Source organism: Indicator indicator, chromosome 2, assembly GCF_027791375.1.
Source record: "Indicator indicator isolate 239-I01 chromosome 2, UM_Iind_1.1, whole genome shotgun sequence".
In the NCBI taxonomy this organism is placed as follows: domain Eukaryota; kingdom Metazoa; phylum Chordata; class Aves; order Piciformes; family Indicatoridae; genus Indicator; species Indicator indicator.
Window position 1 is genome coordinate 10,418,244 of NC_072011.1, and position 288,358 is coordinate 10,706,601.

The following is a 288,358-nucleotide window of genomic DNA, read 5'->3' on the forward strand; positions in this document are numbered from 1 at the left end:
CAGATTATTTATTTTTAAAAATAAATATATATATATGTATATAATAAATACTTAACATGCTATTTATTATTATTATCATTTATTATTATTTATATTATATATATATGTGTGTGTATATATGCACAGAGATATAAAAATACTAAAAGGAAATGGATTTCTAATCCATTGCAAGCAAATTCAAAGTAAACTTTTCAAATTGATTGGTATTATTCAGTTATTAATGTAATTCATTGCTGACAATATTGTATTTTCCCTTAAGATTCTTCACTCAAAAATTAGCATTTTTTTTTACAGTGTATTTCATTTTATCTGTAGATATAGGTATAACTGATTTTCATTCAAAGAAATAATTACCTTCAGACAAAGGGATTCTTTCAAGATGTGTCACTTCAATAAAGTCTTAAGAGATTGCTGTGATGGAGACAAGTGAACATCTACTAAAAGCACAATGGTATTACGAAAGCTTTCTGGAAAGAAGAAAGTACACAGTTGCTTCCTTTGCATGTGCAAATTAAAGTAATTCAGTCATCCTGGCACTGTTATTAGACTTCACTAAATGAAATAGATAATTATGTATACTCTAGCAGCCACTGCTCTGAAGGAGGGCAAGCTGGAAACTGCAAAAGGTGGCCCAGACCTACCAAGATTTTGTGAATGGTTCTTTACCTATGATGGTGTAACAGTGTGAGAGCTGAAATTCCCCCACACCAACCAGGCTAGCTCAGTCTGGAAGCAAATGAAAGCTGTATTTACAAGTAAATCTACAATCTATGATGGAACGCAATGAATATGTACAAATAGACACTATTCACAACGTTTACAAATATATATACAATTAACTGAAAAGCACAACCCAGCTCCCTTTGCTTCCTCCAAAGAGGGGAACTCCCAAGGGCCCTCCTCCCCAAGGGGCCTCTCCCCCCCACCCACCAGAAGAAATCCCTCCAGACCCCCCCCTGGCAGAAGGCAGAGAGTTAAGAAGCAAAGAGGTTGTTAGACCTAGCTTGCCAAGGTCAGTGTGTTATCTTCAGCCAGAAAAGAAGCAGCAGCAGCCAGTCAGCCCAGCAAGTTGCGAACTCAGACTCTGACTGCACCAACTTTGTTTTGAGTAGTGGTCCTTAAACATTTCTATCTCTCCAATGGAAGTGTTTAGAACAATCATTATTTTACTTTCTTACACCCAATAGTGACTTATTTACATTCTTTAACTTTCTCTGCTTGAACTTTGAGAAGAAAAATTAAAAAGACAGTTTTAAACCATCACAGACGGAATTTTATCCAGTGAAGCTTGCTGAAAATGTCCACTGCATGTAGGTTAATTCTGCAGGTTCTTTATTTTATTGGAAGGAATTTGGAAGGAAGGAATTTGGAAGGAAGGAAGGAAGGAATTTGGAAGGAAGGAAGGAATTTGGAAGGAAGGAAGGAATTTGGAAGGAAGGAAGGAAGGAATTTGGAAGGAAGGAATTTGGAAGGAAGGAAGGAAGGAAGGAAGGAAGGAAGGAAGGAAGGAAGGAAGGAAGGAAGGAAGGAAGGAAGGAAGGAAGGAAGGAATTAGGAAGGAAGGAAGGAAGGAATTTGGAAGGAATTTGGAAGGAATTTGGAAGGAAGGAAGGAAGGAAGGAAGGAAGGAAGGAAGGAAGGAAGGAAGGAAGGAAGGAAGGAAGGAAGGAAGGAATTTGGAAGGAAGGAAGGAAGGAAGGAAGGAAGGAAGGAAGGAAGGAAGGAAGGAAGGAAGGAAGGAAGGAAGGAATTAGGAAGGAAGGAAGGAAGGAAGGAATTTGGAAGGAAGGAAGGAAGGAAGGAAGGAAGGAAGGAAGGAAGGAAGGAAGGAAGGAAGGAAGGAAGGAAGGAAGGAAGGAAGGAAGGAAGGAAGGAAGGAAGGAAGGAAGGAAGGAAGGAAGGAAGGAAGGAAGGAAGGAAGGAAGGAAGGAAGGAAGGACATTCCTGAATATGAAGTTTTATGGAAATATTTTACAAGAGACTACTGTAATATGCAGCTGTTTAATTCAAGCTGCTGCTAGGACTTGAATATGCATTGCTGAAACAGATTATTATCTTGTCTGTGAAGGGGATACAATGCTACAAAGCATTTCATCATTTCCAGATTATACTGAAGGAGGAAGAGTATCTTTAATTAAGCAATAAACTTTTCTACTGTTGTAAGAAATGTTGTAAGAAACAGTGGGTTTTTCACACATCTCTAGCTATCTAGTTCATGCCACCAGATGAAATAAATCTCAAGTCATTCCAGATCAAGGAACTGAAGAGGAAAGGAAGTGTCTTTTCTCACAGTGACTCTAGCATATGTTTGAAGATGAAGATCCTTGATTCATTTCCTTGTAACATTGCTGAGAGACAGAATATCATCACACAGAATCTCTGAAGCACTTCAGTCATAGATTCTTCATAAATTTGCTTGTCAGATATATACTATGTTAAATTTATTAGCTTAAACAATACATTTCACTGTTTCTGTTATACAAAAAGAATTAATATCAGTTGCAGTTAATTGAAACTTAAATGTTTCAAATCTCTTAAATAATTCTATTTTTTGTGTAAATGAATAAAGAGAAGAGAGAGATGGTGGTGAAAAAGTTATCAAGATTTTCCCATGTGTTTTTCACATTTAAAAACTTACTAAACTTTTCAAAATTCATCACCTTTAACTAGCACAAATTAACTCAATTGGAAGTATTTGGTAGCTTAAAGGTTTGTTGACTACATTGTTTATATGTCATACATCTGGCTGATATAAATCTGATAAAACCAGATCACTTGAAGAGTCTATTAATTACTGTGGCTAACATACTGCAAAGAAGAAAAAGTAGCACATGAAAGTGAGCAACCTCAGATATTCAAGTATCAATGGAAAGTGTAATATTTGACTAGTGTAACAGGGGTTTATTATGGTTTTGGTTTCTAAAGAAATCACTAAAACTGCTGCAAAATGTTAATCTGATGAACTTTTGGCTTAGTGACAAGGCACAGCTATTGTAGAGTTAGTACATTACGATGATTAATCTTTTCACAGACACTTAGACAGGAAGCTAAAACAACTGTTTTGAATTCTGCATATTCTGTTATGTTTTCCCTCTCTGTTCCTAGTGACATACCATTTATTTGTATTCTACAGTGACACCTGAGAAATTATTTCCCTTTCTTTTTTTCAAAAAAAAATTTTTGAGAGAATTTTACTTATTCCAGACTAATTTGAAATATAAATATAATTTCCCCATTTTAAGCAAGTAACATCACATGCTTTCTTTTGCTATTGTCTATCAAAATCAAACATATGATTATAATAAAAACTGGAAGATCAGGTACACAAATAGCAAAATAACTTATCCCATCTGTTGTCAGGTCTGAACATCAACAACTTAAAAAGATGTTTTGACAGTGTTGAGATCATAACACCTAAGAATTAAATGTCTCAAAGTCTCGGCACTGAATTAACCTCTCAAGCTGCTGATATATTGCAGGTTTGTTCCTGGGTACCTAAGAATGAAACACACAGCTGATGATACGTCAAGCAGAGAAAGGACCAGATGAGACAATATAGTCCTGTCTGTAATTCTGCCATTGCTGGACTCTTCTGTAGTTCTAGGCTTTAGTAAGACACCCATGGGAAAGTGAAAATCCCAACTGCAGAAGAATAAGATAGCATATACTACCTAGCTCATCTTACCTCATGCACTGCCAATACAGTTTTGTAACAAAGTAAGAGAGGGCTTAGCTGTACATCCTCATAATAAAGACTTTCATGTCAGAGACAGGAGACCTCTCAGATTTGTCAGAAATGCTCCTTCACCAAGAAAGAAGCCTTAAAACACATCTTACCTGTGCATGCATTGTGCTGTAGATACAGCATTGTGAGGGCAATAATGGCACTGACTCTTCCCTGTCTAGCCCCTCTCAAGGGCTTCCTACACTCTTCCCATGGCCCAGGACCTCATTTCAGCCACCTTGGGCCATCAGTCCCTGTCCCAGCAATGTCACATAGGGGCCCTGCTTCAGCTCCCCACAGCCTGCCCAGCCCAACCATGAGAAGTACATCCTCAGGGCCATATTCCAGACTGGCCTTCACCCATCCCCAGGGAGGTGCCTGGTGACAATGGCTGTGGCTGGTCTGGTGCTCCCAACTGCCCTGCTCCCGATCAGGATAGTGGGACAGGTTCTAGCTGGTATTCCCCAGGGAGGGTTGAGGGGCAGCCTTCACAGGGCTCTGATTGGGAGCACATCTAGACTAGATTATACGTTCAGTGAAACAGATGTCAAACACCAGCTGGGCTTCAATTTAAAAAAGATTGGATATTGGTAATTATTTTTAATATCATTATTTTTGCACTCTTTTGCAAAGTGCAAATCTGGTAATTTGTAACCCCATATGCCAAGAACATAATTCACCTATTCCTCCTTCCTGGAGGAGCATGTCAGTTGCCAAAGAGGTAGATACACCCATACACAGAAGTTCCTTCTCTGGACTTCTTTTAGTGAATTTGACCATGGATTATGTACTGTTGGAGTGCATTAGACCAGGAAGCCCAGGGAGCATGTTGGGCACAAGTCTCAAGAGCTTGTAGATCTCAGGCAGCTTAACAATTGGTGAGCAGCAAGATATTCACATCAGATAAGAAGTAAAGGCTTTGAGGACTGATTTGTAGCAGAATCTGAAGTGCCTCAGCAATCTGTGAGGCAAAAATATGCTCCCTGAACAGGATAAGTGTTGATTTTAGGGACTTAGGGATCTAAATCTTGGTTTAGTTCTTGCCCTCAGTTCATACCTTTAAAAGGCTAAATGGTCTGTGTCCAGGATAGCTGTTCTTCAAAAAGCATATCACTGCTGACAACTCTAATCCTCATGTCCAGACAAAAATCTCCAAAGAGAAAATTCTCCTGTCCTAAAGTGACGTTAATTAACAGAGATGATCATGTTAGTTACTGCACTTATTCTTCTTTTGAAGAATATTATTATTCTTTTTCATTCCCATGAGAATGAAAATCTTCAACCTTCTCTATCTTAACATAAATATTCATACTTAATAAACGGGAAAAATATTCCCACATTGTTTTGGTTTTGAAAGGCTCTAATGATTTATCCTTACTGACCAGTGATCTGAACCAAACATATCTAGTAAATATATTTGCATATAGCCAAGTGTAAGGATGTATAAGTCCCTGGGTGAGACTGGCAAATTAGTGCAGTTAAGATCAGAGTTGGGTTACCTTTCAGAAAGCTAATTGTTTCAGCAAATACTGAATTCTGTGGGTAGCTTTAGAAATTTGATATGTCCTAGGATCATTCCAAATATTAAGAAGAGGACAGGACTTAGTGAAATCCAGGTGACAGGTAAACAGAACCCTGTCAAAGAAATAGTATAAGGTATAAAAACAGAGAATGGAGTAAAAGGAGGAAATAAATCTCTGACGGTTTTATTCCTTGGAATATGATGCAAACTGTTACAGGAAATGAAACTTCAAGATTTTCAGTGCTTGTTTATTACTGTTATCTTTGACAGGAGAGAGGCTGGAAGGAGCAGAAGAATCAGTAAAGGAAAACATTACTAGCCAAGATATTTGTGTAATATAAAGATGTGAAGATATACCTAAAAAGATTCTTTCATGTATGCTCCAGGTAGTTTATAAGTTTGCTAAAGAGGAAAGCTTTCCTTCCAGCTATCTTTCTTTAGATATAATCATGCCTTCTCACCATCCTTTTAGAGACAGTCAGCAATGGAAGTTTGCTTCTGAACCTCCTAACATATTCTTTATCCTTATTAAAACAAACAAACAAACAAACAAACAAAACCCGAAACAACAACAAAAGAAAACAAAAACACAAGAGCTGAAATTTTTAAACTCACACAAAGATTTTTTTTTAATGGTAATAACTTTGTATAATGGTAATAACCTCGTGTGAATACTAGTGTGAGGAATGTCCATTAAGAAGCTGAGTGCTAAGATTTGTGATTGACTCCGTTTACCACTGAAGGATAGGTGATTCTCCACAGAATACATTGACCCCTTCCAGGCTCCAGAAGCTCATTCAGCAGTCTTAAGCATGTCTGTTTAGAAGTTCCTTCCCACCAATATAGCTTAGGGGGAAAATGCAAGGCATAAGCATCTTTGTCCAAGGCTTCGATGCACTTAGACTTACCACAATTATTTTCCTATTTAGTTTGTTCAGTTGTTGGATAGATCAGTAGGTAAAGCCAAGGATTAAAAAGCAAGAAAGAAAAATAAGAGATGGTCTGAGATAGGTTGAGCTGTAGTCTAAACAAGGAGAGAGTGACTGTGCATTATCTTCATGTGAATGGAGATTCCTGGGATAATGCTTATGGCTCTTAACTGAAAAAAAAAAAAAAAAAAAAAAAGACCTTACCAATAGCCACCCATTGTCCTGCTTTTGTCAAGACTGAAATAAGAGAAGACGGGCTTTTCAGGTCTAGTCTGTGAGGATGGCAGGGTGGAATGCAGTTGGATTCCAGCTGAGTGTTTGATGTCTTCATTTTTGAGGCCTCTTCTGAAAAAGAGCTGGCAGGAAAGTGTGGCCTTACATAGAAAAAGGGCAAGTCCTGGAGCAAGTCGCTTCCCTAGTAATGAGCAGACATCCAATTCTATTGTAATAATGTGCTTTCATTGCCACAGTGGAGCTAATAGAGTTGTGGTGAGTTCACACCTGCTGCAGCCTGGAAAAAAAAAAAAAAAAGCCACCATGAAATCTCCCAGAAGGCTACTGCTGTCTACAGGCAAGAGTGCAAGTGACAGATAAAGTGTCTGACAATGACATATTGCTTTAGGACTGCAGTGAAGTGACTAGAATGCTGCAGTATAACTTCCAGCTTCTCTACCTCTGAAAAATAAGAAAAAGAAATGATACATATAATTAAAAGTTACCATTTTTTCCTGATTTTCTTTTTTTTTTTGTGTGCGTGTGGAAGCACTAGTACTCCATCTGAGAAGATTAACTGAATTTAAACTCTTCAAGGCCATGCATGCCTGTTCAACTCCTTATCTGCTTTTATTACTATTAGAGAAGAGCCTTACAGCTTACATTCACTTTCAAATAGCAATTTGTTTTGAAAAATGTCAAGATCAGTGGAAATGTTTCCAATGGCACAGGAATGCATTATTGCTTTCCTCCAGATTCCACTGATAAACACAAGCTTGGTTTTCTTAAACAGCAAGATGCCATCTTTTTGACAGATACAGTATGTAGTTATGTCACAGCATTATGATAAACCTTACAGGGAAGACACAGCAGGGTCAGAGAGTTTCTACATTCCCAGCACAGTTTCCATGAAAGGAATGTTTACATGACCTGCAGCACAAAGTTTAAATATATGCAGCAGTTTTGCTGTTAACTCCCTGAACTTGCTTGCTGAGCAGCCTGTGACCAGCAAAATTCTACTTGACTTGTTTTGGTGTTAATGTTAACATTTTCCTGTCTTGTCAGCTGTTTTGGACATCTGCTGTGCCCCATAAAATGTCTACACAGGGGTGTTTGGGGGGTTTTGTTTGGTCTGTTTGAGTTCTGAGGAACATAAATATTAGTCTGTCCTTTTGTTTATGTTGGTTGAGGGTAGATGAGAGAAGAGAAGGACAACTTGGACATCAAGCCAATGAAAATGCATAAGACTCTTGCTTGACAAGTGCTGTATTTGCCTTTTGTGATCCTTTTTCAAACCTGTAACATATCTGTGCCCAAAGCACAGGGTAAGTATGACTTCATGTTTTGTGGACGTGGTTTGACAGGATTGATTCAGAACTCATTTTGGTCATGCAGGTTTTTCGTAGTCACAGTTAACATCTTTGGGCCTAGGTGGGAATGTTTTATGAAGTAGGAGCCTGCTATCCACTGGAGAAATTAAACTGGCTACAATGCCTTGAATGCTTACAGAGCACTTTATGCTATTCTCAATAAGGCCTAATTAAAGCAAGAAGGCAGATTAAGTAGGATATTAACCAGTGACTGCTTGAAATTTATTCACAGAACATAGGCCAGACCCAATTGTGTTTGCTCCTCGTGTTACAAAATCTTCTTTTTCTCTCATCTGATCTGTGAATATTCTATGGTAGTTTATATTCATAGCCTTTAAACCAATTTTACAAGGGACGTTAGTGTTCCTAGTCTACAAATGGCAGAACTAAGGCACGAAGAAAAGCAATTATTCATCAAGTTCTAATGACAGACCTAAGAGAACAATTTGTTAGCCACAGCAGGATTAAGTCCATATTCACTCACTAGTTTAAAACTGGTTGAAACATTATAAACTAGGTTAACACAAAGATCAGTGTGGGCTTCAAAACTGCCAATAAATTGTGACTGCAAACTCACAACACTCTTCATTGCTGCAGTTAAACTATTAGAGTTACCTGTGTTACTTTGATTTAAAGTTAATTTGATTATGCTTACAACATATTACCCTTGCTTTTGTGACTAATATTCCAATTACTATCCTCAGAAGAATACTGATTCCTTAGGAGCACTAATTAGACTGCAAGTTTTGAAGGACTTTCTGAACAAAACTCAAAACTCTGGGGAACTGCTCATCATAGCCTTAATTTTGTGTCATTGTTCAAAACTTTCACAAGCTTTTTTTAAAAGAAAGACTGATTAAGATTGCAAATAAACAACAGACCATACTTGAAGATTAAAACATTATGGTTCTGATTTGTTAGTTTCTCAAGCTGAAGCATTTGACCTTGCTTTTTTCTTTTTTCTTTCTTCTTTTTAATTTTTTCTTTTTTTCTTTTTCTTTTTTCACTTGTTGGCCTGCAGTTAAATTCTGTCTTGTTTCATACATTTGCAAAGACTGATATGATTATGGCTGTACTCATACTGTGATGTCTAGTGTTTTGGATGAGCCTATTAAGGAAAGGTTTCTTTCCCAAATGTGATCTCTCTTACTCTTTTAAAATAATTTACTTTCAAATATGAAGTAAATTCTTCCTATTTCTTTTTCCTTTGCATGAGTGTTTATGGCAATTATCTCAAACAAGATGTGTTTTTTTTTTTCCTGTTTGCATTGGCTATATTTGAAATATCTTCAGTAGCTGTAGAGAAACTGACACTCATCTATACAAACAAACTCTCCCTTTTTCCAAACATAAATTTAACTGTCTCTTTAGCTATTAGAAACTCTCTCTATATGCATATTATCACTTCATAGCAGACTTGAGGTCTCCAACAACTTAAACTAATTTTAAAATATATGCTTTATGACTCACCTTTTTAAGCATTCTGCACTAAATCAACCATATCTGAAATTATGAAAATTAAACAAACATTTGTCCATCTGAATGCAAATTCTGAGTGAAGGTCAATGCGTACCATCTCTCTCACAGTGAAAATTGTAATGTAGCAGCTCAGTCATGCAGTCAGGTTGGGATGTTGACAAGACAGGCTGAGAGTTCTGCAGTCAGGTGTGAGGGAAATGAGGCAGAGGATGAATCTGTCTTAACTGTGCTTCATGAATTAGCTTAGCAACAGAAGGGAAGGACTGGGTATTCTTTATGACACAAGTGTCAGAGATGGTCAAAGGAATGCTGCCAAGGGGTATTCCTGTGAACGATGCAGCACAACCGTAAAGGCACCAAGACAACTGCGTGGTCAGTTGCTTAAAGTGAACAGAAGGCACAATGGGAAAACAAACATTTTTCACAATCACTTTTGAAAGAAAAGCATGCATGTTATTTTTACCCTGCAGTATTCCCTGCCATACGCTTGTTTCAGACCTGCCAAATTACCTGGATTCACCCTGTGCTCACTCAGACTTGTTTATTTAGATCTCTGGTACTTCAGGGACTGTTAATCTTGGAAACTCAGCAGAAATCTCAGGTTTTGATCTCTGCACCCTTTCAGCGTGTCCCACAGACAGATATGATAGCAGTTTACATCTGACAGATTAAATCTGGTAACTGAACTTGCTGTGTGTGCACTGAGCCAGTCCTTGAACCAGAACCCTGGGGGTGTATAGAAAGCAGGTTTACCAAGTGAGTCAAACGGGAGCTTTCCACTAATAGCTGTGCTAAGCTTCTCTCAGTTTGAAGTCAGTTATTTGCAAGTCTTACCACAGTTCTTTGACAAGGGATTTTTTGTTGTTGTTGTTTGCTGTTTTTTAGATTTTTTTTTTAATCCTGTGATGAAACAAGAAACAGAGTTTACTATAGTAAAAAAGAGAGGTGCTTTTGCCACACTGAAATTACGTGATTCACAGCTCATGGCTGTGAATTATGTCATTAGTGCCTCGCTGTAGGAATTTAACTTGTAACAGGACTTGAGGGGGGAGAAAGAGGCTGAGTAGCTGCCTTTTTTTTTTCAACCCCATTACATTAAATGGACAGTCATCATAGAATTAAAAAAAAAAAAAAAGGCAAAGATCTTATGTCAATAAAATCTAGCCAAGGCTGGTAGAAGCCCAAACTATTCACTGTAAAACTGTATCTATCCATCTTAATTGCACCAATATTTAGGCCAAGAAGAAATTAATAATTTTCAAAAAGAAAGCCTAGTACTAATTCCCTGAATTTGCCCTTTCAGACAAGTTTCAACATCTCTGTGAGATATTTAAAGAAAAATGTTTCCTCTAACCTAGGAACAAATACCAATGTTTTTACCTAATACCTTCAGTGATGAAAGCTATGGGGTTATCTATACTACTTTTACATTTTGCATACACTAAAAAGCATCTAAATTATGATTGTGTTGTTTAAATTATTCCAAGAACAATACATACCTCCAATCAAAGTGAAAATTTCCCCCCCTTTTTTTTTATCTTCAACCTCACTTGCCTAACAAGGAAGTAACAGAGAAAAGCAGGAAATCCAAATGATTTTTCTCTGTGTGCCCTCCTGATAGCTAATGTAAACTCAGAGCAAGCATACCCAAGCAATGCAGCTGTAGCAGCCATGGGATTATGAGCCTAGCTCCTTCTTAAAGAATCTACAGAAATTATTTAACTTATGCTTCAAAACAGATTCGTGTCTACTAATGAGGTAGACTTTTGTGACTATTTTGATGTTTTCCACTCATCCACCTTGGAACATTTCTCGTGGGTTCCAGTTCATGTTATATAATGCCTGAATATTTAAAAGAAAAATGGATTAATATTTTGTATTATTGCTTCTTTTTGTTTGTTGGATTTTTTTTTAATTGATATTAAAAAAAAAAAAAAAAGAATACTGATCTCTCAGGTTTTATAGTCACACACAGTATTGGTAAGGCTGATACTAGAAAACTCTGTGTGTAGAGAAAGTCCAACAGAGAGCCAAGAGGATGTTTATGGGACTTGAGCATCTCCCCTATGAAGAGATACTGAGAGGCCTGGAGCTGCTTAGTCTTGAGAAGACTGAGAGGGGATATGATCAATGCCTATAAATACCTAAGGGGTGGGTGTGAAGTGGATGGGGCCAATCTCCTTTTGGTGGTGCACAGTAATAAGCCAAGGAACAATGGGTACAAACTGGAACACAGAAGATTTCACCTCAACATGAGGAGAAACTTCTTTACAGTGAGGGTGACAGAGCACTGAAACAGGCTGCCCAAAGAGGTAGTGGAGTCTCCTATGGAGACTTTCAAAACCTGCCTGGATGCATTCTTGTGAAGACTACCCTGCTTTTGGCAGAGGGGTTGGACTCGATGATCTCTGGAGGTCCCTTTCAACCTCTAACATTCTGTGATTCTGTGATTCAAAATACTGAAAAAAGGTTAAGAGTTGGAGATTAGGGAGATAAATCCATACAAATTATTTAAAGTCTAGAGAAAATATTGTACAGTGAGAGATGCAATGTTTCATGTGTTGACTTTTTTTTTTTTAATTTATTTAATGGCTTTTTTAACTTAGAGATATCATCATAGATAGAAAATACAGGGTACTGCAGATTTTAAAATCTAGTAAAGAAAGCCATAACAAGATTTATGAGTGCAAGAAGAAGCCAGAAATATTCAAATTAGGAATAAAGCATTTTTTAAAAACAAGTGGTCATGATTAATGAATGGAACAACCCAGCAGAGAAATTAATTCTGTCTCTCAACATCTTCAAATCAAGGAAGGATGCCTTTTTGGAACCTACGCTTTTAGTAAATACAAGGTATGTTTTAGTAAAATAAGGACTATTGGCTTCAGTACAGAGTATAGGGTGAAATTTAATGTCCTGTAATAAATGAGTAAGGCTAGATGATCCAATGTTCCCTCTGGCCTAATTTTGATTAATCTGTTATTCCCTTCTATATATGTTTGAGGACAAAATAATCAGGAAACACATCTAGAATTTGTTCTGGTTTCCATTTTATTTTATTACAGGCATCTTCATTATTTATTCCAGTAGATTTAATAGAACAAAACTGAGTATTGGTTTCCCCAAACCAAAAGCAATTCAGAAATTATTATAACTTTTTGCTGACATAAAACATTTTTTTTGTCTGAAATCTACAGACAATTATTGTTTGTAACAGTAAATAGAGTTATAACACAAGCAAGGCTGATGTTTATTGTGTGAAGTGCTAGTTACTTGCTCTTCTTGTTATTGCATTAGTCGTCTACTGTAAATGCACATACAACATCAGATCATATTTTACCTAGAGCTAACTTGCCACATTAATTTTGATTAACCTCCACAGTGCTTGTAAGCATAGCCACTGTGCAGAGGATTCAGAAAGCCAAAGAGGAAGCATGATAGTCGGGATTTTCTGAAGTTTCAATGGCATTGGTCTAACCACGGTTCACCTGAAAACAGATGAAGTTGTGCTAATGATATTTTAATAATCTTGAAGCAGCAGTTCTGCAGCATCTTTCTTATTCTTGAACTGTATAATAATAAATGACAATAATGTATTAGAGGGAAACTATGGCTAACTTCAAATGAGAACATTTATTGTATTAAAAGGATCTAGAGAGTAGCGATATAATGGAAAGCAAAAATGTAAACGCATAATTTCATACCACCCCTCTGAAACTGAAACCACTATCATTGTAAGCACCAAAAGAGTGTCTCCCTTTCCCCTGAATTTTAAGGGGAGAGTAAGAAGTTAGAACTGCCAATTCAAAGAACACCTTATATTTTTCTTTCTGTTGTTCTAATACACAGTCACCAGGAGAGATAATAACACGAAAGTTTGTCACCTTGACAAGAAATCCAAAGGCTTTTAAAGACGGTTAATAACTGATGATACAAGTCAAGAGATAAACATTGCCTTTCCTCTCAGCTTTGGGTTATTGATAACTCTTATTAACTGCTTACTAGCCCACATAGCTCCGTCTTTCCCTTATTTTCTAGGCCAGACATGTTTCCTATCTTCCTCTATTAATTTTCTGATGTCACAGTAAAGTTCTTGGGACACCGGATTCATCATTTTTACCAAATTTAATAAGAAACAATTATGGACAATGAATTAAAATTCTTCTATGTCTGTGAACATGTTTTCTTATGTTCTCATTAAATGAACATGTGCCTTTTGCTTCAGTTCTTATCCCAGGTCAGCCCAATAAAGATTGAATTATGAAAATGAGAAATGTAAGAATAATATGTATAAAGAATTCTTATCAACAACAATAAAAAAAAAAACACAACAAGGGGGAAAAAAATCTACTGCTATATATTTTTAAGGTTAATGAAGGGCGATATTTTAATACTTTACAGTTCACTCACACAGGTAAAGAAGTTCTGATCAGTTGTGGTTCAACAGGGCATTAAGGCATAAAAAGAAATTACTTTGCAGAGAAACAGACAATGCGCAATCTATTTAGAAAGAACAATCAGATGGGTAAGGTCTTGATCATTGATTGTAATTCAGATAAAATATAATTTAAGTATTTTGTTTGAGGAACAAAATAATTTTATCAAGATTTTTCTGTGAAATTAATTTTTTAGAAGTCTCCAAATCACCTACAAGCTTAAAACTCTTGACTGATGTTACTAAACGACCTATGTGCCTCTGAAAATATTACCCAGGAATATTTCAGTTCAGCTTCTTTTTCTTTAACATGCCCATTCCCAGAGCCAAGTACTGAATTCTATAAGCCTCTTGTTATTGCCAGGGCAAATATAAGAGGCATGTAATGATACTTGGAAAACAGTTGTTATATTTGCAGCAGCATAAAAGAGCAGATTTTTTTACAGTGAAGGCAGCATATTTAAAATAAAATGCAAATAGTAAAAATACACTATAATGAAATATCTGGAGGAAATGATGCTTTCTTTAGATCAGTTTTTAGATGAGGCTATTCTCTGAATCATAAATAAAAATATCTTAATTGCTGTTCTGTGATCTATTTTCACTAGCTTCACGGTCAGATTTAAATATTCCAACCTCTTGTCAACACTTCAGCTGAACACTTCTGTTGCATCTGCAACAAATGATAATCATTTGCTTACATGTCCTATCAAGAGAAAAAAATGTCAGACATTTCTCTGCATCTGGGGTAAGGGACATGAGGGAGCTATGGATTCTACTTTCTGCTGCTGATGTTGTGCTGGGATTATTGATAAATGATTAATGAACAGATTAGTCAATATCCACTGGGAATGGGGTATGTTCAGAGCACATAGTGTAGGTGACTCCTCAAGGTTCTTCCCAAATCTGTCTTCTATTGTTCTATGATAACTAGTCCTTCCTCTCTTGTTTTAGGTTTTTCTCTAAGCTATGTGTCTCTGTTCAAGGTCAGTTCTCTAGAATGTTGTGCTCCATGATTAACTGCCCTAAAACAGTACCAAGCTGGCTAAAAGTGGAAGTTTATAGGACAAAATTTCATCTACAGAGTAAAGTGCTTCTGCTCACTTCCCTGAAGCTGCTGCAGTTCATAGTAGCTGAGTACATGACTTCCTTACTTCAACTTTCACCTCCAAGATGTAGTGAGCTCATTTCAATATCTGAAGTGCCAGTGTGGATGAATTCCAACACTGGAAGCACATTTGAACTGGCAAACAGTAAATGGCTGCCATCAGGCATAAGCACTTGTTATATCAAAGCTTTAGCACATTATTTATGGAAGACTAATTCTAATGAATTCCATCCACACCTACCAGATGTGCAATCCAGCATTATGCCAGCTGTTTACCAGAATACTTGATGTCCAATAATATCGTGAGTATAACATGACATTTAATTTTAATGTTGCTGAATAAGGAAACTTTGTCTTAATATTTTTGTGGGAAATGAAAAAGCAATGTTCTGACACATCCTGATTCAAAACGTTGGTGGAATGTAAGCTGGTCCAGCCCTTATGCAAACACATTCTCTTCTGTGCATACAGACAACCCCAATGGAATCTGTACAAGGCTATCTGGTATTCCTAGTAAATAAACCTCATATGGAAAATCTATGGAACAATAAAATACCAAACAAATTATAAAGGAATCTGATTAGCTAAACAGCACTCACCATTACTTGTGTGTTTAGATATAATTGTAGGAACAAAAGAACAATTTCTAATAATATTGAGAAGACTTTCTCTTCATCAGAGGGCCTCTTACAATTAATGGTATTTCTGATAAATTCTGGTTTTACCAAACATGTGAAGGCTGCAGAAACTACTTCTACTTTTACAAAATTTCTTACACTTATGGAAATAGGATTGTCTTTTATTGTTTTTATTTTTTGGGGGGAGGTGTGGGGGGGAATGACACATGTTTCTTTTGTTTGGTTTATTTTGTTCGGTTTATTTTGTTCAAAGCCTTTCATTTAGTACTTTTGCTTTTGTTTTGTTTGGTTTGTGTAGAACTATGTCCTATTTTGAAATTCTATTCCATCATAGAACATTGAAATAATTTATTATTTATAATTCAACTTGGGCAGGAGCATTCAATCTTCAGGTTCATAACATGTAATGGATTGGCTCTTACACAAATAAAAAAATAAATATCTAAGCACAGTGCCAGTTTACTGTGCTGCTTTTGTAAAGGAGATTTTATTTTTAATTAGCTGCAAGAGAGGCCTTTTAAAAATTCTGTTTCCTTTAAACTGTTCATCAAATTAGGATCTACGAGGTCTTGATCTCTGCAAACAGACAGTGACATAATTCATCCTTTTGAGGTTCAAATGTCATTAAATATGCTAACATTTCCTGCACAGGACTTTAATTTGTTAAATTTTCTGCCACTCTGAACACATGTTGTTAATGAGAAAGAGTAACTGCTGCTGATGTGACTACACTGAAAATTCTAGTTTCTCACATTCAGGATTGCTATTCCTAGAAGTAAAGCACCACACAAAGATGTAACAACCTAGCCACATACTGGGTAGATGTGCAGTGCAATTGCTCATAGAGGGCTTGAAGGTAGTTATAAAATACTACTTTGTTTATCTTTTCTTGTAGAATGTTAGTAATACAAGTAATCTGGTTTTCAAGCTTTCTTTATTTCCCCTGTAGGCCTGATTCTTTATTAGACCCATAGGTTGGTAGCTTTAGATTAACATTTCTGTGTTGTAGAATACCATTGCTTTCATCTGTACAAGCATTGTTAGAATTCCTGCATTTCAATGGTGTTTGATAGATGGATAATACTTGGCAGGGCATATCGACATCTTTTATTCTGTTTCTGGTGGCAAATATATATGTTGGAAAAAAATGAGAGATCTTGGCATGAAAACATCTTTCATTGTGAAAAGACAATTTCCTCACCCAGTTCTGAATTATTTTTTTCATCATTTTTTTTCATTGTTTCAGTGGCAGTGTTGGTCCAAAACTTACTGAACTTGGTTTTGAACTGGTTTCTAATGTTCCAGGGTCATGAACACCTTTTCTATTTTTTCATCCCACTAGAAAAAAAAACAACACTGTATATTAAAAAATATTTTTTAAAAGAAAAAACAAAAAAAGACTGGAGGTGAATGTAAAACCACTCATCTGAAAGTTTAATTAAACCATATATTATACTTCATCCTCCACCATTACTAACCTAGAGGAAGCAGTTGCATCTACCACATGCATACCTGCTTTTCAGACATGATTAAATAATCATGTATGTTTAATTTCTGCAAAGTACTTTGAAATATGACAACAATACTTTTCAGCCTTATTGAAATGTTATGAGCTCTCTGCTTTGATGTTTAAGGTGCACTAGGCACCCAAAAATACAAAAGTGTGTATGAAGTTAGTAGAATAACATTTGTATTTAACAGTGAATGCATTTTTATTGCTTAGGTTTTGGTTAATATAATTAGTCTTTTAAGAACAAGATGAGGCCCAGAATAATAAAGTCTGAATTAAAAAATCTACCTTACTGGTAGATTTTGAGAATAGAAAATTAATGAACAAGAGTTAGAGGAAGGCAAGGGAGAGTAAGGGAGTCTGGTTTGCAAGCTATTTCCTATTATTAGTTCACCTAGGTAATGAGTCCCTGATTTTCTCTATCCATTTCAGCAGGTTGCCTGGAGACAATTTAACCTGTTCTCAAGACCTACATGCAATCTGTGTCCAAGCAGAAAACCCTCAAGCTCACTTAGAACTCTCCAGAAATCCTGGCAGACAATCCATATTTGCTAATCATTCCATATGCAGGTAAAAAGTTGCCAAGAGTCAAACCAGACCAGAAGAATCTCCCAGCCAATTATGTGATGCACAGCACTTATTATTAGAAGCCAAATTTTTATAAATAAATTATTTTGCCATTTTTCCTCACTGACTTTGTCCAGTCAATGCAAAAAAAATATTCATTTCCTAAAATTTTCCTCTTTGGACACGTGTCCAAACTTCCAACGTGTAATAGCAACTCAGTATTCATTCTTGTTTCATTGGCAAGCAAATCTGCTGACAGTAGCCAGGAAAACTGGACCTTCGTGCACTCAAGTTTTTCAAGTGTCTGCTAAAAAGACAGCATTCTCTTCTCTATGTAGGTATTGTCAATCATTTGCAAGAATATAGTAGAAAAATAATGAGTGCAACAAGAAAGAGAAAATGTACCTTATGTGACCTTAGTTAAAAAGTTGTTCTGTTGTCTTCATGAAGGAGTTACAAAATGTAATGCAATTTAATAGGCTTGGGAATTTTTTTGCCACTTCACAGTGAAGACAAATTTGACTTAATAGGTTAGGTGTATCTCTATGCATTTTAACTAGAAACAAAAGTCTAGTGATCAATAGAAAAACTTCTAGCCTTTCAACAGAGGGATATATGCTGTGGCCATATATTTAGTGCGCTTGAAATCTGAAAGCAGACACACAGGTTTATGGTATATCTATATAGACAGAAGCAGTGCTTCTAAGAATTGTTAGCAGGACACTGTTTACATCTGCTTTTATCTAGTTTTTATCTGTTATTTATAATGTCTTTATCTTTGTATATACATGCATGTGTGTGGTATGTGTACAGAGAGAAAAAGAGAGAGGAAAAATATGCTCTAAGCTTACACTATTACAGTGAAGTCTCGTAATTTTTTATTAATATCCTATTAGATGCATCATTCCCAAATGTAGCTATAGATAAAGGAAGGCAGGGATGAAGCAAGCAGGCAAGCAAGCAAACAAGAAGACACACAATTTTAATAAAAACATAAAGGAGGTTCTGTCTTCCATATTTTGATATTTTGATAGAGAATGCATGCCTGTTGGCACTTAACATTTCCAAGGAAGTATTTATTGTACAGCCATTGTGAAACAGAGACATAACCTTCATTCACATATTTTCTCTGTCATGACAGTGAGCTGAAGCTTTCTATAGAAGAGAAACATTCTCTGGCCATTTATTTAGAATGTATTATGCCTCCTTTGTATGCAGCCCAGTCACATAAATAACATAATTCTACAGCTGAAGCATTGCTAATAAGTATGAATGGTGTCATCTCTAATGAAGAAGATTAATCTTTTTTAGAAGAGCTTATGTGTTAAACTCTCCATAAAGCCTGTGTTAAACACAAAAAGCAAAGTAATACACCTGAAGGTAACCTCCAAAGCTGGATCAGGGCTAAGTTGATGCTTTTTCTAGACCACCAACACACTCTCATAAGTAGGATATGTTTGGACAATCACAAATTAATATAGATTCTTCTTCTCTGTCTTTTCCCTTTTTTTTTCTCATAGGGAGAAAGAATTTTACAGATAAGCAGAGGTTTACAACTTTACAGGTGAAGAGGATTGCAGATTTTTCACTGCAGTCTAACCTTTCAATACCACTCCTCACCTCTTTCATTAAATGTGCAGTTGACTAGAGAAACATTTAATTGTTCTAGGAAAAGATCAGTAAGTAAATTCTTCTTTGGTTTTGCTGACATAAAAGCAAAAAAAAAAAGTCTGATCTAAAATGAAAAGCTTTTCTGTTATGTGGTGAAATTTAAATCTCAAAAAAAAAAAAAAACCCTTTATCATGCAGGTTGACACTCAAAGTGCCTAATTCCCTCTAGTACTCAGGCATAATTTTAAACATTTATGTCTAAGACTAATCCCTTCCACCTGAGTTAATGCCACGAAAAACTGGATACCTTTGGTTTAGAAGATAAAGTTCATCATGTGCTTAAATCTAAGCTCCAACATATGTTTGAAAGTAGCACCTGGTTCCCACCTAACCCCTTTATGATTCACAGATGGGCTGGGAAGCAAATACTCATTTAGAATTCCCAATATGTAAGATGTGATCTTAGCAAGACAATACACTCAGACAGTATAGAGTTTTAATTAAAAGCTACAGCCAGATGAAGAATCTTACTGCAATTAATTCTGATAATTTAAATGGTTACCCAGAAAGATATGGATACAGATACTAAAGCTTCACTTCTGTCAGAGGTGTTAGAGATACAGCTTCTGCAACCTGGAGAGGGACTTAACTACCAAATAACAGGCTAGGCACGTTCAGCTTCATCTACATCTCCCTGCTGAACTTGGCCTACTCTGGGGGAAAGACTGCAAGAACTAGTGGTTCAGAGAGCAAGACAAAGAGTGTGGTTGCTATTCCAATTCTTACAGCATTTGCTCCAAGTTAGGGACACCTGGACTCCAATTAATTTCAAGACTATTTATGTATTTTAAATAATAAATCTCTAATGTAAAAAATACTGATTCTGTTAAAAAATAAAAAACTTTCCATAATTAACCCACTAAAATGGTTTTTCTAACATTTTCACAGTCATGCTCACTTTTATGCCTTGGCTACTGTGCAGATGCAAGTTATTTTAAAATTATTACCTCCTCATTTTTTTCCTCTCACAGCTGGATATTAAAATAAAATGGCAGCCACTTCTACAGTCTCTGTAGTGCAGATTTCCTAATATAAGTGTTCAGTGGACTCAAGTGGAGATAAAAATTGTCTTTCTAGATTTTGATTGGATTTCAGATGTAAAGCTGCTCTGGCACATAAAAATAGAACCTATGCTGGGAATGCAGAGGCACTTGAGACATGTTCATTTCAAGCACTAACGTGTCTATATGCTTTGGCATTCTGACAGTCAGGTATCAGTTGAATGTGGTTTTCAGGATCATAAATTTAGAGGTAGCAACACCATTCTCACTTTATAGCCTTTTTCCACGTCTTAACTTGTAAAAACATTGCCCACAGCTGTAAGGAAAAAAATAAATCTTTCCTTGACATTTAAATCACTGTATTATTAGTACTGTTGATTAAAGTGACTCTCTACTTTGAATTTTAAACCCTTTTTTTTAATTAATTAAACATATATGTTTCTATATCAGATAAATAACATGTTATCTGCTTATTTACAAGAAGATGTTACTGACCATCTCCAGTTCTGTTACTGAACATTATTATATATCAAATCTGAAATTAGTTCACAGTATATCAGAGGTTGGAAGGGACCTCAAGAGATCATCAAGTCCAATCTCCCTGCCAGAGCAGGATCACCTAGGATAGTCTGCACAGGAATGCATCCAGGTGGGTTTTGAAAGGCTCCAGAGAAGGAGAATCCACAACCTCTATGGGCAGCCTGTTCCAGGACTCTGTCACCCTCACTGAAAAGAAGTTTCTCCTCATGGTGAGGTGAAATCTTCTATGTTCAAGTTTGAACCCATTGTTCCTTGGCTTATCACTGTGAACCACCAAAAAGAACCTCCTCCTGACACCCACCCCTCAGATATTGATAGACATTGATGAGATCCCCTCTCAGTCTTCTCTTCTCCAGACTAAACAGCCCCAGGGCTCTCAGTCTCTCTTCACAGGGGAGATGCTCAAGTCCCCTAATCATCCTCATGGCTCTCCACTGGATTCTCTCCAGCAGGACTCTGTCTGTCTTGAACTGGGGAGCCCAAAACTGGACACAGTATTGCAAGTGTGGTCTCAGCAGGGCCGAGTAGAGAGGTAGAAGAACTTCCCAAGACCTTCTGGACACACCTTTCTTGATACATCCCAGGATCCCATTGGCTCTCTTGGCCACAAGAGCACATTGTTGTTCCATGCAGAACTTGCTGTCCAACAGCACTCCAAGGTCTTTGTGGAGCTGCTTTCCAGCAGGGCAGCCCCTAACCTGTCCTGGTGCCTGTTGTTATTTCTCCCCAGATGTAGGACCCTGCACTTGTCCTTATTAAACTTCCTGAGGTTTGCCTGCACCCAGCTCTCAGCCTGTCCAGGTCACGTTGGATGGCTGCACAGCCTGACAGGTGTCAGCCAACCCCCCCAGTTTTGTATCATCAGGAACTTGCTGAGGGTGCACTCAATGCCCTCATCCAGGTCGTTGATAAAGATATTGAACAAAACTGGACCCAATACCGATCCCTGCGGGACACCACTTGCCACAGGCCTCCAAGTTGACTCTGTTGAATGACTTCAAACAAATAGTCCAATTTAGCATTTAACATACAACTGTGCAGACATCATTAATTAAAAATGTTTTGCTTTTTCTAGAAGAAAAATGCATAATCCTAAATCTTCAATCACTGAAAATATCCTTTTAATACACTTAGTTTCAAAGTTGAAAAAAATGAGATTCCTTTTGTCAGGTTCTATTCTAAGTTAAAGGATGTATTACAATTTAGAAAATATGAGCATTCCTTCAAAAGGAAAGAAAGCTCAGAGAAAATGCTTGACATATCATGCTATAATGCACCATTGTTTTAATACCATCAAAATAACGCCAGAAGCCACTTGAGGATTCTCTGCTGAGCTGCAAAGGCTTGTTCACCAATCACTAGACGTTCAAATGAAATAAAGAAATCCCCTGAAAGACCAGCTAAAAGGCTGTGAATTATATTTCTTTCATCTGACAGACTTGTCTTGCACAAATTGATCTGGAAAATAACTGAAATCTGCCTCTTTACCTTTGGAAGTTACATATATGCATATATATTATGTGTGTGTGTGCATATACATATATATATTTATATATATATATTTTTATATACTTATATATATATATAAGTTGGGTCAAATATAACACTGAACTGTCCCCATTGCCTGCCTCCCTTTAGCTACTAAGTTAGATTTTGATGAACTCCAATAGGGTGATTTGGCACAGGGAGGTGATGGAGTTGTTGTCCCTGGAGATGTTCAAGAGAAGACTGGATGAGGCACTTAGTGCCATGGTCTAGTTAATTGGACAGGGCTTGGTGATGAGTTGGACTGGATGATCTTGAAGTTCTCTTCCAACGTGGTTGATTCCATGATTCCATGATTCTATGAGTGCTATGTGGTTTCTTGAGGATCTTCTTTGTTCAGATACAAAGGGACAGAGGGAACAGATTTATCAAACACATGAACTGAAAGCACTCTAAGCCACTGGGTTGGCACTCTCATCTCAGACAAAACTTTGTCTTTCTTGTCAACCAAGTGAGATAATGTTAAAGACAACCTTTCAAGCAAATCACTCAGCAGCCACTTTATGGGAACTGCTCTGCAACTTCCTAGTCATGCCTTCCCCATCAACTGACATGCCATCATTCTGTCCTTGGCTTTGCTAGCTTTTATACTATAGGATGGTAAAAAGGGAAGTCTTAGATGTACAGCTTCTATTTTCCAGCCTGGAAAGCAGTTAAATGTGGGAGAAAGCACTGCAGTTTCATATTTCACTGCAAGCCATGATACAACCGCGCCTTTTGGACCTTAAATCATGTCACCCATATTCCTAAGCATGCCTTCACAGCTCACTTGAGCTTCATACCTGTATAAGGGATATTCTTTTTCCATTATTTGTTCCATCAGCCTTAATCCAGTTCCCTGCTGCTATCTTTTTTTTCCCTTCTTGACTGTTGGACAGATATTTTCAGACATTGTCTTCTCATGGTATACTTGCACTTTGTTTTAATGCTGATCTTAGCCCCCCCTGATGCACCATACAAGCAGTCAAAAGTGTGGCAAGGGCAGAGAATGGGAACAGAACATGGGAACACACACTCCACAATGCTACCTTCTAGTTATGGTATTATGATTTTTTTTTTCTATTTTTGTTTCCCAAATAATTCTGTGGTGAATTTACAATGGAATAATATTCTGAAGGCTCTTCAGACTTGGATATCATTTTAATCTGAGAGGTTTTTATAATGACCAATCTAAACAACTACCTTTTTTTTTTTTTCCCCCAGTTGTATTTTTATATGACTAAGACTTAAGGGAGGTGGTAAAGAAGCTTTTAATTTTTATGAGAAGGGGAAGAAAAGACTAAATTGAATAAATTACCTTTGCAAATAGATCTGATTACAGTTGATGCTCTGAGCCTATCACTACTGTGAAGACCAATACATAATTTGCTAATACTAAGCCAAGTTCTAGATCGCTAGCTGCTAATTTTAGGTAGAAAAAAATGTTTTCATTATTAATACACTTTTCTTTCACTTATATTCTTTGATATCCTTTGCTGATTGAAAAGCTAAAATAGGGCTCAATTGAAATCTAAATAGATCATTTTACTGCATTTTTCATCCTTTGTTCAGTATTTATTGCCTACTTTTCACTTCAATTATCTTTTTTATTTTCATATTTGAATAAGAGAAGAAGTAAAACAAACTCCAATATTAAGACTAGAGTTATCTTATGTGGCTTTAAAGGAAAAAAGCTTTATTTAGGTCTCTCTTTTTATTTTCTTTTTTTAATTGTATGACTACATGCATTTTGACTGGAGCTAGGCTTTTTAAAAAATTATTTTCATATAATTTCAGTTTGCTAGATTTGTACTTTGAGAAAAAATGCTAAAAGAAACACATTAACAACAGTTTTCAGATTTAGATTCTTCGGTTTTTCAATGCTGAACCTCCAGTAAGCCAGTGTCAGGGTAACCTGTAAACACCAAAAAAACCACAAAACCCAAATCAACCAAACAAAAACAACAACAAAAACCAACAAAAAGATTGTTCTTCACTTGAGTGATGTGCTCCCAATAATATAGAAACCAGGAATAATGATAAACCATAAAAATACCTCCTCCCCCCTAAATATTGCAGTAACTAGAAGGTGTTGTTCATATTTAGAATAAGAAATACTCTTGTATTCGTGGCCAACTTTTTAATTACATCTGCACAGGAGTGTCTGGAAGGTAGGTCAGCTGATGGTTGTAGATCTGATGAATTTCTGTTTAAAAAAAAAAAAAAGTCATAAAAGAAACATTAATGTGCTAATTTTCTATCCTAACAGAGGGACTGGATGGTAGACCTATAGAAGAATGGTTTCCTGACACATTTTTAATGGACTGGGAAGAATGATATACCTCAAAAAGACAGTGCGTAACTAGGGTGGTGGAGACAAAGAACACAGTCATGGAGCTGTTCCTCAAAATAATGAGGCACATTGATATTGCCCTCCTTGCTCTGCACTCCTGTCATTACTACTGGGAATGCCACTGTGCACGATGACAACTGCAAAATGGGCAAATGTGACAACACCCAGCTGAAAGATTCCATACTTTCCTGCAGACAAACATCCAGTACCATTTATAAAGCCATGCTTTCTCTCCTACCAGGCTTCCATCCACTGCTGCTAGAAAGCACGTCTCCCATGGATCCTCTTAGATCTGCTAGCACATCTAGCAGGTAAATATCTCAGCTCTCAGAGATTACTGCATGTCCAAAGCATTTGTACAGTCTGGCAGATGGACCTATGGATTATGATCTTCCTGGGTGGATACTAGGTATATTCCAGTGCTTCTAAAATCCCTCAAACCACCTGTGCTTTACTAATACCTAGGGATTTAATATGAATTTAGCAGAATCATTCAGCTTCACTGAGTGTACTGACAAGATGTCTGTTGAGTGGAATACAATCTTGTGGTCTACAGGTGGTAGACCTTAAAATAAACACCATGATTCAGGTGTCTTAATCTCAGATTGAATCCCACCCAAAGAATTTCTTCCTTGATTAAATGGTGATATTGGATATCCAGTACACAGATACATACACTGATACAAACTGTTTGTATCATCTTTGTTGTTGGATCATGATAAAAGTATAAGTGTTATTACTAGAGATCCTCAATGCAGCTTTTTCCTGCTGGCTGCTGGCAGAGCTGCACAGCATTTTCTGTTTATCTGACCACCTAAGGTTCCTGTGTAATCTCCAAATCTGCTGGGAAATATAGTTCTTGGCTGCCCTATATGAAACTTTTCTTGGTTGAGCACCAGGGCATGCATGAAGTGTGTTCCTGGGCACCAGCTATGCTAGCTCATATGCTCAGTGTAGTTTTTTGTTTGTTTGTTTTGGTTTTTTTTTGTGGAAAATTATCAACTGAGGAACTTCAGTAAGAGTTAAGTTGCTCACAAAAATGCTTTCAAATTCCTATAGCATTTCTTACAGGCATTAAAATATTTCCAGAGGTTCCAATTCGTCTTTTTTTTTTCTGCTGTTATTTTGACAGCTCTTCTGAGCTTTGACTTGCTTATTTGAGACTGCTTTCAAAATATGTATAGATCCCACTATTCAGACAAAATTTTATAGAAGTCTGGCTTTTAATGATTCTTCTTGAGACATGCCTGAGCATGATGGTAATCTTTGGCTAATTATAAGACTATATATCTGAAACTATTTGGGAGGATGCAGCTGCCAGAATAAGTGAGTGCTGCATTATTCACTCATGTCTTGAATCATAAAGCACTCTCCTTGTCATCCTCTGACATTAGAAAAAAGTCATAACCTGGAAATAAAAGTCTGTAAGCAAAGGCACTACATTAAATAGTATAACCTAAAGTGGATGTGAAGTGCAAGAGAAGGGGTGGTCTGGAGGTCCACCAAAACGTACCTTTGAACAGAGGTGGAAGAGGAATCCACTAGAAGAAGAAGTACAGAGAGTAGTGCAGAAGGGCTGAGACAGTGAAAGAATGTAAGAAATAGATTTTTTTCTTCTTTTTTTGCTAACAAAAAAAAAATCCTCTGTCCTCCAATTAATTAGAGGAAAGGCACAACATCTAATAACCAAAAACTCCCAAGTTCCATACTTGCATGAAAATGACTTTGTTGTAGCAGTGGAATTCTCATTTCACCTCCCTTGAGTTTTCTCTCATGTAATTTGGAGATAGGTATTTATTTCACCTCATAAGTGTTGTATAAAGAAAATCAGTAAATATATCTGTGCAGTTGATGTTGAAAAGTATTTTGATTTTTAAACAGGACTTGTTTACTTTTGTCTTATATATCTTGAATGTTTTTTACTGGTGTTGGTGTAAACACAGTTGTGATGTCAGACATTCTTATTCTAAACCCTCCCACAGGAACTTTTAAATGTAATCCAAATTAACCAAAGAGGATCGAGCATTGTTCTCTGAATATAATAATCTTTGCCTTGTAGAATTATGGAAAAGTAATTAAAAAGCTGGGTGTAAGGATCCCACATCATGTTTCCCAGTTCATTCTTGCATGTAACACTTCATGCAAATCAGATTATGTTGTCTGACTTAAAAATTAATGGGCCAGATTCTCAGCTGAACTAAAATCAATGGAGTGGAGCTGATTTACACAAGCTGTGGGTCTGATCCATGACATTTGTTTAACTTACTGAGATTTTTTTAAAAAATAATTTAGAAAGAAAATAAAGAAGAGGGGAAAAAAGGTTTCTTTTTTCTCCTTCAAAGATTGTAGCTGTGGTTCATGGTAAACAACATTGAACTCATGAGATCCATGCAAAGCTACAAAGAGCTGGAATTTGACTTCAGGTGCACCTCTGAGTGAAGTGTGTCCACTCCCACTACATCCACAGGAGACATTGGAGCTCATAGACCCAACTCTTTCTTTTCTATCCTAGGGGTTAATAATTTATTACTGCTTGAGTCGAGTCAGTTGTTTTGGCTAGGGAAAAGAGGAGGCAAAACATTGCTGTGATTGTTCTTCCATTTCACATAAAGCAACCTGGCCTCATGCGAGGCTTATCAGGTCCAGCAGGAAAGAGTAATGTAGGTAATGATGCAATCAATATGGTTTGGAATTAAAGCAGCAGTAAATGAATAAGTAATGCATGGTAATTTTCTCAACTTTGCCACGTTATCATCACGTATCACTAGAACCAGTGCCAGGAAATGTATATAAAAGTCAGTGGGGAAAAGAAGTTGATCCTGACTGCTCTTCAGTTTCTCTGGGTTTTCATCCTGACTTCAGATTCTACTGAAACTAAACTGAGGGATCATTATCACAGAGAGATTTTGGAGTGAAATATCGAAGTAGTGTCAGATATCCTATGTGTTCCTCGGATTTTCATTCTTTTTCCAAAATTTCTTTTATAACTGCTTTAATTACCATAATTTAATGGAAGAAACAAGGAGATACATCTTAGATAGATTACAAAAAATAGCAAAAAAAAATCATTTTTGGTTTCAGGAAAATTAATAAATTCTTCATTGGATACATGTATTCTTATTTCACTTACCTAACCCACCTCCTGAGGGATATCTTAATTATAAAGAGACATTTTTAACAAAATGTTTGTCATTCAGACATTTACTGGGTTTACTTTTTCTCTTCCTTCCTTTTCTTCTTTTTCAGACATCTCTTTATTTGTGTTAGTCTATGTTGTAGACAACAGAGACAAGCTCAACTGTTGCTGTGAGCAAATTTTATTTTGTGGGACCTCATGTAAGTATTGAGGAGTGGGTGTAAGTGGAGGGGGTCAGGGTCTTCTCAGTGGTTCACAGTGATAAGACAAGGAACAACGGGTTCAAGCTTGAACATAGAAGATTTCACCTCAACATGAGGAGAAACTTCTTTCCAGTGAGGGTGACAGAGCACTGGAACAGGCTGCCCAGGGGGGTTGTGGAGTCTCCTTCTCTGGAGACTTTCAAAACCCACCTGGATGCATTCCTGTGCAGACTACCCTAAGTGATCCTGCTCTGGCAGGTGGGTTGGACCTGATGATTTCTTGAGTTCCCTTCCAATCTCTGATATACTGTGATATTGTTCTTGCTTTACTTTTACATTACAGTTATATGCAAATAAACATTGTATTAGATCACCATGAGGAGCATGTACATTTGTTCATCAGACAGCAGTGAAAAAGAGGGACCTCAAACGCATTAAGTGAAGAACTGCATGAATAACATTTACTTATAAAGTAATTCACTAGGGTTTTTTGATCAGTTTGAAGGGACACTTTACGGAAGTAGATACTTTTAGCTTAAGACCAGTGAAGTCTAATGAAGCAAACATAAGACACAGAGATAGGAGTTAATAAATTCTAATCCATGTTTTCTTGAAATAAATTGAAGAAAATTAGACAGGTGTCTGATCAAATCTCGTTTCAAAAATATATTCTTGAAGATCGTGGGGTTACTTGTGTGTTCCACTTACTCTGTCATATCTGAATTAAGACAAGTAGAAAACCTGTTGTCCCAAATTAGTCAATGTGTCCACATGATTACTCTACAAAATCTTAGCATTTTTTCACTTTATTTTTGTGAGAAACCCTGCTGGGAAATCCTCATTATTTTTACCCTAAAAAGAGAGATTGAACTGGGCTAGTAAATCTATTGGAACAGAGAACAATTTGCATGGATATTTTCACTTTGAGAGCTATGGAGTTCACACAGCTGAATGAAATACTTTGGGAATGTATTTGTAAACAAAATTAATTTTCTTATCACTTGCATGTGCAGCAGTAGTTTGAATGTAGTTGCACTGATTGATACTTCTGGAGTTTCATTTCCTTTAAATTGAGTTTCATTTCCCTTTTTCTGCTAGACCATAAATAGAACAGATGCAGCACCTAGCAAGAATGATATCTGGACCATCTCTGAACTTGAGGACCCACAAATGCATCTGAGCATGTTCTGGCAATGTCACACACACTTTCTATATCCTAGCTGTTTCAAGAAAGAAATTTGGATATAGAAGGCCTTCTGTTTTCTAAGCAGGTCATCCTGGAGACAGCCAACCTGATCCATCAGGAAAGTTTCCATGATTGTTCCTGTAATTTGGAGATTAATGAAAATCTCAAATCCATCAGACAGGTACAATTAAGTAATTGTAACCTCTTCATGTCTTCAAGTTCAATCCTGAAATAGGAGTAACAGTAAATACTTTATTTCAGGTTTTCATTTCTCCATATTTAAAATGTTACCTTAAGGTTTTTGCATCTAGAGGACTGTGTATATGTTTGCATGCATCTGTGCATGCACAGGACTGGGACAAAAGTGCTACAGCACTGATATTTAGAAATAGAAATAGATGGAACTTTATACTAGTATAAGAAATAAATAATTTTTGTCCACTTGTAGAAATTGTTTATATACTGACAGTTGCTACTCTGGTCACGTTAGACAGATTCATGTTAGCAAACTGAACGTGGTACAGATGTGCAGTGGTGCTCAATCATGCATATCGAAAAGCCTTGCAAAAACTCATTCCTACACATCTGTGGTATCACATAGTCTTCTAATGACACTATCTGTCTGCTTTAAATAGTTTTATATTGTTTTTGAAAACAATTTTCTCTACAACAACCACACTTATGAAAAATAGTAACAGACTGAAAGAGCTGGGGCTGTTCAGTCTGGAAAAAAGAAGGCTCTGAGGTGACCTTATTGTGGCTTTCCAGTATCTGAAGGGGGCTACAAGAAAGCTGGGGAGGGACTTTTTAGGATATCAGGTAGTGACAGAACTAGGGGGAATGGAATAAAGCTGGAATTGGGGAGATTCAGGCTGGACATGAGGAAGAAGTTCTTCCCCATGAGAGTGGTGAGAGCCTGGAATGGGTTGTCCAGGAAGATGGTTGAGGCCCCATCCCTGGAGGTGTTTAAGGCCAGGCTGGATGAGGCTCTGGCCAGCCTGCTCTAGTGTGAGGTGTCCCTGCCACGGGCAGGGGTTGGAACTGGATGATCCTTGTGGTCCCTTCCAACCCTGACTGATTCTATGATTCTATGAAATAACTGCATGCATGACACCTTCTAGAAGTGTCAAATATAATAGATACTATTGCACCCCAAGCCAAATTAAGAATGAGAATTTTGATCCACCTCGGCTAATATTTGCATACCTGCCCAGCTCTAGTGTCAATGAAGAGACAAACATTCGAAATCTACGTTAAGCAAAGACCGAACAACTTATTTAACTTAAATACTGCTCTTGCTCTCTCCATTGACTCTAACTTCAGTAGGTTGGCCAAGCTGAAAGAATTTTTTCCCAGAAATTTGTCATTATGAGGTTAAACTGAAACACCTCTTGAAGACTAAACATCACCTATAGCACCTTTGCTTCTGCTGTAAGGGTTTTTTTGAATTTTGTTTGAACTTACTTCTTAATAATCTGGTTATGGCATGACTCATATTAGCTGGCACACTGGCAAACACTCAGTTCATGAGCTGTAATCTTCACAGGCACAAAAAGTAACAGTATTTTTTTTCTTTACATTTGTTTATAGTAAAGCAAAAACTTGATTCAATAGGCAACGATTTACATTAAACTAAAAATGTTTAAAATGTGTAAGTGCTACTGCCATCTCTTTTCTTAATTTTGATATTAAAACCCTATCTTCAGGAGAGTCATACAGCTCTTTTGTCCCTGGTTTTGTAGAGTGCACAATATCATTTGCTACTGAAAAAGAAAAGCTAGGTGGTTGATCCAGCTGTTAAATCATGTCTACAACGTATCATAAACATCCAAAAGATATAAAGCAAGAATCTAATTGACCAATACTTGAGTAGTGTGTGACATTATGTAGCTGTTTTAGCTGGCTTTGTAACATCACAGAAATCTATAACTTCATACTTCATGAGTCAGAATCAATAAACTTGTCGTTACAGACTCCAAAATCAATCTTGCCTTACATGCTCCCCCTGCTTTACTTCTTTCTATTTTCCTTCTACTTCCTAGCAAAACAAAACAAACTGCTGTGAGATTATATTCTTTTGAGCTAAGTAAACCAGATGAATTAAGAACATGAACTATATAGACAAAATCACTTACCATCATTTTCAGGGCTGAATGTTGAAACAAGCACTTCAGAGGTGGCATCTGTACCCAAGCTGGTATTCCATTACAGCCATAGTCTCTCATTTCTCCCTCATTTTTTTAGGTTATTGTGACTTAAATTTAACATTATCAGCCTTTGGCAAATGAAGACTTCAAATAAAATTGAGAAGCCAACCCCTAATTTGTCTTGTGATGTCTGCAATTCTTTTGTCCTTCCTTCTGAGAACAATCCTGATCTCCAGTATTGTGATTATACCTTTTCTATCCTACTTTTACCTCCACACTTCAGGCACTCCAGCCTTGTAAGTGCTACACTTCATCTACTTACCTCCTTAGATATGTATCCAGATGTCTTAAAACCTCTACCATACAAATGTCATTGATCACCCCAAGGAATTTCATAAGCTCAGTCATTGAAAAGCAATGTAGGGCACTACTGTCATTCTAAAAATGTTACAATAGCAGTTGTGTCTTGGGAATTATTTGTGTAATATCTGTTTGACCTTGTAGCACATGATAAATTATTTGAAATCCTTACCCTTTCAGGAAGGAGGAGCAAGGTCCTTCAGATATCCTACAGAGAAAGAGGACGTTCATGGGAAGAGCATCCCCAGATCTTTGGAAGTCCAAGAAATCACTTACCTCCATATTCTTAAGGTTTGTCCTAGTTATTAAAGGGGAGGAAGAAAAAAAAAAAAAGTGATTATCACCATTTTAATGACCAAAATTATGGTAAAAACAATCCCTATATTCATTTCATAGGGAATTTTGTTGTTCGTTCAGCGGAAATCCAGTAATTTTATTGCAGATGGCATGTTCTGCCATTTAAGCATCTGAAGGACTCATCTCTAAAGAAGTATTCAAGCCATATATGAAAACTGTTTTAACAAAAATGACCAGTTTGAATAGGATAGGCCAAAAATCTCAAAAACAAACAAGAACATTACTATGATCTTTGATGTAGTTTATTTATAAAGTCTATCATTTCAGTATTCTTTGCCAACATAATTCTGCTAATAGATCTGAGATTTTATCTTGCAAAAGGATAATACAAATAGTATGTTTTGCACATCATATAGGTCCTGGCACTAACTGAACCCAAACAATCTGAATACTAATCTCCTCTGAGCACAGATTTCCTGCATTTCCCTCATTATTTATTTATATTTCCAAATAGCCCAGACACCGCTTAGGATGTGGTTTAATAATCTTGGCTCACAGCATTGAGCTATTAGTGTTTTTGTAAAGAGCATTTGTTGGTGTTTATTTTGCTATGTCAACCCACTGGAGCACTTAACAAAAGTTGGTAAATGAGAAGTTTGAGAAGAGAGGGAGAACAGTTAGCAGGTGCCACGCATTTGCAGAGATGCATTTGCTACACTGAACATGTAATCTCAGAAAGATTTGGCTTAAAATGGCAGGGAAGAATGAAAATATTATGATGTATGGCATAATTATTTTTTTCTTGACATTTTTTTCACAGGTTCTGGCATCATTTTTGCCCATTTATAAGGAGGGCAGAACAGTTCCTCCACACAAGATGCCGTGTCGTCCTTAATTGGCTTCTCTGATCTTTCTGAAAAGGGGATGTAGATCCTTTCCAAGATTAATAACTGTGCATCTGTTAGTATAACAGCAAGGCAGATTTGTGATCAATAGACCTACACATGTGTCTAAAGATATCAGTACACTGAATGAATCTAATCATGTAACTATAAAAATTTGCCATTCTCCAATCATCTGTGTCTCTTTATTTTGATGGTACTTACTTCTACTATGATAATTTAAATGGTCGAAGCATCACTACCTCCTCTCCTCTCCTCTCCTCTCCTCTCCTCTCCTCTCCTCTCCTCTCCTCTCCTCTCCTCTCCTCTCCTCTCCTCTCCTCTCCTCCCTCTCCCTCTCCCTCTCCCTCTCCCTCTCCCTCTCCCTCTCCCTCTCCCTCTCCCTCTCCCTCTCCCTCTCCCTCTCCCTCTCCCTCTCCCTCTCCCTCTCCCTCTCCCTCTCCCTCTCCCTCTCCCTCTCCTCTCCCTCCCCTCCCTTCCCTCCCCTCCCCTCCCCTCCCTCTCCCTCTCCCTCTCCCTCTCCCTCTCCCTCTCCCTCTCCCTCTCCCTCTCCCTCTCCCTCTCCCTCTCCTCTCCTCTCTCTTCACAATAGATACTTTGTTTCTTTCAGGAGATCTATAAGCTTAGGAGAAAATTTATCACCTTATCATTTTATACAGATAGAAGAGGTAATTACGCTTTTCAGTCAATGATTGCAAGAGTGGCTGCATATGTGTATGAAAAAGGTAAATTTAGATCCAAGTGAACATGCTATACCACCAACAGTAACTTACCTCCTTGCAAGGAACAATCATAATTCAAAGGTGAAGAAAAGGTCTAGTTGAGTGTTCCAAAGCTGTTATCACTAATTAAATAACAGTATTAAGCTAGACATATTTGTTAAATTGAAAAAAGTTAAACATGCTAACATAACACCAAGAAAATGGTCAATGAGATAAGCAAAGCTGAATTATAATGGAGCTGTTTGGGTTTTTTTCCCAGTATTACACAGGGAGGCTTCTCAATAAAGGCTAATCTTTATCATCTTTGCCCATCACAAGGAATGTTTTCTTTTTATGCCAGCTCTACTGACACCTTGTACCAAGGTTTTATAAAGCCCTAACTACTTTCAAGAGAAACAAGTATTTGGCCTCTGTGCATTGGTTTTTTTGACCCTTTGTGGCAGCCTGCTTTTGACTTGCAACCACAGATCTTCAGAGCAGTGTATCAGTTTTCTTGCTTTTGGGAGAGAATCTTGATAAGAGTGAAGTTTCATCACTTCTCCCTGAGGATCTGGCTTTTTTTTTTTAACATGTAAGTTATAATGCTTCACACATTGTCCCTGGCAGGACATTTTCCAAGCAAAATGTCAAGATTTGCAGTATGAAAACAGTTTCCCATGTATGGAAATTGTAGCGAAGACATGAAAAATATTTCAGTTGTCACAGAAATAATATAGAGAGATTCGTTTTGCAAGTGATAGGGTCAAATTTGCAACCACATGAGTTAACTGTTGCTGCCCTTCCCCTAGTCTGGTCAGGAATTTAAAAGGTCAGCATTGGGTTTATGTGCTACACAGACTAGCTATCAAGGTAGCTGTAATGACTTATTTTTCCTTAATACCTAAAATTTGTACTTTCTTCATTTTTTTTTCCCAGAATGGGATCCCTGTACATCTTTATGAAAACAGGAAGGGCTTCTCTGATTCTCATCTGGGAGGAGTTAACATTTTTTGTTCTCCTCCCTGCATCATTTTGTCAAATGAGCCATTAAAATGACATGCAAGATCTTCAAGTTAGAATTACTCTAAATTATGTATTTCCTTTGATGCTACTCTGCTCAGCTGCCTGGGAGATATGAGCTTGATATCACATCCCAATCTCATATCCCTTCCCATTTAAACAGAAAACCCATGAATAGTAACTAGTAATTAATAACCTCCTCCAACTTGTCGTTTCCCTCAATCCCTGAGAGAGATATCGCTTCCCCCATCAGCACAACAGAAATTGTGAGGAAATAACAATACAGTTGTGGATGGTATTATCTTTTCTGTGGTGTTCCTCAATAGCAAGTTATTGCTTGAAGTCTAAGAAAAACCTCTGACCACAAAGTGAGTTAATGTGTCCTCCCCAATGCCTTGTTAGGAATCCCACTGGGTCTGAAGACCTATTATAGAAGAAAACTACCTATTTTTCCCAAAGGAAGCAGGTTTTGTGAGCCATTTATAAGAATGAGAGACAAGGTTTTGATCTGCCTCATTCTTAAGTTTCAGTATTAGATATTGATCCTCAGTACCAATGACTCTGGTATCCTACAACTATGCAACTAGGTCATCATAGGAGAAACTGTATTTCAGAATGTAAAATAGACCAGAATAGACCAAACACTTCCTGTCCCTCTGGAACAATACCAAAACTGCAAATATGCTACTGCCTGCCCTTCTTTTCTGGAGACCACCAAATCCAAAGGAAAGTTTGAATTTGTATTGCTGCCTCACTAGCAAATACCTTGTGACATTGAATGATTTTTCTTCACAAACAGATGTAAGCATATTTGAATATTGGAAAATTATTATGGCTTTTTTTTTTTTAAGATACCAGTTTGTTGTGCATATTTATAGAGATTGTTAAATAAATTAATTTTATATGGAAATATTTATTGATGCATATACAGATTGTACAATGCTGATTTATGTTATCATCAAGCTCACTATTTTTGCATTGCCTGCCCCAAGACTGATTTTTCCACAAATTGCCATGCTGAATGTTTTCAGCCATATACTACTGGGATTCCATATGTGTACAGTAGTCTGCCAATGCACAATTCATTGCAGATTTTGGAATTTAATAAGTGCATCATGAAATTAGAGGAAATAGTTAGTGAAAAAGAGCCATATTTTAAGAACCATACCATGCTGACAGTATTTTACATTTTTGAAAAAAAAAATGTTGATTTGAGTATGAAAATACATCACCTTGGAATATGTCTATGAATAGAGTATGAGTTGAATAGTTAACCTCAAATTTACCAATAATGTATAGACCTTTGGCCAAAAAAAAAAAAAAAAATGGAGCCAAGAAGACTGTACCTTTAAAAATTTTTATCACTTCTGTCTTATTTTTCATTGCAAAGTCTCAAAATGGTTTATAAACATCAATTAAATCACACTTTTCTCCTCATCTGCTTCAAATGAGTAAACTGAAGTTCAGAGAGGTTGAAAGGTTTCTCTACAATAAAATAGTAAATCAGTGGAAAAGCTGAAACAGAATTCAAGAGTTTGGGTGAGAAGAACACATTATGCAAAAATTTAATCATGAAATAAAAAATTCCTTAAATATCAAGGACAGTGTTCATTATAGATATACAATTGGATCCAACCTAGTGAAAACAACATTTACATGCTAGAGGGACAAACTTTATCTTTGTGATGGAAGTATTCAAAGTATTCAAATCACATTTGAGACTGTTTTCCAGTAATAACATGCCTGTTTGTGGGTGAAAATAGACTCCTGAAAATTGTTTGTGCATCAAAGAACAAGCAAGTGTTTATGAATTTATGTATCCATAGCTATGGACGTGGATACCAACATATTTATATTTTTATATATACACATAACCAATAAAATCATGTTATTAAAACTACAAATACAGGAAGAACAATGAGACTGAAAAGGTTACCAGGCAATGATAATTTTAATTCAAAACTACAGGAAATCAACAGGGCAAATTCAATCCATCTGTAATCCTGACCATGAACCAGAGACAAAAAACAACAAATTGCATTATTTCATCTGAAAACTTATTTCAGTTTTCAGACATATGAGCAGTTGTTTTATAATATCTATAATTTCTTTTTAGAAAGAGACTTAGTTCTGCAAGTAAGGGCAAGTAATGGGATATATTTAAGATGTTTATTGGGTTTTGTACTGACAACAGCAAGATCCACTGAAACCTTTGGTGAACTTAAAACTAAGATTTCAGCATTTCACAAAGCTCATGACGTTTTTGTTTTATTTGGCTATATTGTATCTGGCACTAGCTGTCAAACAACTAACAACATAGCACGGTGGTGACTGCATGATGCTGTCTCTGTTCTCACTGTGAGTTGGTCAAAGATTCTATTTTAAGTATCATTAACAACTTGCTCTAGTGGTGGAAAAATCCTGCTAGACTTGTCACACACTGACAACAATAGAAATAATATTCATCAAGAAATGTTTCAGTCTATTAGTTTTGGAATGTTATCTGAGAAGATGTGTAAAGCAGACGTCTTGGTAATTGTAAGGACTTATCTCATCACGGCCTCCGAGTCAGCTCAGCACCCAATTGGCAGTGGCCTTAGCTGCAGATACTGAGTAAGGATTTCAATGTGTGTTACACTGCAATTTCCCTTACACCTTGTCATTTCTGTCTTTCACACATTTTGCTTGTTTCATATCTCAGTAAAAGTATAGCTTCCCAGGCAACTGCCAGAAATACGGCTGGCACCTTCACCCTGATCACACCACAGTCAATGAAAAGTGTCTCATTGATTTCATCAAGACCTGGATCAGGGAGTTTTCTGTGGAACAACATGCAGTTAAGACTGTCTTCTGTAACACTCCCAGTAAATTCCTCTGGCATACTCTTCGTCACATAGGAAGCTTAAAATCCAACTCCTTGCCAGACCCAAACAGCTGAACACGAGCCATTTCTGATCCACCTTCAAAACTCAGCAAAAGTCAGTAATCTTACATTATTAGATAGGAGAATTTTGGGGGTTTTAGTTTTGTTTTTCTTTGCTGCTGCCTGCAAGAATTTTTCTATTGAATAAACATTAATTCTTAGAATTATTAGTAATCCAGAGAGAAAGGTTGGTATGTTCAGGGGTCCCTGTTGACCCTTTTTCTACATGAAGCAGGAAATATATTTATATATACACATATATATAAATAATATTTCTCTGACAGTCCTTCCATTTGCAAAGAGCAGGGTGATAACTTTCTTTATAAAAAAGTATTGTGAGTTCTCATGCTGAAATTTACTGTTTCTTTTGTTCATGTGGGTGGAATTCAACTCATCTAACCTTCAGTCATCTACAGCTTATTCACATCAACTGGGATTTATCTATAGCAATGAAAAGAAAAGCAAGGCATTCAATTCTAAACCAAGCAATTCAGGTAAATAGAACAATTCACCCCCTAATGAATCTTGTCTTTCTGCATTAATTATAATACCTAAATAATTAATCTAGGCTAGACTCATAGTTTGCCTGTCCCACTATTAATTTTTAATTCAAAAGAAAAGTAAGACCTATTCTAAAGACAGACTTCAATAAATGTGTGAATGTATTAATTTATGTCTATGAATAAAATATACATAAACATAAAATACATAATACATACACACATGCATAGATGTGAAAATACACATAAATGCACATAAGTATATATAAAGATGTGCAGTCATCTTTACTTTCAAATTTATATTAGTTTTGTACCAGAGAAAAATATTCTGTTGAAAACTATTTCATGCAGAGATGTTTTGATTTTCAGATTTGTATTTGAGATGGATTTGAAGCCAATAAACGAAATAGTTGCTGAGACACAGCAGTTAAAATCTCTCACAAATATATTTAAATTCAAAGAGCCTTGCATCCTTTTTTTCTTATATTTTTCCTCTAGATAAATGCTAACCTTTTACGAGATTATTATCATTACCAGTAATTGTTAACAATAATATTGTTAATACTAATTAGCAAGAATGCTCCTACACCCAGAGTAAAAATAAGCACAGCTGAAAATACAGGCAAGGTGCTTGTTAGGAAACTGATCAAACAAGCTTAATTATGACCCCCAGATAAAGGGACTGCCATTAAGCCATTAAATTATCACAGATAAGACAGACTTTTAGTCACTGTCTGAGGATAAATCACAGCTAACAACAGCAAGGAAATCAGATTTCAACTACTAATCCTTTTGAGGTTAGTGACAAGCACCATTTCCCCTACTGTTTTGCATCTATTTATATTGCACTCCAAACCCCTCAAATGGCCTCTGCTTATCTGCAGCTCTAGATAATTTATGCCTATTGGTGTGTCACCTCACAGCAGAGGCTGTTATCGGCAAAGAAGACTTTTAGGAAATCTGATTCCTTGAAATGCTAATCCTCTGGAGATTACTGCACATAAACAGGTTTTCAACCATGATTCACTTTTGTTTATGGTATCAGAGACTAGCACTTTACGATTGCCATTTGAGACAGCTGCTCAGTTTGGGAATAAGGTGATCATTTTAACATGTGAAGCTGTCCAAAGTCTAGCAGTCAAAAGGCAAGATAATTTTTATTTATATACCATCTCTTAAACAGATTTGCAAATATTTTTACTACATGAAAGCCTGATCTTAAATGCCTCGTTCCTTAAACTCTAATCCAGAAAAACGTGTACAATTCTGTGTAGTTTTAATCCTGTGGGTGATCATAGTAACTTTGATGGGATATTCTTGTACTAAGATTCTGGGTGTGCCTAAGAGTTTTGTTGGATCAGGCCTCAGCAGTGTGATGTTCTGTGTGATTGGTACTTTCTGTGCTGAAATGGTCACTGATGAGAAAGAACATGACCTGGACAGGCTGAGAGCTGGGTGCAGGCAAACCACGTGAAGTTTAATAAGGACAAGTACAGGGTCCTACATCTGGGGAGAAATAACAACAGGCACCAGGACAGGTTAGGGGCTGCCCTGCTGGAAAGCAGTTCCACAGAGAAAGACCTTGGAGTGCTGATGGACAGCAAGATCTCCATGGAACAACAATGTGCTCTTGTGGCCAAGAGAGCCAATGGGATCCTGGGATGTATCAAGAAAGGTGTGTCCAGCAGGTCAAGGGAAGTTCTTCTACCTCTCTGCTCTGCCCTGGTGAGACCACACCTGGAATACTGTGTCCAGTTTTGGGCTCAAGAGAGACAGAGAACTGCTGGAGAGAATCCAGTGGAGAGCCATGAGGATGCTTAGGGGACTTGAGCATCTCCCCTGTGAAGAGAGACTGAGAGCCCTGGGGCTGTTTAGTCTGGAGAAGAGAAGACCGAGAGGGGATCTGATCAATGTCTATAAATATCTGAGGGGTGGGTGTCAAGTGGAGGGGGCCAGGCTCTTTTTGGTGGTTCATAGTGATAGGACAAGGAACAATGGGTTCAAACTAGAACACAGAAGATTTCACCTCAACGTGAGGAGAAACTTCTTTCCAGTGAGGATGACAGAGCCCTGGAACAGGCTGCCCAGGGGGGTTGTGGAGTCTCCTTCTCTGGAGACTTTCAAAACCCACCTGGATGCATTTCTATGTGGATTACCCTAAGTGATCCTACTCTGTCAGGGGGGTTGGATCTGATGATCTCTTGAGGTCCCTTCCACCTCTGATATACTGTGATACTGTAACATATGATTAGGAATTTTATTTAAAAGTTTTTCCCTATCTTAGTGCCTGTGAACTGCTACGAAGTCTTTTAGGATTTGGCTGTCAGTTAGATGTTGTGCTTCTTAGAGCTACAGACTATTCCTAAATGAACACCTACAAAAACCAAATTCAAACATGCCTATTAGTAGCATAATGAAATCTTGAACAGTAATGCTGCTGAAAATAAGTGGACTAAACACATAGTTCAGTATCCAATTTCTTTTTTTGTTGTACTCAGGTTCAATAGTCACACTGGATGAGATCACACCAAGTGACATGACTGATTACTAATTATCCAAACGTTCTGATGGTAGCTGTTGGTGGCAGCTACTGAGATACAGTGCTATGTGTCAGAGAGATAAGGAGAGGCAAGAAATTAAGTTGACCTTGAGATTTCATTACATTTGATGTCATCTAATAGCACCTGATATTTTTAATTCTAGTTAGATTGTCCTTACCAAATCCATTCCCACTGGCAATCATGATGAAAAAAAGGGAAAGAAAAAAAGGGAATAAAAAAAAGAGAAAGAAAAAGAGAAACAAAAAAAAAAGGAGAAATTAAAAAGAAGAAAAGGAAAAAGAAAAAGAAAAAGAAAAAAAAGAAAAAGGAAAAGGAAAAGGAAAAGGAAAAGGAAAAGGAAAAGGAAAAGGAAAAGGAAAAGGAAAAGGAAAAGGAAAAGGAAAAGGAAAAGGAAAAGGAAAAGGAAAAGGAAAAGGAAAAGGAAAAGAAAAAGAAAAAGAAAAAGAAAACCAAGAAAAAAGAAAACCAAGAAAAAAAGAGAAAAGGAAAAGGAAAAGAAGATGAGTTTCTTAGCTTCTGTAACTGCTGTCTCTCTTACATATAAGAAGGCAGCCTGGAGGGAAAGAAATGGGGAAAGTAATGCTCCCTGTTTTTAAAGGGATACTTCCACTACTTTAAAGTACACATTATATAATTTTGAGGCTTTTTCCTGGATCCCTTGGGGGAATGTTGTGAGCCAGCAATTCTGTTAATCTTCTCCAAAATTACAGGAGTGAGTGAGTGGAAAATAAATATACTCTCTAAATAAAAGCAAAGGACGTACATCACCATCTGAACATGAGGAGAAACTTCTTCACTTTGAGAGTGTTGGAGCACTGCCCAAAAAGGTTATGGAGTCTTCATCTTTAATGTCACACCTGAATGCTGTCCTGTGCAGTCTGCTCTAGGTGAACCTACTCTGGCACATGGGTTAGTTTAGATGATCTCCAGAGCCCCCTTCCAACCTCAATCATTCTGTGATTCTGTGACACACAGGCAAGCAAAAAGACAGATTACACCTCTGAGTGGGTTTCTTTGTGGTGGATTTCAGAAAGTCACATCTTTATATACATGAAGGTTTCTGTGCAATTTCAATTCAGCTATCATGTAAAGGCAACAAAAATCATGTCCCTAAGAGCCAAGTCCACACACCCCTAGAATACCTCCAGGGACAGTGACTCCACCACTGCCCTGGGCAGACCATTCCAATGTTTGATAACTCTTTCAGTGAAGAAATATTTCTTAATATCCAACCTAAAACTCCCCTGGTGCAGCTTGTAACCATTTCCTCTTGTCATGTTGCTTGTCACTAAAGAGAAGAGGCTGCCCCCTCCTTGCTCCAACCTCCCTTCAGGTAGTTGTAGAGAGTGATAAGGTCTCCCTCAGCCTGCTCTTCTCTAGGCTGAAAAACTCCAGCTCCCTCATACTCTTCTTATAGGTCATATGGTCCAGGACTTTCACAAGCCTTGTTGCCCTTCTCTGGACATGCTGCAGCACCTCAATATCTTTCCAATGGTGAGACGCTCACAACCGAACACAATACTCAAGATGTGGCCTCAGCAGTGCTGAGTACAGGGGGATGATCACCTCCCTGTTCCTGCTGCCCACAGTGTTTCTAATATAAGCCAGGATGCTATTGGCTTTCTTGGCCACCTGGGCACACCTCTGACTCACACTCACTCAACTATCAACCAACACCTCCAGGTCCCTCTCCAAGTCACAGATTTCCAACCACACATCCCCGAGTCTGTATCTTACCATGGAGTTGTTGTGACTCAGATACAGGACCTGGCACTTGGCCTTGTTGAACTTCATACAATTAGCCTTGTCCCAGATCCCACTGTAAAGATTCCCAGCCCTCTAGCAGATTGACTTAGCCACCCAGCTCGGTGTTGTCTGCAGCCTTACTTAGGGTACACTGTCTCCTCATCCATATCACCAATAAAGACATTCGACAAGGCAGGCCCCAGTATTGAACCCTGGGGGGCACCACTAGTAACAGGGCACCAGCCAGATTTAGCTCCATTCACCACCACTCTTTGTGCCTGGCCATCCAGCCAGTTTTTTATCCAGTGCTTTTCATAAACCTATCCTGATGGGGTCTGATGGCTTGGTCATCTTGTAAATGCCCTGTGATGGCACACAGGATGACCTGCTCCATAACCTTCCCTGGCACTGAGTTCAGACTGGTAGGCCTGTAGTTCCCTGGATCATCCTTTTAGCCCTTCTTGCAGATGGGCATCACATTTTGTAGCCTCTAATCATCCGGGACCTCCCTGGTTTGCCAGGATTGTTGACAAATAATAGTGAGTGACTTGGTGAATAACAGCAAGTGGTTTGAGTGAATATTAGTATATTGTACTAGCTTTAGACTTAAATTGATTCATCTACAAAAGTGTGTTCTTTTCTTTTGCTGTGAGCCTTGCATATTGTTTCTATGTTATGCTTAAACTGTTTTCAGCAGATGTTAGAAAAAACTGCAGCATTAAGATTTAGGAATGTATGTGTTCCATATATTTCTACAAATTGGCAATTTTTTTGACGTTATAAATAACAGGAACAGATTGTAGATCTTAAATTACATTTAAAATAAATTGTTGATTCTAGTTGCTAAGATATAATTTTGAAATGGTGTTATTGTTCTGGATTGTCAAGTATTAGGGCATAGAGAGGGTTTAAAAGACTCTATTACAGTGAGGTCTGAAGTATTCTTGTCCAAACTAGTATCAGTCATGGCTGAAAATGGTGAATCTCCTTCTAGGTTTCACTTAGCTGAAATATTTAATGAAGCATACAACCAACTACTTGAATTTATTAGAAAACCTGCCTCCAGACTGACCATCTCAATTTGCTTTACTTGATACTTCAACTTTAATAAGAATTTCTGTCCACTGGTTAAAATTTCAATTGCAACATTAAAGTGGAGAGACTTCCCATTGGCATCTACCCCAAGTCACACAGCACAGGTATCAAACATGAGGTGCTGGAAGCTACTGTGCAGCAGGAGAATGATGATATAGTCACCATCATGGAAATGTGGTGGGATGCCTCACACAACTGTGTGTGGCAATGGTTGGCTACAGACTCTCTAGAAGGGATAAACAAGGAAGTAGAGGTGGAGGAGTGGACCTGTATGTCAAGGAGTGCTTTTGACTGTCTAGAGCTTAAAGATTGTGACAAAAGGGCTGAGTGTTTATGGGTAAGAATCAGGAGGAAGGCAAACAAGGCAGATATGATAAGAGTCCATTACAGACCACCCAACCAGGATCAAGAGGCAGAGGAATTATTCCATAAGCAGCTAATCACTATCGTCACCACCCCCTGCTCTTATGGCAGACCTCAACTTATTTCTGCTGGAAATACAATGTGGTAAAGAAGAAAGAGTCTAAGATGTTCCTGGAATGCGTGGAAGATAACTTTGTGTCACAGCTGATGAGTGAGTGGGAGTGAGCTGAGGAGGTGATCCACTGGACTTGTTGTTTGTGAATAGAGAAGGACTTGTGGGTGGTGTAACAGCTGGAGGCCATCTTGGGTGTAATAATCATGATAGAGTTTTCAATTATGGGAGAAGGAAAGAGGGTTGTCAGCAGAACTGCTGCCTTGGACTTCTGGAAGGCAGCCTTCGACCCGTTTATGACACTGTTTGACAGAGTGCATTGGGAAGCAGTTCTGAAGTACAAAGGAGCCCAGGAAGGCTGAATATTCTTCAAGAAGAAAATCTTTAAGGTGCAGGCTATCACCACAAGCTGAAAGATGAGCGGCAGGGAAGAAGACAGACCTGGCTGAACAGGGAGCTTTGGCTGGAACTCGGGAATAAAAGCTAAGTCTATGGCCTATGGAAGAAGAGGCAGGCTATGCAGGGAGAAAATTAGGAAGGCCAAAGCCCAAGTAGAACTTAATCTGGCTGCTGCTGCACAAGACAATAAAAAAGTGTTTCTAAAAATACATTTGCAACAAAAGAAGGGCTAAGGTGAATCTCCATTCCTTATTGGGAAACACAGTGACAAAAGATGAGGAATCTCTACTCAGTCTTTAATAGTAAAACCAGCTGTTCTCTGAGTGCCCAGACCCCTGAGCTGACAGACAGGGACAGGAAGAATGAAGCTCTCATAATCCAAGGGGGAACGGTCAGTGACCTGTTGCATCATGTAGATACACACAAGTCTCTGGGGCCAAATGAAATCCACCCAAGGGTACTGAGGAAGCTGACAGAAGTGCTCACCAGGCCACTTGCAATCGTTTATCAGCAGTCTGACCTAACTAGATTGGTCCCAGCTGAATGGAGATTGACATATGTGATATCCATGTACAAGCAGGTCCAGAAAGAAGATGGGGAGCTACAGACATGACAGTCTGATCTTAATGCCAGGAAAGGTCATGGAACAGATCATCTGCAGCATGTAGAGAATAACCAAGCAATCACAACCAGTTAGCATGGGTTTATGAAGGGCAGGCCCTGCATGACTAGCATGATCTCCTTTTATGACAAGATGACCTGCTTAGTAGACAATGGAAAAGTTGTGCATGTTATCTGCTTGGACTCAGGTAAAGTATTTGACACCATTTAACCCAGCATTCTCCTGGAGAAACTGGCAGCTCAAGGTTTGGGTGGGCGTACTCTCACTGGGTAAAAAACTGGCCAGACTCAAAGAGTTGTGGTAAACAGTTGTATCCAGTTGGTGGCTGGGCCCAAGTGTTCCCCAGGGCTCAGTGTTGGGATCTATGCTGTTTAGTATCTTTATCAGTGATCTGGACAAGGGGATTAAGCATGCCCTCAGTAAGTTTGATGCAGATGACACTATCTTGGGAAGGAGCGTTGGTCTGCTGGTGGGTTAGGAGGCTCTACAGAGCGTTCTGAACAGGCTGCATTGATGGGCCAAAGCTGTGAGGTTCAGCAAGTACAAGCATTAAGTCCTGCAGTTGAGCCACAACAATACCATGCAATGCTACAGGCTTGGGGAAGAGTGGCTGGAAAGCTACCTACCAGAGAAAGACCCAAGGGTGTTGATTGACAGCTGGCTGAACACGAGCCAGCAGTGTGCTCAGGTGGCCAAGAAAGCCACTAGTATCCTGGCTTGTACCAGAAACAATGCGGCCAGCAGGAACAGGGAAGTTATTGTCTCCTTGTACTTGGCCCTGATGAGACTGCATCGCTAATACAGTGTGTAGCTTTGAGCCCCTCACTACAAGACGTTGAGGTGCTGGAGTATGTCCAAAGAAGAGCAGTGAAGCTGGCGAAGAGTCTGGAGACCAGGTCTTATGAGGAGCAGCTGAGGATTGTTTAGCTTGGATAAAAGGATGGTCAAGGAAGACTTTATCACTTTCTACAACTACTTGAAAGGAGATTCTATCAAGGTGGGTGTTGATCTGTGTTTCCAGGTTAAAAAAATGATAGGACAAGAGGGAATAGTCTCAGCTTGCTCCTGAGTAGGTTTAGATTGGACATTAGGAAAAATTTGTTCACTGAAAGGGTTATCAAGCATTGGAACAGGCTACCCAGGGAACTGATTGAGTCACCATCCCTGGAATTATTTAAGAGATGTAGATGTGGTGCTGAGAGACATGGCTCAGAGGTGGATTTGGCGGTGTTAGGTCAATGGTCGGATGTGACGATCTGAGACACCTCTTCCAATCTAAACAATTCTATGATTCTATAGTTCTGTTCTGTGAAAGTGCAGACATCTGTGTGTACATTTATAAGAGGGAGCTTGAGCATAAAATAAATCAAGGTTCTATATAAAAGTCACCAACTTAGGCGGTTCCTCTTGTTTTAAAACATCTTTTTATATTTCTGAGGTTTGTAATAAACTGAGAATTCCTGTAATTCAGAGATTTGGACATCAGTACTTAAAAAGTTAGATACCCAAAAGTAGTCTCAAGTTGAGTTTCCAAACTTTTGGAAACCCTAATGCAAAGTTATGTTACAGGAAAAATTTTGCTTTTACAGAACTTGAAAAGATTATTTTATTTATTTTATATTTTATTCCCTCTAAAGAATCAATAATTTTTCACTTCCTAAATTCTGAGGGATTGGATTAGAACAAAAGATTGAACCACATCCATCTTTCAAGAATATTAAATAGAGTTTACATTCAATACACAACTAAAAAGACATAAAAGTCTTGAATAAACGTGAGGCAAACAAATTAAAAGATGCAAGAACAAGTCCAAGTTAATGTAAAAGAAGGGCTAGAGAATGCACTGAAAGAGTGTGCACATCCAGACTTTGATCCCAGTCTACACAGAAAGAAAATACCTAGAAAGGTCTAGTAAAATGGGCTGTGAACCAGGAGTGAGGCAGACTTCTTAAAGGACCTGGTGTGAATAGACAGCTACAAAACTGGTAAAAAAAGTTCATCAATTTAAAGTTATTACTTACAATTTTTAAAGCAGGTTTGAAGCCTTTCTACCAGTTCCTTCCTTTGTGTCTCTAAGTATATTAGATCTCCTAGAAATATCTTTACTGTTATTTGGCATTAGTGTATAAAAATCCACTTTCTTTGCCATTTTGGCATTGTGTATAGAAAGAACCCATTACATACCAGAAAATACTATCTGACCTGGGATTTATTATGAATTTTCTTCTAATCCCAGATTTCTATTCAGTCTCTTTTATTTTATCGCTGCCTGCCATTGCTACTCAATAAATATCTGTCAATTAAATAACAGAACCCATTAAAGTTAACATCAGCAATACCAAAAAATGCTGTAACAGTGGAGAGACTGGTCCAGCATATATGTTGAATAAACTGAAAAAGTAAGAATTTAATTATAAATGTGGGAAATAGCTTATATCAGTACAGATACTTAGATATAGATGGTAGAAATAGAGAAAAAAAGTCATTCAGGGCTTATTCATTTTTAAAACATTGCATGGCAGTTTGATTTTGTAGTTTGTGGAGTCTCTTAATTTTTGGCTTATTAGCTCCCATGGTCCTACTAATTCCGAGAAAGATTTACAAGGATCTGCACTCTAATGAAACATATGGAAATTCATAACACTTTCTCCAGGAACATCACAAATCTCCTCTGATGGCTGCTTTTCTTTTGTGTCTGGCCAGCCCAATACAGCTATAGCTTTTGAAAGAATTACTTTTATAACTATAGAAAAATAACCATAGTATGATATATTTCTGTCTTTTTTGGGGTTTGTTTGTTCGTTTGTTTTTTTAATATAGGCAAACGGAGATGTTTTTAAAAGACCAAATAACATAGCCCTTCATTCCTCCTCTCAAATATCCAAGATGCAACTCAAATTGAAAAACTCTAAATGTCAGTCATCACCCACTTATATCTTCTATTTATTTCCCCCACTATGTAAAATTTCTGGTATGTTATGAATCCTAATAACTCAGAGGGTAAACTCATCTACAGTCTACAACTGCATACTCTCAGTATTCACATAAAGTAACATGGGTCATGGCATAATCCTAATGCAGACAGAGAACAGGTTTTGGAGAATTGCTAAAATGCCATTTCAGTGAAGTTAAGATACAGAAGCAAGTCCTTTTTACAAAGGCAAGTGTAACAAATTTACCAAGTCAGAGTCTGAATCATTCTCACTGCTTTTACTGATGCTGTAACAGATCCCAGCTTAGACCTGCAACAGAATGGAAGTGGCTCTATGTAGTTCTGGGTTATCATGCTGATGGGGTAGTTCCCTGAAGTCCACTTAGCTGTTGCCTAACACTGGAAGTTCAATATTTACTGGCACAGAAAGAATGAGAGGGTTTGGCACCTCAGCATTGTAGTTTGTAGAACTCACTGTGGGAAATAGTTGGATAAACAAGAGGTACAGCTACTGTGGGAGAGATGCTGGAAGTCTCACCTCTCAACACCCTGTAGTCTCATGAGTAGAGCAGTGTTGAAAAATATACCAATATCAGTACACCATTCATTTGCTTTATTTCCCCCATTCTGGCTCTTTCTACAGTTCACTCAGCCTGTTCCCTGCTCGATATGCTGAGTCGGTGGAGGCTGCTGTTAAATACCCAGCTGTCCTCTTTCAGTGTAGAGGGATGTGTCTAATCTGGATTTATAGCTTCTGCAAGGAGGCAGGATATCTAAGGGGCTAAAGGCTATTCCTAAATGCACTTTATGGATCTAGCCCTTAGCAATTTTTCACTCTGAAGATTGTATAACCACTCTGTCAGAACCAGTAGGCAATAAGAAGGCCTAAATTCTACTGTTAAGGTTTCCAATTAATAAAACATAAATGACAATAGCTTGAAGCTTCCCTCCCCCGTCCTGAAAAACACAGAAGTGAATTATAGCATCTGGGCATTTAAGTGTGTGCAAAGATTCCTGGGCTGAGGCATGAATTAAAACAAAGGATTTAAGCAAAAGTACTTTTATTAGTAATAAAGGGAAACGTGATATCTAAGAACTGTCAGATGAGAAAGTTTGATACAAAATGATTTTTAAAAGTTAAACCAGAAGCTGCCTGTAAGCTGCAAAATAATTTTACAACTTTGAATGCCATTGGCAATAAAGTGGTGATAAAATTTGATAAAGCAGAAAGAAATGCACAAGGGAAAAATAAGCCTAACTGTACATACACAGGCAGGTACTACAAATTAACTATTGCTTGAGAAGAAAAAAGTAATGTCTTAATATCAGACAGCACTCTGAATACATCAAGTCAAGCACTCAGTATCAATTGAAAATGTGAAACAGGGTATTTGGATGATTAAGAAAGAAACTGTAAACAAAATAGAAAACATATATATATATCACTGTATAAATACACTGTATCGCTATATCACTGTATAAATACATCATACACTCTTATGTTGAATAATTCATGCAGCCCTGGTCATTCTATTTCAGAAGAAAGAAGGATAAGACAGAAAGAGAAAGAGAGACAGAAGGAAGAAGTAAATTCACAGGATCTAGGACAAATTCAGACTATTAAACATAGTGCACCCTCTGATTTAGGAAGCATTTGAACTGTACATATTGGATACAGAGCCCTGAAGATGTCTGGATATCAGCTGAAGGTGTCCCTAATCTGCAGGGTACAGGGGAGGCCCTATGACAAGACTGTACCCCTCCCAAAGCAGGACACCTGCCAGGTACACAGGGCTACATGGACTTGTTGTGTTAGTACAGCTCTTATAATTTTATGTACAACCAAGTGTCTTCTTGGAAAAGCTGATAGATAACAATAGGAAAGGATTGGCAGGAAAAACATAGGCAAGGTTAAAATAAAAAAAAAAGGCAAAATAACCACACTGTCCTTTACTCTCAGAACACATTATAATACTCATTTCCCCCCCCCCAGCTTTTTTCCTTTAACATCACAAGGCTACTGAGGTAGCTGGTATTAAATCCCTTCCCAAATCATACATCCAGTTCAAGTGTCTGAACTCTGAAGGTGGGTCAGAATGTAGTACTCAGAGGTTATGCCACCTTTTCCAGTAGAACTTATCTGGGTTTTTTGGTAGCAGAGGATATGAAGGTAGGACCTTCCTCAGGGCCAAAAGATAGTTACATACATCTTCCATATCTGCTATCATATCAGAAACAGAGGCAAAATTTTTCAAGATCAGTTTTGATATTGCTTTATGCTGACTTATTGCAAAAAAGTTTTGTATAACTGACTTAATGAGCTTCTTTCAAATAGGTAAGAATGTTATGCAAAAAATTCTGTATTAGGGAGACATACTATGACATTTCTTTGCAATCTCTTTTTTTTAATGAGATGTGTACTGCTACAAAACTTTGAGCTACATTTGATTGTAAGAGGAATTTAAGCAGTGTAGAGTTTGTAAGGTGATACCATGGCTATATGATTTAAATGCAGTGTTATTTCAATAATAGCAGAGAGAAGTTCCTAAGGTGGGCCTGATTCTTCAGCAGCTGCTGAGCATTGGGTTAAGTCTCCATACTTGGTATTTTCTTTAGTAGCTAAGTTTCTACATTGACAGATTTGGTCCTGGAAACCTTGTTGCTAAAATGGTACCCTTGAGGTGACATTAGTTGATTTAAGCAAAGTTCAAATTGAATAAATAACAACAAATTGAAAAAAATAATAACAAAAAACCCCAACTTGGGCATTGCTGCCAATGGAGAATCCAGTAAGTCACCACTCACTAAAATCTTCAAGCAAATGATGGACAAACCCAACCAGTTAAGGATTTTTGATAATACTTCAGCTATGACTTTCAATTGTCTCCTTCTCACCTAGATGAATTATTTGAACCCTATCCAGAGTCATCAAGATATTCTTAGACGAGGTCATTGTCTCCACCAGACAACACTTAAATCATTCCACTCCTAGAAGAGACTAAAAATGGGCATCATATTGATAAGGTGTCACAACAACCAACTTGATATCACTCTGGTGTACATTCAAGATGAATGACTCATGCAAAGCTGTGTTATCCTGAAGGAGAAGAAAAAAAATATCCAGCGCTTTCCTCTACAACTTATAAGAAAAAAGTACAACAGGTAAGCACCTATAGTACCCTAAACATCAATACTTTGCAGTCAGAAGTATCAAGCAAAAAGTGTCTATATTAGCCAGAATAATAGAATGCTCCATAACCACCAACAGTCTCTCAACTGTCATACCAGTACATCTGCCAAGCTACAACTATGTCTAAAAACAGTTTCACTGGAGACAGAAAGATTTGAGCCTTTCCAGTGTGCTTTCTGATAAACTTTCCCAGGCAAAATGGAAGAGCTGTGAGGAAGATTTAAATGGAGACATATTTTGCAGCAAAAAAATGGCTTCCTGTAAGCAGATCTAGTTAATAATTCTTCAAGAAGCTGGCAAAATGCCTTTTCTCAGGGAGACACAGAAACTTGTTTTGCTCTTTGTGGCCTAATCATTAGACATTGTTGATCACCATAGCAGAGGAGAAGGAAGTGAGGAAGAGATTAGACTGGCCACTTTGCAGCTTTCTTAGTCCTGATAATTCTTACCTTGGAAATCAGAAGATTTTAAAATGTCTGACAGATTGAAAATGGCAATTTTTCAGTTTTATTCTTAAAACAACACCAATTTCTAGGAAAAAGCCCCAACCAACCAGTCAACCAAACAAAGCCCACCAAAATGCCAATCCAACATAATTAAAAAACTTCTCAATTTTATCAGAAAATTTCTTGAAACTTCTTTTTCAATGAGCAAAATTTGACTTGTATTTTTCTTTAATATTAAAATGATTATTTTCAGCTTTAAAAGAAATTGATCAACTATTTTTCTTTCCTGTTCATTCAGGGTAAATGTTATAATTTCTGCTTCTTTCTGGTCTAGAATGAAAGGACATTTTAAAATGTCCTGGATTGGCTGGAGTACTTCTCAGCAAGAGCTATTTGTAAGTGGTAGCAAAGACTCCCATTGATTTGTCTGCATGAGAAAGGCTAACAGGATGCTTTCTGCCATTTGCTACCAGCAGCAGCATCAGTAGGAGTAAATCTGTATTATCCCAACTTAAACTTCTTCCCCAGCAGGTTCTTTGGAAATATTTGATTTAGGTGCTTCTCCTTCTCCTTTGCTCTTCTGTATACATTTTGTGTTTAAGAGGAGAGCTAGAAAGAAGATGGGGAAGCAGGGTTATATTAGTGTGAGGAGGTTCCAGGGCAGGCTTCCAGGGCAGCTTTGCTGGCTCTTCTCTCCCTAGCAGCATCACCATGTCCTGCTTCGCCATCCTCCTGAAATCATCATGCTCTTCAGGTGTGGTCTTTCGCTCTTGGCATTAGTTATAATCCTCAGTTTGTCAGATGTGTGTTCTGGCCTCTCCCATACACCTCTGTTTACTCTTCCTCCTGTTGCCAGTCTGTTCCTCCCTTCTTCTCCATTCCTTTCCACGCTTCTTTTCTACATTTCCATTCTCTAATCCCAACTACAGTCCTTATGAGCGTTAAAAAAATGCCTCATAGCGTTCACTGTGCCTCCAAACCAATCTCATGATCTTATGGTTATAACTCTTGTTTTGCTTCCCCTTTCTGCTTCCTTTGTTTCCTGCCATTATGCCATTTTTATTCAGGCTGCCATCTCTTCTGGAAAGGGATTTTTCTTGTTCTCTGTTTTGCAAAGCACCTGGCATGTTTTTGATTCTGTCAAACAAATAATAACAACAGATATGAAATTTGCAGTGCAGCAGAATCCTGATATCAGGAAGTAATAGAGGCAAATTACACTATCATTGTCATTGCCATGTATACACCACTACTTCACAAAAATTGTCATTGACTAGCTAGGTAAACATCAAAGATTCCCGAGGAAACACCTCTAACATTTAGGAAACATAATTGTGTTTCACACCGGATCTCAATGAGCCACAGGGTTGTATTTAACAATTTCAGTACTGGAAATAAAGGAAATTAATGAACGAGGTGCAGTTTTCCAGATGGGTGTTTGAGTGTAAAATTAAGGACTGGGAGAAGACTTAGATGACTTTAAAACAGAAAAGCAGGAAAAAGGGTGTAATGGGTGTGTTCAGTTTTAAACTCTGCTTGATTAAAGAAGCATACACATGGCAGTTATATTCTAGCATGTAAACTAATAAAGTAAACTCTTCTTTATCCTAACTGATATTACCAGAAGCTCTCAGTATTGCTAAAGAATCTTATAAAACATTTTAACTGGCTTGTCTCAGTCATTATATGATACTAAGCACCCCAAGGCAGTCTTTATGTTACTCATGTTGCCAAAAAGCCTCCAGAAAGAAAAGGAAATAAAAAGATGTGGATTTTATTGCACATTTAGTGACAGGCTAGTTATAGGACATCTCTAAAATAATATAGCTTTAGGACTAATGGATGCAGGCCAGGAGTGAATAGAAATTATTTCACATGTGCTTAGCAATATCTTAACTAAATTATTTGAAAATTCATGAGAGAAATGCAATTTATTATAGACATTGAGACAAGCCAATGTAACACTAACACTAAAGAAAAATAAACCAGCAGAGGAATATCCCCCTGCCATACCAACCAATATGCTTGCAGCTGATTCCAAAGTAGTATCTGTCATTCCAGCACATGGATTAGATTATTTAACAGTGTGAATCAAAGGGAAGATAGCAATTCAAGAGAAGAGCATTATTAATACATTGTAACATGCCATACATCTCTGTCACCGAACTGGACAAAATGGGAGCAGATGTTTTATGATAAAGTGAGAAGAGGATCTGACAATATTAATAGCCATAATATCAGAGGCTTATTTAAAAAAAAACAAAAACAAAAAACAAAAAACTGAAAAGCTAGAGGAAGCAATCTGGAGGGACAGAATAATTTTTTCCTGTTTCTTGTGTAGTGTCTTAGGGACTTATTTTACGTTAAGGGAAGGTATTAACTAAGCTAAATCTCACTTCTATTAGTGGGGTTTTTTTTTTATACCTGCCCTTTGGAACCCTAGTAATGCAAGGAATGCATGAGAAAAGAATGTAGCAAAAACTAACCCTGAGGAGAAACCCTTTCCAAAAGGAAGGCTTTTGACTCTGATAGAGTCTTTTTGCTCTTTGGAAGACAAGTAGGTCTTTGAATTAGTAAAAATGATTGACAAGAACTTATTCAGAGCTAAAGGGAAAAAAGGAAATGGTAATCACAAACAGCACTTAGATGCATAGGTATTGAAAACATCAGGCTATATTTATATTGATTCTGTCTCTAGTGAGATTTCTTTTGGCCAGCACCAGGACAAAAGGTCTCCAGTTCAAGAGATTCATGAGATAGTGTACATATACTCTGGACTGTGGGATGGCTTGACTCTGAACTACACCTGGTTCTCACTGCCACGTACTGGTTTCACCAGAGCAAAGATCAAGTGCAAGCTAAAAAGTATGAAACATCAATAAATGGGAGATGAAGATCTTGTTTGACATATAGCAAACAGATTAATAATTTCCTTGCATCTGTATGACCTAGCTACTGATTATCATAATGATTCGTTATTAGCAGCTCTGCTATCCAATGCCATTCCAGGCCTGAATCAGGTACTCTGTCTCCCTGGAAAGAGTTAAAAAAAAAAATAATCTGGAGAAACTGAAGGCCAGTTAAAGACAGTGGATAAATTGGATGACAAGCCCTACTGAGTTGAGGATACGGCTTCAGTTCTCAAGGGATCCTGGGTATGCCACCATGCATCCCAGTAGTATATCTGGAGGTGTCCTGGGTAAATTACATTCAGGAATTAACATTTCAAAATCTTCTCTGAAAGTAGATGCCTAAATTCATCCTATCAACAGGAAATGTAAAAGAAGGATCAGAGGGATCATGACCTAAATCATGATCTAATAGCTGAATAATGACAGAATGATATCGTAAAGTGTGGTGCCTGCAGACCAAGATACTGCTCTTCTGGGACATGAGAGGCCACTCAACCCTTTCCGTAAAAGAAACTCCATTTCACTCAGAGCAGCAGTCTCTTCATTCCTAGAGAAGTGGCTAAACATCAGAGCAAGAGGGAGGGGATTTCTGGAAGGGAAAGGTATTTCAAGAAGGGAAGAGATTGTGCAGTGTAGGAAGGAATTTTGGAGGTAATTTGGGGTTAGGTTTAGCCTAAGCAACCTTTTTCCTGGAAAGCAGCTGCAGCTCAATGTGTGGCAATACATGAATACATGAATACCGAGTCTCTCCAACACAGAGGCTGAAAGTATCATGTTGGCTTTGTAATACCTTCCTGCCACCCAAAGCTTTACAGTCAGTCTTACTCTTTCTGCCCATTTCTAACCCATGACAATAAGTAGGCCACCCATCAGAGCACAAAAAAAAATAAGGTAAGCTTTCCTGGAACTAGACTTAAAAGGGTACCAGATAGGTGTTACATTCTTGTCAGCTGTGTATCCTGAACTAAGGATCACCATGATTCAGCTGTTGGTATGCATGAGGGGAGTCAGTCTGTTGGCTTGTTCTGGCCTTTGCACTAAACAAGGAGAGAGTGAGCTCAGTAACAGCTGGACATCACCTCTTGTGAGGTAGCCCCATAATTTCAGCAAACGCCTTCTACTAATTTACTTCATATTCATCTTCTTACTAATGGTTACTGACTTTATTTAATGAGAGTTTCCATCACCAAAAGGCCTTAAACCCAAACCCAAAACCCAATAACGACAACACAATAGCACTTATGGTCTAAGCACTGCCAATAAGAACATTCTGTTTTGCAGAAGTATGCTATGACAGCTCAGTGACAGACATGTATGCTAAGCTATGTAATTTCTGTTTCTTTAGTATCTAAAGTGAAACAGCATTAATTTAAACCTGAAAATTTAATCTTAAATATCATACAACCACTTCTAAAATCATTATGAAATATATAATATCCATTCCTCTAAGATTTTAAATTTAATTCATGTTCAAAAAAAAAAAAAAAAGAGAGAGAGAGAAATAAATTCAGCTTCACACAATCCTGTTTCAAAATACAAGTGTAAAAATGGTATTGGCTGCTTTGAAGACATACTTTACATGGATTTTTTTTTTTCTTTTGGTCTGTATTAAGATACTTTGATACACTGACAGCAGGTAATATTTCAGGGACTATCCTCACTTTTTCAGCAAATACTTCAGAAACAGATAACACAGGTAAAGCATTTGTTTCCATATGATTTTTATTAATCCAGGTATATTAATTTCATAGTATCCATGAGAAATGGATTAACTGATTATGGAAAGTATAAAAATCACAGAAGATAACTCCTCTTATTGCCCTGAGATTGTCTCCTTAACCAGGTCTTTTGATTTCTGCCATTCAGGTCCTTCTTAGATTGCACTGCCAATAGATATTATTTAAACCATACTCCTATTAGGTTGTATCATTGGAGCTATTGGGCAGTTCTGATGTTAAGCCTAACTTACTCAGTTCTTCCTTATTGAACGCCTCAACAACCTCAGTATATTCACTGTTTGTTGTTGTTGTTGTTTATTTTGACCAACACTAATGATTTCTATACTTCAATATTTGGACTGATCACTCTGACCCATAGTTTGTTGGTCCTAGATAGACATTGCATTTGTTGATGTTGCTGGGAAGGATGTTCCTTCCCTGCCATCATTTCCTACTTTGCCCAGGTGAGGCAAGGGTAAGTATTAATGGGTAACATCATCTGTGAAGAAACAGAAGACTAGAGCATAGAGCAAAAATTATTTTCCCTTCTCGTGGCTGGGGACATATGTTTCAAACACCAGTGGCACCTTTGCATAAGGAAACAAACATGGACACCTGCAGAGGGTCTTTGGTGTTGTGATACTCAACTGCAGAAAGAAAGGTACCATCTGGGAGACCACCCAGTGTTAGGTAAGAATTTTCACTGGATGGGAGGCAGCTTGTGGCTGAGATTTGCAGCAGAGAGCACACAATCTACCTGGGACGCTTTTGCCATCATCAAAAAGGATTTGTTCTTGCACAAGTTCAGATAACGTAGGCACTGAAACAAATCTTTGTCTTGAAAAAAGCACTACATAGAAATGCCAGGAAGTGGGGTTATTTTTCCTCTTCCTTGTCCCACTTCCTCCTCCTGGGAGTGGATGAACTGATGATGAGTGTGTAGGGAAGGTACACAGTAAGATGCAACCTTTCTCTCCACAATAGTAATCCATCACTTGTTCACAGTATTGACACACCAGTAATATTAACCAAAAAATCCTCATTAACAATCCTTCTCAGTGTCTTGCTGGCCCAATTTCTTCCTGTAGGCACACTGGCATGGATTTGAATCTAAGCCTGCCTTCTTATCTGGCAGCCTAAGAGAGTACAAACACTGGCTACTGCAGAAGACAACACCATTTTTTTGTATAGAGTAGCATAAGGAAAGACTGAAGGGACTACTCAAGCAGAACAACCATGAGAAAGACTCGAGGTGAAATGGACAGAGAGCAAGGGATCTGCAGTGCAAAGACACTGCAAGAGAAACACAAAGGCTGCTCAGTCACCCACAGATCCAGCATATCCTCTCAGCCTCTCCTTTCCTCCAGAAAGCCCCCCTCACTCCACCTTATCTCATTCTTCTGTTGTCTGAACCCACATTACTCTTCCACTGTTTCCATATGGAAGCACCAGTGTTGCCAAGACTAAGCAATAAATGACAGAAATTAGATTTGGTCTAATTCTGTTACAGTTTTTTTGTTTTTTAATCCTTATGGACTCATAGATTTTCCATTAGTAGTCTAGCTTTAAGGACAATGGCAGAGGATATCGTCTACCCAGAAAGCTCCACACTTTGGGAGGTAGAATGTTTTACACTGTGAAAGCTGTACACACAGACTTCCCATAGACCCAGCTCTTTCACTTTATGAACACAATCCTAACCACCACTTAAAATCTGTAATTTCTGAGTGGCCTTCTGGAGGTATCTGAATGAGTTTACTCAGTTCATTTTGGGCAAATCAGATTTCTTATGCAATTCACTATATGCAGCCTCAGTGGGAGATGATATTTAATTTACGATTATGACTGAAAAGAACACCCTAGAGAGAACTAATCTGAGATTCTTGCACCTGCTTACTCTTAAACCACACATGCATTCTTGGCGTAGGCTAGTTGGTCCCTGAGGAAAGGAAATTGAAACACATTTTCCAGCAGAAATCTTAAAAATGGGCATTCAGCCCTTCAGGAAGGCAGTGGAAACTGGCATAGTTAAACAGCTTGAATGATAGTCAAGAAATTGCCTGAGTAATGTTTCTACACATATGAAATGTGAGGGATCAACATGGATACAATCTACCTATCATTCTTGAGTCTTGCCTCTTCAAGACAGATATGGTTGTTCTAGTAAAACGAATGGATGACTTTTATTCTCACTGAGATAGCATCTTTGGAGCAGGAAGTTTGTTTCCTGATGTAAAAGGTAAACTCATATTTTCCTGATAATTGTAAGGAAATAATCAGAAAATAATTTCTATTGCACTTGATAGACCGTACAGACTCCTCAGCATTCCTTCTTGTTATGGACAAGGGGTTATAATGTTTCCAGTTTATAAAAGATTTGAACCACCCAGAGTCATAGAACTCTTAATACCAGTAGCACATGAAAGTCTTTGGGTATAGCTATGGGCTTAAGCACTGAGTGTGTTTTTCAGTGTTGGCCATAATATGATTCATCAGGTGATCTCCAAGTTGTAGTTTTTAATTATTAGTATTAATTATTATTAGCACAGTTCTACAATTGGTTATCTGGTTCAATTAAACACAGAAGCTTTGGTCCATGGCTGAATAGATGTTCTATTCCTGATTTAGCTCTTCTGGCACTAGGCATCATATCTTGTTTTGTCCAAGATTCATTTGGCTGGCTACACAAGTTTTGCATGGCTGTATCACATCATTTTTTTTTTCCCACAGGCTATCAAGACATCAACTATTTATTGACTTGTGGATTTTTTTTTTTTGGTGTCTAATTAGACTTTAATTTCACCCAATTTGTATAGTATCAGTGCAATCATTACCTTAGACTTAAAGAAAACTACTCCAAAACCTTCTGAGAGTAAATATCATCAGAGTTCATGTTTTATTTTCTGGCTTTTAATGTAAAATTCTCCTTTCATGTCTCTTTCAAGTCTGCTTGAATGAGCTGTGTATTACCAGTTGCTTTCCCATCTGTCTCAATTTAGTCTCTTTGACAAATTCCAATCTGGCCTGAGGAAAAATCAGAGTACTGAAACAACTCCACATTAGATTATTAGGTATATTTTATTAACGGTGTCTCTTTACTTAAAAAAAAAAAAAACTTGACACTTCTTAAGTCCCCTGCTAGCAGAGCCCTATGACTTAGAGTCATATATTCCAAATAGCTTCACACCCCTTCCTTTCGTTTCCCTCACATCTTCTGCCTTTTCACCAAGTACAAAAGTCAGTAGTTTCCTCTTTTAACGTTTAACCTTTTGTAATCTCACTGGACATAACCTCTGTCTGTACAGTATATAAACTCCACATGACTCCTTTCACTTTCAAACTGCCAAACCCTTATCCACCCTGAAAGGGCACTGAGAACTTCATGGATATTATAGACAGACTAATTTTGTCCCTTAGCTTGTTACAAGAGATTTTACTCCAAATGCATATCATCATCATCCTAAGTTACAAAACGTCACAAAACCAAATTCAGAGAGGATAAAGTCCCATAGACATAGCTTGCATTCTGCCACTACTCTTTTGTCAGTATATTGTGGATTTTATGCTTATGTCTTAATCACTCATATTTTTCAAATTCCTATATGGAATGTGCTACCAAAATGGTGAACCCAGTCATACCTTGGGGTTCACAGATCATTTGTTGGTCTGGGGTTTTCTTTCTTTGTTTTCATGTGTTCCCCCCAACCGCCCCCCAAATTCTTGTATGCCCTCCTCCCTCCCGCATCCCTCCCCAATAGTTTTTTTGCAAGAAAATTCAATTACACAACTGCTTATTCAGAAGTAAATAGAAGGCTATACTATGCAAACAATGAAGACTTCTGCTCAAAAGTAATTGTTGTCTACATTTGACAACCCTGGAGGGAATAGGAAAGAAAATAAAGGTTGCTGCCCAGAATTTCTTATTTTTCTGGAAACTTGTTGAAGTTAAGACTTTGAGTAGTCTTTGAAATCCCAAATCTACCATCTGCAAGTGCTTTCCAAGTTAGTGGAGGAAAAAATTTACTTGTTTCTACACATAAGTTAATTCATCATAAGTGCAATCCTAACAGGTCCTGAACATGAAGAAATCCTGCTCTGCGAGTTGCTCAGCAAATCATTGCACCAACTGCCTGAATACCCCTGCAGCACTTGCTGTCAGAATTAGTTAGGCAAGAATTTGAATTGTACTTCTCTTAAACTGTTCTCTTCCACAAGCACCCCAAATGTCACTTGTTTAAAATGAAACAAGCAAGCCAACAAACAAACCCCACCAAAACCCAAATGCGTATCATGAGTATATCAGTTCCTAACTGCATGCAGGGAAGTAATGCATTAAGGATGTCTTAGTTCTAATATGACACATACATATTTTTAAAAGGTATAGCGACCCTCTTTCGGCTGAGTTGGCTGTGACACCTTGCACAAAACCGGTGGACAGCTTCATGCCATTACTGGGCAAGAGTGCCAGCTGAACCTGCCCTAGTGGCAGGATGTCTCAGCATCATTTGGTATTATGGCTGTAGTGACATGACCACTGTCCCGGTAGTAACTCGAAGGTTGTGGAATTTAAATTGTTCTCAAAATTGTTGTATGTGAACTATTTAGAAAGTTAAGGACAAATTATTATTATTTTTTTTTTTTATTTCAACTACTAACCAATAAATGTAAAAAAATACCAACAACAAAATAAAAATAAACCCCTTTATCCCCCACATTAAAGCAATAGTTTTTGTAACATTCAAAACAGTGGAAACTATTTACCGTATATTACTATTACTGGAGAAAAGCAAAATTAATTTAAAATCATTTTTTCAGCCTCCCTCAGTGGATGCCAGATAAACCCAGCTTAAACAAATATAAAAACCTCATTTTAAATGGAGAATAATACAGACAGAGCTCCATTATTGAGATATTAAGGGCAACATTCAATCTGAGATACATTTAAGCATCTTTGCCTCCTGGAGATTTTTACATGACAAGGCTTTAGATAAACATGGTTCTGCAAACAGCAACTATCATATCTGATCACATAACCTCTGGACTGAAGCAGTATGTCAGCAAATATTTCTGATTATTTAAAATATTAAAGAACTGTAATTTACTAGGCAGGTCTTCCTCAGAACAATCATATTTTTTTTTCCCAAGAATTAATACCCATATACAAATAGCATTTAGATGAGCTGTTACAAACCTCTGAATAAAAATCATAATTAAAAAACCCAAAACACCTCTCTCTGTGATAAAGCCCAGTTGAAACACATCCTGGAACATACTGGTACAGAAAGAGCTGCCTTTCTATAACACTCAGTTTGTGGGGGAAACTGTAGCAGCCAAGGACCTACAGTGTAGCAATCAACTCACCTAACTTTAACTGTCTAGATATTAGATGCCTAATTTAAGCTAATCATCTGGGTTCCCTCCACAAGCAATGGGGATAAGCATTCCCAGAGGGAGATTCATCCTGCTTGTCATAGGCATCTCTCTTTTAGATGTATATAGATGGATAAAGTCAAGAAAATCAGCCTCACCAAGAGCCTGACAATCTGCCTTGAATGATGCACAATTTCCAAATTCAACGAAATCAAGCCAGAACTGAGATAATTTCTTTGTTTCATCATTAAGCCTTTAATTCTCCCTCTTACCCAGCTTTTTCTTCAGTTCCTCCCATCAGCTTTTTCTGGCACTTTATTTTTCTTACACTAGACTATGTTCTCCTGGAACCTGGGGAATGGCACCAACATCAATATGCTGCTGCTCTACCAGTTACAAATCCATTTACATGCGTGTGCTCTAAACTGCAGTAATGTTCTGAACAGACAGATAAGATAGGAGTATTGATAGTGATTGTGCTTTCTGGGTCTACTCTACCACTTTCAAATGTGTAAGAATCTGTGGCAACATTAAGGCAATCAAGGTGTATAGATGAATGCTAAAATACATTTACTATTCAAAAAAGATGGCTTAAATCAAACAAGGAAAATAAGGAAGCAATATTATTAGGGCTCTCACTACTACATACATGAGCCCAGGTCAACACACATGCTTTGAGGCCTCTGTGCTTCAGAGTACTGAACAAGTCCTAGAAGTGAAGTCTGGCCTCAGCTCGCTCTCATTTTGGGTTTGTGGGTTCTCAGCAACACCAGCACTGGTGCATTGCACCTTTAATCGCCAAGCCCTTAGAAACAATAGCCGAAATTTATAAGGAAGAAGGTGTCTGAAGACTCCTAAATTCATAGCTGGGTGCCTAAGCAGCAGCAAAACTGACAAGCACCCTGTGCAATTGTCCACAGATGTTCACTCCAGCAGTGAGGCACTTAGCATTTGTTATAACACAAAATGGATGTTTTATATTAAGAGTGCTCCAATGGCTACTCGAAGTGCCTTGGCTAAGTGCTTGTGTGCACTAATTTCAATATTGGACACCCAGTCCACTCTGCACCTTACTTCTGCACCACTTCTAGAAAATTAATTTTAATAGTTAAAAAGCCATCTCAAGCTGCATACATGAAAATAAGTCCATTTCTACTGAATGACAATCTAGTATGAAACAAGAATATTCACCTTTCTTTTTTTTTTTTCTTACTCTGCCCAAATCCAGGCAATAAATTAGGTTTCTCAGCATGACTGTAAAGTGCTGTGAATTGTATAAACAATCATATATGGACACTGAAAAATAACCCTTATGCACATTGCATTATATTTCCAAAAATATATTTACAGTCTATTACAAAGATTACAAATGGAAGTGTCTACGTAACGGGATTATGCTAGTTAAAAGCTTTTTACAGATTTTTGTTCAACAAAGGCAGGGAGGACAAAAAAATTAGTATAACCAAACTTGTTTTTTTCTAATTAAACAAATAAATAAAATGACAAATATAATACTGTACAGTGATCTAAAAAGAGGGAGAAAAAAGGAGGGGAGAAATGATGCATTTAAGTTTTCAATAACTATCTTTGGTCCTAAATGTGGGAGAACACATTATGTAGCACTGAATATACATGTTTGTTTGTGATGCTCTGCAAGTAAAATAGAAAAATATAGTGCATTTTCAATGTATTCAGAGCTCACTACACATAAATGTGTGTACAAAACAAGAGAGTATAAATAAAATTTACAAGGTTTACAAAGGAACATTTACAGGTTTTTTCTTTTCTTTTTATTTTTTTTGTGTGGATGCCCACATTATCAAACAAGACCAATTTATGACTGATCCCTGGGATCTTTCTCTATCAAAATCAATAGAAGCAGCCCAAGTCTCTTTGGAAGTACAGCATTTCATTTCTAGGGTAGTTCACAATTTTCAGATTTTTTTTTCTTTTCTTTTTTTTTTTTTTGTTAAAGCATTTCTCTGGTCCATCTACATTCCTGCAACATCTGTAAAGACACTGTTCATTATTGCTTATGATAGTTAAATATTTTAATTAAAAAAAAAAGTATCTAAGTAAACGGTGTAAAAAGATATTCCATTGAGCAGCTACTCTTGCATCTGTGTTTCTGATGAATGCCTGTTGTGCCTGTGTAAGCACGCAAATGCATGTTTGTTCAGAGCAGCAAAAGCTTGTAAAAAAACCTGAAAATTTTGAACTGCCCCTTGCCTCTTGCTCTACAGCTCTCATATAAAATTTCTGTCCCTATTCTGATAGCTGGACTGCATACAGCTCTAACTCCTATAAAATATACGCCAGCTATGTCTCTCAGATTTGCTGATGCAGAGTATTGAAAAAAAAAAAAAAAGTGATGTGCTCAGATTAAATGGTTTACATAACACTGGAGCACTGCACCCATGTTCTGAGACACTCCTACAATCACTTGTCCGTTCAATGCAGTGTCTCAGCAGGCTTACAGTTGCAGATCTACATCTTAGAATATATCTCACTTTAACTCTAGTCCATTAAAATCATCTTGCAAACAATTTGCTAAAAGTGCCTAGAACTACTTAGGGATCATTATTGCTTTTTTTTAATTTTTTCTTATTTTTTCCTTTTTTTTTTTTTTTTTTTCCTCCTTTTTTTCTTTGAAAAGATAGTATATGTCTAACCTTAAAAAATTCTTTAAAAAATATCAGAGCTCTTGGCAACTTGCATTTTCCTGACTCCCTGCCAATTAGCTAGCCATGTCAATACGGTGCTGATTTAACAAAAGTAAATGGCACAAAAGGATACCAAAGTTTGGACAGATATACATTGCTTGGTCATGCTTCTTAAATCTCTAGGAACTCAAATAATCCTTCAGAGGTACCCAGTGTAGTAATGTGTCATAGAATTAGCACTAAAAAGGTCCAAATATATAAACATCATACTAAAAGAAAGTCTTTATGAAGAATAAACACAAATGATTAAAAAAAAAGATTCAGAAATCACAGATTTAAGGAAAATATTTTGTTGAATTCAACAATAATATCATGATTTTATCTGACAAATATATTCTTTTTTTAAATTTTTATGTACATTTAAAAAGTCTATTAGATAAAAAGGAGGTTAGAGAGCTCAAGGTGTTTGTATGTTTATTCAGGTAGTACTTTGTTTATTGTCACTGCTGTTTTCCTTGCCACCACTGGTGGATCCTAATTCCCTTTTCATAAATTCTGGTGGCACTTAGGAGTTCAAGTCTGTAGGTGCTTCTTGTAGCTCTTCTATTCACTGCAGGAAGGACCCAGGAAATCAAGTGTCTTCTAGCAGCACTTCATATATACTGAAGGCCAGTGCTGTTCTCTCAGTCTGTCACCTCCCTCATAAGGGAGAAATGTCTATCACACTTGGATGCCAGTGCCGTGTAAATGTAGCATTTGTGCTCTCATAGTCTGAATGCTGCTCATGATTTTCTTTTGATGACCAACCAACGTGATCCCTAAACTCATCACATCCCTGGGGAAGATAAATGCGTACATTGTTAATTTTTCAAGTTAGACCGCTATTGTGAGTCAAAGCTACATAGTGGTCTGGGATACAGCTTTCTAACATAGAAGCTACACTGGAACCTCAGCTCAGTGCTGTGAAGTTTATATAGGCACTGTTCAACTTCTCAGTGAGGAGTGCAATTACATGGCAAGTGCCATGCAATTACACTGCATGTATCTCCACATCTGAGAATAACATCAGCATGTTTTGCACTAAGATAATACTTTATTGTGGCGTTTAAAGACACCCAAAGAAAAAGATGCCTCTTGTAAAATAATTCAGGTGGTTTTCAGGACAAAGTTATGTATAAATACAAGATTTGAGGATCATATTTGGCTTTCTAAAGAGATGCCTAGAGAAACTCTTTGTATATTAACCCATACCCATCATGCAAATTGAAGACAAGGAGCTGTTTCAATTCCACCACTACCAGTGCTACTGACCTAGTAGAAGCTTGTGGGCACTGATAATTCCCAAGCTACAGGCTGAGACCTCTAGTGATAACAGGCAGATAAGAGCAGGGTTTCAAACTTCAGAATATTGTTCAGAAACTTATTTAGAAAAGCACATCTCTCTGAAAGAGGAATTACATGTGTTTGACAACCACCAGGACAAGAATATTGTTTGTAGGGTGCCAAGAAAACCTGTTTAAGATGGCAGTACCAATACAGGCCATGCTAGCCTTTGGAAAATTGTTTTGCTTCTCTAGACTTTTACCCTGATGCAAAGTCATTTCTTGCAGGACACAGACTGCCCTTAGCCAATTAGAAGGAAATTCCACTTCCTAGAACACGTCTGAAAAAAGGTACCAATTAAGCAGTGGAGGCAAAGTGACTATTTTCCTATACATACATACTTTGAAATGGCCACATTCTTGCTCACATTCTATCCCCTGGGTGTTATTTCAATTGGTCTAAAAAGCAGGGAAAAAAGTGATGCCACACATAGGTAGCAGGGAATTTGCCCTTTCATGGAATACTCTAATATAACATCATCGGCTGCTAAACCAGCTCATTTAACCCCAAGTGCCATGTTTGTACTCAGGGTAAAGTTTTGAAGTTGAACATTGTGTATTATTTTACCTATAAATTCCCTAAATGCAAGTTAAACATGCCCAGTACTAACTTACTCAATAGTCATCCTGGCAACTGATTCAAGAGAGTTGTAGCCTGCTGCTGTGAAATTATCCTTATATCTTTCCATCTTAATAGCTTGTAACCATTCGCCTACGGAGCAGAAAGTGGTAAAATCGGGAGTGTTCTGGTCCAGAAGAGGGCTAATTGGTCTATGGAGAAGGAAAAAGGAAAGTAAGTTGTTTCCAAAGAGAGTAAAACATTAGGATGTATTTAGCATGGTGAGAGTCAAATAAGTTGGGGGTATTAAAAATGACCAGAGTAAAATCATTCTGGGTATAGCTCTTGACTACTCTGTAGCTCACAATACGCACTTCCTAAGTTTATTCACGTAAAAGATGAAAGGTCAGAGCAAGCAAAATCAGCCTAATAGACTACTGTTACCAACAAAAAATCAACACCATTACCTAGTGTCACAGCAGCTGCAACTAAAGTTGCTGAGTAACATAAAGATGCTATTCTTTCAAGCATCTCAGAAAATATAGTTGTAGCTATTCCTGTTATTCAATTGGATGGGACAAAACAAAGACAAAGAAAGAGCAGAGACACAAAGTAAGTTGCTCAAGGTCACAGCAAATCAGTCAATAGAAGAACCAGGAGTGGAACATAACCCAGTGGATACCCTAGTGCAGTGATCTAGCTAGCAGATCAAAAGATCACCATAATATATAATTCACCTGAAATTTATGAAGAAGCCATTAAAAGCTACACCGTAAATATAATGAGATGCAATCACTGAAAGGAAGTAAAGCCAGAAAATGAAAGGTAAAAATCTAGAGTGTAGCATGTCAAAGTACACTGGACAAGTGTGAGTATTATTAATTACTATTTCTACTGTATTAGTTCCTAGGGCAAGGGATGCATCATACAAAGCTACAATAGATGATCCTTGCTCACGAGACTTGATTTTAAGAAGCAAGGAAAATAAAGACTGCTAGAGACAAGAGTGCTGAAAGAGTGATGAGCAGGCAGAAGTTTTACCGAGAAATGTGTTAGTTTTGTGATATTTACCTTCATTATTTTGATTATATTTTTAAGACAGTCCTTTTTGGCTTTGTTCAGAATGGTGAAAAGAGAAGGGTAAATGAGGGAAGGGAAGAACAGGGAACAGTAGGAAGGAGGAACTGAGAGACATGTGAATTATGAACTGGAACCAGCCACCAAGCAGAAAATCCAGAACCCAGCCACATTTACCATCATAAGAACACAGACTAAAGCTTTTCTTACCTGCTACAGGTTCCCAGTGGTGTTTTCAAGCTGTTTGGGTTTCGAATCATTTTGTCCAGAATACCAACTATCTGCTCAAATTTCGGCCTTTCACCACGTTCCTTCTGCCAGCAATCTAGCATCAGCTGGTGCAGTCCTGCTGGGCAATCCATGGGTGCTGGCAAACGATAGCCTTCTTCAATTGCTTTTATAACCTAGTAGTCAACATAATTAATCATTTTTCATCAAGGAACATCTAAGGAATATATATTGCTACCTAGTTCAAGAAATAAAAGGGAAAAAATTAAAAAAACAAAACAAAACACCAAACAAATTTTAATTTACCATCAGTGCTTTGAAAATATGAGTCCACTGTTTTGACACTAGTATTCATGTTTTCAAATAATTCCCCTGACTTTATCTTTGGACTTAGTAAGCATATTGTTCTATATGTGCAGAACATAGCTATATTATCTAGTCAAGTAAGCAGTGGGGAACAACAATTAAATTTACCAAGACAGCAACAGATAGATTGATAAATGGAGTCATTTCAGAAAGCATTATTAGTTGCCCCCAGGCTTTTATGAAAGAGTGTGTGGTAGAAGTAACTGACTTGTAAATGGATAGGGATCTGTGCATACACATATAAAATACAGAAGCCTAAAGATGCTATAAAAGGATCCAAGAAAAATGTTTAGCAGACATAAAATGTTAAGAAACAAAGTTATATTCTATATCTAACCATGTTATATTAATGATAAAGCAGCAGAAATGTGCCATGTAAGAGAGAAAGCCCTGGCTGAATGTATTTTAATATATCACCTAAACAGAAAGGTAGATTTAATAAAAGATGCTGCTAGATTCTGATATGATTGTAGGAGAGCATAAATGTCTGAACCAAGAATTACACCCACCTGTTGACTTCCTTAGCCAAATCCATTTGGATTTAAGTTAAAAATAAAAACTGGTACAGTAAAATCACAGGAAACTGTTGTAAACCTTGAGGGCAGGATAAGAAAGCACATAAGAAAGCAAGGCAGATAAGAAAGGCTTGTGAAAAAGGGCTAAAACACCATTCATGGTGGATTTCAAGTATACTGACATTGACTGACATAGCAGTATTAGAATTGCTAAGGAAGGGTGCTTGTTCCTGAAAGGTAGTGCATGGGACTGTCTTCTCCCTTGGTTTGCACAGAAAGCAAGATCAGAAGCTATTCTGGATGTAGCCCTAGGAAGTAGATACGATATGATAAATAAAGTTGGTGAATATCCAGGGTTTAGCGTAAATAATATACCCTCAGATAGAAAATATTGCATAGGTTGTGTGAGGGAATGCAAAAGCAATGGACTGCAAAGCAGTCAGACCTGCAAAGAATACAAAACGATCTTCAAAAAGCTGGCTGAAATCCATGATTGTATGAAACCCTTTTGCAGAAAAGTTTTGTGAAAAGAGGAGGCATAGTCCAGTGGTAGGGCACTTACTCCAGGTTTGTGTGACAGAATGTCCTTCTGACCTCAGCGAAGCTGCCTCATCTCCCTGGGTCTCAGCTTTGTGTCTGAATATTTAGAATGACAGTACTGCCCTATAACTCAAAAAAGACTGAGAAATATTCAATTCCTGCAGTAATACCCACAACTTGAAGAATGTGTGTGGTGACCTTTTACAGACAGTGAAGTTATCTGTCAGGCAGGGTGGGGAGAGAGGATTTTGCAGAACAGAAAAATTGGGAGAACAGAACTATACAGGAAAGAAAATATTAAAATGAAAATGTAAGATCTTTTAGAGCATTAGACAGAGGTAAAACAAAAGAACAGCTCCTTATGCTTAGAAGCAGGAGTGGAATGAAAAGTGAAAAATAATCTGCAGTTGTGTAGGACAATTGGTGTGCTATGAAAAGTAATGCAGAAATTTCTGGCTTCTAAAAGGTGAAAGGTATGCTTCATGCATACTACATATGATTCACTACAAAGCAGTTGCTAGGATGTCAGAATGCAGAGGAATGAAAAAGGAGGTAACAGTAACACAACCACCAAAGATGTCTAAGTCTCTTGCAACGGGTAAGCTATTTAGAGAAGACAATACACTATATCCAAGAAGGTAAGGGATACTGCAGAATCAGTTTCTTTGAACAAAGATGAAACTGGGAAATATAAAATAGTGAGTTAGCTAGGGATGGATGGAATTGCTGACAATATACAAAACACTGGAAAAAAAATAAACAAACCCAAATCATTCAAAAATACTAATAAGTATTTTTTTATTTGGAGGGAAAAAAACCCAAAAAAGACACAAAATTGATGCACTATTAGCATCTACTCTACTAACAAAGGCAGGAGTGGGAGTATGTTTTCATCAAAATCTGGCTATCTTACAATGTAAAGCAGATTAGAAGGCGGCCAGGTCTGTTCACTGCATATACTGGTTGCCAACAAAATACTAATTATGGGCAACTGGACAATGTAAAGTTATCATTCTGTTTCAGGGTATATAATAACAATATTAATTAATAATCATAATAAAGGTAATAAATTCAGGAATACATCAAAGGAAAAAAAAAGTAAGGCTAAGCTTACACGTGTACCTTAAGTTCTTTTCTGAAGATCTAATCTGCACTAGGCTCAATAATCAAATGAGAGCAAAAACTAGTAAGCACCAGCAGTCTAAGAGGGGAATATAGTGCAGCAGTTAGAGGGCTACTCTCAAGGATTAAGCTGATGGGAGCCCACTGCTCAGAGAAGCTGGAGACACTGTGAATCATCTGTGCTGAGCCTGCTGTGCCTCTGTAGGGAGCTTGCAGAATAAGTGTTCTTCTGGTGCACCCTAGCTCCAGGTCACTGCTAAAAAGAGGATTTTTGCTTAAAAAGAGATTACAACATAAAATTGTATCCTCCATCAATTTAAAACAATACCTTAAAGGAAGAGGAGTAGAATTAAAGAAACAGGCTAAAAATCCAAAATCAGGGAAATTTATTTTTTAAGGAGATCTGATCTAGTCTCTGACTACACCCACATCTACTTTTAGGCAAAACTATATATTTAAGAGATATAAACTACCCAAGTATATATGCAAATTTAGAAGAGACATATTTAGCACTTTTATTCAAGCTAAATACTCCCATTGGTACCTGTGAAGGAAAATAAACAACCATAAGGGGATTCAAAATTGTTGCATCGTAGATTTATCTACGGATTGGCAGGGTGTGTAAATTTTTTTGGGGAGGACACAAAGACCACACAAAGTCTTGGGAAGATCACAGAATCCAAGTATATTTGACATTATTTTACCAAGTAATCGATGCATCTTTTAACTATGTGCTATTGAAGATTATTATGCAAGATGCTAAAAAAGAGATGAAACAGCAAGTGGTAATTAGTTGTTTTATGAAAAAGGTTCATTCATGCACTTTGCTTTCAGGTTTCAGTAGAGGGAATACTTTTTCAAAATCTGACAAGAAGCATGAAGATACCAAAATTTCTCCCCTACTTAAAAGTTTTCCCTGAAAGATAGGTAAGGTTTGCCTTTGAGGCATCTTATATTCCTGTCAGACTTCTTTTATGTTTGAATCTACTACAGAAGGAAGGTGTCAAAAGAAATGAAACTCTACTGGGTGTCTAGGGAATGTAAATATTTCTCTTTCTCTGCCCCAAGGACTTGTTTGCCCATATTTTGACAGTCCATGAAATCTTTGACACTGAGACCTGTCAAGTATTAACAACTTTGCACTGTACCAAACTGACTCATCATTTACACTTTTTATCTTTTTTCCCAGCTTTGATGTCGATCATTCAATCAAAAAAATAAAATAACCAAAAAACCCCCCACACTCAAGACCTTGATCTGAAGAACTTTAAATGGGACTCTTTCTGACATCTTTCTTACTTGCATGGGTTTTTTTCTGTGTTCATTCCATATTAATAAATTTGTCAGCAATCAACACCCGTCTGTTCTATTACTGCAGACCTGTTGCTCTGGGTCATATTTTATGCAAACAAGGGTATTGTTAAATCAGTATAATTAACTTGAAAATGCCAAAGTAGGTCATTAACTGCTGCTCAGATTTTTAACAACTTCTTTCAGTCGTTGCTTTGAAGTCAGAAACATCAGAATTATTTTTTATTGGAAATAAAACTTAATTCTTTCTATGCTTAAGTGTAATACAGTGAAGAGTCCTTTATTACTATTTTTGATTTTCCAATTTTACTTGAAACTTGAGACAGAAACCTACAATATCCACATGGCAGAAGAACAATTTAGAGATTTAGATAAAGAGTGAGAGCTCTGTAACTTTTTTGAGAAATCTACAGCATTTTGATAAATTCCAACCCAACATTTTAAGGATGTATAGTGAAACAATATATATATGTCTATGATATATAGTTTTTCTTCTAACACACACACATGCTCCTAGACAAAGGATAACCTACATCTTGATTTGACATGTCCCAGTAAGGTCGTTCTCCATAAGACATTACTTCCCACATAACAATTCCATAACTCCACACATCACTGGCTGATGTAAATTTGCGGTACTGGATGGCCTCTGGAGCTGTCCATCTCACTGGAATTTTTCCGCCCTATTAAAAAAAGAAAAGAAAGAAAGAAAGAAAGAAAGAAAAGAGAATAAAGAATATATTTTGTGGTTTTTTTTCTTCTGTAGACTACATTTTTATTTACTTTATTCAGCATCAGAACCAGCATTTATACCATCTACTAAGCTGAATGGAGACTTTTCAAAGGAGTCTAAGGAAGTTTAGGCTCTTAAAACACTTGGACCACAGAAACTTAGATACCCAACTTAGATAAGCTAAGTTGGGTGCATTTCTCTAGTAGTGCTCTTCTGTGTCTATTGATTTTAAGGGGCTGCTTAGATATCTGATTTATACTAGTCACTTAGCTCATTGCTGGCTGAAAATAGATGAAGGGAATCATCCTGTTCCTATAAAACCCACTGACTTGTCATATGGCTCTTCCGAAATCTCAGTCTGATGTTTTTAAAACAGGATACCACTTAGAGCACAGCAGCAGGAGTGACAGCCATGAACACCGATGTGGTTTCCTGGATCCCTGCGCCTGTTGGAGCAGATTCCAGGGGCCTCTCCTTCCCTCAGCATGAGAAAATAGGTACAAGGAGGCCCCATGGGTGGGAAAGTGGAGCTGGCTCAGCAAAAGAATAAAGAGCATAGTGTGCTTGATGAATGCTTATTTAAGAAAAGTGTCCCACCCAAAAGCAAGGGAAAATACAGGATTTGAGCTTTGTCACAGTCTAGCCTCAAGCTAGTCAGCCTTTTGGTGAGATAAAATCTAGTCTGAAAAATAGTAGTAGCTTACAAATATTTTAAATGACTCATAGTAAATGCGATGATTAAAATATTTATGGGTAAATCTTTCCCATTTGTTCAAACACAAAATCACGAAGAAAGGAATAACAAAACTACTGTGCAAAATTTTTAGAACTTTACCAAATAAAAAGATATGGTTAAAAAAAAAAAAAATCAGTCCCTAATTAGAGTCAGGTTACTGCAAACACTCTTATTTTTATTGTGGTTAACATTTCCCAAGCAAGTAACATATTCTCTTATCCATACTATCTGGAAGATATGTTTTTCTTAACAACCACATCTCAAAACTACAAAATCCCACAGATTTCTCTTACGGTAGTAGTGTAGACAGCCTCTGGATCATCTTCTATAACTCTGGAAAGGCCAAAGTCTGACACTTTACAAACAAGGTTGCTGTTGACAAGGATATTGCGTGCTGCAAGATCCCTGTGTACATATCCCATATCAGCCAAATATCTCATTCCAGCAGCAATTCCTCTCAACATTCCCACTAGCTGAATGACTGTAAATTGCCCATCATGTTTCTGGAGGGAAAAAAAGTAGCAGCAATTCCTGTTAGTATAGCTGAGAAGAGAAATAAGAATTAGTTTTATAACTTAAGCTTTCTGCATATTTACTACTTCTGTGGCAATGCATCCTGAGGCAAAGAAAGTCGCTTCAAACACAAGTTTTATTTTCTTCAAAGAGAAACGTGTGAGTAGTTAATGTACTAGAAGTAACAAAACTTGCCAATCACTATAAATTTCTGGCTAAGATATGGAAAGTCTCTTATAAGAGAGATGACCTGATGCACAGGTTTTTGTAGTTTGGCTCTGTGTTTTTCATCTCTCAGCATTAATTAATTGTAAAGAAAATAAGAACTATCTCCTTTTGGAGCCCTAGCTACTGATAATGTTATTCATATCTTGTAGTTCATCAAACAAACAATCTTTCTGTTCTCTATAAAGTGTTTGTACACCTTCTCATACTATCTTGTACACCTGGTAAAGAGTCAGCTCAGAATAAACTCAGAAACTGAAATTGTTGTGAACTTGCACTTTTTTCCCCCGTTGTTTTTCTACTAAACACTACCATAGTTAATTTAGAGATTCTTGTATGCTGATTTCTACCATGCTGACACAATATAAATCTGCTCCCAAAAGGCAGAAAATTGGCTTCAGGTATCAGTGGTTTTAACTTCAGCTGATGGCAATAATAAAACACCATGTCTATGTCATATTAAATCACTTAAATTCCTAGAATGTTCCCATGTGATCCTGTCTGATCCTCTCATTTCTGGTCTGGTTTTGCTGAAATAACGTAGAGGACTGCTAGTATTTGGCAAGCTCCATTTGAGCCTAAAAATAATTTTAATTATATGGATATAATGCAAGTATACCTATTACAAGAAAGACATGGATGTGTTGGAAGGGCCACGAGGATAATCAGAGGGCTGGAGCACCTCTTCTATGAAGACAGGCTGAGAGACTTAGGGATGTTCAGTTTGGAGAAGAGAAGGCTCCAAGGAGACCCTTATTGTGGCCTTCCAGTATCTGAAGGGGACCTACCAGAAAGCTGGTGAGGGACTTTATAGGATGTTGGGTAGTGATAGGACTAGGGAGAATGAATCCAAGCTAGAGGAGGGAAGATTTAGATAAGACTTTAGGAAGACGTTCTTTACCATAAGGTTGGTGAGACACTGAAATAGGTTGCCCAAAGAGGTGGTGGAAGCCCCATTCCCGGAAATTTTTAAGGCCAAGTTGGATGTGGCTCTGGGCAACCTGATCGGGTGAAAACTGTCCCTGCCCATGGCAGCAGGGTAGGAAGTTGATGATTATTGAGGTCCCTTCCAGCCCTGACAAAGCTATGATTCTATATAAACATATATTAAACCCAATTTTTTTAAAGTGACAATATATAATATTATATATCTGCCATTTAAAATATGTTTATATATATTTTCATTTTGGTACTCACTCTAAGAAATGCATCTAAGGCCCCATTCTCCATGTATTCTATTACAATCATGACTGGCTTCCCTGAAATAAAAGAAGACAGATTTTATTTGAGAAACTGTAACACAAATGGAGTGCCTTTTTTTTTTTTTTTTTTTTTTTTTTTTTGATAAAACACATGCAACTCCTTTGGAAGACTGAGTTGTTGAGACAATGAACATTTCTGAAGGCCTCCAGCACTGTTACTGAGCTGTAATAAGTTCTTAAATGTCTGCATGGAATGTGGTCATGATTCACAAAATTAAACCATACAAATCAAAATGTCAGTGTGTTCTCCCAACTCCTGCTGTGTGAACAGGACTCCGGAATACTGACGCTTCAGATAATATGAAAGGACATAAGAAACCTTATCTCTCTTCATGGTCTTTGAAACTAAATGAAACTAGAAAAATAATATATTTCAAAGTATTTCATCTTTTAATCATGCATGCATCTAATTTTTTTTCCTTAGGTTGTAGCATAAAGTAAGTATTGTTTTAGTTAGTTACGCATCAGGAGAAAATCCATTAAGAGTGTGCAGCCTGTTTACAATTTGAATCTTTGACCACAAATAAGCTAATATAATTTCTGCCACTATGCTCTTATTGACTGACAGATCAGGTCGCTGCTTACCTCTGGTAACAACCCCTTCTAAGTGAACAACATTGGGGTGGTCAAACTGTCCCATAATGCTTGCTTCACACAAGAAATCTCTCCTTTGCTTTTCAGTGTAGCCAACTTTTAGAGTTTTTATCGCTACTGCAACATCTCTCTTGCCAGGAAGCTTTAGACGTCCACTGCACACTTCACCAAATTCTCCTAAAATGAAGTAGATCAACACTGATTTACTCTGATTATAATATCCATATTCTTTTTAGGCCTTAATACAACTGGTTCTTAACCAGAACATCTGGAATGTTCATATTTTAAAGGCATTACTTTAGAACACAAAGACAGGCCCGTGCTTTACGAATTGCTAAGTAACTTATGGAGTAAACACTTCACATTAAATCAGTCTACAGGAATCTAATCTTTTAAAAGACTTGTTAGTAATTTGTAACATCTTTTTCATAAATAGGAAACAGATATGAAGTAGCTATTTTCATAGAAAAATACTTTCACATAAATAGTAATACCATTTCTAGGTGAAAATGTGATTTTGTTCTACATGTTTTCTTTTCTTTAGGTACAGTAAATTTTATATTATTTTTTTCTTTTTCAAAAGGCATCTCTTTCAGAGCTGCTTTTAATTTAAATTGTTATGGTGTTAAATGAAGCACTATATTATTCCCTTCAAGCAGGATAATTTACTTTGCAGATTATGAAATTAAAGGTGTGACTTATAATAATTTTGTTACATTAAACGAAACCAAACAAATACCAGAAATTTGAAAAGGCTTCTAAGCTAACAGAAAATTGGAACTTGAAGAAGTGGAGGGGGGGGGGGGGCGGGAAAGGTGAGTCAACCAGCAAGCATATATATATATAAAAATATATATAAAAGCCTCAATAACCTCCACATACCTCTGTTAACACCATGCTGTACTTGAGCTAATTGGACAGACACAGTACAATTGTTCCTGCAAGCACAGGTAAGTCATTAGCCTAAGCTGTCCTTGTGTACCGCAGTCATGGTCTGAATATCCATGTCATAACTATGAATACCATGAGGAACGACTGTAACATACACAACAACTAGCTGCTCACACCCTTTGGTGCCTCCCTTCTGCACTTCATTAGAATTATGGATGCCTATTGATGAATTCACCACTCACCTCATTCACAGCTCCTACTTGCAAGAATTTATTAAAGGATAACAATTTTCTCTAGCCGTACCTTCTAAAATTTTGTTCCACGCCGAAATCAAGAAAAAAGGTATGTGTGTGTGATATTTCAGAGCCAGGTAATTAGGGTACTTGGCAATGGAGAAATTAAGGATTAAATCCTTTCCAGCTGTCTGTGATCTGATTTTGATTGATTTCCAAAAGCAGATCACTCACACTCCAGCAAACCAGAAACTTGAACTTCTATATTATCCACTTCAGGCCCAGATGCTAGCCAGTGAACTACTTTTATTCCCAAGAAAATAGTATATTCATCGGAAATCATGCCCAAAAATGACCTAGAAAACATGACAAGAGTGGGAATACTGCACAGCCACACGGCTACTAGCCCAGCATGCCAACAAGGAAGAGGCTAAACCAAAAAACGTGTGGTACGAACAAGGACTCAATATAGTGGACGCCATATTCTGTTTCTGACAGGTGGCCGCAGCGGGATGGTAATGAAAATATTGGCAAGAAAAGCACATATCCCTCACGCAAATTGAGCACAAAGCATACTTGCACCCTGTTTCTCTGAGAGAGACATGGCACTACTCAACAGTTGATGTGGCCAGCACTGAAGATGGATATAGACTGCTAAGTCGCTCTTCTGATGCTGTCCATATCAGAAACTCTATATTCTACTTTGGAGTTTCATCTGCTTCTTTGGGTCTTTAATATTCTGTTGTTCCTGGACTGCATCTCATTTCCCTCCGATTTTTGTCTACATCAATAGGTTAATGCCATAGCTAAACTCCATACACAATGTGCTTTCACCATATCACTTCTAATTAACTTTCTTCACAAAAACTACTGACACCCATAAAGTTTTTTTGCTATCAGTTACACTCATTAAAATCAAACAAAAATCTGTATTTGCAACTGAAGCATTTTCAGCATTTTGCTCAGAAGGCATTGTCAAAGTCCAACTGAATTCATCTTTGTGCTGTGAACTGTTGCTGTGCTGATAGTTTTTTAAACTCAAAGCACAAGATAAAGCTCAGTAATTTTTTTCTAGATGCTATCATTCTAGATTCATAAAGTTACTAGTTAGCAAGGCTGGATTCTTATGCTCTTACTCATCTGAAGGAATAATTTGCTCAAGCAGCGTTGTTAATTTCAATGGTACTAATCCTTGATTAAGACATGATTCAACATGAGTGAGGTTCTTTTACAGAGGTATCGTGACTTCAAAGTGCAAAGATTTTCTTAGAGGTAAACCAGTTGTAAACCAGAGATATTTATTTTCTTTTTCTCATTTTAAATAATACCACGGTATGTAATTTACAGTCCTGAACTGTAAGGTGATTTTAATAGTATCTTACTAATACTTTTATAAAACAGCAGGAAAATGAAAGAACATTTCCTTCAGGAATCCCAAGTATTTGATATTTTTCTTACCCATGGAAACTTAATTTCACTGCATGGAGTAGTGCAATAAAAATGACACATATCTTATTAATGCAAACAAATGAAACTGCCTTTTTAGAGCATGAACACCATGGCTTAAGTAGGTGGTAGACAGTTCAAGAGGAAGAAAAGCAATGTAATGCTGGTGTAATTACAATCAATCATGAGAAGTTAAACAATAACTTTTTGTATTCATAAAATATCAAAAAGAAAAATGGTAGAACGAAAAAAAACCAAAACAGCCTTAGGGAAGATTTTGTTATACAGAAACAAGACCTTCATAGTCTCTATTTAAGATTTTGTGCTGCAGCCAGTTTTTCTTACTCACATGAACAAAATTCACAGGTCAAAAAGCCCTTTTTCACAAAGGAAAGGAGTAGAATTTCCACTCATGCTTAACGCCTTTGCTCTGACAGGAAATAAGAGGTAGCAGAACTGCCCCCTTTCCCAATTACATTTTTAACAGCAGATACAGGATTATAAACCCACCAGCTTTCAATGTCAAGCAAAACTCTTCATTTACTTATTTATTTGTTTGTTCTTGCTTCCCCCCCAACCTCCCCACCATTTGTTTTTACATTTTAGAAGCGAGTGCAGCTTCATTGCTCTTAACCACTCCAGCAAATGAAAAAAGTTCTTCTGTACTTGAGGAATAATTATTTGCCTGTCATTATGATGTATGAGTTTCGATCCCAGCTAAATGGAACAGTTGAATCAGGAAGCCATGGCAGCCTTACCTGCACCGATCACACGCTCAATTTTAATACAAGAGGCATCTAGCTCCTTGGCGAATTGATGGACAGCTCTATTTGGGTCCTCGTAGGTTTCAGGGTCAATGTAGGTTTTGGTGCCTGGAAATTTAACTGTAATGATGTAAGAAAGCATGACTGTGATGAAGCAAAGGCACTTATTGTGCAGTCAGCCCAGGAATTTCATTACGCAGAGTGCTCCTCGGAAGAGTGAAGCTACTTCCACACTCCCTGAGTCAGAGCTGCTCTAAGAAGTGACTGTAGTTTTAAGCATCATGTACAAGCACATCAGCAGAAATAAACAATCCCATCTCTAAAAATTACTAATATTAGCATCTGCATATCTTCCTTAAAGCGAAAGAAGTTATAAATATTAAATATCGCTCAATGGAATAAAACACAAGGCTTTAGTGGGAGCAAAAATTAATCAGGGGAAGGGGTACAAGAACAGCAGAGGAGGTGAAACTTTCTTTTCCTCTCTATGTAAGGACAGGTTATCCTATTGTGTAAACAGCATCTCTTTACATTATCTTTATCTTCTAGTGGAACTTGAAAGGCTCCTCCACCTACTTCAATTGGGTTAAATTATTGGATATAATAGTATTTGCAGACTGTGGAAATGGCCAAGCTAAACTATTCCCAGCACACAGAATTTATACCCTTAAGTATGTTTCTTTCACTAGAATATAAATATGTGAAACACTTGTAGTCAGCTTGTGAAGGTATAGGAAGGGGAAGTGGGCTTTGTGGCACAGTTACTCCCTTTCTCAAGAACCTATGGGAATAATTTGCTTCCTTTTTTTTCAAGTATAGCATGCAGTGCAACACAGGCAGCAATAGTGCTCTGGACATGTCATTTTATCCCTCAGTTTGCTGCTAATTCAGGAAAATTATTCTTTGCTCTTCTAGTGAAAGTAGAAACTTGTGAAAGTAGAGCAACTCAGGAATCTATTAATCAAGCAATTATTACAAAACAGATTTGGCTCACAAGGATTAAAGTCTTGAACTTTAATTAAATCAGTGAATTAACACTCCATATGAAAATGAAGGAATGTTCCTCTGATACACTGATGTACAAGAACGGGACCAAAAGTTAATACAAAACAAATAATTTATTGTTCCTTTGTAACCTTCTAATTGAGAATAAAATATTTAAGATTTGAAAATATATTGAAAAAAAATCTTAGTAATTATGTGTTTATGTTGTATATGGTTTTGCTAAAAAAAAAAAAACAAAAAAAAAACAAAAAAAACCAAACCAAACAAAAAAACCCAAACCAAACTCTCACAAGAAGAAAAAAACTTAGGTAAATAGTTTGAGTAATCTAACAAATTTCCAACTGGAGAAATTATTTTACCTGCTGCCCAAACAGTATTATGAGCCATATTATGTATTTAAACAGATATTCTTCCAACTGTACTGATGTTAAAAAAAAATTAAAATAAAAATATTTATTTCTGAAAATCAGGATAGACTTAAGAAAGTGAGAAGAAAGCAATAGGTTAACTTCCTACATAATAGTGCTTTCAGGAAAGGAAATGGAGAAGGAGCCATCCTTTTGTATTTGTGATAATGGGCCTGGATTGGAGGCAAACTTGCAAATCTCAAGTAGGTCTCTGATGGTTCTTTATTCAAGCTATCATAAAACATTTTGACTTGCCCAGGTTATCCTGGCATACCAATGTGAAATAATACTGGCCTGTATTTGAAGAAACTGTTAGAAGAATATTGTTGGAGAAAAGCAAATATAAATCTGAACTGCTTGACTAAACTCTTCTATTGTATTTGTATCTTCGAGTGTATCACTTCAGGTCACAGAGAGCTGAGGGGGACCAGAAGGAACTGTATGATATTCTAATAAATATAGTGCTTTAAAACTTCCTTTAAAGAAATGGTTATTTGTAAGTTTTTGTATGAAGTTGTAAGCTACATTTTTGAAAATCCAATCTAGACCCTCAGCACAGAAGAAAGTTGTCTAGATGCTATGGAACAGAAGTACATCAAACTGGTGTTCACAGCTCTGTGTTCAAGATCAAGACAACAGACAACACTGGGTTCCATCACCTTCTGTACATAAAATTAAACACTACACTTTCAATTGACAGATGATTTAAAATAGCTTGGCAAAAGGTGGCTTGTATTTGGTGCTATAATTTTTAAAAGACTGTGTATTCTATTTGTGTTGACTGATTTGCTGGATAACCAGATTTCTTGAAAGTAAATTGGGTGAAATGAATACTTAAAAACTATCACCATGTCTGGACCGAGTATTAGTATTTTCATATTAATTTTCATATTAATTTATTTACACTTTAGCTGAAGCAAAAAAGTGTCACCAATAATGGCAATTATTTAGCTAGCATACTCCTTTTGTATATATAGTGACATACAGGAGTACATAGTTGATCTTTTCCTTCAAGGGCAAAAAGCAGATTTCAAAAGTGAAAGCAGTAGCTCTTCTGAAGATGTGAAAAGCTTATGCATCTATGAGACTTAAATTTCAAATTCATCATTCCCAGAATAGTAGTATTTAAGTAACATCAGACTTTTTGATGAATCCTTTAAAATCAGCTGCACTGCAAAGTGCATGATAAAAAAAAATCTTACCCCATTACTATTTTCCACCTTTTTTATTTCACCACAGATTATGAATTGATTGACTAAAGTTCAATACTTACTGCATTTGAGTGATTTAGGTAGCAATACACCCAAACTCAGGAAGCATGAATGAATTCCAGCTGATCTGATTTTTTTTCAGGGCAGAAAGGTGAAACAGAAACCTTGATCTGATTTTGAGGAATTTTGGCTAGAACTACTCATTTAAAATGAGGCATGCATGGAGAAGCTGCTACCATTTGGTGGCTAATGGCTACTTCATTCTCCATGTGACTTTACATTCTGATAACAGCTCATGCTTTTATCAGATGTAAAATAAGATAAACCATACTTCTTTCACTAGAAAAAAAAACAAAAAAAAAAAACTCATGTATTTAATCTACAGCTGCAATTACTGGCATACAGCAAAGGCTATATACAGCATACCATGATTAAATGGCAAGTTCTACTGATATGAGAGTTATCAGTAAAGGCAGAAGACTGGAAACCCAGGCATTGTTCTGTATCAAAGCTTATATTCAGTATAATTCTACTATGTGATTTTGCAAGTTTGGAAATTCAAAATAATTTTCAACTTAGTGTTACCATACTTCATGAGTTTATGACTGATTCTAAACAATTTTTTTTTTCTTGTCAAAGATGTATTACAACTGAAATGAAAAAGGGCTAAAATAAGAAAATTTTAAAGCAGTATTTTTATAAACAATTCTTGCATAAACCTTCCCATGTCTTTACGTTTTCAGATTAATTTTCCCAGGGTTCTAACACTAGTTCAGAAGGTAGCTGTGATTTTAATTCTTAGCTAGGCAGCTGATTTTAGAACAGGGAACAGTAATGAAGTAGCTAACCTTTATTTTAATATTAAATACTATGTTTTTTAAGGGCATTGTTTTGTAAATATTGATGCTACTATATTGATAGTAGAAGAAAACAACTTTCAAGCAGAACAGCTTCACTGTGACCCACATTTTCTTAATCTGAGGTAAAAGATCATATAGTCACTCAGCCAAAGGTGTCTTAGATACTGCACCTTAGAGGGATCATTAGGACAGCGTGAAACACATATTCAAAGGAACCAAAAGAAAAAAGGCAAAATGAAAACAGCAGTATATCATACACATGCATAGAAATAAAACCGTCTGTGTGAGCAATGTTGACTTTAATCTACATTCTTTTTGTGTTTTTACAATGTTGAACTTCCCACTTGCTATTTACACAGCATTTTTGAACTTTTTATGGCATTGTCTTTCGTAACAGTGTTGTTTTAGTGTTGTCTACATTATTGCAGCTGGGAACTTTTGAAAGAAGGGGAAAAAAAACAAAACACTTACAATGAAAGTAAAGTTCTTCATCCCCTTCTTGATCAGCTTTGCTATAGCCACAATGCCTGAAAAGAAAGAGACCAGTTTTACTGGTAAATAATGATTTACTTTATATTTAAAGCCCTGACAATATCAGTTCCGCAGGCTGGGATTTTCAGGCACTGGACACCTAACTCCTATAGCCCCTTTGAAAGTTTCAGCTATAATTCTTTTGACAGTAAAGTTTTAAATAAATCATGAACAGTTGCAATCAAAAGGCTTTTGTATCAAATACCAGTTGGGACAGGTTCTAAAGAGAAAATTCTAGTTCTAATGAAAAGCTTCTATGGATAAAACAGAGGATTAAAGAACTTGAAAGCAGAACACCGTTTTACATGAGGATATTCTTAAACCTACTGCTGTGCCTCTTTTTCTTGAATGTAAAGTCATTTCAAGGCTGATCAGATAAAGTGTCAGACTTCTCCACATGAAAAAAACTGAACAGAAAGAGGGACTTTGAGGAGTACAGGTAAAGAACCTGCTAAGGGTTCCTTTACAGCACATTTACATAGGGCAAAAAAAGAACATCTTGATTTAAGTGTCTTGCTAAAGTAAGAAGACAAACTGTATAATTGATAATGGGATTTAAATTAAAATAGCCCTTACTAAAAACGACATCCATTTCAGTTTGGCAAATTACTATCCCAGATTAGACTACGTCTGAACAGTTAACAAGACTGAGGTCAGATATGGTTATGCCTTTGAAAGTTGCAATACCTTCGCCCGATGATGAATCCAAACACCATGAATACCAGAATGATGGTTCCTGCCACAGCAACCACAGCTATGATAATAACAGGATTCTGTTCACTGGAAACAGCTGTGGCTACAAACAAAGCACAGGGCAGAGATTAATGAAAAATTATTCCTTAAAAGAGAATTGTGAAAAATTAAGTCAACCATCATGAATTGCAGACTGTTTGCCTTTGCCTGAAACAATTACATTGATAAAGTTAGGCTGAAGAAGGGCTTCAAATAGAAATTTATCCAAATGTTGGATGAGTTAATAATGGTCTGCAGGGAATAAAAAGGAGTTATGGTGGAATTGACTTGGCTATGTGGTATAGCCATTAACCAAAAGCCAGCACCAGCCACTCCCATTCCCTCTGACTGCTGTGCTGTCTTCTGGGGTTTGCTCTGGGGTTGACTCCTACATAAAAGGAAAAGCCTGGATATTCTTCCAGAACCGGTTGATAGGACTTTGATGGCACCCATGAAATAGTGTCTAACTGTAAGAAAAATGTTTGAGATGAAACACTACCTATTAACACAGATTTCCTAGTTAGAGTATTTCTATCTCTCACTGCTATTAATCATTGCAAAGGGTTATTATTATCACTTGTTTCTGTTATCAACTAAATGGTGCTTCTGCATATACAAAGTGGAATTCTCCATGCTTCAGAGAATTTACATGCTAAAATATCTGCAAATTATTGCTCTTTATAATCCAGATATGCCAATCCTATTAATATATGCAAATGTATTCATGTCACATTAATGTAAACTGAGGATGTAAATACTTAGCCTGAGAAACCTCAAGGTTTGTTAAATGTCTAATGAGGGTGGCCATGTACTCAGTCACATTAAATGAGTACAGCTGTACTGAAATCTATAGAGCTCTGCTGATTTGTAACAGTGAGGACTGAGCCCAAGAGACTAAGAATAAAGGAGGAGACATCAGGCAGTGATGATTAGCAAGGGACTATGAAAATGTGAGTCATCTATAAGCATCAGAGAGATAGAAAAGGAAACCCAGCCAAGAGTTGCTTAACTAAACTGTAGATGGTATGTTAATATGGTGAACTGGTGGTAGCAATAACTGAACAGGAATGTCTACATGAAGATTTTATGAATTCCACAGGATCAGGTTCCTGTTGCAGACTTCAGAGGTTCCCATAGAAATAAATAAACCAGTCTTTTCTTTGCTCTCTCTGGGGAAAAGTGAGACAATCAACATGATTTATTTTTTTCACTGACACTGGCCTGTACCAACTGCTTACCCTTCAAAATAATACACCCTTTTGTTCCCCACTCCCTCCTTGCTTCGATTTTATTTTCTAAAGAAACTTTGTAACTTTTCTATGTTCTACCCAATACAAGTGTGGATGATCTCATTATTCATATGAGGTCTTTAAGTGAAAAAAAAAAACAGAGCAACTTATTTTTGAGTAACTCAGATTAGTGGGATGTTACTGCAGGCCTGCATATACATACATGTCACTTGTGGAACTTTTAGGAAATCACTGGTCACTTCTCATGACAGAGCATAGGGGCATAAGTTATTTCAGCTCAGTTCCTGTAACATCCCCAGGACATCCAAGAAGACAACCCCAAACAACACCAAATTTATGGGAAACAGAGCATTTCCTAAAACTCTTCCTTTCTCTCTTTGAACTTCAGTGCAAACCTCACTTGGAAGTCAAAAGTCATCCTGTCGTAATGATCAAGGTGCAAAGCTGCATCCATCCAACAAAGTTTGGAAAAACACCCAGCACAGCATGACACTTAATTTAGGAGCCAAGTTGAGTGCATAGAGGTTGACATATGTGAGTGGGTTGCTCTACATAACTGTCTCACAGATTTTTGATACTGGTACACCCTGGAAGTAAGCTGAGGATGTTATTTGGGCTCTGGAAAATGCTGGGGACATAGTACACAGGCCAACTGGTAGGGTAGGTGGGATGCAATGTCTCATATTTTTACATCAAAATAAAATAACTCTGATTGTGGGCATGGTCTGATATGAATTCAGTGACAGCAGTCTGAGACATCTGCCTCTGTTCAGGTACACTGTGTTGCTTCCCACTGCTATGTGATCAACTCAGTCTGTTACAATAAGGGTGAATTAGAAGCCAGGTTTTGGGATGATCATAGAATCAAGAAGGCTGGAAGAGACCTCAAAGATCATCGAGTCCAACCTGTCACCCTAAACCTCATGACTATCTAAACCATGGCACCAAGTGCCACATCCAATCCCCTCTTGAATACCTCCAGGGATGGTGACTCCACCACCTCCCTGGGCAGCCTATTCCAATGGCCAACCACTCTCTCTGTGAAGAACTTTCTCCTCACCTCCAGCCTAAACCTCCCCTGGCACAGCTTGAGACTGTGTCCTCTTGTTCTGGTGCTGGTTGCCTGGGAGAAGAGACCAAACCCCTCCTGGCTACAACCTCCCTTCAGGTAGTTGTAGACAGCAATGAGGTCACCCCTGAGCCTCCTCTTCTCCAGGCTAAACAGTCCCAGCTCCCTCAGCTTCTCCTCACTGTGGTTTGTCAGAAATAAAGATGCTAGAGTGTTCTTAAAAGAATGCTTTTGGGGTACAGATGATTCTTTCAGGAGGTACATGGCATGGGTACCTGCCACTGATGATGCCACAATGGTGATATCAGGGAAGTATGCCTTTACCTCTACTTAAACTGTGCTTAGACTTAGAGGATGACACCTGTATGTGCCAATGTAAAAGAGCTAAACCCATCTTTTAAATATATGGCTGAAGCGATGGGGAATGCATATTCAAACACTCAAGAAGATTGAAAAGCAAACAAACACACACACACCCAAACAGACCACAATTAAAACAAAATACCAGAAAAACCCAGGGGAGAGAAAAACCAGAAGTGCAGCTGTAAAAGTTGTGCTGTTCCTCCTCCAGTGACACCTTCTCTTGCAGGGAAATGTATTATTTGCAGAAAAGAATTCCTGATTAATTTCACCATGAAAGCTTTAATGATAAACTGGATTCATTTCAGGCCAAATACTACTTTCTTAAATATTATGCTCTATGCCTTCTACAAAAATGCATAGTAGTGTTATTTCAGACATTAGGAATAAATTGTACATCTGCATATTACTTCAACGTTGCTTGATTTGAGTCATAGCAAGAGGAAAAAACAAAGTTTTATAGTTTGTGCTGAGTCTTCCTACCATGATGTTAACTGCTGTAGCAAGTGGCAAAATTTCCTTTGGTTACAAAAGGCACAGGATCATCTTCATATCCACTGGCTAAAAGTCATTTAATGTAACTCTTAAATACAACTGGGAATCAAAAGACAAAATTACCACTTGAGTGATACCAGTGATCCCTGGTGGGATGGGAAGGACAGTTGGGAGAAAAAGATAAACTCTCCTTATCTCAGCCCACAGTGTTTTAATAGAACACCACAAAGAGAAGAAACAATAGCAATAACAGTAATACCTACAGAAACCTTTGAAGGTCCCTTCCAACCCCTTACATCCTATGGTCCCATGAAATAATATATAAAATGAGGGATGTATAAGGCAACTGCTCACCACCCAGAACTTCCTGCCTCTGCCTGACCTGGCCTTCAGTTCCAAGATCACATGCTATTCCCAACCAGCTCCCCACTTTTATAATGGGCATGATATCACAGTATCAAATGTCCCATAGAACGGTTGGGTCTGGCTATCCTGGCTGTGGCCCCTCCCAGCTTCTTGTGAAAATTAACTGCAAAAATTACCCCGGAGAAATTCAGGTGGGGAATGTGACTATGTGATGGTCACTATATATATATACATTCTTACATATCAATGTGTGTGTATATACATCATAAATATATATATCTATATGTATTCTCACTGAACGTAATTTTTGACATATTTAAAAGCTGCATTCAGAAATCCACAGAAAGACAGTTGTAGCACAGGACTGAATTCTGGATACTGTGCTCACTTGCACAGTCCTTCACCTACAGTATATTTGCTAAAAATGATCCAATAAAGGTGTTCCTAAAACGTTAACAAAGACTAACAAAACTATTGTTGTGTAAAGCAATTCTAGTAGAATGTAATGGAATTCACTGTCTTTTGACCAACATTTTAAGCATTTCTGAAAGCCATATGTGGAAAATTGTAGATTATTATCCCTAGTAGGAATTATATTCTATAATGTCACAGAATTACAGAATCATAGGGGTTGGGAGGAAATCCAAAGATCATCTAGCCCAACCTTCCTGCTAACACAGGTACACCTAGATCAGGTTTCAAAGCGACACATCCAGGAGGGTTTTGAAAGTCTCCAGAGCAAGAGATTCCACAATCTCCTTGGGCAGTTTGTTCCAGTGTTCCATCATCTTCACAGTACAGAAGTTTCTCCTTCTGTGTTCTAGTTTATACCCATTGCCCCTTTAATTCAGTGAAAGAACAGGACATTTTAGTTGGCATGTGCATATTGGCTGAGTACATCAACAGACTATAAGCAGCTTTTCATCCCTTGAGTTAGAAAAAGAACACGAGTGTTGTGATACATTAATTCTTGGATTTCCTAATCTTCCATATATTGAACAAACTCCAGTCAAGACTGTTTACCCTTTAAATTATCTTTGTTAATTTTAATGGCTACCAGTATGCTTTAGTGTACAAAAATTGCTCAAATAATTAAGGAAGTGTGAGGAAAATATTTTGGTCTACTTATTTTAAACCACCATGGACAATAAATTTGCTAATTAGAAGAAATTTATGACAGATTATGAAAGACTTCTAATTTGTTTTCCAGAAATCTACTCAAAATAAGAAACTGATTCTTCTTGTACCTCAGGTTCTCATTCTGCCAAATAGGGATTCTGCTACTGACTCTACAGATGGAAAGCATGCTACGAAACACAGAGCCAATAGTATTTGCAATAACAGTTTATTCCTGCTATTATGATAATTACTACTTCAATTATTTCTGTTAGATAGGTGGCATTAATTATTATTGATAGTTTTCATATTCTATGTGATATCAAGACCTAACTACTGTGGTTTAGGAATACCTATACATTGTTCAGCCTACACCTGGTTGTAATTAGTAAGACGCAATAGTGTGTGTCCACACCTGAAGTATGCTGCATAGAGTGCAGAAAGCAAAGCTGGTATCCATATTATGTGAACCTGTAGGCTATGTACTCTCAATTCCAAACATGACCTGCTGTGACCCAAACAGTGTAACTTTGCATGGGTCTACAAGAGAGCAGTGAAGCTGCCAGAGACACAGGCAGTTCCCATGAATGGGCTCATGGCTTCCAGGTCTGAGTGACAGAAAAGTTTTTCTGAAAGCCCAAAATGTGGAAAATTTTCTCTAAGTATGCATGTACATATCTGCACTGGTTATGAAAAAAGGTATCTGAGTAGTTTTTAGATTTGTTTCATTGTCATAGAAAGAACAAGCTCTCCCAAAAGTTTATCCCTCTGCTGAGATGTCATAGTCAGATTCCCTGGTACGCTGTGCTGAGAAAGTTGTATTTCAGTTTCATACTTCCCATTGTGAGGGTTTCTGAGAAGCTGATGTTTCTTTACACAAATTGCAACACATTGCATGAGCTTTAAAGAAACCTAGTATCTTTGTGTCTTTACTAAAACAAGTTGAAATTAGCCAATGAACTCAAAGAACACTAAGGGTGGACATAAATAAAAGTATGAGTTTTTCATGAAATCAAGCAGGGGAAAAGTGACTTGGAGAAGCTTCTGTGGGATGAAATATCCTCTCCCCAGTTAGAAAATAATCTATTAAGAGTTATTCAGCTCACCACTACTAACTTCTTTTGTGAGGGGAAAGAGGTGCACATTTGAATGAGGAAAAATAGTATTAGAAGGACATCAGACAAGAACTGAATTGTAAAAAAAAAAAAAAAAATTGTAGTTCTATGGAAAAAGAACTAATGACAAAAACCTACCTTCATATAGAACTTCATTTTGTTTAGTTTTGATAAAATTGCCTATGACTCCTTTCTCTCTTTACTTCCTACTTCTAGTAGAAGTGTCAATTTCCTGTAAATCTAATTGTTTACCTGTAGCTTCTTCTAGTGTGGCAACATCAAGTCTGGGACTATAATTTCCATAACCAGCAGCAGTAAAAGCACGAATCTGGAAAACATACACTGTTCCAGGCTTTAGGTTATTAATGGAAGCTGAAGTGGACTTGGTCTTTACTGTTGAATAGGTCCTCTCCCTTTGATCCTGAAAACAATAAGACAGAGGATTAAATGATATTTATAGGTCAGATTTTTATCGTGGTTGCACATCAGCAACTGACAGTGAGTCTGGGTAGTTTATTCCAATTTGTTGAATGCTTTTTTCCCCAACATAAAAAATAAAGTATGCTCTGTGGAGTATTACAGAATGAGAAGCTCTAAGTGTAACATAAAATCCAAACAGGATGCTCATGTTGTTAGCCATAAAGCAGCCAGACATAAAATGATTGCTTCATTGGATCTGATTACATTTGGTGAAACTTTGATGAAAAATAACTTGACCATTGCTTTCCAGGGGAATCTGTGGGGTCTAAACTGTGTGAAGATGTAGAAACCTGTTCCTTCAAGGTCAGAACACTTTCCCTCTCACCTTTCTAACACCTTTAAAACATACAATACTGCCAATGTATAACTGGCTGGATTTTGCACCAAATCCTGAGGTCTTTAACTCGTTTTCACTTACTTCTGTTTCTCTGAACTCAAGAAAACCCCATGGAAAGCAGCTCAGTATGACACCCCCCACCTCCCCTCCCCCTCAATTTAAAGCTGTAAGATTACAAATCCTATGAGTAATAACTCACTTTCAAACACTACAAAAGCTGTATCACAGATCATTACAGTATTCAGAAAGCTCTATTTATTCATCACATTTACTGATCCAGATTATCTTTCAGCATAGATATTTGCAGCTCTGTTGATTTTTGGTGGCAGATGCAACCCTGATTTGAAGGGCAGAGGAGATGAATTAACCAACCATATGAATGCACCACATGACCAGAGAAGCATGAGCCGTACAAGGCAGTGCTAATGAGAAAGACACAAAGGGAAGGAATAAATCTGTAACTCATTTCAGTAGCACTTTGCGAGCTAAAAATGATGGAGAACCTTTCCCTTTGCAGTCAGTAAAGCAGCAAAGACTTTTCCTGAAATACAGGGTTAAACACATGATTTCTTTTCTGAGATGCAGTAATGGCTTCTCCTGGGTCTTGCCCAGTCTGTCTTTTGAGCAAACTCACCAGCTCAGCTATCAACAATTTTTCATATCTTCTCCAAGAGGGTTTAAATCATCTGTAAGTGAGGACCATGGTGGAATGTATGTTGGTATGTGAGAAAAAATAAGAATGTTTGAGAAATGAGAAACAAGCATAAGGAAACCATAAGCAGTCAGATTTGGGACTATAAGCCACAGTGGAATTTCAGATTTGGGGTTTTGATGCATAAGTGAGGCTTATTTGAATTGCCAACAGTTCTTGCATTCAAAATAAATAAGTAACAACGAAATCAAAATAACCTGAACGAGAAATCTCATAGGACAGGCTTACTTGGGAGATTGCATGCAGCTTTCATTTCAAGCCAGAAGTGAGAGGGGAAAGCAATACTTATCAGAATGTTTCAGAACTATAAAAATGTTTGATTTAATTTGGATCTAAAAGAAGCCAAAAGTTCATATAGGTTTTTTTTTTTTAAACTAATGGAACAAAACTTAAACTGCCACTTTCGCTGTCAGCGAGAACTTTATGAAGTACTTTTCAAGTTGAACTGCATTATTTTGGAAGGAAAATAACTATTTAAGTATTTGTGTTGAAATTGTATCACCAAATTAAAGATGTATAGTTAATCTGTTACTGTTCATGGGATGATTTTCTTATTAACTTATATTAATTTCACTGTAATAAGTATAACACAGGTAGCTCTCCTTCTGTTACAAAAGAACTTCAACATCAGTTCTTGTCTTTGTAAACACAGGAAATTGGCAATGAATTTCTGCTTATTTATAGTAACATGAATATATAAGGAAAATAATAAAAGCCACATTCTAAAAGCTATCAAAGTCTAGTATCTTTCTTTTCCCACTACCTACTTAAATTATCTAACAGACTAGGAGCTACTTTGCGTGTTAAAAACTCCACATCTTTGGTTTGTAGGTTTTTTTAATTTATTATTATTATTTTCTGTGTGTGCAGACAACAGTTTTACCTTTGTTAAATGTGCGTTTTTTTTTCTTTTTGCTTACATGTATGGACTTATTTCCATGTGTGCCCACATATACACTTGAGGAACAAAAATTATCTGCTAAAATTAGTAAAATTTCTTTTAAAAAACTGTTTCACTATCTATGTATCTGGTCAATTTTGTTAAAAGAGTAATTAAAGCAAACAAACTGGGAATTAGCATCAACAAATAAACATGTTATTCCCTTACCAAAGCATATAAAGATCTTTTGATAAGTATATTTGTGTAATTCAGCACTCGAAATTAGATGTGACACCTGATGTTAGATCCAATCTGATCTGAATTTACTTAATTCTATGCTACCTCATAAACTGACAGGTTCTTTTTGATATAGATACTATTACCTTGTTTGCAGAGATTAAATGTTTTCACTAGTGATTACAAAAGAGTTCCTGTGTTTGTTTCTCTGCATTTCAATTCTTTCATTTTTCTCCCAGAATGTTTTATAAATAATAGGTATATGTCATATGCTACAGTAAATTTTCCAAGGAATCTGGAGGATGTCTGGGCCCCATGACAAACATATAGCTTCACAACCTGTCTTCATGCAGCTTTCATCCAGCTTATGGGTGCATGTGGCCCTACTTACATGCTTGTCAGAATTTTTTTTATTCTGGAGTATTTCAAAGTTATCGTGAAGGAAGACCTAGACACACTGAAATGGATGGTAAAACTCTGACTGACATAAAAAAGATTGTAATTTCATTCTACTGGAAACAGAGATCACTGCATCTAATATTGAAAAGCAGCCCTCAGCTCATTACTGTGTTGGGACATAAATCTCATAATGCTGGGACTTTTAAAAAGGACAAATAAGGAATATTTATCAGCTGAAACTGTAGGAAGTGCTTTGGAAATTTTCAGACACCAACTCAAAGCTGTCCAGCTCATAAGGAAATACCAAATGCAGCCAAGAGTTGTATTTGATATATCATCTCAAGAATGGAATTACAGTGACACAGAAGGAAATGAAACAAACTTTGAACAGAACATAGAATAGGCAGGAAAATTGCATATATCATTGTAAAATATCCAAGTCCAATTTATGAAAAAAAGCCCAAACAATTAAAAATGGCAGATTTCAAGTGTCTATTTCATTTTTAGGATACCAAAGCACAATAATTACAGAAATTTGCTAGTTATGAAAAATAAGAAAAACCACCATGACTTTGAATAGACAGGATAGTTGATAGCTGATGGCTTTAACACTGCTCCACACACAGCAAGCCAACATGAAGCAAATAGCACATGGTTGTACATTACAGATAATCTTAGCACTTACTTTCTCATAATACTTGATTTCATATTCAGTAATGACTCCATTGGGATGTTCTGGTTCCTGCCAGGAAAGCTCCACGCTCCTCTGCAGCACTCTCTCTTTCATTACTCCGCTAACTTGTGAGGGAGCTGTTTGGACAAGATGTGTCAATAAATAAAAAACAAATTTGTTGGATGCCTAAAATCAAATGTCATTACTGATCTGCCCCATGCTGAGCCGCTTTCATTAAGGTAAAAGAAAGCACCTTTTCATAGCTCACAATTCAAAGCTAATGAATATTCAAGCAGGAGCCTATTACTGTTCATAAACTTAGAAAGGAAATAGAATTAAAGTGGAAACAGCAAAAAGCGTCATTGCTCAAGTTAGAGTGAAACTGATGATGGGATAAGAATAACAATTAAGAAAATTAGTTCTGATGAAGATAAAGCAAATTTTTAGACTGTGGAGTAAAGTAAAATCTATATATTTATTGTATATGTTTCTGAAAGGTGCATACAAAGAAAACTACTATTTCAGAAATAAAAATCACATTTTAAGGCTGATTTCATATAGCTGAGCCCAATTCTGCTTAAAAAATAGTCTGTCACACTATCCAAATACAACAGAAATATGACATGAAAACAACTTCGTTAAGAGGCTGACTCTTCTTTTTCATTAGTTCAAACCTTTCCAGGACATTTTCTCTTTATAGCTAAGTTTTCCATATTTGGTCTTGGCATTTTTTGAAAGTGCAAGGCAATTTTAAAGGTAGATCTTATGAAATAAAGTGGACACTGTCTTCCTCTACATGACTCTACAGAGACATATATGCACATTTGCATGCATACACATGCACACAGCTTCCTAATAAACATCACCCACAAACAAGTACCTTTTGAAAATACCCTAACAACTCACAACGTACAAGCATTATAGATACACTGATTCTCATTTAAAAATGTGCAAGAGATAAAGTAATAAAATGTGAAGGACTGAAAAAAATAACTTGATTTATCAGCTTATCCCATGTTTAAAAAAAGGAGACAGATTTTCAGCTGATGTGATGTTCAACCTTTGGAACTGCACATTTTTCCTCAAACATACATACTGCCTGTATCAATGTAGCAGAGAAGTCCTTTTAAACCATAGCTCTTAAAAAACAAAACCAAAACACAATCCCCCAAAATAAAAACAAAACCAAAACAACTATGGTATTGGTGCAGGACTTGATCTTGTTCTCTCTCAGTTCAATGGAAATAATTCAAGGGTGTGACGCTGCTCATGTAAAAGACAAATAGGGTACAGGATCTCATCCTCCACAGCTAAAAGCCAAAAAAAAAATTATGTGTACAGGAATTGGGTCATATTTGGAGAGCAAATACAGATATAGGAAAGGCAATTAAAATTAGAGATAATTTTTTTTTTCAAGTATAGAAACTAATACTGATTCTACTCTAGATTTTTTTTAAACAAAAATTTGAAAGATTCTAAAGATTTTTCCAGGCAAAAAAAAAAAAAAAAAGGTTTATTTCAGAAGTGTATATAAAACATTCACTACCCAAAATAATGCAGTCTTGAGATGAAAAAAAAAGCATTTTTATGCTATGCAACAAGCAGGTGAATTTCACTTCTATTTAATTTAAAGAACATAGAAATAAAACATCTAGAATGAACAGTTCTGTACCATTAATGATAAAAATGTAATGATGAAGGAAAAATATCTGCAGTACAAACAAGACAATCTTCTCAAAAATTTAAAATTTGATTGTTGATTCTTATTTTAATTGCAAAGAGTCTATTTTTTTATTGTAACATGTATATTCATGTAGGTTTTAAAAATCAGTTTATTTACATTTCATTAGAAGCTCCATGAGTCCATGAAAATTAAGGACTGAAGCCATGCATGATGATTTTCATTATGCATTATTATGTTTTATATAATCAATATAATAAAAGTTGAAGACCCTTTAATGCAGGCTGCCCACCTAATAAAATCATTAAATTGTATCAAGCAAACACCATGGGTTGATACATCATCCCAAAGCCAGGATTGCTTTCATTGTCTTGTCCTGTATTCTCTTTCTAAAAGCTTAGAGTATTTTCACTCTCTAATTAGTGAAATGTATTCCTTTTTGTAGCTGTGAGTCTGGAATGTAGCAAACTAATTTATTCTGTCTAGTTTTCTTTGTCATGATTAACTAGTTGTCTTCTTTGTCTAAATGCATGCCACAGCATCCTGGCTGAATTTCAGAGAGGTCATTACGCTTCATGTAAAATATTCTGTCTTATCCCACATAAATCTTTTCAAATTGCTAACTTTATATTTTCAGATGTCCAAAATTGTTAATATTCATATTTATTAGGAAACAGTTCTATATAACAGTTCTCTAGGTCACTGGAGTTCATTCTCAACGTCTGCTGCCTTTTGTTTTAGCTTATCAAATTTTTTTGTTCTGTTGGCTGTAGCATTATTTTTTTTTTTTAAGCAGTGAAGCAAAATGAACTCGTTTCCTCTGGTACTAGTTAACTCTGTGTTTGTTGGGAAGGAACCACAATACACAGAAGGAGGAACAGAGTTGGTGGCAGATTTTAATCAGGGAAATGAAATACACTGCATAAGATTCCTACTTAAGATCTGTACAAAATACACCACTAATAGGCATATTTCATTCTTAGGGAATTTTCACTCAAAACAAAATTTCAGTGATTTAACAGCATTGCAAGACAGCATTCAGAACTCTAAAATAAACATACTTCTAAATATATTTCCTGTCAGTATTCTTTTCTTTCAAGAACAGTCAACTGGTTTGGGGTTTTTTGGGGCTGTGTTTTAGCTTTTTTTCCCCTTTAGCTAAAAACATTGTGACACTTTTCATTGGTAGAAGAACTCCATGAGGAAGAAAAGGAAGTTCAGCCCTCCCGGTATCTCTGAAGACAATTGTAGTGTATATAATTCCCATAGTACATAATATTCCTGAAATGCAGTAAGTTTACTTTTGCCAGGGAAAGAGGAGGATCATCAAATCAGTTGAAGCCAGAGTATCCTCCTCTGGCAAGGTACACCAAGCTATTGTTACTGCAAGGAAATCTCTGTAAAATAGATCAACCATATAAGCCAATCTGTTGATGCAAGAGGCTAGCTATATATGCTACTTTTATCCCACTTTTTGAGTTGCATTTCTTGATCTGTGCTGAATGAGAGTGTACAGGTCAGAAGCATTTTGTCCTTCAGTGTAATAATTTCTTCTATATTCTCTGTTCCTTTCTCACAAACTGATTTACATTCATGTTTTATTTCTTTTGGTTTCCTGACACTTCCTTTTAAACCTTTAGCCCACTTCGCATCGCCTACGTTAATTAATTAACAACCCAGTTAAGGTTTTGGGGAAAAAAAAAGGCAAAACAAAGCACCCAACAAACCTGTTTGAACAAGCTTGAAAACAAGCTAAAGTATAAACTTCATCCCTAAATACAAGATAAAATATAGCATTAGCATGTGAAAAAAAAAACCCAAAACACCAAAGCCAAACAAAAATCCCCAAGCAAAGAAAAAGTACTCTCTAATAACCAAATTTAAAATAACACTTTTTTTCCCCATTGCTAAAATACATAATGATGCTGATGACAACAACAATAATAACAACGATGACTTTTTCAGGTTTGTTGTTCTTTTTCTTTCAGTAATTTAGTTCTTGACAGTGTACCTATAACAAAGTTGTTTGTGATAAAGACACTTCTTACAGCATTTCTAGACAAGTACCCAGTCCTGAATGACTTGAGCATGCATAATCCCTACTGCATCACTTCAGGTTACAAAGAAGTATCACTTGTCAGAATCATTATTTCCATAATATATTACACTGGGGGATACAGGCTGTTCACCATTTGCTATCAACTTTCTTTCTGATATACCTCATCTCTTCTTTCTCTCCTTCCTGCTGACACAACATCTAATGCATCAAACACACACAGCCTCTCAGGGCTAACAGGCAGATGTACCTACACATGCTGCATAAGAAAGTACTTCGAGAATGACAGGCCTTCAGCACACTCATTCACCTTTTTAAAATGCTTCAAATATACCATTCAGCAAAAGGAAAATTGATTTTCCCCAGGTTTCAACATCACAGCCACAGAGAAATATAAGTCTGCTGGGTTTTACTGATAAAGCCTTCAAGTTATATAGATTTCAAGCTGGTCATCATTTTCAGATCAAGTTATAGAAAAAAGTTAAAACTGAGGTGTCAAAAAGAGCAGGGTATTCCAAGGAAATATGCTGTTCCAGAGAGAATATTGCATCTGGTAGACTGATGTGTTACATCCATGCTGCTAAGCCAAGCATATGGTGTATTATTAATATGTGCAAATATCTAGGTATAGAGAACTGTGGTAATTGTTTTGGAAGGCACTGCTTTTAGTCCAGAGTCCCCTGAAAATGTTATACCATATTTCTGCTCAGGCCTTCAATCTCTATCCTTAGCTATTCTCTGGTTCTCATGCCTAATAATTTCCCCCGATCTACAATGTACTTTCCAAAAGACAAAAGGAGCTGCAAAATTAAATCTTTTACACTCTGTATCAGAAAACAAAGAAATAAACCCAAACCAAACTGACAACCACAAAACAAACCCCAAACCAGGAAAAAGTACAGAATACTTAAAACAATAAAACCTGAATAATTAAACATCTGAAGCCAGAGTTTCACATAAAAGAGGAGCTAGGCATAACACACCAATTGCTAGCACAAATTCATCTGTAATTTTTACTGAAAAAAGATAACTCAGCAAAAGAAACATACATAGCCATTTCTCTGAGATTTCTTGAAGAACTACATCTTGAATGCATCTCACTTCCATAAACAGCATCAGTCATGGAGACTTCTAATTTGATACTTAAAAGTATCTCTAGAATCAGCATCCCTCATGTTTAGCAGTTCATGTGTTTAAAAAAAAGCTGAACAAACTATTAAAAATTCTCAGAAATAAGAGTTTCAGCCCTGCAGCCCCACTTCATGCAGAAAGTTTCACAAAAAAGAACAAGAGTAAACCCTGTACTAACAAATGGTATGAGATCTACTTTTGCAACTCCAGCTTCATGATTTGCGACTAATGAATAAATGGCTATCAGCCTTCCCTTGCCACATTTCTGTATTTCTCTATCCTACAATAGCAATAAAGCATTTAAGTCAATCCAAGGTTTGTCAAGTACACTCTCACTTTCACAGCATGGGATCCTTACAGAACTTCCCTAAGGACAAAAAATCTTGGCTTTTGGCCTCTTTGCTTTTCATGTCATGGAGATAGGAGGCAATCAGTCCAACCCACCAATTTTTCACACAAAAGCAAAAAGATCAATTTTTACACCCCTGCAAAACTGTATCTTAGGGCCCAATGTAAGTTCTACATTACATGAAGTATTAAAAATATTTTTCTGCAACAGTGCTCTTCAGCAGTTAGGGGGTATTTTGAGCAGCCAGCCTGAGAAGTACATTACTAACAAAGGCAAGTCATGGAAAACTAGAGATATCATCATCCCAATGGTAATAACCTACTCTACTATTTATCTTATAAATGTCTTCACTTTCTCCTTTCTTGGCAGAAAACTTTTATCTAAAGTTGCTTTGACTCTACATCTATTTTAAGTGAGACTGGAATCTGGCATCTTTCCAACAACAAATGAGAAATGAACCCATTTTTTTTTTATATATATATATATATGAAAAGAGTAGCACAAAATTATACTGTTGTTAGCTCTTAAATGGTTGTTCAGTAAGGGAATACAGAACTCCCTATACTCTGTTAATAGTCCTGCACCAAGAATTACCCAAATGGCACCCTTCTGCTCTGGCTTGTGTGCTAATTTGCTCCCAAGAGAAAGTGTGTAAATGAAGTCATAACCTGGCCTCCCACCATTCTCTAACTTTTTCTGAAGGGAAACAGGCATCAAAATTGCTGAAATTACTAAATAAGAGTGGTAGGCAAACAATTATACACCTTGAGGAATTGCAGCTACCACTGTCAGGGGCCTGGGGTCAGCATGTGGCACCACACCAGTGTTTATGCTGGTTTGAAGCAGTATGCCTCAGGATATGTGCTTTTGATCACTTTTGAGGAGTTCTGATGCACATAGATGTCACCTGAAACAAAACCTTGACAAGGGTTTGCAGGTACTGGGTAAATTTTAAAACTTTATTTTGTAGATATCTTCCTTGTTTATTCTGTTTCTCATAAAGATACAAAGGCTTTGTGTGAAAAAACCCAAGCAAACAAACAAAATAGCAACACCACCCCCCTCTCCTACCCCCATTATATCTATAGAATTGTGTTTTTTTATATTTATTGTACTACTAAAATTAGCAAAACTTTCAGAGGACCATAATATGCTAGTGCTACTCAAGCCATGACAGAGAGCTGACACAGCTTGTCCTTTCAATGCTTGGGAAAAAAATTTTCCCTTCATGTTTATTAATATTTGCAATATTTTTCATTTTATAGTATATGATAGATCCTGAAAAAAAAAATAGCAGAAAACAATAGCTATTAAAATGTACATTATTAAATGGATAGCTGGACACTAATAAGATTTTCTTTTTTACACTGTATTTCTCTCCCCTCAGTTAAACCTCCACATGACAAAGCAGCCCATGATAAAGGGTTATTGAGTACCACTGTATTATGCCATTAGTACCCATTGCTTTGGATCAATGGCAGAAAAATTCCCCACTGTGTTTACAAGCTGTAGCATTCAAAAAGAGACTTAAATAAATCAGATATTTTACACTAACAATATCCTACAGAGAAGCCATTTTAACTTCCTCTCTGACACACTTTACTTTCCAGCTCATAAATATAGCACAGGGTGCATACAATGCTCTTTAAGCCACAAGCAGAGGCACACACAGCTCTCTGGGCCACTTGGGAATGTCCTATACACAGTAAAGGAAATGTAGTCAAGTAATACTTGACTGCATTACTCCCTTACATTTTTTTTGCCACTGCTTTTCGGGTTGAGAAACTCTCCAATTACCTGCTCATCTACCGAAGCAGTAGTTATTTGAATACTCTTCCAAATCAAATCTGTCTGGAGAGGAGAAGACTCTGAGGTGACCTTATTGTGGCCCTCCAGGATCTGAAGGGGGCCTACAAGAAAGCTGGGGAGGGACTTTTTAGTATCTCAGGTAGTGACAGGACTAGGGGGAATGGAACAAAGCTGGAAGTGGAGAGATTCAGGCTGGCCATAAGGACGAAGTTCTTCCCCATGAGAGTGGTGAGAGCCTGGAATGAGTTGTCCAGGGAGGTGGTTGAGGCCCCATCCCTGGAGGTGTTTAAGGCCAGGCTGGATGAGGCTCTGGCCAGCCTGATCTAGTGTGAGGTATCTTTGCTCGTGGCAGGGGGATTGGAACTAGATGATCCTTGGGGCTCCTTCCAACCCTGACTGATTCTATGATCTTGAAAAGCAATGGAGATTTCCTCTCCTGTGAAATGCAGCCTTCCCTTATTCAGAAACTCAGCTAGAACCGCTGCAACTTCTTAGCATCACTTTTTTTCTGTAAAACTAGAAAGAAAGAACCACCATTTTTGCACCCATCCCAGAGCCAGGGGTAAGGCCCTTGACCAGCCAAGATACAACAGAGAAGAACTCAGGCCCTCCATTAAGGGGGCCCAGCCAGCACCCATGGATGATATTGGAGCAGCCATTAATCCTCTTCCTACCTGACTGGGGGGCCACCAAGCTCCCTGGCCTTTGTCCTCACCCCAAGACAGCTGGTGTGCACCATGGGGACTCACCAGCGATGAGAGGAGGATTACTCAGCCCAGATGGGCTCAGCTTGGGGTTTCTGCCTTTCCTGGAGGGGATTAAAAAGGGGAGTGCGTGGGGAGGGCAAAGTGGCCACACCTGGGCTGGGAGGAGACTCCAACAGAGCCCAGGTGCTCTGAGATTTGAGGTGAAAAAGGATTAAAAAGGAGTGGGTGGGGTGGAAAAAGGGCAGATATGGTGGGAAAGGGGAGGTGGTGGTGAAAAGAGGGGATTTTAAAATAACTATTTTCCATGAATCTTTCATAATGCACAACTGCAGTTCACGGTTTGCTTTGCTTTCATGCAAAAAGAACAAACCCATCAATACTTCATAAAATAAAGCACAATTCAAGGCTGCACCTTGAATATTTGGTTCAGTTTGGGGCCCCTCAATATCCAGTAAGGATATTGTGTTGCTTGAGTGTATCCAGAGAATAGCAACAAAGCTGGTGAAGGGTCTGGAGGGCAGGGCTGTGAGGAGCGGCTGAGGGAATGGGGGTTGTTCGGGCTGGACAGAGGGAGGCTGGGGGGAGACCTCTGTTTCCTGCAGCTCCCTGAAGGGAGATTGGAGTGAGGTGGGGGTTGGTCTCTTCTCTCTGGTATCAAGTGATAGAATAAGAGGAAGTGGCCTGGAGTTGTGCCAGGGGAGGTTTGGGCTGGAGATTAGGAAAGAGTTCTTTGCTGCAGGAGTGGTAGGGCATTGGGGGAGGTTGCTCAGGGAGGTGGTGGAGTCCTCCTGGAGGTGTTCAATAAAGGTGTGGTCACGGCACTTGAGGACATGGTCTAATGGCCATGGAGCTGTTGGGTTAATGGTTGGACTGGATGATCTTGGAGGTCCTTTCCAACCGAAAAGACTCTATGATTCTATGATAAGTGAAAAAATGAGGTAAAATAATACAATTTGACCACCCCTAGTACTATGAGCATAAAGTTCTAAGAAAGCTTATGCTCAAACAGCATTCTTACCAAGTATGTAGTGATTTACTAGTTGTCCATCTACTTTATTTGTCTGATGAATTTGAAATAATTAATGGTTTGGTAATTACTTCATCAAAAAAAAAATCACCACTTGGATAGTTATCTATGCTGTGTACTCTGGCAAAACTCTGGGGAGGGAAACCAATAAAAAGAATGAAAAAGAATTTACCACAAAGAAAACAAAACCGTTTAGAAAGATCAGGGCTGACATTTTGTCTATCATGTTTTGGTGTGTTTCTTTTCTGGTTAGAGTCTATATCTAGATCCATTCTATGAACTCCCCTGTTTCTCCTGCCTGACATTTGGTACAGATATTATTGTCGTGTCTGTATTCCATTTCTTCCAAAACTGGAGACCTGGGCATCAATCAGCGCTGAACGGATGCTGAGATGCGTAGCAAGTGACAACATCGACTCCCAAGGTATCCACAGCTCACTCTTTGTGATAAGTTTTGACATATCAGGCACAAACTTGATTCTTACAAATGCATTAGAGCAACAAACCAGCCTTACAAATAACAGAAAGGGATTTTTGTTCTACTGCAGCATTTGTTTTCTTTTGCAGAAGAAGTATTTCTATATTAATTAGATTTTTCTTTTGTCCTGCCTTCTTTTGGAATTCATATTTCACAACTCTCTTTTTTTACCTTTTTGTTTTTGTTTTGTTGTTTGTTTTTTTTTTAGCAAAAACATCTGCCACCAGCCTTGCAGTAAATCCTTGGCACACAGGTATTATTCTTCATCAAAGAAAACAAAACACCACAAAACTCCTCAAAGATGAGGATACTCTTTTCCCTGGTGGGCTACTCAGACACATTATGATCTCCTTCTGTCTCCAGTCATCTCTGTTGGCAAGTGTCAATTACAAGGCACAAGCATTCAGGAGCGGAAGGATAAAGCACAATTTACAAATTCTTTCCTCTGGAAGTAGACAGGTGTAATGACTGAGACTGTTTGCTGTAATTGAATTTCATGCTGTCATCTATTCAGTCCCAAAAAGATGTCAGCGTCAAGGATGCTACTCATGGGGAAAAAAAAAAAAAAGAAAAAACACAACAAAATAACAACCAAAAACCCCTTAATACAGTCTCATTGTTAGTCTATAATTACCACCCTAGTTTGACTTCCCTAAAAGTTGCTTTTACTGGAAAGTATGAGGTGATTAGAAGTGCAGCTTTGGAGGCCTGCAGACTAGTACAATTATGTTTATTTAGTGTAGGATATCCAGGAGACAATTGAAAGAATTTCATCCCCATAACAAAGTACTTTGTTTCGGACATAGCCAACCAAAATCTTGTAACGAAGTGCAATGCCAAGAAAATAAAGAGAATTGACCAAATGTTAACAGGAAAACATGTAAATATTCTAAAAAAGATGTCAGCACAGAATCACAGAATCAATAAGGTTGGAAAAGACCTCAAGGATCATCAAGTCCAACCTGTCACCCAAGACCTCATGACCACTAAACCATGTCACCAAGTGCCATGTCCAATCCCCTCTTGAACACCTCCAGGGATGGTGACTCTACCACCTCCCTGGGCAGCACATTCCAACATCTAACAACTCTCTCTGTGAAGAATTTTCTCCTCACCTCGAGCCTAAACTTCCTCTGGTGCAGCTTGAGACTGTGTCCTCTTGTTCTGGTGCTGGTTGCCTGGGAGAAAAGACCAACCCCCTCCTGGCTACAACCTCCCTTCAGGTGGTTGGAGACAGCAATGAGGTCACCCCTGAGCCTCCTCTTCTCCTGGCTAAACAATCCCAGCTCCTTCAGCCTCTCCTTGTAGGGTTTGTGTTCAAAGCCTCTCATCAGCCTTGCTGCCCTTCTCTGGACAAAACTAATTATCACTGTGTCAAAGGTTTGATCAAACTTGTGTTTTTAAAGATATAATTGTTCAGTTGGGAAAAAAATATTACCCTACTAATGTTCCTAAAATGCAGGTAACTTCTCTTTCAGCCTTCCAAATTTTTGTGAAATGCATTATAACAGTACTGCTAAAGATGGGTATATTTCTGAAAGCAGCATGGGTGGTATTTGTGGGGAACTTAGGAAGAATTCCTTGTAAAAGTGACTTGCACATTTTTTTTCAGGTTATAAGCCTGTCCTTCTCACAAAGAGCATTAAATCTCTAGAATTTAAGGAGAGAGGTAAATATCCATCCAGGAATCTCTGTTACAGAGGTAAATATCAAAAGTAAGAAGCCTGAAGTTAGTGACTATGCACAGGAGAGAACGTCCAAGAGCAGAAGTGTAGGCACAGCAGCTCTCAGAATGCAACTCCCTCAGTCAGGGCTCACAGAAGCAGTTTTGCTGATCTGAGTGAGGTCACCACTGTGGAGAACTGTCACTGACATAAATACAGCATTCAACATTTTCCTTGAAGTACAACAATTCATGTGTATTCCAACAGCTGAGAAAAAAAAATCCATTTGATACAATATTGTTTGTCCCAAATGAGATAATTTTGGAAGTATGCACAACCTGATGCATAAGCAGAAGGAAAATATGTTCTTAGGGGAATGTCTCTTAGGGGGATATATTTTAAATCTTAAATCTTAGAGGGAAATATATTTTGTAAAGTGAGCCTGGCTGATTGATGTGAATATGCCACATAAATCAATACCTATTAAACAATAATAATTACTTCAGAGGTAATGAACATACTTAATACGCAAAATGTGTATGAAAATATCTTCAGTTTGATATATATTTTCTCTTTCTTTTTTTGGCAAATGGTAATGTTAAAACTTGCAACAAGAATAACACATTTCTAGGACTTACGTAACTATGTATGATAAATTGGCATGATTTTTGAAAAATATATCCCTGACATAATTCTCTAAACATATCTTCCACAAGATCTTAAAATATTTTTGATGTTGGTTCCTGAATCTCCTTATTGCTTAAAATAATCCTTGATTTTGGGGGGATTTTGTTTGTTCTATGAGAAAATGCTACGGTTCAATGTTTCTCCAGCTTCTGCTTCCTGGAAAACTTTGCACAAAGACTTGTCTGATGCAGAAGCTTATTAAACTGGAAAGACATCAATCATTTAATGAAAGCATTTACTATGTGGTTTTAAAAGCCATACAGAATCATCATCTTTTTACAGACTTTCTAGTGGCTTCACCTCCCTTAATGTTATGAGGCTCTAAGGGAAACCCAAGTTCTATACTGAAAGGTTAACTTCTTGGAGATTTAGATTATGAAAATGTCAATTGCACAAATTATAAACCCATTTAGCTTTCTGATTAGTTCCACTTTTAGCATACCATTTAGGGCTCAGTTCTGACCTCTCATCAATTATATTTTAGTTTAGTTGCATTGATTTTATCTACATTATCTCTGCCTTATACCAATGGAAATAAGATCAGAATCAGGTCCTAAGGGTGAAGTAATTAAAAATGTAATTACCACAACTGATCATGCAACGTAGCTACATCATTAGTTGGTTACAACTTTTTTTTTTTTTTTTAGCAAAAAAAGATTAAAATTCTTTGCCAGTTTCACAAAGATAGGTTTTTACTCTTTTACTTCAGAAATAGCTCTGGATAGGATCCAGATTATTTAACTCGGGTACCTGGATGCACCCAACTTTTAGATGAATACAGCTCTCCTTTTGTTTTCTGTGACAGAGAGGTAAGTTCATTGGAAATATCCAGAAAGAGATCCTGCCTGTTTAAACTGAGACTCATAAAAATGAAAAAGTCTTCATTTTAAGGCCTCTGTAAAAAACCAAACAAACAAAAACCACAAAAAGCACACCAGAAAAAGCAACCAATAAACCCCAACCAAACCAACAAAATCAGAACAGACTCTGGGTCTGATTCTGTTTCTGTTTTTAATGGTGTGAATAAGTAGCGACTACCTTGACTCCTTTCATCCTGGATGTTGAACTTTAATCAACATCCAGGATGAAGGAGAGGAAAATGGAGCTCTTTGCAGTAACAGAAAACGATGCAACATTTAGTCAGAAAGGTTAAGCTGGAAAACAAACACATTTTTTTTTTATTGCAGAATTAGTCAATAAATTGGAAAAATAAGGAGCATTGCATAGGCATCCTTGAGTGGCCTATTATTTTTTATCCTAAATAATAAACTTTAGCTCTGATTCTCCATTTCTTCACTCAAAATGAAGGTATTGGGAAACTGTAGCGTTTGCCTCTCTTTCAGACTGCATAAAACATAGGCTGCCTTGTTAAATGAAAGTATGGAAAAATGGTGTTTGCACATCTAACAAGTCTTTCCAGGTTGTAATGGATACAGCAAAAAGGCAGAAAAACTGGTACATCACAAAAAAAACCCAAAAATAACTACAGTATTGTCCTGTATTTTAAATAAAATCAGTACTTTCCTACACAGACTGTGCAGATCTTTTTTCCATTACTATTTTCCTGAGAGGCTCCTAATCTACAACACAAATCTACGTGTGTATATATATGTTTTATATATATATATATATGTATATACATATACGTGTGTGTGTGTGTGTATATATATATATACACACACATACATAAAACAAAAGTTTTCACCACCAACATCAGAAGACTTAAATTTAGTATTTAGTGGAATCTCAGACCTAGGATTCCAAGGCACACCACCAGAAGAGCAATTCAGTTTACATGAGTTAGCACAGTATACAATGTGCTTCGGATTTAGATTAGGCAAAATAATTGGACATAATTTTGACCAATAGTCTATTAAATACCAGAATGTTCAATGTTGTGCAGTTTAGAAACAGAAAGAGAAATTGGACTATATCCTGACTATCAGTTTATTGCCGCATTCATTTGGAAAAAAGCTCCAGTGTAACTATTTATACTCATGAATGTATTCTAATACACATTAAGATGGATATACATCAGAATCACGAAGACCTATAGCTTCATTCCTTAGTGAATATGGTCTCACCAATGCTTACTATATGAAATTAAAAAAAAACAAAAAAAATATTGCTACTGGAATTTCCCATGATAATAAATATACTGAATGTTCATTACTCTTCCTTAAATGTGTATGTAAAAGCTCTCTCTTGGAAAATAGCTATGCTAAAACATTTAGAAACTCCTCTTGTAATCATTCAATGATAAAAACAGTCATTCTACTCATTACCTAGATATGAGTTTCTGTAGCTCTCTGTATGACCCCTATTGAAGGAGGTGGAGTAGTAGAGGGGTTACTTAACTAATTAAAGCTGTACTGAACAAATGCTCAGGGATAATTAAAAAGAATGAAAAAAAAAAATCCCCTTTGTTCTGATTAGCCAACGGTGGTTGAATTAGTCATAAAATAAAGCTGACAATGATAAGGGCATGTCTTATTTTAAATCTCTACTTGAAGGGGTTTTCTTCTTTAAACCTTGTAATTTCTCTAATCCAAACTAAATTAAAGGTTTATGAAATACGCATGCAAAGTCAGATAATATAAAGACTCATGGCACTTTTATAATAACATCTGTATCCCACAGGAACCAGTCAGAGCTTCATAGATGCAGAATGTGTGCAGACAAAATAGGATGGATATCTTCAAGCAGACAGGACTGCAAACTGATTTTACAAGCACCCAATAGGTTTATCTTTGTGAAAAAGAGCATTTATAGGCTGCATATGGTGGCAATGTTTAAAGTAGTGTGTAGTTTATGAATAACTACAGCTCCCCTTATCTGAATACAAATTTCATGCTTTCAGCAAGTGTGCAATACCTGCCTGGACTGGTTCCATCTATATCTGAACCTGAGATATTAAACTAAGAGGGTAGCCTCCTTAAGGTCCTTTCAGTTATTGGAGAAGAACATCCTGTGGGTCACTCAGACCTTGTGGTAAGCAAGTCTTACATGGGCCTTTAAGATGGATTTTGTTGCTTCAGATGTGTCTAGAGATAGAACCTACTACTTTACTGGTAGGTCTGTTGTTCCATGCTACATTTTTTTGTAGGCTTGAAGTTTTTAAAATAATTTTATTGTTATTATTCAGTTTTAAGTGGTTAGTCTAATAATTGTTTTCAGTGATAAAAATACAGAGATGCTAATTTCTTTTATTTGTATGAATTTATTACCCATAGCTGGGAACTAGCATCCCTAATTTAAACTCTTGAAACTATGCAGTAGATGCCTAATGAAAGACTCTTCCAAAAAGAAATCTAATCAAGGAAAAGGCCTTCCCTAAAAGGCCTTGAAAAAGATATCCTATCTGGTACACCTCAGGTACCCAGCTAGAGTGGTAGGACTTCCCTCTAAGGGAAACTGGAAGCATGTGCCACTCTACAAGCAAACAAAGTATGTCCTTTTAGGAGTCTGATTTACTCAGAGCTCAAATTTTGTATCAACACAAGACACAAAGCAAAGTTTTACAGATGGAATCTACCATCTTCCCACCTTTCTGCTGCAGTCATTAACTTTTCTTCAGGATGCCTAGAAACCACTCACATCTCCTAGATACAGACATCTGAGTTTCTCCAATTAATTCACAAGACTGCATTTGCTGAAACACACTGATGTAGATACAAACAAAAAATTCGGATGGTGACTAATGAGGGTTTGTGAGGTGCAACATGCAAACAGCTAACCAGCTGACCTGCATCAATGTGGCACAACAGCCATACACATGAGTGAAGTCATTGGGCATGTATTGAAACTACAGGATTACTCAAAACTGTACTTTAACTGTACATTTTACAGTACAGCCAGTCTACCCAGATTACACAGTTCAGTATTAAGACTGTATTTCTCCTCCCCTTTTCGATTTTGTGGTAGACTGCTGGCAAAAGGATTAGAAAACCCCCAACTCATCCAAACCAAAACAATCATCAATATGGTATTCCAAAATACTTAGAATATTTTTTTTAATATCTGTATGCATTTAGTATATATATCTAATAAAAACCTGGGTTTTAAGTCTTCCACTTCCACCTAAACAACCCCCAAAACCTAAATCAAACAAATCAAGAAAGAAAATCCAAATCTACAACATTTTTGCACAAGATGGATTCAATTACTGTAAAATTATCCTATTTACTCCTTTCTTTTAGTTTCCATGATAGTCCATAGCTCAGGGAATATAGGGGTGGGGAGGGGAAGGGGAAGGGGAAGGGGTATGGCTTTTTAGTAATTAGTGCTTGCTTTCTGAGAATTCAGATGCCTGCATCTGCCTCATTGACTTTAACATGATGAAAGCAAAATCTGGAAAAATTCCATTCACATCCTGACTATGTAACAGCAAGTGAAATGCAATGACTGGTCTTAAGTAATGGCTCAGTACTTCCAGAAGGTCAGGAATGCAAGTAGTTGGCTAGAGTTTAAAGGAAGCTTAACTGTTGAAAAAGAAAACCATTTTAACGACACACCTGAGTCTCAGAGCAGGTTAAACTGCCTGCATAGATACAAACAATGACAATAATAATGTTAGACTAAAGAAATTCTCTTCACCTATAGAATACCAATGTTTATCAGAGGAACTCTACCTTGTTCTTAACAAGTTCAATCATGCAAAAACAAGATCAATAAGGGAGGATGTCTTTAAAGCTCCACTGTTGCATAATGGGAATTACTTTGAAGAGCTGACTGCATTCATGGAGAGTTAGCAAACTGTCCCTGCAGGCACTGGTGACATTAGGCTGCTCAAAATACAGTATTTCACTTGAAGCATATCTGACTCATTCTGTTGGCATAAACGTCACATGTTTAGCATTAACCACTTTTACAACCTGCCTTATAAATACATTTTGCTTCCCCTTCCAACGGCTGTCTTCTCCTTTCTTTTGTTGGAAAGATTTTTGCTTACCACTTCTGCCTCTTGACAGTTTGACGGTTATTACCTTAAGACATTGCAGGTGTTCTGTAGCCTTCAGCATATTAACAAGTGACTAATTTTTAATGCCACACCTAAAAGAATAAGGCTCAAAGGCAAAAAAATATAAATAAAAATAAAATGGCAGCAGAAGCATTTTTTTTGCTTTAAAAAAATCCAGTGGTATTATTTTTTAAGCAGAAATGAAGAATTTTCTAATAACTGGCATCTTATAACATGGCACTGCAACACTCAGGTTATAACAAATGGAACACTCTGAACTCTTAATTAGGCTATTAATCAGCAGAGTGAAAGGTGGATCAACAGTGTTACCATTTGCTACAGATATAGGTTTCCAGATTGTTGATGGTTATCCAGACAGTGGCAGTTTTGCAGCAAAGCAGCATAAACAGCACACTTTGCCTCAGTCATTCTGGGACTTGGAGAAAATCTGCCTTCTCTGCAGCAACCTCCTTTTGCCAGAAATCAGGACTTTGGAAGAGAATCATTTGATATGAAAGGTAAATTTATTAAGCTGAGTTCCAGAAATGTCCCCTGGCCTGCATCAGTATTTCCTGGATAGAGCCACAGTCTTTTCTGAATGGAAGTTGATATGTGCAAGGCTCTCTTTCTCTTTCCAGAATAAAGCAGACATGAAAAGAATAAAAGATCAGCCTTCCTTCTATTATTGTTGTTTTCCTATTATCTTTTTGCTATGAATGCCTGATGACACTGATCTGATTTTTTTTTTCTCTATGGACTTACTGTCATCACTCCATCTTCTCTTCTTTTGTCTGTACTGAGAAGTAAAAATATATAAAAATAAAATGCCTCTAGAATTGACTCAACTATCATTTCTGTTATATTTCATGCAAGCAAATGCACTCAAAATTTTAAACTAAAGTTGTGGAGTTTGAATAACAAAATGGTAGAGCTTAAATTCCACAGAGTTTGCATTATGAAGTGGGGATGCAGACTTTATAGTTTCTCTTCTACAGAACCAAAGAACATGGAAAAAACAAACTTAAATATAGCAAAATAGAGTCATTGCAAGGAAGGCTATATCAAACCACTAGACAGATGGCTATGAGAGGCAACCAAATCTCCATACAGTTGAGAGCAACCCTTGAGAAATTATACTCCAGGGTCTCCTCTAGTATTACTACAGAAAACCACTACTTAACTGCCTTAACTGAAACTTACCTAACTTAAGCTATTACTTATTACAGAAAATCCTAGTACAGAAGATTCTTTTCTCTGTGCTGTTTTCCCATGGCAGATGAAGAGGATTAAAAGTTACTGAAGTAAAACAGGGATGCATTGATATTGAGAGGTTCAAGAGGCAACTGCGTTTGAACGGAGTGTCCAAACTTGGCTCTATTTTTAATGCATCCTATGATCATCTTTCATCCTTTTGATTGCAAATGGTAACTACACTTTAAAATAATAAATAAAGACTTGGTGCCCCCTCCATCCCTCTCAGTTTTCGAACAGTGACCTGAATCTAGCCACTAGAAAGCATGTGTACTACTAGGCTGTATTCTCCAAGGAACTGGGAGGTAGGTGATGTGTATCACTTGAAAGAGAGGCCCCAAAAGTAGAATGATGCCAGGGGCTGGAAAACCAAATTATTTCTTTTAATCACTGGAATCATCCAGCCTTGTGTTAAATCACAGATAGAAGGAAAAGCTGGCGGAGGACGGGGTGGGGGGGGGGCAAGGAATTTAAAAATTGCAAGACTAGAATAAAACAGGGATCTTAATGAAATGCATTTTTATCCTCATTCTTTTTCTTCCTGACTCTTCTATCATAATACTCAAACACAATTTTACTCTGAATATAACTTTTAAATTTAAAATTTTGGGTTTTTTTCCAAACTCTCAAAAGATTTGTTCTTTCCAGGTAGTTCTTTTGAAACTACCAGCATTACAATGGTTTATTTAATGCACTCTGTAAAATTATTTCTTAGACATATACTTTTATTTACTGGCTTAGTGTTTCCATTTTTAACTTTCTAAGTTCATTTTGAATTCTTTAACAGCCCTGAGGTAAGCAACAACCTCACCTATGAATATCAGGATGCAGCTTTTAAACTCAAACTGCCTGCACCAGAAAGGCTTTGCTGTTGGCTTCCATGCAAGATGTATCACCTGGCAGATTTTTTGTTTGGTGGGTTTATTTATTTTCTGGTCTGATTCATTGGAACATCAGCCATGAATAGAAGCTAATACACCTGCTTTTTTTTAACTGCTCACCAGTTAGGTAATTCTGCCCACCAGAAACAATTCATACAACAAATGACTTGTGCATTCATGACACAAAAGAAACAAAAGAGTGTTAAACTGATGACCCTCTAATTAGCACATCTTTATTGAGGCAATGACAGCGTATTTATGAATGCTGTTGGCATTTTATATTGCCAGGACATGGATTTTTGAAAATTAATGAAGCTTTGTATCTTGAGAGAATACTGTTCTTTCTTGAGCTACATAAAGACCTCTGACTATAGAAATGTTCTTGGGAAAACACTGTAATTTTTCAGTTTAATGCTCTTTTATTCATGAGAAATAGTGAACCGAAGTTGCTGGGACAATTATTGTCCTCAAACCTAACAAATATATAAATAGCACAAAAAACCCAACCAACAGAAGTCCACTGAAGTGGACTACACTATGCTTCCTTGCAAAAAAAAGAAAGAATAAAAAACACCCAAAATGTAGTATGCAGCTGTGAAAGCAAGCCTGAGTTTTGCAATACAGTTTTTGTAGTAACCAGGTCCTACCATAGCAAGTATTAATGTATTTTTAGAAAGTTCTCTCATTTAATGATCTAAATTTTCTTAGTCATAATTCAACTAAAAAAATGTATTATTAACATTCTTTAAAATATTCTGTGAAATATTACTTTTGAAGGACATTAATTAAGAAAAAGTACAGGAAGAAAGAAACTTGAGTACTAACAGTCATAGAGCCTTCTTAGACATAATAGATTTTCATCTAAAATGAAGCTGAGGAACTGAAATATCTTACACAGTGCATACCAGTGACTGGAAGGTGCCTGGGTGCACCATTCTCTAACGGTGACTTTGGATCAGAAAACCCAAGTTCATCACTCAATTTTAGACACAAAGTGGCACAATGAAGCCAAAAATAAAGTCTCCAAGACTCCTTAAAGTAAAGACATATTCTGATCTAACATCTCGATATCTTGCTGTTAAATCTAGAAGAGTTACCAAAAAAAAAAAAAAAAAAAAAAAAAACAACACTTTATCACTAGCGTGCAGACTTCTGGTTAGGTGCTAAACTGAAAAGGATAAAAACTAGGCTGGAATCCTTATCTAGAAAATGTATGCGACTGAACTTACACAGATATATTGTCCCAAGAAAGAGCAGGGTTTTGATCAACTGTGCTATTCTAATCTCAGTTGACTAAAGCTTGGCACAAGAGTCAAAAAAAAAAAGCTAGCATACCAGATAAAACAAAGAAAACTAAAACACTGGACAACAGTTTAACAAAAATATATCTGACTGGAATTAACAATGTTTACTTGCTCAATTATTTTATTTCTTTAGTCTTTCATTCTTAATGTGGAAATGGTGGCATCCCTGTCTAAAACAGTATGTGAGGAGAATTCAGGACACTTGATTCACAGTGCTGTTCCTGCTAAAAGCTAGGTCTGTTCAAGTGTAAATATCGGTCTAGTTATATATCCTAACGATATGCAGAAGAACAAGATCATGAGCCCACTGTATATCTCTTCCAAACAGGTTTCTCATCTGTATATCTAGGGCTTCACCACAGCTCAAGGAGAAAATGCTCCTGCCACTCAAAGGAAGCTGTCTCAGAAATGTCATTCTAGCACTTACTGCTTATATGATTTTAGCTTGCGGAATGTTGAATATTAAATGCTCGGTTTTTACTTATTAATTACATCCATTTATTCTTGCTGTTTTCTTTTACGGGATGAAGGCAATTCATAGTAAAATCACAAGTTCCTGCATTGCAGACGAAACTTTAAGACATCTTTTAGCAATTACTAGTACTGCCTGTGAGAATTACTCTGTAATAAAAAGAGCCAAGTGGACGCTGAGCATGAGGAGCTGGAGTATTTGAGGAACCAGTGAGTGGGTGTGTGAGCTGCCCTGACGCTTCCATATCACAACCGTGTATGAAAAACATTCCCTCAGTTACAGTCATTACAAGTCTCTTTATTCACAAGAAATGAATCTTGCTCTTGAAATGCAGGCATCTGATATAGAAGAGACTTTCCAGGCAGAAGAAAAAGTGGCTGCTATTTTATTTTAAAGCTGGTGATATAAGGGAGACTTTTTCAGTTCTATTTTTTTTAATATAGACCTTTGCATGGGGATATATAAGGCTAGGTTTTTATCTGGCACAAACCAGTGGAGTGCCAGGGAATGCTATGAATTAATTGCCGCTTATGTAATACATCTGTAGATTGTTTTGTTTTTCTGCACAGTGAACACAAAATTAAACCCACTGTTATACAGCTTCTTTGAATGAAGTTCATGTGTTCTGATGTTACATATAAGGTTTGTTTCTCTTCAGTACATTTTTTTTTTCAAATACAGTATAACTTACACCTCTTTAAAAGTTAACTCAATGTGTTTGGCTAATAAGCTACACATCTGTTACCTATGTATACATTAAAATATTAGGGTATTCTTTGAAGGGAAAATTCTGAAAAAAATATAAGTCAGATGATTAATAATGACAATCAAAAAGCTATCACTATAGAAAAAGATCATATAGCAATAAATATCCATTCTAACATGTATTATGTTATTGTATCCATATATTATAACTTTGAATATATAATTAATGATAGATCTTTAAAACACACGAATGAATAACCTAGTTACAAATACATTGTCAAAACTCTCTGTGAATAATTTCTTTGCTTTTTGTATTTCTTCCCCCACCCCAAAAAAAACAAAAAAAAACAAACCAAAACAAACCAAAACAAAACAGAAAACCACACACAAAAAACCAACGATGACAAGCCAACATAACAAACAAAAAAATTTATTTGTTTTCAGCCAAGTTCTCATTGTCATGAGAGTATTTTCCTGGCAATGATTTCTCCTACTTTAATATTGGAAAAAATTCTTATATTCGGCATGGTTTTTAAAAAAATAACACAACAATAAAAAATTACTATCACAATTATTTTTTTTACTGGTTTTACTGTTAACCTGAAATCTGGTTAAAATTTCAGACTGTGTTTCATCAGTCCTCCAGGGAAGCAATATTTTAACAATTTGAGATTACAAAAAATGTGGCTTAAACTTGTCCAAGTCCCAGAAATTGTGCATAAGAAATCCATCAGATCCACATCAAATAAACCTGCAGATACACAACTAACTGTTTCCCCTAATTTAAAGTTCAAAAGCTGTGCAACGTTTCCTCTGCCATGCCTAATAAAAAAAAAAAATTGTCTACTGCAGAGATTTAGGAAAGAAGACATGGGAAATGTGTGTTGAACCAGAAGATAAAGATTTTCACCTAAAACGGTGGAAAGAAATTTGAAGAATCTGTATTGTTTTCCAGACAGAACCATTGTAAATTGGCATAATAAATGAGCATGACCTAATTACTCAGGAAATTCCAGAAATTAGAATCATAAAGCTGTCCTTCAGAGTAAGGACATTTGTCTACTTCACCATGCAGTACATTGGAACAAGCAGTAAACAGGACATTAGCATTTCACCTTGTCCTTGGCAAAGCATGCCATTGTTACTTAGAGTAAAAGCTTTTTGGGTTAGAGAACGCATTTTTATATGTGCATCTAATGACTAGTGTACTTGGTCTGAAGTTTGATGGGAGCTTTTCAACACTATTCTAAAAGGAAAAGAAAACAGTACGTTAAAAAAAAAATCTGATAATGACACTATCTTTCAGCCAGTTTGGTAGCAAAGTTTTATATGGCCCTGCAGACGAGAGATAATTTTAAATATACTTCCAAAAATAAGATGAAAAAGCCAGTGATTCCATGGATTTGATAAGGCATATTGATAGCAGAAAAATAATAGAGTTATATCTACTTTCCCATCACTCCTTGCCATTTTCTTCCTTTATCAGAAATAGCTGTATGAAACAAGATAGGTTACCTCTATTTCCATCCTGGTTAGCAGGACTGAGTCCTGGAGAAAAATCACAAAGTTGATTCATGACATTACAAGTAACACTCAGCATAAGAGGTCTTATCACAATTTTCCAAGTAAAGATTCTTTGAACAATAAAACCAGGAAAAGATGGGCCACAAGTAGAAAAAGCATGAAAATGTCTAGAAAAATATGAAACGTAGAAACGAATGGGATAAAGAATCATTGAAATCTAGTTCCAATAAAGGCATGCTTTCCAAAACTCTGTACCACAAGAATGCTATGAAGATTCATATTCCATTTCTCTGAATATTTGTAATGTACTGGCAGAATTCCCTTTCTCATTCTCCGATTAATAACCAATAATGTCAGTGATATATCCAGACAGTGATATTACCAGTAGTTCATGGGAATGGCAATAGCAATGGAATAAATATTTTAGTATTACAGTAATGATTGCTTCCAGTAGCTCCTAAAGTATGTTTAATATTACATAAACAATATAAAGGGCCTGGTAACATATGTGAAATATTAAAAAATTTCCATTATCCTCTGTTTGCCAGAATTCATCAATAAGAACGGTCATGAACATCTATATAACACTCACTTAAGGAGTATCTCCACAAAAAGTGCATGCAAAATGTATACTGTCCAAAGACTTGTGACTGTGCCAAATCAAAAGAGAATATTCAACAAAAAACCAAACCAGAATATTTCAACAGAATATTAAGAATTAAAAATAATAATGAATAATCACTATGTGATTGTGTGGCAGTTCCGGCTGGGTACCTCTTGTTACCGCCACGTAAGTTACATCTCCGGTGTCCCGAGTGTCCAACCCAATAAGGTGGGCACAGGGAACGGCGTATTTCTACCCATAAATCCTGCCCCCTATAAATCCATCTGCAAAGTCATTCTCTACCTCTTTCTTCCCTCTCTGCTCCCATGGGAGATGCTCCCTATTGGGTAATGGTGGGGGAGTATCTCAAAGCCTCTTAGGCCTGCCTAGGCCTAATGCCAGGAGGAGAAGGAGGGAGGCAGTCTCAGACTTGACCAGCCTGAGACTAGCCTAGCAGTAGGGGGGAAGAAAGAGCCCTAGGGGTCTTTGGGTAGACCCTCAAATGGGGATAAGGGAAGCGTTGAGAGGCCTTTGGGTGTTGCAGAAGGGGCTCTGTACACTTTGGGATATTCTTTGACACTATGCTTTGTAGTTTTTGTAAAACACTAATTGCTTTTTCTGTTTAAACTTTCCATCACTCTCCAGTCCATGGTGTCATTCTTTTGCCCCTCTCGGGGCAATAGACAATCTGTCTGGCCTTAAACCAGGACACCTTGCTAAAATTTCAACTTACTATTCTTGGTTACTTTGCTACAAATATGGTCCAAAGTAAGTAAATCATGAAAACAAATAAAATTCCACCATTTCACTTAATACAAAAGATTAATATTTTATTTCAAAAGTCTAATAGTTTTCTTCTTCCACAGACTGATAAGCAAAAAAACAAACAAACAAAAAAACCCAAACCCCAACAACACAGAAATCCCACCAGTTTGAAAAAAAATTAGCCAAATATTAAAAGCTGGAATGGAAATGCATAAGCAACTATAAGCCTAATTGATACTTCTCTGTAGGTACCCACATCTAGGCTAGGATTATAATGAAACTAAATGTGTTCAACAAAGCTTCAGCTTCATAAGGCCAGTTTTACTTGGAGAACTTGGCACTGATCCTGCAGCAACAAGTGATTTAAACTTTTGTCCTTCAAGGAGTATGCATGTCCATGCTCACATTGAATCATAATCACAGCAGTTAGGTAAAGAAAGAAAAACCTTCCTTCTTTGTACAGAGGAACAAACCACCATAATTTATTTTAAAAAGAAATATTTAAAAATAAACACAAATTTTCATTAACTGGATCTAGTTATACTTGACAATGAGTCAAGTGTATGTGAAATTATATAAAACAATGTACATTGCAAGTAAAAATGATAGGGTTTTTTTGTTAATGAGCTTTACTTTCTAATCTGCAGAGCTGTTGAAAGGAGAGGTATTTTATAGCAAACAAAAGTCCACCATATGGTGCAAGGAAAGACGCATAATAATTAACCCTTAACAAGGGAAGCACTGCATGCTATTGGTTTATGAATTCTCTTCACATTAGCTAGATTTCAAATGCTGACATAGTTTTTAACAAAAAGAAACCTGGAAATGCCCCAGCAGTCCTCCTAAAGAGCACTGTGCTTCTGACACCTGTTTGTGGGATCAACGTCTCCCTCTCTCCTTCCAGGCTTTGAGGCTGGGATGAAAGATTTGGATTTTTTACGTCTGCCAAAACTTCTGCACAAATGCTTTGTTTAGTCTTTGTAGTGTAGATGGGTGGAAAAGAGGAGCACAATGAAGAAGGGGAATGCTTAATCAAGCCTTTTGAGCATGCTGCAGATCAGTGGTGTAGCTGCCTCCTCATGCAAACAGAGGGGCAGAAACAGGAGCCTCAGATCCTAGGCTGCCAAGACAGCCATGCTCCTGTTTCCTGTCTTCTGGTAATACACTTATTGAAGGTATGTGCACTCTTAGACCCAGAATAGAGTTGTTTGGATAGGAACACTTAGGGGATTAAGTGATCACTCCTACTCCTTAACTCAGGACAACGTCTAGAATACAGCACAAATGCAAATGTTTTTACAATGCAAATACAAATGCATTATTGCATATTCACTTCAAACATGGTAAATTTTCAGGATTTCCCTGAGCTTCCAACATTACAAGCAGGATCTAAGAGAAGGAAATCTGGATGTAAAGGTATCAAAATTAAAATATCTGCAACAATATGAAATGTGTAAACTTTATTAAGTTTCACTAGGCCCGTAGAAGTACTGCTATAAAAAGGTTCACACAGTTTTTCACTAGTTTCTGGTGTCTACCATTAGGGATATGTTTCCTGGAAAGCAAGTTTATGCCCTTTGACAGATGGGAAGGGAAACATTCCTTTTTTAACAGGATGAAGATTCTTTGTATTCATATGAAAATGTTGAAAAACTTTTGTGGCTCTTAAATTACAGCATTTTTCCTTATGAAAATTGAAAAGGATTTTTTAGGGGGGATAGGATCTCATTTCAGACAACATAAATGGACAAAGTGAGAAAGTTTTCTAAAGATACTGTTTTCTAAAGATACTGTTTAAAAAGAGAGACAAGAAAGCAGAATTGATGGCACAAAGAAAGTTGAAGGGTGAAAGTATACAATAAATTCTTTATCTTTCATGAAAAAGTCACTCTTTTGAAGACTTTGAGGTTTAATCACTAATGAGTGATGTGCCATATGATAACTCAAAGCTCCATCTCAGGATCTACACATACCAAACCTTTATTGCTCCTGAAAACTACAACCTATTTCTTAATGGCTCACTGAACTGAATTCACATACACTCTTCATCACCTGCTCTAGTAAGTGCCCTTTAGTAGCAGGAAGCTTTAGAAAGAAAAATATGACTTACATTTCCACTTTGAACTAAACAAAAATTAATTCACTTTGTTTGGAACCTGAAGAGAAAAAAAATATTGGAGGACAGGGAAGGAGGACAACGAATTGGAAAAGGGCAATGGAGGAGGGAGAAGAGAAGAGGGCAATTAGCAAAGCTCATAGCTGGGAAACGCTGACCTGCAGATTAATCTGGTCCAATCTGCAATAAATTCAGGATGTGATCTGTGCCAGCCTCCACAATGAAATCAATCTGAATGCTACTTTATAAATCATTCAGTCATTCTTTAACAAGATGAATGTCTGGCAAAATTCTTTCCCTCTCTGCCTCCTGGAAAAGAATACATTTTGAAAATCTTTAATTTCTGAAAGTCTTCAATGTGCCAAAGTATGGGTTTCTCTAAAAAAGCACCTCTAGGTCTGTCATTCAACAAATGAACTGTGAGTGAATACATAAACAGAAAGATTATTTAGACTCACTATCACTCCCAGATTAGTGTGGGAAAAAATGAATAAATAGATACATAAACACCAAACCATCCTTTTTCTACATAAGCCTACTACTGTTAGCTGAAATGCTAACAGCAATACAAACGATCACAGAGACTGTTTGTTGAATCAGTGCTTTGCTGCTCATGCTTCCAGGAATGAGAAATAGTTTATAGCCAAATTCACCCTGATACAACTCTGAGTGATACTAGAACTTAGATTCGATTCTAAGCTACAGTGAATTAATAATTTATCTGAAATGAGTCACAAAACCAAAGAGGGTTTTCTGGGTTTGATTTTTTTTTTCTTTATTGCCATTTTCTTGCTGAAGGATAGCAGTGAGAAAAAATAAATCATACATTTAAAAGTTATCCCATTCTAAAGAAGTATTTCCTTTTTCTGATTCTGATTGCTTTTTCATCTGATGCAAGAAATAGGCAGGAAAGGTAAGTATATTTCTAACCAGGCCATCTGGCAGTGAATACCTTGACAAGCTTTAGTTCTGTAAATTCTGAAACATTGAATTAAACATTGAATTAAAGTCAGTGAGATTTAAGAATATGTTGACTTTTACATACATTTTTTGTTAAAAATCAAACCTGCAGGGACCAACCTGTGTGCCATGGTGTTATCAATAGATTCCAGCAGCATGCCATACTCTGACCCTGACAAGATATGCAACTAAGTCCTGAGACCATAATAAGGCCCCATGATTGTTACTGTCAGTAATGTTTAAAATTTAATTCAACAGCAAAAAACATTGTACCCAGATAGTTTTATTAAATCAACACTATACATTTTTATAACGTGAAATTTCCCTTCCACCTTATGGGGTTGTATCCTGAGCAACCTGAAGAAACCAAAAGTCATCACTGACATTCAGAATCTGAGGGGAATAAGTGCAGATACAGGAATACTCCTGAAGTATCATCTTATTAATTCAGTATACACGGCATGTAAGAAGAACCTGTCTAGAGATAACAGGGCTACCACCCCTGAGAAGTGCTTGACTGAGTTCATTTAAAGATTCAGAACAATCTTTACATTCTCTCATCTTTCTTCTTGAGAAGAATAAAAGATATTCAAGAAGAAATTCAGTTTCAAAATCCTTTCTTCTGAGCCTCTACAGGAAAAAACCCTCAACTATTAAAATTAAAATACCAAGTTGCTTCTTCCAAGATGAGTCTTCAGTTGTTTGCACACAGCAGACACGAGTCATAAAGCTGAACTAACCAAACACAAAGATCTAGTTATTCACTTCTGATTAATTGCTCTTCACCCTGTCTCCTCAATGTCTCAACAATGTTATCATGAATGAAATAAAAATTTGCCAAACTTCTCTTGTCTCTGATTATCATCCCCTCTTCAGTGTCAGGAAACAAGGATTGGTTAAAGCTGCAATATCCCAAACTGCAATATCCCAAATAAGGTTTTTGCATTACAGGAAATGTGAATAGGACAAAGAGCCACAGAGACATTTTAGAAATTCAGGTTATTGAATAGAGAAAGTGACACCTGTGTGTTAAGTCTCTGTGGCACTCCATGAAATGCAGAGAGCAGAAAGTGCATGCTCCTTGTCTTCTTCTATTAAGCTCTTCTACAAATGAAGACCAATCAGCCTCCCTTCTCATAATGCAGGTTCAGATACTATATCAACCAAAAACTGTTAAAAATTTCTGCACTTTTAGTTCTAAAAGCTGCACATAATAGAAATGTTTGAAGCAGCAATCACGTTGTTCCATTCCCTTAAATTACTACATTTGTATAGGAAGGATGGATGGTTGCGTATCAGAAAAAAAAAAAAACAAAACAACTTTATTATTATGACTGGAGCTTTCTGATGTCTGGACATAATGTTCTCAGGGTAGTGCTGGAAATAAAGTTATTTTGTTGTGATGGCCAATAAAAATTATCTATGGAGTAAACAGACTTTAAACGAAGAAAACAATTAGATCACAGAAAAACTATTAATTGCACTACTCTGATGCTGGAAAGTGGGGGGAAATGCTAAGGAACATCTAGGATCTTTCTTATAAGAATATAGATATATATTGAGTTTATTTTAGTCTGGGGTTAGAGGAAATAAAATTCTCTAACAGAAGTATTCCTTGAACTTGTCTTTTCTACTATGTCATACCAAATGTAAATTGATGGTGTTATCTGAAGTTTAAATCTATGTGAAAGTGACCCTTGAGGCATATGTACTATCTTCTCTCTGTGAATCCATCTTCCCCGGCAAGCCCTGGTTTCCTCTGCCAGCTAAAGACCATCCATTCTGCTCAGACTGTCCTTTATTCTCTTGCAATGTATCTGGTAAAAAGACTTATTTGACACTCATTCCAGGGCTTTGTTTATTTTTTTATTATTATTACTAATGTGGTTCTGCCTTTTTTAAACCTTCTTCTCTCTTAAACTGACAGTTTCTCTCTCCATTGTAAAACAAAACAGGAATAAAGGGAGGAAAAAAAAACAACAGTAAAAAAAACCCCACCCAATCAACCAAACTAAAATACCCAAACACAAACCCAAAATCCAGAGGAAGCTCATGTTAAATGTTATTTTTCCATCTCTGTGTTGGAACTTGTCTATTACTTTGTGAGGAGTGAGTAGTCCAGCTGGAGGGCTTAGAGCGAGGAGCACCTGAAATCATACTTCAGGGCCAAAAACAGTGGCAACACTTGCATACACAGCTAAAATTAACAGGAACAGAAGAATACAACTGAAATTATGGTTACTTATAGTTTGCATGTTCACATAGTCTGACCAGTAACAAGCTTAACAATTTTTGGTTAGCTCTTCATCATAAACTTTCCTTTGAAACATTACACATCTGAATTAAAAATAGATGAATTTTACTCTTTTTCTTCAAAATGTCATCTAAAATCCAGGCAATATTGACATTTTTGATCACAATGGATAAACATTTTAAGGAATGCCAACTTCCATTGAGAGTCACAGCTTGATTTACATATTCTGATTTGCAAAGTTCTCCATCTCTAATGGAACAGACTAAAATAATCTGCAGATACGTCTGTTTGCCTGACACACTTCTTAGGTATTTTCTGTCCTTCCTCTGCTTGGTAATATATTGTTCAAGCTTTGGAATTTCTTGAGTCAGTAAATAAATGCTGTTTGACAAATCATCGTGTTTCTGTGATTCAAAAGAGATTTCTTGGTCACAAAACTTAATGTTTTGTTAAATACTTTGCAGATAATGTTATGTGGTTGGGAAGTTAAGATGCAAAATACCAGGGAGTTTCCTTTATTTACTGGAAGATTGTTCTAGAACAAGATGCATAATTTGTTAACTTACAAGCATTTTCTATCTGTCTTTCTCTTGCTAAACAAGATAGGTATTTTCATTTCTCCTCACTTAGGTGAAGCAAAATACACATAGCTAACAACCTTAAAATGTTTAGTGAGGAGTCACCGAACACCCTTTTAGGTAGGAGAGAAATTTGAGGGAAAGAGAACTTTTGTCTAGGAAGCCTGATGCTAGAATGCTATGATGAAGGGGGAAGGAGGTAGAAGTGACAATGGGAGAGGAAGGAAGTGAAGGAAGCTGTAAAATGCAAAATCTGAACACTATCTCCTTTATGAAGCCAAACTCCCTGTGGTATGTGATATAGCTCAAAGAAAAGTACTTTCACAAAGATGCTTTCTGGACAACCCACTGACAGATATAGCTCTGCCGAAGGCAAGTTTAATGTAACACAATCCAAAGAAGTGAATGCAGTCTCACTTGTTTTCTCTTCTTACTGCCTTGGGTTATTGCAACACAACACAGGCTTTTCCAATGGTGCAGAGTAGTGGAAAATATCCTGGTAAATTACAATTTCCTTTTTCTGCACAGCATGCCAGCTGTAGAGCAAAAGTGTCCAGGATGCTCCTGAAGTCTGTTCAAGCTCTGAGTGTTTCCCTTAGAGAATCTGTCCTATGAGTAGAATAAACATCTGCCAACACCAGTGCAGTGATAGACAGGATAATGCTTCTTTGGCTGTGTGTGTGAGTGAATTTTTCCTTTCCTGATCTTGGCCTGGTCTTGGCTGCTAGGTGGGTTTTGATGCAGCATTTTAAGGATAAAACAGAATGTTCAGAGCAAGTGAGGAAAAAAAAAAAGATAGAAAATAAAATTAAGAAAGGAAAACAGGAATAGAGACTAAGGGATTTTTGCTGAAAGAAAATGTACATAATTTCCAGATGTCTACTCAAAATATGAATCATGTATCAGTCAGATTGCCCTCCCATTTGTAAAAGTTTAAGTGAATGGTGTCTGAGTGTAGTTTAACCAAACAATGACATAAGAGAAAGTAATTAGATAAAAAAAAAATCAGTCACAAAGCTGACATTAAGTAATTAGCATGATAAAACGATTAAGGAAGAAAATTTGGAGTCTAGATGCTTCGATACTTTACAACACTGCCAAATATTTCCCTCTGTATCTTCAGCAACACTTAATATCTCTCCATCAGAAATTTCTACTGAAACACTGGATAATAGTTCTTACCCTTATATATGATGCCTATGAAGATTAGAAAACAATCAGTACATCACGTTTTCCTAGAGATTTTCTTATACTAAGGACAAGAACCCTACAGGGCATATCTCTGTGAAAACATAATGTAATCACTGCATTAAACAAAAAGGTGATTCACTGACCCAGCTGTGTCTATTTAATAAGAACACTTCTGCAAAGATAGGACCATTACTGTTATTTGTATTTAGCAACAGTGTGAGGCAGTGAGTTTACCCTTGCCTCTCTAACCACCAGCAATCTTTCTTCTCCCAGAGATGACAACCATGAAAAAGAACTGCTTTGTAATACAAGGCATCTTTCTGATTTATTTATTATTATTTAGCTTTTGAAAAAAAAAAAACTCTATTAGCCATAGGTTTTACTATGACTAGTAGAGAATAAATACATAAATCTGAAAGCAGGAGATTTATTAAATTCATTATATCTTAACAGACTGGTTTTCTAATTGCAGCAGCGGTAGACAGAAGCAGCTGGTTCCAGAATCTGAAAATGAATAAATCCATCATGCCACGATTGGTAGGTTGTGAGAAGGCTGCTTAATATTATAAAAATTTTAGTTTATCAAAATAAAGCAAACTATTCTAACCAAAGTACAGAAGAAGCTTACTTTAATTTCGTTCCAACTTACTCAAAACAATCATTAATCTTTAATTTTACGTAGATAGATGTATTTTATATCACAATTAAGTTTGCTCAGTTGTACAACAGCAAGAGATACTGTGTTTGAAATTAATTCCAATTACTATGAGAAAATTAGCTTTCATCAACCTAAAGTAAATGACCATGACCAAGAATGAAGAAACAAGACACAGGAAGACTAACATGAAATATCTTTAAAATGACTTCTTATTTTTGTACAAGAAAAATAAACACAGCAAAGACTTCCAATTTTTATCTGACTGATGTCTATTTCATCTTCACATGAGAAGAGGTATATAAAAGGAGATAAAGAAGTTGCTTTCATTTGGCAATGATGAAGAATAAAAAAAACTCCAAACTATAATAAACAAACAAAATGATGATACAAAAAGATAAATTTAACAAAACTAGTAAAACACAAGCAAAGACACTGCAAACTAGCCACAGACTTGCCTTTATAAGTGAGTCAAAATGTGAAGGCAGCAGTACACAGCAACCCCAATCTGCACTTGTCTGTATCTCCTGCATCCAAAAGAAGTACACTCAAACTGGTTGCTTTAAGGAAAGCAAAGGATATGGAAACAATAGTGTCTCAAAGTTACAGGAACAGGAGAAAGATGTTTTATTGTCAATGTGTTCAGATATGCATTAAGACTCTTCATTAACAGACTGCTTTCCTTTACCCAATGACTTCAAGTGTTTTTTTTTCAAGTATATTCCACTGTTATATCATTACTGTCCCCACAGCAGTGGTAAGTCAGGTGTGTCATACATGTTTGTAAGGTTATAATAAATGGTTATGTCTTCACTAGGACTACAGCATCCCTTGCAACTATACTTTTTATGTAAAGCATTTTCTTCCTCAGAACATATTCATATTAATTTCTTTATGCTTTGCTATATTAAATTTTAATTTTCAGCTTCTAATTATAACAGACCATTTTATTGTTTTTCTAACAGCTGAACCTTCCACCACTCTAGTCAGTTCTTCTCACTAGCAATTATTTCTAATTATTTATAGAACAAAAATGAAACATGACCATTTTCCTAATTTAGATAAATTTTACTGTCTCTGTTATCCACCATTGTGGACTACACTTCTGAATTTGATGCCTTACTGAAAAGGCTAAATCCTGTTGGCATACTTATATAAAAACTTGCTTGAAGTAAGATATGGTACTACCTCTCATTTATATGTTGGTGAAAGCTGCATATTAATTTAGCACAAAGCCCATCTAACAAATATCAGTTCAATATATATCATGACCTGCCATGAAAATAAAAAGATGCAGCTGAGATTAAAAAGTTCCATTTATCCACAGCTGCTCTTAAAAAATATTGGTTTATTAAAAAGCGGGCTTCACTAGGAATTAAGAGTAAATGTGTTCTTAATACACAAATATATTAGTAAAAGTCTATACTCATTTTGGTGAAAATGGATGCATATTATAATTTTATCCATTGGAAAAGGAGCTCCAAATGATGAACTTTATATGTCTATGCTATAACCAGGGGATAAAGAGTAATTATATTAGCTTTTTTAAAAAGAAGTGCAGCCATTAAAGTACAAACCACTCACTTTTGCTCAAGTTCGTTACACAAGATAAGAACACAGCAATAAGGTGAGGTAAGAATAAGCTTACTGAATCACAGCCCCAAAAGAATCTGGACAAATCTAGACTATAAACCCACATGTAAGAGGTTCCACATGTCTCCAGACACTTTGTCACAGAAACTATATTTTCCATCCTGGGGAATTAGCATGAATCAAATACGTGTAACAAACCCATTGCTTTATGAAACACCACAGCTGTTTATCTTGTAAAGTTCTATTGTTTCACCATCATTAAGCATGCATAATTATAACTTAATTTTATGTTATTGCCCTGTTGTTGGGTGAGCGTAGTGAAGTGTATGAGTTCATATGTGCTACAAAAATGGACGATACTTTGCTATAAAAAGGGGTATCACCAATTTTTATGTTTGTTTGTTTGTTTTAAATCAGGTATAGTCTATGACTGAAACATCTTTAAATGCTGTTACATAATTATTTTATTATGCAGCTTTCCAACATGGAAGAAACTTGAATTCTGTACAAGCTTGTATTTCTAAAAAGCCTAAGTTCAGTGAAATACAGGACTAGGATGCCTTTCTGGCGCTTTTTTTTATGTTTCCCAGGCTGGACTATAATGGAAATTGGAATTGGCCCCAGGAGATGACAGCTGAGGGGGGCTTTCTGTATTATAGCAGGCTCCAAGGATGCCCTAAGGTAAGCAGAATTGCTCAGGGTTTGCACAATGCCACATGCTATTATTTTGTTATTGAAGGCACCGCTACATTTTAGTACAGTGTGCATTCTTAGCCCACTGGCAAAGAGGTGATAGGCATCACTGGTCATCTAGTAAAGCAGTTTGGTTCCCCTTAGACTGTCATTTGTAATGCAGCCATTTTTTTTTGTGCCTGGAGAGATACTTTTCTCTGCAACCTGTGCAATGACAACAACGGAGTCAGCTTCAGAATATTACATGCCAGAAATGAGACAAAAATTCTTTACCACCTACAGGACAGAAATGCAAAAGACTAAATCTCACTTCCTGTGTTACCACATCTGTATGGTGATGCCACTGCAACAGATCTCTACCAGTGCTATCAGGTGGTGTGTGTGTTATGGAGATGTGAGAAATACACTCCCTTTTGATTCAGAGTCCAAGATGCACCTACAATATTTGGGAAAAAAACGCACACAAAGAACAACTCTATTGGGAAAAATAATCATATGGAGAAGAAAAAAAATATTTACAAGACTGCTTATTCTTTAAAAAAAAAAAAAAATCAAACCAACAAAACCAAACCAAAACAAACACACACCACCAAAATCAACCAACCAACTAATTCCAGAAATCCCTGTTGAAATCAGGGGTACAAATTAATCGCTGATACAAATGCATGAAATATTTCACATTGTTGTAAGACTGCTGCATGGCCTAGGTCACAAAAAGATTATGCTTCTCTCACTTGCTCATATTAAGACCGTCCTAAAGAGTTTTAAGCTGAAATCCTTGTCTAAAATGAAGTTTTCAGTATTTGAATCTGTCTTCTTCCTTTGGATTCCCTGGCAGAGGGACTCTCCCCTGCTGTTTGTACAGTGCCCAGCACAATGGGACATTCAACCTCATTGTGTGCATTAGGCACAACAGTAAAATCATTATTGTCTACACATATCTGCTCTGTTTCTTTGGTTTCTCACTATTATTCATGTGTTCTCTCCTTTCTCAAACTTCCAGCTGAATGGTCTCATGTGTGAAACAAGAGACTGCATTGGTAAACATGAACTATGCAGATACTGAAATCAGCCAGCAAAGCATACATGATAATTAAACACCAGCAGATGCTTGCTATTTGCTAACTAGGTCTTAAACATCAGTACGTTCTGGATTACACTCTGCACTCCTCAGACTATTTATTAAGGCATAGTAATAGGAAATGTTGATCTATTCTTTTACTTTAGTTTTAACTGTTTCACTTCCCATGGGATTAAAATTATTTTTACAAGGCCTAAAAAAAACAACAATTGAAGAAATTTGCTCCTTACTGATCTGATGAAGTACCATATCAGCTTCCAGTCATTCCTGCTTTTTAGCATCTTTGAGCCTGACATCAGTTTTGGATGCAGCTAAATGCCAACTATCCCGATAAACATGTACACTACCAGCTGTGGCTCCATCTGCTCAACAAAACATTTTCACACCAAATCTGCTGGGGGAAAAAAAATATTGTTTTTGGAGTTGGTTTGTAACAACTGAAATATTAAAATCTTAACTCCAGGTGGCCCTTCACTTTTCTAATTCCTCTGATGAATATATTTAGAAAAAAACAAAACCATCTATTTATAGTCTGCCTTAAACCCATAAAAGTCAATGGAAGGAATTTGGTGCAAAAAGACTAGATAAATGAAACTGAAATCCAGAGCTGCTAAACCTTCACTTTGTTTCTTGCAGAGCCCCTGAAAATGCCTACGTGACTGCATGACGTGACCAATGTGCGCTGCAGTAGCTATGAATAGCTCCTGGTCCCTCTACCCCACCCCTGAGGCAGGCAAGACTGTTATATTTGTCAGCCTACTCCAAAGCCCTGCAGTTGTAAACCCAGAGTTGCAATTGGTACTTCAGTAAACTGGTATGATAGCTGTAGTGTTTCAGAGCCTTTTAGAAAACAACAAACAAAAGATGTACCTTTTCTGGGAGCAGTGAAGTCAACATCCTACTGGAATCTTAGATGTGCTATTACCAGCCTGAACAGACTTCCATGTGTACAGCACACTCTGAAGTGAAAGCTGTGCACATGTCTTTGTATCAGAGAGATGTCTAGACTGCTACTGTTCATCTTCTCTTCTTGTATTTGAACATTTAGATCTCCTTGAGCAAGGAAAAGAAGTCCTCAAGAAAAGGCAAAGCAGCACTGTGAATGTCAGTCTTGTGTGAACTGATAAAATCCTGTTGGAAAGCCCAGCATGATAAATGACAGGGCACTAGGAACAGTACCTGCCACTGTGCTAGAGTAACAGCCCTAACATACCAAGTCTGAACATGGACTGAGGTTCAAATTGCACTAAGGAATGGCTTTTCCCTTTCTGCTCCCCTGCTGGGAACCTCATAGAAGGTGTGGGACAGCCCCAATTTTGTCACTGAGAAAGCCAGAGGCTGTTGTGCAACAGGAGGAATAGTACAGTGGGTGAGCAGGAGGAGACTAATCCTAGCCTCAAGCTCAGGTGCATTTTTCCTGCTACACCTGCTAGGGCCTGTAAATTGCTCTTTCTGAAAGCCCTTGACTACACTTGCCAGACACCTGAGATAATCTTTGAATTTCATGAATACTTCGTGTGTTTCAAAACAATGGACGCAAGCCTATTTAACTCAAAAGACCAGCTGATCTACACCAGCATTTCTTTTGTACAGTGTCATCTTAAAGGCAAACCAGAACAACTCCCTGCTCTGGATAGGGCTTCCAAACAGTTGCTGTAACATAAGTAGTAAGAAAACAAAAATATAATGGTTTAATAGACTATGCTGTGGTTTAAAATTCAAAGACATCCTAGTGGAAATTCAAGAGGGATGAAGAGGTGTGATACTTCTGTAAATGCTTCTGAATGATGGAAGCCAAGGGTAATTTTACTGACACAAATGGATAACACCAAGACTTTTATACTAGAGACATCATACCCATTTATCTCTGAAGTACCCCTTGACAACTAAATACCTTTCTGTTTCAGAATGCTAAATTGCATTTTTGATATTACCTTCTTCTGTTGCATATCTTCCTTGTAAAAATGAAAGAACAAAACTTGCTGCATCTAATTTTATTTTTTTTTAGTAAAAAGTCACTGAGGAATGAGCTATAAGTAGATGTGGCAAGCAATTAACAGTTTAGACTCTGCATCAGAGGCTTGTGTGCCTTTTTGATACTACTTTCTCATGATTTCCTTCTGAATTTCTTCTTACTACCCAAGTCCAGTACACAGAAACCCAGAAAGTTTTTCCAATTCCTTCAATTAAATAACAGAAATAAAAACAGTTGAGAAAGATATACAAATTCTGCATCAAGATTTAGGTTTGTGTGCTTTATCCTTTCTGGTTCACTTAGAAATGTCTTGTTTATCTGGAGAAATGCAAATCTTTCAGTAGAAAAGGAACTTGGACTAGGAAAATGTATTGTATCATATCAAATATATTTATCACATTACAGTTCTTACTAACAAAGACACTGCAATCTAATATGTGCCAATGTACTTAATAAGTACATTACGAAGAATTTCAGTAATAACAAAAGTGTGAACAACACGAGTTCAGAAATAAGCCAAACATTACAAAATTATGTGCATGGACCTAACTCACTTTACTACCTTCTGTATTTTGAAGATCTCCAAAAGAAGTAGTGTTAGCATCAGTCAGACGGTAACAGTGGAGCATGTTTTTGTAAAATAAATTTTTTTTTAAATAAAATTTAAAATTGAGGCCAGTATCCAGCACTGCACAAAAATAAATTGGGTTTTCTATTGTTCAGTAGCCACTATGTCTGGCTAACACTAAGGAATAATATATTTTTTTTTAAATCATGTCATAACATTTACTTAACTATTTCAATATTTAACATCAATGTAGATACTGTATTATTATCTATGTCTGTGATTTACAAGAGAACTAAAAATATTCTGCAGCTTCTTCAGAAGAAGCCATATAAATCCACCGAGTTCTTGTAATAAGGCTTCTCCATCTGCATATTCCTGTTATAATTTGGCATATTTTCACAGTGGTGCTCTGAGCTGTATTGTTTTATAAAGCTATGGCTCTTTACAAACACGAGCACATAAGCAGAACATGTATTTCCCATCCTTTTCCTGGGAGTAGAGGAACGAGTATCTGAACTTCTAAGCTGGAAAGTGCCTTTTTGTTCTGCTACGGCTGTTTCATTGTAGCTATCAAGATGGAAGCAGGTCCAAGAAATTTGCATCACACAGAGAAATAAGGCAATATTTCGATAGCCATCAGATTCTTTGGGAATTAACTGAGAGACTTTGATGCAAACTGTACTTCTGTATGTTCTCTCCTACAGATAAGCCTTATATTTACTGTGTAGAAATCTACTGGAGGACTTCCAGCAGTGAAGCTATCAAGCACTGGGGCTTGAGATAGCCTTTTAGATATCTGGGCCTAGGCCAGAGAGTCTTGAAGATAAGAGTGGAGACTGAAGTTAAGCCTAATTCTCTGAAAAGCCAGTGTAAGGCACTCGTGTGCTCATGGTAGTCTGAGTTGCTGTAACCTTCTGTATTAGATGACTTTCCCTGCCCAGTGAGAGCTTTATGCTCAGGTATACAGTGTTGCTATCGTCAGGAGATAAGCAGTAAATCCATGAATAACTGCAGCTGCTTCAACATACAGCAGGATGAGGTAGAGTCTCTTACCCAAAGAGGACAGTTTTATGTACCAGATGTCACTCTGTGGTGGCTTTAGTGTTGACACAGAATAGGCAAGTACTCCTATATTGTGGAATGCACTGATTGAAACATAATGTATAAATTTGACCAGAAACTCCTATACTGGGCCTGGAAACACTGATTCTCTTCTTTCTAGTTTCATCTCTGCTTCATTAGAGTTAAGTTTCAACCAGATATTCTTCATTTCTGTTTTCTTGCAATCAGGTGTCACTTCAGTGAAACTGAAATGGTTACAGGTCTCAAAGTACAAAAGGAGATTTATATGATCTGCATATTTCTTAAGCATAACATTGGACTTGTTCACACAGTTGCTGAGTACAGATGCAAAAAAGAGCTAGCAATAAAACTGATTCTTGAAGGATACCAGAATGAAGAACAGAAAGGCAGTCTGCCCTGTCTACTTGTTGGATGTGTTTGCCTGGGAAGAATGCCAACCGTTTTTGTGTATTACTTTGGATCCTGCTACCTCTTTCAAGCAAGAAAGTACTGTCTCATGATCAGCTGTGTTAAATGATTTAGATATGTCTAAAGTGATGAGAATAGATGTCTGTCCTCTCTCCTCTGACAGGAGCAGATTAGCTATTACACATGCCACTAAAGCCATTTCATGCCCTACTTTAAATTCAGATTGTACTGGATCTAGAATTTTATCTTAATTTATTTAATGCAATTGGCCTTTGGCTAGCTTCTCTATGAGCCTGCAAAGAGTTTCACAATTATTCTGTGTCTGTATGTGGAGACAGACAAAGAAAGATGATTACGCTTAGCTCTAGGGTGAAATGCGGAAACTCTTACAGAGAACATGGAAATGGAAATGCTACACAAAGGTTTGGGACAGGAAATGAATAGCTAATCCAACTGAAGCTACAGGGGGAATGATAGGGATGTGAGATACAATCATTCAAACTGGAATTTGCTCAGGACGCTGAGGTTAACACCTCTCTTGCAAAGTGTGCCAAGGCTACAGCTGCAGGACTTCAGGTTTTTTATTTCATTTGAAAAGCAATAAATCCAATTGCAAAATTATTATTTTTTTCCCACAAGGGACAATGGGCTCAGCATAATACAATTAGGGAGAACTGGCTTTGGAATCGTCCTTAGCACTTCTTTCAACATTTGGATTCTCAGTGCAGGTATCCCATGCAACTCTCCCCAGTATAACTCTACTTAGTCTGATAAATGAAGAGAAAGAGTTTAAGCAGCTACAGTGACCTTGAATAAAATATTCACATAATTTAATCTTGACAACTAGCTAAGAAACTAAATAACATAGTGAACTGAACAGTGGATACTGTATCCTTGAAAATCTTGGGGTTGTTACTTTTAGGTGGAGGAAGACTGGTAAGTAGAGGAATGCAGGTTATTAACCCCATATAAATGTGCACACTCTCACACATATAAAGGAATCAATTTTATAATGTTCAAAAGCTGTACAAAACTACTATGTCTTTGTGGGATTTTGCTGATCTTTCAGGAATGACAGATCAATTTGTTAAAAGAAGAAAAATGGATTGAAAACCCACAATGTCTTATAAAGTAATTCCTTTCAGAGCTCTACTTTTTTGATAAATTAACTATGATCAGCAATCGATTTTCTTTTCTATCTAAGCTTCACATAATTATATAGAATAATAATTAAAAATATGTATGTAAGCAATTCATACCAATGAAGTAGCCTCTGCTTTTCAGTTCCTTTGTTTTTGTAGCTCACATAATTTCTAAAGATGCTAATTGCCTAGAAGTCTAGTGGCCCCTAGGTTATGCAGGAAATACTCCTGCCAAGGAGTCTGCCAGTTGTATGCTTTGATGTGTCCCTGAAGCCTGACCAAGCAACTCAATGCAAGGTGAACTTGTGTCCTATCACCACATCTTCCTTCCTAAACCTTTGAAAGGAACAGTTCCCCACAGTAATCACTGCTGAAAATCAGGGCATGGCCATTAGTCAGTGGGCATCCAGCACGTTCAGACAAACCACACTTTAAAACCTCAATCATATTTCTCCATCATGAGGCAATTATGTCATTACTTATAATCTGTAATCTTAAAGACCCTCCTCTAGGGGTTTCATTCCATACAGTAAGTTAATGGCCCGTTGCAAAGTACCTCCTGATAATGGGATTCAAAACTTCATTTTAGCACCTTGATTATGAATGACATGCTTCTTGTTTCACTGCCACTAAGGTGCTGAGTCATTAGTAGCACAACATATGAAAGCAGAAGTTTTAACATTAACAAAGCTAGGATGAATACAGTCTTCCAAAGAGTCCCTTAAACTCAAAGAGTACATAATATACTATTGCTATTAGTGGAAGAAAACTCTTTTAGCATCTAATTTTTGTGCCAGACAAATTAAGGCAAAATTTGTTTAAAATGTATCATAAGAATCAGTTATTTTAAGGGTCATAAATTTGCCTTCTAGGTTTGAACCATTGATGGAATAACATATATTAAAAAAACTAAAATCTGATTTAATCTCATTTAACCCCAGTAACAATGTAGAGCAATCTTCAGGAGTAGTACTTTAACTTACTGCAACAGGATTTCTCCTCCCACAAATTACAAAAAAAAAAAAAAAAAAAAAAGTGTTTTGACTAAGAAATGGTGAAGACAGAATACAATCAAATGTATTTTTAGTATCAATGTTGAAGAAAGTCCTAAAAAGTCTTAAAAGGACCTTAAAAGGTTAACAAATGCAACATTCATTTAAAAGTAAACAAACTGGGGATAAGTCTTTGCTCGCCTTCTAAATTTATGCTATCCAATGAAACAACACTTACTCTATGCTTTATCAGTCTTGACATCAGTATTAGAACAGCTATACAAACTGCCATAGTTGTTTATACATCCCTTCCAGCCATTTCAATGTGAACAGTGTCCTCCTTGTTTCTTACCCTAGACACAGCTATTTCATCACCTCCAGTTCACATATCAATTACCAGGCTTCTGCGATCTCAACAAAGATTTTTATTTTCTATGCCCAAACTTTCTTAAGCAATGAAAAACACCACCATCACATTACAGGTGAAATGTTTCTGAGAAACTTGAGAACATTAAAAAAAAATATATATATTTTCCTAATCAAGAAAGCAGGAGTAGAAGGGTACTTGGAGATCACTGTGTCCAGTCACCTGCCATCTCAGGTAACCAGATAAGGTCATTCCATATAAAAGAATGACCAAGATTTATCTTAAAATCAGACTATGTCTCCTACTACTCTGATGAAAAAAGCCTGCTTCAGAACCTCAGTGGTCTGATTGCTAGAAAACTCATAATTTCCAGCCTAAATACCCCATGTTACAAAATCAACCATTTGTTTTCTCATCACTACTAGTTGTTCCATTACATTTGAGTATCATTTATGATTTTTGCCCCACCTTCCCTCCCAGTGTATTTCTGAAGATAGGGAAGTCTGCAGCAGTAAGGTGTCTCTCTCTGTTTTTCCTGTTGAATCTCTGTGTGCTGGTTTGAGGACAGACAGATCCTCTCTTGCCCTGAGAAGGACAAAAGAATGACACTCACACAAACCAACTGAAGAGTGATGGAAAGTTTAAATGGAAAAAAGTAATTGGTACAAAAACTACAAGCATAGTGGCAAAGATATTCCAAAGCGTACAGTCTCTTACACAACACCCAAAGGCCTCCCAACTCCTCCCTTTGCCCCACTTGAGGGTATACCCAAAACCCCCAGGGCTCTTTCTTCCCCCCTCCACCCCCCCACCCCCCAACTGCTAGGCTGGTCTCAGGCTGGCCAGGTCTGAGACTGCCCCTCCCACCCCTCCTTTCTCCTCCTGGAATTAGGTCTGGACAGGCCTAAGAGGCCTTGAGATACTTCCCCACCATTACCCGATAGGGAAGCATCTCCCACGGGAGCAGAGAGGGAAGAAAGAGGAAGAGAATGACTTTGCAGATAGATTTATAGGGGGCAGGATTTTTGGGTAGAAATATGCTGTTTCCTGTGTCTACCTTATTGGGTTGGACACTCGGGACACCGGAGATGTAACTTATGTGATAGTAACAGGAGGCACCCAGCCTGAACTGCCACACTCTGTCACTTAAAGAAAGGCAACACAAGAGGAAGAAAATTAGGTACTACACATAAAGATGCCTCTCTGGCCTAAAAATGAGGATATTCCTAGAGAAACGGAAGAGGGACAGTTAATCTTATCAGTTAAAGAAGGGAACTAAACCTGACTCTCCCATTTCACAGGGTACAGCACAGCATCCCATTTTAACAGAAGGCTGAGCCTGTTCTTCTATCAAAAAAATTCATGAATACTGGCACACTCACCTCTGAACAGGTTTTCTGGCTCTCAACCCCACAAACTCTAGTGCCAAAGTACAGACAGAAGGAAAAGAGATATGTTTTCAGCTAACTGGGTCCAACAACTTTTCTTCCAGCACATTTCTCCTGAACTCTTCTGAGGCATTTGATTTTCTACTAGTAGAGGCTGAAATTTCATAATATTCTTGATCCCTTCTAATAACAGGCAACTGATAAAACACTCCTGATCTCATCTATGGTCAAACCCACACTATTCCATCATTACCTTCACATGAGATCTGTGAAACCACAGTTGAGAGTAAGAGGCAACTGTTCTGTTGCGTTTTTAATGCTGGAGTCTGGATTGTGCATTCAGCACTCACATCCTTTCAAGTACTTTATATCTTTTATTTTCTGACTGCAAAATTGAGATAACCAGCACATTTTAATGTAGAAATAAACTACATGTCTGAGGTTTCTTCAAGCTCACATGATCATGGTGTTCAAGCAATACAGTGAAGGTCATCTTTGAAGAATTCTACATTGTACTCATACTGAAAACTAAGTTTTATTTTCCAAATGGCCACTCCTGGACTTTTCAGAAGCAAATAATTTTGTTAAACTCTAAGATACAAATTACTTCATACTTATTAAATAGAACCCAAATCTAATTTTTTAAAACTAAGTCTAAAGTATAAATGGTTTTGTGCCTATTTTAACAAACTGATCTGCAGTTCATTGTCATTAATCATACAGCCATTACCAAGCTTCAAGTTTCAAACTGCTTTATTTTTTTTCTAAGATTAGTTGAAGACAATAAAGCAGTAACATAGCACCTTATGCCACAAAAGTGAAAAATTTGCTTTCAACTCTTGTAAGACTCTGAGCCTCTTCTGTTTAATTTTTATCACAGCTAATCTCTGCAGTTATTACACTATATTAAATCTGTACCACAGCCATATTTATCTTGAGCTTTTCTGTTATTGGTATGTTCATGAAAACAACAAACAAAACAAAACCAAATATAAATTCCCTGAGATGTTTCATACAATGAGGACATCAGTGGATTTCACCTAACTCACAAGCAGTTACTAAAATCTAACTCTTTTCATATTTTGCAGTACATTATCTATCAAATTTGTAAACTCCAAAAAAAAAAAAAAGTCTTTTTATCCACTTATCACCCTACCTTACCACATTTTTTTTCTTCACACCCCTTCCTCAGAATATATTTAATAATACAATAGGTACCATTCACCTAAGAGGATAATTTCTTGAAAGGCTCAAATATATTTTAGAATGGTCATTTCAGGTGTTCCTACTATGAAAGAAATTACATTTGAAAAAGATGAATGTATTAATCTATAAATCTGTATAACAGATCTATGACCAGATTTTCCAGCACTAGCCTACGTTTCAGTGCACTGTGGAAAACGGACACTGTGAGCAGTTTTATGTCCAGACTTAATAGAGTCCAGTAAAATAATTAGCATTCTAACTCAATATGGATAAAAATTACAAGTGAAAAATAAAACCTTCCCAGAGAATTCCCCTAGAAAAAAAAAAAAAGATTTAAAAGGTGTTACAAAAATTCCCTGAGTTTTTTTAGTATTTTCCATATGTGCAAATAATAATTACTAATGTCCATGAAGCCATTAATAATATTGTCAAATGAAAAGTACTGTTTGCGGTTGAATAGATTTTTCTTTAAAAGTACAAAATTTATGTCACCTATTCACTTCAAGGTTAAAAGAATAATGCAAATTCACACGGGTCCCTGATGATCGAGGTAAGATTAACATATTTTCACCTCTTCTAATAGAGCTGCTTTGGTACAAAATACATTGTTCTGCACTGTCATGATGTATGGCTCATATTTAGAAATTTGACAGTTTTGGAATGCATTATGGCATTCCATTAAACTGAATACAATTTTGTGATGCACAGGAAAAGATAAAGAGGCCACAATTCCTGTCTTCCTTTTAAAAAATAATGGCTTTTCTAACTACAGAAGTAAAAATTTTAGATAATGTGGTGTTTACAGGAATGCTAAGTTCTATTCTCTGTGTTTCAAAAACCATGAGGAAGATACAACTATTTCATATAAATGCTAACTGCCTCACAAGAACATAAACTATATTAATTGATAGAGGTGTCAGTTAAAGCCCTCATTTACAACTGCAATAACAATAATTTTGAAAACCTTTATAATTAGACCTGTAAGTGGACTGTGATGTTTCAGCTTCTGAGTGATATTAATGACTTAAATAACTGTAAAATGCCAGAAATACTGATGATGAACTGTTGTTTCACAGAACAATACTGTCACTGAGACGAGAAAGGAGGGGAAAGGGGCAAGAAAAGGGGCTTTAGAAGGGAAAGGAAAGAGGACTAGAAAAACATCAGTGAAACTTCAGGTTAGGACATACATGTGCAAGGAATCCTTATGTCCCTGGTGACAGGATAGTTCAAACTTGTCTATAAACCCCTGGAATGTAGACAAAGCATTTTATTCTCAATATACATCTGGGGTTGTACCACTTCAAAATCAGCTATATCACAAATGCTATTAGTCCATTGCCCAAAAGTGTTAACACTTCCTTCACCTCAAGAAGAATCCAGGGGATTCTTTTGAAATAGGTTATTAGCTGATTTTTGTTTTCTTCAGTAAGCCACATTTTACCTTCCCTTCAGTCTTTCACCCACAGTTTTCAAAATCAAGATAAATAAAGAAACAGCTTTCTGAAAATTTCTGCTCCCCCTTTTGAGAATCATTTAATATACTCTGTGAAGAAAGTAAATCAGTAGGGTGTGGTCAGAACAGGGAAATATACCACTGAGTAGGAGGAAGTCCTTTCATTCAAACTCAAAAAGATTGCACTCTCAAAGCTTCAGCTGAACATTTGAGGTTTTGCCTTCCCTTATGGTCAGGTCAGGAAAATGTAATATGGAGCAAAAAAGGTGGCAAAGCAATCAGAGCATCACACTGCAAATGCATGAGGCAGGACAGGGCTTTGAGAAAGTGTCAAAGAGGGACTAGGAGGCCACAGCTTGATGGTTCTGCCTCTGCTTACCACCGTCTGGAGCTGTAGGAAATTGTCCTCACTGTTTGTACCTAAAATTTACTCTATGATTACCTCCTTAACAGTGGTTTGAATTTATTGACTACAAATGTCTTTAACTGTATTTCAAATCAAAATAAAAATATCAAAATCGGTGCACAACATTCAGTATCCTCTGTTGTTGTCTGCATCTGCTTTTGTGTGATCTTACAAGGCCAACAGATTTAAAATTGCCTGCCCTGAAGCCATTAGAACAGAAGCTAAAAAAAACTTCTGCCCATATGTCTGAACAACCTCTTGAGCTTTAAAGATGTTGTAATGCAGCAGAAAGGTGACACTTACATTTTAGAACACTTCCAATGTAAACAAACCTAAGATCTTTCCACAAAAAAGATAAGGAGTAATGGTGCTGTCTCCATAAAATTGTTCCTCTCATTTGGAGTGGTGGGGTGAGAAAAACCATGATCCATGAAAAAGCACTTTAATGTGACCAGTCTTGTTATTTTAGAGTACTGGGTGAACAGCTTATTAACTGCAACAAGAAGCAGATCTTCCCAGGTGCAATTAGGGAATGAAGGAATGCCTCACTGTTACAGCTTAAAAACTGCTATTTTAAAAATTTGCTTTTGTCCCATGGGGGAGACTCACCTAGAACACTGAAGAAAGGTTCACAAGGTTTACTTTGCCAAAAAAAAAAATGTTGCAATGACTAGTGATTAAAAACAAAGTTCCAGCAAGAACAAACTATTTCAGAAAGGTCACAAGCTTGGCATTTTTTTTAATAAGCAAATGTATTATTAAAACACCCTTAAGGGCTACCCCTGCTACCTACTGACTGAAAACTTGGACATTACTGGTGGGATTTGTTTCTCTTTCATATGCAACACTGGCAGTTACCCAGTGCATCCAGCAGAGCCACAGGAGACCTGAGATTGCTTAAAAAGCTGGTGATACACTGGACTAGTCCTGTGTACAATCTCTCTTGCATTACAATTTGCAGGAAAAATACAGAGGGATTAAAAAAAAGTGGGCGAAGCAGAGTTTACAGGAATTCCAGTCAAGAAGAATTTGGCTGTTACTGAATAAAGAAGACCAACAACTTTAGATTGCCATCAAAAGAAGGAATTAATTCTATTATATATTTTAACAAGAAAAAAAAAAAACAACAAACCAAACCAAACAAAACAAACCCACACAACAACAAACCAAACACAAAACAAGGAAGGCAGATAACTTTAACCTATCTTAGTACTTATATAGCTATTAGCAAAATCGTATCTGAACGCCTCACACACACTAATGGACTTTTCTTCACAATGCTCCTTTGATGCAAAGAAGTCTTATTATCCTCATTCTTCTCATGAAGAACAGCGTCATGGAGAGATTAAGTCATTTATCCAATGTAACACAAGATGCCTATGGGACTGACTATGTAATTTATCATGGATCTCCAGAGCCCCAGTCCAGTGCCTGAACCAGTAGACCATTCTCTTCTTAACAGACAAGAATTGCTCTACAGTACCTTAAATGACCTTTCAGAATGGCTACTTTTTTAAACACTTTTTGTTCTATAATCATTCTAAAGAAAGTTGTTAAAGTAATAGACTTTGAGAAAGCTTAATTAAGCACTCAGTATCTTGTCTCAGCATCAGCTGTGAAACTTGGGAACACAAACACTTTTCAGATCAAATACTGCATTTCTCTACACAGTCAGCAGCAAAGCCAAAGCTCAGCAGCTTGGCAGCTGGCAAAGATCCTTCGTTCTCCACAAATGACCATACTTTATATTTAAAGTCCTTCACAGAGTTTGGTTTTTGTTTGTTTGTGGGGTTTTTGAGGCTTTTTATATCCCTGCAACTAAAAACATCTACTATATTGGCAATGTATGTCTGAATATACATATATATATATATATATATATATATATATATATATATATATAGAAGAGCCATTCAGTAAGTACCAAAATAAGTTCTTTCCTGGCAAACTGCAAACAAAAGTGCAGAGATGAGTTTATCAATTGGTAAAGCTGCTTCAAAACAAAAGGAAGTCAATTGTTTTCTTTTCATGTTCAATGAATGTTTCGGTTTGAGTGTAATTCAAGCTGCAGGAGCACCCATGAGATGGGCAGTCTAACATGCTTGGTCAGTATCTGCCTCTAAAGAACAAAATTAATATGATATTTAAAGAAAAAGAAAAAAGAAAGAAAGAAGAAAAGAAAAAAAATAACAACCTGCTAAAGTTCTTTCTTTATCCAGAAAATAAGTATAATTCACATCAGCAATCTAAAATTCTAGCCATTATGCTCACCTGAAGGGAGTATGACCATGAGTGAAAAGTTTACTAGGTCATGCTCTTTTAATCTTACCTTTAATCTCTCTTTTGGGTGACTGCCAAAAGCACTGCTTATGATGATGTTTATGAAAAAGAGAATGAACTGAGATCATCATTTAAATTCCACACAGTTCACAAACAAGTTTCATATGGTAACAATTTCTGGTCACTGCTTGGGTTGACTGAATTTGAATTGGTGACCTAAAGGTGAAAGATGCTGCATGCCAGGATCAATCTCCATGCAGTTCATTGTTCTCATATTCTGAAGTTCAAAGTTGTAGAAGTGAGAGTTTCATCGTTAAACACAGTTGCCTGCACTTTTTATCCAGTTAAGATTTTCAGATTCTTTAATTTAAAATTTTTCTAAGCATAAACCATGATCAAATTTTACTTGATGAAAAAGATTTATCCTGATTAAAAAAAAAAAGGTACCTCCTTTAAGTAAGAAAATAATCTTCTGTCTGATCATTTTTATATTAAAGAAACCCTGCAAACAGTAAAGAAAAAACTAGTGTTACAAGTTCACTTGTGCCTTTCTAAAACTGCTTATTTCAAGGGGTTTTAGTTAAGAGTATCAAACAGACTGCTTTGGCTAACTTAAAAGTTATGACAACAAAGGAAAAGCCTATGGTCTTAGTATTTCATATTTTCCTTCACAAATCTGCATACTTTCCCATTTCCCTTAAAAAAGATTTTTCTAATCCAACACTGCTGTTTTGTACTCAAAATATGAAACTTAACTGAAATACACATTCTGAGTAAATTTATTTCCAGGAAATGGATTTGTGAAAATTCTCATGGAATTCTCAACTGTATCTGAGGTACAATGTTTTTGCGAAAACCTGTCCAAAATTTAAGCTTCTAAAATTTGTCTCCAGGGAATGGCATTTAGAAGAAATGGAGAACAGAAAACGTTTTCCAAAAAATTGAAAAGGATTTTCCAAAATAGACAGTGTCTAAAGTGTGGGCAACTAAATGAAATCTCACACCGAGACAGCATTTTTATTCAGCTTTCCAAATACCTTAACTCTTCACCATTTTTAATGATACAAGCATAAGAAAAAAAGAATAGCCTCTCCTACAAATTTATTACCATATTATTTAATCTGCTAGTTCAACAGTATGTTTTTAAGGAGCTATTTTTCAACAGAACAGTGAAACATAAAACTGAATACCATTGCAAATCCTTAATCTGATATTGGGAAGAGGATTTCTGATTCATCCTCTGAATGCACCAGCTCTACAAAGCACCTCTTCAGCATACAGAATCGATATTGTAAAAGTAACACATGATTCAAGGGAAAAAAAAAAAATACTTTCAGTACATAGTTTCCCAATCTGGTAACTATTTCTTCAGAGACTGACTGGCTTTTGTGATCTGTGCTATTTTAATTATTTTTCTATTAGACATAATTTTCTACCATTCCTGTTTCACACTGTGCAAGTTTCAACTTTGTCAACCAGAGCAACTAGAACACAACATCCTTAGAGACATACTAAGAAAAAAAAAAAAAAAAAGAAAGAAAAGCAAAGGAAAAAAGGGAAAAAAGAGGGGATCCAAAATTTGTTTCAAGGCCTGTTTGGTTTAACAACAGACCCAATGCCCATTCAAGCACATATAATTCAGAAGGCCTGCCTGCCAGCAATAAAGACTGAAATTAGATACTTCATGAGATTAATTACCTAGATAGGACACGATAATGCTAGTCAAATGGGAAGGTAATTAAAGTGCACCTTCCATGAAAATTATTCATTGCTGACGGATCAGGTGACAGATAAATCAAAAGGCACTTAAAAAAAGCTACAGGTTAACTTGTGGAAGGCCATTCCTCCCTGGAAGATGTGACAATCACAGGTGCTTGTTCCTATCATAGGACATGAGGCTCCGGGAGGGTAACACAGCCTCCGAGAAAGAGAAACTCGGTGAAAAGTTATCAGCATTGTGCCTGCAGACAAAGGGTCAGCTAGAGTGGAACCAGTCGGCTGACAGCCTTTGGATTACTAGATCTCTTTCCTTGTATGCCATAAAGGGGTACTGCAACCATAAAAGGCGGCAAGTGATGAATTAATAAGTTGACTGGTCCCCTGGGTGCAATCCTTATAGGCAGAGGACATGCTGCAGTAATCAAACGGGGTTATAAATTGTGTGCATTGAATGGCACGAAATGTGTCTCACTCCATCACCGTTAAGTCAAGACTTCCTGAATTTGTCATTAACTCTTTAGCTTCAATTTATTTATTTATTTAAACAGTAAAAGTAAGAGAAAGAGCTTACAATAACACAAGGACAACTGATACTACCCAGCGGGATATACAGTCTAATGGAGAACACTGACTCTTACTTTCTACAGCTACAGGGGTCAAACTGCACTCCTTTTACACCAAAGATCCCCTTGAGATGTACTGAGTAAGTTCAAAACATTTCACTAAATGCATTTCTGAACACAGAAAAGAAACCAAGGAAAAAGTAATTGTCACAGCTACTTCTTAAGTATTCCCTACTTGGAAAAAAAAAAAAAAGTAGCTGTTTCCCAGATCCCAGATTTTTATAGAAAATTTCAAAACTATCTTAACTTTGAATGCAACATTTGATTATGAAAAGTTATGACAATAAGTTGAATAATTACCACCTTCTCTCAATGGAATTTTTTTTTAATGTATGCTAAAGCTCTACGTTGTGATATTAGGATAATTCTCACTGTTCAGTGGAAACTAAATGGAAAGCAACTTTCTGTCACCCCCTTTGTCTAAATAGCCATTTTCAAGGGCTTAGATACCTACCAGGGTTGGAGGAAAATTTACCACCTAAAAATGCACTTGAAGTTTTCCTATATTTTGAAACAACAGATCTGCATGTTTTATAAATAACTTCCTAACTGTTTTACCTATGCTCTGAATGATATTCCCTTCCCTAGACTTCATTGTCAGTAATCAAAATTTCAGTTATGAAAAGTGAGGTAAACTGGAAAAATAAGAACTACAAGCTGAAGCCCCTTCTGTGTGCCCACTGGAAGTATAACTCCTTTTCAAAATAGAATTTATGGTACCAGTCACGACTCTTCCCAGTCCAGAATACTATTCTTTATATCCACAGAATTTTACACAATCACATAATAAAAAGAGGCATGGTACTAGTTTACCAACTTCACCACAGTTTTGAACAGCATGATTTATGTCAGAAAAGTTGTGCTGATTTCATGCACTATTACAGTATTTTTCAAGAAGTCACATTTACTGACTTCCTAATCTATAAATACAGCTCAGTAAACTTAGTAAACTTAATCTAGTAAACTGTGGCAGAGTTAAAAATGGAGTGTGGACACGTGCTTGCCCATACCAGTAATTCATCAGTGTAGTTAGCTAGTTGGACATAGTTGTGGGAATCTCAATGAGGGCATGCTCTTCTGTGAGATAAAGAAGTTTAACTTTGTAGGTGCAAGTCCTGACATGCTAAGAACAGTGGATGGACCCTGATCCCTTTGGTAAACACGGAACACACATTCGCTTCTTTAGAACGTCAATGCCTGTCTGCCAGTATCCAAGTGGAGTTGCAGTTATTGATGAGCATCTATAGACTGCTAAACGAGATGAGACTTGTCTGCCTCAGAGATCACCACCATTCTTTGCCCCTGTAGTAGTCAGCAGACATATGACAGGTAGTTTCCTCTTTGGCATCTAGAAATTACTCTCCAAAGCATCATGAACGTGATAATATTCTGAGAGCCTGGTGTAAATGCTACGGCAAAGGTTGAAAAATGGCTCCCAGGAGGATGGTGAAGGAGTTCACTTGATCTGTTTATTGTTCATTGAAGGTTATTGGTTTGCAATTGTTCTATGCCACTGCATGGCCAAGGTAATTTATTGCTTACACAAAACTGTATAGCACTGATGAGTGGCCATCATTGCATTACTGTAAGCAAGATCAACTGTACAGCAACTGCAGCCCTCCTAGTGGAGACTCTTAATTAGCATTAAAAGAAAGAATAGAATAAGTAGTTTACATTTAAAAAACATTTTTAATGTTGATGTTATAAACTGCAGTCAAGTGAAATATCCCAATTTTCAAGACACACCTACATACACATATCTGCACTAAACACCTTAGTTAATTCAAACAGTGGTGAAAGTCTTCAAAGAGAGTAACATGAAATAAAATTGCATGAAATAAAATAACATTAACTACTAATAGGACCAGTAATTTATTTTTAAGGAGTTTTAAAATCTTGAAAACAAGAAATTATTTTTACATTTGCATGCTTGCATAGTATTTTCTTGAAAATAAACAGAAGCATGTAAATAAATAATGGTCACATCATGGCAGAAATTACCATGTGCAAATGTGGAGGTGGAAAGAAAAGGGCATTCATGTCATCAACTTTTGGCAGTTAATTCAGATGGCTAAATAGGGAAGGTAATCTAAAGCTTCCTCTGTAATTAAGGATGAGTCAATGCAAAATTCCTAAATTTGGCTCCTGTTCCAAATCACTCCCTAAAGAAACCTATCAATCTCCACTGACTACAATAATGTAAATATTCACTGAAGATTTAAATGCTAATGTTTAATGTCAACATCAAAGAGCAGAACGTGTAGCCCTAAAATGCTTTATGTGATTAACTCTACGTAATTTAAAGAGCAATGACACTTTTCCCTCTTCATTACCAGTTAGGCTGCAATACAAAAAAAAAAAAAAAATTAGAACTAAGGGTGGAATTTTGATCTCAGCTACACAAGGGAATACTTGGGATAATTCCACAGGAGGTCCGCAGAGACAGATCATTAGAGAATTGGCTCTGAAATATTAGCATCCAAATCCTCATTTCACAGCCATGATAGAGGCTCTATGAACTTAAACAGACACTTTACTGAAGTGAATAGCATTTCTCCACCTAAGCATTGGTGTTTATTAACTCTGAATCTGGTCTGCTGACTCAGCTGATACTGGTTGATAGGGGACTGGGTGCTGTGTTAAAAAAAAAAAAGAAATTAAAAAAAATAAAAAGAGCACTCCAGGAGGCACTAGGAAATGGGGTACTTAAAAAAGAGAAATGCTTAGATGACAGACAAACAGAAAAGGTCAAAAGGATATACAGTAAATAGATCCATCAGGAAGTATGAGTTGGGAGGTTGAAAAATGAGAAATTGAAGAGTCTGCGTCTGCTTCTGCCAATGCACATGTGAGAGGTAATGCCAGATTCAATGGATAATTGTGTATTACAAGGTGTTGAAATGCAGCTAAAAGTTTAGGAGGCTCATCCTTAAAAAGAAACGCTAAAAATCACAGTGATGAGACCTCATCACTAGCATCTTAAGTTTACTTCAGAGGAAGTAAGATCTGGCCTCAAAATTCTGAAAAATAACATTATATGCTAGACAAAAGCAAGATTTAAATGAGATTAAGCTACATGTGTGCATGGATGTGTGTGCATGGATGTGTGTGCACAGAAGTGCACAGCTCTCCCTCCCTTTTCCTTTCTCTGTGCCTGTACAGGGAATAAAAAGACTAGAAGATATCAAACACCCCATTCTTCACTTCTAAGATTTCTTTCATTAACATTAGAAAAATGCCAACACTTCTGTGAATAATTTTTCTTTAAGTTTTCTGTATTTCTGCATATGTGGATTCTCTGGTGTCTGACACATGATTTAGCTCATTCAGTATGGACAGGTTTTCATTGGCCTATTGATGTCATATAGGAGTTTGATTTCTACCTCTCTAAGATAGTTAACACTGGTCAAAAAGTGTTGACAGAAGACAAAGGAGCTGAAAAAAAAAAGTCTGAAGAGAATATTTATCGCGCTCACATAGCCCTGTATATTTAGAAAATTAAGCTAAAAATAACCTTTTCTTAATTAGCATTAATACCAAAATAGCCTGAATCATTTGATGTAGGCTGCTTGCTGTGAAAATTTAAATGTGCAGATGAAAAACCAGAAAACTAGGAAGCTTAAACTTCACCTGTCATTAAAATCTTGTTTATGTTGTGTGTTGCTATCACAAACAAACTATCTTATGGGGAAAAAAAATGCACATTGTTATAAGCTTGAATTCAGGACATTTATATTGGTTCTACAATAAGATTTCTGTGTCATTATTGTGAGTATGATTTAGCTGACTTATGTTCATATGCAGACATTGTTATGTAACACTTAGCTCAGACAAATGGCTCTGTTCTTGATCTTCCCTATTCTACTGTAGTTAATGACCAAATATTGTTAAAAATTGGGACACTAATTATCTGCTGTCTACATGTTATGGATAATTAAGAATTGCTCACTCAGAAGCCATGTTAATTGTTTTTCACAGGTCTCCTTCTCTCGTCCTTGTGTCCTCAACAAGGCAAGCAGCTACAGGTTTATGCGTATATCTCTGTCACGTACTTTGTCACAGAACATACATCATCCTTTCTGGCTCATCCCCGATTAATTTTGCTGGCTTGCAGCAATTATCTCTCCCTTTGTGACTGACCTCCTGGTAAATGGAGTGCATGATAGCTGGGCAATTTTTTCCTGCGTATTTTACCACTTAATTGATCCCTGTTGGCTGCCCACAATAGAATATACTAAACTTAAGTCTTAACATGATTGCAATTGAGAGAAAGTGGTAACTACGTTTTAGGAATTGTAGTTGACAGCTGTAAAAATCAGATCTTGATAATGTTCTCTCATTTACCCTATTACTTGGATCAGTTGGTTAAAGCTGTTAATGATCCTCTTGGATCAATGTCTTTTGCTTGTAGCTATAATTTACTGCATTGGTGGATTAGTACAGATGTTTTCATAGATAGCTCTGCATCATTCCACCAGATTGCTGTCTGCATCAAATTTGCTTCCATTCATCACTAACGAAGCAAAGAAAAAGATAATCAGCGTCTCCTATCTTAACATTAACTATTGAACTCAGGATAACACTTTCATTGTTGTCAATTTGCAGCCTTCAACCATGGCTTCCTCAGTAAATTGCCCTGAGAATTTCCTCTAGAAAAAGATCCAGTGATGTATTTTTCACTATAAGGGGGAAAGACTACTTAGACGTCAAACTGTACAAAACAATTCATATACTAAAAGTAATAGATACATCTGTTCAATTAGGAATACGTCCTATGATGTCATGGCTGGTTCTATCACGTGCAAAGCAGAAGAAACTCCATAGGGCAGCAGCAACGTGTCACAACAAACAAACAAACAAAAATTATACTTATTTAAACACCCAAACTATTCCAGAATCTGAAAAATCTGATGATGCTCATGGAGATGTCATAGTATAGTAGGCAAGACAGCAATGACTACTGCTGTTACAGAAGATGTCTCCCCTTCTTATTATCCTCTTAGCATCAGAGAGATCAAGCCCAGCTCTTCACAGGCCTTTATTTTGCCCTGACTTTCCAACTTATCTCAGTTATCTTCACACTTATCTGCCATTCATTCTTGGGCCATTAATACTTCCTAATCTGCCAGAAGGACATGTGCCAGAAGGGAAAGATATGTATTTTTCACCTGAGGGCCCGTTTAGTCAAAACTCCATTTTTCCTTCTAAAAAAAGAGCAAGCTTGCTGTCACATAGAGTTTAAAAAAAAAAAAAAAAGTAACTGAATAAAATATGATTTGTTCCAAGAGCAGCAGCAGGATCTGCAACTCTGCTCTAATGAGAATACCTACATAAAGCAAATGTGAAGTACATTGACTTAAAATGCTGGACAAATCAACATGGCACATCTTTCTAGACAATGAATGATGAAGCTGAACTTCATCCCTAAGTGGCAGACTTGAAAATTGCTTCAAGAAAGCTCTTGATTCAAGACATTTTTCATCCCTTCCTGCATTATATTTTTGGCATACTAACCACACTACCTCTTCTTACCAAGAAGGCCTTCTATCCATTAAAGAGGCACCAGTGTGAGCAATCTCTCCCATGTAGAAGGTGAACATTTAGCTAGTCTATCATTTAAGTTTAATGAAGAAACTTCTTTAGGTCTCCCTGCATAAGATATCTTCTCTCTTTTAAAGGAATCATTATAGTAGACTGGCTGCATGCCATGTTGTCATCAAATGCTTTACTCTATTGAGAAGTTACAGTTAAATAATTTTTTAATTTACTACATACAAACTCAATTAGGATTTCACATTTGCTGCCAAATATGCTTGCAATAGTGTCTTTCAGTAGCAATGCTCATTTCTCATCAAAAAAGTATCTGTGCACTTAGAGGGTTTTCTTTGTTCTAATGAAAATGGTACTTGAATTCTTCAAAAGGCCTGAAACAGACCAGGAAATATGAGGCAATTCAAGGACGAAACTTCTAATGTCTTATTTACCTACAGATATGATCATACTTATCTTCTTTGAATGTTGTTCTTTCTAGGAAAAATAGCAAAGAAATAAAACACTTTAATTATAAATTATACTATAGGTCCCAGATCTTACAGTAAGATCTCAGAACTCATGAGTGCAGTGGGTTTTGGCTACATTGATTCGGACACTCTCTATTATTCTGTCTTCCTGATATCCTGTGTTTATGAAATATCACTAATATCAGTATTTGTCCACTGAAGAAATTCATATCTGTTTTGTAAATGCTAAAAACCAAATTTCACTTGTGCTTTTATGAGGCCAGCACTGTGTTGTTATGAGCTACAGTCAGGAAACAGGAAGCACAACCAAATAAATGAAAAATATCCTTGAGACACATTATAGCAGAATCAGTAGAGGTGTTATTTTTGCCAGTTTCTCTGCTGTATTTCTCTTTTACTCTTAGGTCTCAATACAGCCATAACAGTATTTTACCTAAAACAATTTCCTATGGAAACTATAACATTTTCAGACAAACACTTGCCTGTTTTTCATAATAGTTACCATGACATTACATAGGTAAGAAAATGATACATGTGGCACGTATAGCAAGCAAATAACAATGTGTTCATGAGGTCCCATTAATGGTACTCAGCACTTATCTAGATCCTGCACCCAGTTATCATATTATAGTTCACAGCAAGTAAGGGAAGAAAAAAAAAGAAAAAAAAAAGATCTGGAGATACAGTTCTCCTGCCAAAATGAATGAACTATGGAACTATGAATGAACTACGGGGGTTTTTTTGCACATGAGTGGATTAGCTGCACTGGACTGTGCATCACAATTTATAAATGTATCAAGTAATTTCTTGTCTTTGTACTCTAGATATCTTGAAAGTCTTTGATGTTGGCCAGGTCTTTGCAAAACTATGTCCTTTTATATTGCAAACTTTTCCGGGACCAGCCACAAAAAAATATGATGTAAACACACATACCTTCTTTTTGAGGTCAGGACTAACTTTTCGTCGCTACTTTTAAGAAGACAATTGGTGTAACTCATAAGCGTTGAGGAAATGTCAGTCAACGTTTGTAATATGAGAAGAAAAAGTGCCACCTAGACCTTCGTGTCATATTAGCAAACCAATCTCTCCTTTCTTTTCCTACCTTGTGCTTTGTATCACTCATTTTCTTCCTTGAGTATATTGTTATTTATTGTATACCTGGTGAAATTATGCTATAGTAGGGTATACTTGTCTGTGGTGACATAACTTACTATTTCAATAGTTCAGTGCATGGGAAAGTTAAGAGTCCCCTGGCTGTCCAGCTTCTCCTAGCAGGTTGCTACCAAACATTTGACATACATAAAAGCTTAATGTGGCCATTTCTAATTCAGAGCTTTGTTCTGTGAAGCTGAAGCTTTACTTTGTCTTTGTGTAGCTACATTGGAGTGTAGCTTCCTGCTATTTTTAAGTATTGTAAAATTCACATAGCCTCTAATAGAAAAACTTTGAGATTCTTAACAAAAATGATTGTATCTATTTCCAAAATGCTTTTATGATAAAGCTGGATAGGCAAAACTTCTGATATCCACTTTTGGGGGGGAAAAAAAAAAAAAATGTAATTTTAGTATGCTAAAATTGATGTGCAAAAACCTGCTACAGTCAAACTCAAACTGTGATATGAAGTTAAGTTTCCTTTGAGGATGGCAGATTGCTCAATGCTATGGTTCCTGTGTGTTCTGATAGAGCATAAGGTTCAAATCCTGCTCCTATTGAAGTCAATGACAAAACTTCCACTGACTTCAGCGGTGCAGGATCAGACCCTAAGCAACACAACTAAGATCTGCTTTCTTGCTTTCTCTCTTATCTTTCAGTAAAAAATATCAGAACATACTAGAACTAAATATTAAAAAAAAAATTAATTACTATCCATTGTGAACTCTGCGACAAGTTTTCTTATAAAATGTATTGCTTGCAATTTCAAATAAATATATGTGTATTATCAAAACTGTCAAATATCATATATGCCATACCATCTTATATCCTATAGAGATGATTCCTTCTTTGTGAAAAACTTGAAAAAAAAAATTAACAATTAGCAATCTTACAATATTCTTCCAACCTAGCAATTCTACCGTATCTCTATAACCTCATGAATTGCACTACATTAAATATGACCTGATGTAATCAGTGAATGAACAGACTGCTTTGCCTGATGTGATGGTATTTGATATACAGAGACTGGAATTCTTATCAAGTTCTTATCCATCAGTTTAATTCAGGCATAAAGTCAGTTACCACTTCCTGTCAAAATATCTGTCACATTAGTCCAGGGTAATGGGATTGCAGATCAATAGGCAGTCTTAGCTCCACAGAAATAACCCAATCCAATTTTTTAAATGTATTGAAAAGACATGCAAAAAACCTAGAAGAATTGTAACTACCACATATAATTAAATTCTACTCTGGTTTTCCCCTTTTCATTTGGTGGCCAGGGGGTCCAGAACACTTACAGAATCATGCTGTTTACCTACTGGTCAAGGAAAATAAGTTCAAAGAGACTAAAATATATTTTAAATAGTATTAAGAATGAGCACTAACATCTTTGTAGCTCCCATTAAATAAACTAAGCAAAATGGTGACAAAAAATACAATCATCATAACATACATGTTTCTAAAAATCACAGGTTAATGGAAGAGGCATGAGGTTATACCTTTTGAAAAGTGGCATTTTAAATAAAACAGTTCTCCCCAGATTAACAGGTAGAATACATTTGGTGAAAAGAAAAATATTATTTTTATACTCAGAATTATTTTTACATGAAACATTGTTTTTTAAATACGTATACAGATGGTGTAGCTACATCAATGTGGAATCTACAGCTGAGGGCTAGAAGATGAAGCGTAGCTTAAAAAGTCACTAGGAGGAAATACCAAAGAAGCCTGAAGCTAAAAGAAGTCCACTGAAATGGGAAAACAGAAGCTGTATTAAGTTGAGCACTCAAGCTATTTGTAATAAGCTGTCATGTATCACCAGAAGTGAACACTGGATGGAAGGCATAGGTGAAACCAGGTTAAAATGACTTGGCAACAGAATGGGAAGACACCAAAACGGTCTGTGGAAAGGAGAGAAGTGAGAATAGGACTAGAACAATGAGGTCAAAGTGAGTGGGAAAGACGTGGGCATAAATCTTCTTGATTGCTACCTCTGCTGGGGGACAGCTCATTGCTGAAGAAAACTCAGGCTTAAGTGAGACTGACAGGGAACAGGAAACAAATAGATGGTCAATAGTGCAGAGACTATGAAAGAGGAGACTTTAAAAAATGAGTAGACATAATTGAGAGCTGGAGGAAATGAGAAGAGAAGCAGAGACAAATGATGAGCAGCAACAATGAAAGGAGAATGCAGAAAAAAGGAGAACAAAGTATCTCACCTGTTTAGAAAGGCTTCAGAAGTACCAAAGAAAGGCAGGACCCATTACACAGTTTTAGATACACAGTGCTGCTTCTAATAGTCATGAATTTATAGCATGTAATATTTTTTTCCATTTAAGTTGCTAAGATAATGCAACTTTGAAAAAATCAGTTTATTTTTATTTAATTTTTAACTGTGAATTTTGGGAATGTTTTAGGGAAAGGTTTGGAAAATTAACTGAAAAAAAAAGAAAAAGGAAAAGCAAATCAACATATACAAAACAAACTGTTACTAAAAATGTTTTTCAAGAGTAAACTTTGATTATGGAACTGATTAAAGATTTTTTTTTAACTGCTTCAGGTTCTCAGCATTAAGTGTATCTAAAGGCACAACGTGACCTAACAGTGCTGTGGGGCACCTTCTTCTTGCTGTGAAGCAGCAGAAAGCATTAGCAAGCACTCCCTGAAGAAGCACAGAGAGTGTATTTAGGAACAAGTACTGGCATTACATTGTAACTTTTGTTTGTCATGTTTGGTTAGAGTAATAAGACATGATGAGCATTCCCTTAGACATGATTTTTTCTTTCCAATGACTATAAAGACAAACTGGCTTAGTACAGATACTTCAGTTTGCTAAAAACCTCATAAATGTTGGGATTCATGTGATTTATCCCAAGTTTTCTAAGTCAGGCTAAGTTGTCTGTCCATTCAGACAAATTCCAGAGGAAAGGACGTAGAAAGATAACTCGAAAAACACACTATCTTTACAAAAGTGTCAACATAAAGAATATAATTTTTTTATTGAAAAATAGGGATTTTTAAAGGTTTGAAAGTGCACAATTGCCAAAATCTGACAAACACTTATCTGCTGTGAATTCAGCCTGAGTCCATTAGGCTTTTGAGTGTGATATGGGGAAAAAAAAAGAAAAGAGATAAATTTGAAAAGGGATTTGATGAATCAGAAGAGATTACCAGTACCACCAAAAAAGTGAATATCTTATCAAAGAAGTGGTAAATTTCATCTTTGGTAAACAACAATTCAATAAGCTTGTAAAGGTAGTGTTTGTCAGCTGTGTGCCAGCTGCAGCTCTTCAGTACATTTACCTATTGTAACTGGGGCTTAGTCACATTTAAATCTGAATTCTACAAGGATGCAGGGGTTCACATAGATCAGCTTGCAATACTGGGATGACATCCTGTATTCTTTATATGATGCTGGATAGGCAAGATATGAAACAAGACGGTTTACTCCTCAGGGATTTAGTGCACTTAATCTTTTTTACTTCTGATTCCAGCTCAGTTCTTTCATGCTTTTGTCTAAAAAGCCAAAACAAAGCACAACAGAAAGCCTTGTGGTTCTTGGCTGCAGCATAAAAAATATGGCATATGACAATTGATAGCCTAGTCACCAAGTCTTTTTAACACAAAGAATGAATAGTAATGTGTCATACGTATTATATGAGAGCAATGCAAAATGCTACCTACCCACTTGCAGTTGTTTTACTGTGTCATTTCCACAAATATAAATAGCTTTTTATCAACCATCTGGTTCTTTTCTGTAACATGCTCTCTTTGTCTCATCAGAAGCTTGTTATATGTGGGTGAAGAAACACTGAATAAATTCCATTACCCCATTCTTTTATCAATAATTTCCTGTTATCATTACACAATAATTTGAATTTTGTGAATATGGCCACAAAGGATCAATTCAATTAAACCAAACTAAAAAGGGAAAAATCTCACTGCAAGCCCTTGTGCAACTGGTGAACCCAGTAATTATATATAGATACCTATTGTGTTAGCATAATAACATGTGAAGGAGGCTTAGTTAGACACATTTATGCACATAAAAAGTAATATGGACATAGAAAAAGTCATTTTAGTCAAAAGTATAGAACAGTCACACAATAACAAATGAGAGCTGCATGAATCCTAGTTTACTTGGCTATAAATAAATCCAACATTTTCTTTCTCTCCATGGTAAAATAAAATAGGAGCACAGAAGCATAACAGTCTCCTTTGAGCAGCCAGTCTCTTTCTGTTCAATTATAGTCATCAATCTGTTCCACCTAAAATATTTTCCTCCTTGAGAAACCAAAGAAACCAGTACTAGGATCCAAAACATGCTGTTGAAAAAATAACCTAAAAGAGGTCTTTCCTTTTGGCAAACGCATTTGTTCTGAAAGACCGTGGTTTTTTCAACATTAATTTTGTAATTTCAGTTTAAAAAAAAAATGTTGCATTCAGATGGTATTTTTAATCAGAATATCTTTGAAGAGTTTGGTAAGGAAAGGTAAGAGTTACCTTCATTTTACAGAGACAGAAAGCAATATTAAAGAGAGCTTAAAGCAATTCTTTTTCCACCAAAAAAAAAAAAAATCTATTTCCTATGTATATTCCTTTTAGTTGCTCATCTTTAAGCCTTTAAATTCTGATATTCAGGAGTGATGAAAAGACAGAGCTTCAGTTGTATGAGTACCCTTTTCTCTCAACAGTAACAAGAGTCGGATTCTGAAACACTGGGAAAGGCTTGCCTGTGCATAATCCCACAGCAAACTGCAGAGCAAGGAACAGTCAGGTCTCCTGCTTCCTGCTGCATACACTTAAAAAACTTATTAGGTGGGTGAAGGTTTTTCATCACTTGAAATCACTAAGCAAAGTCTAGATGTTGTCCCTAATACATATGCAAGCTACAGTTTCAGTAACATCTCTGGGCTCGATGTGAGAAAAGTTCCATAAAATCATATAGCTTGTGTTACTTACAAGATAACAAAGGACAAGTATGGCTTCTGGCCAGAAAAAGCCTATAAATCTATGACTATGAGAACACAAGAGAATTAACTATAACGAATCCTGGAGGTAACACTACAAACATCTGATAAGGCTTCTTCATCTTCCTGAGATGCGATACTACCCACCAAATTGCACTGTTTCTGCCTTTACCCTGTGTGCCACTGAATCATCAAAGCACATAAAATGAAGCCAATCTGATTTAGCTAACTAGGCAAAAGTCCAAATCCTCTTCTTCATCTGGTAGTTCTGTACAGACATCTACAGAGAGCTGAACAGTGTCCACCTGTCCATGTTTGAAGAATTATAGAGAATAATCAAGATGCCAAAATAATACAGACTGTACAAAAATACTTTCAGGGTAGGTTCTGTGTGGTGAAAATCTCATCATGAACGCCGTGAACTGCATGAACACAGAGACCAATTCTTTCAGTCACAGGGATGCTTCCAAAATAAGAGGAAATGTGCATTTAGTATCCAGGAAAGCACTATGGTGAAATTAAACATCCCATAAATATTCCAGTCTAACAACTATATAAACCTAGGTTTAAGGGAAGACTTTGAAGTAATTGCTTCATAGTTTGTGGTTTTTTGGGGTTGGTTTTTTTTTGTTGTTTTTTTTTTGTTTGTTTGGTTGTTGGGGTTTTCTTGGTTTTTCTTTTTGAGACGACCATCTTTAAAGTACAAAATAGCTATAATTTTTCCTATTTGTTCATTGTCCCTGTATGGTGAGTTTCTTCTCAGCTCAAGGCATTACTGTAGGCAATCATTTCTACTGGACTAAAAAAAAGAATAGCTTGATCACAGTCATTAATATTTCCTCTATGATGTGAGTATGAAGTATCCTTTAAAACATTGTTGTTCTTACAACAAGCATCAGTTATACTCTTCATAATCATTTAAGACTTTTCTTCAGAAGCCAGATCTTGCAATTAATGCTCAGTTTAAGATCTTTTGTTCAGTGTTTAAAAGGTTAGTTTTACTTTCCACTCTTAAAAGTCCACAGCACACTACTGTAAATTCAGAGGCCTGTATTTTTTATCAACAAGTAACTCATTATTTCATAAACCTAAAGCTGAGAATTCTTTTTTTTTCCTCTCAGCATGCAGACAACTAAAGCTCTTTTTTTCCCCTGGGGTGATAAGCTAGTTTGATTTTATTTTCCCTGACATTTCACCTGTCAGATTATGATAAGTAGCAGAAACAAAGAATAATCATCACATTCTCACTGAATCTCATAATCAAATATCTGGAAATATAACATAAATTAGAAGCATTATCCTAAGGGAAAATATTAGCAGTAAAAGCACCATCAAATATCCAAATCATCTCCCAGTGACCTAGAACTCCCATGCAGGTTTAAAAAATTTGGAAAAGAAGCCTCCATAGGACTGTTGCATCTACTTTTTTTATCTCCATATACTAGGGACTGACCTGCAATGAAGAGAAGGGTTTGGGGGTGCTGGCTGATAAGAAGCTCAATATGAGCTGGAAATGTGTGCTTCCAAAAAGCCAACAGAATCCTAGGCTGCATCAAAAGAAGAGTGACCAGCAGGTCAAGGGAGGCGACTCTCCCCCTTTACTCCAATCTCATGAGACCCCACCTGGAGCACTGTGTTCAGCTCTGGGTCCTCCAGGATAAGACAAACATGGAACTGTTAGAGTAGGTCAGGAGGAGAACCACAAAGATGATCAGAGGCCTGGAGCATGTCTCCTATGAAAACAGGCTGAGAGATTTAGGATTGCTCAGCCTGGAAAAGAGAAGGCTCTGGGGAGACCTTAGAGCAGCCTTACAATAATTGAAAGGGGCCTACAGGAAAGCTGGAAAGGGACATTTTACAAAGGCAGGTAGCAATAGGATGTGGGATAATGGCTTCAAATTGGAAGCCAAATTTATATTAGACATTAGGAAGAAATTATTCACAGGGGGAATGAGACACAGGAAGAGGTTGCCCAGAGAAACTGTGAAGGCTTGAAACATGCAAGTGGTCAAAATGGTCAAAGCCAGGTTGGATGGGGTGGGGCTTTCTAGAAGAAAGCTGTCTCTGCCCATGGCAGGGGGTTGGAACTAGATGATCTTTAATGTCCCTTCCAACCCAAACCATTCTATGATTCTGTAGAATAAGAAGGAAAAACAAAACAAAACAACAACAAAACCCAAAACTGTGGTATTCAGAAAATCTATTAAACAATGAAGCTGCATGCCTTCTTTATGTTTTTCATTAATGCTTTCTGAAAGCTATACTGAGGAAAAGAAAAAGGACAGATTATCATGAAATAGTAGGCTCAAATTAATTAGTTTCATGATTAATGAGCCAGAACACAAAACGTGCTCCTGATTTACTGCATCTGTAGTTTGCATGTTCCCAGTTTTCCTGTCTCACAGTGCTGAGATTCATAAGTGAAGAAAACTTACCTGCTTGACCGGTGGTAACACTGACAGCTGCAAAAAGCCTCTGGGAACGACTCAAGTCAGAAACCCCATTCACAGCTTCAACTTCAAACGTGTAGTTAGCATGAGCTAGCAGGTCCATGACAGTGACATAGTTATCTACTAATCCGGTTTGCTGGGGCATATATCCAATATTACTCCCACAGGGAACACATTCACCCTGCTCCCAGCTGCACCTCTTGCACAATATGCGGTAGGTCACATCATTTCTTCCTCCATTGTCAGCAGGAGGACTCCACTCCAAACTCACAGTTGTCTGGTTGATATTGAAGATGAGGTTCTGTGGTGCAGATGGAGGTCCTATGAAACACACAAAAAAGTCCAGTGTAATTGCATAGAACCACAGTGGGACATGTAGCTAGCATTTTAATTACTGAGACAGAAAATAGTTGAAGCATATTTTTTCACATAAACATTTCATTATTTTTAGTACAAGCTGCATGAAAGCTTCCTTGAACTCAGTTGGCAAGAACTTTATTTATTTTCCATTAAGGCATCAGAATAACAATTGTCTGTATATTTACTGCAACTGCCTTTAGCTGTTTCTCTTCTGTGCAATTAAAAGGATTGGTTAATGTACCTTAAAGGTTGTCTTTTATAGTATTCCCAAGTACCGGGTTTGTTTGTCTCTTCTAAACATATTGCATCAATTGCATCTAGTCCTTTGTTATCAGCTCTGATATGATTTACAGAGTATTTGTTGCTGCTTTGGGTGTAGGAGACTTCTGCTATTTGAATTACCAATCTGTGTAGGCTAGTCTATTTGCAGTTAGAAGGTTAAGCCAGATTCAATTACAGTTCAGTCAAAGCTCAGATCTGCACAGGTACTTCTCATTTTTCATGTTACTCATTTTGCTATTATATCACATAAAGCACACTGTCTACAATTTTACGGCCATGGGAAAACTATGCCTGTATTCTATCTATTACAGTACGTTATGCACTTGCCTCACACGCAATGCTTCCCAACATTATATCAAGCAAACATGGAAATTATATTTATGCTGATTCTATATTCACTGTCGACTTTTTTTCCGCTCTGCCTTTCAATTTCATTTACTGTTATAAATGTATTTTTCAAATACAGGAAAAGCCAACCGAAACTGCTATCTACAAGTGGCTGCACCTGGTTGGTTAAGCAACGTCCTTTGCTATTAAATTCACGACTGACTCACTTGTGCATGCGACATATGGTGGATCAGAAGGTGCTCTATAATAGCTATCTTCACAATCGCATCTTGAAGATCCTTCCTTGTCAGAGAAGCTGTGAGTAGGGCAGCGGGAGCACTGCAGATCTTGTGAGGAGGATTTGTAGAACCCACGGCCACAAGCTAAGGCAGAACAAAACAAAAGAAGAATTAGATTTGCACAGATTGCTGTTCAGATCTTCTCTGTCACCTGAGGTAAATATTCCTGTAAACGACTAAACCGCTCATTCCATTATGTTGGTGCAAGGAAGATATTATACTCCAGTTTCTTCAGTTCATGCAGTTAACCATTTTGTAATATTTTTATAAGTTCAAGCTTATACTACGAATACCTAAGCAAGTACCTTGCTCAGCAAGTTTGCTGACAATACCAAACTGGGAGGCTTGGCTGATACACCTGAAGGCTGTGCAGCCATTCAGCGAGACTTGGACAGTCTGGAGAGCTGGGCAGAGGGGAACCTAATGAGGTTCAACAAGGATAAGTGCAGAGTCCTGCATCTGGGAAGAAATACTAAACTGCACCAGTACAGGTTAGGAGGTGATCTGCTAGAGGGCAGCCCTGAAGAGAAGGACCTGGGAGCCCTGGTGGATAACAATTTATCCACGGGACAGCAATGTGCCCTTGTGGCCAAGAGGGCCAATGGTATCCTGGGGTGCATTAAAAGGAGTGTGTCCAGCAGATTGAGGGAGGTTCACCTCCCTCTCTGCCCTGGTGAGACCTCATCTGGAAATCTGCACCCAGAAGAGGCACTTACTGCCATGGTCTAGTTGATTAGTTAGGGTTGGGTGATTGGTTGGACTTGATGATCTTAGAGGTCTCTTCCAACCTGGCTGATTCTGTAACTCTGTGACGAGGGACAGGACTACTTGAGAGAGTCCAACAGAGGGCTACGAGGATGATTAAGGGACTGGAGAACTGCCTTATGAGGAGAGGCTGAGAGCCATGGGGCTTTTTAGTCTGGAAAAGAGAAGGCTGAGAGGGGATTTAATAAATATTTGTAAATATCTGAGGGCTGGATGTCAAGAGGGAGGGGACAGACTCTTCTCCATTGCACCCTGTGATAGGACAAGGGCTAATGGATATAAACTACAGCACAGGAGGTTCCACCTCAACATGAGGAGGAACTTCTTCCCTGTGAGGGCTGCAGAGCACTGGAACAGGCTCCCCATAGATGTTGTAGGGTCTGCTTTTCTGGAACCTTTCAAGACCCATCTGGATGTATTCCTGTGAGACCTGCACTAGATTCTAAGGGCCTGCTCTGGCAGGAAGGTTGGACTAGATCATCTCAAAAGGTCCCTTCTAATCCCTAACATCCTGTGATCCTGTGTGATCCTGTGAACTGGCAGCATAATATTTTAACACAGAGGGCCACAGAAACATGACAACCATCAGTATTTCACCAAAAAAGAGTACAATAATGGTGTGAAATAGCTGGATGCCTGCAATGGACCTAAACAAGGCAAAAACAGTCTGAAGAAGTACTGCTTTAAAGCCACTGAAGTGTTCCTGGTATCTGAACAAGCTGATTGGGAATTAATGGAGCAAAAGTTACTTTTCTCTGATCTGTGAAACCCAAAGAAACTGTAACCCGCCAGTGAAGACTGATGCTGGGGATCCGAGTTTTTCCAGTTTCACAAAGAGAGACAACTAGGTTGAAATTAATTTACTAAAACTTTCAAGGGTAAGTTAAAAGGTAGATATATGGAAATATGCATATAAGATCAGTTCAAACTTTGTTTTGCCCAGTGTGAACCCATGGAAGAAAAAAAGTGTTGTGTTCCAAAACTGATGTTTAGAAATACTTCTCTCAGCTACTTTGGTGGTTTCCAAAGGAGAAACATCCATAAAACACACCTATAATGACACACATGAGCAGAGAACTGCAACCTAGACAGCCAACTTAAGAACGGATAAACTATGAGAGCTGTAAGAGATAAGGAAGAGGGAAGCAGGGACTAGACAACACTAAAACTGGAAAGAGATTAAGAGTGCACTTCAGCACTGGGATTATAGGCAAACTTACAAACACTGCCAACATGAAAAACAGAACATGAAAATCCTCCAGAACTTTCTAATAAAGCAGAAGCTTTTCTACCACACTATTTTATTCTTTTTTCCCAACCCTAACAGACAGTTTAACCTTCTTAAGCCATCACCTATTAGCAAAGAAAAGCGACAGTGCGTGAAACGTTCTATTTGGTATCAAAATATTAAAGCTAGTTAAATAGTCATTCTGAATTCAGAGAGAGAGAATTTACTTTGGTTATATTCATATTTGCTTGGATATTTTCTCAGGACAGAAATGCAAAGTATCCAAAGACATTGATATTTGGAACAGTTATTTAAGTTGCATGGTACTTCAACGATGGAAAGTGCATGAAAACAATGAGCTTTATCTAAATCTCACTGAGGTCAATGAGGAATGTCTCTGACATTAATAGCCTTTGGACTGGACCCACAGTATAGCTACAGCAACTCAACTTATTAATCTGATCAATTTCATACAATTGAAAGAAAAAAATAAATTAAAAGGTGTCAATACTTCAGGTGACAGGAGATTAAAGTTGATGAATTAAGTAAATCAAAAGTGGAGTAGAGCAGTATAAAATTATAGGAAATTCTGGCCCTCTACTGCTATCAATAGAATAACTTTAGAAAGAAAAGTATGACTAAAGAAGCAAAATTGCCATAATGTTCAGTGTTTGTTATGCTGAAAGAAACAGTGGATGCAAGTGAAATTACCTGGCAGAGAAAATTATCATGCAAAGCATGTATCCTTTGACTTTGACAAAGCAGTGTGAGTTTGCATTAGGAGGAAATCTAGCCTTGGTTGTAAAACATGCTATGGTCTTATTCTACCACAGTAGCTGTTACACATGCTATCTAGAAAAGAAGACTAAAATAATTTTGAAGAAATACTTGAGACAAACATGACCTGTGAGTTCATAGATATGTCAAATTTAACTCAGAATTATCCTTTCACACCTGCTTTCAAGACTGTTTCAAAATTTCCTGCCCAAAGACAAAAAAGCACAAAAGCTTAACTGATTTGTATGCCTGTATCTTAAGATATATATTTGAACTTCTGTCTGCTCTTTCAGTACTTGCAATTGAAATGTAGGTAAAATTACCAAAGAATAGTTTTCTGCCTTCCTTAAATAGTCATGTTCCTTTCATACTAAGGAAAACACTGGACAAATACATTGGGTCTTCCATCACATAGAACTCTGCAAAGCAAAGAATAACTTAAAAGGCAAAGATCCCTACTGTGTTTCCAGTCTGTCCTTCTCAGCAGGGAACATTACAAAGCAAAGATTCAGAGTAAAATAGAGATTTCAGGCAAATGTAAACAGAAAACCTCTTTTCATTTTTTTTTTCTGATGACTTGATCAAGACATTTATATGCTTAGTCACTTAGTATTTAAAGTAAGTGTGCATTTCTTATTAGAGTTCAAAGGATCTGAATGCCTGTGACTAGTTTACATGCCTGAAAGCCATTTATTCTCCCACACAGCATACCACAGGCAGCAGGTTCAGGCACTTCTACTGTGCTAATGTCCTAACAGCTTTTTCTTCTTTCCAGTAAGAGGCTTATGACAACATTTAGAAACCATTTTTTTTTCAGTTTATAGATTCCAGAAATATAAGAGGAAGAATATTCCAGCATTGAATTTTTTAACAGTATGGCAATAGTGCTTTTAAAAAAGGATTTTTAAAAAAACTTTAAGAGTTCTTTAGAAAGGAGAAGACACAGGAGTACACATCATCACTTGAAGTACTCATCATAATTTGAAGTACTCATTGGAGGAATATAACTAAATTATTTTTTGTCTCCATAAATTTAAATTTGTCACAAAAATCTGGGGTCTTTTTCAGCCTAGCAGTGAAATAATTCTATTGCTCGTGTATTTTATGTATATTATTGTCCTTGAGAAGCAACCTACAACAGAAAACTCAGAGTGCTGCATGGACCACTTATGAAGGCGTAAGAACTTGCCAATGAGCTATTACAGATCACAGATGGGAAAGAACCATCCAGAAATACTTTTTGACTCTTTTTTTAACTCACTTTTTTCCTACCTTGCCAAATTGCTGTGGGGAAATGTTTTATATTACAAGTTCTACATCATTTTAAATCAATCTATTTTGATCAAATCCAGTTCTTTATGTAATATTTTTAAGATCATGAAGACAGGTGGTATAAAATCTCCATTCCCACTACCTCTGTAAGTGGCATTTACAAAATTATAATTGTAAAAAACAACAGAACATTAGCCAAACATTACTTGGAGCTCTGTACATGCAAATATAAAAGTGATAAATACAGTTACTGTTCCACAAAAATATCTCATAGCAAAGCTTGAGACAACTCAAATTGCATTTGATCACATCCATTTTAATATTTGAATTCTCTAGTGCAGAAGAGCACACAGTAGCGGGGCTACTTCCCTATAAAGGGAGCCTATTTTATAAACCAATATAGAGAACTCAAGCAATGATGGGAGATATGCAAGGGAGTATATCTAGTGAGGCAGAATTCTGATGTCGTAGCCATAATCCTCATTATTGTTGATCTGAGTAAAATGTGAACTCATTTAATTTTCCTCAAGCAGGTTAAGAACCAGGACTAGTTTTGCTACTGAAGGACTTCTGGAGTACTGCAAAAGAAGGGAAGGAAAGGGAAGAAAGCCAGCACAAAACAAATTTACTTCCATTCACTGTGATGTGTTATTTACAGCTGCTAATTTAATAGAATGGCTCTTCCCAGATGAAGCTCCCATTTTGTTCAAACAGCTGCTGCAAAGCCCTGTACGTTCCAGGAAAGAATTTTGAACCAAGAGCAGTCAACTTTACCGACAGCACAAAGACACAGAGTAACACATACTAGCATATTCTAAACCAGTCTTCAAATAACACAAAAATTAGTTGCTAATATTCTCCCCATATGCTATAAAATCAACACTAAATACATAAGAAAGCTATGCTTCAGCCCAGGCACAATTCTCTGCATAATATCTTAGCCTCCTAACCATTAGGGACTGACAACAGTGACCCTCACAGCACTGCGCAGCATCTTAGATTTGTTTACTTGTCTATTATAGCTACGGCTGCTCCTCAGAGCAAACCTTCCCACCTCCTCTGCAAAGCAAAGAGGTTTCTCTTGTTGGAAACCTGGCAGAGTTCCACCATGAAATAAAAAGACAATGCTAACAGCCCTCAGATGAGAGAGTTTCCTTACATCGTGGAGCTGCAGGGTGAAACTGAGCAGGGCATTGTCATTTCCTATTTTAATCTCCTTACCTGGAAGCCCTAAATAAACCAGTATACTATTCCATCTGTATACAATGAAGATGACACTACCAGTTTTTCTTGGCTTGGACTAAGTTGCTCTCTTGTACATCCAGTAGCATTCAGCCTTACCAAGGACATATCTTGACAGTAAAGTGTGGTACACGGCTGGGCAAGGTTGCAGTGACAGTGCACAGTACTGACGCAAATATATGTTTAGTACATGCCATTGCAGTCAGTGCAATCACAAACATTTTGAGCCAATGTGTTTGGCATCATTTAAGGACCTATAGAGATACTGTAAATAATGGAACACTGCAAAGCCACAAGTAAATACTGAGGAATTAACACACACTACTAGAAACTGTGATGCCACATCTGTGGCACAAGGCATTAGATGACTCCAGCTTATGTAGAAAGCTCTCTTCTCACAGCTCTCTGCCTGTGAGCTCATCACATGCCTTAGTGGCCTGGTAAAGATCAAATATTGTATATTCTTCTTTTCATATTTATAAAAAAAAATCCCAAGAAACTCTGAAAGAAGGAATGAACGCAGATGTACAGAGCAGCAAACAGCAGTCTGGAGTCCCACTTCTGGGACAGGAAAAAGGAAAAAAGGGACATGTTAAGTGCTGTTCATTTTTATGTAACCTTTTCACTCTAAATGCTATGGAGATTCACTTTGCTGCTAAAAGAGCTAGGGAACTTAAACTGTGAGGGATGATGGAAACACGGTGAGAGCTATGAATGACATGTGTAACAACTGATGTTTATATAACCAAAGGAGAAAGAGCAAACAGTTGTAGGGCAGTGACAAATTAATCAAGAAATTTTTTTTTGCTGCTACAATACCACAAACAAATTTTAAAAAGCAATCTCCATCTGTAGAAGTGCAAGGCTTCTTGGTAGCATATCAACTTATGACTTAAAGGGCACACAACTGTTTCATTGAACGTGGCTTTTTGCAAGATTTTTTTCAAGTTTATATGAAAATAATGAAACGTAATTACTTCCAAGGAGGTGACCGCACTAATTACAGTTTGATCCTACTATAAAAAGTAGACTGGTGTGGGGAAAAAAATAAAGATGACATACTGTGCTAGCAGAACAAGAATGCTTCTCTGGTTATTTCAGTTTGCCATCATGAGTGCATTTTAGCAGAATTTGTGCACACTGAAGAAGGTTAAACGAATGTTTAAAACGCATTACTCTTTGAAAGCCAGCATCAAAGGATGACAAAGGAGTAATTACAGAGTTTCAACGATCCCATTACTACTTACAAACTTGGGGTAACAGCCTGGTCCCTGTGAGAACCATGGCAAAATGACTGCTCACTTCAAGAGAGTTCAGGCTTTGCCCTAGGTTCCTCCCTCCTCTTCTCTTGAATATAGTAAGCTGGCTATACATTAAACTGATTCCACACATAATGTTTTCTCCTACAAGTGATGGCTAGAATTTGTTTTATATTTGTGTGGACATAAGCCTTCTTGCTTTACATTAGTTTATCAATGCTAGGTACCTTTCTATCCTTCCCAGGCCTGTGAACATTAAAGACAATTCAGCTAAACTCCTTTTCACAGAAATTATGTATACATAAGGAGTTTGTGCAGATGTTTCCTGGATGAAGTTATGCAGCTGCAAAGACTTTATTAATTATAAAATGCAAAATGAATTGTTCTGTAATTGAAACTCTCTTGGGCTCTGATACATTTGAAAATTAACATATATATATATATGGCCAGGACATAGATGGATGCTGTTAGATTATTTGTTACAGATGGGTATTTTAGCTAATTCAGAAAAAAGGCTGGTCTTTCTCCACTGGAGCTTTCAAATATTTGTTTCATATTAATGTCTATGGTTCCATAAGTCAGGACTGAAAGCACAGCTTGCAGAAACAGTACTCCCACTGCTAGTGTTGCTGACCTCATCTACGATGGACAGGTCCAGAATCTTTATTTTAATCCTATTGACAGTGCCTCAGTGGGAGTAATTATAACAGTCGGCCACAAATCCAGACCTCCTGTCACTGATATATTAGGATTTTTCACAACGAAAATGAGCAGCAGACAAGGAGGATGAAAACAACATGGGGTAGTGATTATAGCAAGATTTGTCAAACCCCTTCTATATTAACCTGCTACAAACATGTGACAGTTTGGCACAGGAGACACAAGAAAATACAAAATGTTTAATCTTTCACAGTACCAAAAAGAAGAATTTTGAAAAGAATATGGGGGGCATCGTTCTCTTCCGAGGTACACAGCTGGTAGATCAAAACATCAGATTACAGGCATGGTTTAGCCAACATATCTGAAAAGTTTAGATAAACCAAAAGCAGACCATTATAAAATAATTTTCAAACGTGGATTTCAATGTGAAATACTAGACATAAAAAATCCAGTTACAAAAGGAGACTTTATAACCTCTAATCTCCTTTTCCAATAATACGTGTACGTTCAAGTCATGGCTATGTTTGAAACTGTAAATTACTTTTATAGTGAGAGATGGCATCTGTTATGCCTTCTCTGGCACCTAATATATATTGTTTTATAAGGAGCTTAGACCGTAGTATTTTATTTGTCTAACAACTATGCAATGATAAATGCCTAGTTAAAAAAGATGTTTATTTAAGCTTGATATTTAAACTGCAATAGCATCTAAAGATTATTCACATTTCAACCAAGGAATTATGTTGTATGGTTTAGCCAGAGTAAACTCAAGACTCTTAATGGTGCCTCAGCTATAGTGTGAATGACAGATCTAAATAGGGCCATTCCATGGCTGCATACCATCATCCACCAAATGTTTGCTGTTGCCTGTCAGGAATGTCTCAGACCTCGTATTCATTTCCCAAGACTAATATGCCCTTGCTGTCCAAAGTCCTGCTATTGTCTTTTGAGAGATGGTCACATACTGCTGTTAATACAAATGGAGATCCAGAAATAGACTGCTTGCTAAGTAGTGGTAATTCATTCCAATTTTTCCACTGAATTAAGTGAAACATCTACCTATTTACAAATAGGCTTAAAAGAAGAAAAACAAACAAACAACAACATTAAAAAACACACAAAACAATAAAAAAAATCCACATAAACCCCCTAAGTATGTCATCATGTGTGCTATTCATTTGCAAAGAAACATAGCACATAGAAATACTCTGGCTAGGAAAAGCTAATTTATACACAAGGACGAGGTAATCAGGTTGAAGAACATATCCCACAAATCAAAGAATAGCCAATGTCACCACATTCTAACAGCAAAATTACTTTGAATCTAATGATTCTGATTAAGTACATAAAAGATTACCTTTAAATAGCAATTGAAGAATCTCTAGCACAGTCTAAGTGGAATTAATTAACTGCATAAGTTAAAAGTCATTCATTGAGGCTGTGACATAATGTTTCTCTGCATTGTCAGAGTTTGCAAGAGCTTGGGCATGTGCTTCTTGTTAACTTTCTTGGGAACCACAAATATAAAGCCACAACGAAAAGATGCAAAGAAACAAAAAAGCAGACAGATGCAACTCTATTACTGAACAGAGTTCAAAAGTGAAAGGTGGGTTAGAGAATGAAAGGAGAAAAAATATTATTGCTTTCCTGCTCATTCTTTTATTTTTTTTTTATTTTTTTTCCTTTTCATGCACTGTGACCTTCCTTCAAAATTAAGTTTGTAAGGTGCTCGAGTGGCTTCTGTGCAGAGTTGAGTAACAGCTCAACTGATTAGACAGATTGGGAGCAAATGTTTCACACTTAGCAGGACATGGTGTAGATTCGTCACCACAAAATTGAATCCACACCTGAAGTTTTCCTAACAGTTGAAATTTTATCTGTATTCCTCAGCAGGTTCTCAACCAGCCTGGGAATTAATGGAAAAAATGCATTTGATTTGTTCATACTTTCTGCATAGTTGAGGGTTTTGAGGGTTGTTTTTCCCCCTCTTACTAAGTTGGTAATATGCAATTATGAACTTTGTCTAAGTGTTTACTAAAAAATTTGTTAAGACTACAGTGACTAAGAATTCAGCAAATATAAGAAGACCAACTGTTGTGGAAGTTTTGATGTTGTGATAGGAAGCTGTATGAATAGCTATGCCATAACACACACCTTACATCCATCAGCAGACAAGAGACATTACTGAAACAAGAAGAAATTGGCTATGCAAACTACAGTATAAGTGGTGCTTTTTTCTAGGTAGATGTATGAACACTTCATGCTAAATTTGTCATATTCCTATATCAATGTCTTTTTGTTTGTTTGATTGTTTCTTCTCGGTTTTTTGAGGGTTTTTTTGTTTGGTTGGTTGGGGTTTTTTTAATTTGTATAAAATTCAATTCAGTCATGGCAAAAACAATCAAAAAGCCTTGACCTACCTTGATGAAATTAATAAAATCGATTTTTTTTTTTCCCTGAGCATTTTTCTTAAACTTTTTTGCCACCTTATTCTTGGGGTGTAGCCTAAACAATGAAGCACCAAAAAGCTTGTCTTATACAGTGTTGACACTTAAAAAATAAACTGAGCCTACTGTATTCAGCAAGCACTTTGATACTGGCCATACTACAACTCACCTCCTCTAGTGTCATATGGGTTCTGTATAACCATACCTTATCTGCCCAAACAGAAATCAATCTTTTGAGGTGTTTAATGAACATTTGAGCTTTGTGATTGCCAACATCTCTTAGTGAAGGTTTTCTTTACTTTCTAAAGACAACAAAATACATCAAAAGGCTCCAAGCAGTAATGAATATAATGTAATTTGAGAGGGGGATGTATTTGAGTTTGCTTGTTTTCTCACTGAAAATACAGTAAAATCTCACCATTCATAAATCATTCAGAAAAATATTAAAATAATTTGAAAAACTACTGTTGATATGGTCTTCCTAACTGACCTTGCAATGCAGCAAAGGCTATTTGTTTTCAGAAAAAAATAAAAATCATAATCTTTAACCTCAAATACCATGCTCAGTTTTGGGCCTCTCGAGAATGAGATTGAGGTGCTGGAGTATGTCCAAAGGAGAGCAACAAAGCTGATGAAGGGTCTAGAGCACAAGTTTTATGAGAAGTGGTCAAGGAAACCAGTTTTTGGGTTTTGTTTTTATTTCCCCCTGGAGAAAAGGAGGCTGAAGAAGAACTTTCTAGCTCTTTACAACTACCTGAAAGGAGATTGTAGAGAGGTGGGAGTCAATCTCTTCTCCTAGGTAACAATTGACAAGATGAGAGAAAATGGCCTTAAGCTGCATCAGGGGAGTTTTAGATTGGACATTAGGAGAAAATTCTTCACCAGGAGAGTTCTCAAGCACTGGAACAGGCTGCCCAGGGAACTGATTGAATCACCATCTCTAGAGGTATTTAAAAGACATGGTGCTTAGTAACATGGTTTAGTGGTGGACTTGGCAGTGTTAAGTTTATGGTTGGACTTGGTAATCTTAAAGGTCTTTTCCAACCTAAGTGATTCTATGATATTAAAGGCAGAAATGTACAGTGGAATCTGAAAGTACTGGTTACTGAATAGTACCTGTTATTTTTTCCTCTTTTATTGATCTTTTAAACTTCATTATTTTAGAATGTTTTAGCCTCATTACCAAACAAACAACAACAAAAAAAGATTGTCTTACTCTAAACAGCAACCTTGCTATGCAGAACCACTGCAACACAACTACGATATGATAGCCTTTTATATAGAGCAGTGGATGTGTCCTCTGACATGAACATCTGTAATGCCTATTAAGCCTCACAAAGGCTCTCATCTCCCCTGCCAAATGAACAGCCAGAGTCTTGCCAGTTTGGCACCAGTGTCCTCTAATCAGGAAGTCATTGTGTTTTTCACCAAAGTCCACAAAACCATATCTGCAAAATACCAAGTATCTGCAAAAACCCTCTCACTCTCCAGCTACCCTTGCTCTTCCTTCCTGGTAGCAACACTGAGAATCTTAGAGGAGAAGAAACATGATCTTATCTATTATGGTGGAGCTGCTTCTAAATTAGCATCATAGGGACAGTGGAAACATTTAGCTCTGTCATAGACATATGCCAGACAGATCTGCCAAAGAGAGCTACATATGCAGAGATCAAAGTTTCAAATTTGCCTCTCATCGTTCTAAGCATCGTTCTTCAATGGGCAAGTCCTATGGCCATGGGAAACTGCTTATGTTGTCTCAGGAATAACAGATGTCTGCATCTAAATACTTCTCAGGTTGCTCCTGTACAACTTTCCAGCAGAGTCTGTGTGTTGACTTGCCTTCCTGACCTCAAAGAGAGGCAGGCATGTGTGGTACAATATTGGCTCAGGCTGGCTAGAGGATACAAGGGCAAGTTTTCCTTCCCAGGTGGTCATGAAGTTCACCTAACATTTGTCTCTAAAAGCATGGATAATCAGTCATTCTGGTTTTGCTTAATACAGATTCCAAAATACAATGTGGATGCACTTATGCTGACAAAAGAATTCTCTAACAGCAATCTACTTCTGCAAGACATAAAAAATAGTTTATTATACAGGCATGATCACTGACATGTCACTGAAGCTTTATTTACAAAAAATTCTGACATACTACTGTAAAACTAACATTGTGCTGTTTATTTTATTGATTATTCAGTCCAGTTAACTCTACAACCTGTCTATGATGGCACAGAACTGGATCAGGGGGCTGAGAAATGTTGGAAACACCTCTTTCAGCAGCAACTCTTATTTGATGCATTAATAAAATTACAGTTAGTAAAAATACAACCTGGGTAGCTTCTTGTACTTCTCTAGACAGAATAGTACTAGGTCTCATTCAGTCTGTCGCTACATCTTCACACAGATGACTCCCTCCTAATGCCCCAAAATCCTGCTTTACCACAACTGTCCAGATACAAATATTACAGAAGTTTCCTATGAAGTCCTCAACATAACCTGAAATATTTTCATGAAATCATTTTGTCCCCTATGAAATAGCAGAGGTCTTTTGAGTAAGCCTTAGATCATATGACTCAAGGATAAAATTCTCTCTAAAGGAAATGTTGCAAATAGATCTGTTGCTGTAGACTTCACAAGGCTTTGAGACAATCAACTTGATGTGGATGTTTAATTTGATTTAACTGTAATGGTGCTTAATAACTGGCTGGCAAGAAATAGATCTGAAGGGCTTACTCATAAAATAGAACAGAAGCAAGCATCTCTATAAGCTTTCCAGCTGAAATGAAATTAAAATAACTTAATAACACATTTTTCTTTCCTTTAGACAATGACCTACCATTACCATCCCAGGCCTCAATCCAAAAGAAATTTTTTCACAGGTTTCCGAAACACGTTCCTCAAGGCCATCATTATACAGCAGGCAAATCCATTCAAACAAAGAACCCGCTACTAAGCACCCACATGAGAAAAATTAGACCAGTTCTGCACAACGGTGCTACAGAACCTAAAAATAACTTTAGCTGCATATCCTGGTCTCAGATATTCCTACATCTAATGTGGATTGCCCTACTTACTCAGAAAAATATACTCATGACTATCAACTCATTGTGATTTTGGAGGAACTTCAATTAAAAAAACAAACAAGCAAGCAAAAAAAAAAAAACAAACAAACAAAAAAACCCCAAACCCAAACCAAATGTTCTCCACAGTCACATTTGGGTTGAAATAGGAAGGAACAGAAATACTTCTGGAAACAAAACAGAAAACCACACTCATTTCTTTAACAAGGGATTCCCTTTCAGGTTCACTGAAGCCAAGAAAATTTTTATCAGTGCATGGACTAGAAATTTAAACTAAGTATTTAACTAAAATTTTTCAAAATAAAAATGGATTTAGCCTCTTTATCTAAAGACTAAAGTATCAGAAGTATCAGTTTATGAAGAGATTTCAAACACACAACACCCCTTTAATGGAAAGAAAACATTAAAGAAAGGCATTACCATAGTAATTCACTGATATGAAACTGAACGGGAACAAAACATGAAGAAACTTCTTGTTTGTTTCAGTAAGTTTACAGTAACAGAAAACATTGCTAACTCTAACAGATTTATCTGCTACAAGCCTTTACGAGAAAACTTCCCAGATTTACACAATGGTTTAATTTCAAATAGTACAGCATGAGTTGTGATACTGTGAAATGAAGTTGTCTTTACTAATTGCATACTCTGAGCAGAAGTGTGTCTTACAGCAGACAGCGTATCAAGTCTGCCTGGCTGATCCTTATGATTTGGAACTGTCACTTTCTACTAAGCACAGAGAAAATAGGGAGGGGCGATAAAGCCGCCCAAAGATAGCAGCCATCCAAAAAGATAAAGAACATGCTGAGGGAAAGCAGACAACAGATTGCAGAGACAGAACAATCACAGATGGAGGCCAGGTGGGTGGGTCAAACAGTTTTTTTAAAAAAGGTTTATTTTCATATTTAAACAGTACCCCGTTGTGTAAATGTTCAGCAAAGAACTGATAAGAAAATGGATTTGTAAATGCTTTTGAACAAACAACAAGTCTTATAGTCAAGAGGGGCTTAGTTGTATATAATTAAGGGATAATATCCATGGTTGTAGAGGGTATGATACTGCAAGTGATTAAACACCACTGCAAAACAAAGAAGGTAGATATCCAAGGAAGCTTTCTGAAACCAGCATGGAGTAATCTTAAAACATGAACTTTCCTTTTGTTAGAGGAGACAAGAGGATATTCATCTAACCATACAAAAGATTTTTTCCACTGAAAACACTATGAACTTCCATGCTGCTTCTGCCACCTAATCAAGTTCTTCAATTAAGATTATCACATTTCCTCTTTCACTGTACACTACTATTGTATTTAATCCTTTAAAACCCTTAAGAGGACGGCTCTGTGCACATACAATGCCTGGGTTCACTGGAACGGTGTGCAATCATAGTCCACTGCAAATTTCTGAAATCTTAGTGGCATTAGTCAGCTGAGCCATTACAGCACTGAGGGCTTGATCCAAACCCATCAAGTAAGAGGTGTCTTGAACAATGGATGACCTTAATCAAGCAAATGAGGAAGATCAAAAGTCCACCTAGACTACTGGCTTGTTTCTGGCCATGACCTATGCCAGATGCTTATAAAAAGAAAAAAAGCAGGTCAGAGGCAGAAGGAATCCGCATCCAACAACCAAGCACTAGTAATCATGAGCTACCATCTCCATCTCTTTGACTAATATGCACTGACAAATTTTTATCTCATTAATTTATCAAATTATTTTTATAAACTAACAGAGTTTGTCCCAGTGAGTATTTACCTGAATGTTAAAGCATATTTATTTTTTACAAGAAATAAATATACTGCATGTTTCCACACAACTCCTTCCACACCTGTACATCACAGAATCACAGAATTAACCAGATTGGAAAAGACCTTCAAGATCAAGTCCAACCCATCACCCAACACCATCTAATCAACTAAATCATGGCACCAAGTGCCTCATCCAGCCTTATTTTAAACACTTCCAGGGACAGTGACTCTACCACCTCCCTGGGCAGCATATTCCAATGGCCAATCACTCTTTCTGTGAAGAATTTCTTTCTAAGATCAAGTCTAAACTTCCCCCTGCACAGCTTGAGACTGTGTCCTCTTGTTCTGTTGCTGGTTCCCTGGGATAAGAGACCAACCTCCACCTGGCTACAGCCTCCTTTCAGGCAGTTGTAGATGGCAATAAGGTCTTCCCTGAGCCTCCTCTTCTCCAGGCTAAACAACCCCAGCTCCCTCAGCTGCTCCTCATAGGGCTTGTGCTCCAGACCCCTCACCAGCTTTGTTGATCGTCTCTGGACACATTCAAGCAACTCAACATCTTAAACTGCAGGGCCCAGAACTGGACACAGTACTCAAGGTGTGGTCCAACCAGCGTTGTACTCAGCACTGAGTACATTGTACAGATACAGCCACAGCACCACTAAATCCATTGCAATGCCACAGAAGGAGACAACTCTGTGTGGCTCTCAAAAGCTCATGAAGCTGAGCAAAGAGCACATTCCAAACACCAACTATTACACAGACCATGCACAGGTGGCACTGAATGCATAGCCAGCTCAGTTATGTTACAGCAGAGACTGCAGCATAAACACATCAAAAATCTCCTTTGCATCCGGCTAGCTGTCAGGTATATTTACAAGATACCTGACATTTCAAGGCATTTACAAAACTTGTAAGGATTTAGAAACTTACAATTCCCATTCATGTTTTTTATTGTCATTACTTATTTGTGTCTTGGGTTACAACTTTTAAAAACTGAAAAGGAATTGAAAGAATGCTAATAGGACATGAATGCATCCATTCTAGCACTTTTGCTTGGATCTAGATTGCACTTTTGAAGTGCTTGCTATGTTTTGGTTCACATCAGAGTAATCTGAGGATGTGAACTGGCTGTCTTTCAGAAGAAAATAACCAGAAGATGTTCTCAAAGAGTGAAACTAGTGCATCCTGACCACAACTGGATCATATTAGACCTACCTCAAACAAACACCCCAGAAACTTATTTAGTGTGGACATCAAGGCCTCAGGACTAACTATTTTGATTAATAGATTTATTCTTATTGCTCCACGTTCCTTGCTAGTGACAGCATCCTGTAGGAAAAACATGAATTATTTAAAGAAGATTTAATTGTTGGTTTTGACTGACCATCAGTAGACAAATTATCTAACAGACAGAGAACTGACTCAGTGTCCAATTATGAACAATCTGTAACTCAAATGATGTTTTTCTATCAAAGGAATTCTTCAAACAGCTCCATGTAGCTTGTTAGACAGATAAATTTATAGACATTGTTTCCTCAGTGCTCAAGAAACTGCATAATTCTTTGAAAAAGAGTAAGATATGTAAAGAGAAACAACGAAGAAAGGAAGTTGTTATAGTCACAAACAACAACAAAAAAAAAAGAAAACAGAAGAAAAAGGAAAATAAGAGGTGGTTTACAGAAATGGAAGGAGGAAAAGCAAATTTCTGTAAAGTTCAGTAACAGGCAATGGGACCTCGTTTGTCCTTGCATAACACACATGTAGCTTCCAGGAAGAAGTTAGAGAAGTGCCTTCACCACCCATGGCAGAACTCGGTTTTCCACTTAGGGTGGATTTTAAGGCTTTCAATTAGGCCACTAAAAAATCATTCATTCATTCTCAAAAAGATGGACTGCCACAGGAGAAATAAAACATATCTCAAGAAGGCGTGAAAGTCATGGCAATGGCCCAGGGGACAGGAGATAGTGTCACAGATAGAAAGCATTCCCTGGTATCTCCTTGGCCTCTAATACATTTCCATCTCCAGTTCTGCTCCATTACCCAAAAGCATACTGGTCCTCTAGTACCACTGTTCTTCCCCATTTTTGCAATTTTCTGCTATAAATATTAATGTTTTATTATAAATGATGAAAACACAAAAATAATTAAACTTTAATTAAAGTTAATTTTATTAAAAAAAAAAAAAGATGGAACAAATTCAGAGACATGAGTGGCTATGGAGGTCCACTAGGAGCCAAGGAATGGGGCTAAGCAGTAGGAAATAAAACAGGCATTCAGTCTTCAGTTCTCACTCAGGGCTCGGCTAATCTCCTTCTCTTACCAACTTTTTCTCAGACAGATGAATTTCCACTACACAACCTAGCTCCTTATTACCAGCAGGCACACTAATCCAATAGACCTACTGATCTCAAATGAATCTCCTTTGAGACAGTGACAGGAAAGCTACACAAAAGAATACACCTTGGGCAGCTCTGACACTAGATTTAAATGTAAAGCCAGACTGGGACCTGGGCATCCTGAGTCTGCTTTGAGGAAGACTTCATCAGGAGAAAAGGGGCTGCTGGGAGGGAAACATCAACAGAAACTGCACCAATGTAACACAGTGCAGGAATATTTTTCAGAAGCCATCCAAACTAATCCTTTGATCTCTACTACCTAGCTGGCAATAAGCCACCAACTGAGTATTCAGGATGTGATTTCTCCCAAGATTGCAACACCTAAATTTCAGTCTCAGTATGTTAGTGCTTACATGCCTAATGAGAAGTTCTCACTGCAGTCTGTGAAGACCCACAGCTCAATTCCAAGCTGCCTAAACACAATTCCCTACTCCAGTATACTGAAGACTATGCTGCCAGATCCCCAGCTAATGGTCCAAAGGACTATGGGTCTTCTGTGCCTCCTGTATCACATCCACCAGCCCACACAGACATTTTCTATACTGTGAATCCAATCCCAGCCTTTTACAAATGGTCACTGGAATGGTTCTCCAGGTGACAACTTCAAAATAAATCCTGCTCTCAGGCAGTTGTCCTGGCATGCCAACATATAAAGCATCCAGTCATAAGAATGGCATCCATCTGCATAGCCTCATATCTCCTGATTTCATGTGCAAGCGCTTTATCTAGCATCCTATGATAGGTGGGTAGTGATGAGAAATGAGAACAGCAGATTATTCATAATTGTCTATCAGATCTGCCTCTGTCAAGTACCAAATAGATCCATACACATCGCACCGTAGAACTTTTTATAGCTTGTCACAAAAAATCTCAGTGACTGAACTGAAATGAGTAATGTATGCCTAGAGGGAACGAGAGAGCAAGCTGAGGTTGGCATATCTGAGCTTTTGAGCAGAGAACTGGTGTACTGTAACTAGTTCTCTAAATTCAAAAATAAGTGGTGAAGATGTTTATGATTAAGTTAGGCTATCATGACATTTATGTGGAAGATGATGAAAATTAATTTGATATGAATGTATTACAACAGCAGTATAGATGGGATACAAATCTGAAGAATCTTAATTCTACACAACCAATGTGAGAATATCTATGCTTGTGGGCATGTATGTACACATGCATTTTTCACAGTATCATAGTATATTAGAGGTTGGAAGGGACCTCAAGAGATCATCAGGTCCAACCCCCCTGTCAAAGCAGGATCACTTAGGGTAGTCTGCACAGGAATGCATCCAGGTGGGTTTTGAAAGCCTCCAGAGAAGGAGACTCCACAACCCTGCCCTGTGAAGCCTGTTCCAGTGCTCTGTCACCCTCACTGTAAAGAAGTTTCTCCTCATGTTGAGCTGAAATCTTCTATGTTCTAGTTTGAACCAATTGTTCCTTGTCTTCTCAATGTGAACCACCAAAAAGAGCCTGGCCCCCTCCACTTGACACCCACCCCTCAGATATTTATCGACATTGATCAGATCCACTCTCAGTCTTCTCTTCTCAAGACTAAAGAGCCCCAGGGATCTCAGTCTCTCTTCATAGGGGAGATGCTCAAGTCCCCTATGCATCCCCGTTGCCCTCCATTGGATTCTCTCCAGCAGGTCTCTGTCTCTCTTGAACTGGGGATCCCAAAACTGGACACAGTATTGCAGGTGTGGTCTCACCAGAGCAGAGAGGTAGAAGAACTTCCCTCGACCTGCTGGACACACCTTTCTTGATGCACCCCAGGATCCCATTGGCTCTCTTCGCCACAAGAGCACATTGTTGTTCCATGGAGATCTTGCTGTCCATCAGCACTCCAAGGTCTTTCTCTGTGGAGCTGCTTTCCAGCAGGTCAGCCCCTAACCTGTCCTGGTGCCTGTTGTTATTCCTCCCCAGATGTAGGACCCTGCACTTGTCCTTATTAAACTTCATGAGGTTTGCTGCACCCAGCTCTCATCCTGTCCAGGTCACGTTGGATGGCTGCACAGCCTGACAGGTGTCAGCCAACCCCCCCAGATTTGTATCATCAGGAACTTGCTGAGGGTACTCTCAATGCCCTCATCCAGGTCGTTGATAAAGATATTGAACAAAACAGGACCCAGTACCTGTGGGACACCAGTTGCCAAGCATTCCTGTTTCAATGATAGAACGCTTTCTACTGGACTATTGTGTGTCCAATAATTAATAGTAGGAGAAGAGAACAGTTTCAGTGAAGTTAAGAGCAAGTGAAGATTCTCTTTCTAGTGACTGAGGAAAGCTGAGTTAAAGACTTTATTGGGATTCTTAAAAGAAGGAAAAAACCTTCTACTCAACTTGCCATAACTCATCTTTCTTCAACCTTTGGTACAAACAAACACGACTGAAATAGCAGATGCAAAAGCTATGCATTGGGCTTTTTGCCAATAGAATGAATGCATAAAGCTACAACAAGTGTTAATTATGCACACTTGTGCAGGATCTGGGAATCCCTAATTAACACTGTAGTCCATACACATCAAAGGGTGTCAACCTCACCCAGCCACTAATTCTCATGTTGAATTAATATGGCACTTCCAAGCATTTTTGTGCCCTTTTAGTTTCCCTGTCCTATAAGGCCCATAAGTGGTCAAAACTCTATTCTGCATTTAATCTGACACTTTTAAGATATTTGATGTTACTGATAACTTTGTCAAAATAAAACAGAACACCACTCAGAGGAAAGAGCTCTAAGATGTAAAAGGAATGCAAAGCTCACTGGAATATTTCTCAAATACAGGGAGAGGTTTTGACTGTACCCACACATTTAACATCAGTGTCACACAAGGTGACTTTATTATACATACTTGCAAGAATGAACCCAAATGTGCATTATCACTGTAGGCATACTGATTTTAAACGAGTAAGGATCCCAACAAGTACCTCTGGATGGACTTAAACTGATGCTGCTTCCCATCTGTCCTCTATATTTATGCCTTTCCAGTAGTACCAGAGGTTTCAAACAGCTCACAGTAAGTGCTGGATTTTCACTCATTATTCTTAGTCCTGAACATAAAACGTATTGTAGATTAGCAATCAAAAAACCTGTTTAATCAAAGTCTGAAAATGGGAGCTAGTAGGAAAAGAAATGGAATTTAATGTGAAAAATCGGTAATTCTAGGGTTCCTATACTGATTGTTCTTTCTTTTTTCTTTTCTTTTTTTTTTTTTTTAGTATTTAATTCACTTACAGCCTCTCCTTTTTATTTGCAGTGAAGCTGCAGTAAGATTTTCCATCAGCCACAGCTGGTTTGCAGAATTAAGGGCTACTGCTGTACAATTTAGAAATACAGATTCTTGACCTTTTCCATGATGATGTTTCTACAACATCCTCTGGCAGCAAAGCCTGTAGTCTAATTGATTGTACAGTAATTTTCCTAAAACTTAATATAAATTGTTTCTGACAGTGCTTAAGCACATAGCATTTTTATTTATGTCCACTGACATATGAAAATAAAAAAGTCCTTTTCTCTTTGTAACACTCTTGTAACATCTTGGCAGACTTAAGATTATGCATAGAAATAAAAGAGTTCATGTGTTCTGCCCTGCTTTAATAAAGCAAAACCAGCCCTCAAAAAACCCCCAAAATGTCTCAGCCTTAAGAATGAAGACAACAAATGCCAAATCATGCTAGTAGATGAACAGCTCCCATGAATATAAAAATTGAAGCACCTTTCAGATGAGAAAATCAGAAGAGCACAGGAGACAAAGGAAAACCTCAGACATACTCAGCATGCAAGAAGATTAAGTACGGCTTATGTGGTTTTACTAATAAATTCAGTAACACAAAACTTGAGGAAGAGATTGACTTTTTAGTATTATCTCAGGCTAAAGATTCAACAGGTATATAGTCCTTTGGTTTGTTTTTTTTTTTTCTACACCTCCACCAAAAAAGTCATGAAATGATAAAGTGGAAAAGAGCCTTGCTGTCAGCCATAGGATATACTTAACAGACAGGCACACTGAAGATAAATGCTTTGTTCCTGCATCTTCTTGTGGATTTCAGGAGAGCGTTGTGGAGGTTGGAGAGTAGATAGACAAGAGGCTTCTATTGATTTTGTGTTCTATCCTTGCTCTTGCTAGTTATTAAGAGCTGTGGAAATTGCCCATAGCAATCTTTTTCCATGTTTATTTCTGGCTGCAATACTGTCACTCCTGTCTTTCTTTATGTCCTGGAAAAGCAGTTCCTCCAAGGGCCACTGCTACAACAGCAGCAGACACCCAAGTCATAGAAATGAAGATGGTAAGAGATGTGTAAACACTTTACAATATTCCAAAGTCTCCTATGAATCATTACATTCACTTAGAGAGATGAAGACCCTCAACCCCTAATATCTACACTTAAGACCACACAAAAGCACATGATGGCAAGACAGATCCCATAGGATCAGGCTGTAAAAGACTTATTTTTAACTATGTGTCTGTTTTTCAACCATAGTAAGACTCATTGCAGCTCTCCTTCAAGAATTTGCAATGGTGTCAACAATAGCAGTAGCAGAGATAGCAGGTTTCCCAGCATCTGTCGTGTCAGCACTAGGGCCATCAGCATAAACAGACTGTGCAAGAGACAGGTGTCCCATGTGAATCAGCAAGACTCAGCCAATTCTCTCTATTCTGTACTGATCACTCATGAAAAGGATCTTCTTTGAAAGGAAGGGAAAATGTTAAACATAATGGGACAAACATAGAGGAAGAATAAATTATAATCTTAAAAGTTCCTTCTATATACAAAAAAAACCTCAGCATGCTTATGGCTTACTTTCCCTGAATTTCTCCTCATAAATACACTCTGATAAATATTCCCTGAGGAGCACCATGCATTCTACCTGTCCAGACACATTAAGAAACAAACAAACAAACAAAAAACCCCACCCAACCATATTTAAAAATTAACCTATGGATGACTAAATATTGATGAACACAGTGTGAATTCTAAGGCAGGTTCTACCCTCCTCTGTCTTCCACTTTCTAATTTACAGTCTGCACTGTTTAGAGTCACAATGTCAACCAAAGTCAGAAGAAATAGAATTCTAGAAAGCATTACAACCATCATTAGCACTCTTTATCCCAACTGCTTATCAGACATATATAAATCTTGATGTCTTTATGACTCACTATGATGAAATGAAATGAGAGCAAACAGAACAAATGCATGTCTACTGCTTTTATATCTAACCTAGTCAGATAGTCATCAACATATTTGATCTACAGCAATATATTCTGTAATATTTCAGAATATTGTTATCATTTTATTCAACTAAATATCTTTAGTATTTGCTTCTTGCACATGTCCACAGTTTCCTAATAGATAACCACTCTGCAGCATTGAAGGATCCAACATTTCATACAAAAGCCTTGTATGTTCCCTTTACTAAAGAAAAACAAAACATTTATTTTCAAATATATATTTAATTTTTGTGTCATATGGTGCAAGAGGAACTAAAATCATCATACACAAAGGCAGGAAACCAAAGCAGTTAAGAATCAGCAAGAATGTTAAAGTATGTGGTATCCCTGATCAAACTGCACGTACTGTAAAAGCAGAGAAGCTGTATATTCACACCAAATCAATCCTCCATTTACCCTCAGATATTTTAATCTGTTTCCTTAAAAGGACAGGTGCTGATGAAGATTTGAAACAGAGACCAAATTAAGAAAATGACAGGAAAAAAGAATCCCTGCTGCTACAAAACAGCACTCTCACCAGGATTGCATTTCTTGAATATCTTCTCCTTCAAGGAGAGTAGCACACAATTTTTTATATTTAGCCAGGGAAAGTGACAGACTGAAGTCAGAGTTGCTAAAAACAAGGCAGGTAGTGTGAAATCTAAGGAAGTACAGACTGAGAACTTAAAAAGAGGAAAGGGGTTAAAATTCCTTTTCATCTTTAGAAAATCAGCACATTATTCCAACTGAGCTAACATGCTCAACTGTACTGCAGGATTACAAGGAAACTGAAGACAAAGGTTTCATTCACAACTCTGCCCTTTTACAAGAGATAACCTCCTGCACAGATGTAAAGTCAAGTCACGTCTGATTAAGTTCACTTCTCCTGTGACAGTGGCCAACACTTTTGGAATTAAAATAGAAAGAGAAACCTTGATCCTGTATTTGTCATTGTCCTGCACATTGTTCAGCTCAAAATTTAGTCTGGCAAAGTGGTGCATGTAGATATTCATTATATTTATGCTAAAAAAAAATCATAAAGACATTTATAATCTTCCTTTCACCACAGTCTAACAAAAATGCCAACTCTTTCTAATAGTAAGCTGTGAAATACCTTTAAAGATTAGTGATTTTCCACCATATATTTTCTTTTATTACAGAACATGTTTAAAATAAATCAGTACCTATGTTGCTTGGAAATGTGCCTTTTCTTTATGACTGTCTTACCCGTGTAGTTTCTGCTTTATGACATCACAATTAGCTCTCATGGAGTGTAGTAATATGAGATAATAAGCAGAATACTTTGCGTCCACTTCCAGTCGAACGAAATGAAGATTCATGCCATTCACTTCAGCAAGGTTGAAATTTACCTTTTAACAATGAAAATCCAGTGGGAGTAGATGAACAGAACATGGCATCTTTTTTTTCTATATTTTACTACTTTGGGTAGTGGTATCTTCAGACATCACCATAGCTTATTTACAAAGTATATTTATAGGTTCTGCTATTCGGTTGTGAGTAATACATTCCATGTATGGAGACAGTTAAGAGATTTAAGCACAAATCTGAGAATTTCCAATACAGCAATTTAAATTGGAAATTCTGGTGCTGTGATCTGCAGTTTCCCACAAGGGGGATTCTGTAGCAAATTAGCTGGGTACTCACAGCTTGCTCCTTTGTCTGGTATCTTCCCAGATGCTGTAACTATAATTCAAGAGGCTGTTGGCTCAGAGAGATCAAAGAGGCCTGTCTTCCGTGCGCTCCATCACCAGGTTGTAGCCTTTCCTTGGCTTTTCCAGGATTCAGTTCTCTTGGGGCTTTTGCCCTTTCTGCCTCCGGGCTGGGGCTTTCGGACTGTTGCCTGCCTTGGTTCAGGTGCAAGGCGCAGGGGTAGTTTGCCTGTTAGGACAAGCTCTTCAGCTGCAACTCCGGCAGCATGTGGGTCTTGTTGCTTCCTCAGTGAGAACAAGGCCCAGGTGTAGTTTGCCTGCTAGGGCAGGTTCTTTAGTTGCAACTCTGGCATTTGGCTCTTGTTGCTTTCTGGGTGAGAACAACGCATATTGCCTACCCTCTTGGCTGGTTTAAATACTGTCTGAAGACAATTAATGCCCTTTGCTAACAGAGAAAACTGATAACTGAACCTATAGGATGGGGCATATCCAAACATGGCCAGAGGCACACACAGTTCACAGGTGTGTTACGAAGTACACATGCTACATGTTTATCTGGATCCCAGGAAGTGTCCAGGTTTGCACATTCACAGGTGCTTAACCCATTGTCTGGGTTAGGGCATGTTTTTGAGTTTGTCTCTTCAGAACACATGGGCATACCCATCTTATGCAAAAAAGCCCCGGGGGCAGAAAAACACACATATGGTTTGTAGAAATGGTTTGTAGAAAGTGATATTTTCCTCACAAAGCTTATGTTTTCAGGAATCTGTTCGTTGTCCCACAGCTAAATTAAAAGGGGTCATTCTATGAAAAGCCAGAAAATTTTATTGTCCCTGAATTACACATCATTTTGGTTTGTTCTGAATTTACAGCAATGTGCTGTGAGATTATATTAACTCTTTTATGATGTTAGAAGGCTGTGTTTACTACACCATTTCATTTTGTAAGTTTGTCAACCTATATTTAATCATTATTTCAAACTGAAAACAATAACATAAAATTACTATACCCATATGATACACTAACTAGCACCTACCTCAGAATTGTAGAAAGAGAAAAAAAAAAAAAAAAAACAAAAAAAGTAAAATGTAAAACAGAAAGCTGACCCTATAAATATTTCTAATCTGTTTCTGGCCTGGTATGTTAATATTGCTCATTTATCACAAAAAAGTAGCATGTGTGCTGACTTAGCACTGCTACTTTTTGCAAATGCACAATAGCCAGCCACTAATGGCTTTGAATGCTATTAGTGCATTGTGGTGAGAATAAATGTATCAATGAGTTTTTAACGACTTTAAATGGGGTGTCTCTGTGCAACAGCAAGGACAGACACACTGTATTTTATTAATAAAAGAAGAGCCATTTTTTCTTCCATCGAGATGATCCCCTTTAGGCCTGAAGTGCACTGTAGGTGATAGCTTTGCAACAAAAATAGAAAGACATTCTCTTAGTCCTAAAAGAATACTCTCTAGAAGGCATTATTTTCTTTGGACTCTTACACAGCCCCAAACAGATAGCCCACATCTGAAAAACATATCTCAACAAAAAATTTAACCTCTTGCCTAATGAACGGTAGACACACAGAAGGGTTAACAACAGGATGCCTACCTCTATTTACTTGCACTACAGACTTTAAAATATAACCATTTCCACCTTCCTCCTCTGATGATCCCTTATTATTTGTTACCTTCTTTTACTACCCTCAGCTACACAGCATTTGTCAAACATCAAAAGTGTTTGACAGCTTACCTTTCAAAAATTCAAGAAAAGAAAACTGAAATATATTTCTGCAGGAGCCATACTGTACAGCAGCAAGTAGGCATAAAGCTCATGATAATACCACAAGAGCTGGCAAGAGGCACTTCATAGAAAGGAACAAAATCAGACTTATTTTACTGTGCAGTAAAATTTTATTGAACCCCTGAACTTTATTTTTGGCACAGAATTAGAAGTTACCCTGTTTATTTCTCCCCAGTGGTAAAAAGAAACTCAGTGAATGATGGAGTATGACCAAGATAGGTCATTTCAGTTAATACAGCAAAACAGGAGCTGGTCATTCCAGGAATGTTAGATGTCATAACATAAATGAGCAGCAGCAAGGCTGTAAACTTCTAGGGCTGTATACTGAGAGCACTATGCATACTTCCTTTTAAGTGGAAGTAAAAAATTACATGCAAAGTAGAAAATGCAGTTTTGAACTAATGAGATTGGTATTGCATGTGAAATAATTCATTCCCATTTAGTAGTCAGTGGTAAAGAGGCCAGAGACTGCAAATCATAGCTAAACATCTGATTTGCAAGCTGAGGGGTGAGTGTGGTCTTCACATGTAGCTGCTCCTGACTAAGTTCATGCAAACAGAAAAGACCTGTCCCTGTTTAGTTTAAACAGATTCTAAATCTAGACTCCCCTTGACTTGCTTGCTCTCCACCAACAATTCCTGTTTTATCCTGCACTCTTTAGCATAGAGGAACAGGTGTGCTCTGACTAGAAACCTTCTGCTGCTCAGCGCAGAAGGATATTTCCTTGCTCATAACCTAATTTTTGCCCATAGGGAGACTCCAGTTACACAGACATTGGAATGCAAATCCTGTGCTCCCTGATGTGCTGCACGCTAGAAGCTGTGAAAGAGCCAGATCTCATGTGCTCAACATTCTCTGCAATTTCAACATTTAAGGGTATTTTATACATGCAAGCTGTAGCAACATTTCATTCCAAAAGGGATTCTACAGTCATATAGAAGACAACTGTCTATGCTTGTGATCTGCTTGGTAAATTCTGTAGCAAATATTCCTAATTTGCAAGGAAATGCATGTTTTCACCATTCACTAGTCATACAAACTCAGTCTTTATTGAAGGACTTCCAAAGCCCCATAAGGTTCCTCTCTTCTCCATTCCTCATCAGTGGTAATAGTGTTCCCACAAATTAAATTATGCCCTCCATTACACCTATGCAACAAATATACATTGTCCCACTCTTTACTTTGCCTATGAAGGTTTAATATGGGTAAAAGCTCAAAGTTACTATGATGATGTTATCAGTCGTTATGATTACTCTTAACTTCCCACAGTAGTCCCGTTGCTGGTATATGAAATGAACCAGGATCTTTGGCTTACTCTTTTGAGATACAAAGATTGATGAGAATTAAAAGCGTGTTTTAAAAACACAACAAAAGAGTCCTAAAGTGAAAAAACCCACAACTTTGCAGTTGTTTTAATTACAGGTTTTAACAAGGGCTTCAAAATCAAAGTATGCTTGAGCACATAAAGTTGTCAAATCCTTGTATTAAAAAAATTCTTAATCCTAAAGCAATTGATAATCTGTTTTAAAATGCAGTTCAAAGAATCGCATGGTTTAGTTGCTAATGTTTGTTCCAACAGCCATCTAAACTGTAGCCTGAGGAAAAAAATGGATTCTAGTATTTGCAGTTGTAGAAAACAGCTTGAAAAGATGGCCCAACTACATTTCAAGAGACTGAACAGATGCATACACAGAGATTAAGGAAAAACTATTTCAGACTTCTCTGATTTTGTGGGAGCCCAATTAATTTCAGCTACATGAGGTATTTAAGCCTGTCTAAAGGTTAAGTTAAAAAAAAAAAAGAAAAAAATTAATTCTCAAATTCAGAACCATTCTTCTACTGAACTCATCATTTAATTTCCAGTTTTGCTGGCGCTTAGGGATGGTGAAGAGAGAAAAGAATCTTTCCAACTTGCTTAATGAGAAGCACAGAGCTCAATCGCCTTAGGTCCAGACCATAAATTTAAATGGTATCTTTTTTTGTGTGTGTGTGATATTACACAGTTCCTGCCTCTCTTGCCATGTGGATAAAACACAGTAAAGCCTTTTGTATGGGTAGGACAAAAATCACACTCTCTGCCATTTGAGGAGAAAGAAAAGCAAGAGAAGCAGGATTCAGCAGGGAAGAGGAAGAACACACCTTATTCTCCTCCACTAAATAAGAATTTGGTTGCACTTACAAATAAGCCCTTCTTTTTCTATTATTTATTAAAGTTATTTCCACAACATTTGCCACTGATCTAAGAGAAGTTATTGTTTTGTGTATGAAAGGCACTTTGAAAAGGGTTATGAAAAAAAAACAAAACCAAAAAAACAGAAAGAGGAAGTAGACCTTATCTCTTAGGAAAGACAAAGACAATCTCCCAGATACTTCAAGAGGACAAGGTCAAGTCTCACCGTTTTTCTCACACATTTGCATTATTGACTTTATGAAACAAAGGCAAAGCCCTGGGTAAAGAACTTGTTAATGCAAACGAAGGATGACTGCATGATCCTGTGTCACTACCCAGCCACATACTACATGCTGGCTGAGATACTGGCTATTTGCACAGCATTCAGACACTGCTTTGCTGTGGTATGTGAACTACTAAGTGATACACCTACCACAGTGATGAAAACTCCTGCTTTACCCTTGTGTTCACTTATTGACATATTCACTGCCTGGCACTCTGAAGGGTAGAGGCTGAGACACATGTCAGCATTCAAGATCAGGTCCTTCCCAAAATCAGGCCCTCAAATTGCATCTCCTCATTTGTCCACAGTCTCTCCCCATCAGCACACTCTCTTCTTCCATTTTTGTGGGCGTATTTCCAGGCTTCAGTTAGCCAGCAGTTGCTTTAAGCAGTTCTATGCTTTGTGTGGGTACAGTAAGTTATATTGTTAACTTGAAAATAGGAAAAAGACAAACAAAACAAAGCAAAAAAATGAATAGCCTTGTTAGTACACAAAAGATTACAACGGTATATTTAACTGAGATTTTTTTTTTCCTCATATGGCAAATTTTGGTTTTGCACAATCACATATTTCATTCTTGGTAGGTTATTTACAGAATTTCCTATCAGTCCAACAAATTGTTACATGGTTTAACTGCTCTCTTTGAGGTGATTCTTTATTAGTCATATAATCCATTTTTCTACTGATTAGGGAAGATGACTCAGTACTAAACATTCTGTCTGCTCATACAATTGATTTTTAGTGCTTTTTTCTTCCAATATTATTTTCTCTAACACAGTTTTACTGGCTAGTCTTTATTAGTATAAATCATCTGCAGATGTGCTAGAGATTTCACAGTAGAGCTTCAAAGATCTTTTCTAGAAACTCCAGAGAACAAAGCAATTTTTCATACCTAATTCTATTCTTCTCTTCCCCACTGATCTAACTGTCAAAGAAAATCACAGCTACGCTGACAACACAATACAGAATGAATTTGGATCCATACTGACTGTTCCAAAGTCCAAAGGTGAAAATTATCTATTATTCTAAACAAAATCAGACAAAAAACCTCTGCTGTTGAAGACCTCACGTCTTACTGATGAGATTAATCAGGATCACAATCAACCTAGCTCCAAGCATGAACATCAGATTCCCAGTTTCTGACAGGTTTCCTGCATGAGAGCAGCCAGACATAGCAACAATGTCAGCAGCAAACCAGCTGTTGGCACTGCCAGGCTTATTCCTGCCTTCTGGACAGCAGAAGAGACATCACCAACCACCTCCCCAAAACCCTGCAGCTCTCAGCTAGCTGTGTCACTACAGCCCTAATGAATATTCTGCTAACATTTAGTTTCAAGGCATCTTTTGTTTTGTTCTACTTTAAAAAAAAAATAAATAAAAAAGGCAAAACAAACAACCAAAGACAAGCAAGCAACCTACAAACAAATAGGAAAATACATTAAACCAAACACTTTCAATTTACATTATCTTTGGATCACTTCCTCAGCAGCCTGCCCATGCCCAGCTAGCATTTTACAAACTTTCAACTACAACAGGAAAAATATTCAATACCAACAGGATGAAATGAATCAATCTGCCCATGGCTTAATTCACAAAGACAAATTTCTCTTTCATAGTCTTGTCTCAGAAATGAGAAATAAGCTTCTGTACTTCAGTATCCATTTCCGCTGGAGGAGAGGGCAGAATTGGGTCAATTTGGTTTTCTTTTTCTAGCATTCTAAACCTTTCATAGGATAAAGCCTGACAAAGGGACAAACTATCAAAACTTACCCAGAGATGAACTGATTTACAGCAGTGCAGTAAAATCAAATTGTGAATCAGTCTGGTTATTATTCAATGTAACTTACAGAAGAAATGGGTCTTTGTAAAGACTTAAACAAATTAATTTGCTTGCTTAGTAAACTTAGGGCTTGTTAAAACCCCACTAAGTTGCCTTATTGTTTTCAGTGCTCTCTGGCTCATTTCTCTTTCCACACTGTTCAGTAGCTGGCTGTAATTCTGTATTTCAGGTATTTTGTAACTTCAGATAATTTCAGAATGATTGTAGCGTGGTTTGAATAGGAAGGGGAGGGGGGAGAGGAGAGGGGGAATCTATCTGAATAAATCAGAACTATCAGATAATGCATTAAAATCAGTCCAAACTATATATAGCCTTTAAATCATCTGAGCTACATGTCTGAACCATCGTATGTCACAGCCAGCACACAAATAACCAGAGGCAAATGAAAAATGGTGCTGTACTTCAAACAAAATCAATCACTAATTTCTTAAAATTTCATCCAGACACCTAGTGAATGTATATCCTACCCCCACATTTTTTTTTTCAATCCCATCTGATGGGAGTCAATATCAAACAAAGGCACATACAGAAAACTCTAGCTGACAAGTTGCTAAGTCAATCTGTTACTACAGGAAACATGTTCACATCTTTAACAGGTGCAAACAAACAAATGATGGGAAGAACACAACCAATAAAATAATTTCCAAAAATCCTAGGACTGTTTATCTTAAGATCAGATCTGAGTGATTTCAATTAGATGCAGATCTGTTCTGGTATTTGTCATCTTTGCCAGCTTGTCAGATAATTGCCTCCCAAGCAACTCCAGTGATCAAGCTTTCTCATTCCATCATTAACTCATTCTTACACACACACACACACAAAAAGAAAAAGTTTTTGGGTTCTTTTTTGAGAAGATAGGTATGGGTTGCAGCCTGGAAGGTAGTAACTATACAACAATCATCATTCAAACATATTTTTAAAACCAGTAATGCAGCATATTATAGTTTTCTAGCTTTCTGTTTCCTGCTGGTGTGTTCTGCACACAGCAGGGAAAAGCATGGTTGCGGGAAGTTCGTTGCTGGATACAGCTGAAAATTTTGATTAATAATGACTACTCATCCTGCATCTGCACTTTATTATCATAAACCATTATGCTCATCTCTCAGAAGGTAAGCACACATGAGCCAAAATTACAGCTAATTTACAAGGAAAAACCAAAATCAAACTACTTTTCACCTCCCATGCCTGCTACGTGCCTGTGTGCTTCCTCAAATCAGAACCACAGGCTGCTGAGAAACACCACTGTGCCTTAAAAAGAGCCATAGTGTGTCAGCCCAGTGTTACAACAGATGTTTGACACGGGCTTTTACACCAGAGGAGTGCGGATGTGCTCTGTTCATAGAAGTCTGTGGAAGGTTTGGGAATCCATCTGGACAAAATGCACCGTATAAATATGCAGTTATTATCAGTATACTTTCTGTCTTAGATGAACTTCTAGCATAGTGGAACCTATGAAAACTGTTTTAGGTTTCTGTAATTAAAACAGTATTAGAATAACTGCTTCACCATGACAAAATATTACTGGAGACAAAGGAAGACCTTAACCATTGCTTGGAATAGGCCTTTCAAAATAAAAACCATACCCATGACAGCAATATTATTTTTTTTCACTTCTGTGATTTATTTCCTTTCACAAAGGTATGTTGCAAAATAAACACTATTCTTCACTGTGTTCTAAAAATGTCTGCTTTGAACTATTTAAATTCTTTTAATTACTCACTGTTTTATCAGCATAAATAAAATTTGCTCACTGACCCATATATTTCTTATCTAAGTGAACTGAGCTACTTCTCCCAGATCATTTAGTGCAGGTTAGCCAGGCTTTGTCAGCAGCATGTAACGATATGCAAACTAAAACCATAACTATGTCAGTTTAAGGTCAAAAAGGCCTATTTGTGGTTATTATGGAAATCAGTTTAAATGTGAGGTGGCTAAACAATGTGTCTTTGCATACCGGCTCAGCAAAAAAAAACCCAAACAACCTGCCAACATCTGCTTTTTGAAGTGTCAGATAACATTATTTCCAGGATGACATCAAGGGCCTTCATTGGCTATGCATAAGGTCAGTGAATATTAACTTCATTTACACTTGGCTGAGAATTGGCTGGTGCCAACAATAGAGGTTTAGATCCTCTGCTGAGCAGGGTTAAAAACTGACAGAAAGCTGCCATTGAGGAAGATGGATGATCGTACTAGCTGACCCTATTCCTCCCCAAGTGTCACAGCTTCGGCCTCCTTTCTATCTCCGCAACAAAAGACCCTCTCCGAGCTTCCCAGTGGCCTTCAGCTTTATTGGTGCTAACAGGCCCAGACGTTTTCATCGATTGGATTCTCTACCTCTTAAACACAAGAGCTTGCCCTCTCTGGCTAGCCAAACCTTGGCACAGATGTCTTTTTTTGTAATTGCTTCTCTGCTGTCTGTTGGGAAGGATGCAATCGGACAGGCGAACATCATGTCAACACAGAAAATGCTTCACCATTTATCTCAGTTTCCCAATGGCATTTTAAGCAAAGTGATATGTTGTGTGCCTGGGGGCGGGGGGGCTTAACCCTTCAGAGTCTCGAAGTGTCTTTAATTGAAGAAAGAGAAGTAGCTTTATTACATTGCTGTAATAAAATTCTGGTGAATTTGTCCAACAGAGTTCACAAACAACTAATCCGTCTTTCCAATCAGACTATTGGAAATGCACACCTCTAAATGCACAGAAATCATCATGTTATTGTGTATATGCTTCTGTGTCAGATCCTCAAGGGACTTCTCAGTCAAGTTCAAAGTACACATTTGTGGGACAGCTGCCACCTGTAACGTGACAACATTTTAAAATAATAACACGGCTTGAATGGTTAATAGCGTAAACATCTGTAGATTTTCCAGTCTACTCAAATCCAAGGCCACAAACTTAATAAAAACTCAAAAAATATATTAGGAGCTTAAAGGGATTAGAACATATCTATTACATGGAATGAAAACAATCAGACAGCTTTTAACATTTGAATGACAGAATGACTGGAGAAAGGATATAAAGGAAATGTAACAGAGCTGTATAGAATGCTTTGGGGTTGAAGGAAAACAAAACTGATGTTCTTTTCTTCCTTTTTTTTTTTTTTTTTTAAACATCTGCTACTGAACATTGCTGGCAAAAGAGTAATGGATTTGACAAGCCACTTGTTTGATCCCACACAGCAATTCCTGTCTTTCTGCATAAACCCTGGAAACACCCAGCCTCCTATCATAATTTGTATATTTTCCCAGATTCTGGGCTGCACTGCATGTGCACTGTGCCAGACTGATTGTATAAAGCCACTCTTAAAGACATTATAGCTAGCCAGAGGACTGGTCTCCCACTGAGGTGCAATCAAAAGGATTATAACAACCCTTGCCCTGCCTAACATAGGTTTATAGCCAGAAGCAAAGGAACATGGAATAAATGCCCCTTTTAAAACCCATAGCTCAAGTTATCTAGCAGGGACTGGCACCACGATCAGAACTGAACATGATCTAAAAAACATGCATATAAAAACTGCTGAAAGAAAGAACAACAGGCAAGGAAGCATTAAAACCAGTTTATTTGGTTGCTTATTTTGTTTCCTTTACAGAGCTATGGGGTTTCTAGTAAATATTATGAAGTAATTCTCTCAAATATTGGAGTAGAAATGCCAAATACACAAAGGTGGAGAAAAAAAACGTAACCCAACCTGGCAGTCTGGCCTGTAAAGGTGAACTAGAAGTATCAATCACCAAAGCTACTTCTCTGCCATGACACAGTATGACAGGATGGATCAAATTACTTCAGTTTTCCCATAATACTTGTAGTTATAATTGTGGAATGGAGTTTGAGAAAGCAGGGGATCATCAAATAAAAAGGCACATATTTTCTACTGAAGGAGTGGTAAAAATTTTCAAACTAGCCACACTCAAAAAAGAAGTTTACCTCAGTCATAAAAGCACTATAAAAGAAAACCCTGTCAAAATTCAGCCATAAACCAAAAAGATGTCCAACGAAAAAACATGCATGAAAGTAGTTTAACTGATTCTTGCAAATACAGTGATACATATGTTTCTTGGAATGAAATGTTTATTTCAGATAGCCTACTCCAATATAAAATAATGCAATTGTGCTATTGTACATCAATATTCATGATGGCTTTTTTTTTTTTTTTTTAAACTACTGGTAGGGAATATTGTCACACACAATGTGGAAAACACACATTTTTCATATTTGTAGTAATGCCTGTTAAACAAACTGCTTTTAGCAAGGACTGCAATACTGGGCCCTTGCTCTTTGTGTTAATAACAGATGGTTATGACACAGGGCCAATTCCTGTTTTCCTTGCTCTCATACGTAATCCCAAGGGACTAATTATTTTTTTTTATGAATAAAGCAAACAGGATTTTACCCAAGGGAAAACAAGCAGTTTTCAAACAAAATTGTTTGTAGTCCCCTTTTCCACTGGGTAAAAGTAAGGAGCTCTGCTTCTTCTGCACACTCAGCCAGCCACAAAGGAACCATTAAATAGCCCCAGTTGCTGGTTCTTGGAAGGAATGAGGAGAGCAAGTACTGGCACACAAGTATGAAACAATGACAGATCCCAATAGATTTCCCCAGTATGCTGCAGAACCACTATCAGGGATGGAGACTGGCAAGGGATCTTCAGTAGCATACTACTTCCCTCTGGATTAGATGGAGCTATAGTGTCTCCCAAACCAGATCACAGTATCACAGCATATCAGAGGTTGGAAGGGACCTCAAGAGACCATCGAGTCCAACCCCCCTGACAGAGCAGGATCACTTAGGGTAGTCTGCACAGGAATGCATCCAGGCGGGCTGGGAAAGCCTCCAGAGAAGGAGACTCCACAACCCCCCTGGGCAGCCTGTTCCAGCACTACGTCAACCTCACTGGAAAGAAGTTTCTCCTCGTGTTGAGCTGAAATCCTCTAAGTTCTAGTTTGAACCCATTGTTCCTTGTCTTATTACTGTGAACCACTGAAAAGAGCCTGGCCCCCTCCACTTGACACCCACCCCTCAGCTATTTATAGACATTGATCAGATCCCCTCTCAGTCTTTTCAAGACTAAACAGCCCCAGGGATCTCAGTCTCTCTTCATAGGGGAGATGCTCAAGTCCCCTAATCATCTTCATAGCTCTAGCTATGGGGATCTTAAAGACAAGACTAGACCCATTTCTTAATCTACAGAAGCACGTAACACAAAACAGGAGTTTTCCCCCTCATGGATAATCACAGGAAAAGAAGATATTCTCCTTTCCCATTACCTTAACAGATAGCCCTCCATCTCTTTTAGTTAGCGTTTAGAAGCATATTCTAAAAATTAAAATGAAGAAAAATTATAATAAATAAGTACTTGTGAAGCAGATGCTTATCAGACACTGAAGGTCTGTTCACCTATACAGGAAAATGTCATTATTCTATATGGGCTATATCATCCATAAATTATACTGTGTTTCTTTAGGTAATTGCTACCACTGTTGTATGATCAGGTGTCCACCATAAGAAGCAGAAAAAGCTGAACCACTCTTCCCATGGGACACAGGCTACCCAGTCTAGGGCAACTGTAATTTGTATGGGGCACACAAAGGGCTTCTTATATCCTCCTTTAAGAGAAGGTGTGAAGCTACCACAAGCGAAGTCTTCATTTCATTGAATATACATTTTTCTACTGACTGAAAGAAATAGAGACAACTGATATGACCAGATATTTAAAACTCACTTCTGAAGAGATTATAGAGATTGAAAGACTGAAAATCTTCTTCTATCTCTGCATTTCAATGCAATATAAATTAAGAGTTTGGGGATTTTCGTCTGCCTGAAGAAGAAATTGCATTAGTGTATATCCATTTGATAGGTACATATAGCACTTTACTGAGCAACATCAAAAATACCTGAACGCTTAAGCACCTTAGCCACTCAAAGCTAGAAACAGCACGACGACACATTACCTCAAACTACACTCTCCTTAACTGGCAACCATGGTGCTAGAAAGCTATGGTTTAACTTGCAAATCAAGTATGGATATCTAGGCTACATGGAAGGATATCCTCCCTTTAGAATGAAGGGCAGGCCAAGCAAAAGATCTTTCTGTGTATGTGGAGCTGACCTGTAATGTTTTGATGTGTTCAGATGACCTGAGCAGCCTGTTTCTGCATAGTCCCAGAACACGTCCATCAATCAACATGTCTACATTCTTCTAAGCTCTGCTTTGACTGGCAACTGACACTCAGTTATCTCCTGAATGTTAATTAATAATGAATACCCTTGTCACTGCTTAAATACACAAAGTGTCTTTAAATGCTGGAATTTAAAAAATGGGGTTTGTACTGTGAGAACAGGGATTTTGTTTTCATAAAGTCCTTGTATTAAGGAGAGAAATAAAATTCCTCATTTAAAAATTGTACATCAATTGTACTAACAACACATGTTTTATTTTCCAAACACCCCTCATCTTTACTTGTGTTACGCAATTTTGAATTTTATATTCCTGGATACAAGAGTAATACACAATACAGTGACTGCGTAGCTCTACATATGACAGAAAATCTTTAAGGCAAAAGATCAAAAGTAGGCATGTCATTGTCTCTTCCTCTGACACACTCACCCAGGGAAAAGAAAAAGCATGTTTTAAAAAGATGTTATTTCTCTCCCTTGTTTACTGGCATTATTCACTAGTAATTCTACTGACAAGACTTTTCTTCTTTTTTTTTTTTAAATAGGCCAAATAAAGACTTAATTCAAGTGACGAACTAAAACAGACAGACAAGCATACACAACATAAAGCCAAAGACTTGCCCCTTTTAATCAGAAAATTAAGTGATACACAACTAATGATAAATGAAAGTGAACAGAAGAGACAGTCACAGATCACAGATTGAAAATTCTATTCAGTCTGCACCAGGGAACATGATGCTGCTTATGATTTTAAGCACATAATATTTTCACACTTTGCAGCAGCAGGCTGCAGATTAAATCTGGCTGAGACTTCTATAGGTGAGATAATGAGGTGACAATGTGGAGCCTTGGAATTTCCTAACAGTTAAAATGATGTCCATTTCCTTTGGGTAATATTTGTGGGGACTTGATCAATACTTTTTTTTTTTTTTAGTGTCAGTAAAACTGCCTACATTTTGGAAGTTGTACATTTGTCTGTATAAATATATTGCCCTTACATAATCAGCAAAAAAAAAAAAAATAACATCATAATAATAATGTAATATACACAAGAAATAAAATAATTGATTGTTAGTTTTTACTGGAAGATACTGGTAAGGAACAAAACTTTTCAATAACTTGGACAAAAAATGAAAACAGAGTTAGCTAATTTATTTACTGTGCAGATAAACTGATCACTCAAAAAAATATGCTGACATTTAGAAACATGAGAAATCAAACGTCCAAGATTCGATGTTTGATTTCAGCTAAGGGACTGCACCATGGGCCTGATCCAACACACAAGAAAAAAAAAATCAAGTAAAAAACCCCTTTCTTCAATAAAATTCCAATCACATTCTGAAAGAATCTCTATGCAGCATTTCGAAAAGAAATACAAAGATGATCTTAAAAAATATAAATGTTTCATGTCATCTTTTTCTAAGTACATTTTCTTACTTGACATTTTAAGACTTTCAACCGAACTATACATTCTAACAGAAACAAGAAAAAAGATCAATATGTCTCCATTTGCTTGGCCACAAAAAAACATCACTCTTAAAAAAAAAAAATTAAGAATGAGTAGAACCTTCTCTGCTGTTCTCTCATGTACTTCAGAAATATATACACCCATAGAAAGTGCAAATAAATTTATCAGGACAAAAATATGTTAATATTCTAAAGCTAAAAGCTCAAACATCCAGGATTAAAAGTTTTATACTTTATATATATATATATATGTGTGTTTCATATATTAAACATATAAGAAAGTTCCAAACCTAAGAGACTGGAACCCATCACTCCATGTAAATGGTTCTAACTGATAGGCTATGGGAAGACCAATTTTCAGCAGGGGCTAATAAAACCTAGCAGTGACTGCATATTGGTTAATAACCATGCCCCATTTGAAGCAACAGATCCAAGTTCAAATTCTCCTCAGCAAGATAAATAATTGACCTAAGCCCAGAAAACTCGAGTTGAATGAGATCATGTAAATATGATCAGTGATCACAGCCACATGTTGCCCACTCTGACCGTGTTCCACAGATTTTGAACATGTAATTTGTTCCAGCATCGACAGAGCTGAACTGTATGCCACACAGTCAAAACTTTTAGGAATATAATAAACTTTTCCTACAGAACATCAACAACCAACATTCTTCAAGCATTTTCATGCTAGCTAAGCAAGAGTTCCAAGACTTTAAATTAGAGATTTATTAAGATTCTCAACACCAACTATGTCCCTCTGTGGAGACAAACTGATTCAAATAGGCACCACGTAGACATTTGTGAAATGTACCATTTGCTCTCAAAATTTACCCATGCAAAAAAAGATGGTATGTTCAGGAAGTTCAAAGAATACTATGTTTATTACTCATAAATGAAGATTAGCTAGTAAGCCGAGAAACTGAGGGATTTGGAGTCAGAGGCCACAGGCATTTGTGATTTTTCAGGTGGAGTGAGTCAGGTCATTAATCCAACGCCCAGACAGTTCCTGCGTTTCTCCTTGGTGGTCCACCAGAAGTGAACGGAAAACTCTGACATCCCGTCCCTCTCCTACACAGGGGGTTAGAACTTCTTACAGAAAAATAAATACGTGCACACTATGTCATAAAACTAGAACAAAGTCATATATATGGTCATTGGAGAAAAATAAGCTTTTTTAAGTGTCAGGGAACACTGCAATTCAGTCACATCTTGAGGAACTCTCCAGTAAGGTGAAGGCAATGTACAGTAAGCCACATGCATATGGCTACATGAGGCCACCATATTAGTCACCTGCCAGAAGATCTCCAAGCATTACTTTCTAGGGCCACTCCAGTTCAATCTACTGGAAAAAATGAACACCAGTCATCTAGGCTGGGTGATATTTCACAGTCACTAAATGTAAGGAAAGAATAATAACAAGTTATAGCCACTAATTATGCTAGAGATGATACATCTCATGAACCATCAGTGAAATTTTTGAGTCCTGTTTATATTTGCTTCTCTGTATACATTTATACCAGCACAATATCTACTACTCAGAAAAGCACATCTAATCAAATATGCATTTAAATATGTTTCATCAACTTAGAAGTTTTAAGCTTATTTATATGCTTACAGTTACTTAAAACTTCAGCACTTTCCTCAGTAGGGAAATGTATGATGTTATTCCCACTGAATCAACACAATTCTTGCCATTAAATTCTAGGGATGATTCCTCAGCCCACAGTCCCACAGAGAGTTTTCAGCATTAGGCATTTCTTCCTTAAAATTAGTCATAACTTGATTACTGAAAAGCAGAAGCCCCATTTTTACACTTTCTATAGCATGTTTATTTATGGTAATACATACTATCAACATTATTTTTACTAAAAAATAAAAATTAAAATAATCAGTACTCAAACAGAACACTAGGCCACTAGACTTGCACTAGCTTCTAAAACTCAAAGCCTTAATTTATTTCACAATTACAGCAAGAAATAATCTTTGCACTTATGTATATTAAGTAGTTTGCAAAATAATAACAGTTTGTATTTTTTAATCATGTACTTTCTTTTTATCCAACAATCACACACACTTGATGTATATCAGGTGTCAGAAAATGCTAGTAATTACAATCAATTAAACTTTTATTAGAAAAAATATTAATAATATTATTGTAGGAGAGCCATGTCTTGCTGAGCCTCACATGTAACTAATCTAAACCATAAAATCCAGAAGTTAAAGTATCAATTTACCTTGGGTAAAACATCCTGATGTTTCTTACAGATGTAAGAAACTTTATCCTCCTTAGGCTAGGCAGCAAGGCCACCCAGCTAAATAAAGCTATACAGGTACAAACATTGAAGGGATTAAGGCTTTAGAAGTATATTCAGTTCTATTCTTATTTCACAGAAGTTTTATATTTGGCTGCCATTGCTACTCTGAAGGACACTTATCAATTAGCTTAGCATTAAGCACAATTTCTTGAAATGAATAGAGCTTCTCCAAGATGTTTCCTAAAACGAAAATCTCTTCTTAATGGAGAAAAACAGAAATATGGGGAAAAAAAATCATTAAATACTGAGCAGTCACTCTCCAGTACGTTGGCATGTTGTGTTTATCAGAAAAACCTGAAGTCAGAAACAGTCATTAATGGAAAAATACACAAGAATATTCCTTCACCAGAGATGCTGGGCGTACTGCTGATATGACTCAGAAAAAGAAATTATATGTGAGATTCTCAACAGAAAAGAAAGTTTCTGCTGTGAACTATTAACTAGAATACTATTCACGTTCACATATAATGTATTTTTTATTAGTATCAGGGGCAAGAGAACTCACTGTGACAGACAGACAAGAGAAAGATTAGGAAGCGTGCAGGGATAAAAGTTTCTCTAAGTAAAAGGAAGACTGTTCATAAAAATGTCTGAAACACATTTGTTATTGCTGCTGTTTTCTCATTAACACAAGGTTATAGAAAAAATAGATACATTCTCCTGTAAATAGAGGTTACTTTTTATGAAACTAAAGGTGAGAAAAGTTGAATTAAACAATGAAACTGCCTTTTTTTTTTTTTTTGCTTGGTGGGTTTTTTTTCCTGCTTGATGGCACAGCATTCTGTGGCTTACAGTAGGAAACATCTACTCTTTTTTTTTTTTCCATGTGAACCATGTTTGGTTTTTAATAGGCTCCCTGAACATACTTTTTTTAACTCTTCTAAGGAAACCTTTTACAAATTTGTTTACTCTTAACATAGGTCCAGCCTTCAGTAATATTTGTAGTATTTATAGTATTTGTGGGGTTAAAAATCCAATGCAATCATGACAGAGACAGAGTACATGTAGTGAGTACATTTTGTCTTTGCAGATACTCTTTTGTAAATGTTTTACTTGTTTTCAGTCTAAAGAGTGTTAATCCACAAGCTGTGTACAGCTTAATGTTCTTAATAACTAAATTAGCATTGCAGACAGAGTTTGGCAGTACAAGGAAAACACCAAGATTTAATGCCGAGAAGTCAAGAAGCAACAATTAATTTTTACACTGCAGTTCAAGTGGTAATAAGCATACTAACTTAAAACCACATAAGGAGAAAAATAACTCCACAATTTTCCAAGTAAAAGCAGAAATGTATTCTTTAAGATTAATACTGCTTAATATATATGAACTGCTGTGGCAGGAAGGGGAGCACATATTTTCTTGATAACAGAGGAAGTTTGGGATGTAGCAAAATTTAAAAGCTAATCTAGTTAAACATTTTGCTTATGTAATTTTGATTTTCTTTCAACTTCACTAGCAAGCAAAGATCTCTCTGCATGATTGTCCCACATGTAGAATAAGAACTTTCACTTTACTTCAGGCTCCTTGTTTTCAAAGAAAACTTTATACTTTGAACTGAAGTTTGCTTGAACAATTTTGAACAGCTTTTCATCTTCCACACAATAGAAGTATTAGAGATACACAGAGTAGTTAAACATTTATCAACCTGCTCCTGTGATCAGTTCTTCCATTAAATTATCTCTACATTTAGTTTCTCTGTAACTGACTAGCTCTTCCTTTTTCAGTTCCCAGAACCTTGTTGTCTGGCTAGAGGGGCTGGTTTCTGTTTTGTCTGACTCTTAAAAAGCTAATAGTGGTATTTAATGGAATGCATGTACACTGGTTTCTCTAGCAATGATAGTGTCAATTCTCCCATTTGTACTCAAATTAAATGATACATAAATTTACTTTTAGTGGCATACTTCTCTGAGGTTAACAGAAAGCCAGTTGTTTTTTCATCTAGGAAAATCTTTTATACTTGGAAAATCACAGCAAAGCCATTACATGCTTATTGCAGCTTTCACAAAGACTTCTCAGCAGAAGAGTTTGTTTCAGAAGCAAGATACACGTTTTTGGGCAACAGACTTGACACAATGAGATTCCATTTCTAAATACCAACTAAAGCTTCATTTAGAAGAAACAGAAGAGAGGCTTTATGGCTAAGGAGTTAACGGCCCAGCTGTTGAGCAACCATAGCTAATTCAGCAGTGGCATCCCAGACCCGTAAAAAAGACAGCATTAGTGCTTCCTCTGTAACTAAAGGAGAAATTACTAAGATTCTGTTCAATTTCGTTGCTGCCTTTCTTTTTGTTTCAAAATCTGTGCACAGCCGCAAATCTGACACACACCAAAAAAAAAAAAAAAAGTACAGCAACTTTACTTCAAGAAATTGCTATTCAGCAAAATCTCAGCAAAAATAAAAAGATGAACTTAATTTTTAGAAAGAGCAGAATCTGGGAAGAAGAACATAGGGGCAGAGGGGTGAGGGGTGGGGGGAAGGGCAGTGGGGAGAACAGGAGCTAGAGAATGGAAATTGCTCCACATTATCCAACAATTTCACTTCTAGTATCTAGGCTCCTGACTGCCCATCTGCATGTGCTATTCCATTGCTGTCAGCTTTTCTGGAGCAAAACAACTAGTTCCTTGGAAACTAAACCTGACAGTCTCTGCAGTTAATTCATTGTAGGGATCACTTGGATGGCATTATGGATGAAAACTAGCTTTGCTCAACTGCTTCCGTTACTTGATCACTTCAGTTTAACATCACATTACTTCTCACATACCTTCATGTTACACTTGAGAAAGGATGCTATATCACCAAAACTGCGACAGCACCTATAATCATACTAATCAAACTAATTTAGTCACCTCAAGCAAAGGAGTCCTACAAAAAAATCCTGTGTCATAGGACCAAAAGGCAACCCAGAGGAGACCTGGAATAAACACTATAAAGCATCAAAGCACCAGTTTCTTCAGGTGATGGGTAGTCCTGATCACTGAAAAGACATTTTGTACTATTTAATATGGAAATCACATTCCAAAGAGGATGCATTTCACAGTAGACACAGCTCCTTATCCTTTTCTTCTGTGTTGACACATCCAAAAAACTGAAGGACGTGAACAAAGTAGGTCAAAAAACACAAATTACTTAGTGAGCCAGACAAATTTGTGAACACCAGATTGTATCGTGAGAAGAGAGAGCAGTCAGAAAACTCTACGGTGAAAGAGAGCCATGACATTCAAGTTTCTAGAAACTCCAAAGGGGGCTAGAAGCAGAAATTATAGCTCTGCATTTAATAGCAGAAATGCCTTCAGTATTCTTGCCCATCTAGATAGAAGGTCTTGCTTTTCCCTTGCAAGTATCTGGCATATTTTTCTAAAACCTGCAATGATTCTTTGGAAAGATACTTACAGGATTTTTTTAAAATCAAATAGTTCCTGTGTAGGTCTATCTGGGAGCTGATATCCAGTTCTGGGCCCCTCAATTTAAGAAGGATATTGAGATACTTGAACGTGTCCAGAGAAGGGCAACAAGGCTGGTGAGACGCCTCGAACACAACGAGGAGAGGCTGAGGGAGCTGGGATTGTTTAGCCTGGAGAAGAGGAGCCTCAGGGGTGACCTCATTGCTGTCTACAACTACCTGAAGGGAGGTTGTAGCCAGGAGAGGCTTGGTCTCTTCTCCCAGGCAACCAGCACCAGATCAAGAGGACACAGTCTCAAGCTGCACCAAGGGAGGTTTAGGCTCGAGGTGAGGAGAAAGTTCTTCACAGAGAGAGTTGTTAGATGTTGGAATGTGCTGCCCAGGGAGGTGGTTGAGTCACCATCCCTGGAGGTGTTCAAAAGGGGATTGGACATGGCACTTGGTGACATGGTTTAGTGGTCATGAGGTCTTGGGTGACAGGTTGGACTTTGATGATCCTTGAGGTCTTTTCCAATCTTATTGATTCTGTGATCAGATCACACTTAACCTTCCTTAAAAAAAGGGACAGAAAATTATTTAATATGTTAGGATAGAAAAAAGGAAGGAGGTAGGCACCCTCCTGCTAAACTTTCACTTGCTTCAGAGAAAATGACAAGACTCAGAGATATCCTCATCCTCTGCCCTGGTTCAATTTGCTGAGAATAATTAAATTCTCTTCCCTAGAGTGATTTTGGAGGCAAATGGAAGAAAGGTAACTCTTCCTCAAAAAACGAAACATTTAGAGTCCTGATGATATAAATGCCACTGAAAACGTTTCCTACCATTTTTCCCATCTCCACAAAGCAAAACATTTTCAAATTGAAAATGCAGGAATGTCAACATAGGTTACTCAAGATGCAAGTCACCCACAGATTTTAGGACACTACCTGGGTTAAACTGTATGCCCAGTTCACAGTATGTGCAACTTGGGCTTTTTAGGAGCAAATAACATTGTTTTAATGACAACTTATTCACATTCCTCCCTTAATTCATTGCTCCCTACTAATAAATTTGTGGCACATTAGCTCCTAAGTGGAGTGATGTTAAAAAATAAACACAAACAAAACAACCAAATAAAAAAAACCTACAACAACACATACTTTACCACAAATATGCCAAGTATAAGGCAAATTCGGTTTCTGGATCCGTTATCAAGTAGTATTTCAGAAAACCAAGAGATAACAATTTGTCCCAGTAAAAAAAAAAAAAAAAAAAGGAACAGATGCAGCTTGCAGTCTGGCACAGCATACAGCACATGACAGTTTGGAAAGAAAAGCCTGTAGCTCCCTTTTTACCTCAACAAGACAAAAACGTACAAATAGTTACAATCCTCTCCCCTTTTTGAGGTGTCACAGTGCAGACCCAACCAGCAGCTGAGCCCCACACAGCCACTCACACAACTGCCCCAGCAGCAGCCCCAGTTCGATGGGAGGGAGAATCAGGAGAAAAAGGAAAAGTACCGTGGGCTGAGATAAGGAGAATTTGTTTAGTAGAACAGCACAAAGAGATGACAGCAATCAGGGAGAACAATAATGCTAATGAAATAGCACAGACAGTAAGTGATACAAAATGCAGCACTGACCACATTGGCCTAGGCACCTGATCCTGCTGCCACCTATGTCACAATCACCTGCTCAAACCACCTGAGCTTGCCCAGCCAGCCCTTCCCTTATATAGCAGACGTGACATCAGCATGCTATCAAATAGCCCATTTACTGATTCAGCTGCTGGTTCTTCTTGGCTCAGGCCCCTCCCAGCTTCTTGTGTAGGGAAAAAAAAAAAAACAACACAACTAAAAAAACCAAACTAAAAAAACCCAAATCAAACCAAAAACTTACCCCTATCATAGCCAAACTCAGGATCTGAGGCCAACAGAACAACTGTTAATGCTAACTCGTGTCAATATGGCATTATAAAATGTTTAACAGTAAAATGCATCCACTTGGAGTCCAATAATTTATCAAGTTTCTTAGTTCAGTCATATGAAGAGATACTTCCTACCTTCTGAAATATTACTCTACTGCTCTAGTTGAATAAATTTCTCTCCTTCCTCAACCTAAACTAACATGAAAGAAATGGGAAATAGCCTACACTAGTTCTCAAATAATTATTATCTCCTTCAAATACCAATCACTGATCTCAGTATGCCCCTCACATGCACAACTTATTGATTGAACTCCACTGTGACAATAAAAATGGAAGTTAGACATATTGGGAGTCTACTACAGCTACTGAGAACGTCATTGAGGCTTTTGTTTGTTTGGGTTTTTTTCTGCCAGAACAGATGCAATGTATGATGTTGGAAGAACAGAATATTTCTAAGTACTTTTCTGGTACCTGTCAGGTACCTTTCAAGGGAATGCTTGAAAATGTACATCTTCCACACCTAAGCATAATGCTACGTACAAGCAGGCATAAGATCAAAACTGAGGAGAATATGTCCTTGCACACAGTAAAATTATCTACAATTCAAAGCTCATCTAGTTTCCTCATTTTTTTTTCATCTTGTTTTAAGATTTGCTTTAAGAGACAGCTGTGATCTCTGTGGAATTTGGCTTTCTTATGTATGTGTATTATCACAATAGATCACTGAGGTGGCATGGGCTCCTTGACACACCTGTAGTAAGAAGTAGTCAGTGTAAATTTGAAAAAAAAAATATTAATTCCATTTAAAAGATCGAGCACCAAAGGAGGAACACATGGGAACTCCTTTTCCAGGTGATACATTTAACCATTCACAATTGGTTTCTTCCTTATCCTTCCCAGCATTACCAGTTACTTGCATTCATGTAACAACAACAAAAAAATCTTCTGGCAAGACATCCAGTGCAGAGTTGTGTATAAATCAAAATTCAATTGTTTTAGTACTCAAACTCAAATTTCACTCACAGAAGAGAATCTCAAAAAGGTACACATTCTTCAATCACAGCCAGCCAATCAAGCTAGCATAACAAATAAAAATCCCCACTGAGTTACAGGATGAAGAGCTATTTGGAACTACGGCATGGCCATCTACTCCTACCTTTGCTACAAGGCAGACAGATAAAGTATTATTCTGTAGCTTTAAAAGACCCTCCTATTGTGTCAGTTCAGCTGAGCTTTAGGAAGTGTGAAAGAGGAACCACAGACTTCTGCCCATCCTGAGAGAGCACAATGCTTTCTGCCATGAGTAGTCCCAAAGAAGTCACACAGCATGCCAGGTACAAAGTATTTGCAGAAGTGAGCCCTCAGACAGGGCTATCAAAGCTCTGGGTTAAGGAAGCACACGCCAACTTGCTTCTGCTTGATCTGTTACACAGCTTGACAGTAACAGATAGCCAGTTGCATTAGTGTCAACGTTCAGATAAGTTTCTCTCAATATCTGTCACAAAAAACAGACGCTGTATCAGTGTGCCAGCTGTACTATCGGCCACTACATAGTTGATCATACTTAATAACATCCTCGAGCGCAGACATGGCTAACAAGTATTACAGACGGCAATTACTATTGTGCGCTGCAGTCACTCAGATCCCTCTGACTCGGAGCTGCCAGCAGCACGCATTCGGCAAGTGCCTGCCTCCCACTTTCTCCCTCTCAAACACATTAACTTGCCTCAGTACGGAGCCAGAGTTTGTTTTGAAACTCTTAACAGGATCACTGGAAAAAAAAGAGGAAAAATACAATAAATGATCCCCTGGACTGTTTCCAGAGCCACATATTCTCCTAGTGATTGCTTTGGAAGCAAGCCAAAAATGGAAAGTGTTCTTGCAAATGAGCACGCTACTGTACTCAAGTACAAGTTATCATTTCATTCTTTTGTCAATGCTAGTACAGTTTGAAACTAAGAAGACTGTTTAATAAACAGGTTACTTGAATTCCAGTTACCAAACACCAATTTTCTCTATATCCACCACCCCCGAAGCTCACTCAGCTCATGTCCTCCACTCACTTCCCAGCGTGCACTGCTTTCTTCTTTGAATACTTTACTGAAAATCAAATAAAATTAGTATATGAATTGCCTCAACCACGACTGGGTCTGTAATCAAGAGCAAGTTTACTAAGAAAAGATAAAAAGTCAGCCCCTCCAAAAAAAAAAAAAAAAATTCAAAACCCTCAAAACAGGTTTCTATGGGACAAGGCACAAACTATTTTTAACAGAGCTTTAATACAGTCGACTGAATGGTTTAGTGGGGAAAGTTTTCCACATTACAATTACTCCTAATGAACTCACCCTCCACAGTGTACAAACCCTCATCCCTACCCAAGAGAACAATGAAAGTTTTGTGCAAGGCTACAAAGACCTCAGATCAACTCCACTTACTTCACCTTGTACTGAATTTCCCTGTAAAAACTTGTCAAGAACACAATTGCAGTGTTTACCGAGGAAAAATAATTAATAAGGGGACTCACTATATTTCAGGCTGTCCCTAATCCTTTATGGATTTTGAAATCTTCACACAGACATCTCAGACTCAGTGACTGCTGCCAGCTTTGGTTTTGAGATTCTGTATGTTTCTCCCCCTCACAGATTTGTGTGGTGTTTTCCAGTTTGAGACTTACAATATTTCTCACTAACAAATACCTTCCTATCTTTCAATAAAAATACAGTGATATATAACTCCTTGTGTTGGGATAATAATGATCGACCTTGTGTTAAATGTCCATGAACATACCTGTCTTCAAACCAACTGCCTATTTTCTCTTGATTTTACTGTAAGCAAAGACAATGAAATATCCTTTCTTACACTAAGCTGAAATGTCTTACACATGTAGCCCCAGAGACAGCAGTGCTAATGATAGGTATCATTCTAAGCAGTCTGAATTAGAAAGTACAACTCATTAGTCTCTGATTTGCTAGTATTTTAAACTAACAAGCCAAAAGGTTTGAGTTAGTTTTATGCAAAAAAATATTGTAGAAAGGAAAATAGTCTTTATTCTGAAAACTTGATATTGTTTGAAATGTCTATCTTGTGTTTGAACTTTTACACTCTTGATACAAACCTCTGAGCTTTTTTCTTTGTGTATTCTTCCCATTCCTAATCACACTTCAATCTAAGTTTATTTCCTCAGTTTTAATTTCCTTGTAATTCTGTCACAGATCATGTAAAAACACCAAACTATTTAACTGCTCATATCTGAGATTATTGATAAAATATTCTGTGGTAGGTACGACTTGCTCACCAAGTATCACCAAGAGGTACAAGGAACATCACCTTAACCAGTTTAGAATGTTAATCCTGAATCTGTATTTATACTTAATACAAGTTTAACATTTCTTGGTTAAATTTAGTAATTACACATGCAACTGATGATTTCTGTATCCAGAAGGGCTGAGTGTTTTAGATTAGCCAGTGTGAAGTTTACAGATTGAAGATCCAAAAACTGTACTAGTCTTTCTCTTGCAGAAAAAAATGATAAGCTAGTAGAACATGACCTATTAACACATAGAGGACAGCAAGCTGTGTATTTACTTACGTTCACATGTGTCTCCTTTTTGCTGGTATCCTGCTTTGCAGATGCATTTTCCAATAGGCACTAACCATTCTCCTTCTGCACTACAGTGCATCTTTGGCGAGTTCTCCGCCTCCTCTTCTGCACTGCTGACACAAGTTCCTCGTACTTCAACTAAAGAGGAAAACTCTGAGCCAGTCACTGTGTCAGGAAAAATAGCTAAGTTCTCAATGATGGACCAGCACTTCTTGTAGTAGACTTTCACAGAGACCAAAGCAATGCAGGCCCCTACATCCTGAAATGCAAGATAGAATCCTTTTTTGGACAAAGGCCCAATTTCTCTCACCTCTGTGTTAAGTTTCATTTTCCTCTCCCCAAGATCACCCTGGGTAAAACTTTCATCTGCTGCAATAGTGTCTATTTTTACATACTGGTTTTCTCGGATGTTTCTGCCAATGTCGTAGTCTGTTTCATAATAATACAAGTTAAAAGTTTCTTTACAAGTCCCCAGAACTCCAGGAAGACTGTTACAATCCCTCAGAGTGAATTTCAGTTCTACAAAAATCCTTTGTGCATTGCTTTTTGCAATCCAGTTAGTCCGCAGCCAGTTGTTTTGGTTTGATTCCATCACCTGGCATACCTGGTATGTTCGTATAGGAGTGTAGTTTTCATCCAGTCCACTAATTTCTTCCCACTAAAACAACAACAAACAGTTAGTAATACAAAATAAATAGGCCACCAGATGTAACTAGTGTATTTTAAAAGACTTCACACAATTCAAGTCTCCTTCTTTTTAACAGTATGGTTTCATAAAAAGGAGGCTATTGTTAAAATACTCTTAAGTACTTAACTGAAGAAAAGACCTATGAAAGAAGATGCAGTCTGTCTCTCCCTCCTTGTGTTTCCCACACATAAACAATTTCTAAAAATCATTATTATATCATAGGTAAAGTTCTAAAGGGGAAGTTTCAGAGAAGGCTGTTCAGCATACTAAGTTCTGATTACACACCGGGATCCCAAACATTTCATTAAGGTCATGACTGGTTTGGGTAAGCTGAGACCAGAAGGAGGGAGGCAGCTTTGCTTCCAGAGAAACCAAAAACCAGTAAAGTCTTAGAACATGAAATTGTTTGTTGTTACAGTACACAAAACTTGTGTAGAGAAAACTTCCAGTGGAACTTTCAGTTGCACAGAAAGCATGGGACCAGGTCCTGAAGCTTGCAATAAAGCAATAAAGTTTGATTGTCCCCTTTTCCTTCAGTCTACTTTCTGGTTTGCTTACAAACCAAAGAAGGTAAGCAGAAGCTTCTCACCTCACGTTTTGTTCAGGACTGCATCCACATTAAAAGGAGCAAGCCTCATGTAGCTGGGAATTCAAATGAACCATGAGATTACATATGTAATTAAGAACAACCCCCATGACTGAAAGTTCAGTGGTTCAAAGCCTGGGTTTTGTTATTGCTCCTTCTCTTTAGGATACCAACTGTGTAACAAACTGGTAAGCCTGTAACATCCTTCAGTGGCATGGGAATTTGTGCTGGCAAAGGCAAACCTTCCATGTAATCAGCCAGGCAGATGTGCCCAGGTGTAACCAAAATAATATCTGTCACCTTTTTTCACATTTCTTGTAACATTTAATTCACTGCAGGAACCGCAGCTGTAATAAATTAGGGGGGAGGTTGAGCTATCCTCACCCCTTGATACAGACAACTGTGACTTCTCCCTATGGCACTTAGCCCTCTGGCCCCGTGTCAATAATGCACTTAAGATCATGCTTAAGATCAATGACAGTACTTATGAGATTAATGGTAAGCATATGCTTAAGTGCTTTGTGGGACTAGCATATTCTGCACCTCTGCAGGATGGAGCACCCGCTGACATTCCTTACACCGGTAACCAACCATGGAAAGGACTGGTTTCCCAGACTAGGAGCTATGCAGTATACAGTACTTTGCAAACCTATTTGACAGCAAATGAGATCATTTCAGTGTTGGTGTACTGCTCCAAGAAAAAGCAGATGTGGCTGAATTGATGCTAGAAGTTATCACCACAAAATATATCACAGCTGCAGATGCTGAAATGCACAGTTGCAAATATCAAAGCACATTTCAAAGACCTACAATTAATATAGATGTGGTGTGCATGGTATTATATCTCCATATGGTATTAAATGATTTAAATATATTATTAAATGCCCATGGAGTTAGCTGAACTGTTTGCATATGGAACTGTATTACTCTTACAAGAAAGTCTATCTTCATGATAGATTTATTAGAACTGAATGAGTTAAGACTTTTGCTCTTCTATAAGAGCTAGTACAAAGAAAAGGGGATATGGGCCAAGGCTTTCACCTCTGCCATGCTGAAAAACAAAACAAGAAAAAAACCCCACACAAAACAAAAAAAGAAGCATAAAGACAACAAAAAGGGTACATCCATTTCATAACGTAGCGTTGAGAGGTTTGAGGTTTTTTTGTTGTTTTTTTTTTTTAGTTTGAGGGTTTTGATTGATTTCTTTTTTTTTTTTTTTGATCTTGTGTAAACTGTTCTCCCTCAAAACACCAAGCCAGATTCTGCAATAAGATATTCCAGTATCTTTGAAGTCTAAGTAACTCTAAGACACCACACAACTCCTTCAGGTTTTGATGTGGGTTGCTCCATCAAAACAAATCCCCACCCAGCAAAACAAGGGGAAAAAGAAAGTAAAACAAAATAAACAAACAAAATACAGTTAACAAAATTAAACCATTTGTGTAATACAACACAAACGAGTCTTCTTAGAGTTAAAAGTCTAGGCTAGCTGGTATCAGAGATTCTTAAGTCAAGTAGAACAACACAAAACACTACATTCAGATAAGAAGTCCTGCTGCAGGTCACATATAGCATTAAACACTGAAGTCTATCTTTTCATATTTTCCCAAAGCCATGAAGTATTATTTTCATAAAAATATTAAGGAAATATGATCTGTGTAATCACAGAGCTATTATTTTGAGTAGTCCATTGGAAGTGTACCTGCTTCTCTGCTGGGAAATACATGAATACATGAATACTTCAGAATATGTTCTCACCTATGCCATCTGAGGTCATGTTTCATCTTTTTAAAGGGAACAACTCCATGATAGCTTTTACAGCAAGAAAATTCAACTTTTCTTTGTCTTGCTGCACCATATGGTGATATACATGCAATTCCACTTGAATGTGTCCTCTTTACCGGTTTCAGTATCTGGTATTTTAACTTATTAGTTATCTCAACAATGTTTGAGGTAATTGTTAGATGTAACATTTGCAGTTGATTGAGGTATTTAATGAGTATGTGGCTGATACATTCCATAGTGTGATGATGCAGTAGCTGCTCTCAAAAAGATCTTCATTGTTTTTTTCTCATGAAATCTTTACTGCATAGCAGAAAATTCAGTAATTAAAACTAGACAAACATTTATTTTCATAACCACATTATTAAAATGGTGTTTTTACATTAATTTACAGGGAACTATTTCTGACTATTTTCACACATATGAATCCAGCCATTAGTTTTGATTAATTTTTAATTCCTGGTTGCAACTGGCTTCTACTTCTGGAAGTCATCTTTTACTATTTGTTGAAATTGACTCTACTTTCATCTCTGAGTATGCTGACATGTGTAACACGTGTTGACATGTCTCTCATTATCTACAGGTTAGCCTACCATAATTGCTATCAAGCTACACTTTCAAACACCTCTGGTAAAGGCAAAATGCTAGTGCCGAGGTTATTAGCCATCACTGAGCTCATGTTACATTCTTTCTGAAGTCCTTAGACTCATTTCCAGTTTATGCTTGTATTGATTTTACGATCTTGCTCTTAAAGAAAGACACTTTCAGATTTTCATTCTTCTTATTTAAAGGATTTGTTACACTTTTTATATCCCCACTCACACTTCACGCTCTTCTGGCTCCAGATTTCTTAATGCACTGAAGATTAAGGGCCTGATTCCCCAAGTCTTTGCTCATGCAAAGAGCCACAATGGATTCAGCAAGACTGCTTCCATCAGTAAGAACTGTCTGTATAATTTATGATTTGTCAGACACTAAAGTGGGACTGGGCTAAGGTAGGACAATGTATTCACTAACTCTTCTGAAAGTGTTCTTCCTCAAGGTGTGAAGTAGAAGCACTTTTTTACCACTTTGAATTTAGACTCAAAGCAGCATTTTGAAACTTTACAGATAATGATGAATACAATAGCACTGATGTTTCTAAATTTCTCTTTTCCTTTTTTTTTCTTTAATATGATGTCCTTTACAATGGTACATTTCATGGAGTACCATGAGATTAATTTGTAAGCAAGCTGGAGGTGGCCTTAATCACATAATTTGTGCCTAGTTCCAGATATCAAGCACCACAAGACTTGGGGACGTTTCAAGTTTGGAATGTCATTTCAAGCACATCTGCAGTATAAATGTTTTTATTTCAGAGCACTTCAATCTGTGCTATTCAATTACAAAGAAAACATTGTAAACAAATTTATGATCATCCATTATACAGAAAATGAAAAACATATTTTTAGAAAGTTTCCACACAGAAGTAAATCTGCTGTTTCTAAAGGACAAAAGGAAAAGTGTTTTTAAATACTGTGCTATAAATATACAGAGCTTTCTGATACAGCACAAAGGATTACACTACAAAACATAAAGCTACTGAGAATATTTAGGTGAATTTCTAAAGAGACTTTTCCTTTTAACTAGCTTGTACATTTGTGCACTGTAACCTGAGGTATACTTCTTTCCATTCTAAAAAATGAAAAAGCCATAAACACTTGGCATGGTTACTGAGAGAAATATGAGGGGGAACTACTTTGTAGCAAGTCTTTCAATTTCTTTGGTAAAATACCTACTCATCTTTAGGAACTTAATTTTCGTCTGGAGTACATACCCCATTGGGAGGAGAGGAAATCCATTCCAACTCTGTCTGTTGTGCTTTAGAGTCCAGCAATATTACTAAAAAGGAAAAAAAAAAAAAGAATTTCCACTGTTTCTTACATATAGTGAGAAAATAAAGCCAAAGAACAAAGTCTGAATCTGAAGCGTGATAAAAAGAATTTTTGTACAAATTATTTTTCTTCATATTATTATTAAAAAAATTAATTACCTGCAACCACAACTATGCATTTACTAGTAAATAGATTATTATATGACTATGTACCATACACATACAAGCAGATACACATTAACCTTAATAATTCCATTGCTTAACTCAAAGTGTATTGTTTTTCTTAGTGCTCTAAAGTGTTACCAATCGGTCATTAAGATGCATGCTCCCTTCATGTCCTTTGTTGTAAGAAGGACATTTCCCACATGCTGGTTAATATAGTGACCTTAAACCAAGCAAATTCACACCAACATTTCAAGAGTTTTACAAACTGACTTAGACCTGACTAGACTATACCTTACCAGGAACTGTACTGTAAAAGCAACGGTCTTTTGAGTTTGAAGGGAAAAAAACCCAAAGTATGTCCCTTTGGTGATAAAGCAGTAATTTTACAAATAAAAGAAGACCAGGAATATAGAAATAAAAGAGGTTGCAAGTTCCTCACACTTTACGTATACAAAATACTATACAGAGAGAATCATATGAATTCACTTTATGGTAACGGCTTACTGAAATCTTCATGTCATTCTACTCCAGTGACACTTCTATATAAAAATACATCAGTTCCTAGTAGCACTGTAATAATTTTCAGCTAAATGTAACTCTGTCTCCAAAAGTGGTTAACCACAGCCTAATAAACCAACTCTTACATATTTTACACTACACACTGAAAGCTATATTACTGATGTTCTGTTACCTCCAAACATACATTCCTATATACGTCTTATATTTCAGCTACAGATATAATCTTCTTTCTTAGCATATTACTATAAGTTTCTGTAAGACTTTCAAATGGTACACATATCGATCTGTGATGTCAAAAAAAAAGGTGAAAAAAGTGAAATAGTTTGCTATATGTAACACCTTCTTTCAAACTGCTATATGGTTGATTACTCTGCAGCTTTGGCTATGTTTGGTACACTTTGAAGATTACTTCTTCAAAGCTTCACATTTTAACTTCCTATTTCTATTTGATTAAATGAAAAGTAACATTTCTAATTTAAATTCATTCTATTTTTAGCTATAAAGCTATTTATAACTTTATACACAGTATTTACGCACTGCTATTTCAATTAATAATTTAAGTCTAACTTGAAGCAACTTCTGCCAGCTCTTTTGAAATGGTTGCAATTCTTGCTTCAGCCCTTTCTCCTAGCAGAATTGAACACAAAATTTCAGTGAATTACTGGAAAGATGACTGAAAAAAACAAAGTTATTTAAAGGTTTACACAGTAATATCTGGAATGTTAGCTTCCAGACCTGTATTTCAGTAATAAAGCAGAATTACTCATTAAGAAAGTTTGATTAGTCTTGCTATAGAAAGATTATTTGCTTATTTCTTTGAACTTGGATTCAAGGGGCTTAACTTTGTAACACTTTCTATACAAAAGCAGGTGTTGTATGGGGCGGTTTGTTAAACAAAAACATTTATAATGGGCCTGGAAAAAAGGTACCGGGGGAAAATTAACCATTTCGGCAACAGTACAATATCCCATATATGCCATTTCTTTTACTTTTTATTTGGCTGTAATTCTTCATCGCACAGCCACGGGTGGGCACATCCCAGAAATAAAAGACAAGGAAAAAACAACCAAACCGACACAGACCGCATCTCTGCAAACGGCCCTTGCAAAGAAAACGTGGCGTTTCCTCGTAGCACTGAAAGTTACTGGGAATAGCTTTCTAAGCCAGCAGCTGGTGCGCTCCTCCCAGCGCCGAGAAGGGATGCTTGAGGACGACAGCCGCGCATGGATGCGCACCGAGAGCCCAGATACGGATCACGCCGAGAGCCGGGGCGCGCTCCCTCTGCGGGGGCGTAGAGGGCCGAGTTAGGCGGAGGGTGGGAGACGCCCCTCGGAGGGATCTCAGCGACGGGACAGAGCGCGAAAGGAGGCGTAAAACCGGCGGGAGAAGCGCGGGGGCACGGCTGCAGAGAAGGAGCGCCATGGCGCAGGCGGGGAACCGCGGCCTCTCGCCTCCACGGGGAGCCGCAACCGCGCGCCTTCCCAGGGCGCTGCGTGGCGCGCAGGCGGCCGCACCTCCGCGCTAAGGCGCGGGCTCGCCTACTAGGCAGCGGGGTACCAGTACCGCGGTAAACGCCGCCACGCACACCCAGCCTGGCAATCACCGACCTGGGGAGAGAGCGCCCAGCATACTAGCCCCAGAAGGGAGCTCTGAGGTCTCGTTAGCCGTGGGGTGGAGGGGTAGGACCTCCCCCCGGGGAGAAGCAGACCGCAGCGCCCCCGCGTCTGCGTTTGTCCCGAGGGTCCCGGCCGCGGCAGTAGCAGAGGACTCCGCCGGTACCGCGGTCACCCCTCGCTTAGAGATCCGGGCGCACCCTGCCTCGTTCCTCTCCAGCATCTCACCGCGGCTTTATTTCGCTACAGAAGGGAAACTAGGAAAACTTTTCAGCCTCTCATCCCCTCATCCCTCTTCCGTAGCCAGCGAGGATCGGTGGGAAACCACGCGGAACTGCTACCCGCCACTGGCCTTCGGTGAGGCTAGGAGTGAAGCTACAAAGTTACTTTTTGGGTTTGCGTTGGTTGGGGGGGGAGGGGGGGGTTGTATATTTTTCTTTGTTTTGTTTCTCTTTGCTCTTTCTTCCGCGGGAGTTTTCTGTTCTTGAAGCAGGTAGTCACTATCAAGCCCTGACTGCCGCTCCAGACCTTCCTTTGGCTAGGTTGATTTTCCTCAAACATATATTCATTATGTACACTTCTATGTTTGGATGCATATATACATATATATATATGTATATATATATATATACACATACACATCCATACGCACAAATATGAGGCAGACTACCGCTGGGAGAGACTGGCGCAGCCCTAATCGGAGCGCAATCCACAGGGCAGAGTGGGGCAGGCAGCCCGCACCCTCCCTTTCTGCCTGCCTGCTTGCCCAGCCCTTCTCCGCTCCCCATCATACACAACCACGCGTTAGTACTCCCCTTGTGGGGGTCTCTGTGCTTTACAACCCCTCCAAATAAACTTTAGAAATGCTGCTAAGGAAAGGCTCTCTCCTTCCTTCTTCGACCTCGCCCTCGCCTTTTTCTGTTAAGGGCAGAGGATATTTTAATTGAGAGATTTTTTTATTTTAAAACTCCAATTACAGGTTGGAAATGGTATTTTACTACGTGCAAACGGTTTGATGAAAAATATTGACGCATCCAGCTGAGGAAGGAAATCCCCCAAACGCATACATATGCAGACACTGAAAAAAGCTCCTAACTCCCCCTTCCCTGTCGTGTGTCGACTGTGTCATCCCCTCCCGAAGATGGAGACGGACCTTCGCCTTTGGCTGTCAAACGCGAGCAGGGCGCTCCTTTAAATAATTTCGGATTTTCTCAGCGTGAGAAAAGAGATTTCCAGCTGCACTTCGTGAACTGATTTCATACACCTCTAGCAGTATCTGATAAAAAACTACCAGTTTCATCTCTGTGTGCAGGGGAAACAAATGTCCGGGGTTTGTTTTACAGAGATACCAATGTTGGATTGATGGGAACCGGGAAGCACCGTTGTGATATGCCGACGGTGTAAAACATCCATCCCTAAACCTCTTCCTCTCACCGACTCTCCAGTGATGCCGCGGGAGAGCACACACGTTGCAGGCACTCGCACAGCCTGTATGTACCCTCTAAATGCATGTCCAGCCTGAATGGCCGGAAGGTGCAAAACTGCACCCCGATGCTCCTTCTCACGGTCCGGGCACGGCCCCAAGGGACCGGAGTGCTGCAGGCCCCCTGTGGGCAGCGGTGCGGAGCTGCGCGTCAGCCCCGTGCCGAGCCGTGCCTCCCCTGAAACGTCCCGAGCCCTAAAACTCGGCCCTCAGGCCCTTCAGCCCCCTGTAGCCGGGAGGTAACTTGCCCAACCCGCATTTCTCCGGGAGGATTAGTGCTGCCACAAGAGAGTGGAGCTCCCCTGCAGGGTTGCCCAGCCCGGGGGCTGCCCCCTTAGCTCCAGCCTCATCATCACGTGCAAATGCCTCGCAAACCTTATTCCTAACAGCAAAAAGGCAGTTGTCCCGGTCTCTCACGCATACACTCGCATACCCTCAGTGAATGCCTTGCGCTTTCCTCCCTCTCACCCCAACTTAAAAAGAAAATGTCTTTATTTCTGTTAATGGGAAGCTGACAAGCGACTCGCAGCGGCAGACAGGTCCTCCGCTGAGCCACCAACGCAGACTTCGTGTTCAAAAGCAATAAATAAGCTCAAACTTTTGTTTTCCGCATCACCTTACCTTCTTTTGCAGCCTGTGCCTCCCCCGTGTGTGCAAAGTGGAACAGCCAGACGGAGCACAAAATAATCCAAGAAGGGAGCCTACTTTGGAAAATCATGGTGCAGGAGCGGGGTGATCTTATATTTCTAGCTATATATTTCTAGACACTGCCGCTGCTCGGTGAGTGCTAAAGGACGGTGGAGAATCTGCTAGTCTCTGGCTCGGCGCTCCCTCCCTCCCGGCTGCCTTTCTCTTTCTCCTCCTCCTTCTCCTCCGCCTCCTCCTCCGTGCCGCTGCCCGGCTCACGCACCGGGCCGGCCGCCCGCTAGCCCCGACTGCAGCCCAGCCGCCCGCGCCTCGCTCCGATAATATCAATGAAGGCGAAGGGGCGGGACCACAGCGGCGGGGCGGCCCGTCCCTCAAATTGACTGACAGGCATATTCGGCCAAACAGCAGTGTCTTTCGGCACCCAGCGGGCCGAGCCGGCGCCTGAGTCGTCGCAGACGAGGGGGCGGGGTCGGCGGTGCCGCCCAATGAGCGTGCGGCAGTATCGGGTTGCCGCCGGTGCCGGGGATCCGCGGGTTGTGTGCGGGGCGACGGCAGCGGGACGAAGGGTCCGAGCCGAAGTGAACCCGGGCGTTACACGGAAAGGCTCCGCACGCCCAGAGGTGGCCGACTGGCCGGCTTGTCTTGCGAGTGAGCCGGGTAGCCGTCCTCCAATGCGCCGCCTGTTCGCCCCGTGCCGCGGCTGCCGACGTAGAGAGTGACAGGGTGTCCCGGGCGGTCCCAGACCCAGCCCTAGCGGTCACCGGCGGCCCTCCGGTGTTGTGCCCGCCCGTGGCAGGGCCGAAGGCGCAGCTGGTGTGGTGCCACCGAAAGGGAAACTTAAGCAAGAGGTGTGGGATGGTGCCCTGATCCAGCCCTCTGCCAAAAGTCAAGTTCCTCAAGGCTGACATCACTTGGGCTCCCTTCCCTTTGTTTTATCTGAGTTTTCCGTCCCGCGTGTCCGATTTTCCCCAAATAGAAGAGGAGGTTACTGACAAAGCAGATCTTATACGGAGGGAAAGGGGCAGTTGCTTTCCCCCCTTTCTCCCCGTCGGGTGTAATCTGAAGCGATGGTAATCCGTTCACAATGAGACAATTAAATAGGAGGGGGGAGGGAAAATTAAAAAAAGAAGAAAGAAAGAAAGAAAAAAAAAGAGAGAGAGAGAGGAACTTGCCAAATCCCTTTTGTCAGCGCTCACCCTCCGGGCTGGGAGTGTTTTTTCCTGGGGATCCATTATTGTCCTACCCCCCCCTGTTCTGCCTCAACCCCACCCTTGCTCCCTCGGCGCGAGAAACAGCGCGACACAAAAACTTACCGTTCCCTGAATGAGGCTGTGGGGCGAAGGGTGGTGCGACAGGCACGGTGGCCTCCGTGGGAGCGCTCCTCTTCACGGCCGCGCTGGGGCACGGGCCGGGGCCAGGGCTGCGCAGCCCCGTGACGGGAATCGGCGATGCCCACAGCACACACCTCGCTCCGCACTCCCTGTCCAGCCCCTACACCTTACTCTGCCCAGCGCACCTTTCTAGGGCTGATGCTGTGCGGCACGGAGCGCGTTTTGTGCAGCTCCGTTAAAAGTGCGTCTCCCTGTCCCTTCGGAGGGCAGAAACGCGATGTAAACGGAATCGGTGATCATTATCTAGGAAGCAGGCGAAGACAGCGAAGCGCAGGGGATATAATTGCAGTTCGGTGGAAACATGCGAGAAGTTGAAACAATCCTGGCTCAAATGGGGACACCGATAGAGAAAATGTTATGCTATAAATGGAAAATTAAATTGTCGGGCATTTGTTTATGGGGCTTTTAGGTAGCTAAAGCAAAATTAGAATTAATAATAACAATAATGTGCTCAGCATGGTCGGATAAACAGCCACCACAAACCAGGCTTTGAGCACTTTCCCTCTGGTCTCATCGTTACTTCTGAGAATGGTGTGGAGGTAGCCTAAAAAACGCACTGTATTCCTTTCTCTTGTTGAATAGTTAATACGGCTTAGAATATGACAGGTTTTGTGTTTCAGTGAGAACGCTCTTTTGGTACTCTGGATACCATCAGAGTGTAGGCGAAGTATGCGCTCTTGATTCTCTCGTCCTCTCGCATCTGTCATTTCCGTCCTTATACGTGTGTACTAAGAAAGGGATCTCTACAGAGCAGTGAGTTTGCTTACCTTCTTTTAAAACGACTGCTGTGTTTTAAATACTTAAATGCAGGTATTCTGTAACTTCCTTGCAAACTGTTGTAAGTAAAGTTAGTTTTCATGTAGCATATTTTGTAATAGTGATTAAAGCATATGGAGGAAGTCCTTAACCTAATCTTCTATGATTTCCTAGCATGAGGTGCAGGCATTTCACTATAGTGGTATTAACAATCTTCTATGATTTCCTAGCATGAGGTGCAGGCATTTCACTATAGTGATATTAACAAAAACAAACAAACAAAAAGTTTTTAACCTACAGATGAATTTTGAAAGAAAAACAAACAAAAACCCAAAAAAACCTACAACCAAACCACACTTATTCACTTATTTGTACTGACACTTTAAATGACTATGTTGATAAAAATGCAAGAACTTACTAAATGAGCAAACTGACAGAAGAAAGGCTCAAATGGTAATGTGATAGGTCCATGTCCTGCATATAGTGCTGGGCCAGAAACTGATTTTCATCATTATCTGCATTTATACAGGCTATATTTTACTGTATTGTGCAGTCTAATATTGTGTGTGTATAATATGTGTGTAGAGCCTGTACACATATAAGGATACTTAAAATTATGTAAATATATTAGCCATGCAAAGGATATATGCGCACAAGACTGAGTGTATAAAGAAAATGAACAGGAGGTTTTGTTTGTTTGTTTTTAAAGGTATGTATTTCTCTTCCTGTTGAATTAATCTTAGATGTTCTGTCTTCTTGATAATTGTAAATTGAGCTAAAGATGACATATTATACATTCTGCTTCCTTAAAGCAGTTGTGGATGTATTCACAATTATATCAAAACAATCCATATATGTCGAGGGAGTATATTACAGTGTAGGTTTATTTTAAATCATGCTCCTTCCACATTAAATCTTTGTGAAACTGATTCAGAATTGGACATTATTTTTAGTAAACTTAATTTCATTTGGGTTTTTTCCTCTGCTTCTTTGTAGTGTTTTCTAATGCTTCATTGTATTCTGTAGGATGCACAGCCTGTGTTGCATCTCATGCAGCTGTGCATTGGATTTCCTGCAAAGAAAACCCCAGGAAATATAAATATTACAACTGAACCAAAATAATCAAATTAAAATGAACTACAATCCTAAAATGTGGTTATCAAAATCTCTCAGAGAAGAAGGGGGGGGAAAGAAAAAGAAGAGAAAAAAGAAAGGAACTAGGAACTTAATTGAACTTCATTCAACTCAGTGCATTACAATTCAGACACCATCAAAGTAAATGATTAACTGAAACAGACAGGAACAGAGCAACATAATCAGAGATACTAGCATTGTTGTTGGGGTTCTTTGTTGTTTATTCTGTTTTGTCCTTTTTTCCAGAATCTGTAGGCCAGATTCTGCCCCTTTTAAAACTTGTCTGTAGAACTTATTTCTATCTTCCCCATAGTGATGCTACCTTGATGCTAACCGAGCTTCTCTATACTGAATTGCAATTAGGAGAAATATCTGAACAGTTTTCTCCTTAATATTGGCTAGCACTATCTTTTCCACATAACTCAATATGAAATTGTGATACAACAAATATGGAATGAATTCTAAGGCTATAAAAGTATATGTAAGAAATGAACATGGTTTGAAAGTGGTTGTAAAATTCTTTTTTTCACAAATACCCTTTTTGCAGGATTCTTTCATTGCTACTATGTGCAGGGCTGAAGCCAAATTTCAACAGCTTCAAAAAAGTGTTGAAGGTCAGTCTCATACATAGGTTATGAAAATCATATCAAGTCTTGACTTTGGCCACACAAGCATGACCCTTAAAAGTGGTTTTGTAGTAGTAAAAGTGGAAATTTGGCTTATGTAATAGATATTTTTTTCTTTTTGTATCCTGAATTTGGTTATGCATGGTCATAATCTCAGCAATCTCTAACAATCCTTTACCCAGGCACAAGCTGTTCCTTGAAATACACATTTTTGTACAATTTTTGTCAAATATTTGTAGAATTTTTAATATAAAAATGGAGTAGGTTCATGACATTTGATTTTCAAGTAATATATGTATAATAAATCATTATAGGAGACGTTGCATTTACTCTTCCAGATGTAATGGCACTTGTATTCCAAATCTGGGCCAGAAATGAACTTTCCATATGGTGTCAGTTTCAGATCTTCTGGTGGATTTATAAGGCAGAGTAGCTCTCTTAGAGTAACAAAGGCAATATGTTAAATAAATGTTACTGGTTCATAAAGAAATTGTAGAAAATTGGGACTGGCTTCCTTACAAAGTATGCTCATATGAAAAGTAGTTTCTGTGGTCAAAATTTCCGTTTGGGTTTTGCCTTGTTTTTTAGAATAATTTAGTTAGCACAAATCAAAAACAGTTCTATAAAGCATCACACTTTAAAGTCTTCACATACATTGGAATGGTAATAACAATTCACTGTCACATTTTCTTTCAAAGTATTTAGTGGTTTACCCTGTGCTAAATAGTCACATTCTGTTTTCGAAATCTGTGAATTTTCAATTGAAAAACATTGTCTAGAAATAGAGGTAGGATGGTGTGTCATCTTGATACTTAATGAAAATGCAATACATTCTACAGAACAATACAAATGAAATTCACATTAAAAGGAGCAGCAGCAAAGAGTTGTATGGGGTCCAAAACCATGCTGCACCTAGGTCCTGTAAGACTGCTTCCCCTGATAGATCTGAAATTTGTAAACTGTTTTGCTGAGGAATAAGGGCCTTTGGAGAACATATTTTCTCTGAGTTGATCACTCTTTTCAGTCTGTTAGCACATCTCATTGTGCTGTGGACATTCCCCTTGGAAGCCTGAGCAGGGCAAGTCAGTGCCATCATCCTGCAATAGCATCTGGAGATATTCTGAAAGGAGATACTTTCCATTGCTCACCCGTGAATTAAAGGAATGCCTTAATAAAACAAGAAGTAGCTGCACAGAAAACCACATTATTGACTTCAATACTCTATAGCATTCAATGTTTAAATTTTCCTAGGATGTTCCTCATACTAAAAATTGCACACAGAAGAGCCTGGTCACAAGGATAGCTAATTCTTGTTCTAGTTAATTACTTTTAAGTAGTAAATTCTAGCAATATGCTCCAACGGGGTTAGTATCTTCCTGTTCTTCCTCAGTACAAGTGACATCTGATCACTTCCATCTGTGACAGTCCTAGATTTTTCTTTCAGCCCAGCTGAGGTGAAAAATCAAACTGGCTACATTTCATGTCTTCATATATTGCCTCCTCTTACAGTCAGTCTCAATGTCTTGATTTCTTTATGGTTCTGTGAAAGAGCATGGAAGCATCTCTCCTCTAAATCTCTCTCCTGTGTTAGGAAGTAGGAGGGGAAAGGATGAAAGAACAGATGCAATAACCTTTATTTAGTTCTGAAAGATAAACTACAGATTGCAATGGCAGGAATTCCAGTGCTTTCACCTCTAGATCCAGGAGGTGTAGCGATGTGGAGCATCACTACTGACAGGAAAGCTGCCAAAGTATATGGGAGAAGGTGTTCCTGGAAGTAGAATAATTTAAGAATTGCATCCCTCAGGAATGCATCCTTCTGCAGATTTCTGTCTTTGACATCTTCCACATATTCTCATGATCTGTCAAGTTTCCATGTACATATACTGCCACTTCTAACATAGCCTTTAGTTTTATCTCTTTCCAAAACTGATCTCACATTATCCACTGCAAGTAAACCGTATTTCTGACAATATACACACTAATTCACAAAAGTTTGTTTTATCCTAAGATCATTGATGCAGGTATGCTACATTACAAAACCCTTCATACTTCATTTTTTCTCCTTTAAATATGGAAGTTCAAATCTGGTTGCCACAGTATAGGAAAGACATTGAGGTCCTAGAGTGTGTTCAGGGAAGAGCAGCAAGCCTGGTGAAGGGTTTGGAGGGCATGTCATATGAGGAGCAGCTGAGGGTGCTGGGGTTGTTTACTCAGGAGAAGAGAAGGCTAAGGGGAGATCTTATTGCTCTCTACAACTTCCTGAAAGGAGATTATAGTAAGGCTGGTGTTGGTCTTTTCTCCCAAGTAACTGGTAATAGGATGAGAGGAAATGGGTCTAAGTTGTGCAGGAGACATTTAGATTGGACATCAGGAAAAAATTCTTTACTGAGTGGTGAAGCATTGGAACAGGCTGCTCAGGGAGGTGGTGGTGTGTAGATATGGTGCTTCAATATAAGGTTTAGTGGCCATGGTAGTTGGTTATTGTTGGACTTGATGATCTTAAAGGTCTTTTCCAGCCTTAGTGATTCTATGATTCTATACAGTAGTGAGTTTCACAGGTAAGTAATGTTTTATTTAGAACATGTTTACTTTTGGCTTGAATTTATCAACTGTAGTTTCAGGATGTGATTTCTTTAGTATTTACTGTAGTGTAACAAAGGTTAATAGAAGCACCTAATAAACTGTCTCTACACAGTCAACTCCGGTTTATCTAGAGTAATAATCTTGTAATACAAATGAAAGGATGATGCAAATTCTCTGTAAAATAAAGCTACATGACTGTATAATGAAGAAAAATGGTTTTGCTGCATAAGACCCTAAAGGCCAAGCTAACACCTGCCTGGAGCAGTAAATACAGACTGAGAAATAAACAAGAGTACTGCAGCACTGCCTCTGGACAACGTCTGTCCTTCATGCAACCACATTAGGTATCTCTGTCCCCATGATAACGTGCATCGCAAAATGGTTAATTTCACCCCAGTCACCAATGAGTAGGTTCTTTTCTTTCAATTATTTTCTCATGTACATTTACCAAGTAATTTCTTAGTTGTCTCCTGTCTAAAGCCTCTGTTCAGGTGATGTTTTCTTCTCCTAAGAGGATATAGAGGGAGGTACTTTGTTGCACGTCAATTCTTTTTCAATACCATAGCTGATTTTTTTTCAGATTTTTTGTTGGTGTAGGCTTTGTTTTGTTTTCTGTTTGAGGTTGTTTTGTTTGGATTTTAGATTTTCTTGGGTTTTGTTTTGTTGTTGCATTGGTTTCTTTTCTAATAAGCAGTTGTCACTGAGTTGTAGTGCTGCCAGTGGCCAGTGATGCCTATGTCTTTCCCTTAAGTGGTTGCAGTAAATGTAAAGCCCATCAATATGATTGAATAGTTATTCTTTTTTTTTTCTTTCTCTTCTTCTTTCTAATGAGTAACATGGCAGCTGTCTACAGTAATTCATCAGTCATTGCATTGCCCAGTTGTTTAGAAGCAGTGTTTCTAATCCACTGCATAACCTTTCTTAGTCCTGACCAACCTGAATAACCTTTTGCCATATTGCTGCCTACGACTTCTGCAATAGGAAATACATGCATTAAACTCTACTACTCATAGTACATATCTGGGAGCATCCTATCATTTGCTTGTTTTTTGTGATGAAATCACCATGTATTTGTTAGTGCACTTTGTTTTCCATTTCATAGCCAGACTGTAATTCTTGACAGATGTCTATCTCACACTCTAATTATTTAGGTCTTAGCAGTCATCTCTGAGGAGACTCGACAATGATCTTGTATCTCTTTTTTGTTGTTGTTATTGTTGGTTTTTTTAGTTTATTGTTTCCCTTTTTGATAGTATGATCTAAAACATTTATATAAAAGACAACTTTAATACACGAATCAACAACATCTTCTTATTTCCTGTGGCATTGTGATTTTAATCTGTATCCCATTTTGAAATATAACCAAATATTCATATAGCATTACATGAAAGGAAATGCATTGCTATAGCTGGCAAACTGAACCTTAAAAACAATTAATTCAGTTTTATGCTGTCTGTGAGGTAACATGATTTTGGGGGGTTTTGTTTGTTTGTGGTTTTTCATTTATGTTATTTTACCTTATATTTTTCCCACATATTTTATTAGTACACAAATTACCAGGCAAATTTCTGTAGTTATGGTATTGTAGTACTAAGCCCCACAGTAAGAAATTAATTTACTTAACTGAACTTCCAGTGTTAAGAAAAATAAGAAAAGGTAGTCTCAGAAGAGAGCATTTGCAAGGACATTTCAGCAGGAATCAGCTTCTTGAATTCTATGAGGAAAACTCTACACTACTTTATTCTTCTTCAGTGTTAGTATCTATCTTCCTAATCATCCCATATGGGTAGTGGGAGTTTGTTTTTCTCCAAAATGGGCACAGAGTTCTCAATGAATGTTGCTACATGAAAAAGGGAAGGAAAAAAAAAAGGCCCAAACCCCAAAACAACCTAACAAAAAATCCCAACAACAACAAACCCAAAACCCCAGCAATCAAAACCAACAGGAAATCCACAGTATGCCTCTTACAATCAAGAGGCACGGTAGGCTGAAAAAGCATCATCAATCCTCTCATGTCCTTCTGACTTAGTAGGCTAAAAATGTCCTCAGTGTATACAAAAGTGGGGGCCTGTAAAATGACAGCACGCACCTAAGGCTGAATGTTGCACTCCAGGTTCACTTGCAGTCCGCCTTCTGCAGCCCTGTCCCAACCCACTCTTCCTTCCCCCAGTTTGCCCCTATCTTTACCCCTTACTATGATTAGCGAGATAGTGCTTTGAAGGCTGACCTGTAGCATGCCTCTGCAAAGGTTTTCCTCTCTCAGAGGCAGTGATTGTAGGGCTTCAATGCTATTCCAGCCTCTTTGTCCTGCCATATAGTGTGCCTCACATATACCCAGCTGTAGCATAATTAAGCTAGATTTTAGGTGCTTAATCAGGCTCAGCAAAATAAGTTTTTCATATTCCTTCCAGCTGAAATCAGTACATAGTTTTAAGTCTGCACTGCCTCTACTGTACCTGTGAGTAACTGCTGTCAGCTGGCAAGAGCTTCATCTGAATTCAGATTCACTACGAGATTAATTTCAGATACTTTTCTTTCACAACAAGTACTGTAACTGTATCTGTTCAGACAGAGACTTTTCAGTACATTTATTTGTCAAATATGCATATGTATGTGTCTACATACATAATTTCCTCATAAATTCAATAGTCATGGATAAATGGAATGTAGAGATAATATAGTTTCGTGCATGCAATACTGTGTACATAAGGCCAGTCCCTTATCTCCTGTGAATTGACATAATTGCAACAACATTATGCTAGTTGGGGCTTTTTGGCAAGAATTCATGCCAGTTACATAATTCATTACAGCATATTCTAACCTTTCTGAAATCTTTGCATATTTTTAGGCATAACTTGTACAGTCCCAGTGATTTCTGCTTGCAAATTCCCTCTGGACATGCCCTCAGGTTCCCCAGGATATGCTTCTGACACTTTGTCACTTTGAGAGTCACATCTGCAATTCTTGCATCTATGCAGTTCTCATACCAGTCAGTGCAGGATTTAAGATGCCTGTGGGTAATAGGGCAGGATGTTGGTCAAAGTGCAGCAGGTTCTGAGCTCTCCTAATAGTCCTCTGCACATGCTTTCAATTACTAAGAGATGTAAGCTTGAGCTTTACCTAAAGTGAGGCCCTGGAGTAAGTGTCTTTATGCACCTGCTAAGATTTCTACCTTATGATGAGGTAAATATCTAAATTTTTCAAAATGCGTTTATATATATAAATCAACAAAGAGAAACAACCAAAACCTTCAAAATATTGAGTACCTGGATAATACTAGATCTTGGGAGGCACAAAAGTTCTGCAGGGTTTTTTTTGTGGAAATGGAGGGACCTTTCTCCACCTCTTCTTCCATTAGCCTCCCACCAGTCTGATTTTGCTAGGAGGCTGAGAGTTGTTCCTGAGAAAATTTGCCCTGCACTTGTAACCTAGTAACCTAGAGCAGGATTGAAGATGTTAGAATTGCCTTCTTCTTCACATCCTCATTGATACTGCCTGTGACTGGGAAACACCTTTTCTCACCTAAGGACACATCTACATATTCCCATTTTCCCATTTCCCATTCCCATATTCCCAAAACAAGAGCAGTGAAGGAAGACGGGGAATGCAACTTGCCTCCACCTGCTCCCTGCTGAACTGAGGACAGGGGCAGCTCAGGGAAGGAGAGGAGTGGAAGTAAAGCTGCTGTCCTACTTTGTGCTGTTCAGAGGGATATACTGGGTTATCACTGTGGATAACTGTGATAGTCACCTAAACAGTGTTGCTACTGTTTGATATAACTTCTGGTGATGCCACCAGGTATGGAGTATTATCTGTGCCTTATTTTCTTTTTTTTTTTTTTTATCCAACTCTCAAAAATGTGTAACTCTGATTTCAAAACAAGTCTGTCTATATCTAAATGATGAAAAGCCAGAAGAGTCCATAAGGATGATAAACAACAAAATTGGTTTAAAACAATGCTGCTTGTGATTTTAACTGTTATGTCTCTCTAGTATGCAGCTATGTGTGATAAACCCAACTGACAGGCTGCTTCTCTAACTGCTTCTTTCTATCTGCACTGCATTCCATTCTCCAAAGGAATTCCACACAGTTATAGCCAGTGTAGAGACAGGGCTAATTCAGCAGTGCTATGTTCAGCTGCATTAAGTCGTTTTTTTATATGGAAAGAATTTACTTAGTTCACATCAAAGTTACACCACCTTCAGTGACAAGTAAAATTTGTGCAGCAGTAAGAACTGAAACAGGGTGAACTGATATAAAACTCTGGAAGTCTAGCTTTCAATGGACTGCGCAATGCAGCTCAGAAAAGCAAATCCCAGTACAGTATAGAATGCAAAGTGCAATACACAAATGCAAACTGTGTGATTAAATGCTTTCATCTGGAAATTTCATTGCAATATTCAGAAACTCTATCAGTTCTTTGAATTCATCATACTCTTTGTTTATTGCTAATAAATTAATGTGTTGATGGAAAGAATTCATTACCCTTTCTACACACTTCACTAGTTGCAGGTCACTTATTAATCTGTGTTATCTGGTAAGTCTAAAACTAGCTGTAATTACATTGTTAAACATTGATTAATAAGCACCCTACATCATTAATATACACAAGAAGTGAGATAAAAAAATCTTTTTAAAGATTTAGAGTAAAATTTAACATTCCTTTGAGAATAAGGAAATCTGGATCTTCATCAATATTCATTTTTTTTTAAGATTCCATTTGCTTGTACAGCTGTATCTCTAAACACCTTTTGGAAACAGATTAACAAGCAAATTCAATTACACTAGAGTAAACGAACTGCATTCACAAAGTAGTATTAATGCACTAAGTGAAACATTTAGAATGAAACATTTTTTTTAAATACTCTTTAGCTAACCATTCCTTCTGTTTTGTATTCTTAGTTCAATCATGTAATTAGGCACACATCTAGTTTAAAACCATTTGTATTTCACAGATTTAAAAACAATATAGCAATTTGAAATACATTATTAAAAACACTGCACATTCCTAGGCCCTGCTTTTGTAGGTTTTCAATAAAATCAGTTTGATTGAAGTGACACACAGCAAATTATTACATGTCAGAAGCTTGGATTATCATTAAGGGTAAATAAGCAGAAATGTCTCTGGCACTCGACAAAATTGGGGAATGATATAGCTCTATGGGAAATAAAACAGATGGAAAGAAGATGCTTTTAGAAAAGATTTTTTTAAGACTGTCCTCAATTAATCATAAATGACAAATCTTGTTATAGCAGCACTATTGCTAAGGGTCTGTCAGTATTTCCATTACAAGCCTATATTTTCAAGATTTATAAATGGGCTATAAAAATTAAGTCTGAGATTGGGTGTTCACACTGTTCACTATAGAATCATATTTTCCTTACAAAACTTTAGAAAATACGTTTTGCTTTTTGAGTTGGAGAGTTGCAAAGGCAATAGAAGTGAGAAGTTTTGGATGACTTGTTTGTTTGTGTAACTTCAAAAAACGACACAACTGAATAGATCAGGAACACTGTGGTTCAATGGCAAAAAGGGTCTAACTCACTTCTGTCTTTCTTCTGTCCCTGAAAGGATTATCTATTTTAGTGTAAATTCAGCTTTTAATAAGGCTGCTAAAATTCTCTATTCAGTTTTCTGACTCTCTTGGCTTATTTATTCTAATTTCATTACTAATCAGGGATTTGACACCTGTTTTCCAGTTCTCCCAAATTTATGCTGGCTCAGAACATTTTCTATCAGTGGGATTGCATGGGACTCTGAAGCAAAATCTATTTTTTCTGCAGAGCTGGGTGAATTAGAGTTAACAGTTATGAATGACGTGGTTAAATTCACTTTTTTTTTTTTTTCCATTTATGCGTTCTTTGAAAGGTGAAGCTATTCTGCAGAGTGCAAAATATTGCTAGAAAGTCCAATCAGTATGAAACTTAGAAGTGTTGTAATTCCTCAGTGATATGGCTCAAGAGGGTAGATATTCTGTTAGGCTTTAAGTCTCGGAGAGAGATGGTGAGAAGTCCTTAAAGGCATTTTGAGGAGGATCAGAACTGTTTTGAGGCCCCTGAGTATATACTCACTACTCAAGAATGTTAGAGGTAATGCAAGTAGTTCTCTACTGCTATTCCACTGTGAGACAGCACTATCCACAACATACATTCTTTGATAGGACAAGGAGTAATGATTTTGAACTAAAAGGAAGTAGATTTGCAAAAGATATAAAGAAGAAAATTTTTATGATAAGGATGGTGAAACATTGGAACAGATTTCCCAGAGAGATGGTAGATGGCCCATCCACGGAAACACTCAAGGTCAGGTTGGAGCAATCTGACCTAGCTGAAGATGTTCATTGCAGGGGTGGTTGGACTAGATGGCATTTAAAGGCCCATTCCAACCCAAACTATTCTATCTCCCTCTCTAGAGATATTCAAACCCACCTGGATACGTTCCAGTGTGATCTGGTATAGGTGATCCTGCTCTGGCAGGAGGGTTGGACTAGATGATCTTTCAAGGTCCCTTCCAGCCCCTAACATTCTGTAATTCTGTGACACGTAGAACATAATAAGAAAATCCCAGTTTCCTGTGATGTTGCAGTGTATTTTAGCCACTTTGGCTAAATCTGTCTTGGTAAACTGTGTCAGTGACTGCTGTCTGGCACTAGTAGTCTGGCAGAGGAGTTTTTGTGTCCCACTCCTTAGCTGGCTAACTATTAAGTCAGGCAGCCACATCCATGCTGACTATGGGGAATTAAACCTGCCCATTCCCAGGAATCCTAAAGAAAAGGTGCTAAGTGGCCTAGCCAGATTCTGCTCTAACAGCACCAATGCTCAGTGTTTGACAATATTCACCAACGCTATTTTATTTACTAATACAGACATAGACTATAAGGGCATTCAAACTGAAAAGATAGCTAGAGGCTGGTTTGAACTGAACCGATATCTGCAACCAAGGTGAAGTCTGCCAGTGCCAAAGAGGGGAATCCAGCTTCAGGAGGCCACACCTTTAGGTTGACAAAGGTCATGTCACCTCTAGAGCTTGTAGCCTTGACTGCTATCTGCAGTCTGCACATCATATATCTAACAAATTTCTGGTAGACCAGCAGGCAACAATGCTGTTCTAGGAGAGCCACAGTACTTGCCTGGCTGTCCTGGGTGTGCTTTCATAAAATAAGGCACACTTTCTTTCACTACTACAGGAAAACTGCGTTCTTTTTGTTACTTAGTAGCCTCGAAATAGGCACCCCTTAAACATCACTGCCTGTTATGTAGCAAATCAACCTGCAAATGAACCTGCTGACTACCACTAGCCATTCTTTCAGTGACTGAGTAGCAGGCTGGCCCTTGTGATTTGTGTGTGCAACCATACAACACATGGTTTCACTAAACACACCCCTTGCTTCCTCTGGTATGGCAAGCTTGGCTGACTGATCACAAATAGGAACCCTAGAGCCCAAATTCAAGCTGAGTTACCAAGAAACTGGATTTGAATAGATAGTAAAAAAAGAAAAGAATGCTTACAGAAGGAAGATACTAAAATACAGTAACATTAATATTGATGGCATTATCATTGGTGTGCTGAAAATTATAAACCTGTTGTATTTGTAGAAGATATACGATGTGAAGAAAAAATGTATAATCTTGCATTTTTCTTAATTTAGGAAACAGCATTTGTGATTCATTAGGACAGTTGATGATTAAGGTAGTGTGAGAAATAGAAAAACATTATTTCTATTTTATTCAGAAATAAGTTACTTAATATTTTATTTTCTCTGCAGATGGAGAGTAATTAATTATGCTGTGTTATTTTATTCTCATTTACTCTATCTTTAAATAGCACCATCCATGTTGAGGGCAACAGAAACTACCTAAAATATGATATTGTCATATGAGAATATAAAAACTAAATTGAAAAGAGTTGAAAGCAAATAAAATGGTAATAAGGGGAAGTGTGTTGAGTGAACAGACCAATAAGTATTCAATAGAATTTTCTTTAGCAAGTATTCTCTTCTTTTTCAATCATTTAAACAGCGGCATTTTATCATGAAAATAAAGTTGCTGAACATTTGTAGAAGTATAGCTGGAAGTATAGTGGTCAAACATCTGTGTTTTGTGGTGTAATAAAAAGTAGAGCTGTCAAACGGTAAATTTTCATAAACTTTTGCAGGTAAATGTGTGCAAACTTGTGATTACTGACTATTTCTGAGACTGGAAGATGTGATACATGAAAAATGTAAAGGCTATTTGTGCAAATCTTTACTTATTTCCAAGTTACATACATTTCAACACATAAAAGTATTCCTAAATAGAGGATTATTGCCTTTTGTTCTGTCACTTCAACTGTGTCTGTCATCCACTAAAATCAATACTGTGCAACTTAGGTGACCAGCCACTGACTGACACTATTGACTGACAGAAGTAACTCCGTAATGTGGGTGAGGTTCACACACATCAGTTCTGGCCTGAAAATTATTGACCCATCCAAACTTTAACAAAAGCAGCCAGTGATTAATCAGTCAAAACATATCTAGATGTTTGTGGACTATTGTTAACCAATAGCCTAATCAGCGGAAATGAAGAGGAATTGCTGAGCAATGTTCCACCTAAGTATTGCAGCTGCTTAATGATTCACACACAAATGTTATCAAAAAGGTCATTTAGCTCATTCTTTTACTGTAGAGTTCATTTCAATGTGCCACTTTTGAATTAGTCTTTTTTGATTAGCCTAGCTTGACCAAAGGCATATATGTCACATAGCAGTAATGTGAGTTGCCAGGGCTGATGCAGTGCTTGGTGTCTGTGATAGTAAGTCTTTGGGGATGAAAATACAAGCACACTGTGGTGGTTTAGCCCTGGCTTAGGGGTCAAATGCCCACCAAAGCCACTCTATCACTGTCCTTTTTAAATGGACAGGGGAGACAAGAAAAATATAACAAAAGCCAGTAATAAGATAGAAGCAATTTAAAAACAATAATAAGCAAAAGCAATAGACCATGTGGATGCAAAAGGAGAGAGAGAGAGATGTTAGTCTCTAATTCCCATCAGGAGGATGATGGTTGGTCTTGGGAAGCAGAGCTATCTAAGCTTCATGGTTCCATAGGAGGATGGATGCCATGGATGAATCTCTGCTTGATCTGCTGTTCTCAAATAGAGAAGGGCTGGTGGGAGATGTGATGGTTGGAGGCTGTCTAGGGTGCAGCGACCATGAGATAGTGGAGTTTTCAATATGCAGGGAAACAGGGAGGAGCAATAACAGAACCCTCACTTTGGACTTTCCGAGGGCAAACTTCAGGTTGTTCAGGCAACTTATTTGGAAAGTTCCCTGGGTAACATCCCTTAAGAAGAAAGGGGTCCAGGATGGTTGGACCTACTTCAAACAGGAGCTCCTAAAGGCACAGAACTGGCAGTTCCCACATGCTGTAGATGAGCCGGCGAGGAAGACGACCGGCCTGGATGAGCAAGCAGCTCCTGAAGGATTTAAGGGAAAAAAAAAAAAAAAAAAAGGGGGGGGGGGAGGCAACTAGTGATATGTTTAAGGATGTTGTTAGATCATGTAGAAGAAAAATTAGAGAGGCAAAAGCACAGTTAGAAATTAAACTGGCCGCTTCCGTGAAGGACAACAAAAAGCATTTTAATAAATATATTAATGCTAAAAAGAGGGGCAAGAGGAGCCTCCATTCTTTATTGGACGTGGAGGGTAACATTGTAACTAAGGATGAGGAGAAGGCTGAGATTCTAAATACCTTCTTTGCCTCCATTTTCAACAGTAAGGCAGGAGGACTTCAGGATAACTGGCCTCCTGAGCTGGTTGATGGGGTCAAGGAGCAGTGTTGTACTCCTGAAATCCATGTGGAATTAGTTTGAGACTTGTTGAGTCACTTGGATATTCACAAGTCCATGGGACCTGATGGGATTCATCCTAGGGTGCTGAAAGAGCTGGCAGATGAGCTGGCCAAGCCTCTCTCCATCATTTTCCACCAGTCCTGGCTCACTGGAGAGGTCCCAGAAGACTGGAAACTGGCCAATGTGACACCCATCCACAAGAAGGGACAGACAGACGAACCTGGGAACTACAGGCCTGTCAGCCTGACCTCAGTGCCAGGGAAAATCATGGAGCAGATTGTCTTGGGGGCAATCACTGCGCACCTGAAGGATGGCCAAGGAATCAGGCCCAGCCAACATGGTTGGTCCTACCTCACCAACCTGATCTTCTATGATCAAGTGACCAGCCTGGTGGACGTAGGAAATGCTGTGGATGTAGTCTACCTGGACTTCAGCAAGGCCTTTGACACTGTCCCCCACAGCAAACTCCTGGCCAAGCTGTCAGCCTGTGGCTTGGACAGCAGCATTCTGCGCTGGGTTAGGAACTGGCTGGAGGGCCGAGCCCAGAGAGTGGTGGTGAATGGTGCCATATCCAGCTGGCAGCCTGTCACTAGTGGTGTCCCCCAGGGATCAGTGCTGGGCCCCATCCTGTTCAATATCTTTATTGATGATCTGGATGAGGGGATTGAGTCCATCATCAGTAAATTTGCAGATGACACCAAGCTGGGAGCAGGTGTTGATCTGTTAGAAGGTAGAAGGGCTCTGCAGAGGGACCTTGACAGGCTGGACAGATGGGTAGAGTCCAACATGATGGCATTCAACAAATCCAAGTGCTGGGTGCTGCACTTTGGCCACAACAACCCCATGCAGAGCTACAGGCTGGGGTCAGAGTGGCTGGAGAGCAGCCAGGTGGAAAGGGACCTGGGGGTACTGGTTGACAGGCGCCTGAACATGAGCCAGCAGTGTGCCCAGGTGGCCAAGAGAGCCAATGGCATCCTGGCCTGCATCAGGCATAGTGTGGCCAGCAGGAGCAGGGAGGTCATTGTAGCCCTGTACACAGCACTGGTTAGGCCACACCTTGAGTCCTGTGTCCAGTTCTGGGCCCCTCAGTTTAGGAAAGATGTTGAATTGCTGGAGCATGTCCAGAGAAGGGCAACGAGGCTGGTGAGAGGTCTTGAGCACAAGCCCTATGAGGAGAGGCTGAGGGGGCTGGGACTATTTAGCCTGGAGAAGAGGAGGCTCAGGAGTGACCTCATTGCTGTCTACAACTACCTGAAGGGAGGTTGTAGCCAGGAGGGGTTTGGTCTCTTCTCCCAGGCAACCAGCACCAGATCAAGAGGACACAGTCTCAAGCTGCGCCAGGGGAGGTTTAGGCTGGAGGTGAGGAGAAAGTTCTTCACAGAGAGAGTGACTGGCCATTGGAATGTGCTGCCCAGGGAGGTGGTGGAGTCACCATCCCTGGAGGTGTTCAAGAGGGGATTGGACGTGGCACTTGGTGCCATGGTTTAGATAGTCATGAGGTTTAGGGTGACAGGTTGGACTCGTTGATCTTTGAGGTCTCTTCCAGCCTTCTTGATTCTATGATTCTATGAATCCCCCCCGCTTCCTTCTTTCACTTCATTCTGATATCTGAGGTGACATCTTATGGCATGGAATACCCCTTTGGCCAGTCTGGGTCAGCTTGCTCAGCCGTGTCCCTTCCCAAGATCTTGTCCACCTCCCAACGTACTCTTGGGGCAGGGAAATGTTGAAAAGACACAGCCTGGATACTTAGTCAACAGTAGCCAAAACACTGCTGTGTTATCAACTGCTTCTGCAAGACACAGCACTAGAAGGATACTTTGAGGAGAATTAACTACAGCTCAGCCAAACCCAGTAGACACATCCAAAATACTGGTGGTAAAATTACTTCTTTCCTGTAAACATGCAGAGAAAATTACACTACCTGACCAGCCTGTATGAGTAGCTGCTGAGTTGGTTTTATCTGAATCTTTATCTGTATTATTTCTCAGGCTAGCTGCATCAATCTGGAATTGCCAATGAACATATGTTAAAGGATTTCTTGCCTGTGAATAGGACTGAAGTTAGGACCAAAACTGGAATGAAAACAGTCCTATAGGGCAGCTTGGGATGATAAGAAAGCATGATACTCACTTGCATGAATGTCTGATTTCAGCTGATTTTGATGCACACCTAGAGGGCTGTGCTCGATTTGCCACTCCTCGCCTGTATGCACACTTGTACGCATCTGTGGACACAGAGCTGTACGATGCAGGCTGAAGGCAGTTTAGAGAAGAGAAGCTCTGATGTGCCTTTGAAAAAAATACAGAAGATTCTCTGATTGTGCCTTCTGTTGCACATTTTGAACAAAAAATGTTTAAACTGCCACAGCTTTTACATGAGTCTCACCATCCATGCAACATAACTGAAAATGTTGTGGTATAAACTCTCTTTGATTATCTTGTATTGTCTGATTTTCTGCTAGTATCATCACATGTCTTGTGTAACAGACCACAGGACCTAAGCACAAACATAACTTCTGTATCTTATGGTGGCATATTTGTAGGGAACCTGGTGTTCTGCAGGATTTTCTGTCTCCTGAGGTGCTTGGCTGATGGCTGTGCATAAAAATGAAGCTTTAGTTTGTGATGAAAATTCCACATTTATTATTTTATCATATTTTCTGTATGAGAACTCCAAAGAAAAAGCTGAAAATATTTTTAATTTTGAAGTGTTTTGATATTGATGGGATTATATTTTCTTTCAAAGAGAAATGAAAAAAATAAAATAAGTTTGGTTTTTTGGTTGTTTTGGTTTGGGTTTTTTTTTCCCAGGTAAATACCTTAGGCAGCGACTGTTCATCTGCTTATTTATTAATTTTAATAAAAAATGTTTGTTTCAAAAAAAAACCCCAAAAACCCAACAACAACAACAACAAAAACCCAGCCCAAAACCTTCTAACAAACTCTAATTATATATTGACCACTATTAAGGAAAATGCTGCAAAAGCAATCACTGAAATAGGCAGAAAGGTGATTTTGAAAGTGAGGCAACATGACCAAATATATATGTAGCTTTTAGGTATGGCAAAAAATAAACCAAAGCTACATGCACACTAACAAATAAAACAGGCTGTGGTGTATAATTTACTCTTGAAATTAAGTGACACAACTTGGTTTGTGTTTCCTCCCTCCTAAAACAGGATGGACTTACTCACTCTTGCAACCAGTCCTGGCTGTCTTATCACCCGGTTGAGCTAGTGTTGGCCACCCTGGACATCCCCATCTCTGAGCTCTGGCTGGCAATTATGGGTGTGGATGAGATAAAGAATAGAATATCACAATTTCCTGCTTAAAGGCATGTCATGGCTCTCAGTTTCTTAGTAAAGATGAAGCAAAAGATCTAGCTTTCTGCTAAAATTTTGGTAGGAGCTTGATTTACCTGCTGGTCTCACTTCTCCATGATTACAGAGCTTTTCTCACATTAAGGAGCCTTAATGCTGATGAGCAGAGCGCAGGAAAGAGCTTTTGGCCTGAAACAGGAGTGGTCTGTTTTGAATGATCATTTTTAATAGAGTGTGAATCACCACCATGTCATCAAGAATACAGCAGAAACGCATGAGAAAATCCTGTAAATATGATGCTATTTCCATGGACTATTTTGTTTCATTACAAATTGCATTTGCTGTAATAAGTTACAAATGTAATTTATTACAAGTTAACATCAGGACTGAGACAAGTCATTAAAAATGTAAAATAAACACGATTTTGTTTCCCCTGATAAATGTAAAGTTTGCTAGGCTCATCTCCCCTCATTAGTATGTGGCAGTGCCAGGAGACACTTTGATCCAAAAGACTAGATATACCTGCTGTATGCCATAAATGCATTTTAGTTTTAATAACAATCCAAGAGGTTCAGTGTATTGCTTAATGAAAGATCAATGCAGTAATATGATTAACCACCCTGTGTTGCTTCTTTCCGTTTGTGAGAAAAGATAGTTCAGGAGATGCACAGCAGTGAATAGCAAAATGACTAATTGACAGGCAAAAGGAAGGTTTCCCTGAGGGTTTTCCCCCCCTCACTGCCCTCAGGGCTTTCTTTGTTGGTAGAATGCTGTTAATTCTTTTGTTTAGGGTCTCTCACCTTTTAGCAGAATTGTGGAAGAGCTTTTCATATTTTTTAGCAGTAGACTTACTTGCTGAGTAAATATAGCTGATGAAAGAAGAGCTGGTGATCCATAAAAGACCAGGCTCCAGGGATCCTCATTAATCTTCCAATAGTTTTTGCTGTCATTCCTCTTTAAAGTTCCTTGCCTTGTAAAGTGTTCCTGGAAAAAGTAGGAACACTTTTGCCTTCCACTAAGCAATGACTTCCAGCCAGATCCCAACAAAAGCTGGCACTCCCTTTCAACTAGCTTTAACTTCAGCCATGTCATTGGGCAGAGCTCTCAGCTCTGAAAGGGAAAACACTGTTTCACAGAGTTTTACAAACAGAGAACAAAGAAAAAGCCAGGGAAAAATATTTTCCCTGTTATCTACTGGTGGTAATATAACTCTGTCATTAAATGGATAAACTAATTGGGATGTAATGATAGGGTAAAAATAAAATAATTTGAGTACATTAGACCCTAAATAAGAGATTGTCCTTTAGAAATCTTGACTTTTCTTGCAGAAATAATGAAGCATATGGCATGACACTGGTAAAGTTAATGTAATTAACTATGATGGATTATGGTTATGGATTATGAGAACATTAGGACAGAGGCCTATAGTTTAGAAGATACTCCAAAACTGGGATTTCTGAGCTAATGTTCACTGAGCATAGCTAAAAGCATGGTCTGCTTCTCCTGAGAATGATTAAACTATATGCATATTGCACTTTCTATTAGCACTGTCCAGCATTTTCAGTCTGTCTGTCAGATGTTGCACCAGGAAGACTTTTGCCTTAAGGAGAAGTCATAAGGAATAATTTGAACTCTTTCATGACAAGAGACAAGGGAATCACAGGATTTTACAGGCTGCTATGGTTCAAAAGTTAAGAAAGAATACAAACCACCAAAATACTACCAGTTTGCATCAGACTGAGATCATATTTTTGGTTCTCTTTCAGCCATATTTGGCACAATTATTTTTGGAGCTAGGTGAAAGTATTTCAGTGGATCCTTTCTCTAGGAAAAAAAAATAAACCTTAGGGCATTTGAAAACATTTTAACTGGGATTAAATTTAACAAATAGTTTTTGCTGAAGGGAAAAAAAAAGAGAGAAAGTAAAAGAAAAAGAGACAGTTTAATAGTCCAGTTCAGCATTCCTGACACAACTTTTTTTTCGGTGAGTGAACAGCATTCAGAAAACCAAGTTAGTCCCCTTATGGCAGAAGCAGTGATACTTGTTTCTGGTATCACTGCTGATGAAGCCTCCTCTGGGAGCTGAGAGGCCAAAGTTTTGATGTATCTCTTTGAATTGAAGCAGATACACAAACTGTGTGGATACTAACATTCTATTATTCTCCTTCTGTTATGGCTTCTCAGAGTTTTGTGTATAACACTGAAATTATCATCAAAGCACAAGCTAAAACTGAAGAGCAAGTTTGTGGCTTAGTTTTAGACAGTTAAACAGCAGTAATTTTGTTTAAGTTGTTTTCTAGGATACTTCTCTAGTCACCATCAGGTCAGATAATGAGTCCTAAGACCTATCTGAGGATTAGTTTTAGCTGTGAATCTTTCTCTGTTGATGGTAAAGGAAGTTTTAGATTACTACCCAAAACTAGTCTTTATGGAAGGAGTCCAATGTTGGGTGTTAAGAATTCCTGCTGGGGTGCCTCCAATTCTAACAAGTCCCAGACTTTCATTTTCTCTTGGTGGCCTAGTGAATAGCTAATTATTTATACAATGGGCAACAATTAAAAAAAAAAAAAGCCATAGAAAAACACAGCTTTGAGTGACTGGGGAAGCTGCATGCTTCTAGGACAATGAAGACTGTAAGAGGAAAAGACTACCAAGTGCCCTAGAGGAAAGATTTGTGCTTGTAGAACAAACTAATGTTAATTTGTCTCTGAAATTTGATTGTACAATCATTGAATTAACTATACAAACTAACATTATCCCCAAAGTTAGATAATAAACTTTGCAACATAATCACTTGAACAAGAGTTGCTTAAGAGATTTATCTGCCTTTGGCAACATATTATTTGACCTCAAAGTGATCTGGAAACTAAAATTTCACCTTTCTTATGGAACAGGAATCAAATGAGTCAGATGCAGCAATATATTTCAGGTTGTACATGCAAGCCCTTGATGGCTACAGCCCATGGCTCTGTGGCAGACTGACTTATTCAGTGTATAGGTCAGCCTTAGACAGATGGCTAGTCCCTGAGAAAGTCTTCAACACTGAGTTATAGGACTGCCTGGGGCAAACTCTCTTCATGGAAATGAGCTCACCTCTTCCTCCATTCCCAAATTCCTAGTTCCTGGAAACACCTGTTCCTAAACCTGGGGCTGTTTACCTCAGGAGAGTTATTTAGCTCATTCCTTTGTAACCTTGGCTTATATGTATGTCTTTGCCTGTTGGCGAGAGATGGAGGGACCTTTCCATCAGGGAAGAAAGTGTTGGTTCTCTGTGGTGAGGTTTGGAGATGTTTGTAAAGAATAAAACACACAGGCTCTGACTGTAATTGAAAGTTGTTCCCACAATGCCAATAACATTAATTCTGTAGCAGAATAAACAAGCCTGGATACTATCATTAACCACTATTTCCAACAACTATTTCTACTGTTGAGCAAACCTCAATGATATGACACTGGTATTACCATCATAAGTGAAAGTCTGTGTCTCAAAGACCTATAGTTCCTAGTCTAAGAATAAAGAACAGTAAGTAACACCTGCTGGTTTCATTTTAAAGAAAAGCATGGGGTCAGAAAATCAAGCATATTAATATAATCCGGTTGCTAACAAGCAGTTAATCTTTAGGAAAGACATAACCTTGATTTATCTAATAAAAATTTCTAGCACAATAAGATATTTAGATTATTTAAAGCTCTTTGAACCAGGGGAAAAAACTCTTCCACAAAACCAAAGCAAATAAACACCACTTGAAAGAGCAAGAAATAATCCAAAACCACACTAAAAGAAAAAAAAAGAAAAAGAAGAAACTAGTGGCCTTTTTCACTGTTCATCCTCAGATATACCAAATAGGAACCAGTCTACTCTAAAAAAAGGTAGCTTTGAACTGGGTGGACACAAGGCACACTTCACAATATGTCTTACAGAACACTGCTCTCTGGAGGGAATGAATACCTTCATCAAGTTAGATGCATCCTCATTCTCTCATGGTGGAAAACATAGCAGTCCTACCTCTGATAGTGAGTTTTGAATTAGGCAATGTGATAATTCTGATTTTCCTGTTTTACAAAGACACAAATGAAAGCAGAGATGGAGCAGCAAAAGCTGAATATAATAGATCATTTAGAGGTCTGCCTTCACAAGATGTTTTCAAGAGGATCTGTCAGTTCTAATATCACTTTCAGCTCAAGACTCTCATTAGCTACTCCAGGAGGTTGTGTGATGGCCATGTTCATCTCCTTCATCACTCTTGCAGAAGCTAGGCTGAAACATCTGGACCATTCCACTTCTGCTGCCAATGTGGTTGCACTCAAGACTAAAAAGTAAAAAGGAAGAGAGTGAGAGAAGGAAGAGCAATAAGAAGAATCTAAGCAAAACAGAGAAATATACTGAATGAATGAAATACGATTAATGCCTCTTTTTTTTTTCAGTGTTTCTGTGTGGACCACTGGTCAGTTGTCCTTAGTGTGGACATCTTGATGATCATGATTGCTTCATGGAAGAGTCTTTATAACAATAATGATAGCAATAACAAAAGTAATAGTATCTTTTGTTTGTTTGTTTGTTTGTTTTTTCCTCCGCAGACTCACTACTGAGTCTGTTTGAGAGGAAAAGATATTCTTTGTGAAGCTTTGAGAAATTAGGTTAATGATGGAATATATTATCCCACACTATTTAATGAAAAAAAATTGATAATTTTTTTAATATTAGTTTTGGTTTATTGATTTTTCAGGTTTGTTTGGGGTTTTTTTGGTATTTTATAAGCCAAGCCTTCACATAGGTGCTGAGCTTTATTAAAATTCCTTGTCATTTGAATATATTATTTTTTCCCCATTTTCATACCACTTCCCTCAAACAATAAATATATTGCTTTATGAATTTTTGAACACTTTGAATAACTGAACTCACCAATAGAGGAAATGTTCAAGCTCAGATTTTACAATAGGAAAATAAGAAAAAAAAAAAAAGATATTGCAGTTGGCTCACAGATAGAAGGTGGACAATTGGGAATTGTTTTGAAGGCATCAGGGAAATGGAGAGTTTTAGGATTTAAAGAAAGACAATGAATTAGGATTGTAGATGTTCACAAGGATACCTTTCCAAAAGTGAGTTAAAAAAAAAAAAAAGAAAACCAAAATGAAACCCCATAAAGGACCTGAGAGAAAAATTAAACAACTGCATTTAATAGAATGAAAATGGCTAAGTTAAACCATGAAAGCCTTTTCTTGAATGTGAAAGCAGGTGGCCAGAGCAAGAAAGAAGAGAAAGCCAAGAGAATCACATAAAGGGATGAGTTGAGTTGGTCAAAGTGCCAAGTTATCAAAAAAAAAAAAAAAAATCATTGCAGAACCCTTTTGAGTGTATTGAAAGAGAAAGATTACCTGTCTTAGGGCCTGATAAAAGAATGTTATGTTAATTGAAATACCAAATGACAGGAACCAGCTGAAATAGATAGAAAGGATAGAAAAGGCTGCAACCAAGAGATATTTCAAAAGATTTAGACAGAGTCTAGAAACAAAGATATAGAGGAAACTCTAAATTGGCTTAGAAGTATCTATTAATCTTCATTAAGTATTAAGGAACTCTAAATGACTGTTCAGATTTATTGTTCCTACCAGTGTCTGTTATGGCTAGGTGATAGATCTGATTGACAGATAGGTCTTTGGTTGCTTTTTTCAACAGAAAGGAAAAAAAATGGAGGGAGTCTTTAAGAAAAAGAAAAAGATCCTGTTCTAACCATATGAAGTCTGAGGTGATCACTAGATATATTCAAGAATGTATGAGATATGAAACAATATTATTTGTAAAAGAGAATACAAATTTGGCCAGAGTAGGACTGTAATTTGTCTTAGTACAGAAGGAATAAAATCAGTCTATATCTGATAATAAAATTACCTGTAGAGGGAGAATGGAAGAGAAAGAGAAGGTAATCTAGAACATTGTGTGTAGGTCTACCATACTGAGGTTTCTCCTTTGACAAAGGTACTGAAAACACAGTTGTTAGAAGCAGGAGGGGATCCAGGATTGCATCACAGAATCTAAGACAAGATTTAAGGAACAGTCAGTACTATCAAACACAGCTGACAGATTAAGATAGAACAGAGTCTGGCAAAAAAAGAGTAATTAGAAACTGTAGTAAGAATTGATTTATGGTACAAAAGAGGAAAAGAAAGAAACTAGCTTAGCTTAGTGGAAAAAAAGTAATAATTAAGAAGCATTTTATAAACAGTGACCAATTAACTCAAAAGCAGAAGAAAATGAGATTGATTTTTTTTTGTAGTGAAAAGATTAAGAAAAAAAAAATCCAACAAAATTTACTTGAGAGATCGTAACAGGAAGGAATAAATAAGAATGATAAACTTAGAGGATTGGAGAGTACCTATGGTGCAAAGGTGAACAGAAGAGAGGGACTTCTACTAAGACAGGGTAGTGGAAAAAAGAATAGGTAGGAAGTCATGTTGTATTTCATCAGGTTGTGTTCTTTGTGGGTACTGGTTCAAAGTTATGTTTATCTGTTCATCTTTTTCTTGAAACATAGTTTGCCTCAAAATATCCTCGTGGGTTGCAACAATTTTCTTGTACGATACCATGAAGTATTTTGGAGAAAATCTACCAAAACAACCCCAAAACAAACCAACCAAACAAAAAAACCCCAACCAAAACCAACAAACCAAACCAACCAACCAACCAACCACACACACACAAAAAACCCCCTAACCCCAGGTAATCCTTAAGAAAGAAAATGTGTGTGTGTGTTCATAGCATGTACTAAAACATTTCTGAGTGTGCTGTGGCTGCACTGTGAATGTATGTTACTGACACAGAAGCAGCTAGAAATATTGGAGTAAGCAATATTTCTTTCAATCATCTCTTTATTTTAACCTATTACTTTATTGAGCTTAGACTTACATATTAGAAAACAGTGAGGCACAGCAATAGTTAAGGGGATTCTGCTCAAACTAGGCTTTCCCCATGAGAAGCAATCTGCACACCTATATTTCTGGTCTGCGTTCTCAATCACTTCTGGAGCAAAAATGTATAGCAAAGATCTCCTCAGGACTGGGAACGAATCCTGCCTCACCATCTGTTACTAATTTTGGAGCTGAAGACCCCATACATTTCTAAATCACTAAATTAAAAAAAGTTGTGTTAAGCTGGTGTTAACTTTATGTACTAGAGTCAGGAACGGTGAAAGTTCAGACTGGATTTGGGTCAGGGTGTCAGCAGTGAATAGATTTCTAACTTTATAGATAAGCTGACCTAGAATTCTTTGGGGCAGAAGGTGTTATATTTTGGAAAGAACTGTCTCACACTGTTGTGACTGAGTACTGAATTGGTTTTGAATAGCACTGCATTATATGCAGTCTTTGCTGTAACATCTTAGCACAGTGGAGCAGCTAAAGAGTGAATTACTGGTTAAGGCTCTGCTCTCAGCTGTCTCTCATACATAGTACTGTCTGAGCCATGTCCTCTTGATGTGATGGCTTTAAAAAAGCCATCCATTGCTTTACACAGGTCAACATTTTTTCGCCCTGCATTACACTTCATCTTTTTGTAAGCACCTCAACAGAGCTGCAGAGACAAGCACTGCAGGAAGCAGGTGACAATTTCACCTTAATTTGGTGAAGGGCTCCATAGTATGGCAACAGTCCAGCGCATTGCCTGGGACCAAGTCCTTCATTCTGAAGTTCTCTAACTTAGTATGAATAGACATATGCTTTCAGCCTGAGTAAATGATATATTTACCTTCTTTTTCTGCAAGATACCTCAGAAGAAATACATTTAGGAAGCACTGGGTTTGCTGCACCTAAGTTATACAGATGGTCTGCACATGCATGCAAAATCAGATGCATTGACCTGCCCATATGTAGCTGATATGTTTGTGTTGCTTCTCCATCCAAGCTGCCAGGCATCTGGAATTCCAAAAAAAAAACAAAACCAAAAACCCAAACAAACCCAAAACCAAAAAACAGAGGTCCAAAATAATTGAATTCCACCTGGACACCATTTCTGGAAGGGAAAAGAGGATATGTTGGGAGAAACTTGGACATATGACAGATGTAGTGCAATCATAGTAGTTAACTGTGAAAGCAGCCCTTTAAAATAAATTGTGCATTTTGTGCTCTCTGTCTTGTGTTGGAACTGTAGCATACCTGTCAATGTTACTTTAGGGTAATTCTTTATTGTTTGTTTTATCTCATCTATCATGATTTTTTTTTAAAGCATAAGGATGTTCTTTTAATGTTCATTGTTCTTCAGTGTCAATATCTTCTATAACATGGACTTACATTTTTCATGCTCTTCCCAAGGGTCATTATCACATATAATGTGAATGGGCAATAATTTAAAATAGATATAGGGGACCTGCAGCTTCTACTGCAGTTACAAAATAAGATCACTGAACTGTTTCCCAGCATTAGTATCTTTTATGTTCTACATGTACACAAAAAGAAATTGCTACATTTCCTATTTTGCAGCATTAAAGTAATGGCTCCTTTGAACACTGCATTGTCGTAATGGTATGGAGTGCATATTACGAACCCGCAGTACTCAATGTGAAGTAAATATCCCAATGGCAAGGAGCTTCTGAAAACACACAGTCATTGCTTTAAATGTGATCCTAGGATGTATCAAGAAAGGTGTGTCCAGCAGGTCGAGGGAAGTTCTTCTACCTCTCTACTCTGCCCTGCTGAGACCACACCTGGAATACTGTGTCCAGTTTTGGGCTCAAGAGAGACAGAGAACTGCTGGAGAGAATCCAACAGAGAGCCATGAGGATGATTAGGGGACTTGAGCATCTCCCCAAAGAAGAGAGACTGAGAGCCCTGGGGCTGTGTAGTCTGGAGAAGAGAAGACTGAGAGGGGATCTGATCAATGTCTATAAATATCTGAGTGGTGGGTGTCAGGAGGAGGGGGCCAGGCTCTTTTCGGTGGTATACAGCGATAGGACAAGGAACAATGGGTTCAAACTTGAACACAGAAGATTTCACCTCAACATGAGGAGAAACTTCTTTCCAGTGAGGGTGACAGAGTCCTGGAACAGGCTGCCCAGGGGGGTTGTGGAGTCTCCTTCTCTGGAGACTTTCAAAACCCACCTGGATGCATTCCTGTGTGGACTATCCTAAGTGATCCTGCTTTGGCAGGGTGGTTGGACCTGATGATCTCTTGAGGTCCCTCCCAACCTCTGATATACTGTGATACTGTGAAAACTACATCTTGCCCAATTTAAATTACTCTAACTGGTTATTCCACATTCCTAGTTAATTGCCTGCAAAATTTCGTTATAAAAACCACAGCTGTTTTCTTCTGCATTTGTGTATGGGGTTTTGTTTGTTTGTTTGTTTTTCAAAAGAATTATTATCCATTTAAGAAAAGAGAACTATGTGTCTGAAACAAAATTTTTGTTTCATTTTCAGAGCCACATTTATTATAAAATGGTTAACACAATCAGTTTAAGCCTATCAAGCCTTTTAAACTAGCCTTCCATCCATGCAACCTCTCTTATAGACCGTTACCAACATATTGCTATGGAATATGGGCCTGTACATCAATGCTTGAAGACACATATGGCTTCAAAGCATACCAAATCATTCTGGGCATAATTCATATTAAAAATGGACAATGTCTATTCTTATTTGCATATAAAGAGACCCAGACATCTTGAGATAGGAATCAGAAAATCCATTTGACATCGGTGAAACATCATGTGCTAAAACCAGCATATGGCCCACAGTCTGAGGAAAACAAGTGTTGTGCCTAAAGTTTTCTGAAAAGCCACACACACACAAAACCAATGCTTTATACTTCCACCGGCTGCAAAATATCATAAATTTAATTAGCAAATATCTTTTGTGATATTCTTCGTTTTAATCTGGATCTCTATCCAGAAAGATTTAGTTGTGTTTTAACTGAGCATTTATAGAGACTAATATCTAACATTTTGCATAGAATAAACTGCTGACAAAGAACTAAATTTAGCAGAGCAAAATATCACTGATGCCTTAAAAGTCCAGTTCTGTTTCCTGTACAGACAAAGGTAAAAGTTGCTGCTTGACTGAATGCCACAAGCTACAATAGCACTAATAGTGATCATGGTATGTGAGCAAGATAAGCCTTGGAGTTGTGCCTTATATAGTAATTGCATCCAATCAATGAATCACTTATTTCTGTGCCATCTCTCCAACTGCAGGCAGTGTCAGCTCCTGCCATAAAAGGCTAAGATTATTCACACTGCAGTTGTAGTTACCACTCACCCAGTGACTGGAGAGGGTGTTCTGGTAGACACTATTTAGTGACTTTTCAAAACCACCTGCGTGACTCAGAAGTTTGAAAGTGGCTTAGACACTTAGGAAAGTCAATAGAAATTATGCACCTCAGGGCCAGATTTTTAAAGGCTACTATCTTCCATTGATTACAGGAATTAGGAACCTAAATACCTTTACAAATCTGGCACAAGAGGCTAAATCACATTTGAAAGTCAATAGGAATTAGACGCCTAAGTGCCTAAATCAAATGAAAAAAAGACGTGTTTTAGGAGTGAGAATCTTTATAATTGTATTCCCGCTAGTGTAACTGCAAATTATGGGTTCTATTATTCCATTTAGGCACAGCTCAGAGGAAGAAAGTGGTATGAAGTTGCAATGTCCCAGAGGAAAGCAACTGTTCCTAAACTCTTTCAAGAGATTCAGCATAATGCTTCGTGAATTAAACTGCTTTCTTTAGACTATCAGGATAAGGACTAAAGATAATGCTGGTCCTTGTTTCTATTCATAAAATGATGCAATTAAAAAGAAATATACTGTTTATGATCTCTTACTTTCTGAAAGCTAATATAACAATTACTAAAACTAGAGAAAGGTATTTTCTTTGAGTTAAAAACAACTTAGAATATAGAGACTGAAACATATAACCATGTGAATGCTCATGTGTGTGCTCCAGTGAGGCAATATTTTAGTCAGTACAAGTACTAAGATAATACATAAAAATATAAAGAAGCGAATAGAAGAAGAGAAAATACCAACATGAAGATAAGAAAAAATATTGGTAATGCCTTGAAAGGTAAATAAATATATCTCACTGGCATAGAATTCATTTGTCTATGATTTTATCATAATTAGCCTGCCACTACCAATAGTACAGTGATTTCATGCAAAGGTCATCTCTCTTCACATTAATCAAGGAGTTAACAGTGATTGAGATGATTCAGAAAAATCCTGAAATGAAAAGGGGATAATTATGCAGGGATGGAAAAAAATAAACTGTATTGCAAAGATGAATAACAAGACTCCAAAATGAATACCACGTTCATTTCTAGCATTATTCCATATAGAAAAAAAAAAAAACAAACCCAAACCAATAAAACACACACACAGCAAAACAAAATACAAACCAAAACAAAAACCCAGAAGTTCTATCTGAGTTATAAGTACCACATGCAGTAAACGAAAATACGTTTTAACTCCTCATTTAGGAAAATTCACACACTATATGATAAATGTAAATCACAGAATCATAGAATGGTAGGGGTTGGAAGGGAGCTCCAGGAATCATCTCATCCAAGCCCCCTGCTAAAGGAGATTTGCTTAAATGAGGTTGCACAGAAGTGCAAGTCACCCTCGAAGTAAAGATGTTTTCTTTGTATTTAGGTGGAGCTTCCTGTGCTCTAGTCTTTGTCCCCTGCCCCTCGTCCTACTGCTGGGCACCACTGAAAAGAGACTGGCCCCATCCTCTTGACACTCACCCTGTAGATATTTACAAGCACTGATAAGATCCCCTCACAGTCTTCTCTTTTAAAGACTAAAAAATCTCAGGTCTCTCAGCCTTGCCTCATAAGAGAGATGCTCCTGTTCCCGATTCATCTTTGTAGTCCTCAATTAGCAGCTGGTACTCTTAGTTCTTTTTCTTATGGACAGATCCATGCTTGGCCAAAAGGTCTTCTGAAACCCATATCCTGTTCCCAAAGAGAAGACAGAGAGAGAGAGAAAAATCCCTCTGGAGCGAGCAAAATGGGTGTGTAGGAAATAATAATAAATAGAAAAGGCAGGAGGGCAACAAATAAAAGGTCACAAACACAAGGTCAGGGAAACAACAGGAGCCACTAAGCAGAGTCCCACAAAAGCACTCATCATTCCTTGCAAGTATCACCCAAGGACAGGTGGGTACTGCCCATTGAAGTGATGAGGCAGGAGAAATAGTCTGCAGTTGTCCCCTTTCCCTGTGCAGGTTCCTTTTCCTGGTACCAGGAATGGTGATCACATGAAGGTGATTATGAAACCCCAGGGCATAATGAGGCCTCAACTCTCAGAGATATAAAAAGGAGAAAGAGATAACATCATTAAGGGGTTCTTGTGAAGGTGGAAGAGGAACTGCAACTGGTGTACATTTGCACCAAGGTTTTCGTCTTGCTTCAGGAAATGCAGAGGACACCAAGAACTGCTCCACCTGCATGAACATGCCCACGTGTAGGCAATCCATTCATTCACAGAGAAATGTGAAGCATGCTGCCCCACAGGCAGCAACTTGATAGTTAAAGAGCCTATTAACTAGTGTCTGAATGGGTTAGAAAAGCAAGGAAACAGAGTGAAAGAATTATATGTGAGGAAGTGTTTTCACACTGCAGTCTAGAGCCTGCTACTTCTCATGAGACATACTCCTGTGAGGTTGTAGTGTGTTCATGCCATTTGGAAAGGTATATAAGGGCAGAAATCCCATATGACCTATGCAGCCAAGAGTCACGTGTGCCTGGAGGCCACCATCCGAGAAGGCTTGCCTGGGGGAGGTGGGGATCAAGGGAACAAAGAATGGGAAATGCTATGTGCCAAACATTAAGCAGTACAGGACCACACATACCCACCAACTGTGGTCCAGGAGGTCTTCAGTCTTACTGAAACTATTCTTTCATATGCCGAGGGGATTTCTACGACTTACACATATGGGGAAGGGTAGTGCTGAAGAACTTTAGCAACAATCTCCTTTTTGATGGCAATAGGGAATAGAGTTAATCCAAAGAGCTTATAGGTCCTATTGGCATATGCTGTTGGGAACAATATCAATTAGATAAAGAACAATATCAGTTAATGTAAATCTTCAGTCTAAGTCTGAAAGCCTTAATGTTTTTGCTTGAAGTCCTCTCACTGTATCCTTTTATCAAGTAAGTCCATACTCCCTTTATAGCCAGAATAGAGAAGGCACATTCAAAGAGTGATTTATTTAATTCTGGAAATGTTTTTTTTTTTTTTTTTCCTCTGATGCTAGGGTGGATTAACCTAGGCCCCTGCGACAAGGCTGTGTAGGAGGAAGCAGTTCTTGGCATATTGAGCATTGAAGGAAAAAAGTTATTATTGCCTGACTTGGTGCTGACCTGCTCTAAGGGTAACTTTCATAATGCAGAATTTATCTGTCAGACTGCAGTCGTTAAAATAAGCTTCCTTCCGTGTTTGGTATAAAGAAACATTTAGCACCCTTTCAGGCACCAATTTTGCAGGTTATGGAACAATAGACAATTTAAACTCTATTTGTATTGCTCTATTAATATAATAAAGCCATCCTCTGAGAATTTCCACTATAGCAATACTTCCACACTGAGTACTTCATTTCCCATACAAAATAAATCAGAAGTCATGTAATGCTGCAATAGAGTCCTGTCAATACCAGTTAATAATACAAAGGAATTTATGAGGTGCTGGTCTTCTGATTCTACAACACAAGGTAGCACAAATAACCCTAAGGTTTGATTTAAAAGCAGTGACGCTTGAAGTTTACTGCTTAAATATTACCAAAAAAAAAAAAAACCAAACCCAAAAAACCCCAACCACCAAAAAACTTGCTGCTAATTATCAGGGCCGTTACTGTCAACAAATCATGGCTTAGAACACTGAACCTGAGACTGTCTACTATCCTATTCATATATAGAAGATTTATACTTGCAATTCACATCCTGGCAAATCCTTCCATCTGTAAAATGACAGGTGCAATTTAACCATGTCACTTATCTATTAAGCTTAGTAAAATTCCAAGGCTGAATTCCTTCATATATCTTTTAACAAGAGAAAGACATTTATTTTATTTTTTTTTCCCAGTGTAATGAGCTATCCGTATTGAGAAAATATTGCATGTGGATTCCACAGTTGTAAATGGAAAAGTAATTAGTGCTTGAAAAATCATATGGCTTCAGTCCTTGTAGTTTTAAATACCTAATTGAGTGTTGATCTTGCAAACATTTGTGTGAGTACTGTGATTGAAGCTAACAATTAATCCACAACTTAGTAGATTGGTTTTCTTTTTTATGATATATCCAAGCATTTGCTTTTGTAAACTATGGATTTCACACAAAAATGCTATTCTGTAAAATCAATTGCTTTCAGTAGCTGCTCATTAAGAGATCTCAAGGTATAATCAGTCATGAAAGGACTTGTTTTCTTTCAGAAACTTTTAAGAGGAGATTTGTAAGTTTTATTCCTAAATCATGTACTTTCCTGTATTCAGATTGCTCATGGAAGTTCTGTCAAGCATCTGAATTTACCAGTTATTAAAGATACTTATATTTCTGATTAACATTTGATTTCTAACTCAACAACAAGCAACAACAATAAAAGATATAATAATTCTTTTTCCTGTGTGAATTACTGCATTTTCCTCCACATTTATGACCCTGTATCACTAGAGAACTAAATTGTTCCCTGTCATTCTTCACATCTACTGCTTACAAGTATATTTTTCTTTCTATTATTGTTTTGCTTTGCAGTGTAGAGCAAACAAATTTCACATGCTACAGTACAATAATCAATCCTTTCTGTTAGTCTATGGTATGCAAGACTGTCATTGTTTTTGGAATGCATTGGTGCTTCTGTCAACTTCCTTTTGTTTTCTTCACTGTTTGGAGCTCCAAATACTGTAAGCAATAAATTATACTTCTGATTGCAATAAATAAGCATCATAAAAATTCTGAGGGAGCATAGGGATTTTTCAAGTATATGTCTACTCACTTAGAAAATCAGACTTTTCCATGGGTTTTTAAAATAGGTTTTTAAAATTTGATAAGAAATGCAAAAATACAGCCTGTTCTTGAGAGAAGCTGAGTCCTTTTCCTCCTCATAGAATCATTATTTTAGTACAGTTTATTGGATTAGGGACTGTAAGAAGAGGTAAAAGTTGTTAACATTAAATGAAAACATCTCTTCCTTTAGTTCTTGAAATAGTTAATTTGTTTTAATACAGGATAAGTTCAGCTTTGCATTAAACAGAGTTCCAAAAGTATGTGATATTTATACATGTAATTCCCTTTAGTACTAATTAAAACATATAATTATGTGTGCAAGACTTTCCCATGTGCCACCTAGTGAACTGTCTATGATAGCAAGTTTCCAGTCAAGGGAGAATGATATATGCAGAGGATAGCATGGGGGGGGTGGGGGGGTGGGGGTGGGGGGGGAGGGGGGAAAGAAAAGAAAAGATTATGAAGTTATTAGGAAAAAAATAAAATAAAAAAAGAAATAATGAGCTTTTCTAGTTGATGAAGAGAGAGTATGGTGGAGTATATTGTGTTTTTGGGAAGTGTTCAGGAAATATTTAAGGAAAAGAACAGTGGCATTTACATAGTGGTGGTATTAGTTTCTGTTTAGTAGCTATCAGTGGACTCATGACAGCTCCACACTGCTGACACATATATCTATTTTAATTCACTTCTCACTCAGCAACTGCAGCCAGCTATGGTGTTCATCAGATACCTCTGGAGACAGTTCAATATACAAAGTTTACAGAAAACTATCCCAAATAGGATAGACAGAAAGGAAGAAAGGAGAGAAAAGCAGCAAAGAAGGGAGAAGAGAAAGAAAGGAAGAGAAAAATAGAATGAGAAAGGGAAGGCCCTCTGAGAATATATTTTCCTTTGCTGACTAGAGAGGGATCCAATAATAGACTAACAATAGGTAACTAATTGGTAAACAGCTAAAAAAACATAAGACAAATTTCAGTCTTAGTGGAACAGAGCTCAAAACAGATACAAGATAAAAGAAGTGAGCTTACATCCATTATTTTGCACTGCAGTAGATCACTGCAGTAGATCACATGGTCATTTGTTCTGGAGCTCTTTGCTCTATATATGGTGGTAGAAAGATTTGTAATTGCAGCAGGTTGCATGGCCCTAGCAAGATAATACACAGGCACATTATTTGAATCCTTCCCTACATCCTGACTTAAGTATCTTTGCCAAATGACATTACACTCAGCTTCCTTCTGTAAAAATCTTTTTCCTATCTCAGCTCCCGCACTGCTACACAGTCTCTTCCATTCCTCGTATCTCCTACTCCTGAAATTTACCTCTGCGGAACTTCTCATCCGACCCAGTGTATTTGTCCACCTCAAACTGCCTTTTATCCTCATTTTCATCTACCCTTTCTTCCTATTCTGCATGAAGCACTTTATTTTTTTTTTAACTATTTACTGTTCTCTGGATTCTCTGCCTCTGTTTCACCTCCTTCTCTGCCAATGTAAAGCTTTTGTCCATGTATTTTGGATATAAATCTCTTTCCCTATACCAGTTAATGCACTTCCTCCAGGGACACTTCCATCAGCAATGAGATTCATAGATTTCTTCCCCTTTTGCTTGGAACAGCTGTGTCTTCTTCACAAAAGACACATAGCTGGCTTATGGTCCCAGGATTCCCAAACTGTAGCAAAGGAATGATTTTCCCATTAACCCCACATAATGTGCCTATTTTCTCATACTGATTGGTGTTTTCACTGACTCAACTGGCAGTTGTTTTCATTGCTAAAGTCAAATCTTCACAAAATATTTATGCTCACATTTCTATCTTAATCCTTAGATTTAAACCTATAACATTACGCTTAGTGATGGTTAATATGCAAAGATACTTGGGTCACATAGTGTTTACAAAAATCAATTTATTTAGCTTAACATTTACTAAATCTCCATATTTTACTGGTTTTCAAACTCTTCAGACTTTCTTCCAAATTTGATTAAATTATTGCTTAGGAAAACTGCTCCATTTTTTTATATTTTTTTTTCCTCCCCCTGCACTTTTCTGAGGAATAACTGGAACTGAAAATAGTGCTCTAAAGTGCACTGATGTACTGCTAAGCAATGCAGCATAATTGCCTAGCTTGTTTAACATGACACTCCTAATAATACAACCCAGATAGCATTTACGGTATTTGAAATATGTCATGTTGTTGACTCATTTAATTCATCATCTGCTAAAGTACCTACATTCTTTAACTGCAAAGTTGGTGATTTATATATTTTATATGTGTGCATGTGGTTGTTTCTTTATATCAGGAATACTTCATGTAATCTCATCTGATCCTGTATGCTTTTTCAGGAGTTGTAACCTATTTATCATCATTACACTTAATTTTTTTTTTATTATTGGTAGGACAGTTATATCCAGAATCTCTGGTTATGGAATATGACCATACTTTATACTGATGGGATAAAAACAGACTCTGCAACTACATCTGCCTGGTACCACCACAACACTGTGATTATTTTCATCATGTATTTAACTACAAATGCAATTAACATACTCCCAACTTTAGCCTCCAAGTCATTAATGAAAATATTGAATGATATCGAAGCCAGAATAGATCCCTGAGAGACCCAGCTTCATATCTTCTGCCAAACTCTTGTTGAGTCATTAACACCAGTGGAAGAGTAATTTAGACTGAATAATTTACTGGGTGAATCTTCTTTTTTTTTTTCTTTTCATGTTTACTGATTCATAACGAGAAAATATTTTTAAAATTAACATTCCAGTTTTCAATAAAAAAGTACTGTGGAAATCCTTGCTTACCACATTTCTCTTGAAATGCAAGAAAACGCATGGCAGTGTATAATTTAAATTCTGTACACTGACATCTCTATTTAGGATCTGTATACTCAAAAGAGTCACACAACAAGAATCAGGCATGAGGAAAAAAATATGCTCTCATTCGTTTTTGGGTACTGAAGCCAACTGGCACAACGCTGCCCAGACCTCTGGTAGCAATCTCTCTGAGCTCCAGAACAGGGTGTATCATGTAAACTGTTTATTGGAAATAAGCTAACCTGAACAAGCTCCTGAACTATTTCTGGGCATGGTCTGGACTGTGCTAGCTGGCATGAGCCAAATTAGCACCAAGGAACATTTAAGCATTTACTCATACAGACAATTGTATTCCAGCATCTGGAAACAGTCCCAAATGACTGAATTTAATATGCTAGATATATTTTAAAGGTCTACACTGAATATTTGTGTGGCATGTTGCTGTGTTTTAAATTCCTGTCCTACGATAGTGTTAATTATTTCTCTTAATTTCCCTAACTGTCTATGTACACATGGTAACTATTTGTTCTCCAGCACAGCTCCCAGAATTAGATTTTCCTTTGAGTATACATAGTCCTTGAGGAAAATTAGGTCATTTGGTGGCCAGTGATTCACTTCTTGCTTTTCAGCCCATGTCAGCCTTTTCTGTTGAGGTCTTTTACTAGCACTGGAAGTGTAAGATGGTTGCTGTTTACTAGCTTGTAAATGCAAAGTCCTCCTTACCAAAAAAGAAAAAGAAAAAAAAACAAGAAAAAGAAAGAGATGCTGGTGGGCTTTAGGAGAAAAAGAAAAAAAGGTTTGGGGGAAAAAAAAAAAAAAAGGTTATTCAACAGATAGAGAAAGTAGCAAAGCAAATACTTCTTTTCTTTGAATTTTGTCCTGTGAATTTTATCCTTTCTTCTTGCCACAGACAGTGTTTCTCTCCTCAAATTCACTTAGATGTTTTTTTATTGCTTGCTATAGGTGGTTTGATGTTAGGTTTGTGATGATTGCTTGCCAACATACAGATGCTAAATGCCCAGATGTCTGATTCCTCTCAAAGCAGGGAAAGGAATAAATTGTATTTGCTTTTCCCTCAGGGGAGACAACAATTTAGGGCTCTTTCCTATATCCAGATTCCAATTATCATCTGAACTTTGAAAAGTTAAATTCTTTATTAAATTGTTTGAAATTGCTGAGTGCCTTCAGAAGTTATTTGTAGGACAGACAGCATGGTAAGCATAAGTCTTACTACACCAAGAAACCAGACTAAAATGATACATCTGGAATAGATATCAGAACTTCTGCTTATCCATCCATGTTATATATGTTTTTTAATAGATTTAAGCAACATTCAGTTCAAACAGTACAATAATTTCCAACTAATCAACCTTAAGTTTCTCAGTTTTATGAGATCTGACATACAAATCTTGCTATACAATTATTTTAAAGTTTTTCAGGATGTTTTACATTATTAGATCTTGACCAAGAAATATTTATGTGAAACAGCTCTAAGCCAATAATGTGCCTTTGTTTAATAAAAATCCACTGTGAACATTTTAAGAGGTGTCTGTGTTTAATGGTGAATAAAACACTGACCCTTTCTGTGGCCAAGTTGCTGTCTAGCTTGAGGTGCTAAATAACAAAGAGCAAATTTTGTGGTCTCTCCTAAGCCTGAAAGTGGAAACACCAGAGAAATTGTGTGCAAGTGGTTTCAGAGAAGGACAAGGGAAACGGCTTAGTGTGCAAATGAAGTAATAAGAGCAACAAGTCCAAAGGATATTCTGGGTCATAGAGAGTGTTGACTCACAGCATGATTGAAATCAGGTGGCTGAAGTATCTTGGAGCATTCTACCCTTTTTTCCTCTGGATGCTGTCTCCATGACTAAGACAGTTGCCTCTGTGTGAGGCTGATCTTGAATGGCATTGTTTTATAGCTGGCTTTTTGCCTTACTAGACCAATGGTAAGCTGTTCAAGAAATAACATGAGAGCTGGACCAGGCTTCCCAGATGCAATGGCCACCTATGTAAAAAGAAAGACGAATAACAGTAGGAAGTTAACTGCTTCAGCCATGCAAGTTGAATCTACTCATTCTCCTATATCAACCCTGAGATAGAGTGAGGTAAGGATCAAGGTAGAATTTAAGGTGAGATGTTGAGTAGCCTTCATTCTAGGTTTGACTTTGCTTGAATTTTTGAAATTTAAAGCACAATTTTAAACAGAAAGATATGCTGCTTAATGTTACTTGTTTACCTTTTGCAGTTAAAAAATGGTGAAATGCTAAGTCCTGCTATCCACAGGGAGTAGCCCCTTCACAATTTGGGCTATGCTATTACAGAAGTAATTTTTGAGGCAGCAGGACTTCTTCAGCAGGTAATGACTATTCATTTACCCAGTCCTTTCTAAGATAGTATCTTTACATGTATATATATATATATTTGTCTAGCAGCATTACTACAATCCAAGGAGTGACTGGAGGGTAGAAGGGCCCTGCAGAGGGACCTGGACAGGCTGGATGGGTGGGCAGAGGCCAATGGGATGAGATTTAACAAGGCTAAGGGCTGGGTTCTGCACTTTGACCACAACAACCCCATGCAGTTCTACAGGCTGGGGTCAGAGTGGCTGGGGACAGAGTGGCTGGAGAGGAGCCAGACAGAAAGGGACCTGGGGGTGCTGGTTGAGAGTAGGCTGAACATGAGCCAGCAGTGTGCCCAGGCAGTCAGGAGAGCCAATGGCATCCTGGCCTGGATCAGGAATAGTGTAGTCACCAGGACAAGGGAGGTTATTCTTCCCCTGTACTCAGCACTGGTCAGGCCAGACCTTGAGTCCTGTGTCCAGTTCTGTGCTCCTCAATTCAGGAGAGATGTTGAGGTACTGGAATGTGCTCAGAGAAGGGCAACGAAGCTGGTGAGGGGCCTGGAACATAAACCCTGTGAGGAGAGGCTGAGGGAGCTGGGGGTGTTTAGCCTGGAGAAGAGGAGGCTCAGGGGTGACCTCATTGCTGTCTATAACCACCTGAAGGGAGGTTGTAGCCAGGTAGGGGTTGGTCTCTTCTCCCAGGCAACCAGCAGCAGAACAAGGAGACACAGTCTCAAGTTGTGCCAGGGGAGGTATAGGCTGGAGATTAGGAGGAAGTTCTTCACAGAGAGAGTGATTGCCCATTGGAATGGGCTGCCCAGGGAGGTGGTGGAGTCGCTGTCCTTGGAGATGTTCAAGAGAAGACTGGATGAGGCACTTAGTGCCATGGTCTAGTTGATTGGATAGGGCTGGGTGATAGGTTGGACTGGATGATCTTGGAGGTCTCTTCCAACCTGGCTGATTTCATGATCTTCTACAACATCCTGTAGTGAGCTAAGTAAATATACTATTTCTTCTCTGGTAACATAATGTAAATACAACTCAAACTGTTGACAAGCTCTGTAATGTTAATGTCAGGCCTTGATTCAGATTCTTAGTAAAGAGCTTCATAAGTTTTTGGGCACATAGTGCCTCCTTTCCAACCAGAAATTCCATTTATAGATTTCAGACTGATATTAATGTTTTTAAAATTGTAAGATTCCAAACATTCAAGCTCATGTTTCCTATGTATGCATTGTGTATACTTTCTATATTGTGCAGGTGTTTTTGCAACATTTAGCCTTTGAAATAATATATTTTTTAAATTATTTTAAGAAATGTTAGCATATGACCAAATTTCTGAGTTTTTTTCATAATTCAATTAAAAAAGTGGTTTTAAATTTATATTATTTTATTTTTGTTCTTATTACCAACTATTTTGTTTGGGTTTTGTTTGATTTTTTTTCCCTCCATTTGCTCACACAGAAAATGATACATTTTGAACACAAAATCCAACCAGATCCACAGTTTTAAGGTTCCAACAATTGCAACTCTTTGTGTTTTGGTTAAATATAGAATAAAGGACCACTTAACACAACTGACCAATTTTCTCAGCTGCGAACTGTCTAGGGGGTGTGGGACAGATGTTCAGCCAGCCGGAGAAGGCTGGGGTAGAAAGAATGAAACCAACTTCATTCCTTTTTTTCTTTATGTATGCTTCCACCCCAAAGCCTGCTTCAGCTGGGTGGTAATGAGGGGTGTAGCTGGGAAAAACATCTCTCTGTACCTTCCACTAGGTGAGAGGGAAAAGAAAGATATTTTAGAGTGGGTCAAAAGAAATGAGGGATCTGCAGAGTCTCAGACATGGGATGGATGGGTGATAATTTGCAGATCAGGAAATACAGAGATATTTGAAAGGAGAAAGCTGACAGGAGAGAAGAGGAACTAAGGAGACCCTGTTTAACCAAGTTTGTTACAGATAGTAGCCCTTTTTAGCATAGCATCATGGTCTTCACTGTCTGCCTCATTTTTCTGTAGAGAAATTTTCACAGTTTTCCAGATCTCCTTGGAGTTTTGCTTTCTCACCAGATTTCTTTGTAACTAATTGTAACTAAGGTGTCCTGACAAAAGCCTGCCTGTTGTTTCTGTGGGACTTGTGGTTTGGCCAACTGTCTGCTATTTCATGCCAGAGAAGAACTGATCTCCTCAAATCCTTCCAGACTTCATTTCCAAAGCTGTAGTTGCAGTGTTTGAAGAGGATCTAGGATGAGGTTTGGTGCCCTTTAATATTTTTTCATATATAATATAAACTTGAAAAGCCGTTTTCTATCAAAAACTGGGATAAAGCAGATCCCATGATCTGCATGCCTACTAAACACTCCAGTATTATCTTTTTGAACACTTATTTATCACAAGAACAGTAGGAGCTCTAGCTCAAAGCACGGTTTTATAGCACTTGAAAGTACACTTAATCAGTGACTCATTTGTACTTTAATTTTATTATACTTAAAGATACTATAAATACAAATTTAGGGACTGAGGCTGCAAGTCTTTATTCATGCAAATAGCCCCATTGCACTCAGAAAGTCTATTTCTGTGATTACAGAATGAGCTCTTAGGTTTTTGGGAAGCTGTGCAGCTGTTAATCAGACAATATCATTTTCATAATAGTTATTCAGAATAGGGATATATGGCTTTGTCAGGAGAGGAAAAGGAAAAGATTCAACAGCAGGCATGCATGAGACAAAATACAATAAAGAATAAAAATATTTATTTTATTAGAATATATACATAATCTTTGCTGTATCATGATTACCTTTTACATGCAAATCTATTTTAAAGTTTATTTTTATTATTCAAATAAGAATCCCTGTGCAGATTCAAACAATTTACTTCTGTTTAATCATCTGTATGAACTTTCTCAGTTGTGTCCAGGATATAGGAATTTACTTTTTGTGCTTGCCTGTAAGTAAAACCAGGTCTACATTAAAGAGTTACTGTAACACCAGTGCCAGTCTTGATATCTGACTGCAATGGCAGAGGCTCCTCTGGTGTAGATAATACTCTGATATGTAGCATTTGGCTAAATGCTTTGTAAGTGTTGTCTTTAGTACAGGAGGTGAATTGGTTAGTGAGGTTTCAATAATTCTTTTTCTTACATGTAAAAAAAAAAAATCCTTTATCACAATTGATGTTTTTGATACATAGTATATTCAAGAGCAATATATGTATTTGTTTGATTAACTTCTAGCTGTGTGGAAGTTAGGTGCTTACATCTCCTTTGGTTAAAACTACACTGGAAAACCACAAAAGAACCACGGTGGCCCTCACTACTAGCATGCAATCATCCATAGTGTCCAGCCATAAAGACAGATCCTGACACAGTTTTTTCCCATGCCAATTGTTTCTTTCCCAGACAATCTCCAGGCACTACCCTAGTTTGGGTACAGCCCATCTCTTCTGGCAAGGAAAGAGGTTATGTGTAATTGAATGGTGGACTCAAAACTGTACCACACCACGTGAGCTCTTGCCAGAAAACAGCTCTTGTCTTTTTTTTTTTCTCTATTTTACTGATCTACATGTAGTCTTAGCCTCCTCTTCCAGTATCTCCCTCTCTCAATAGAGAGATAGGCATTGCCAGTAGGTGGTTCAAGCTGACTTAATATCACTGTCTTAATTAGAAAGATTACATGACCCATTAACTTTAGAAGGATCGTTATTGATTAAGTTAGAGTAGATGTTACTTTAGTCAAAGTTCGGTGAACTAAGTCTTAGGCTGAGTCCCTCATGGAAGCAGACCATGAAGGAAGAGTGTTTTCCAGCTTAAATGTCAGTAGCAGCAGGCTAGGAACTGTGAAATGAAGATGAAAAAAGTACCAAAGGAGACATTCATGCTGCAATGTGCTATAGAGAGACTGTAAAGTTTCGTTCATGGGAAGCTGCGAGGCACTTGAAATATCAGAGGTAATTAATAGGCTTGGAGAAAACCAAAATGAGTTACTATATATGTCTAGATAATTGTATATTATTAGGGCTCCAATTTATAGAGCAAGCAAGCATTTAAAAAGTACTATTTATATGTATTTTCATGAGATTTTGACTGCAACTCACTGGCACTGTCCTTAGACATGAATAAGACTACGAGCTATGTGAGGTATGGCTTTTGAAAAAATAAAATGTCATGTGTCATTTTAGTCTCTTGCAATTTTGTAGTGGAAGAAGGGGATGGGTTTGTGATTGTAAAAAAGTGGAAATGCTCATTTTTCCAATGGGATGTGGAACTTACTTCTTACTTTTAAAAGCCTAAACTATCAGACTGTGATGGTTTGAAACTGTCTTTGCCAGGCTATCGAGGTACTGAATCTGACACACTGCATTTCAGCTGCACTACGTTGTGTCTAACATAAACATGCATGGATCCACAGCATGAGCATTTGTGCAGAGGTCTCACAGCATGTGAGATCCATGTTATTTGTACACACTCTCTAGGGCTATTCATTTCTGATTTCATATTTCATACGTCAGACTTAAAGAACAGACTTCTCAAATCACCTGACAACAGTGAGTGACTGGTATGTAAGCATATAGCTCATAATTCATGCAGAAGTGTTTTTATGGTGACAGCAAATCTTTACGTGTTCTGTCTGAAGGAGCCTTGTTGACATGGTACCATCAAGATTTGTGGATGACTCCATGTGCTGTGATTGACAGAGTGCTTGTGCTGCTATTAGTAAATGTAGCTCCTCAATGGTTGCACAGGTATTATCAGAAATACATTAATATTATGACATATTGCTGTCCACTCTTAAAACTACGATGTGCCTGGCAGTTGCAGAGTTGTTTCCTCCCTAAGTAGTATAGTTGTTTCTCACAGATGTCACTCAACCTCAGGCTAGGTGTAGTAACAGAACTTCTTGTACAATGTGGAAAGCATACATAACGGATTGGATTCCCCCTAGAACTAACACACATTAGATAGGAGGGCAAAGATACACAGTGTTTGCCATGCATATTTTTAACTGAGCAGTGGAGCCTCCAACCTACTGTGAAGGCTGTGAACCCACAGTGCACAATATTTATCCTGATGACAACTTTTTCTACAATATGCTTTTATGAAGAAATTTGTAGCAGTCACAATTCTGCATCTTCATAGAGGCTGGAAAGAATCTGGAGTCTCTTAAAAATGGTTTATAGTAAGAGAAAATAATGAGATAACTATAAGAGCTCTACACAAGCTATCTATGTACTCAGCAAAAATGAAGGTGGCATGTACTCATTTACAGCACCTGAATTAACTCCTTTGAGATGTAAGAACATGCTCATAACTGATTGATACATTTAACATAATTAGAAATCACTAGGATTTTTTTGCCTATGGCTGAAAATTTAAACTATATGGATTTACACTAGCAATAGGACAAAATTTCTTAATATCTGTGGTGGAATAACCAATGGAGGGACTGAGTAGTGCACTATCTTTCTCAGTTTTATGTAGATGCTGCATCACCCTGAGTTGTCCAAGCAACTGCAGTTCAGAAGTTACTGACCTTTTATAGCCAAGTAACAGATCTTGTCTATTGCAATATGTTCCTATGTAAGATTTTGGGGTTTCTGCAAATATTGTATATAGTCTGAAAATCATCTTTAAATGGCCTGATTCAGCCTTGTTGATCATTAACACTTTTCAGACTAGTTACTACCTGTTGTCCTAGTTAAAAAAATAATTCAAGGAAAACTCCTACCTTAAGGCCAGACTGGATTCAATGTTTTTTTATGATATCATAATCTCTGAATATCAGTGTTGAGGACAGAAAGGCTAGGATAAAGGTCAAGAGCATAATTAAGGGGCAGTCATCAAAGCAGCCTTCTTTCCAAGAAAACTCTGCTTAATTAACGATCCCTTTGTGTAAATGTTAACAAAATTTCCTACCCTTGAGCTAATGGATTCGATCCACTTGAAAGACAGATGAACAGCTATGAAGAAGGTGTCTGAACATACAGAATATAAAAGGTTCTCTAGAGACTTGGACAATGGATAAATTGGAAACCAAATTAATTTGGACAAATGAACAAAGGATCCTGATAGATACCATGTACAGAAGGCAGACACTCTTTAGGGTGAAACAGCTATGTCCATTGAAAAGTTTCCATGCAGAAGCAGTGTAAATCAGGAACCATGCTGTAAACAGGAACAAAAATTGTCTGCTTCCTTTCAGTCTCCAAATGAACAGGAAGTTTATTCAGTTTACTTTCTAAGGAATATTTTAAGCGTAATTACTTTTTTTTTTTTTTCTTAGAAATTTTAGTTTTCTTAAGAATGCTGTTGCAGGAAAAAAATCACATAAATGTTCTTGAAAAAGAACCGAGGTAAATAAATCCTAAGGAGAAATAATGAAAAAAAAAATGTTAATTTCATATTATTCTTGGCTTTAGGTCAAGGCTATAAGTGAAGGTGTGAATTACATCATTGACAGGTGAGAACCTAAAAGACAAATGTGGGTGGTTAAAAGACCAAGCTTCTGATGGTAAAAATAGTTTCATGACTAGTATCTTCAGTGCCTGTACAATAGTGGGTGGACAGACATATACCATTTCAGTTCCACCATTGCAGCATGAGGACCAGTTAGCTGTGTTTTCTGTTTGTTTTGGTTTGATATCTCAGCATTTCTTTCTGAAACATGAAGCCTCCTTCTTAAAACCTGTACATATGTTTATCAGCTTCAGTCTGAAGAGTCTAAATTCTGCCATCATTTGATGTTCTGAACACCCACTATAGTTTATATTTTTAAAAGTTTATTATATTTGTTCTGGCTTTTTCTACATATTTTGTGTCAGGACTGTAAGAATTTACATAAAATTCACTGAGATAATAACATGCAGTGAAATGCATATGGATTTTTATTTAAACCATAGTATCTCAAAGCACTTTGCAAACGTCAACTGAGCCTTGTAGATCATATCAGAAACTTTAAAGTTTTATCATCTCCTTTTACAGAGTTGGAAATGGAAAGCTTTGCCTCATGAGTTCTAGTGCATTTATGTGCAGCAGTTCAGGATATTCACTAGTGATTTGTGCTAACAGAGAAGTGAATGCCAGTGACCATTGGATGTGTCTGCTTCTGCATGATGCCTTCATGAAATGGCAGTAGTAAAAAACACAGAACGTGGGCAAGGGGCAGGTGAAGCTAGAATAAGATCCAAAAGGTCCCCTTGTATGGATAATTAAAAGGTTAGGATTGTTCTGTACACCATGAAAGATACCTACCCCACTAAATTGTGCCCCAAGCTGGCATTATGAAGAATTCTATGACTTCCTCCAGAGGATAAAGCCAAGGACATCATATGAAGAGCATTTTCCTCTTCCTGAGGACAATAGAATTTTCAGTGGACTTGATCTGTGTTTAGATTGAGCTGAGTCACCATTCATAATGCCTCAAGACTCTCTTTTTCTAAGACATCCTACAGCCAGACTTGTGCACTCAGCAATAACTGATGCTAACCCTACCTTTCCACCAGCTGTCCTTGGACTCAGGTATCTGGGGGAGAACAAGGGATTTGAACGTGTTTAGAATACATTGCCTGAGGTGTTTTCTGTGAAGTATTTTGAATAGGTTATAGGATACATGTGTACCTATCTTTCTATTGTAAATAGCCAGTTCCTGAGCATGAACTCTTCAGAATCACAGAATGTTAGGGGCTGGAAGGGACCTTGAAAGATCATCTAGTCCAATGCCACTACCTGGGCAGGATCACCTATACCAGGTCACACAGGAATGCATCCAGGCAGGTTTTGAATATCTCCAGAGAAGTGTTCTGTCACCCTCACAGTGAAAAAAAATCTCTCCTAATGTTTACATGAAACTTTCTATTCCTCAACTTCCACCCACTGCCCCTAGTCCTGTCACTGGGCACCACTGGGAAGAGCCTGACTCCATCCTCTTGGCACTTATCTTTTACATATTTATAAACATTAATGAGGTCACCTCTTGGTCTCCTTCTATCCAACCCAAAGAACCCCAGCTCCTTCAGTCTCTCCTCATAAGGAAGATGTTCCACTCCTTTAATAATTTTTGTGACTCTTTGCTGGACTCTCTCAAGAGTTCCCTGTCCTTCTTGAACTGAGGGGCCCAGAACTGGACACAATATTCCAGATGTGACCTCTTGACCTACTAACCACACTCCTAATACAGCCCAGAATGCCATTGGCCTCCTCCGCCACAAGAGCACATTGCTGGCCCATGGTCAACCTTCCATCCACAAGGACCCCCAAGTCCTTTGCCCCTTCACTGCTCTCCAACAGGTCAGTCCCCAACCTATACTGATATCTGGGGTTGTTCTTTCCCAGGTGCAAGACTCTACGCTTGCCCTTGTTGAATTTCATTACATTTCTCCCTGCTCAACTCTCAGCCTGTCCAAATCTCGCTGAATGGCAAGCAGGAACTTCCACTGTGTCAGCCACTCAACCCAATTTTGTGTCATCAGCAGACTTGCTGACAGTGCACTCTGTTCCCTCATCCAGGTTGTTGATAAATATATTGAATAGTACTGGCCCCAGTACTGACTCTTGTGAGACTCCACTAGATACAGGCCTCCAACTAGACTCCTTCCCATTGATCACAACTCTCTGACTTCTTTCCTTCAACCAGTTCACAATCCACCTTACTACCTGATCATCCAAACCACACTTCCTCAGTTTAGCTGCAAGTATTATTAACCAACAGAACAAATGAAAGTAGTGTATTCTAATAAAACCTTAGCTTAGATATCAGGAGTTTCATCATAATGCTCAGCAGCAAATGCATTGTCCTACACTTGGAAATCATTGATCTTGTAGTTTATCTGACACACTGTAATTTATCTATGTGCCATGTTTCTGTACTAGCAAGCATTCAGAAATGGTGGGAACAGACATAATCTTTTGCTTTTCTGTTTCTGTGTTTCTGAAAAGTAAAATGCGATGTCTGAACTGTGAAGGTTCTGTAAAGATCATTCAGGTATGACAAAAATTTGTACTGGTGGAATGTCTTCCCATACCTGCATGAACCAAGACAGGTTCACCAAAGCAGTTTATTTATAGCTACTTTGTTGGTGATATGGAGTAACTAGAAAAACAGGCACTAAAACAAAAATGCTTTTAAAAAATGATACCAAGTGCTTGACAATGCTAGAACTGCCTAGCTGAATAAGCAGCAAAAAACCAAAACCACAAAAATAGTTTAGCCTTAGAAATAACAGATTGCATTCTTTAGAACAAAGTAGTCGAGGTTTAAATCATAGTAATGTTTTATTTTAGGCCTTTCTCATTTTATTTCAGGTCATTTTCTGCCCATCTCTCTTAGTTCTGTATTCTGTTTATATACTGAGATAGATACAAAGTATTTCTTGTCCTAAAGTGCTGAGTAGCATTGTTTTATGATGGAGAACAGATGGGTTCTTCAGTCTTTATTTCCTCCCTTCACAGAGATATTGTGACCTAAGTTAACTAATATTTGTAAGGCAGTTTTAGAGAATTTCATGAGAATGACACAGCTAATGTAGATGTAAAACACTGGATGTGGGTCCCTCACATTTGTGGAAGTTCAGAACCATGCCATGAATGTGATGAGCACAGTTCGTGAGTAGCACCAGCAATAAGCTGCTGCTAGTCAAAAAGGACTATCAGTCTTCCCTATCTCAGAGACCAAATCTAGCCCAGGATATGTCATAAGATTGCCTTCTTGTTTCAATCTACTTCTCAACATTTGCTATAGGAAGAATATAGGGAACTGTCCTAGAGTAGCCTTGCTTTCTCAATAGCTAATGTTAGGTGGCGTGAGCATGGTGTTATGAACAAAATCAGTTTCTGTTCACTGATTTTAATGGTGTAACCCAGAACTGTGGAATCCAAAGTTTTTACCCAGGAGGAAAAGCTCAAATCAGAAAAGGAAATGCATCTGGAAATTGCAAGTTGGACCTTATGAGAATTTTAAATAAAGATATATATGCTTTAGCAGTAAGACATTGGAAAGATAATAAGAGGAAAAAAAGACACTGATTACACCAACACCAGAAGGGTCATTGTCTTTTGTACATTTTGCTCTCTTACAAGGTTTAACTGTGGCATGTTACTAACAAATGGCAACAACCATATAAAGGTGAAAATATAAGCTAAAAAATAGAAACCAAATGATGTTAAAATCTTCTTAGGAAAACTACAGATTGAATCAACTTTGCATTTAGGACACTGGTTAAAATAATGTCAGACTAGTTGAAAGTCCTATCTGGGAAATGAAGAATCATAGAATCATAGAATCATAGAATCAGTCAGGGTTGGAAGGGACCACAAGGATCATCCAGTTCCAAACCCCCTGCCATGGGCAGGGACACCCCACACTAGATGAGGCTGGCCAGAGCCTCATCCAGCCTAGCCTCCAGAAAAACTGAAATATCAGAAAACAGGAAAAAAAAAGATGTGGTGCCTAACCTGAGGTGGTAAGATGAAGTGTGCATTTTGAATTTCAGTCTTCGGAATAAAAATCAAACAGTCTATTTGTAATCATTTAGAAGATAACAAGGCATTAAGTAGCAGCCAACATAGATTTGTTAAGAACAATCATGTTAAATCAATGCAATTTTCAAGTATTCCTTGTGGAAGAGAGTAAAGTGAAATATGTAGATTTTTTCTGGGGTTTTCTAAGGTTTCCTGTATAGTTTTAGGTGACATCACAATCAAAGTAGGTTAAATATGGTATAGATGAAACTATTGTATAGCGAGTGGAGGAACACCAGAAAAGAAACACACACACAGTTGTGTGCTGTGTAATATCAAAGCCTTTATGAAGCTGGGTTGTGCAGATGTCTGTTCTGGGTCTGACACCATTACTTTTTTTTTTTTTTTAACAATAATTGGGAGTACATTTATTTAACGACACCAAGCTGGAAAAGTTACAAGTACTTTGGAAGGCAGGAATGTAATTCAAAATGACCATGAAAAGCTGCATAAATGCTTCAAAAATAGCAAAAAGTTAGTAACAAAGAGAGCAAGGCTCTATATTTAGTAAAAATAACTTCCACCTGCAACATATGGAACAATTGTCTAGGTAGCTCTGCAGAATGTAATTCAGGAGATGATTTAATTCTTACATTGACCAACAGTCAAAAATGTCACACAGTAGCGAAAAATAGCATTTTCCTGTGATACATAAATAGAAAAGTTATATGTAAGAAATACAATAATCCTCCCACTGCCCACAAATAGTCTTAATAAAACACAATCCAGAGGACTGAGGGAATGATCAGAAGTTCAGAAAAGACTAGACACAGGAAAAAAGTTCTGAAAAGAGTGAATCATTAAGTCTTGCTGTGAGGGAAGGAATGACTATTAAAGAATATGTAATAAAAATGCTTAGGGTAATAACCTGTTGTCTGTGCCTACAGAGATTACAAGATGAGGATCTAATTTGAATAGTAAGGGGTATTTAGCTTAAATATTTTCAAAGATGGAAAGTCTAGAACCTCATCTCTGAGCAGACTGTTTTCAGTGTTTTACCACTCCCATATAAAAATGGGTTTGTTTTGTTTTGTTTTGTTTTTTAAGTGGAACTTCTTGTGTTTTAATCTTTCATTAGATGTTTCATTCCTTTCACTAGATATTTAAGTCTGTATTTTGCTCCATAAATTATAACTTGTTTGGAGAAAAAGCAAAATCTCTAGCTTCTGGGCCACTGCAAGTAAGCAACCAAGGGCAGAAGACTGACAGAACTTTATGACTTCATAATAAAATATCTATCAGAAATCCTATTCCAGAAAGTAAATTGAAAAGCGTTATGTGAGATTTTAGTTCCATCTTTCCCTTTAAAGTCATTGAGAGCCCAATATTTAATAAAATTTCTACTGGCTAACAAATTTATGCTTTAATATTCCTTTGATTTGTGTGTATGAAAACTTTATAATACCTCAAATTTAATGTATAATAAGGGAAGGCACTTTTTTTGTACATGATGAAATAAACTTTATCTTATTGCCAATAAGATATTAAACTACAAAGACTCTTGAAATGTGCATTATCTTCCCCTTGAAAATAAAGTTTGTATTTTCTTTTTACACAATGTTCAACCAAAAAGCCCGATAGGAAGAACTGCGTTATAGAATAAAGTAAAAGGTGAACATCTACACAATTGATCATTTCTGCTTACATTCCCATTCTTCCTTAAAAGTGAAGCAAAATTTTCAAAGTGTAAAACTTCAAACATACAATGTTTTAAATCTGATTAGAAATCACATAAATATTAAAAGGTGTTTGTAAAAAATGAATGGACTTTATATTGCAAACATGTTGAATAATGGCAATCTATTGAATAATGGTAATGTAACAGTGTGAGAGCTGAAATTCCCCTCCCACACCAACAGCAACCAGGCTAGCTCAGTCTGGAAGCAAATGAAGCTGTATTTTACAGGCAGAACTACAAGCTATGATGAAATGCAATGAATATATACAAATACACAGTATTCACAACATTTACAAATATGTACAATCAACAGAAAAACACAACCAAGCCCCCTGGCTTCCCCCTCCCCTCGAGGGGCTGTGCTTCTTCCCCAAGGAGCCTTTCCCCAAGGGGCCTCCCCACCCCAGCCAGAAGGACTCCCCCCAGACTTCCCTGGCAGAAGGCAGAGAGTCAAGAGGCAGAGAGACTGTTAGACTTAGCTTGTCAAGGTCAGTATTTAGGTGTGTTATCTTCAGCCAGAAAAGAAGCAGCAGGCAGACAGAGAGAAGACAGATTGCCAGACTGCCCCACTGCTCGACCTTTTTTTTAGTACTGACTCTGAAACATTTTTCTCTCTCAAATGCAAGTGTTTAGAATAATCACTATTTTGCTTTCTTACACCCAGTAGTGATTTATTTACATTCTTTCGCTTTCTCTGCTCGAACTTTGTGAAGAAAAATTAAAAAGTCTTAAAACCATCACAGGTAACCTATTGATTACCTTAATTTTTTAGATACTGACATGTTTGCAATGGGATTTTGCAGTAGAATAAGAAAGTCTTCAATTGATGCATTTGCATTCCCAAAAGGTATCTGATTTGAATCAATCTGAAACAGAAATATTAGATATTTGAATACATAAGGTGTTCTCAAGCTAAGAGAAAAATTAATATAACAGAAAATTTTCAAGGCCACTTGATTGAGTTATCTTACTTGTAAACTGAAAAGAACCCAAAAATTCTTTTAACTGTTCTATTAGTTGTTTCTCAACATGCAGCACTTCAATTTCCCTCTTTTCATTAAAGTCTGGATTTCCCTCTCTTTCAAAATCTGTTCACCTGGAGAAGAGGAGGCTCAGGGGTGACCTCATTGCTGTCTACAACTACCTGCAGAGAGGTTGTAATTGGGTAGGGGTTGGTCTCTTCTCCCAGGTGACCAGCAGCAAAACAAGGGGACACAGTCTCAAGTTGTGCCAGGGGAGGTATAGGCTGGATATTAGGAGGAAGTTCTTCACAGAGAGAGTGATTGCCCATTGGAATGGGCTGCCCTGGGAGGTGGTGAAGTAGCCATCACTGGAGGTGTTCAAGAAAAGCCTGGATGAGGCACTTAGTGCCATGGTCTAGTTGATTGGATAGGGCTGGGTGATAGGTTGGACTGGATGATCTTGGAGGTCTCTTCCAACCTGGCTGATTCTATGATTCTAGGATATAAGAAAATACTTTGATTCTTAGGGGGAAGAAGGTATGAAATTCATAATTAGGTTGCTTGTAGTTTGCTCTTCTAATTAAACCTTGGGAAAATGGCAAGCATACTCTTAACATGGGCTCTTAATTCAGAGTTAATTCAGAATTATAATTATACCTCAGAGTTAATTCAGAATTGTAATTATACCTCTTTCAGAAAAAGTTCAACTTATGTGTATGTTCTTAAAATGTTTAAGCAGGAAGACTGTCCCTCCTGTTCACAATTAGTGTAACACCTTGCCTCGCTGAACTCAATTTACTTCATCTGATTAAGAGAGGACAGTTAGGAACATCTGGTGGGTCTGTCTTTTGCTGGATCTTACCCCATTTTAAGGCTAATAATTAATAAAATAACATTTTGTCTGGCATACAGAAGGCCTGCAGAATGTTTAATCAGTCAAATGTTTAGGCAGGTTTTATTGACTGGTTTTTTTTTTTTCCCCTCTCCTCACCTGGTATATACTCATACATTTTAAATTGTGATGTTTAAGGTGTGAACCAAAGATTTACTCTTATCTTTTAAGTATGGAGTTATTAGACTGAGAGCTACTCTGAATGGGGAAAAGAATAAAATTTATAGAACACTTGCACCTGAAATTAGATCTGTTCATCTAATGCATCCTTGAATAATTTATTTTGCAAGAAATGGTGAAATTCACCAGATAATCTGATCTGCAATGAATAACTCAATTACCTTGACATGACATACTGTTACATGCAATTTCAGTTGCTATAGTAAGGCTACAGAAAGAAAAAAAAATCATAACTACCACCAGCAGGAAGGGAATGAATTTTGAAGTTTGCCTTCAGGAAAGGTGGTTGCATGTCGGGAACAATCAAGGTAAAAAAAGTTTTTAGATTATTTCATCCCATTTTACTTCTGCATGCTACTGTGGTAAGGACAGCTTCTCTGATGAGAAATCTGACACCTCTTATCACTAGTGGGCGTCTAACTCAGCAGCAGAAACAGATGGCATCAGGGAAATCACAGCATCTGTCACATAGACAGCTATGAAATGCATGAACATTTTTTGTGAAGAAGAAAACTGGCAGATTAGTCTTCTGGTTGTAATACAAACTCATGAGGTCTAGGCTACAAACCCAGCTCCTGCATGAATCATTCTCACAGGTAAAAGTCAACAATTTCCACACCTACACATACATTCATCCTGTTCTAGATGGGAGCTAAGTACAAGACAGCCTTTTAGCTGTGGGTAAGAGTTGATAGCTATTGGGGAGGTGAGTAATTGATGTTGGTGAATCTAAAGAACAGTAGAGTGAGACGATCTGGTGTGTTGGAAGAAGATGCATTTTTGGATATCATCAACACTGAAGGCTTCTAATTGTGCTACTATTAATGTAATTTCCAGGCTTTTCCAGAAGCAAGAGATGTCAGCTAGGGAACAGAGCCTACATGCTACATATCACAGAGGATCACATGGCTGGGTAAAAAAGATGCTTACATCTCAAGTCCACACATACTTTGCCAAGATTTGTGAATGTCAAACAAGATATGGGATTTTGTTTGTAAAATTATGCTCCTGATATCTATTATTTTGGACACCAGCTCAGCTCATGATTTTCAGTCCTGGGATATGCTAGGATATAATGCTAATTGAAAAGGGCAAGAAAAATTAATTCAAAGAACACAGAATCAAGGTAATTGCCCAAATGAAGGAAGACAAATCCTGAGATAGGGCAGAAAATAAGAAAAACTAAACCCAAACCAAAACACACACATACAAAAAAAACCCCCAAACTAACCAACCAAATTAAAAAAAACCAAAACAAAAAAACAAACAAACAAAAAAAACCAACAAACAAAAAAAACCAAAACCACCAAGTAAAGCTTGAAATCAAAACCACCTGGGGGCCTTGCTTTCAAATACACAAAACAGTGTCAGAAATTGTCACTGAATTTTGCTGTGGTAAGTGAACTAACTGCTACGAGTCCATGCTAGTAAGTCAGATATAAGAATCTGGGAATGACTAGGGATTCAGCTGAGAAATTATTTTACTTAGGAAATGAGTAGCCTATTTGTTTTAGAAGTCAATTAAAACTGGGAACTTGATGATTAATGGAATGTTAATTGTCAAGTGCTGTATGTAATTGAAAATATGAAAACTGCTTTATATTTTTTGAAATTTGCACATCATTCACTGTCACTGAAAAAGTGTCCTTCTCATAGGGAGCTAGCATACTGAAACCAGTATGGTCTTTGTCATCACAGAATGTGCAGTGTCCATTCCTACAGCCAACTGCCACATTGTGAGGTGATCATTGTGGTGCCATAAAAACTATAATTATTTAATTGGCCTTCATCACTCCATCTCACAAGTTAAAAATGGCTTTCAGCTGTTTGTACAGCAGCATAAAGATGGCACTCACTCAGTTTTCCAGCTATTTGGTACACTATAAAGAAAACCTGGAAGTAAAATATTTCAAAAGGAAAAATCATGAGGAGCTTGGTGAGTTTTCTGTCCTCTCCTTTAAACCTTTGGAATGACTGGAACTGTAATACTTTACTAAAATTCAGGGTAATAAAGTGAGGAAAACTGATGTCTGGCAGTCACTTACTACCAAACACTCCAGTTATTCTTCATGGATTAATATGAGGCATTAGTTCCATTTAAAAAAAGGGAAAATTGAAGTGCTGGACTACTCCTAAGACGTATGCAATGTCGTATCTTACAGCTTGTTGGCATTCACTCTATCAAGTCTCTCACTTTAAGAAATATTTCATCTTTTGTTATTTCTATAAATCCAGACTGAAGGTAGAAATACACCAATGAAGTAACATAAGATAGGGAATCTTAACCCAAAAGACTGAAGATAAATGTCTCAGGGCAAGAGTGTACAAACGAAGGTCTATTCTGGGAAGAGATTACCTTGCTTTAGAATTTTAATTCCTTTGGTCTGGAAATGAAGCAAAGTTTCTTGGTTTAAGGCAGATTTACCTCAGCTCAGTAGTTTTCATTATGTAGCTGGAACTGTTTCCTTAAATTAGCTGGGATTTCTCCATACTAGCCTAATTATGTGCTTTTGCCTTTACGTTGCAAAATATATTTCTCACTTTCCAAATATATCCTGTAATTTAATTAGTAATTTTTATCCACTTCTTAAATGTCAGTCTTAAGTTACATAAAACATAATCCTCTGTACTTGGTATTTAATTGTTAAAAAAAAAAAAGGTTATCAATATTAATTTTGAATGTTATTTCTGTAATAATGTCTGTGAATATTGTGCCTTTTTGATTTTAACAAATTAGCCTTTTATTCAAAATGTATATTTCCTGCTCCTTCCTTCTGCAATCTCAAATGTAATGGGATATAAAAGTGAAGCCTACATTATATGAAATCAGGATTATGTTTTGTTTAAATGACCTTTCTAAAATGAAAAAAAAAAATTCTGCTTATTGTCCTTTACTGTATTTTGCTAATTAACAGTTGACTGAAAAATTGTGCAAAACCTGAACCCTCTGAAATTATTGACTGCTGAAAGTGATGGTATGGTTTTCTTGGAACAAGTATCCCCTGCTTGTAAGTCTGCCAGAATATGAAGTAATTAAGCCGCAAGGTAGTGCCTTCGCTAAAAGATGAACTATAATTGAATAAAGTTCAATTAGTAGATGCTAAAAATATTGATATAGCTTTACATTTAAACTTGGCATTCTTTCTCTGATATTTGAAAATTATGAAATCAGTGTAAGACTGCTGAGAGCACTTGCCACGTTTCAGAACACTTTCTGAGCATTGTGGTAATCTTTCAGTAAGACTTAGCCAGTGAAGTTTGTGCTTTATTTGTGAGAATCAGGTAGTGCACCTTGAACACCTTGAAATGTACTAGGTGGGGACATGGCAGGTTAGATCCAGCAGATTTAACAGATAGTTAAGTACAAACTTTTTCTGGACTGTGTGGCCTTTTCTGATCAAGCATACTTTTCTGATCAAGCATACTTTTTTTTTTTATTTTCTTTTTTGTCTTCTGATTTGACATGAGTGCTGGAGTTCACTTAATGTGCTATCAATATCTAAAGATTCTGGTGCTTTCACATTCATCTTTAGAACTTTTGTATTGGTTTTTGGGTCTATTTCTCTTTTTGTAACATCATAGCATATTCAAGAGTGTGGCAGAACATGAAGAAGATGGCCAGGATAGGAAAGCAAAAGCTATGTAGGAGATGACTCAAACAGAATTTGACTGTACAAGTTCTTTGACACATTTCAAACAAATTAAAATTCTAAAATACCCCAAAGTCTGGAATTGTTACTTACAGTCCCTCCCTCAGAGTTTTAGAATGGTTGAGGTTGAAAGGGACATCTGGAGGCTCCCAGAGCTCATCTCTTTTCCTGGGCCAGTGAATCTTTTTCTGGTCCATTCAATTAGCTGTCTAAATTCACAGCACTTCCCTATTTGATCTGAAATTTCTGTGACACTTTTTTTTTTGAATGCTTTATTCCTGTAGACATGTACTTATCATTGCCTATGCCTCACTGGGACTAGAGACTGAAAATTGGTGAAGGTGTCTTCTCAGAGTATATCTGACAAGACCAGGTCCTCTGGAATAATATTTCTTTTATGGAAATGATTGACATCTTTTATATCATACCCTGGAAATAGAATTGGAACATTTAAGCTACATGCTCATTTTTTTTCACTGCCAAGTTTAGAGTGGTTAAAATATTTAAATCAACAGAAACAAGATAAAAATTATTGGCAATATTCTCATGTTTTCATCTGCTTAATAAGACTATATTTATGTTAGAAATATCACTTCTTATTATTTCCCTGCTCTACCTTAATTTGAGATATTCTCCAAGTTGAAGACCCTAGCTCGGCTGCATACATTTTCCCAGCTGAATGACAGGAAGCAGAGCACAGTGAATAACACTCTTCCATTTCATTGTCACTATGTCTGTTTGTGTCAGAATGATTTGAAAATTAAATAGAATTTCAGAAGATTAAAATTTCCACCTTTTTTGTTGGGGAAGCAAATTTAGAACTTCTTTAATTAGTCAATTGTATGTTCTGAAAATGTGCTTCACTAAGAAAAAAAAAAAAACAAACCAAAACAACAAAAAAACACCAATCCAAACCCAAAACCCAAAACCCAACCACAGGGGAAATCTCCTCTTCTTCTTTTTATTAATTAAGTCTTCTAGTTTTGTAATTGAACAAACAAAAGAGACTATAATTGCATCTAGATGGAAGCTAAAATGCTATACCAGGAATTGGCCACTCAGGCTGGCTAATTCTCATGCTCTTTCCCAGAACACCGATTACTGGACGTTACTTGAGACAGCTTTTTGAGTTATATGCCCTTTTCATCTGACCAGCCTAGCAATTACTGAACTCCTATTTATTTTCTATTAAGAGTATGGCATTTTACACATACCTAGAATGCAATGCAGATTTCAGATTATTTCTTGAAGGAAATTATACTTATTGCAAATGTATTTAAGCTGATGCTAAAAGCATTTCAAGCTGATGTTACTTTGCACGTATGGCTCTTGCTAACAGATCAGAAATTAATGGAGAGAAGTTGGTTTGTAAACCTCACCCTCACGCAAGGGAGCCACTACTCACATGAATGATCACTGAGTTTTCACTACTTGCTGCATCAGAGAATTTCTTGTGAAAACTCATTATTTTGTAATAAGAAGACAGGGGCACAGGGTACATTTATACTATAAGCATACTCTCGATGTGAGATTTGTCATATGCAATACATGGAAATGCCCTACTCAGACAGTTGTGCCTCGGTTCAGGTTTATTTTCATATGGCATTTAGGCACAATGTGCATTGCTTGAGAGGTAGTAAGGATTATCATCCTAATTCCAGCTGAGTATTTCTGTGAATCTCTAAACATATGGCTTAGTGGTTGTGTTGGAAATTTTCAAGATGTGGAGGTGTGTGCTTGAATTTGGAAGCTGACCCATGACACTCTGTAATACTGTGAAATGGATCTATATGTATTTTCCTTCTTCTTCCTTTTTTTCTCTAACGTTGCATGCAGATGAACAGATTTATCTTTCTGAACTACTCATTAGTGCAGATTAGAAAATGTATTACAGAATAATGATCTCAGCCAGATAGCTCTTAACCCCTTCTTCCTTTAGATACTCTTTTGATGCGATCCACAAGAATATTTGTGGCCCACATAGTTTTCTAAGGTGAAATATAGTCCGTTGCAACAAATGTATTTTTTCTCCTCTACATACTCCTCACGCAGTGTGAACTTGCATGTGTCTGGAAGAGATATTTTGTGATGGGATGAAGGTCAAGAGAACAATGCAAGTGAGAAAGGAGAATTAAAACTGGAGAGGATATTTATGGGTAAGCCAAGGAGGGTTTGCCTGCAGGGCAAAAAATATCTATGGGAAATCAAATTCTGATTGTAGGGTATCTTTGCAAGGATTAGTTCCCATCCTTCCTTTACTCTTGGCAGCACAAGCTCAAGTGCTTCACTGCTAATGGATTCTCCAACATTTGACATAAGTGACTGTCCCTGGGCTCAATTCTTCAAGCTGACAGCTTCTCAACCTGCTTAATACCAGCTATACTGCAGTCATGAGGAGGCACTCCTGGGGCCTTGCAACCTGCTATGTAAGCTCTGTTCCTGTTCCTGATGTTCTTAGGGCCTTAGTGCCTTCCTCTATGTTCCTACCTTTCACTGCAGGCTATGCAGCAGAAAAAGCTTTTGACTAATTCCATTAAAGCTATTGAAATAACATACAGAAATGCAAATAAATGTAGGTGAATCACAGTAAAGTGGTTCTTTTCCTTTAAAGAGAGTATGATGGGTTTATTAGTAGACTTGCCATAATTTTTTCTAGAAAAAAAATGATGACATTAATCTATCTGATGCATGGGAGAGAACATGCATTTAATAATAATAAGCAACTTATAATAATAATAAGCAACTACCTGTCAGGGGCTTTAAATTAGTCCAGGCTCAAAGGAGGCAATCCTACAGTCACATGACAGCTATGTTAGTCTCTGGTTTAGGCTGAAAAGTACCCTTCATGTTTCATTATTCCAACTCTTATTTTCTCCCTATATACCAAAAAAGGGACTTTTTAAGTTCATGAATCAACCACATTACAGAGTAATAATTCATCTAAGTCAGTTCATAATCTTCTGTGCTTACACTAATTCAGAAAAATTTTATTTATTTATTTATTTATTTATTTAATGATATTTAATTCAGTTTTATTCTTGCAGAGTTCAGCCTCAGAGAACTCCCTGCTCATTTGGACATTTTTTTTGCTGTTTCTTGGCTTTTAACATTCAAACAGGCTTCCCTTAAGCTTGCTGCTTTTCACTTTATCCCTGCATTTTAGGAATGGCTTGACTTTCAATTCTAAGCCCACTTAACATGTTGATTACAGCTGTTGTCTCAAATTTCTTTTTGCAAAGTTAATCTGGACTACTTTCAAACCAGTTCCTGTCATTTTCATGCTCTGAAGCTGCTGTCTGAAATGTCTCTAACAGCATCTTCCCTGCTGGTTTTCAACATTCTTGGTCAATCCATCCCTAAATTGGATGCTGTTTTGATATTTTAAACTCATTTATCTTTTAGCTGACTGTCTCTAAGCATTTCTTTATTTGTCTCTGTGGACTCCTTTCTTCAAACATCCTGCACATTGACACCTTGTTTCCTTAACTCCCTTTTTTCTCTTTGGGCAGGTGGCAGGGTGATCTCAGGGTAGTGGTAATGTTAAGAAAATATCTTACATTTTCATCCCACAAGTTTGCAGGTCACATTTTAGACATCTTTTGTGTTCCCTAATGCTCAAGACTGCATGCATTTAACTGTATGGATTTAATTTCTAAATCTGTGTTCTTCTGCTTTAGCAGTTTTCTTTTCTCATTTCTTTTCTCATCAACACTATCACCCTGTAGCTGGTTGTCACAGTGTGAGAGCTGAAATCCCCCTCCCACACTGACAATAACCAGGCTAACTCAGTCTGGAAGCAAATGAAGCTGTATTTTACAGGCAAAACTGCAATCTATGATGAAATGCAATGAATATGTACAAATGTACACTACTAACAACATTTACAAGTATGTACAGTCAACAGAAAAACACAACAAAGCCCCTTGGGCCACCAAAAGGGAGGGGGTGTGCTTCTTCCCCCTGCTTCTTTTTTTCTGCCCCCTTCCCTGAGCTGGCATGCAAAGGGAAAGAAAAACCAAGAAGCCAAGAGGGGTTCATTAGACTTAGCTTGTCAAGGTCAGTATGGGGGAGTGTGTTATCTTCAGCCAGGAGAGAGGAGAAGCAAGCAGACAGACTGAGAGAAGATGGACAACCTGACTGCCCGTATCTTGTTTTGAGTACTGACTTTTAAACATTTCTCTCTCTCTAATGGAAGTGTTTAGAATAATCATTATTTTGCTTTCTTACACCCAATTGTGTTTTATTTACATTCTTTCACTTTCTCTGCTCAAACTTTGTGAGAAAAATTAAAGACAGTCTTCAAACCATCACACTGGTACTACAACAGAAGGCCTCTTTGGTCTCTCGTCTCCTTCTTAACCGTGTAAATGTTGCAAGCTGAACTACCTTGTTTTAAAATGCAGAAAGAATTGTACACCTTACAAAACCATACAGTCTAGACCAAAATAAGGCAAATATAACAGCCAAAATAATTGTATCTGTGTAATGCATTTTATTCAGGAAATTACTATAATTTTTTTTTGAAAGAAAATTTATTCTGTATGTTGGCCAGAATAGTGCAGTGTTGTATGTTTGCTAGAAAATTCTACACTATCATGCATTCTGTGTTAATATTTCTAAAGCTGTTATTCTGCTTTAATTTCACTCAGTCAAAAAATTCTTGTTCAAGCTATCATCTCCCAAGCAGATCTTTTCAGCTGGTCACTGAAAAATTATAATTGTGCATGGTGGCTCTTTTTTTTTCCAGTTTCATTATTTCAATTTTGCTTCTGTTGAAACAAATTTGATAATGCTAAAGAAAATATTTATTTAGTGGATCAATATCACTGAAAGCTGTGATTGATAAGAGTTGATTCCACCAAAACTAGAAACCTACTCCAGCACTGCTATTCTTTTATCCCCCCCATGCTTCGTTTCATCTCTGTAGCTCTCAAGACGGTTTTTCCTTACCAAAGTCCGTGTATAAATTTAGTCTGAGACAAAATGCAAAGTCATCATCACACCAAGACAGAACTGAAACACATGCTGAGACAGAAGACTTGCAAGCAAAGGATTAATGCAAAAAATGCTGTGGAGGAGAAAAAACTGACTTTATGTTTTCATCAACCAACCATCAAGTTTGAAGGTGGATGCTTCTGTGATGTCATCACAGATATCTCAAAGAAACCCTGTAGTAAGATCACCTTGGTGGAAATATCAGTGGGCAGTGTGAAGAAGAGTTAATCTGTTCAAGAGGTGGAACATTCTTCTTATGTAGATAAATTTGCTTAAAAGTTTGTCTTAAAAGGTTTTAGATGTGCTTCAAAATCTGATCTTTGGGATCTTTTATACTATTTCTTCTACAATTGATTTAGCAGTAAAATGAAACAAAAATCAGTGCACCAGATTTTGTTCAAAACACAAACTGGCATAAGGCTGCCACTGTGTTGTGATTTTATCTGTTAGTTACTTTTACCAGGAGTAATACAAAACACTGCCTCCACCATTAGAAAACAGCAATGACAACAAACCAACCAAGCAAGCAAACAAAAAGCCAACCAACTAAACAAACACCCAAACCACACCATAAAAAAACAAAAAGCAACAAAAAACCCCAACCCCCCAAGATAAAAACCAAACCAAACCAAAAAAAACAAACCAAAATGAAACCAAACAAAACCCCCACCAACCAACCAAAAAAACCCAGACAAACAAACAAACCAAAGGAAAAGATTACCCTTATTACCTCTTTTGATTAGTGAGAATAGAATGTATATGTCACATAAGAAATTCTCAGTGAAAAACTTCCAGTGAAAAGAAAATGTCTGTCTACAACATTATGTCCAACATAAATGTCAGGTGCAGGGAAATTTTCTCAAGCTGGGGAAACATCTAAATTCAATTAATACTTCTATGGCTGAAAATTCTAGCTACAGACCAAAACACCAATCTATGAACTGGATATTTATATTAATTAATGGGATTATTTTTAAGGTAAAGTAACATAATACCAATGCTTTACACTGGGCCACAATAGTTATGACTATACCAACAATTGAATAGACCCAGGCACTTCAACACTATCATGTGGTCATCAGTTCTGCTTAAAGGCATTCCGTGCCCCTCAGCTCAGTCTCTGCTGCAAGCCAGCAAGCACTGGTAATGCTTGAGCAATGTCCAGGAAATAGCATGGTTCATGCATCTTTCTCAAAAGGCCATACAGACTGGCTGATACAACAGTTTAACTGTGAAGATGTGCTCTGTTCCATGCCACCCACATGTAGGGATAGGTAATGGGCCTTGGACATTTTATTAACTAGTACATTTGCAACTAAATTTCTCACTTTGATGTTCTCCTTTGGCCTCTTAGGTGACTTTGCACCAAACAGTTCGTTTCTTTAACCCTCTCTGATTCCCTAAGACTGGTAAGTAAGACTGGCACATTGAGATCTCCTGATTTTAATCACAAAGGCAGTAAGTGGATTCATTTAAACTCATGTCTTATGAGGTTAGGAAAATTTATATTTATATTTATATTTCACTTTAAAATTGTATTTCAAATTGTATTTCAAACTTGTTTTAAAAATTGTATGCTCTCCAATTACTATTTCGTGTATTTTAGTTAGTAAGAGATGACAACTGTGGGTTTTAGTTTGAACTGGGGAAGAGGAGTATTGGATAAATAATAAGTCTCTGGGTTCCATTACTGTATTTTTTAAGTTTTCCTTGTCAGTATTTCCACGACTAAAGAAATGCATTTCATAATATTGAAAAAAAATTGTGCAAATGGTGACAAGAGCCTTTCTCCAAAATAAATGGCAAAATGCTTTGCTTCTAGAATGAGGTAATCTTAAGATTTACACAACCGCTGAGAATTCAAAGGAGTCACAAATGAAGCATTCAGCTGATGTAAAACATCCCTAATTAGATAAACAAAAGTTAGATGCTCATGCTCAACAGTCTTTGCTTTACTCTCTTTTGGAGATGATATATAAAAGAAAATGCCTAATCTCTACTAACTCACGTGAATCTGTCCATGGAAAAAATGCAAACCCTTGCTAAGCCTCATCGGGTGACTGAGACACCAGACTGCATAGGGAAGAAAAATATCTTCTTAATCAGTGTAAAGAATTGCATGAGAAACAATGTGGTATGTACAAATATCCTTGGCTGAAAAGGTTCAGTTAACTTGATATACATGAAAGCTGATGTATTTTCTGCTCAGCCTTTAAATAAATGTAAGTAATTGCAATCTAATTTTCTGAATCTGAATTTCTTGGTATTAACTATTACTGCAGGTGGGCCAGGAGAGAGCCCAGTTATGTTTTTAACTGGCTTTTCCAATAGAAGGGCACTTCAGGAACAAGCTCCATTGTGCATACATTTGTGTCTCTTTCCAGCAGCTTTTTACTGAAAAGCCAAGCTGTCAGTTGACTATTGTAATAACAGTTGCAATGTCAACTGAATTTGACAGAGGACCAGCAATCTCAGAAACACTAAATTTACAGCCAGAAGTGAGAAACAGAAAGGAGAAAAAAATATGTTGGAGAGGGAGTGAAAGGGGAAAGAATTCAGGTACTGAGGAAAATGAAAAAAAAAGAAAACAACACTTCATCTGATTTTATTGGCACTGCTAGAGTAGCAGATGACAGCCATAATTCTGCAACCTTCCAGCTTCTGCTATCTGAGCTTTAAATCTGCATAATCATACTTGTAGGAATTTAATAACTCTGTATCTTGGTTTCACTCCCTCTTTTGTAGTGCAGAGTCTATTAATAAATTGTTAACATACTTTATAATTTGTATTGAGGCATGTTTTAAAGATCAAACCTTAGCTTTCGATTCTATAAACCTACTTCCACTTTTAAAAATTATATTATTTCTGAATTTTAATGATTTTTCTATTCCAAGTAAAATTTATGATATCTTTAGTGGAAAGACACACAGGGCACTAACTAAATGTGTGTTTTGTTGGTTTTGTTTTGTCAGTTATCAAAGCAAAATAGAAAACAACAAACCATATTTAAATCTAATAAGTGACAACAAACCATTCATATTTAATTCTAATAAGTGATTAATATTGCTACAGACAAAAGTTCCTAGGAATACATCCAACAGGAACAGAAACATAGATGTCACATCTAACTCCAGTGTTAAGGAGATTTCTATGCTCAACAGAACTGGAAGTCTCAAGAAACTGTTCCATTTCCTCCCCAAGACTGAAGTGATTAAAACTATGTCAGTTCTGACATACATTTGCCCTACTTTGTTTTAAAGGTGGCCACTCATGAAAACTTAATCATATCACTAGACAGTCTAGTTTGTTATTAATGACATGAGAATTTTTAGATTTTTTTTTTTTTACTAATATATCACTTGATTTTTTTCCCCCCTGCTGCATGACTTTTATTCCTATTGATTGTGGAGGAAGAAAATTGACTTTTCCTTTCTCTTTGCATTTGCCTGTATCTGCACACACATACACACATATACTCGTGTATAAATATATATGTCATTGCATATAAATATATATAAAGTTCCCTTGTCCTTTCTTTTTTTCATTTCCTAAGCCTTACTCTTGGTTTAAGGTAAGCTAGGTAATTCAATATTTCCTTTCAAAGTATTTATGATTTTTAGATTTATGATTGGGGTGGTTTTTTTGTTGTTGTTTCCTCTGGTCAACATTTTGCTTGAAAAGCATGCTCAATACTCTGCTCAGTATTCCAGCTGGAGGCTTGTTAACTCCCAACAGGAAAGTTTTGTATTTCTACTTGTCATATTCACATATGACATGCAACAGACTGATACTTTTGAAACATGTTCAGGTTAGGATCCCCTATAGCCTGCTGGTTTTTTTTTTTTTTTCTTTTTCTTCTCTCTGATTAACTATTATCTGATGTTATCTCCTCACTTTTATTTTACTTTGTATTTGTGCAGCAGATCACCACTGCCCTGTTTGCTGTGTATTGCAACTGTCCATACAGTTCCTCACTAAGTGCTCCTTATCACAGAATCAGAGAATCACAGAATCAGAGAATTAGAGAATCACAGAATGACAGGTTGGAAGGGACCCCAAGTATATGCCTTTCTAGATGACAGTGTAGTTTCAATCAGATGGCCCAGCACCCTCTCAAGCTGAGTCTTAAAATTGACCAACATAGGGGAATTCACTACTTCTCTTAGGAGATTATTCCAATTGTCTAACTGTTCTCATTGTGAAAATTTTTCTTCTGGAGTCTAATCAGAATCTCCCCTGCAGCAACATTACCCCTTGTCTTTTCTAGGAGAGTCCTTGTGAAAAATAAAAAGGAGTCTCCATCGTTCTAATGTTCTAGCTCACTCTGTTTGGCTCAATAAACATTTTATTCAAATTACAATAACTCCAGGAGAAGAGTGAGCCAGAAAGAAAATGTCCCCCTGGAGTGCAGTGGTTAGAGCACATAAGGGATGGGAAGATGTGAAAATTTGTCAGCCTGAATATGTTCCCTTGTAGCAAGAAGATGCAAACTTAAGAAACTTGCATTAATAAAAATGCCCTGGTACAAATTTTAATTTTATTCTATAAAGTGCATGTGCCCCCAGTTTGCCAATATCAAGAGCATAAAACCAAATGCTCCCTTCTTGCTGCGAGCTCTTCGATTTCTTCCAGTGGTCAGTGCTGGTTGTCTCACACACTTGCAGAAGTCTCACTTGCCTCAGCAGTCTCTAATTTCCCCTTTCTGTATCACAGGACATCATCCCAGCTCCCACCTGCTGAAATTAGCTGTCCCAGGTGCCAGCTCATGGTTGGCCTTTTCTCACTAAGCACCTTGGTCTGTTGAGAGTCATGTATCGACCACTACATGAATATGGGGGGATTGGAGGAAGGAAGTCATTGAACAGCAGTGAATTTTACATGGCAAGGATGAAAATGCTTAATTTCTCCCTCTTTACATCAGCAAAAGACTGAAAGATCATCAAGCTGCATGTTCACAGACTAGGTGGCATGTTCATGTAGCCCAAATGGCGTAAGCAAATTCTTAAGACTATGAGGATCTATTTAGAAAGTATCTTTAAATAGCAGTGGATGCAGTAACATTTGCCTGAGTGTGCATGTCTCTTGAAAGAATTAATCAGAAAAGTGAACTCCCTTGTTTCTCTTTAGCTGATTGTAATATCAGCTTTGAAGCCCAACGATGCTATGCTGCTGCTGACATTTACTATTTAGTCACTGTTCATGGAATGAGGGCAAAAAATGGGATTTGGCTTGGAAACTAAGGATGCAAAGTGTGGAAAAGAGCAGAGGAAATTACAAGAAGATGGTAGAGAGAAAAAGAAGCAAAGAATGAAAGCAGCAGTGGGCAGAGGAGTGGCAAATGTTTTCAGAGAGTAACACATGTGACAAGAAAATGTTTGTACAATTAAATAAAAGCCTGTCTGGGATTTTTGTGCCAACTTCCCACTGATGTCAGTGCGTGATGTTGTCCCTGTGTTGCTGTCAATATATCATCCTGCGTGGCCTCACATTGCATCAAGAGCAGTTTAGATTAGACATAAGGAAAAAATTCTTTACTGAAAGGGTCAATAAAACTGGAACAGGCTGTCCAGTGAAGCAGTGGAGTCATCATATGTGGAGGTGTTCAGAAGATGTTTGGATGAGATGTTTAGGGACATGGTCTAACAGCTGTGTACAGGCAGATGTCAGGTTATGGCTGGACTCCATGATCTTAAGGTCTTTTCCAACCAGGCGACTCTACAGTTCTATGAAATTATACTTCCTGCTACAAATAATCATATTTTGAAGTTGCCAAAGCCAATAAACATGTGAAACTTGTGAGGCAGTTATGTAACACAGCAAGTGAGACTGGCTTTGAAGTTAAGATATTTAAAAACAAATGGCTATTCTCCTTACTTGCCCCTTTTAGAGCCTGTGGGGTCAACGTGGGTTGTGCTCTTAAGGTGTGCTCTGAGTGATTTTGGCTGAAGCTGAAATTTCTGCACGGACACTTGACTCCAGAAGGGGGAGTTTCAGCAGGCAGCTACAGAGACTGTAACATACAATGACACACTTAAATAGTTGCTTTCTGAAAATTAGACTTGATACTTCTGGTCAAAGTGGAGGCATAATTTGATCTGACCAGAATACAGATAATCCTCTAACTCTTTTCTGTCACCAAGCACTGTAACTAATTAATAGCATTTAAAAAATAAAACCCAAAGACAACTAAATATAATCATGTCTTACTGAAAAGAAATATTTAGACTTATTTAAGTAAATTAGGCCTAAAACTATAACTTCTTGCATTGCTCTAATAGCTTTCAGTGTAAGTTTCTGAAAACAAAGTACAGAATGTCTGCCTTCCATTCAGGCCAGGTGAGGAAGAAATTCCTGCCCTTTTTTTTTTTTTTTTTTTTTTATTGATAGTTTAAATAATGAATAAGGACTACAAGTGGAGATAGCTACCAGGGAATTTTATTAATTTGAGTTTCTCAGGAGGCCGCTATAAATGCACAGGGAGCAAACTAACCTGCAGGTGTATTTTTATGTTTTTACATGCACAAGTGCATTAAATTTGAAAGAAAACTGAAAAGAGCTTGAAGACAGAGGAGGGCAAAGATACACTTCTAATTAAGCCCTTGGTGAAACTCAGTAACAGTTTTTTTTTTTTTTTTGAAAAGTGTTGATTAAGAAAATGGGAGTGAAGAAAACAGTGAATCACTTGTGCCAAGTCCTCTACCTCCACCTTAGGGTAGAGATTGTCCTATAGGCTTCAGAGTAATGAGACAACTGAAATACACAGAGCTTTGCTCTTAAGGGGCTTTAACTAATCCTCTAACTTCCTTGAAGAGCTTGGAAAGCTGGCAGTCAGTACCTGCAGAACTATCTTGCTCTCAAGTGATGACAGGAATGAAATATGTTCTGCCCCTCAGTTTGGATGCTGGAATCATTTAAATATTTACTACCTAAGTCAAGAGAATTCTGAAAACTATATCCTAGGGACATTTGGAAGACAAGAAGTCCAGACATTGATTTATCCCAGATTTTATCCTTTCTGGCTGCCAGTTCATTACAGTTTAATAGTATTTTAGTTATCAAATATAGTTCAGCATTTTCAAGTGTTGACCAGCAAGGCTCCAAGCTCTTTTTTTTTTTTTCCCATCCCACAGAGAAATAGAGGCAAAAGAATATAAAACTTGTCTACAAAGTATATTTAGAAGAAGGTTGTAGTGTCTGACACACAGTGACAAGGTTCAAAGATTTCAGTCTTTTAAAATTGTCATGGACTGCAATATCCAGAAAGTATTCCCCTACAAATCAGGCACTGATACAATTTATGATATATGCAATAGTTTAATTTACAACTCTTTCAAGTATTTCCATTTTTATAGGTGTTATAAATTGGCCATAAGTCTAAGAGTAACACTTTCCAAGGTATTACTTAAAATCACATCAGACCCTTTTTGGATATATTATGAAAAGTTAGAAAATTAATAACTAAGTAAAGACGACTTAAAGAAATCATGGCTTTAGGGACTTAAAAGGTCTTTTATAAACTACATAGGGTACAATAACTTCCTCTGGAAAACACAGTTCTAGTGAAAGGCAAACAGAAAATTGTTCTCTTTTCAAATCTCTGTTCTCACTGTACCTACTCATATGTGTCGAACAGAAAGCCCCTCAAAGCTGATGGTATTCTTCCTGTCAGTTTGAATGGACTTCAGAGCACAGTCTCCCTTCCACTTCCAGTGAACAGCTACATCTGCATTTTATTTGCTGTTATGACACAAAATGTGTCCTTAGCTTTTTGCTTCAGTTTCCAGATTCTTGATACTGTTTGCATAATAAATTTAAACCTCTGGGCAATAAAATTCTTTTTCTTAGTTATTTTTTCATGGACTGCTTAAATACATTCCTTGTCCCTTAGGGTTCACAGTTTGCACATTTTGTATTCACCTGCATATTAAAAGGCTATTAATATTATCTCTTTTCTCCAAGTGAAACCAGCAACTTATGTTTGGCTTTCAGAAAGGCATCCACTCAAAGACACTGGAGATGCAGGAGCTGTGACTTTCCCTGATAGTTTGTTCTCTTAGTGAAGCACAGGCACTGTTAAGGCATGCCTACCTTCCATTCCTCTTACTATAACTCTGTAAAGTCACTAAAGAGATACTTTAAAGAATTCAGGGAAAAAAA

General features: G+C 37.5%; 1 protein-coding gene across 7 annotated transcripts; it reads right to left on the reverse strand.

The window, feature by feature from the left end:
* Nucleotides 1–52,366: 52,366 nt before the first annotated feature.
* On the reverse strand, nucleotides 52,367–217,608 carry EPHA7 (EPH receptor A7). Of its 7 annotated transcripts, none has more exons than XM_054392149.1 (17): nucleotides 217,509–217,605; nucleotides 213,051–213,115; nucleotides 208,167–208,836; nucleotides 159,398–159,553; nucleotides 158,187–158,522; nucleotides 92,833–92,957; nucleotides 89,355–89,523; nucleotides 83,287–83,395; nucleotides 82,540–82,595; nucleotides 78,580–78,705; nucleotides 75,243–75,428; nucleotides 74,593–74,654; nucleotides 72,951–73,160; nucleotides 71,722–71,871; nucleotides 67,317–67,510; nucleotides 66,086–66,241; nucleotides 52,367–52,562 (listed from the first exon to the last, which is right to left on the reverse strand). In XM_054392149.1, the coding sequence occupies exons 1-17, from the start codon at nucleotides 217,603–217,605 to the stop codon at nucleotides 52,367–52,369; spliced, it is 3,063 nt and encodes a 1,020-aa protein (XP_054248124.1). The 7 variants fall into 7 exon arrangements, with proteins under 7 accessions (XP_054248124.1, XP_054248155.1, XP_054248166.1 ...); XM_054392191.1 differs by lacking the exon at nucleotides 52,367–52,562 and adding an exon at nucleotides 64,809–64,923 and having other exon boundaries at nucleotides 217,509–217,608; XM_054392170.1 differs by lacking the exon at nucleotides 52,367–52,562 and adding an exon at nucleotides 64,809–64,923 and having other exon boundaries at nucleotides 78,580–78,693.
* Between the last annotated feature and the right edge of the window lie 70,750 nt (nucleotides 217,609–288,358).

What these genes read in the sequence shown, in the direction of transcription:
- EPHA7 (XM_054392149.1), bottom strand. Translation starts at nt 217,605, where the DNA reads ATGATTTTCCAAAGTAGGCTCCCTTCTTGGATTATTTTGTGCTCCGTC. An exon ending in TGTTACCACCGGTCAAGCAG is followed by an intron (nt 92,958 to 158,186) that starts GTAAGTTTTCTT and finishes TTGTCCAAACAG; the next exon opens with CTCCCTCACAAGTTAGCGGA. An exon ending in AGGCTGTCTACACTACTACC is followed by an intron (nt 71,872 to 72,950) that starts GTAAGAGAAATC and finishes TTTTTTTAATAG; the next exon opens with GGCGGAAAAATTCCAGTGAG.